The sequence below is a fragment of the Rhododendron vialii genome, chromosome 9a (assembly GCF_030253575.1).
Source record: "Rhododendron vialii isolate Sample 1 chromosome 9a, ASM3025357v1".
Classification (NCBI taxonomy): Eukaryota; Viridiplantae; Streptophyta; class Magnoliopsida; order Ericales; family Ericaceae; genus Rhododendron; species Rhododendron vialii.
In genome coordinates this window covers 7655185-7943542 of record NC_080565.1, presented here as the reverse complement: position 1 = coordinate 7943542, position 288358 = coordinate 7655185, and the positions used below count along the sequence as shown (strand labels likewise).

At 39.9% G+C, this 288358-nt stretch overlaps 16 protein-coding genes and 3 long non-coding RNA genes across 36 annotated transcripts in view; 3 read left to right on the top strand and 16 right to left on the bottom strand.

Moving 5' to 3' along the window:
- Positions 1 to 22099: 22099 nt before the first annotated feature.
- LOC131299570 (uncharacterized) lies at positions 22100 to 22498 on the bottom strand. The gene has a single exon (XM_058325155.1). The coding sequence runs from the start codon at positions 22496 to 22498 to the stop codon at positions 22100 to 22102; it is 399 nt and encodes a 132-aa protein (XP_058181138.1).
- Positions 22499 to 31407: 8909 nt separating this feature from the next.
- On the bottom strand, positions 31408 to 35099 carry LOC131300352 (uncharacterized). Its single transcript, XM_058326140.1, has 2 exons — positions 34335 to 35099; positions 31408 to 33700 (listed from the first exon to the last, which is right to left on the bottom strand). The coding sequence occupies exons 1-2, from the start codon at positions 34351 to 34353 to the stop codon at positions 31524 to 31526; spliced, it is 2196 nt and encodes a 731-aa protein (XP_058182123.1). The 5' UTR covers positions 34354 to 35099; the 3' UTR covers positions 31408 to 31523.
- Positions 35100 to 39809: 4710 nt separating this feature from the next.
- LOC131300351 (probable disease resistance protein At1g58602) lies at positions 39810 to 75561 on the top strand. 4 transcript variants are annotated; one of them, XM_058326139.1, is made up of 3 exons: positions 65090 to 65446; positions 70749 to 73479; positions 75143 to 75561. In XM_058326139.1, exons 2-3 carry the CDS (start codon positions 70771 to 70773, stop codon positions 75146 to 75148), a joined length of 2715 nt encoding a protein of 904 aa, XP_058182122.1. In that variant the 5' UTR covers positions 65090 to 65446; positions 70749 to 70770; the 3' UTR covers positions 75149 to 75561. The 4 variants fall into 4 exon arrangements, with proteins under 4 accessions (XP_058182120.1, XP_058182119.1, XP_058182122.1 ...); XM_058326138.1 differs by having other exon boundaries at positions 70749 to 73483; positions 75143 to 75554; XM_058326137.1 differs by lacking the exons at positions 65090 to 65446; positions 75143 to 75561 and adding an exon at positions 39810 to 40183 and having other exon boundaries at positions 70749 to 73609.
- Positions 75562 to 81372: 5811 nt separating this feature from the next.
- LOC131300350 (uncharacterized) lies at positions 81373 to 94268 on the bottom strand. The gene is made up of 5 exons (XM_058326134.1): positions 93497 to 94268; positions 86902 to 87006; positions 86738 to 86794; positions 85751 to 86057; positions 81373 to 82216 (listed from the first exon to the last, which is right to left on the bottom strand). The coding sequence occupies exons 1-5, from the start codon at positions 94136 to 94138 to the stop codon at positions 82089 to 82091; spliced, it is 1239 nt and encodes a 412-aa protein (XP_058182117.1). The 5' UTR covers positions 94139 to 94268; the 3' UTR covers positions 81373 to 82088.
- An 11979-nt stretch (positions 94269 to 106247) lies between these two features.
- Positions 106248 to 108234, bottom strand: LOC131300349 (uncharacterized). Its single transcript, XR_009190932.1, has 3 exons — positions 106965 to 108234; positions 106499 to 106767; positions 106248 to 106383 (listed from the first exon to the last, which is right to left on the bottom strand). It is a non-coding gene; the product is annotated as an uncharacterized LOC131300349 (long non-coding RNA).
- A 1715-nt stretch (positions 108235 to 109949) lies between these two features.
- LOC131300348 (uncharacterized) lies at positions 109950 to 112184 on the bottom strand. Its single transcript, XM_058326133.1, has one exon. The coding sequence runs from the start codon at positions 111902 to 111904 to the stop codon at positions 110105 to 110107; it is 1800 nt and encodes a 599-aa protein (XP_058182116.1). The 5' UTR covers positions 111905 to 112184; the 3' UTR covers positions 109950 to 110104.
- A 1644-nt stretch (positions 112185 to 113828) lies between these two features.
- On the bottom strand, positions 113829 to 117353 carry LOC131300347 (uncharacterized). The gene is made up of 5 exons (XR_009190931.1): positions 117113 to 117353; positions 115146 to 115215; positions 114585 to 114794; positions 114143 to 114515; positions 113829 to 114014 (listed from the first exon to the last, which is right to left on the bottom strand). It is a non-coding gene; the product is annotated as an uncharacterized LOC131300347 (long non-coding RNA).
- Positions 117354 to 121287: 3934 nt separating this feature from the next.
- On the top strand, positions 121288 to 123354 carry LOC131299568 (probable glutathione S-transferase; the record flags this gene model as incomplete). The annotated part of the gene is made up of 2 exons (XM_058325153.1): positions 121288 to 121626; positions 122839 to 123354. Coding segments are annotated over 2 exons (711 nt in total), but the record flags the coding sequence as incomplete, so codon positions are not given.
- A 1616-nt stretch (positions 123355 to 124970) lies between these two features.
- LOC131300345 (uncharacterized) lies at positions 124971 to 133282 on the bottom strand. Of its 2 annotated transcripts, none has more exons than XM_058326132.1 (3): positions 133148 to 133282; positions 126146 to 126229; positions 124971 to 125595 (listed from the first exon to the last, which is right to left on the bottom strand). In XM_058326132.1, exons 1-3 carry the CDS (start codon positions 133160 to 133162, stop codon positions 125131 to 125133), a joined length of 564 nt encoding a protein of 187 aa, XP_058182115.1. In that variant the 5' UTR covers positions 133163 to 133282; the 3' UTR covers positions 124971 to 125130. The 2 variants fall into 2 exon arrangements, 1 of the variants encoding a protein (XP_058182115.1); XR_009190929.1 differs by lacking the exon at positions 133148 to 133282 and adding an exon at positions 126377 to 127120 and having other exon boundaries at positions 125226 to 125595.
- Positions 131200 to 142772, bottom strand: LOC131300344 (4-hydroxybenzoate polyprenyltransferase, mitochondrial). Of its 5 annotated transcripts, XR_009190928.1 has the most exons (11): positions 142402 to 142771; positions 140743 to 141197; positions 138978 to 139113; positions 138003 to 138124; positions 136626 to 136695; positions 136374 to 136523; positions 135929 to 136064; positions 135744 to 135840; positions 134545 to 134616; positions 131343 to 131456; positions 131200 to 131221 (listed from the first exon to the last, which is right to left on the bottom strand). XR_009190928.1 is itself a non-coding variant. In XM_058326128.1 (10 exons), exons 2-9 carry the CDS (start codon positions 141183 to 141185, stop codon positions 134547 to 134549), a joined length of 1224 nt encoding a protein of 407 aa, XP_058182111.1. In that variant the 5' UTR covers positions 141186 to 141197; positions 142402 to 142771; the 3' UTR covers positions 132774 to 133383; positions 134545 to 134546. The 5 variants fall into 5 exon arrangements, 3 of the variants coding, with proteins under 3 accessions (XP_058182111.1, XP_058182110.1, XP_058182114.1); XR_009190927.1 differs by lacking the exons at positions 131200 to 131221; positions 131343 to 131456 and adding an exon at positions 132774 to 133368 and having other exon boundaries at positions 135235 to 135840; positions 142402 to 142772; XM_058326128.1 differs by lacking the exons at positions 131200 to 131221; positions 131343 to 131456 and adding an exon at positions 132774 to 133383.
- Positions 142773 to 143848: 1076 nt separating this feature from the next.
- On the top strand, positions 143849 to 158557 carry LOC131300341 (7-hydroxymethyl chlorophyll a reductase, chloroplastic). Of its 4 annotated transcripts, none has more exons than XM_058326122.1 (20): positions 143849 to 144045; positions 144166 to 144268; positions 145167 to 145251; positions 146002 to 146113; positions 148017 to 148101; positions 148215 to 148256; positions 148404 to 148482; positions 148946 to 148997; positions 149094 to 149156; positions 149865 to 149962; positions 150435 to 150470; positions 150553 to 150614; positions 152351 to 152378; positions 153930 to 154009; positions 154182 to 154251; positions 154333 to 154390; positions 154762 to 154826; positions 154908 to 155002; positions 155137 to 155271; positions 158341 to 158557. In XM_058326122.1, exons 1-19 carry the CDS (start codon positions 143868 to 143870, stop codon positions 155225 to 155227), a joined length of 1482 nt encoding a protein of 493 aa, XP_058182105.1. In that variant the 5' UTR covers positions 143849 to 143867; the 3' UTR covers positions 155228 to 155271; positions 158341 to 158557. The 4 variants fall into 4 exon arrangements, with proteins under 4 accessions (XP_058182105.1, XP_058182106.1, XP_058182107.1 ...); XM_058326123.1 differs by lacking the exon at positions 158341 to 158557 and adding an exon at positions 156707 to 157069; XM_058326124.1 differs by lacking the exon at positions 158341 to 158557 and adding an exon at positions 155362 to 155628.
- Positions 158558 to 160843: 2286 nt separating this feature from the next.
- On the bottom strand, positions 160844 to 164046 carry LOC131300343 (probable indole-3-pyruvate monooxygenase YUCCA3). 2 transcript variants are annotated; one of them, XM_058326125.1, is made up of 3 exons: positions 163061 to 164046; positions 162596 to 162970; positions 160844 to 161684 (listed from the first exon to the last, which is right to left on the bottom strand). In XM_058326125.1, the coding sequence occupies exons 1-3, from the start codon at positions 163766 to 163768 to the stop codon at positions 161451 to 161453; spliced, it is 1317 nt and encodes a 438-aa protein (XP_058182108.1). In that variant the 5' UTR covers positions 163769 to 164046; the 3' UTR covers positions 160844 to 161450. The 2 variants fall into 2 exon arrangements, with proteins under 2 accessions (XP_058182108.1, XP_058182109.1); XM_058326126.1 differs by having other exon boundaries at positions 162596 to 162967.
- Positions 164047 to 186655: 22609 nt separating this feature from the next.
- Positions 186656 to 189786, bottom strand: LOC131300346 (uncharacterized). Its single transcript, XR_009190930.1, has 4 exons — positions 189325 to 189786; positions 188977 to 189092; positions 187838 to 188885; positions 186656 to 186848 (listed from the first exon to the last, which is right to left on the bottom strand). It is a non-coding gene; the product is annotated as an uncharacterized LOC131300346 (long non-coding RNA).
- A 2903-nt stretch (positions 189787 to 192689) lies between these two features.
- LOC131300340 (uncharacterized) lies at positions 192690 to 229448 on the bottom strand. Of its 4 annotated transcripts, none has more exons than XM_058326117.1 (18): positions 228884 to 229446; positions 224674 to 224732; positions 223031 to 223112; positions 222773 to 222840; positions 220660 to 220729; positions 216543 to 216624; positions 216137 to 216201; positions 210192 to 211178; positions 209998 to 210060; positions 209865 to 209911; positions 209306 to 209351; positions 209140 to 209219; positions 204943 to 205056; positions 204008 to 204089; positions 202975 to 203100; positions 193954 to 194034; positions 193141 to 193266; positions 192690 to 193049 (listed from the first exon to the last, which is right to left on the bottom strand). In XM_058326117.1, the coding sequence occupies exons 1-18, from the start codon at positions 229211 to 229213 to the stop codon at positions 192978 to 192980; spliced, it is 2580 nt and encodes an 859-aa protein (XP_058182100.1). In that variant the 5' UTR covers positions 229214 to 229446; the 3' UTR covers positions 192690 to 192977. The 4 variants fall into 4 exon arrangements, with proteins under 4 accessions (XP_058182100.1, XP_058182103.1, XP_058182102.1 ...); XM_058326120.1 differs by having other exon boundaries at positions 193954 to 194035; positions 202973 to 203100; positions 224658 to 224732; positions 228884 to 229025; XM_058326119.1 differs by lacking the exons at positions 192690 to 193049; positions 193141 to 193266; positions 193954 to 194034 and adding an exon at positions 194497 to 194523 and having other exon boundaries at positions 228884 to 229448.
- Positions 229449 to 231507: 2059 nt separating this feature from the next.
- Positions 231508 to 232913, bottom strand: LOC131300339 (late embryogenesis abundant protein 1). Its single transcript, XM_058326116.1, has 3 exons — positions 232637 to 232913; positions 232422 to 232544; positions 231508 to 231928 (listed from the first exon to the last, which is right to left on the bottom strand). Exons 1-3 carry the CDS (start codon positions 232682 to 232684, stop codon positions 231839 to 231841), a joined length of 261 nt encoding a protein of 86 aa, XP_058182099.1. The 5' UTR covers positions 232685 to 232913; the 3' UTR covers positions 231508 to 231838.
- Positions 232914 to 239381: 6468 nt separating this feature from the next.
- Positions 239382 to 244222, bottom strand: LOC131300338 (beta-amylase 1, chloroplastic-like). The gene is made up of 5 exons (XM_058326114.1): positions 243819 to 244222; positions 242987 to 243336; positions 241111 to 241321; positions 240494 to 240604; positions 239382 to 240361 (listed from the first exon to the last, which is right to left on the bottom strand). The coding sequence occupies exons 1-5, from the start codon at positions 244056 to 244058 to the stop codon at positions 239564 to 239566; spliced, it is 1710 nt and encodes a 569-aa protein (XP_058182097.1). The 5' UTR covers positions 244059 to 244222; the 3' UTR covers positions 239382 to 239563.
- Positions 244223 to 248103: 3881 nt separating this feature from the next.
- Positions 248104 to 253331, bottom strand: LOC131300337 (uncharacterized). Its single transcript, XM_058326113.1, has 3 exons — positions 253153 to 253331; positions 248941 to 249118; positions 248104 to 248847 (listed from the first exon to the last, which is right to left on the bottom strand). The coding sequence occupies exons 2-3, from the start codon at positions 249109 to 249111 to the stop codon at positions 248776 to 248778; spliced, it is 243 nt and encodes an 80-aa protein (XP_058182096.1). The 5' UTR covers positions 249112 to 249118; positions 253153 to 253331; the 3' UTR covers positions 248104 to 248775.
- A 30296-nt stretch (positions 253332 to 283627) lies between these two features.
- On the bottom strand, positions 283628 to 284138 carry LOC131300336 (small acidic protein 1-like). The gene has a single exon (XM_058326112.1). The coding sequence runs from the start codon at positions 284050 to 284052 to the stop codon at positions 283867 to 283869; it is 186 nt and encodes a 61-aa protein (XP_058182095.1). The 5' UTR covers positions 284053 to 284138; the 3' UTR covers positions 283628 to 283866.
- A 3229-nt stretch (positions 284139 to 287367) lies between these two features.
- The window catches only part of LOC131300334 (carboxyl-terminal-processing peptidase 2, chloroplastic), a 13479-nt gene continuing 12488 nt past the window's right edge, over positions 287368 to 288358 (bottom strand). For all 3 annotated transcript variants that reach the window (XM_058326109.1, XM_058326110.1, XM_058326111.1), the window contains 3 exons: positions 288077 to 288174; positions 287905 to 287998; positions 287368 to 287811 (listed from right to left, as the gene is read on the bottom strand). In XM_058326109.1, coding sequence (XP_058182092.1) covers positions 287716 to 287811; positions 287905 to 287998; positions 288077 to 288174 — 288 coding nt within the window. In that variant the 3' untranslated portion in view covers positions 287368 to 287715. The remainder of the gene's footprint in view (positions 287812 to 287904; positions 287999 to 288076; positions 288175 to 288358) is intronic.

Genomic DNA, 288358 nt, shown 5'->3' with positions numbered 1-288358 from the left:
CCAAACACGTGATGTTTGGGAACACGTGGTAAATACGACTGGACTTATCGCCGAGCAGTTCGGTGAACAGCGATATGGACCAGTGATATGAGAAGTCATGGCTATAAATAGACTGTTCGGTTATGATACAGCCGAACAGATGATGTAAAGAACCTAGCACGTGATACGAGTGATCACGGGTTGAAAGCAATGCAATCGATATCCGAATAAATGGTACGTGGGACCATAGTTTGAATATAGACAGGACAGTCATCATGCTAAACAAGTGTTCGGCAATATGGACCAGTGACATGAGAAGTCAATAGTCCAGGAAGGTTGTACGGGCTCAAGGACCAGTTACATGTGAGTTAACTGGTCCAAGCCGTCTGTTCGGCTATGAGACGGCCGAACAAAGATGGAACTCCAATCGAGAGTAGGAGCAGAGAGAATACTCTGGAAGATTCCAGAATAGTCATGTCTCATATAGGGATAAAGATCCCAAGAATATAGGATCTGAGAAAGATACCCAACGAGTATGGGATGTTCGGCTCTTAAAGGAAAAGAATCCTAAAAGGACTCTTTTCCATAAACTGATAAAGGAAACGAGACTCCTTGATATCCTGGGTTTCCTATACGAGTTAGGAATCCTATGGCAATAAGGATGCTTGGACAGCAAGCATCCATAAATCTATAAATATGAGGAAAACCTAGAGGTAAAAGGTACGAAATACGTTGCATTATTATTGCTTTCCTACTGATAATTAGGGTTTAACTGCTAGTACGTGATACTAACAAAGGCATCGGAGGGCCTTTGCCACGAGAGGCAAAGGTGCACTCACCCCCTGTCTATTTTGCAGATTAGGGTTCAGACGTCGAGCTAGGGTTCCGGTGAAGAGGCACGAATAAGCCGTTGCAATCCAGTTGATCCGAAGCGTCAATTGTTTTCATCCCCCTACATCTCCTTCAACCAAGTCCCTCAATTTTACCTTCTTGTTGAAAGCCCGTGCGATCCTTCGCTGATATCCTTGAACATGGTATAAAGCGCGGAGTCTCCTTTCATCGAAAAGCATTAGTTCAACAAACCTCCCGCTGAGCCATTCAGATTCTGTGAGTCCACACTCCGCCATAATTCTCAATGATGGCACCTCAAGTTCAATAGGGAGTACTGCGTCCATCCCGTAAACCAAAGAATAGGGTGTCGCTCCTGTCGATGTACAAATTGATGTCGGTACCCCCATAGTGCTAGAGGTAGTTGCTCATGCCAATCCCAGACGGACTCAGTAGACTTTTTGATAATCGTCTCAATATTCTTATTTGCTGCTTCAATAGCTCCATTCGTTTGAGGACGATAAACAGTCGAATGATGGACTTGGATTCCGAACTCTTCGAACAACTCCAAAACCCTACCTTTGAAATGAGTCCCATTATCTGATACAAACGCTTGAGGCACACCATATTGATAGATAATGTTCTTTCTGATAAAATGGGCCACCTGGACTACAGTTAGGGTTTTGTAGGATTCAGCTTCCACCCACTTGGTAAAGTAATCTATTGCCACCAAAATGAACCGGTGACCATTCGAAGCAGGAGGTCTGACCATACCAATGACATCAATGCCCCACACAGAGAAAGGCCAAGGAGAAGTCATGCCAAATAGGTTAGAAGGGGGAACATGCATTAAGTTGGCATGGATTTGGCACTTATGACAACGTCATACATAATCTATACACTGGGACTCCATCATGGACCAGAAGTAACCCTGTCGTAGGATTTTCCTAGCGAGCATGACACCACTGATATGAGGGCCACAGACTCCCTCATGAACTTCCTCCATAATCCTTGTGGCCTCAGAGCCATTGACACAGAGCTTGTGCATCCCACAATGGGATCTCTTGTATAATTTTCCTCCACAAAGGATGTATTGGGCCGCTATCCTTTGTAATGCAAGTTATCCTTCTTAGAAGCTTCAGCTGGATACTCCCCACTTTCAACAAAATTCCATATGTCGTGGTACCAGGGTAGGCCATCATCCACATCATTGATGGCGTTGACGTACTGATAGGCAAGACAGTCCCGTTGTTTGATCAGAATAGGGCGGAGTTTGACACCCAAAGGAAGTTCGACCATGGAAGCCAAGGTTGCCAAGGCATCAGCGAATTGATTCTTCAAGCGGGGAATATGAGTGAAAATAACCCTATTGAAACGAGGGATGAGATCCTTTAAGTCCTGATGGTAAAGCTTCAACTTTTCTTCACGAACCTTCCAGTCCCCGTTGGCTTGAGATACGACAAGGTTGGAATCACCAATGACCTCGAGTTTTTCCACACCGAGGGTGAGAGCGGCCTCCATGCCAACAATACAGGCCTCATACTCCGCTTGATTGTTCATGACATCGAAGTTGAGCTTGACCGCAAGCGGAATGTGAGAACCATCAGGTGTGATCAACAGCACTCCGATCCTGTATCCCTTCTGGTTGGCTGCTCCATCGAAGTAAAGTGTCCACACGTCTTCGACAACTGTTAGCACTTCCTCATATGGGAATACAAAATCTGAGTCCTCCAGTCCATCAACAGGATGATCGGCTAAGAATTCCGCGACTGCTCGCCCTTTGATACATTTTCTCGTAACGTACTCGAGATCGAACTCTGCCAACAAGAGCAACCAACGTGCTAACTTACCAGTAAGAGCTGGCTTCTCAAACATATACTTGAGAGGATCCATCCGAGAAATCAACTTCACTGGATAAGCCAGCATGTAGTGTCTCAACTTTTTAGAGGCCCAAACAAGAGTCCAACATGTCTTTTCCAGAGCCGTGTAGCGTTCTTCACACCCTACCATCTTCTTACTTAAATAATAAATGGCCTTCTCAACACCATTATCTCTTTCTTGAGCTAGTAAACACCCCATGGACGAAGGATTCACAGATAAATAAAGTATCAAGGGCTTCCCAGGAATCGGCGGCATGAGAACCGGAGGGTTCTGCAAGTATTTCTGAATGGACGTGAAAGCCGCTTGGCACCTGTCTGTCCATACAAACGGAGTATCCCTCTTCAGAAGATGAAACATCGGCTCGCAAGTCAAAGTTAACTTGGCGATGATTCTGCTGATGAACTGAACCTTTCCCAAAAAGCTCCGCACTCCCTTTTCAGATTCTGGTGGCTTCATTTCAAGTACAGCCTCTATTTTTGACGAGTCGACTTCAATTCCACGAGTAGTGATCAGAAAATCGAGCATCTTACCTGCCGTGACCCCAAAAGTGCACTTCTGCAGATTGAGACGCATTCTGTACTTACGGAGTCGTTCGAAGAACTTTCGGAGAACATGTACATGCCCCTCACGAGTTTTTGATTTGGCAATAATGTCATCGACATAGACCTCAACTTCTTTGTGCATCATGTCGTGCAAAATGGTGGTAGCAGCGCGCTGATAAGTAGGACCGGCATTCTTTAAACCAACCGGCATGACCAAATAACAATAAGTCCCCCATTCAGTGATGAATGTCGTTTTCTCATGGTCTTCCGGTGCCATGAGAATCTGGTTATATCCGGAGAATCCATCCATAAACGAGAGCATGGCATGGCCCGCCGTATTGTCAACAAGTACATTAATATGCGGCAGGGGAAAATCGTCTTTGGGGCTCGCCTTGTTCAAATCTCTAAAATCAACACACACCCGAATTTGCCCATTCTTTTTAGGAACCGGGACAATGTTGGCAACCCAAGTGGGGTATTGAGAAACCATAAGAAAACCGGCATCGATCTGCTTAGTGACCTCTTCCTTGATCTTCTGTACCCAATCCAGACTCATTCGCCTTAGTTTTTGCTTTGTAGGTTTGGCATTCGGTAGTAAGGGGATTCAATGTTCCACTATCTCTAGGTCAATGCCAGGCATGTCTTGATGGGACCATGCAAAAATGTCACTGAACTCTGAGAGCAGTTCTTTGAAATCATAATGTTCCTCTGGAGATAAAGTGGAGCCCACTTGAACCAGTCAGGGATCATTTTCATCTTTCAAATTTAAAGAAACTACTTCTTCTTTTAACGGCTGAGCATGCCTTTGATCTTCCCTTTCGATGAAGGCACGGACTTCCTTGGGAATATCCCCATCGAAATCTATTCCTTCATCGTCAGGGTCAACACAGTTTATGTATAAATCATCAAAGTAGTCAGAAGTGGATTCTTTCATTCCAAAAGGCCCTTCGGGGCAACCAAGTACAGCAGAATCAAACTCAAAATAAAAGCTATGACGTGGAGGGCCAAGAGGCACAAACTCTGACTCAAAGCTAGACCCAGAAGACTCCGTGTTAGACTCAAACTCAGACACATCATCAATGCAAGTTAAGCGTGGTTTGAAAATGCAATTTTTAAGACTACCCTTGGCTTCTGTAATAAGAGAGATGGGATCCTTAGAGGTGTCCTGCTCGAGCATGAGCACTTCGGCTTCTCTGGCTTCCTCGGCCAAACCCACTTGGAAGAACTCGTGGAATAGCTGCTCCAAGCTTCCCTGATTGAAAGATCCCAGTTAGTCAGTCTTGATCTTGGGCTGATTGAGCTTCTTCTTGAATTCCACCTGTGGGCACGCGCCCCGAAAATTCTCGATTTCTATTTTAAAATCGGGTGCGGCCCTCTTTGAAAAAGCACGATGAAACGCTTCGATTCAGAGTCGCCACTCGGGTTTTAGCGGTGAAACACCCAAGAAACCAAACTCGAAAATGCTTGCTACGTTTGTTTGACTTTGAAAAAGGCGTAGACCGGTCCGTCGTCACCTTCGATATCTGAGGTTCGGGAGCCATGTTATGAGAGGGGAAGGGTTTTTGTGGGCAGCGTGCCCTTGGAATTTCCGAATTCCAAAATGCAAGGGCCCAGATCGAGGGAGCGCGAGCGGGGAACCAAGCGCTCGCGAAAATACAGAGTCGCCACTCGGGTTTTGAAGGTCCGACACCCAAGGAACCGTATTTCGAAGAACTTTTCGCGCTGATTGATTTGAAAAAGTTAAGGAACCAGTCCGTCATAACCATATCTGGGTTCGAGAGCCAGGTTACGAGAGGGGAAGGGTTTTATGGCACCCCTCTCGCCCAATTCGGAGATTGGTCTCTACTTAGGCATTTGCGAAAATACTTGTTTTGCGATTCTGTTTGATTAATCAATTCTTTAGCCAATTAGGGCGGGGGAACAGTTTACCGGGAATTAAAATTGTAACATGTTTGCAGGATGTGAATGATAGCATGGATGAGCAGTTAGTATAGGATGAGAACAGACTGCTGTGGGAGTTTAAACAAATTGGGAGGCCCCTGTTTTGGAGTGATATGCGTAAGAAGAAACCAGCATGCACTGAACAAGTCACTGCATGTTGTTTACTCCTGCGCGCACAACTCCAAGACACGCGCGCGCCGGTGTGCTCAAACCCACAGCTCTTATTCTCAAACCATCTGGGCTCTGGAAGGACCAGTGCACACCCAGGACAAACCACGCAGTTTATAGGCAGCATAATATACAGTTTAAAGGTTATAAAGCCCTACAAATTAATAAAACACCCCATAAACAGTGTGGGGACAAAATAATGACCTAAAACTAAGCTACCCGTGCAAGGCCACTCACTGGTCAGAGGCATACTATCGCGCGACGGAGCCAGTCTGGCGCGCGAAGATGCGCCCTGGCGTTCTGTCGCGCGATGGAGCCAGTCTGGCGCGCGATGGAGCTAGTCTGGCGCGCGATGGTGCACCCTGGCGAGGACCAGTGTTTGGTTTACACATTTCTGGGTTCTGGGACAGGTCCAGAATGATCCCAGGGGTACTCCAAAACTACAGACATGCAAATTGAACCACATACTAGCAATTTCTAACAAAGGAAAGCAGTAAACTAATTTTTTACATGCTTAACAGTGATCTATAACATAATAAAGCATAAAACAGTAGGAAACCAATCCCTACGCGGTCCATCGCGTGCAACAACGAAGTGTCGCGTGCGAGAGTGGGACCGTCGCGCGCTGGTCCTACCATGACGATTTTTGAAACCTTTCCAGCTTTAGGACCAGGACTGGTATTGATTACTAGCCTTGGTCCTGCCAGCCCCCCTCAGAGATCAGAACAGATAATAGAACAAAGGTAAGCTATACCTTTGGTTGTTGAGTTTGAAAGGTGTTGAGCTTTGATGTGTTTGAGGCTTCATTGAGGTGTTTAAGTGTTTTGAGGAATGTGAATTTGGAAGAAAAGCACTAGAGCTTGTGCTTAGCCTTTCAATTTTTTTGGAACCCCTTGAATGAAAGACCCATGGGGGTATAAATAGGGAGAGGGGGTGAATCTGGTTGGAAACAGAGAAGTTCAGCCAGTCCACGAGGCCTGACTGAGGTTGCATTGGTGGCCAACTGTCCTCCTTCAGAAAGGTTGGTGGTAGGTTGGACCGTCGCGCGACAGAGTGAGTCTGTCACGTGATGGTGCGCCCTGGCGCACAATCGTGCGATGGAGTGAGTCGGGCGCGCGATGGTGCGCCCCGTCGCGCTATGGTTGCGCCCTGGCTTGCATCAGTAGAGTTTTTGGTTTTTTGAAGTGGCTTAGGCTAGGTTAGGTTCAAGGGTTTTGCAAACACTCAAAGCTCAAACACGCTATCATTCCCAGGGTGTTCTTGTTCCATTTCATCATCGGGGAATCAAAAACCGTAAGTAAACTAATCTAGAAGCCCAGATTGGGGTGTCTACAGTAGCCCTTCTTTGACGGCACTTGAAGCACCATCGACTTGGTACAAGTAACGTCAAAGAATTCTAGACACCCCTCAAGGCAATCGAGAGCAAAGCATACTAGCAAAGTAGACAAGTAAACTTTAGGAACCTGGTCGGTGGAATGGACTGGCCGTCCATTGCCGGGGATGGAAGTAGAAGTGCACAAGCAAATCGCCGCTTGTTGATCGAATTTGGACAGGACAGGCTGTCGTTGCAGATTTGGATAGGGCAGGCCGTCGTTGATGGGGATCAAGCTATCCTCGGCACAAAGTATTCCAACAAAGACGGGTAGGTCGTGTCAGGCAGGTTGAATTCCATCTGTTGGGAATCAGAGCCAATCTCCTTATCAAAGACCATCCGAGACAGAGCAATAAGCATGTTGGAAGATGCACGTGAAGCTAGACTGAAGTAGAGGTAGTCATTTGGGGCAAGCCGAGGCGAACTCTCCTGGGGAACAACTAGTTGCGAATGGGCGGACCATCGTACGATATCCTGATCGTTGTTGATCGGGGCAAACACGAACGATATGGCTGGTTGTCATTGCTGACTGGACAGAGACAGGCGATGTGGTTGGTTTTCATCGCTGAATGGACAGAGACAGGCGATGTGGTTGTCGTCGCTGAATGGGCAGAGACAGGCGACGTGGTAGGTTGTCATCGCTGAATGGACAGAGACAGGCGACATGGTTGGTTGTCATCACTGAATGGAAAGAGACAGGCGATGGCTGATTGTCGTCGCTGAATGGGCAGAGATAGGCGACATGGCTGATTGTCATCGCTGAACGGACAGAGACAGGAGATGTGGTTGATTGTCGTCGCTGAATGGGCAGAGACAGGCGACGTGGTTGGTTGTCATCGCTGAATGGACAGAGACAGGCGATGTGGTTGATTGTCGCTGCTTAATGGACAGAGACAGGCGACATGGTTGGTTGTCATCGCTGAATGGACAGAGACAGGCGATGTGGTTGTCGTCGCTGAATGGGCAGAGACAGGCGATGTGGCTGGTTGTCATCGCTGAATGGACAGAGACAGGCGATGGCTGATTGTCGTTGATGATATGGCTGACCATCGGGAATGACTTAGTCAGACGATATGGCTGACCGTCGTTGATGATATGGCTGACCATCAGGTTGATTGAGTCGGACAATATGGCTGACTGTCGTTGATGATATGGCTGACCATCAGGTTGATTGGGTCGGACGATATGGCTGACCGTCGTTGATGATATGGCTTACCATCGGGTTGATTGAGTCGGACGATATGGCTGACCGTCGTTGATGATATGGCTGACCATCGGGTTGATTGAGTCGGACGATAAGGCTGACCGTCGTTGATGATATGGCTGACCATCGGGTTGAGTAGGTCGGACGATATGGCTGACCGTCATTGATGATATGGCTGACCATCGGGTTGGTTGAGTCGGACGATATGGCTGACCATCGGGTTGAGTAGGTCGGACGATATGGCTGACCGTCGTTGATGATATGGCTCACCATCGGGTTGATTGAGTCGGATGATATGGCTGACCGTCGTTGATGATATGGCTGACCATCGGGTTGAGTAGGTCGGACGATATGGCTGACCGTCGTTGATGATATGGCTGACCATCGGGTTGAGTAGGTCGAACGATATGGCTGACCGTCGTTGATGATATGGCTGACCATCGGGTTGATTGAGTTGGATGATATGGCTGACCGTCATTGATGATATGGCTGACCATCGGGTTGATTGAGTCGGACGATATGGCTGACCGTCGTTGATGATATTGCTGACCATCGGGTTGATTGAGTCGGACGATATGGCTGACCGTCGTTGATTTGAAAGGGCAGATCAGTGTGCAGAATGATCGAGCCATTGAGAGATGGACAGGATCGGCTGTCGTTGATTTGAGACAGGCAAATCAGTGTGCAGAATGATCGAGCCGTTGAGATTTTTGACGGGACCGGCTGTCATTGATTGGTTCCGCAGAAGATTTTATCGCATCCTGCTATGAGAACAATACCGCCAGAGATTTTCAATCGCATCCGTCGGCAAACAAATCATGGATTTAGGGAGATTTCTTCGCATCCGTTGACCAATGATGACAAAACCGCAGGTGATTGCATCGCATCCTTCGACAAACAAATCGATAGTTAGGGAGATTTCCACTGCCTTCGCTAAACAATAGAACAAAACCGTAGGAGATTGCATCGCATCCTTCGGCAAACAAATCTAGAGTTAAGGAGATTTCCATTGCCTTCGCTAAACAACAGAACAACACCGCAGGAGATTGCATCGCATCCTTCGGGAAACAAATCTAGAGTTAGGGAGATTTCCATTGCCTCTGCTAAACAACAGAACAAAACCGTAGGAGATTGCGTCGCATCCTTTGGGAAATAAAGACTTGGTGGTAACCATTCTGGCCACCTTCCTGTTTTCAACAGTTGATATACACAATATGCAAAGATGTATACTAACAAAATGCACGAATTGAAAAATGTAGATGCAAGCTAAGGGCGGCTCCTAGGAGGACAATGATGCTAAAGGACTACCACTGAGCCCTATTACTTTACTCTTCTTTTTTTTTGCTTCTGAGATGCGTATCCGGATAGAGAGACATTGAGTGGGCCGGCGTGCCCAATTGACATGTAATAACGGCAGTGGGCCTGCATGCCTTTTCTTTGATGCTTGGGCGGACGAGCCCCATGGATGTGCTTTGCTTGGCCTTGGGCTGACGTGCCCCTGCCGTCCATAAGATCCCACAGCTTGTGGATTACAGAAGCAAGGGTAGCAATGTAAAAATTACATTTTTCCAGTTTATTGACATATAAACCATGCGCTAATATCTAATTTGCATTGACTGACAAGTGAATTGAGTCAACACACAGACACATATACATGTACAAACGTGCCTAGCTCGAACAAAAAGGGAGAAAGACCCCAGGATATGATGAGGATCCTTAGACATATGGAAAATAATGAAATTTTGGGTATTAACGTGCCAAAACTCACAATATCCCTTTAGACAGGTGAAACTGACACTTGTAAGGTCAAACATATGTACGGTGACCTAGATGAACAAATAGAACTGAGACTAGCATCTCGACATGACAATGGATTGAAATCTAGAAAAATGCCACAAAAACGGACATAAGACGCAGATAAAGAAACATATAGGCCCGGACTGAAACCGACACCCCCGTGCAGTCACATTAGGTCTGCACAGCCTGACAAAACTTGGTAAAAGCCCTTTGAACAGAACTCGAAGGTAGTAGCTAACCGCTATTGATCGCTGCGCGAATTGAAAAAGCGCGCGCAGGGTTGAGACCAATGCACATAACTACGAATTAGTGCGCGTGAACCTCAAACTAGCGCACATGACTGCAAAGCTATTGCAACTGCTCACACCAGACTTCGCTGAACTTAGAATAAACTGTGAGCCGTTAGGCCTCGCCAGCATTTCATTCTGTTTTTGATGCTTAAAATCTTTTAAGGCTTTATGCTCAGCTTTGAAATTGAATTAGTAGTTTGCAATAAAACTGAAAGACAAAAGGTTTTCCCCCTTTCAGACGCCTCCCATGCAGCCTGATCTTCGATCTTCTTTGACCTTTGATGTGTACCAAACATCAACCATGGATCCAATTGATAGATTGTGACCGAGTCTCAAAGAGAGACTGCCTACGTATCCCAAGCTAGGGAATCAGGTCAAAACGTAGTTCAGGCCAAGGTTCACTCGAGTATTTTACCTCACCTTTTACGCTCTAACTTTTGCCTAGAACCGCCCATTCGGGTTTTCGGTCTAGCGAGCTTTCAAATGTTGCCTTTACTTTTGCCTAGAACTCCTTCATAGGTTCTTGGTCTAGCAGGCTGCTCTAACTTTTGCTTGGAACCGCCCACCCTTGGAGTTTTCAGCCCAACAAGCTTCTCTCAGGGAAAAGGCTTTCGAATTGATCCATGCTGACCAAGGTATTGAATTTATTGTTGTTGAGGTCGATAATATGGCCGCAACCCCAGATACAATGGCTTTGATGACGCAGGGTCAATAGTGCTTCAGCTGACATGCCCTGCTCCAGACCACTTTTGAATTTTTCCAACTTACGTTTGGCGGAACGCTGTTCCTGCAAACTTGAACATGGTATGAGGCGCTGGACCTTCTGAGCTTTGCTTTACATGGTTTGGCACCTGATAGTAACAAGATTTGATGTTCCTTTATCTCAGGGTCTACGTTAGGCATGTCATTTGAGAGACCATGCCAAAATATTGATGAACTCTTTGAGCCTGCCCGACCGGGTGCAATGCTCCTCTGGGGACAGTGTTGAACCAGTTTGAACCATTTGGAGGTCTACTTCATCTTTCAAGTTTATTTAAAAACTATTATTTCAATTTATAGGCTGAGCATGCCTTTCGCCTTCCCTTTCCGCGAGGGAACACATTTCCTTGGGAATGATCCCATCAAAATCTATCCCTTCATCGTCTGGGTCAACACAGTTTATTCACAAGCCAACAAAGTACTTAGAAGCAAGATAATGCATATCATAAAGAAAGCCCCTCGGGGTTGCCAAGTATAGCAGACTCAAAACTTGAAACAAAAGCTACGACGTGGAGGGCCAAGAGGCACAATCTCTGACTCAGAGCTAGACTTAGACGACTCAAAAGACTCTGTGTCAAACTCAGACAAAACGCCAATGCAAACTAGACGCGGTTTGAAAATGCAATATTTAAAAAGCTACCCATAGCTTCCACAAAAAGAGGTAGGATCCAGCGGGTGTCAGGCCCAAGCAACAGCACTTTGGCTTCCTCAGTTTCTTCGACCAAACCTACTCGGTGCTCTTTTGATCAATGGACCTCAGCCGGTCAGTCCTCCCCTTTGCAAGCCCCTCATCACTATCAGTCCAGATGTTGGCAGAGAAAGTCCCAATTGCACAAACTAGTGCCAGGAAGCTGTCCTCAGGCTCGGACGGGATGGGTACAGTCGGCTTGGGTTGATTTTCTGGGATGATATTAGGGATAGGTTTGGATGTGGTAACTTTTGATGGAGATGGGGCTAGGATGATGCCACAATCGATGAGATCTTGAATGGCATGTTGAAGCCGAAAACCGGCATTGGTTGAATGGCCAGGCATTTAATGGTAGGTGCAAAAGAGGTTATATTTGAAATTGGCAGAGGGATTCTTGGGCAATGAAGTTGGATTGAGGGGCTTGATGGAACCAGCATTGAAGAGCCTCTCATAGACCGAGGCTAAAGGTGCATCGAAATATGAGAAAACCCTCGGTGGGTTCCGGCGAGTGAATTGAGAGTTCAAAGCAGGACCCTTGTTTGCTTTGCAGTTGCAACACATTGCCTCATTAATAGGATGCATTCTTTTGCCCTCAGGGCTGAATTCATCACTAAGCATGTCCTCCCCTTTGGCAATGGCTTCGACAAAGGAATCAACATCCTCCTTCGAGTGAGTCTTAGCCTCATGGAATTCAACCAGGTCGTTGAACATGTCTCCTGAGCATAGTTTGATTCCGACCGTTGGAGAGTGGTAGGCTTGAGGAGGTTCTTTTATTAGCCCCATATCTGGCTGTGGGGCTGTGAAGGTAAAGAGGCCAACCGGTCCCTGGACCATAACCATTTGTTTGTCCATCTTGTGGCTTATTTCCTTTATTCAGCTCAGCCAGCTCTGTTTGTGCTGCCATTCTGGATTCGAAAGTGACAGTGAAATAGTCCCAGCACACGTTCCCAAGTAGGTTTGGCTATTCCCTTCAGTGAGATGGCCTAGAGCTTCGGACAGCAAAGTAAACGAGAACTGAGTGGGGTTTCTGCAGTAATTAGAATGCAATGCACGTGTTGCCATCGTCGGTGTCTTCCTAGACTCTACAACTAAAGACGAGTCTGTCTTATGATGCTCGGACGCTGCCAAAATCCTCGGATTTCTTTTCGAGGTGTATCCTTTGAACTGATCGACTAACACTAAGAGATGTCAAAACAGACTAAGCCTTTGTCTATTTCATTCTTGAAGTTTCAACTTAGAATTCGGAACAACTCGGTATTGATGACATGGCACCTTAACTTTGAACGCCGCGGTGTATAGTGACTTCGCACTTCAACCTGGGTAATGCCAGTGACACGACATCCATACTTTGTGGTTTCTTATTTTCGATTGAAACTTTAATCAGGCATGAGCCAAGGGCTTAAAAAGGTTTGATTTCCCAAAGTCTCATTGATCCAAGGACTTTGAAAATTGACAACGTGCACCATCGAGATGCACGACTCTTCATTGGGTCTAGCAGCGTCCTAATAAACATAAGACAGACTCGAAAGAGACTACCTAGAAGCCACCCTAAACATGCTCCTACGCATAATGGTATGTATGTACAAAAACAGAGATGAGTTTGCCTCACGAATTTCAGACGTTGCCAGAATCCTCAGAATTCTTTTTGGCAATGTGTCCCTGAGTAGATCGACAGATCCTAAAAGATGTCAAAATAGACTAAATCTTTGACTTGTCCCATTTAAAGGTTCAACTTTGAGTTTGGAACAACTCGGTAATGATGACATGGCACCTTAACCTTAAACACGGCGGTGTATAGTGACTTCGCACTTCAACCTGGGTAGTACCAGTGACATGGCATCACTACTTTTATTGTTCCATATTTTCGGTTGAATCTTCAATCGGGCATGAGCCAAGGATGTAGTAAATTTTGATTTCTCAAAGTCTCATTGAACTAAGGACTTTGCGATTGCTAACGAACATTCAACAGAATGAACGACTCCTCATCGGGTCCAACAACGTCTTTAGACAGCGTATGACAAACTCGAAAGACAAAACAACCTTAAGCATGCTCCTATGCAAAAGAGTGCATGCGATAGGGAAAACAGTAACACATAGATAGTATATGGGGTTAGATGCAAATAATCTTACCCTGTAGGTACCTGTCCTAATTTGGAGAGTTCTGATGCTTTGTATATGCAAAGGCTGGTTTTGGCTTGTAACGGGTTCCTCGGACTAGGGCCAAAGATATACCTCCCATTGCCCGTGTAACCGCAGAGCAACAGTCGAACGGTAGAATGACCCATCATCGTCGAAGGTTGTTGGTCATTCGGGGTCCCCGGGCTCCTGTAAACCGTGTCGGATTGCCAAAACGATCCAACGCGGCTTTATCCCACATCGATGCATATGAAAAATGCTAAAGAATTTGATTAATGGAAGAATCGCAAATTCGCAAATGCCTTTTCAAATTTGGCTCTCTTTATTTAATCAATACTTAGAGAAAACTACACGAGAGAACAATCGGAAAAGTCCCAGATCGGATGGCCGGACACGAGGTCCTGTTAAATCACCAATCCTTTTTTTAGCAGCGCGAAGCTCACTATTTTGACAGACTTTTGTGGGATTGTTCTCAAGCGTATTAAAATCTAAGCATAGACCAATATTGATTCGATCCCCAGCGAAGTCGCCACTGTGGGCAGCGTGGCCTTGGAATTTCCGGATTCCAAAATGCAAGGGCCCAGATCGAGGGAGCGCGAGTGGGGAAGCAAGCGCTCGCGAAAATACAGAGTCGCCACTCAGGTTTTAAAGGTCCGACACCCAAGGAACCGTATTTCGAAGCACTTGCCGCGCTGATTGATTTGAAAAAGTTAAGGAACCAGTCCGTCATAACCATATCTGGGTTCGGGAGCCAGGTTACGAGAAGGGAAGGGTTTTATGGCACCCCTCTCGCCCAATCCGGAGATCGGTCTCTACTTAGGCATTTGCGAAAATACTTGTTTTGCGATTCTGTTTGATTAATCAATTCTTTAGCCAATTAGGGCGGCGGAACAGTTTAACAGGAATTAAAATTGTAACATGTTTGCAGGATGTGAATGATAGCATGGATGAGCAGTTAGTATAGGATGAGAACAGACTGCTGTGGGAGTTTAAAGAAACTGGGAGGCCCCTGTTTTGGAGTGACGTGCGTAGGAAGAAACCAACATGCACTGAACGAGTCACTGCATGCTGTTTACTCCTGCGCGCACAACTCCAAGACACGCGCGCGCCGGTGAGCTCAAACCCACAGCTCTTATTCTCAAACCATCTAGGCTCTGGAAGGACCAGTGCACACCCAGGACAAACCACGCAGTTTATAGGCAGCATAATATACAGTTTAAAGGTTGTAAAGCCCTACAAATTAATAAAACACCACATAAACAGTGTGAGGACAAAATAATGACCTAAAACTAAGCTACCCGTGCAAGGCCACTCACTGGTCAGAGGCATACTATCGCGCGACGGAGCCAGTCTGGCGCGCGAGGATGCGCCCTGGCGCTATGTTGCGCGATGGAGCCAGTCTGGCGCGCGATGGAGCTAGTCTGGCGCGCGATGGTGCGCCCTGACGTGGACCAGTGTTTGGTTTACACATTTCTGGGTTCTGGAACATGTCCAGAATGATCCCAGTGGTACTCCAAAACTGCAGACATGCAAATTGAACCACATACTAGCAATTTCTAACAAAGGAAAGCAGTAAACTGATTTTTAACATGCTTAACAGTGATCTATAACATAATAAAGCATAAAACAGTAGGAAACCAATCCCCACGCGGTCCATCGAGTGTAACAACAGAGTGTCGCACGCGAGAGTGGGACCGTCGCGCGCTGGTCCTACCATGACAGTTTTTGAAACCTTTCCAGCTTTAGGACCAGGACTGGTATTGATTACCAGCCTTGGCCCTGCTAGCCCCCCTCAAAGATCAGAACAGAAAATAGAACAAAGGTGTAGGGGGATGAAAACAATTGATGCTTCGGATCAACTGGACTGCAACGGCTTTCTCGTGCCTCTTCACCGGAACCCTAATTCGTCGTCGGAGCCTTAATCTGCAAAATAGACAGGGGGTGAGCGCACCTTTGCCTCTCGTGGCAAAGGCCCGCCGATGCCAAAGTTAGTATCATGTACTATCAGTCAAACCCTAATTTTCAGTAGGAAAGCAAGAATGCAAAGTATTGCGTACCTTTTCCCTCTAGGTTTACCTTTTATTTATATATTTTTGTATGTTGTTGCCCAAGCATCCCTGTTTCCATAGGATTCCTAATTCGTATAGGAAACTCAGTACATCAAGGATTCTCGTTTCCTTTATCAGTTTATTAGAAAAGAGTCCTCTTTGGATTCTTTTCCATAACGAGCTGAACATCCCATACTCGTTGGGTATCTTTCTCAGATCCTATATTCTTGGGACCTCATCCCTTAACGGAATACCACTGTTTCTGGATCTTTCCAGAGTGTTCTTTTGACTCCAACATCTGATTGGATTTCTTTCCCTGTTCGGCTTTCTCATCGCCGAACAGACTGTCTGGACCAATCACTTCACTTGTAACTGGTCTTTAAGCTCGTACAACCTTCCTGGACCATTGACTTCTCATGTCACTGGTCCATATTGCCGAACATTGTTTATCACGATGACTGTCCTGTCTAAATCAAACTATGGCCCCACGTACCATTTGTTTGGATATCAATTGCATTGCTTTCAATCCGTCATCCCTCGTATGATGTGCTTTGTTCTTACTTCATCTGTTCGGCTGTATCATAACCGAATAGTCTCTTTGGACCAGCTACTTCACATGTAACTTGGTCCAATGTAATCGAAATGTCTCTAACTGGTGAACAGTCAGTTTATAGCCATGACTTCTCATATCATTGGCCCTTAATATGCCGAACAGACTGCATGGATCAATGACTTCCCATATCATTGGTCCATATCGCTGTTCACCGAACTGCTCGGCGGTAAGTCCTGTCGTACTTACCACGTGCTCCCGAATATCACGTGTTTGGCAACTAAATGTATGTGCTCGGGAATACCTCCCTACAAAAGGTAAACTATACCTTTGGTTTTTGAGTTTGAAAGGTGTTGAGCTTTGATGTGTTTGAGGCTTGATTGAGGTGTTTAAGTGTTTTAAGGAATGTGAATTTGGAAGAAAAGCACTAGATCTTGTGCTTAGCCTTTCAATTTTTTTGGAACCCCTTGAATGAAAGACCCATGGGGGTATAAATAGGGAGAGGGAGTGAATCTGGTTGGAAACAGAAAAGTTCAGCCAGTCCACGAGGCCTGGCTGAGGTTGCATTGGTGGCCAACTGTCCTCCTTCAGAAAGGTTGGTGGTAGGTTGGACCGTCGCGCGACAGAGTGAGTCTGTCGCGCGATGGTGCGCCCTGGCGCACAATCGCGCGATGGAGTGAGTCGGGCGCGTGATGGTACGCCCCGACGCGGGATGGTTGCGCCCTGGCGCACATTAGTAGAGTTTTTGGTTTTTTGAAGTGGCTTAGGCTAGGTTAGGTTCAAGGGTTTTGCAAACACTCAAAGCTCAAACACGCTATCATTCCCAGGGTGTTCTTGATCCATTTCATCATCGGGGAATCAAAAACCGTAAGTAAACTAATTTGGAAGCCCAGATTGGGGTGTCTACAGTTTTATGGCACCCCTCTCACCCAATCCGGAGATCGGTCTCTACTCGAGCATTTTTGTAAAATATTTGCATTCTTTTCTCTCATTGATCATTTTTTAGCTAGTTAGGGTGGGGGAGCAGTTAATGGGGATTAAACTGTAACAAGTTGCAGTTATGTGACAAAACGTTTATGGATGATTTGCTTGCAATAGTAAACATAGAGTGAGAACAAGCACTGAGAGCAGCCTGAATAAGTTGGAGTACGCTGCTCTGGAGGGAAGTGAGCAGGCCCCGCACCAGCATGCTCTGGCTGAACCACTGCATGCTGGTACAACCTGCGCACGCCATCACCAAACTGGCATACTCCACCTATCTGGTCTCACAGTCTTTGTTTGCTGTAGGGAGGTAATCCCAAACAGGTCCAAAGAGGGTCCGAACAGACTATGAAGGAAAGTCATCGTGCTATGGACCAGTGATATGAGAAGGCAATGGTCCAAATAATTGATAAAGGACCAGTTACATGTGAAGTAATTGGTCCAAGCCGTTTGTTCGGCCATGAGATGGCCGAACAAGGAGAGGAGTCCAATCAGATGTTGAAATAGAGGGAACACTCTGGAAGGGACTAGAAACAGTGGTAATCTGTTAAAAAGTGAGATCCCGAGAATATAGGATCTAGAAAAGATACCCAATGGGAATGGGAAGTTCGGCTTGTTATGAAAAAGAGTCCTATAAGGATTAAAGTAATGAACTGATAAGGGAACGAGAATCCAAGATATCCTTGATTTCCTATACGAGGTAGGAAACCTAGGGCAACATGGATACTTGGGCAGCAAGCATCCATGAATCTATAAATATAAGGTAAACCTAGAGGTGAAAGGTACGCAATACATTGCACTCATACAAGATTTACTATTGATATTCAGGGTTTATTACCAGTACGTGATACTAACTAAGGCATCGGAGGCCTTTGCCACGAGAGGCAAAGGTGCGCTCACTCCTTGTTGGTTTTGCAGATCAAGGGTTTCGACGACAAATTAGGGTTACGGTCAAGAGGCACGAGAAGCCGATACATTCTAGTGCTGATTATAGCGCTACTAGAATTTGTCCACCCACAATTGGCGCCGTCTATGGGAAACGAAAGAGTTCCCTTTGAAATATGACCATGGTGGAAGTAGATCCAGCAACACCGCACGACCCAAAGAATATGCTAGATGGAGGAAGGGATAAATCTCAACCTGGGGCTCCGAAAAAGCCCGAAGGAGGACACAGGAGGACCACGAATAAAGGCCACCCCTTACTATTCACGATAACTCCAAAAATAGAGAGGGAGAGACGGCTTCAAGATCCATGAGAAGGAGTAAATCCCGTCGAAGGGATGAATCTGTCACACACTCTAGAAGTGTGCACCGTAGCAAAGACGTTCTCGATAAAAAGAGGCAAGAAATCGAGGAGTATGCTCGTTTGATTGAAAAACGAAAGCATGAGATTAGAGAACTAGAGGGAATTAGGGAACATCCGGAGGATTCCGGACTGTCTCGAAGAAATTCTAGAGGGGATGGGTATGCTATGATAAAATACAGGAAAGCTCCTTCACGAGGAACAAGGAGCAGAAGCAGAAGCCCAACCCCAAGGTGAACAAAGCTTCTCCACGAAAAGGGAGGAGCAAGAGCCGAACACCGGAACGAAGGAGGGTTTCTCCAAGAAGGAGGAAAAGCAGGGACCGAAGTTCTACCCCTGAGGAGGAAAGGAATAGGAAGCATCATAAGGACAGGTACGAAAGACCTGATTCCGATTGGGAAAGGACTAGACCCAACGAAAAGAAAGGACCAGAGGATGAAATCATGACTGCACGAGAGGCAGCACGGAAAGCACTCAAGAATATTGCATCCTCCCCTTTCGCAAGAAAGTTGCAGGAGGCTAGGTTGCCGACCAGAGTGAAACATGGAACGTTCATCCTCTACGAGACGGATGCTGATCCCGTAGCACATATACAGCATTACCAGTAGGCAATGTTTATGCATGAAGGAGACGGTGCAATTATGTGCAAGATTTTCCCATCAAGTTTAGGGAAGGAAGCCTTATCTTGGTTTCATAAGTTAGGTTCACGCTCCATCTAAACATGGGTGCAGTTGGCCAAGGAATTCACTGCACGGTTTTTAACAAGCAGAAGAGCTCCAAAAACTTTTGAGAGCCTCTCCTTTATGAAACAAGGCGAGGACGAGCCAATCAGGAACTATGCAAAAAAGTACTGGGAAATCTTCAACGAGATTGAAGGTTGCAGCGAGGAATACGCAATAGCCACGTTCAAGATAGGTTTACCTGTTCGGGGGGAGCTGCGTAAGTCCCTGAACATGAGCCCAGTACAAACACTGGCAAAGTTAATGGAGCGAATTGAGCCGAACGCCAGAAACGAGGATGACATTCTTCGAGAGGATGGTAAGGTGGCCGCCGAGCAAGTAAAGGGGCCTGTAAAGAAAGCAGACAAGCCGGAACCCAAAACTTACTGAGAGAGGAAAGACTATGGGCAGGCAAAGAAAGAACTGTACAAGAATAAACAAGCTCCAAATCCCAAGTCTCTCTTCTCAATAAACACAGTCTGGAAAGAACCTATCTACAGGATTCTTTATCGACTAAATAATCAACCTTATTTCAAATGGCCTCCAACTCTAGGTGGGAATAAAGATGCAAAACGTGCTACGAATCAGCACTGCAGCCTACCATAAGGATTGGGGCCATATGACTGAGGATTGTGAGATGTTTAAAAGGCACCTTGATGATTTGGTCTCACGAGGTTATCTCAAAGAATTTACGTTAACACAGCAGAATAAATGCAGTTATAGGCAGCAGAGGTGGCTTTTAAAGCAATAGAACGAACAAAACGCCCCATAAACAGCGTGGGGAACATAAACGGAGGCTAAGGCTCAACTACCATGCAAGGGCCAGCCACTGGACCTATTGCAACTGTAGTACGCCAGTCCAGAGACCCCGTACGCCAATTACATTACTTGGTCAGTGCTTGGCTTTGCATGATCTGGGCTCTGGAACATGACTAGAAGGATCCCAGAGGCCTTCTAAAATAGAAATAACAGATAAGCAACTGCACAACTCTAAAATATAGCAAGCAGTAAACTGGTTCTTAGCATGCATAAAGGTGATAAGATAGAAATAAAACAAGAAAAGGATGATCGGTGATCCCCACGCCAGTGGTGCACATTTAGCCATAACTGGCGTACGGCTCAGGGTTACCGGCGCACGCCACTTATTATCACACACGATCATTGAATCTTTGCCAGCTTTAGGGCCAAGACTGGTATTGATTACCAGCCTTGACTCTGCTAGCACCCCTCAGGGGTCAGAACAGGACATCGAAACAAAGGTGGTATGCCTTTGCTTTTGAGGTTGATGGGATGTTTTGAGCTTGAACTTGGAGTTTAATGAATGGATGATGGGTGAGAGGTTACAGCAATATGTGGGAGGGAATACTTTTTCTTGCTCTTCCAATAAATGAAAGAAGAGGAAGCAAAGAACTAGAGAAAAAAAAAGAGAGAGAAGAGTTTTATGACCCTTTAATGGAGTAACTCTTGTGAACCCCTTGCATTTATATGCAAGGGGGGTATTTATAGGCCAGGAATGGACTGAGGAGAGGGCTGATCAGTTGGGTTAAGGGCTAGTTTGGTTAGTGAGTGAGCCTCCATGCATTAAATGCATGGGACTTGGCTTGAAAGGTGGTGTAGGAGAGAGGGGGAGCCGGCTGCGCGATTATAATCATCAGAAGACTGTAGCCTATGTTAGGGTGGCCACAAAAGTCTCAAGCACATGGTTGAATAGTGATGATTTGACCGGCTTTGATTGGCGTACGCCATGAAAGTACTTGCGGGCGCCAGTGAGAACTGAGTCAATGGCTGATGACCGACACATGGCAGTTTACCAGCGCACGCCAGAATGGTACTGGCATAAGCAAGTAGAGTTTGGCTCAGGCCTTTTGGTTCTGGTTTGAAAGGGGTTCGACAAAGGTTTGAATGAGGTTCAGGGCGCTCAAAGCTCAAACACATCCACAATCTCGGGACGTTCTCGACCTTAATCATCATTGGGGAACCAAAGACCACAAATAAAACTATCCTAGATGGTCCAGAATAGGGTGTCTACAGTGATGCTCCTCCAAATAAGATAGTCTTGATGATGTACGGTCCTGACCACTTTGGCCGGAATTTTCCTCGTGGATCATAAGCATGTGCCTGAATTTCTTTCAAAACCATGTCACCTTCTGCCAAGTCCCTAGGTTTCACTTTCTTTTTGAATGCTTGTGTAATCCTTCATTGGTACCCTTCAATGTGGTAAAGAGTCCTCAATCTTCGTTCATCAAATAACATGAGTTCCTCGAACCTATTGCTCAACCACTCTGCCTCTTGAACCTCACATTCGATCATGGTTCGAAGGGATGGAACCTCTAACTCAATGGGGAGCACGGCCTCCATTGCGTAAACCAAGGAATAAGGTGTTGCTCCTGTTGGTGTACGTACGGACATCCGATATCCCCATAGGGCTAGTGGTAGCTACTCATGCCAATTCCTTGCGGATTCACTAGTCTTTTCCAAAATGGTTTTGACAGTTTTATTTGCGGCTTCCACGGTACCGTTGGTCTGGGGCCGATAAGTGGTCAATTTGTGCACTTGGATCTGAAATTCCTCCAAAACTTCCTGAGCTCGACCCATGAAGTGAACCCCGTTGTCTAAAACGAATGCTTGAGGAACCCCATACCGATAGATGACATTCTACTTGATAAAATGTGCAACTTGTACCGCAGTCAAGGTTGCGAAGGAAGCAACTTCTACCCACTTCGTGAAATAATCAATTGCAACCAAAATGAACTTGTGACCGCTGGACGCTGCCGGTGTGATTCTTCCAATAATATAGATTCCCCATACTGAGAAAGGCCAAGGAGAAGTCATTTGATGCAATTCTAATGGCGGAACATGCATGAGATTGGCATGAATTTGACACTTATGACATCTCCGTACATATTCTATACACTATGTTTCCATGATGGACCAGAAGTATCCCTGTCTGAGAATTTTCTTGGCGAGCATCATGTTGTTCATATGAGGACCGCAGACTCCTTCGTGAATCTCCTTCATCACTCTTTTCACTTTTGCTCCATGGATGCATAGCTTGTGCATTCCACAGTGTGACATCCGATACAAATTTCCCCCGCAAATGATGTATTTGGCTGCGAGCCTTTGGAGAGCAATTCGGTCTTTCTTGCTCGCATCAGCAAGATATTCTGCCCTTTCCACAAATCTCCAAATGTCGTAATACCAGGGGTGGCCACCATCAGGTTCATCAATAATCATAACGTGCTGGTACACCAGGGAATCTCTTTGTTCAATCATAATGGGTCTTAGTTTCACACCGATGGGGATTTCAACCATGGATGCTAGTGTTGCCTAAGCGTCCGCAAATTGATTCTTGAGCCTCAGTATGTGAGTAAAAGTTACCTTGTTGGAATGAGGGATGAGGTGTTCAAGGTCTTAATGATATGGCTTTAGCTTTTCCTCCCTGACTTTCCAGTCGCCATTGGCTTGTGACACCACTAAGTTCAAGTCTCCCACCACTTCCAATTTTTCTATACCAATTTCGATGTCTGCATCAATGCCTACAATACAAGCCTCATACTCTGCTTGATTGTTGGTGACTTCAAAATTTAGCTTGAATGCAAGCGGTATGTGGGATTCATCAAGTGCTATTAATAGCACACCAGTTCCAAACCCTTTTTGATTAGCAGCCCTATCGAAGTAGAACTTCCAAACGTCCTTAGCTATGATCATCAAATCCTCATCAGAAAACTTAAACTCGGCATCTTTTCCTCCTTCAACCAGATAGTCAGCCAAAAACTCAACAATGGCCCTTCCTTTTACTGGCTTCCTTGTGATATATTTGAGTTCAAACTCTGCTAACATAAGCAACCAGCATGTCAGCTTCCCCGTGAGAGCTGGTTTCTCAAACAAGTACTTCAAAGGATCCATTCGAGATATTAACCTTACCGGGTATGCCAGTATGTAATGTCTTAGCTTCTTGGAAGCCCAAACAAGTGCCCAGCAAGTCTTTTCGAATGGAGTATAGCGTTCTTCGCATCCAACCATCTTTTTGCTTAGGTATAGGATCAAAGGTTTTCCCATCACAGGCGGTGTTAGTACCGATGGGTTTTGCAGATAGATTCGGATCGCCTCAAAAGCTTTCTGGCACTTGTCATCCCATTCGAATGGTACACCTTTCTTAAGCAGGTGAAATATCGACTCACAGGTCGAAGTCAACTTTGCAACGAATCAACTACTGAATTGGACTTTGCCGAGGAAGCCTCTAACATCATTCTTGGATCGAGGCAGTTCCATTTCTAGAATGGCTTTGATCTTCAAAGGATCCACCTCGATGCCCCGAGTGGTAATCATGAATCCTAACATCTTTCCTACAGTGACCCAAATGTGCACTTGAACGGATTAAGCCTCATTCTGTACCTTCAGATTCTTTCGAAGAACTTTCTGAGAGCTGGTAAGTGCCCCTCTCGCTCTTTTGCCTTGACGATCATGTCATCAACATAAACCTCCACTTCTTTGTGAATCATGTCGTGTAACAAGGTTGTGGCTTCTCGCTGATAGGTAGACCCTGCGTTCTTCAATCCAAAGGGCATGACCCGGTAGTAATACGTTCCCCATTCTGTGACAAACGTGGTTTTCTCTCGATCCTCTGGAGACATGAGAATCTGATTGTATCCCGAAAAACCATCCATGAAAAAGAGCAAAGCATGCCCAGCGGTATTATCGACTAGTACATCAATGTGTGGTAGCGGAAAAATCATCTTTTGGACTTGCTTTGTTTAAATCTCTGAAGTCAACACAGACCCTAATTTTGCCATCCTTTTTAGGGACGGGCACAATGTTTACAACCCATTGAGGGTACTTAGTTACTATCAGGAATCCAGCGTTAATCTGTTTAGTGATTTCCTCTTTTATTTTAAGCACCCAATCGGGTCTCATTTGCCTTTGCTTTTGCTTCACAAGTTTTGCATCAGGATAAAGAGGAATCCAGTGTTCCATTATTTCAGGATCGATTTTGGGCATATCAACATGCAACCATGCAAAAACATCTTCAAATTCTTTAAGCAAATCTATGTGAGCTTGACGCTCCTCTGGAGATATCTCAGAACCGATCTGGACCATCCGAGGATTCTTCTCATCTCTCATATTTATTAAAATTACTTCTTCTTTTACAGGCTGAGCATGCCTCTCATCTTTCCTTTCGACTAGGGATGGAATTTCTTTAGGGATATCCCTATCGAAATCCGTCTCATCATCATCAGGGTCAACGTAATTTATTTCAAAATCAAAAAAGTAGGCGGAATCGGCTTCATTTATTCCATCATCAGCAAAGGCCTCGGGGGCGCCATACACATGAGTAGACTCAAACTCAAAGTACAGACCATGAAGAGTTGGACCAAGAGGCACCGACTTAAACTCAACAGACTCGGAGGACTAGGAAGACTCAGAGGACTTAGACTCAGACTCAAAATCAGACCCATGGCATGTCGCGCTTGGTATGAAAGTCCAATTCTTATTCTCCAGCCGCATCCACAATGAGCGAAGTTGGGTCTTCGAGGGCCTCATGCCCTAACATCTGCACTTCAGCTTCAATGACTGTACCCATTGGTTCGCCTTCCTCAAATAGGATCGCCAGACTTCCCATGTTGAAAACCTCAATCCAATCGGTTGATTCTTTCTTTATGACTACGGCCTTGATTTCCTCCTCTTCATCTTCTAGCCAAACGTCATTGATGAATATCTCAAACCCTGTCAGCAGAGTGTTGGTTTCCTTATCCCAGAATGGCTCTAGCTGACCTTCATAGATTTGCTTGGCTTTGTCCTTCATAAAGTAGTCGTCCAACCAGTTTCCCTTTTTCACCCTTTTGCCCTCAGAAGGCTTGTAGCCGAGGTTAGTTGTACATATTAGAGTTCCACTAATTTCGAACTTTGGAGGTCCTTGCAGATTCTTTCCCATACCTAGTCCTAGCATGTAAGACATTTTTTTCATTATCTTTATGGCAACATAGCTAATGACAAAGTCACTATCAATCTGGACTGAGAAGACAGAGTTTGTGGTATCCAGTGAAAAACCTCCCAAAGCGATATCTTCCTCCCCATGTTGAATTTCTAAGAATGGGGCATTATCTTCAGTGGGAGTGCGAATCCCAGAGTCCCATGAATAGTGAGCATTCCTATCTCAAGTCCTAGACGGATTTTCTGATGAAAAGTAGATGGCACAGCCATAATGTCGGGACGATGCATCCAAGGTCTTCCAAGCAGTAAATTAAAAGAAGCAAGGAAACTCAGTACATGGAATTCTACCTCAGTTTGGTAAGACCCAAAGGTCATTGGGAGCATAAGAGTGCCAATCACATCCCGGCAGGTGTTGTCATATGCTCGGAGTTTGACATCGGATGGGGAGAAGTCCTTATTTTTGTATCCTAGACAATAAGCAACATGGAGTAGACAAACATTGATTGCAGAGCCGTTATCTACCAGAATTATTGGAACCCATTTACCATGGCATTTTAGAGTAACGTGCAATGGTTTGTTATGATCAGTCCCTTCAGTAGGTAGGTCTTGATTGGTGAAGGTGATAGCATGCTTAATAGGAATAGTCTTGATAAGCGCTACAAGCTCATCAGGAGTTATGTTAGAGGAAACTTTGAGGTGAGAGAGAGCTTGAATAAGACCTTCTCGATGGCGGGTGGAGTGGACGAGTACATCCTAAATGGACATTTTAGCCTGGGTTTGCTCGAGCTGCTGCTTTATCATTTCTTCGGGGTTCTTTTCAAGACGGGAAGGTTCTTTGGTTGTTGGAGAAAAAGGGTTGAAAAGTGTTTTTGGTCGAGGTAGTAAAGAGGTTGAGGGGTTCTTTAGCTAGTAGGATTACAGAATTGGAGGATTCTCCGGTTTGGAGGTTAAAGGGTTGGTAGACATGCCCACTTCTTGTCAAATGGTAAATCTGACGAAATTTCTGCTCTTCGCTCCATAAGTCAATAGGAGCTTTGCATTTGCATCCAATAGTGGTATCCTGAAGATTTGCGGCCAAATCAGCGATAACCAAGTCTTCCCAAAGGTCTTCAGGCTTCCATTGTTCGGCCTCCATCACTGCCCTGTTTACAGTCCACGCATCGGGGATCGGATCCCATTCCCATTCCGAGATTGCCTGAGGGGTTTCATGACCCTCGTTCTGATTCAAACATCATGTATAAGGAAAGTTTGTCAAAAGGGTCAGCGGGAATGTTTTGCCAATCAACTTCCCATCTTGGTTGAAACGGTGGTTCAACAGTTCCTTGAAAGTTAGCGGCTTCAAATTCCTCCTAATCGGCAATCAAGTTTCCCCACGTGTCTTTCCATTCCCAGAGAAAGCAAAGGGCAATTTCTTTAGATTTCCACAACTGGCCTTGGTTCAGTGTTAGGGATGATAAAGAAGGTTGGGTCAAAGTCCTGGGTGGTTGAGTCATCGGCTAAGGTGATTTGGTTAATATGGAAGGGGGCGTTATGCTGTGGTAAAGGGGTTTGAGATGGTATTTGGCTTATCTGGGGGAGGAGCTTCAATGACTTTGTTGTCAATGAGGTTTTGAATCTCGTGACAAAGGTGAATGCAGTTGTCCGTGGTGTGACCAGGCATTCAGTAAAACTCACAGTAAACATTGTGGTTAAGGTTTGGTGGGATAGTTTGTGGTGGTGGGAGCACTTTTAGAACCCCAAACTCAACAAGCTTTTTGAGCAAGGTGGATCTAGGGGTACTGAATTGGGTAAAGGTTCGATTCTAAGATTTTGACTTTTTAAAGATTTGTTTTACTTCTGCAGGTTTGGTAGAAGAGATTCCAGCTTGATTGGCATTTCCAAAGAGGACGTTGTTGTTCCCAGAGTATGCCCTTTTGGACTTTGATCCTGATTCTTTCTTTTCCAAGGTACCATCCCTCAGGGCTTCTTCCACAGCTAGCCCAGAGTCATAGAAGGTTTCGAAGTTTGGGGCAGCTTGAGAAAGGACCCTATAAGGTGCAAAGGAGCTTGGTAAGTTCTTTGTAATGATTCAGATTTGTTCCTTCAGATCTGGCTTGTTTTGCATCTACACGGCCTTGGCTCTCCAACATTTCACATAATCAGCAAAGCTTTCTTTGTCACCCATCTTAGTGCTTTCTAGCTCCCTTGTGGTCATCTTTAAGTCCACATTGAAATCGTACTAGGCTACAAAAGCTATCCCAATATCTTCCCAAGTCCTTTTCTTAGATGGTTCAAGGGTAAGAAACCATTGCAGTGCATGACTGGTTAAAGACTCGTGAAATAGTTATGCCATAGCTTCTGTTTCAAGCCCTCGCATTGTGAGGGGAACCAACATACCCTTGGAGATGAGCCTTTGGATCAGTTGTGCCATCACACTTTGCAAAATCAATGCCTTTGAATTTTTTCGGCAGCTTGGCATTTGGGAACAGGCACAACTTGCTCATGTCAATCTCGCCTTTTCCAAGCTTTTCAGTTTTTCGAACAGACTCCTCCAACTTTCCAATCTTGGTAATGAGGGCAGCCAAGTTAGGATCCATGAACGGTGTTTCTTCCTTGGGCTGTTCAGGCTGTGGATGAGGCCTTTCCTGCAACTTATCACTGATTTTTGCATAGTTTTCGTCATCATGAGTTCTGCATTGCGTTGACAGAAGCCTTGAGTTGAGCATCGACGTTGGTGATAGACTGCTTGAGTTGGGCATCCAAATTTGCCATGTTTTGTCTAAGTTTTTCCACCCTGTTTGCTCCGCTTGGTTGGTCAGCCATCAACATAGGTTCCTCGAGTGGCATTGTTGTTGGAGACTCTTGCAATGTTTCTACCAACAGTTGCCCTTCCTGTTGTACCTCAACCTCGAATAACTGAGTTTCTTCCACGGTGTCTGTGCGAACTAGTTTGCGGAGCGGACGAAACCAATTGGGTACAATCTCTTCTTACAATCGACCAATGCTTCGGAACTGACAAAGAGGCAAAAAGGGGAAGTCTCAAGACTAATAATGGCGAATCACTTTACCATCTTCATGCCTCCTAGAAGCTAAGCCTAGGACCTACCGTGATCCAATTCTCACTTAAAGGCATTTGTATAGAACATTTTCGGTAATCCGGGTAGGTGCTGTCAAGCAGGTTAAATTCCACCGCCGAGGGGAACCAGAGCCAATCTCCTTATCTTGACCATCCGAGACAAAGCAATGTGACTGCTGTGGTGATCAAGGTTCTGTTCCATGGTCTTTGTTGTCTCAACCGCCCTTATGACAACGGTGGCGGCAACAGTGATGGTCTTGATCGGTGTTTTAGGCGGCTGGACTTAGATCTGTTGTCTGCTTGCAGCCTTTGCTTTAGTTTTTGTTTGCTGTTTTTTTTATTTTCTTTCCCTACGATGGACTTCCTCTCACTCCTTGGGGGTATTTTTGTGGTGGGTTTTTTATGTCGTCGTAATGGCTTTTCGTAGTCGGAGATGAATCTTGTATGTGTGAGATCCTGAATGTCGTTTGTGAGTTTAAGCATCCTTTGTGGTTGCTTTCCTCCGTCCTTGATGTATGAAATCGTATCAATGAAAGCAGCTCTAAACTTTGACAAAAAAAAAGGGCAAATTTTCATAGTCATCCCTCTAGTTTTACTGTTGTCTCAATTTCGTCCCTTTAGTTTCAATTGTCTCAATTTCATCCTTGTAGTTTGTTTTACGTTCCAAATTGGTAAAATCGTTAACACCGTTAATGAAACTAACCGAAAAATATAATTAAAAAAATTAAGTGCTCCAATTTTCTATCCGGTTGAACCGGTGCGAAGATCTTAGTGTTTTTGATTATTTTATCCTAGATGGTCGTAATAGATTTTTGGCTTTAAGACCTTTCAATGAGCACCCTAAGAGAGCCTTGAAACTAAATAAGGAATCTTCGGGTGCTCGTTGAAAGGCCTTAGAGCCAAAAATTCATTACGACCATCTAAGATAAATTGATCAAAAAAATAAGATCTTCGCACCGGTTCAACAGGATTGAAAATTGGAGCACTTAATTTTTTTAATCATATTTTTCCGTTAGTTTCATTAACGGTGTTAACGATTTTACCAATTTGGAACATAAAACAAACTACAGGGACGAAATTGAGACAATTGAAACTAGAGGGACGAAATTAAGACAACGGTAAAACTAGAGGGATGACTACGAAAATTTGCCCAAAAAAGGTAGGACAATTCCCCGGATTCATGGGTTGGGTCGAGCAGGGACCCGGCCCCCCAATTTTTAATTACTCATTATGTGGGGCTCCGTTCAATCTGGTTCGCTCCTTCCTGGACCGTGGTTGGGTTGAGAGTGGCTCCTGGCTTCCACCTAGCCTGCACAAGGAAGCATGACTAAAGATCACAATGGAGGATCTCCGGAATGGCCCTCCAGTGCAAGGATAAATACAGTCAGAGATGAAAGCCAAGGACTAGGGTTTGAGTATGGAAGAGAATGTGCCTCTCTAGGGTTGCTATCAAGGGATATTTATAAGGCTCTCCTTAGCTTGGCCTCCAAGATTGTACATGTGCTTCTCAAGCGTCGGCTGACGTCACCCCATCGTCACGTTAGGGTTTTGTAACCGCCCAAGGGGTGAGCTGACGCCTTCACGTGGCTTTATCCTTATCCAAGTACATAACAGCTCGGATGATGTCAGAGTCGTCAACATGGCTAAGGCGGTTGTTCCCACGTGGGCGGTCTTCAAAGTCGTCACGTTCGCTCAAGGCCGACCGTCAAAGGGGTCGGCGTGCCTAGTTGGTGATTCCTCCTGACTTCAGTGGGCTTCTGCCGGACTCCGGTTCGGTCTTTCCTCTTCGCCGGGCCGAGCCATCGTCAAGGTCTGAACCTTCACGAGCCGTCCGCAAAAGGCTCGGCGAATTGCTCTGCATGGACGCAATTCTTTCTGCCTGCTACACATTATATTGTTTCCGAATGGGTTCCATAGAGTTATTTGACTTACTAATAGTAAAGAGGTATCCTACCGTTAAATAATAAGGGGAGGTTTTTGGTGTCCCAATTTTGATCAATTTTTCCAATTGGGTCTCCGGTGTGTTGCCGGCCGCATAGTTTAGAGCAGGGTATTGCTGTCATTTTGCGTGGCACATTACAAGAAAAATTACATGAGGTGACAAATAAAAATTGTTACAAATTGTATGTTTTTCGTCACAAATAATATAGGTGACGAAAAAAAATTTGTCAACTAAAGGTTGTCAAGGATTGCTACTTGGTGACGAAAAATTTCGTCACAAAAAAGTGAATAATTGGTGACGAAATTTTTTTCCTCGCTTATTGTGCTTTTTGACGACGAAATTTTTTGTCATGAATTATTCCTTTTGGCAACAAATGTAATTTTGAACCTTTAAACATTAAAATTAGCAATTTTGATAAACATGAAAGTTGTAGGCAATTGAGTTATTGTTCAAACCCAATTTAAATTATCTCAATCGGAGTTTTTAGTAAAGAGTTATGTCCGAAATGCATTTAGTGACAAAGCGCAATTCATAAATTTCATCACGAAAGGTACCATTTGACGACAAAATATATTTTTCATCGCTGAAAGCGTTAAAATGGTGACAAAAAATATTTCGTCACCGTCATCAAAGTTAAGCATTTGGTGACGAAAAAAATATTTCGTTACTAAATTGGTCTCATTTGGCGACGAAAAATAATTTCGTCACCTTTTTTAAGCTTTCGGCGACGAAAAATGTATTTCATAGCCAAATGGGTTCCTTTGGTGACAAAAATATTTTTTCATCGCTAAACAGGTATAATTTGTGATGAAATTATTTCGTCACAGAAGTTGTCAAAACAGTGATGAAATTAAATTTCGTCGCCACTTTTTCGTCACCAATTTTCATTTTTCTTGTAGTGGCACGCGTCAATGGCCACCTATCGCAATCCGGTACGGTGCTGTTGCGGGTTTCGTGATCCATTTGGTCCGTTGATTCCCACCAAACACCTGCTCGTCTTTCCCCTTTTCCTTCTGGCGTATTCTTCCCCTCCTTTTTGCTTGGTTTCTGTTCTGCTTGTGCTGTGGTTGCTGTGTTTGTTTGCTCCGGCTGATGGTAAGTGATTTCGAATCTTTTTTCTGTTCTGCTTTGGGTGTGTTCGGTTTGGATCTTGCGCGTTACTACCAGGTCTGCTTCAATGGGTTTTTGGGCCAATAAACTCAAAGAATATGTCATCTTATCGCACAAATGGTGAGGGGTCAATAATGTCATACCTCTCCTGCTATTTCTTATCGCACAAATGGTGAGGGATCAATAAATATTGCATTTGAACCATAGAAGTTGAATAATCACATACCAGTTACATGATCTGCTATAATATATAGGTCAATCCAATGTTTTTATCCAATCATACGTGCCCGTGATTTTGTTTACCTTAGAACTGCCCCAGCTATTGGACGACTACGAAGTATTTGGAAGTTATCAGTATAGCCAAAATGAGCCATGAGAAGCCAGAGATGAGTGAGGTACTCTCCTCCTCGTCTCAACTGTTGAGCATGATGTCTTCCTTTACATTGGCTAGCTGCATGACCCATCATTTCTATCCAAACATTTACAATAATGTCCCATTTATGTTTAGCTGGCTCGAACTTTCCAAGTTGCGATGCGAGCTTACAGCCATGTAGTATCAGGAAATTACTCCTGCCCCCTCCTCCTACAAGCATGTTCTCCGGGTTCACTATCTCCATCAACATCTTCGAAGCTTCTTTCTCTGTCACATCTTTAAGCGGTTTGGAGATGTACATTTCCACGAACTCCCCGAGGTCTATATATAGTTCTCGGAACTTGATTTGGCCCATCCCAATCGGCAACATATTAGGATGCTCAACTAGGAGGTAGAGCATATATCGCGACATGCACTTGGCTCTGTAGTGAAAGTCCGCAAGTTCTTCCACCTCTGACAGTAGCAAGGAGTCGATAAGAATGCTCGGCTCACATTTATAATCAAGTCGGTGACATATTTCTGTAGCAAGGTGCCAGATAAGAATGCTCTGGTGGAACTCCATCTCAACGCTCCACTCGAGATCGGTACAGCATTGCCTATTGAGTGTCATTCCTCCCCAACGGCCGAACAAGGACTTCAGATCTGTGCCTTGACCGTTATTTTCCGCCCAAGACCTCTGTCCCTTGACCCCGCGAAAGATTTCGTTCGGTAAATCTTCAAATCGACCGAAGAAAAGTTGTGCTGGAGGAGTAATTCTCTTGTACAGGTAGATCTCAGCAACTTCCTCAATGCCTAAAACCTTTAGGATTCTGAGGCAAAACGGGGGTTTTACTTTCGTGGCAAAGCAAAAGCTTAGCAAACTCAACTGTTCCATGGTTTTTGACCACCTCTTGCGTTTTCGACCCCAATTCGTTGGTATCATGGTACGGATACGATTGATGGCTCGTAACATCGTGGTTTTTCTATGCTTAATCAACCAATGAGCAGTTTGGTCGGAGAGGATTAGTTCGCCAAATGCACATGAATCCAGTAGCAAAGCAACAACCAACAACACCAGAGTCATTGTTATGTCAATCTTGGAGGAATTTTTCCCTACCATTGCCTTGTCCAATGATACCATCACCAATACAGCGAGGATCAAAAAACTTCCGATGATTCGTCCAGCGATCCCCCAAGAAGAATAGACTATCGTTGCTTTGGTGTACATAACATCGTATATCAATCCGAGTTCAATCTCGATTACCTTTAAAGCCTTTAGATGGTCCATTTCAATGCTTTCAAAGATTGCTCTGCTTGCATCCCGATCTTGGAAGCCGAGTATGAGGTCCGCGAAGAGGCGCTTGACCATCTCAAGGAAGTTATGGGCCATAAGTATCTCAATTGCATCGTCACAATTAGGAACCGAATTGTCGAACACCGGGACCTCCACCTCAAGCACTTGATGGGCAGTGACATGGTACCCTTCCAATTGCTTCAACTTGCAGGCCTCCATTATCTTGGACTCGCTGGTTGGGATTTCAGGAATCGAGTCCCTAAACCTTTTTTGGCTTGCGGAGAAGAGAGCCCAAACACGTTCGCAGTACTTGACCAGGCCAACAAAGAAGACCACGATATATAGTGGCGAAAGATGCGATGACGTTGACCACGACATGAGCAAGATGTACACGGTCGTCACTGCTTGGATAATAACGCTGAAAAAATGCCTCATCCATAGCTCATTGTCTTCCAACGAGAAAGCGGTGATGGTGTCCATCCCACCCATGTGCAACAGCAAGAAAGGGGCCCAAAATGCCATTAACTCGTAATCCAAAGCAAAAGCATTTCTATTATCATTCCAATAGACATCTGCGACGTTGTTCGCGAGGATGCCAATGGCCATTGTGGCTACAGAGTCAGCAAGTAAGTAGGCGGACCAAACAATGGCTTGGATCCAAGTTTTAGCAATGTACTTTCTGCGATTTCCGAAAATGACAAGGACTATTTGGGCAGTGAGGCTAAGTAGAACCAATCCTTGCAGCTGCCATTCCTTCCATAGGTTCCTCCAACTTGTTGGATAAAGCTCGGAGCTCTGCCTTCGGCTGATCAAAATTACGCTGCCAACAACTGAGAGAATTATCTTAACATGTGAAAATTTTGAATTCTGGCATAACAATAGAAAAGAACAGCAATTCATTGAATAAACTAACAGAAAAAGATTTATGGTGTTTCATGGCAATCCTGAAAATGATGGTGCTCGTTAATTACTGGTAGTATGATGGTCAAGGACGGACACAAAATTTTAATTTTTCAGGTTGAACATTTATGTACGTTATAGAAACATAACTTTTATATTTGGGGACAAATCTAAACGAAACCTCCTTGGTCCATTTTCTTGTGGTGGCGTTGTTCAATAGCGGACATAGGAAATTAACATAGTGACTTATTATTCTTAACCTTAAAAATTATTTGTGACGAAGCTCAATATGCGGCACTATGCTTAAATATTTATTCATCATTAACTACAAAACAAAAAAAGTCTGGAATAAATAACTAAAGATAACAAAAATTCTAAACCAATGCACAAAAATCACAGTATTCGAGCAAATGTTCTCATGTATGTTTTTACAGATTGAAAATGGAATCGATACTCTGAGAGTTTTGTAAGATAATATCCTTCGAAAATCCATCAAGAACATCTTCTGGTAAAAAAAATAAAACCACTAATTTACTAGTAATTGGTTAAATTAACAAATAGTACCTGCATGAACCAACGCCATTTGTCTGAGTTTACTTCCAGATTAGCTGAATGGAGATTTGGCTATCAGGTACATTTAAGTGTATCTCGTGTACGTCTTCCAGTAGTATTAGCTTGAGAGTCATTTTATATTTGATTAGATTGACCATCGCAAGTTTCAATTGGGCACCATCTGTTCAACTTGCACGTTGGTAGCCAGTAGGGTTGTGATGACATACTACCCTTCCTGGGGATTACTCCGAAAGGACACCCCAATAAGATTGGCTCCTTCAATGGGTGATACTATCTCATTGGCTGCACATGCTATGGCGGTTAACGCGGATACTCTGCAGTCCAACTACATAGAGTCCCTGCAGTTCAATCACAGCCGTTCATCTTTGCATCCAACGGTCTAAACTTTTCCGGGGAAAATTTTTTTTTTTTTAATTTCGACCATTAAAAACACCATCCGACGGTTGCGGTGACTTCAACCGCACCTCTGCTGCAGACAAGCCTGGTGCTTAACAACCCCTTTGAATGGAGTGATTTCAAGAGAAAAGAAAAGAAAGGATTTTGGTTTCTAGCCAAATCACTCATTTTGATTGACTATTTTGGTGAGAAATGGAGGAAAAAAGTACAAAATAAAATATTTTGATTGGCTCCTCCCCTTTCTCACACAATCTCACTAAAAATGATGAGATTTTGTGAGAAATGACTCCCCTTTTTTATCTCACACTTTTTCACCATCTAAAGGAGCTGTAAGAGCCCTCTTCCAGAGGAGTTTGTGACTATGGTCTTCCCCCGCAAACCTTTTTTCTTTTAAAATGCAAAAAAGGAAACTGCGAGGAAACTACGGAGAAAGACTCACTACAACAAACCATGAATTTAATATATAGCATTGTTTGATAGCGTTCTTTTCGGATTGCTATAAAAAACTACTATGATTTCATAATTTTTAATGTTTGGTTGGCAGATACTAATGTGTTTCTACCATGCATGTATGAAAGGTGATATCAAATGCTTTCAAAACCTATTATGAAAATGGTATGAAAGAAATTTCGTTGATGGTCCTTAGCTGAGCGCTGAATATTAAGGACCACATGTCCTTCATGGTTTTGGTTGATTCAAGATGCTTCCCCTAAATGTTTCTACTGGAATAACCTTATAGTGGTGGGGTGGCCCTGAATCTGGGCTCATTCAATTTTCATTGAATGTACCCTTTGTCGAGTTTCCAATATGGTACCCCATCTTTGGTGGTCTATAACTGGTTTCTCCTTGATGTACCCTTTGTTGAGTTTCTAATAAAATTTTGTTGCTCATCAAAATAAATAAAAGAAATTTCGTAGATATTCTGTCAACATACGTAATTATAAATATATATATATATATATATATATATAAGCATATATTATTACAAATTCATAAAAATATTTTGCTTTCATATTTATTCCCAAAGAAACATTATTTAGATAAATGCTTTGGCAGACAAACTTATCTAGTTTTGATTTTTTGGAGAAAGAACTACTACGATTCTAAAGAAACATTATTGGTATTATTAGTGTAAACATTATTGGTATTTTGGAGAAAGGGCTGGGGCCAGGCAGGGACCCAGACCCTAGTTTTAAAAATCTAATTCTATATGATACCTAAATTTAAATATTAATGGTATTTGTAATGTCCCGAATTTTGGGAATGTTAAATTAACAATTTCATTGAAATTTAACAAGAGTCTGGCTCAATATTACATCATAAACCTTACAAAAGTACTCTTATTCAAATAAGGGAGGATACTAGGGTTTCTATCTACTGCTCCGCTTCTTCCTCCATCCTAGCAAGTTCTTCGGCTCCGAAGGCCTCCAATATATACAGCTCCCCCTGTTCGTCTATGAGGTTTGATGCATTATATCGGCGTCGCCACCAATATAATATGTCAGGGTCACCAAAAGGCAACACCGTGAGCTCCAAAGCTCACTAGTATAACCCAAACCCTCTAACCCTTAACTTACAACAATAAATCATAAAGTCAACAATTTACACATAGTACATACTAATCTAGCCAAAATAATTAATAATGACACATCCGCATTCGATATTCAATCAACGTTGGTGTCCAAGAGTTATGAGTTTGTCCTACGCGACATCTCGTAAGTCGTGTCTCAATTTCCTCATTTCATAACCCTTTCATCATTTCAAAAAAATATTTTTTAACACACCCAACCTCGGTTCCGCCGTTCCGGGTTCTCGAGAGTATCCTCACAATGGTTCCGCCGCACCGGGTTCCCATTGGCACACTTTGCATTGACTCCTCTCCGCGGATAACCAAGCCACACACCCAACCTCGATTCCGCCCTTCAGGGTTCCCGAGTATCCTCACAATGGTTCCGCCGCACCGGGTTCCCATTGGCACACTTTGCATTGGCTCCTCTCCGCGGATAACCAAGCCACACACCCAATCTCAGTTCCGCCGTTCCGGTCTCCCGAGTATCCTCACAATGGTTCCGCCGTCTCGGGTTTTCATTGGCACGCAAAACGCACACCACACAATGGGCTACCACTTTCGGCCACATTACGGTTTCTAAAATATTTCACCCTTTTCAAAAACACGCCTTTTCATAATCCACACCCTAGGTGCCATGTTTCTAACTTTCTCAATTTCCGTGTCTCGTTCTCATGCATTGACTCCGCGGTAAGACTTCACATGTAATCATAAATCATTCATTGAAAACTTGGAACTAAACTAACAAGATTATCCAACTCAATATTACCACAAGTAATGCAAGCAATTCACGTAAGCATGCTCATAACCCTTTTTAAAGATCAAATTCCGAATACTTCCATTCAAGCGATAATATTCCAATCTTTTAAAATCCGTACTTTCTTCCTTTGTGAAAAATTCTAAACAACATATGTTTAATGGAGTAACAATCGGTTATTCATCATGTTCATACTTTCTTTAGCGAAAATAAGTCGTTGCCTATCATGCCATCCAAACACAAGATAGATAACCTTATCTACCTAGACATATTCCACGTTATACTTTGAACTAAGAGTAAGGACATTCTACTTTCTAACATACGGTTATATACGTAGAGTTAGGGGAACAAGGGATTCTACCTTTCTTCTTGGCGGTAGTGGCAACTACGGAAAGTAAATTGACAATCGGGCGGAGTAACTTCCTACGGTATGCTTCCGGAAGTTTTTAAAGAGAAAAGTTTCTCTCGAAACTTGATCTTGACTAAACTACTTGAACTTTTTGAATCGAAAAGGGGTTTTAAGAGAAGTTTCTTGAAGAACTTAGGAAGAACTTCAAGAACAAGGAAGAACTAAGCAAGAACAAGCAAGAACACAAGACTTTCTTAGAGAGAGAAGTTGCAAGGTGAAGGTGTGAGTTGAATGCTTGGACAAGGGTGCTATTTATAGCAAAAGTCTTAGCTATTATCCAAGGGATAAAATTTTTCCTAACAATTATTGTCCAATGGGTAAAAGGCCTTGAATGACTAGATTTAGTACTTTGAATTTGTTTTTGGAAGATTTTGTGGAAGAAAGGAGGATTGTACATGTTTTATATTAGTATTTGTACAAATAAGGACAATGAGAGATAGATTTGCTTGAAGAAGTAAATAACCATTGATTAAAATCAAGTCAAAGTACAATGGAAGATCAAGGCACAATCCAATCTCTCTCTCTCTCTCTCTCTCTCTCTCTCTCTCTCTCTCTCTCTCTCTCTCTCTCTCTCCTAGTACTAATACATATATATAAATACTACTAAGAACAAAACAAAATAAAAAAAATGTACTTAAAGTACTATGTGATCTAGGGGATTTCTAGGCCAAGATTCTTCCTATTAAACTATTCTAATATGCACATGTGTACTTGTAATAAAATAAGTGTACCTATATATGTATAGGTCCAAGTACATATATATTAGTATGTACCAATGAAAAATTATAAGATCAAAATTTCCTATTAAACTAATCCAATTTGGCACATGTTTCTTATTAAAATATTGGATTTTTGTACCTAGAGAATCCTAGGGTATTAAGTCTATAAAGTACACACACACACACACACACACACACACACACACACACACACACACATATATATATATATATATATAAGTATATTATCACATGGAAAATCTAAAAATGATTTGTTTAATAACCCTTGTACTTATTGGAAAGATTAACTCTATTATCCAAGGGGTAATAATTTCCCTAGCGGTTATTGACCAATGGATAAAAGGGTGACGTATTTTATTCATTAAAATAATACCATGTCCTTTAAGCATGTGTATATACAATTATATATAACTATATATGGGTATTTAATATAATCTAGCAAGTACTTTTGGTAGAAACTATAGGTTTTCTATTGTCTAATGGATAAAGAATTCCCTAACATTTATCGACCAATGCTTAAAGATTCGTCTAGGGTTAGGTTTTCTAACTAATTGGTTAGAATCTAACTATACTTTGTCAAGTAGGGCTTTTATTCAAGAAACGAATTTTAAAGGGCTAAAATCTAATTACGATGGATTAAAGAGAAATATTAAAAGTAACATTAAGAAATAATGAAATTTAAACAAAGAACGAGATTTTTATTCACTAAAAATCGGAGTTGTTATAGTATTATTAGTGTAAACTACTTATAATCTTAATATTTTTATTTGATTTGATATAATAAAAAAAAAGTTATTTTACATCCTCACTACTCAATTTCTTTTATAAATAAAAAATAAATACATGACTTTTGTAGTAGCTTAAAGAAAAAAAATAAAATGATTCATATACTTTAACTGCATTAGATTAGAATCATTTCAATGTATTGGAAACCAAAAGCTCTAAATCGTATGGACCAAAAAAAAATAATGTATGGATCAAGCAATTACCGATATCCGATTGAATTAATTTTTTACAAGGACCCGTGAGAAATTATTCTGAACAAATTGGAACGCTCAAAATATTTATGTGGGACCTTAAATATGCAAGCTGCAAGCTAGCCCGGACAAGATGTTAAGGTACACGAAAGTTGCTTCGGATATTCGGTTATTAAAAAAAAAAAAGTGGTCTGGGCAACCGAATAATTTTTCCTCCTAGGCTCCTAAAAAAAAAATTCCTCCTAGAGACGAGAAAAGTTTCAATTTAACGGCATCTCTTACATGATATATAACCTACGTACATAACCCACGTCATATGAGGAAGCATTACAAATAACTATTACTCCTGCATTTGAAGATTTTTTCGACAGAGACAGACTAACAACTCCTCATAAACTAACTGAAGGGCAACTACTATCAAATTTCAAATTTCTCTCTGATTTTTCAAAGTCCATATCAGGCAAGACTTCAAAGTTTGGAAGAACGACCAAGTCAAATCACCATCTTCTTTGGAGTACAAATATTGTTTGTTCTTATTCGGACAAATGTCTTTGTCAGAGTTAAGTTTCACTTCATCTACTGCACAACCAAAACCTCCGTAGCTAGCGCAAAGTTTGTATGAGTGGAAAACAGATACTAAACGAGAGTGTGAGAGAGAGTAGCCATATGAATGGTTGTAATCTGGGTTTCGAAATGTGTTTGATTTTTCTCTTGATTTCCATTTCGAATCACCACAAGTGAGTAGTTCTTGTACTATTCATCAGTGGGTACCAGAGCACGTACTAGGATCTGCTCCATTTTTTTTTTCTGTCCGCCGTTCGCTGCTCTGTTTCTCTTCCCAGAATCCAATCCAATTCAAGCGAAATCAATTTTTTGATCACGGGATCAAGATCTTCGATTGGAGATTCGTAAATTTTGCACGCGCTGCGTGAATATAGGCTCGTATTTACGATCGGTTCACGCGTCTTCTCCGTTCAAGATTGATCAAACTGAGGTAAATCACAGTCAACATCCTTACAATATCTTCTGGCTTATTCGTTTGAGTGCATGGAGTTTTGATTTTAATAGTTTAAAGATGAAGTAGACAATGTGTGTGCATACCGACGCTCTGGACTATCAATGAAGAAAGCATGGTAATGTGTGTTGAAAAAAATTCGGCAACAACAGAAATTTCAGAGAACAATTTCGTTGATAACAATACAATTACAAGATTGAAACAAGTTACAGATTACAATAACAGTAGACAGAATATAAAGATGAGATACAAACTGAATTTCCAGAAAAATCAAACCGAGTCCTGTGTGATACTACAGTCTCCTTAAGAAAGATTCGCCGCCTACCGTTGGTGTTGTAGGTTCTTGTTCGGCATCTTCCTCCCAGGGTTGGCTCAGCTAAACCGCAAGCCGTCGAAACACCACCGTCGACCGCCTTGGCAAACTAACTACTGCCTGTCTCTCTCTCACACAAGAACGAATTTCAAAGTTCTCGAAGTTGTGAATTTGCTGGTGCAGAATGAAGAGAGGACTACCCCTTTTATACTGCTCAGGAGCCTGAGCCTTTGAAATCAGCCAGGAATTGAATTCTCAACCATGAATAGGAGAGAATCAATACACGAAACTGCCGAAATGAATGGCAGGTGCAAATGCCAACATTAACCTCTATTCAGGGGGTATTATTCTGCTAATAATTGTGTCAATAACTGCTGGAAAATTATCATTCATTAATTCTGAAAATTTTCCAACAATGTGCACATAAATTGATTTGGATTTCTAAGTCTGCCCTCCCTGATGTCATTTAGCTTTGATTTGGGGGCATGATTCTACAACAAAACGTCCTATAGCTCCTTGGTTTTTGGAGGGTTAGGGGGGCCACTGTTCCGGTGGTACTTTGAGAGCAGCCACTTTGTGCATATATTGCCAAAGGTTAGGTCTGTCTCCAATCATCCCCGCCCATACCCCCAATAATTGGGGACTAGATAAATTATGTTATGTTGTTGTAAAGATGAAGTAGACAAACATGTTTAGTGTTAGGGTTAAAAACTCTTTTATGTCTAGTTACTCCTAAAGGGATGGGCTACCGCTAAGCGGGATACAGATGGCTCAAGGCCAAAGAAGATCAACCACCACACCAAGCACACTCAAGCTCTTGGCGAGAATTGAACTCTCATCTTTCATACGGAAGAGGTGAGGAAGTGTCATTGGTCTACAAGCCCGTTGGCCCTTTCCGAGTTGCGATGCGAGCTTACAGCCATGTAGTATGTGGGGGCGTCTTTCTTTGTGTTCTTTCCTGTGCAGCTGTCTCCGTGTGTTAAGCCGTGAAAGATGACGCTGGACTTGGGGTACCTGCAGAACCGGAGGGGGATGTTTCTCCGGGAAGAAGCTCCGACGAACTTGTCAGTAAGTGGAGAAGAGAAGAAGAAGTTTAGTAAGAAAATATGCTAGTAGAGAGGAGAGAGTGCTGTTGTGAAGGAGTTCCGAGAGAGTTTCTTAGTGATAATGCCCTTCTATTTATAGGCAAAGGGGTAGAGTGCTGAGCAAGTTGGCCCTACTTTTCACGTGTCGCGTAATCCTCGGATGACGTCCTGCAGCAGGCCATTTAATGAGCATCACTTCCTAGATCTTACAGAGTCACATGGGTCGATGTCAGAAAGGTCACTTCACTCAGAGATGTCACTTCGAATATCAGAGAGGACTGCTTACTTATCAAGAGATACTTCTGGAAGGTTCCATAAATGACTGTACTCGGTGGAGCCCACTTCTGACATACAAAGAGTATCCGAGTGACTAGTGTTCTTTTCCGAAGAACAACTCAGCCGAACGAGAGGATGTCCCTCCCCGGGTGTTCGGTAAGATCACCGAGTGAGCTCAACTATATGTACGTTCGGATATGGGACACAACGTTCGGAAGAGTCTACAGGGATCCGTCCATCCTTCGAATGACTAATGACACAACAGACCGAAGCTCACCTCAATTTACAGAGGAACTGAGACAGCTGGACGACGGGTCAAACAGCGTGAACCTTTATCTCCCCTTCTGGACCTTATGAACCTTCGGATATTTTGGCCCCCTACAATAGCCCCTCAACTCCTGCTTGAATTGCTCGGCAGGGAAGGAGGAGTTGAATAACAAATTGCCGAACATCAGTGCAAATCCAAAGAATGGATGACTGATCGAATCTTTAAAGCCGTTGCTCGGAAGGAATGATCAGAACTTTTTGAAATGTGCCTGCAGCTTTCATTTAATGCTTCTGCAACCACCAATTTGAAACGTTGCCAGGTGTCCCGATTGCATTGCGTGGTGGTACGGCGCGTCTCATCACTTGCCACGTGTCCTTCATCGAGCGTTACATCAATCTCTTGCTCAAATCGTACGGCTAGGGACGACGATCCGCTTCGAATTCTGCCCTAGGTATAAAAGGGGAAGGGGTGGAGAGAGAAAACCATTCTTCCTCCCTACGCCTCGATCGTTCCAGTTGCAGAGCAGAGTCCATTGCCAGAAAAACACCAAAAACTTGCAGATTTTGAAGCATTCGATCACAAATCCTTCTCCATTTCCAGGTAAATCTTGATTCCCTATGTTTTCAATTGCTTCTTAGTTATTTTTGAACACATTTTGCCCTTGGAACGGGTTTTCTCTCCCTGTTTCGACTTGTCCCGCTGCCTGAACACTGGAGAATGTTGAAGGTGTTCATGTGTTCTTCCGAGCTCATGTTCATCTTCAACCGTGTTCTTCCGAACAATGAGCTAGTATTAGCAAATACAACCTTTCACTTGATCAGTGAGATGGCGCTTGGCAGTAAATAGGGAACGCTCGAGTTCACTTGGAACGATAGGCTACACCGAACATAGGTTACACCGAACATAGGCACACCTAGGGTTTCTGGCCATGCAATTCGCTAACGGTCTTATCCCTTGCACCTGCATTTTAGGTATGGAGTCTTCACAATCCACCTCTTCTGGTGAGCCTTCTCAATCGGCCAGTTTCGATCGAGTTTACCCCCAACTTGCTGAGATGATAAGAGAGGAAGCTCGGGGTTACCGAACGAGAGCAGGCGGCGGAGCTCCAAAGGGAATCCCGGGGATTGATTTTCCCGCCTCGGTGATTTCCCTCCGAACTATGGATCCAGATAGTGACATCATCGATCTTGAAGATGTCCCTTCGGATAAAGAAGAAAAAAATCCGAACGAAGAAGGGGGCGAAGAAGGAGAAGAGATGACCGGCGAAGAAGCCGAGTCGGATAGGCGGGAGTTCAACCCAGAGACTCCATCCGCCTCCTCTGCCCGAGCTACGGATGAACCGGAGGTCGTGGGAGAGTCCTCTCACGAGCCTCAAAAGAAGAAGAGGAGAATCGCCCCAATGGACCCCGATCTTATCCCTGACCAAATGGGAAAGGACCCTTGCCCATATTGGGATTCTTTTAAGGACCAGGCTAGCCTCGGTTCCTTTCGGAGAACCTACGACATTCCCAGCGACATCGTCATAACTCCGGTACAAGGCAACCGTATAACATTCAGTGACGAGCATGTCATTGTGCCCCTAATGGCCATTACCGAAGGTGGACTTTGGTTTTCAATGCACAGGATCTTAAAGGAGATCCTGCATCGGTTCGAGCTCACCCCATGTCAACTGACTGTTAATTCTTACCGAATTATCCACTCAATAATCAAGTTGGCCGAGCTCAAGATGTTCAAGCTCGAAGCCCGTCATATCTTCGAGAACTACAAGATGTCTCGGAACGTTCGGTATTCCAGATATTATCTGTGCTCTCGAAGAAATATGGTGAAGATCATCCCCGAAGGGATGTACGATTCTGAGAAGTGGGCCTCGGACTATGTCGAAGTCCGGGGTAACTATGAATTCCCACAATGTGAGTACAGTATGTTCGGGGTCGCGACAAGCAGGGGTTCACCAAGTAAGGATAAGTTCTCAAACTTTAGTAGCTCGTTTGTTATTTAAAGCTTTTGCGCTCGGATATTAACTATCTTTTCTAACTCATTTTCTTTTAATGTTTAATGTCCCATACAGATACCACCAAGGTCAACAGAGACCTGTTGAGGGCAGCAAAAGATTGTGGGTTAGCTACATCGCTTCTCACAATTCCAAGAGAGGAAAGAGACGCCCCAACGATTTTGAGGTACAAACCAACCTACGGACGGAGAATCCGAGGGAAAGTGACAGACGAGGGTGAGCCTGCCTCCCGAGCAAGTTCTGAAGACCTGCCGGAGGAGCTTCTTCCGAGTGAAGAGAAGCCACTCCGAGGAACAATCCGTCAACCAACTGAAGGGATACCTTTTGAAAAAGAAGAGATGCCACCCCGCAGCCTCAAAGCTATTCTCCAGCAGAAGATGGAGGAGAAGGAGAGGGATAAGGGGCTCAAGAAAGCTGGAGCCCCTGGGGCCTCGGGATCTGGTCCGAGCCCAAAGGTCCCTGCTTCAGAGCGCGCACAGAAGCGGCCTAGCTCTGCTCCCCCATCTCCCAAGGGCGTCGCAGCCACCAAGAAGGCCAAAACAGTACCGAAGGAGTCTGAGGCAGGAGGAAAAGAGAAGAGGGGAGTAGAGGGGAGCGAGAAAGGATCAGGGAAAGGCTTATCCCTGGATCTCGATGCGCCTTGGGCTCCGAACTTCATTACTTTGGATAAAAAACAAATTTTGAAGTCGGACAGCCTGAAGGAGGATCCTACTCTAGGCTTTGCCCTACAATCTGGGCTTGCTCTTCCGAGGGATATCCAGAGCCCCTCATCGCTGAAGACAGCTCTGAGCGAGTACTACTACCACGTCGGGAGGGTAAGCCAGTTTTTCATACTAGTGACGAATTCTGATTTTAAGTAACACAATTTCTTCGGATAACTTTAAATTGGTTTGATTGCAGGCTACTCATTCTATCATGAGTGCACAAATGTACCTCACCGAGCACAAAAAGAAATCCAGGCTCCTCAAACAGTCGGTAGAGCACAACAAGAATGTGGCTGTTGACTACAAAAAGAGCCTGGAACAGTCGGAGTCCGTTCTGCAGTCCTTGGAGCTGCAGGTTGCCAACCTCACTGACCTGAATAAGGGGTTGATGGACGCTGCCAAACAGACCAGTGGAGAGGGCAAGGATGAAGGACTCGCCAAAGGAAGGGAGCTCGGGAGGAGGGAGATGAAGGAAGAGATGGAGAAGGAGTTCGCTGTGCATTACAACAAAGGGTATGCCCGAGCCGAGGAGGACCTCGCAGATGAGATCCTTGAAGTCCAAGCCGAGATGAAAAAGACCCAGCACAAGACAAGCTTTATGCTCAGGTACAATAGCGGCTTGGACGATGCAGGGGTTGAGCCAGACGACGAGAGGAGGTCCTTAGTAGAAGTTTCACCTCTGTCATCCGCCGAGGCTGAGCAACCGATCGCTCCTCCTTCCGAGGCTTTTGATGCTGCTTCTGCTCCTGGTGAGCAAACGGAGCCTACCTCGGTCGTACCTCCTCCCGACGCCCAATAGAAGATGTTTTGTTTTGTTTTAAAATCGACACAGGCGGCCTCGAACAAGTAGTCTTTGGTCGAACCGAAATTTGTGATGACATAATTTTGAGGGTGGCACCGAACGATTTACCATTGCCAAACCTTGTTGAATGACAGTTCCTTTATTGTTTATGGAAAAATGTACACGTTGCTTTTGTTCGGTGGAAATCTTAGTTACGAGTGTTTTCTGTGTCAACACTTTAGCTTAACCAATGCTTAATGAATAAAAACACATCACAAATTTGCCAAGTCTTTTCACTCAGTATAAATATCACAAATCATAAAATTGGAGTTACTAAGAAATGAACTTGGGTTTACCCCTATAGTAGCCCCCTACCCTATTGTATTACCTTGGGAATAGAATAAGGCAGTAGAATGGGTAAACAGAGCCGGTCATAGAATTTGCAAACGAGTGATATTGCAAAGGCTACGCGAACGTCACCCGAACAAATGTACCAAGGGCTACGAGAATTTCGCCCGAACGAATTTTACCGAGGGCTACGAGAATTTCGCCCGAACAAATGAAGTCCAAACCGAGCGTATCTGTCAAAGGAAGTACCCGCGTCCCGAGGGCTCGAGCCCGGAGCTAGTTGAGATACCCCAATAAAAAGAGTAATAGGGAAACAACGGAATAAATATTGAGATTTGCATTAAGTAAACCGAATAAAAATGTAAATACAAGAGAAGAAAAAATAAAAAATGGAGGATGTCAATACTAGCCATGGAATTTCCTAAGTTTTTGAGCATTCCATGGATTAGAAATTGGCGTTCCATCCATCTCAGCAAGCTTGTAGACACCATGCCCAATCTTCTCCACCATTCGGTAAGGTCCTTCATAGGGATCCTTTAGCTTGGTTAGCTTTGATGCTTCGGTAACCATCCGAAGGACTAAGTCCCCAACGTTAAATGGACGAGAGCGAACATTGTGGTTGTAGCCCCTTGCAACTTCTTGCTGATACGCAGCGTGCCAAAGGTTAGCATTGTCACGTAGTTCTTCGGCGAAGTCTAACTCGGTACCCACAAGTGCATTGTTGTCCACAGGGTTAAAATTTTCCGTTCGGGCTGTTGGAATCAAAGTAGACAAGGGGAGGACAGCTTCCATACCGTAGGCCATAGCAAATGGAGTACGACCTGTGGACCGCCGAGGTGTGGTACGGTAGGCCCATAAAACGTGTGGAAGCTCTTCCACCCATTTGCCGAGTTTCCTGTCCAAACGACGCTTCAGCCCCCGAGTGATTGTCTTGTTAGATGCTTCGGCCTGTCCATTGCCTTGAGGATAAGCTACGGAGGAATTATGGATCGTGATGTGTCGCTTTGCATAAAAAGCTCTGATGGCGGAGGCGACAAACTAGGAGCCATTGTCAGAAAGGATGGCGTACGGTACGCCGAACCGCGAGATAATGTGCTTCCAAATAAAACGTTCCACGTCGCCTGCAGTGGTCTTGACCAAAGGGGAAGCTTTAACCCACTTAGTGAACAAATCTGTGGCTGTGAGCATATACTCAAATCCGCCTGGCGCCTTCGGCATCTTGCCAACTATGTCAAAAGCCCAAACCGCAAATGGCCATGGACTAGTGATCATTTTAAGGGGGAAGGCAGGCTGGTGAATGAGAGACGCCTGTTTCTGGCACCGAACACATTGCTTCACGTATTCTTCGGACTGCTTAACCATCTTCGGCCACTAATAACCTTGCGTCAGCGCACGCTGTGCAAGGGACCGTCCTCCTGAATGCGCCCCACAGCTTCCCGAATGGAGTTCCTCCAGGACGGCTTGCACAAGGTCATCGTGGACGACACGCAGATCTGGGCCAGTAAATGTTCGTCGGTAAAGGTTGTCGTTTGGATCCAGGAAATAATTGGCCGCTCGGCAACGGAATTTGTATGCTTCGCGTTTGTTCGGTGGTAACACTTGGTTCTTCAAGTAATCAATCACTAGATCCAATTGACTTGGACTGAGGGAGATTGCCATGACCTGTTCACACGGCTGTTCGAAGCTCGGTTTGGCGACTTCGTCAAAGGTAATAGTGCGACTGCCCGAGGTCTTGTAAACCGAAGCAAGACCTGCCAGGGCGTCAGCATGTGCATTATGCTCCCAAGCGATCCATTCTACTTCTACTCGGCCAAATCTTCCGAACAGGGCCAACACGTGGCTTACGTAAGCATTCATACGCTGGTCTTTGGCTTGATAATCGTCGTTTAAGTGACCCACAATGAGCTGAGAGTCACAAAAGACATGAACCGAATCTGCATGAAGCCGAAGAGCAAGTTGGAGGCCTGCAATCAGAGCTTCATATTCCGCTTCGTTGTTCGTCGCCGAGTATCCAATCGAGACAACGCTTTCATGCACGGTCCCGCTCGGAGACACAAGAACGATGCCCGCTCCAGCCCCGTGAACGTTAGAAGCTCCATCGATGGTCAGTCGCTAGGCGTCGCCGAAGAAGAGCCTCCATCGCCGCTTTGGTTTCTTTCGTCCGAGGGAATACCGAGCACGAAGGGGCTCCGTGGGACGGTTACATGGCCCTTCCAAAACCTCTTCTTCTCGAATCCGAGCTTCTTCAGCGGCGGTGGCCAAGGCATTGGCTTTGTCTTGCAAGCTAGGAGTGAGTTCGGCAAAGAAGTCGGCCAAAGCCTATCCCTTGATAGCGGTCCGAGGCTCAAACTGGATGTCAAAATTGGCCAAGTCTTGAGAGAATTTCAGGATCCGGCTTGACGCCTCCGTCTTTCGAAGGACCGCTTTGAGAGGAAACTCAGTGAGGACCACAATCCTATGGGATTGAAAGTAAGGCAAGAGGCTCGTTTTAGCTTAAACGAGAGCCAATGCCAATTTCTCCATAGGCAGATACCTCGTCTGAGAGTCCGTCATCATTTTGCTGGAGTAGAAGATCAGTTGATGCTCCATCCCCTCTTTCCGAACAAGCACCGCGCTCGTAGCGTGATCCGAAACAGCAAGGTAAAGATACAAATCCTCGTCGGGCAGGGGCTTGACGAGCAGAGAAGCGTGGGACAGGTATTGCTTTAAGGATTGCAAAGCCTGCTCGCATTCTTCGGTCCATACGAATCTGCGTCGGCTAGTAGTTATTGCTCGAAAAAACAGACGACAAAGATCGCCCGGACGTCGGATAAAACGGTTCAGGGCAGCCACCATTCCTGTAAGTCATTGTACCTCTTTTATAGTAGTCGGAGCTCGGAGATTTTGCACGGCCTGGATCTGTGTGGGATCAGCTTCGATTCCTCAGCGGCTTACTATGTAACCAAGGAACTTCCCCGAACTTACACCAAACGCACACTTCTCAGCATTGAGGCACAACTTCCTCTGTTTTAAAACAGCAAAGACCTCTCCCAGGTCCCGAAGGTGGTCCCGAGCGAATGTGCTTCTGCAAACCAGATCATCGATATAAGCTTCTACTGTTCTGCCAAGCATTCCAGGAAACATCTTTGTGATGGAGCGTTGGAAGGTTGTTCCAGCATTCTTCAAGCCGAACGGCACGACCTTGTAGCAATAAGTTCCCCGAGGAGAAATAAAGGCTGTTTTCTCCTGATCATCCTGAGCCAAAGCTATCTGATGATAACCCCGATACGCATCCATAAAGCTTAGGCACTCGCATCCTGCTGTTGCGTCCACCATCTGCTCAATCCGAGGGAGAGGGAATCGATCCATAGGACAGGCGTCATTGAGGTTTGTGTAATCCACACAAACCCGTAGCTTCCCATTCTTCTTCGGCACAACCACTGGATTGGCAAGCCAAGTGGGATATAAAACTTCCCGAATGACGCCAGCCTCTAATAGCTGATCCACTTCCGCCATCACGGCTTTGACGTGAGCGGCGGACGAGCGTTGGACTTTCTGCACCACGGGCCTTTTACTCGGATTAACATTTAACGCGTGCACGGCGAACGTGGGATCTACACCCGGCATGTCTTTTGGAGTCCAAGTGAATACTTCTATATTTCGCATTAAAAAGTCATACATCTCCTCGCGTTCGGCCACGCTCAGAGAACTCCCAATTAAAAAGTATCTTCCTTCGCCCCCGGGAATTGAAAAATGTATCAATTCCTCGGTATATCTTTGCTCGGCCGGCACACCAACATCTTCAGTTACTGGGGTGGGAGTGGCTGCCACGCATTGTACTTCCATACAGCTCTATTTATTTGTTACAGTGCTGATGTAGCATTTCTTCGACTGGATCTGGTCCCCTCGGAGGCTCTCCTGACGTCCATTCCATCCAACAAATTTTACCACTTGGTGAAAGGTAGAAGCGACCACTTTCATCTCGTGCAGCCAGGTTCGGCCGAGTATTACGTTGTAGGGGCTGGGAGAAGCGACCACCACAAATTCGATTTCAAGAACCCGCGACCCCGCCCGCACAAGAAGGGTGATCAAGCCGAGCGGCCAAATCGAGGCTCCAGTAAAACTGACCAGGGGAGTTGACGCTGTCCGAAGTTGAGCGGGAGATAATCCGAGGCTCTGGAATGTCGAATAAAACATTACGTCTGCCGAGCTTCCTTGGTTTATCAATACCCGTTGAACGGTTGACTTTTCAATAGCAACAGTAACGACGAGGGCATCTGTATGAGGGAGTTGCACTTCTTTCAAGTCGTCGGATGAAAAAGTAATAGTGCTGCTGAAGCTCGAATCCTCCCATTTCCGCTTTCCCGAAGCGCCAACGTTGCAAACGGATAAAGAGGTGACGGTTCTGTCAATTTCTGAACGAAGCTCGGCCGCCCTTCCTTCGAAAACCAGTCCTTGTATAACGCTTACGAGATTGCCGATGATAGGGGGAGGTGGTGGAAGTGGATTTCGCCGAACGTCAATCCACTAATTTAGATGCCCAGCTGCTGCAAACTCTTCTAGATACCATTTGAAAGGTGAGCATTGCGTAGTGTAGTGGCCGCGCTCCTTATGATATGTACACATCCCTGGTCCGCTCCCGGCTGTGCCTAAGAGTACCGTTGGCCAAACAAAGAATGGCAATTTGCCGATGATGTTGAGGAGTTTGTAGATAGGTTCGGTGAATATCGTATGCTCGGCCACGTACTCGTCTGGCCGCGGTTCTCTTTTCGTTTGTTGCCACGATTGCGGCTGAGGGTGCTGCGGAGGTCGACCCTTGTTGATCGGTTTGTTGGTTGCTTGGCCTGAACTGCCCTGGCCTCCTTGCCCCTGGCGAACATTTGATACTTCTTTCTTCGGTCCAGTTGTTTTGGCAGGTTCTGAAGCCTTTGGTGTTTGTCGCTCGGCCATGGCTTCTTTGTGAACGCAATCCTTCTCGATTATGGCCATGAGCTCTCCCATTGTCTTAGGTGGATTACGTGAGAGGTCACGGAACATTGCCGAGGTTGGATCCAACCCGTTCATAAAAGACTCAGCCGCGACTCCTTGATCACAGTCTGGGATAAGATTATAGACCTCCCAGTAACGCTCGGTATAAAGCCGTAGGGTTTCTCCTGCCGCTCTCCGCATGTTCACCAGCATAGATAATGTCTTCGGTTGAATGTTGCTGGTTACAAAGCGTTTACTAAACTCCAACTCCAGCTCGTTGAAGCAAGTGATAGACTTGGGTTTCAGTTGATTGTACCATAACATGATTGGTTCGCTTAGGGTCAGTGGGAAGATTTTGCACATGAGGGCGTCGAAAAAGTTATGGAGGCTCATAGTTTGTCTGAAGCGATAAACGAACGCGACTGCGTCCTCCTTCGCCTCGTAACGTTTCAGCTTTGGCATGACGAACCTGTCTGGTGGCCGCTCCTGTTGGATAGCATCCACGAAGGGGGAAGCCTTTGCTTTCCCGAGCTTCGAATTATCTTCTTGAACTGGGGTTTGCGGGATAATAGGGAGAGGAACTTCAGCACGCGGCTTTGGAGTCTTCCTTCGTTCTCGTCAATGGTGCCGATGATGCTCCTCTTTCTCCTTCGGTCGCCGAGTGGCCTGAACCGAAGGCGCCCGCGCCTTTCCTCTCGAGCCTACCAAATGAGCATGCCAAGGCTGAAGACCTGGGTCGACGGGTTGATACATGGTTGGCAAGCCCGTAAACTGATCGTATAGAATAATCGTATTATCGTGTTCCGAACGGTTTCCTCGGCTATCTGTTCGGTGGCGACTGCCAGAGTTAGCCGAGTGCCACCCGTCATGGCGTTCGGAATTGTGTCGGGATCGAACCGAATATTCCCGGTTACTGCTGGTGTGTGTACGCCGAGGTGGATCATTTAGATCCACGGGCCTCTTCCCTCTTTTTGGACTCTGTTGCCGTTCAGAATGAAGTTTCACTCGTGCTGACGCTCCTTCCTTATTGGTTCCGGCTGTCGAACCTGTAGCCGAAGATCGTGTGCTCTCGGCACGAATAACGCTCGTCAGCCGAGGTCGTGAAGCTCCTTGGTCAAGACGCTCAAAGACAGTTCGTCGCTCGGAAGCGGCGAGTTCGGCCGTTTGGGCTGGATGAGACGTTCTACTTCGTTTGCGTGGTCCCTTCGGTCGGTTGGGCTCGGCAGGGTGCCCAGGAGCAGGGGTTATGGTCACCCCTCCGTCCAGCTCCTTCAGCCGTTGTTGAAGCATGGCAATAACCGCCGCCTGACGTTTCTGCTCCGCCAAGGCGATATCCAATTCGGTAGGTGGAAAAGAAAGTTGGCGTGCCACGTGGGGAACCGTCCTAGCCGCTTGATGGGGCTCGAGGCTGATAGAACCATATCCTTCCAACCCAAGAGTGAAGTTCTCTGGACCCGGAGGTGAGGCGTTGAGCCATTTGTTCCGTTCAAATGAGAGGAGCAGACAGAATTTGAATTGGGATCGAATCAGGCCCTCAACTAGTGATATGAACACGGAGAACACGAAGAACACCACAAAGAAACTGTAAGTGGTCCCCAGCAGAGTCGCCAATTGTGGGGGCGTCTTTCTTTGTGTTCTTTCCTGTGCAGCTGTCTCTGTGTGTTGAGCCGTGAAAGATAACGCTGGACTTGGGGTACCTGCAGAACCGGAGGGGGATGTTCCTCCGGGAAGAAGCTTCGACGAACTTGTTAGTAAGTGGAGAAGAGAAGAAGAAGTTTAGTAAGAAAATATGCTAGTAGAGAGGAGAGAGTGCTGTTGTGAAGGAGTTCCGAGAGAGTTTCTTAATGACAATGCCCTTCTATTTATAGGCAAAGGGGTAGAGTGCTGAGCAAGTTGGCCCTACTTTCCACGTGTCGCGTAATCCTCGGATGACATCCTGCAGCAGGGCCATGTAATGAGCATCACTTCCCAGATCTTACAGAGTCACATGGGTCGATGTCAGAAAGGTCACTTCACTCAGAGATGTCACTTCGAATATCAGAGAGGACTACTTACTTATCAAGAGATACTTCTGGAAGGTTCCATAAATGATTGTACTCGGTGGAGCCCACTTCTAACATACAAAGAGTATCCGAGTGATTAGTGTTCTTTTCCGAAGAACAACTCAGCCGAACAAGAGGATGTCCCTCCCCGGGCGTTCGGTAAGATCACCGAGTGAGCTCAAGTATATGTACATTCGGATATGGGACACAACGTTCGGAAGAGTCTATGGGGATCCGTCCATCCTTCGGATGACTAATGACACAACAGACCGAAGCTCACCTCAATTTACAGAGGAACTAAGACAGCTGGACGACGGGTCAAACAGCGTGAACCTTTATCTCCCCTTCTGGACCTTATGAACCTTCGGATATTTCGGCCCCCTACATAGTATCACGAAATTACTCCTGCCCCCTCCTCCTACAAGCATGTTCTCCGGGTTCATTATCTCCATCAACATCTTCGAAGCTTCTTTCTCGGTCACATCTTTAAGCGGTTTAGAGATGTACATTTCCACAAACTCCCCGAGGTCAGTATATAGTTCTCGGAACTTGATTTGCCCCATCCCAATCGGCAACATATTAGGATGCTCAACTAGGAGGTAGAGCATATATCGTGATATGCACTTGCCTCTGTAGTGAAAGTCCGCATGAAATTCTGCCAATGAAGTAAGGTGCTGGACAAGCATGCTCGGCTCACATATATAATCGAGTCGCTGACATATTTCTATAGCAAGGTGCCAGATAAGAATGCTCTGGTGGAACTCCATCTCAACGCTCCACTCAAGATCGGTACCGCCATGCCTATTGAGTGTCATTCCTCCCCGACGGCCAAACAAGGACTTCAGATCTGTGCCTTGGTCGTTATTTTCCGCCCAAGACCTCAGACCCTTGACTGAGCGAAAGCTTCTATTCGGTAAATCTTCAAATCGATCGAAACAAAGTTGTGCCAGAGGAGTAATTCTCTTATACAGGTAGATCTCAACAACTTCCTCGATGCCTAAAACCTTTAGGATTCTGAGGCAAAACAGGGGTTTTACTTTCGAGGCAAAGCAAAAACTTAGCAAACTCAACTGTTCCATGGTTTTTGACCACCTCTTGCGTTTTCGACCCCAATTTGTTGGTATCATGGTACGGAGACGATTGATGGCTCGTAACGTCGTGGTTTTTCTACGCTTAATCAACCAATGAGCAGTTTGGTCGGAGAGGATTAGTTCCCCAAATGCACATAAATCCAGTAGCAAAGCAACAACCAACAACACCAGAGTCATTGTTATGTCAATCTTGGAGGAATTTTTCCCTACCATTGCCTTGTCCAATGATACCATCACCAATACAGCGAGGATCAAAAAACTTCCGATGATTCGTCCAGCGATCCCCCAAGAAGAATAGACTATCGTTGCTTTGGTGTACATAACATCGTATATCAATCCGAGTTCAATCTCGATTACCTTTAAAGCCTTTATATAGTCCATTTTAACAAAATCTAGAGAGAGAAGCAGACACAACAACATTTATTTTCCATTTCCACTGTTTTCGTTGGGTTACAAAAAATAGAGTCCTAATCTATTTATACAAACTAGACTGTAAAGAAACACACATTCCTCTTAGCTTTCTAATGGGATGAGAAGTCTTCACTTGGATTGCTGAGGTGGACAAATGCTGAGGTGGAGCTTGTATCTTAACTGCCCCCATCTTAACAGCACTTAATTAGAGACTAACCACCCTTTAGTGAGCTGGCTTAACACCCCCCTGCAAACTAATGGGTGGTGCACCAACCATTAGTTTAGATTTAAGCAACTGAAATCTGGACACAGGTAGGCCTTTGGTAAAAATATCTACTATTTGTGCAGCAGAACCAATGAAATAAAGAACAATGTTTTTGGCCAGAACTTGTTCTTTGATGTAATGATAGTCAAGCTCTATATGCTTTGTGCATGCATGAAAAACAGGATTATTGGCCAAGGCAATGGCAGACCTGTTATCACACCAGAGGACATGCGGAGGAGAAACAGGAACATGCATTTCAGAAAGCAACTGCTGGATCCAAACCAAATCAGCAGCAGTATGTGCCATAGCACGGTACTCAGCCTTTGTAGAAGATCGAGCAACGGTGTGTTGCTTCTTGGCACACCAAGATATTAAATTGGGACCAAAAAATACTGCAAAACCTGTGGTGGACCTCCTATCCATGGGATCCCTTGCCCAATCAGCATCAGCAAAGGCAGTAAGAGCTAAAGAACCAGCAACAAAATGTAGACCCTGACTGATGGTACCCTTGATGTACTTGAGAATTCTTTTTACAGCCCCAAAGTGACTCATCTTAGGCCTGTGCATATGTTGACACACTACATTAACAGAAAAAGAGATTTCAGGCCTAGTTAAGGTAAGGTATTGGAGAGAACCAACCAAGGACCTGAACAAATGAACATCTGGGAAGAGAGGATCATCAGGATCAACTAGTTTTTTGGCAAAAATAGGAGAAGAACTAGACTTGCAGTCTTCCATACCAACTTTGATCAAAATGTCAGAAGCATATTTAGCTTAGGATAGAAAAAGACCCTTCTCTATAGAGGTTACTTCAAGGCCCAAAAAGTAGTGCAAATCACCCAAATCTTTCATTACAAACTTAGAGCTCAGAGATTGAATAAGAGTGGAGATAAAAGCATAATCACTCCCAGTTACGATAATATCATCCACATAAATCAAGACCAATGTTACTGTTGAATTCTTATGAAGAATGAACAAAGAAGTATCTGCCTTGCTTGAGAGAAATCCCAGAGAGAATAGATAAGAAGAGAACATAGCATACCATGCTCGTGGAGCTTGTCTAAGACCATACAAGGCTTTGGTTAACTTGCAAACATGATTGGGATGAAGAGGATCTTTGTACCCCATAGGTTGTCTCATATACACATGTTCAAAAATAATACCATGCAAGAAAGCATTTGAAACATCCAACTACCTTAAAGGCTAGTGATGATGAACAGCCAGACTTAAGACAATTCTAAGAGTTGGTTGCTTGATAACTGGGCTAAAGGTCTCACTAAAATCCATCCCCTCAAACTGTTGATTACCATTGGCTACAAGCCTAGCTTTGTATCTAGCTATAGACCCATCTGAATGCCTTTTAATCTTATAGATCCACTGACAACCAATGATGTTAAAATTTGGAGGGGGAGGAACTAAAGTCCAAGTACCTTGGTTAACCAAAGCTGTGTATTCTTCAGCCATAGCCTTTTGCCAGACAGAGTGTGTAACAGCTTCAGAAAAGAATTTAGGTTCAGCAGTTGGAGCAACAGAAGTAAACAAAGATAAGGGATGTTTAGGTTTAAAAATTCTTGCTTTAGATCTAGTTGTCATAGGATGAGCCACAGGAACTGGAGAAGGAACAGAAAGAGTATTGCCTAAAGACTCTGAGACATGGTCAGCAGAAGAAGTAAAAGAAGAACTCACTTGAGCTAAAGAAGAGACATCAGGAGAAGAAGTAGGAGTAGACACAGAACCAGCAACAAAAGAAGACACAGAAGAAGGTAAAGGAACTTGAACCACTATATCATCAAAAGAAGTAAGGGAAATAGGAAAAGAAGAAGGAGCGATTGAAGTAAAAGAAGAAGTCCCAGCTATAATGTCTTGAAAAGGAAAAGAAGTCTCTTCGACCTTGACATGTCTAGACACATAGACTTTGTCTTGAACAGGATCATAGCAACGATATCCCTTAGAAGTAGAACAATAGCCTAAGAATACACAAGTAACAGACTTTGGTAGCAGCTTATGAGCATTGTAGGGTTTTAACCATGGAAAACAGGCACAACCAAAAGGTTTCAAAGCTAGATAATCAGGAGTGGTATGAAACAATAAGGTATAAGGGATTTGAAACTGAAGAGAACTATGTGGTAAACGATTGGCCAAAAATACAGCAGTAACCCAGGCTTCAAGCCAAAAATGTGTAGGCATACCAACATGAATGAGTAAAGTTAGAGTAGTTTCTATGAGATGTCTATGCTTCCTTTCCACTATCCCATTCTGTTCCTAAGTATATGGGCAAGAAGTTTGATGGACTACTCCATATAACAGAAACAATTGAGTGAGGTAGTTGTTAACAAATTCACCTCCATTATCAGATCTCACAGTCTTAACAGGAGTATCAAATTGAGTCTGAACATAAGTTTTGAATTGTGTGAGAACAGTTTTTACTTCGGACTTGTAATTGATAGGTGTGTAAATACGCCTATTTATGCCCCCTAACTTAGGATTTTTATGTCTATTTAGCGCGTTACTTAAAGTTTGATACTAGTTAATTGTGTTTCAGGACTCGCGGAGCAATTACATAGTGTACGGAGCTAAATTGAGAATTATTTTATGCGATGGGCCCACGTAAAAAGCAAATTCAGTTCGGAAGGAAGTTTGTTGAAGTTTATGATTTTAATTATTGGACCCATATTTGTAATGGACCAATGAGGCTAATCTTAAAGAATCAAAGCTTGACTTGTGGGCTTAAGCAAGTAAGTTAATTTGGGAGATTGGAGCCCATGGCTGCTGACTCACGGCCAATACAAAAAAAGAGCAGCAAGGGTTTAGGAAGAGATATCTTTTACTTTTCACGTGAGAGAAAAACAGAGGGGGGCTGCCGTCGGGACTGCTTTTCCACGCAGAAACAGAAGAACGGCACTTCAATGCAGATCACGACCGAACCAGTCACAGGAACTTTGGATTTTATTCTTTTGCTTTTCATTCGAAAGCTTTAAGTTTCCAATGGAGCTTTATTCTTGCATGCTTATTTATTTTTACTCCATGAGTGGCTAAATTCCTTGACTAGGGTGATGAGGAGGTCTCTTCAAGTAGCGTAGTTGTCTGATTTTTAGGGTTTTATATTCAACTTGATTGTGTGACTTGATCGATTCATAACTTTTTATGAAGTTCTATATTTTTCCAATCTTCGAATGTGTTTGTATCCATAGTTTCGAGCACTGTCATACAATGGTTTTTAATATTTCAGGATAGGCTTTGAGATAGACTATACGACGTGAAACAAATCGTGTCGTTGGCTAAATCCAATAAGACGATTCGTGCCGTGTTGAGATAGCCTATACGGAGTACGAATCTTGATTATCTTTTTGGGAATTATCGATAGGAATTGCTACCCTACGATGATCTGGTTGAATGTTGAATGTAAACCCTAGGCTTCGAAATAATTGCGTTACAAGAGAAGACTAAATCGGAAACCCTAGTCCTTTCTCTCGATTGTTTCAAAATCTTTTAATCTGCTTTCTAGTTTAGTTTTAGTTTAATCAAATCAACTCAAATCCACACTTTTTCCTTTGTAGAATTAAATTAGAAATCAATTGAACGTATTGCAACTTAGCTTTTTACTCTCCATGGACGATCTCGGACTTAACTGCTATTCTTCGGAATAATTGTTAATTCCTTGTTTTATAAATTATATTTTTGGTACGAAAACGACAGACCAGTAATGCAAAGGAAATAGCCAGGAATACCTACTAAAGTCATCAATTATAAGCAAATAATATCTATATCCTTGTACAGAAGGAACTGGGGCAGGCCCCCACACATCCATATGTAAAAGATCAAAAGGCTTAGAAGAAGTAGTAACAGAAATAGGAAAAGGCAGTTTATGACTCTTTGCTTGATTACAACTGAAACAACTCACATCAAAAGGTTTAATAACGGGCAGTTTAAACTGATTTATTAAAGAGTGAAACAAAGTCAGACTTGGATGACCTAACTTCTGATGCCAAATAGAAGCTGATGACACACGAGCACTATCTAGAACAGGAGAACCTGAGAAAGAGGAAGCAGCACTAGAGGAGGTCTGAATTGGGTACAAACCCTGAAGGCATGGCCCCTTGTGAAGAACTTGGAGAGTGTGATTTTCCTGGATCACATAGCCGTTACAATCAAAGATTAGGGAACAATTATTGTCTTTTGCAAATTGATGGACAGACAAGAGATTGTGAGTAATAGCAGGTGAATGCAATACATGATTAAGTTTGAAACTGAAGTGGGGAGTAGGTAAAAGTCCTTTACCAGTATAGGGCACAGGAAGAGAAGTTCCATTTCCTACTACAACACCCTCTCCTACATGACTAGGCTGATGAATTTGCAGATTGGCTAAATCATTAGTCATATGGGCTAAAGCTCCACTGTCAAAATACCAGTTTGGGTTGACTGCAGATGAGGTTTCACTAGACACACTCCGTATACCCTGATATCCTCCATGACTACCCATATTTGCAACTGATGGAGTGAAAGGGGATGAAACTGCAGTTCGAGGAAACTGAGAAGAAGACTGTCCATTGAAAGAGCCATTAGAACCTCCAAACTGACCATTAGATGCTCCAAATTGACCATGAGAGGCACCAAACTGTCCATTGAAAACATTGTAGCCATTATGTCTCATCAATGTATTCTGTGGTGGAGCAGCATAGTTTAGTTGAGGAAAAGTGGAATACCCCCTCTGATTTCCAAACCAAGGTGATGAACCTGATCTCCCAAACATAAAGAGAGTTGAAGATGATTGAAACTGCACATGAGGTGGTGGTTGATACTGCAAATTTTGTCGATAATAACAATACAAAGCTGTATGATTGTCTCTTCCACAAATCTAACACTCGGGCCTTTGAGAATTGCCTAAACCAAAACCTCTTCCTCCTCTATTTCTATTGAAAGCTCCATCATAATTGTTGCTTCTATGTGATTTCGAAAAAGTCTGTGGATAAAAGAGTCCCGGTCCATTAACTGGTTGAAACATTTGAGCATGTGAAGATGAAACTCCATTACTCCCGGAATAAAAAGGCACACCAGATGGAACGTTTGTGTCAACAATTTGAGTCTTAGATAACTCAGGCATTTTAGATGCTGCAACAAACACCTTGGCAGAAGTAGATGCATCCTTGTGAATCCGTGACTCTTCAGAATAAAGAATTGTAGTTAACTCATCAAATGAAATATCTCCACCTCTAGCACCAATAGCAGTCCTAAGTTGTTTGAATTCTTCTTCTGGCAAACCATTCAGAGTGTAAAACACTAAGTCGTCATCATCAACATGATGTCCCACAGCCTCTAACCTCTGTGCATGTCCTCTAATCTCATCAATATAGCTATCCATTGAACCAGTTTTACTCACATTGTACAATCTGTTTTTCAACTCATGAATACGTGCCTTAGAGAGAGAATTAAACCTCTGTGCCAGTGAAAACCAGACTTGTGATACAAGTTCAAGTCCTAGAACATGAGGTAGAGTTGTCGAAGACAAACTTGCAGTCAAGCATGATAAAAGTTGATTATTAATCAACATCCACTTGGTATATTCTGGATTCACAACAGTATTATTTGAAGAATCCCTAGTTGTGGAGGAGGGACACTGAGTACTTCCATCTAGAAACCCAACGTAACCATTAGCACGAAATGCATTTACCACTTGAGTTTTCCACAGCAAATAGTTTCCAGAATCTAGTTTAATGTTCACTAGTGAATGAAAGTTAGAAACAAGAAAGGCTAGTGCAGGTGGCATTGTGCTTGATGAAGATGAATCCGCCATTGTTGTGTTCAATACGAAGAAGAATCACAACTTACTGATCAAAGAGAAAACTGGATCTGTACTTGAATCTTGAAAGAAATCTACTTCAGGATTGAATTGAAATGAATCTGTACTGGAATCTTGAAAGAAATCTACTTCAGGATTGAATTGAAAGACTTGCGTCACGATGCTCTGATACCATAACAAAATCTAGAGAGAGAAGCAGACACAACATTTATTTTCCATTTCCACTGTTTTCGTTGGGTTACAAAAAATAGAGTCCTAATCTATTTATACAAACTAGACTGTAAAGAAACACACATTCCTCTTAGCTTTCTAATGGGATGAGAAGTCTTCACTTGGATTGCTGAGGTGGACAAATGCTGAGGTGGAGCTTGTATCTTAACTGCCCCCATCTTAACAGCACTTAATTAGAGACTAACCACCCTTTAGTAAGCTGGCTTAACACATTTCAATGCTTTCAAAGATTGCTCTGCTTGCATCCCGATCTTGGAAGCCGATTATGAGGTCCGCGAAGAGGCGCTTGACCATCTCAAGGAAGCTATGGGCCATAAGTATCTCAATTGCATCGTCACAATTAGGAACCGAATTGTCAAACACCGGGACCTCCACCTCAAGCACTTGATGGGCAGTGACATGGTACCCTTCCAATTGCTTCAACTTGCAGGCCTCCATTGTCTTGGATTCGCTGGTCGGGATTTCAGGAATCGAGTCCCTAAACCTTTTTTCGCTTGCCGAGAAGAGAGCCCAAACTCGTTCGCAGTACTTGATAAGGCCAACAAAGAAGACCACGATAAACATTGGAGAAAGATGCGATGAGGTTGACCACGACATGAGCAAGATGTACACGGTCGTCACTGCTTGGATAATGACAGTGAAAAAATGCCTCATCCATAGCTCATTGTCTTCCAACGAGAAAGCGGTGATGGTGTCCATCCCACCCATGTGCAACGGCAAGAAAGTGGCCCAAAACGCCATTAACTCGTAATCCGAAGCATGAGCATTGCTATTACCATTCCAGTAGACTTCTGCGACGTTGTTCGAGAGGATGCCAATGGCCATTGTGGCTACAGAGTCAGCAAGTAAGTAGGCGGACCAAACAATGGCTTGGATCCAAGTTTTAGCAATGTACTTTCTGCGATTTCCAAAAATGACAAGGACTATTTGGGCAGTGAGGCTAAGTAGAACCAATCCTTGCAGCTGCCATTCCTTCCATAGGTTCCTCCAACTTGTTGGATAAAGCTCCGAGCTCCGCCTTCAGCTGATCAAAATTACGCTGCCAACAACTGAGAGAATTATCTTAACATGTGAAAATTTTGAATTCTAGCATAACAATAGAAAAAATTTTGAATTCTAGCATAACAATAGAAAAGAACAGCAATTCATTGAATAAACTAACAGAAAGAGATTTATGGTGTTTCATGGCAATCCTACAAATGATGGTGCTCGTTACTGGTAGTACTATGGTCAAGGACGGACACAAAATTTTAATTTCTCAGATTGAACATGGACGTACGTTATAGAAACATAACTTTTAAATTTGGGGACAAATCTATGTAAGTAACGAATGGCATGAAGCAATACTACTGTAACAATCTCCCAACGAAACATCCTTGGTCCATTTTCTTGTGATGGCGGTGTTCAGTAGCGGACATAGGAAATTAACATAGTGACCTATTATTCTTAACCTTAAAAATTATTTGTGACGAAGCCCAATATGCAGCACTATGCTTAGGTGTATATTCATCATTAACTACAAAAAAAAAAAAATTGGAATAAACACAGTAACAAAAGATAACAAAAATTCTAAACAAATTCACAAAAATCACAGTATTCGTCGCTACATGTTCTCATGTATATGTTTTTACAAATTGAAAATGGAATCGATACTCTGAGAGTTTTGTATGATAATATCCTTCGAAAATCCATCAAGAACATCTTCTGGAAAGAAAAACACTAATTTACTAATTGGTTAAATTAAGAAATAGTACCTGCATGAACCAACGCCATTTGTCTGAGTTTACTTCCAGATTAGCTGAATGGAGATTTGGCTATCTGTGCATTTAAGTGTATCTCGTGTCTCCCAGTAGTATTAGCTTCAGAGTCATTTTATATTAGATTAGCTTGACCATCGGGAGTTTCAATTGGGCACAGTCTGTTCAACTTGCATGTTGGTAGGGCTGTGATGACGGACTACCCTTCCTGGGGATTACTCCGAAAGGATGCCCCAATGAGATTGGCTCCTTCAATGGGTGATACTATTTCATTGGCTGCACATGTTATGGTGGTTAACGCGGATTCTCTGCACTGCATAGAGTCCCTGCAGTTCAATCACAGCCGTTCATCTTTGCATCCAACGGTCTAAACTTTTCCGGAGAAAAGTTTTTTTTTTAATTTCGACCATTAAAAACACCATCCGACGGTTGCGGTGACTTCAACCGCACCTCTGCTGCAGACAAGCCATGTACTTAACAACCCCTGTGAATGGAGTGATTTCAAGAGAAAAGAAAAGAGAGGATTTTGGTTTCTAGCCAAATCACTCATTTGGATATTGACTATTTTGATGAGAAATGGAGAAAAAAATATAAAATAAAATATTTTGATTGGCTCCTCCTCTTTCTTATCTCACCCTTCACCATCCAAAGAGGCTGTAAGAGCCCTCTTCCCAGAGGAGTTTGTAACTCTGGTCTTCCCCCGCAAACCTTTTTTCTTTTAAAATACAAAGAAGGAAACTGAGAGGAAACTACGGAGAAAGACTCTATACAACAAACCATGAATTTAATATATAGCATTGTTTGTTAGCGTTCTTTTCAGATTGCTATCAAAAACTACTATGATTTCATAATTTTTAATGTTGGGTTTGGCAGATACTAATGTGTTTCTACCATGCATGTATGAAAGGTGATATCAAATTCTTTCAAAACGTATTATGAAAATGATATGAAAGAAATTTCGTTGATGGTCCTTAGCTGAGCGCTGAATATTAAGGACCACATGTCCTTCATGGTTTTGGTTGATTCAAGATGATTCCCCTGAATGTTTCTACTGGAATAACCTTATAGTGGTGGGGTGGCCTTGAATCTGGGCTCATTTAATTTTCATTGAATATACCATTTATCGAGTTTCTCATATGGTGTCTATAACTGGTTTCTCCTCGATGTATAAAGAAATTTCGTAGATATTCTGTCAACATACGTAATTATAAATATATAAGCATCTATTATTGCAAATTCATACAAATATTTTTGCTTTCATATTTATTCCCAAAGGTAAACGATGGAAACGTAATGTTAAATAGCATACAATCTAAGAATGACGATTATCGAATTATTATTGAAGTCCCTGGATGGGTGGAGTGTTACATTATTTAGATAAACGCTTGGCAGGCAAACTTATCTAGTTTTGATTTTTTGGAGAAAGAACTACTACTATTCTAAAGAAACATTATTAGTATTTTGGAGAAAGGGCTGCGGCCGGGCTGGGACCCGGACCCTAGTTTTAAAAATCTAATTCTATATGATTTCTAAATTTAAATATTATTGGTATTATTAGTGTAAACTACTTATAAATTTATAATCTTAATATTTTTTATTTGATTTGATTAAAAAAAGTTATTTTACATCCTCACTACTCAATTTCTTTTATAAATAAAAAATAAATGCATAACTTTTGTAATAGCCTAAAGAAAAATATAAAATGATTCATATACTATAACTGCATTAGATTAGAATCATTTCAATGTATTGGAAAGCAAAAAGCTCTACATCGTACGGACCCAAAAAAAATGTATGGATCAAATACTTACCGATATCCGACTGAACTAATTTTTTACAAGGACTCTTGAAAAATTATTCTGAACAAATTGAAACGCTCGAAATATTTGTGTGGGACTTCAAATATGCAAGCTGCAAGCTGACCCGGACAAGACGATAAGGTGCATGTAAGTTGCTCCGGACATCCGATTATTAAAAAAACAAAAAAAAAGTGGTCTGGGCAATCGAATAATTAACTATTACTCCTCCGTTTGAAGATTTTTTCGATAGAGACAGACTAAAGGGCAACTCCTCGTAAACTAAGAGCCCGTTCCAGAACACCTTCTTAAAAAATAAGTATTTATTTCATATTTTCAAACTCAAAAATAATGCAAATGAAAAATAATTTTTTTATTTTTTTTTCACTGTATTAAAGATCTCAATGAGATCTTTCAAACAATATCCATATTGTATATTTTTAGATTTCAATAAACTCATCATTTTTGAGCTTGAAATTGCATTTTTAAAAAATAAGTACTTATTTAGCGTTGTGGAACGGGAGCAACTACTACAGTATCAAATTTCTCTTTCTGATTTTTCAAAGTCCATATCAAACAAGACTTCAAAATTTGGAAGAACGACCAACTCAAATCACCGTCTTCTTTGCAAATTATAGTACTCCGTAATTGTTTGTTCTTATTCGGACAAATGTCTTTGTCAGAGTAAAGTTTCACTTCATCTCCTGCGCAACCAAAACCTCGGGAGCTAGCGTAAAGTTTGTATGAGGTGAAAACAGATACTAAACGGGAGTGTGAGAGAGATCGATTAGCCATATGAATGGTTGTACTCTGGGTTTCGAAATGAGTTTGGTTTTTCTCTTGATTTCCATTTCGAATCACCACAAGTGAGTAGTTCTTGTACTATTCATCAGTGGGTACCAGAGCACGTACTAGGATCTGCTCCATTTTTTTCTGTCCGCCGTTCGCTGCTCTGTTTCTCTTCCCAGAATCCAATCCAATTCAAGCGAAATCAATTTTTTGATCACGGGATCAAGATCAAGATCGGAGCTTCGTAAATTTTGCACGTGCTGCGTGAATATAGACGCATATTTACGATCGGTTCACGCGTCTTCTCCGTTCAAGATTGATCAAACTGAGGTAAATCACAGTCAACATCCTTACAATATCTTCTGGCTTATTCGTTTGAGTGCATGGAGTTTTGATTTTAATAGTTTAAAGACGAAGTAGGCAAACATATATACTTAGTATAGTGTTAGGGTTAAAAACTTTTTTTATGTCTAGTTACTCCTAAAGGGATGGGATACCGCTAAGCGGTATACAGGTGGGCCAAGTCCAAAGAAGATCAACCACCACACCGAGCACACTCGAGCTCCTGGCGAGAATCGAACTCTCATCTTCCATACGAAAGAGGTGAGGAAGTGTCATTGGCTTGTAGCCTGTTGGCCCTTGCCCGCCTTATGAACACTTGTTTCACAAAATCGACCATTACGGAATCAATCTTGGACTCTTTTTCTTTTGCCAATTCTATTCCGAAAAATACTATTGTAAATTCCAGGCCTATTTAAACGGCCAATCAAAACAATTTTTTCACGCCCAGTTTCCCTCGTTTCCCCACGGAAAACTATGAAAATTGGACTATTAAAAGATCGTGTTAATTGGCTCACAAGCTTTGTGGGATATGGTGGAGCAAGGCTATTCAGAACCGGCTTGAAAAGTAGAACAAGATAATCAGCGTGTAGAGAAACACACAGAAGAGATAAACAAGCCTGTAATTGATTTATCAAGGCATTGATGAATCATGTTTTGAGAAAATTTCCCCTATTGCTACCTCTAAACAAGCATGGGATGTTCTCCTAAGTTCCCATTGTGGAATTGAGAATGCAATACGAGTTCGCCTCTAAGTTTTACAAGGTGAATTCAAACTGTTTAAAATGATTGAGAATGCAATACAAGTTCGCCTCTAACTTTTACGAGGTGAATTCAAACTGTTTAAAATGACTGAATCTGTCAATTTTTGAGATATTTACTCAAGGGCAAATTTCACTGACCTCCCCTGAGGTTTCTGACACGAACAGAAACCTCCCCTGAGGTTTCTGAAATAACGCTGCCCTCCCCTCCTTTACTTGAAAATACCAAGGGACCCCCCTCTCCGTTAATTGGACGTTAAAAACGGATGGAAAAGATTATTTCTCTCTCCACCCACTACTAAAACTAAACTAAACTCCCAACCAAATAAAACCATGTCATTGTACTATAATTTTTACAATACCTATACTATCCTCACCAGACTCTTTACCCCTCTTATTTATAAAATATAAAATACAAACATCACTACATTTTGTACCTGTTTCACTTTGAAATTTTGTCCTTATTTAAAAGGATTCACATTTGTTAATCTTCTATCAAATTTTTGTGAATTATTAGTTCGTCTTAATAAGAGGAATTGAAAAAGTAAAAAATTAAGATTTTTTCCAAATATTTTGAGAAATTCAATATTTTGGGTAAAATAATAATTTTATACTCTTTTAATTCCTCTTGTTGAGATAAGCCAATAATCCACAAAAATTTAACGCAAAACTTGCAAATACGAAAAAATTCAAATATGAACAAAAATCAAAAAGCCTAAAAATCCTACAAACAAATCCCGTAAAAATCAAAAAGCCTAAAAATCCCACCAACAAGCCCATACCCTCCATTGCCAATAGTTTGTTTTTTGGTTTTTACGGGATTTGTTTGTGAAATTTTTAGGCTTTTTAATTTTTGTTCATATTCGAATTTTTTTCATGCGGACTTGTTTGTGGGATTTTTAGGCTTTTTTATTTTTGTCCATATTTAAATTTTTTTTGTATTTACTAGTTTTGTGTTAATTTTTGTGGATCATTGGTTTGTCTCAACGAGAGGAATCAAAAGAATATAAAATTATTACTTTTATCCAAAATATTGAATTTCTCAAAATATTTGGTAAAAGTCTTAATTTTTACTTTTTCAATTCCTCTTATTGAGACGAACGAATAATTCAAAAAAGTTTGATAGAAAATTAGCAAATGTGAAACCTTTTAAATAAGGACAAAATCTCAAAGTGAAACGGGTACAAAGTGTAGTAATTTTTGTATTTTATATTTTATAAATAAGAGGGGTAAAGAGTTTGGTGAGGGTAGTATACGTATTGTAAAAAATATAGTACAATGACATCGGTTTTGTTTGGTTGGGAGTTTAGTTTAGTTTTAGTAGTGGATGGAGAGAGAAATAATCTTTTCCATCCGTTTTTAACGTCCACTTAACGGAGAGGGGGGTCCCTTGGTATTTTCAGGTAAAGAAGGGGAGGGCAGTGTTATTTCAGAAACCTCAGGGGAGGTTTCTGTTGGTGTCAGAAACCTCAGGGGAGGTCAGTGAAATTTGCCCTTTACTCAAACATGGGCTATTGGCAATAAAATTTGGTGCTACGGTGACAAAATGGAAGACACGCATGTCTTGGAGAAAGTACTTTGATCACTTACTTCGATGTTTGAGCATGTTATCGTAGGAACCGAAGGACCTCAATGCCATGGTCGTTGATAAATTTATGGCCACATTAGATCCGTGAACAGAGGATCAACCAAAAGGCGTCCTCCAGTTCCCTAGAACAAGCTCTTCAGTCCAAGTTGATTGTGCGTAAGGTAGATTGGGTACCTGAGGGTAGTCCGGGATACCAACGGGTGCGAAGGCGGAGGAGGAGAGAGCCCAAGGCAGATCCTAGAGAGAGGTAGTGGCAGTAGAGAGGTTAAGTAATGCCCTCTGTGTTGTATCAATGAGTGGGTTTGGCCAAGAGTGAGAGAGCCTCTAGAATGCTCCGGAAGTGTCCCTTAAATAGGTGAGGAGAAGGGTCTGAAGTTGAGCTGTCTGAGGACCGGTGGGAGGTCCCTAGAGGTCATAGACTTGAAGGCCACAGGCCTAGAAGTCCTAGGGTCAGACCTATGAGGTTGACTGTCACAGGTTCAAATGGTAGGTAAGTTACACCTCCCAAGGTTTGAGGTATTCAGAGGTTCAGAAGGTAGGTATGATACATAGACCGAGGACTTGTCCTTCAGTCAAAGGTGAGTCTGCCTCTCTCTCTAAGACTGGTGTGAAAGACTGAAGGTGGGTCTGCCTCTCTCTCTAAGACTGGTGTGAAACCTTTAGACGATCCCTTGAGCTCAAGCCTCCAATCCACGGTCCTCCTTGAGTCCCGATCAACTTTGGCCCTGCTTTAGCCCAAGCATAAACCATCGACCTCAAGGGCGGGTCATGCTACGTCGACCTCAGGGTTGTCCCTCGACCGAGGCAACCCTCGCCCCTAACACCACTTTGTCTCCTTTAGTCCTTGGAGCTTGGTACTATGTACCTACAACGTTCAATGAGAATAACGAAGAGGAAAGGGATCTTCTCAACAAGGAAAAGGTAGAGGGTGTGGCTATCGAGGAAGAGGTTCTGGAAATGCAGAGATGGACGAGGTGCAAGAAGTGGAGGGAGAAATCAACAACAGCAGCGACCAAGAGGAAAAGGAGGGACAAATCATTAACAGTCAGGGAAAAGAGGAAGAAGTTGAGGCAGAAGAACTAAGGAGGCAGCAGAGACAGTTACCAGAACTGTTAGAATTATGAGAAAAGTAATTTCTAGTGTTATAACTGTTATGGCTAGTTATGACTAGGGATGGCAATTGTACCCGCCCCGCCCCGAATGGGGCGGTTTTTCTACCCCATTTTCGGGTATCTGGTTGGGGTAAGATTTTCCAAAACCCGCCCGGGTTCGGATAGGGTTCGGGAAGAAAGTGCCCCACCCCGAAATTACCCGACCCGGCGCGCGCGTGTGTGTGTGTATATATATATATATAATATATTTATTTATTTATTTATCGGGGCGGTTCCGGGGACACTCAAAAAAACACCTCATAGTTTCCGATCAAATTTTGATGATCCGAGCCGCTCAATGTGATCAAAACGTGATTTTAAGGGTACGTGTGAGAAATTAGCAAAAAAAATGACCAGGAAGAGCTTGATCCGAACAATTTTGAACAGTTTTTTATTGAACGGTTCAAATAAAAATTGCTCAAATCAAGCCTTTCCCGATCATTTTTTTTGTGGGCACCTTTAAAATCACATTCTGCACACATTGAACGGTTCGGATCATAAAAATTTGATCGGGAACTATGAGTTTGAGATTTGGGGTGTTTTTTTAAGTATTTTTTTGGGTGTCCCTTGAACCGTCCTGTTTATTTATATATGTATATATACTTATATACACGTCCTTTCAATTTTTTAGCATTAATTCAAAAAACAATGTCTCTTCACTATCAAGTAGGCTAATTAAATTTTAAAAATAAATAAAAATTGATATTTATTGGTGTTTATTGGATTTTTTAAAACGTTTTCTTAAAATATTTATAATAAATTCTACACATAAAGAAATGGAATGAAGTATCTAAAATATTGGTTGCAATTAAAAGTTTAGATAAAACCGCGATACCAAAAGACACAAAAATAATTTCAAAAGTTTTATTTTTTGGATAATTTTTATTCTTATTTAGCTTTTTTTTTTTTACTTTTTTACTTATACTTTAATTTTTTTAATTTTTACGGGGCAGGGCGGGTAAACCCGTTCCCTGATCGGGGCGGGAACGGAGGTACCCAAAAAACCCGGTCGGGGTCGGGGTCGGGAAATGATTTTTGGGTCGGGTTATGCAAAATCTGCCCCGCCCTGTTGCCATGCCTAGTTATGACTTCAAAAGCAAAGCAAATGCAGGGCTTCAAGCCTTTTGCCATGCAAGGCTGGACCCACATCAACTGTCGGAATGAAGTCTGTGAAAGTTGTGTTCTTGAGAAGCATCATCAAACAAGCTTTGGAAAAGAAGTCAATTGGAGAGCGAAGCAGGCGCTGGAGCTAGTTCACACTTCACACAGATGTGTGTGGCCCGTTGTTGCCAATGTCAAACAGGCGAAATAGATACTTCCAACCTTTATTGACAATTATAGTAGGAAAACATGGGTATATTCTCTGAACCAAACTCTGAAGTGTTTGGAGAGTTCAAAGAGTTGAAGGACCTTGTGGAGAGACTGGGTGGCTACCAAATCCAAACGTTGTAGTCAGATGCGAGAGTTAGCAATTTGAAAGCTTGATTTGTTTGAGTGGAAAAGAGAGAAACAAGATGTGAGAGAGAGTTAGCAATTCGAAAGCTTGAGATGTGGGTTTGGAAATTAAAGTGTTATTTTTTATGTTATTTCCTTTTTGGATCACAACAAGTGATTTGTTCTTGTTCCAGTCATCTGGTTTTACGTAGTTTCATAGTCTAATAGCATAGAGTTAACAATTTTGATCATGCTAGTTTTTCTGCCTGATTAATCTTGACAGCATAAATTGCAGGAGAGAACAATGGAATAAAAGATTTATCCGCAGTTGATTATTGTTGGTTTGTGATAAATTGCAGGAATAAGAGATTGAGAGAAACCATGGCGGATGGCCTGCCCATTTCAATATTTTTACAAAAATTACAGAAGCTGCGACTGCTAGCAGAGGACAGATTTTTGTTTGCGCCACTGAGAAATAAAGTGGATAAAATCGTAACTGACCTAAAACAGATTTTGATCTTCCTTGAACAAGAGAATGCCAGTAGCAAAACATTGATGGCTCAGCTTCTTCCCATTCTTTACTCTGCAGAAGACATCATTGAGAGTTTCCTCCTAAAGACAACATACAGGAGGCACATGGGTGTCTTTAATAAGATTACTAAAATGCCCTTATTGGCGTTCTCGCCATGGAGCCAAGTACAATTGAGCTGCAAAATGAAGGAAATCGAAAAGAGTGTCAGAGCTGTATTAATTAAATTTGGAAAAGTAGACAAGCCCGTCGATCTGGTTCCTCAACCTTTGGGACTTCGTAGAATGCACAGCAACTCTACCCAGCACTGTTATGTTGAAACACCGGATCTACTAATTGGACATGGAGACACTGAAAAGGACATGGTGGGTCGACTTATTAACGATGATGAGGAAAACCTCAGAGTCATTTCACTAGTCAGCGAAGAATCACTTGGGAAGACTGCTCTGGCTAAGAAGGTGTACAACAGACTAGATATTCGGCAGCATTTCCAGTGCTGTGTTTGGGTCCATGTTCCAGAAGACTTTACGTATAAGGATCTATTGCTTATCATAATTGCACAGATTCCCATAGGCGTAGTGAAGAACGTCGAGCTAATGAGCGAAGGCCAACTGTCTGTTATGCTTTTTCAGATTTTCATGGATCTCAAGTTTCTGATAGTCTTAGATAACTTACCCACGGTTGATGTATGGCGCAAACTTGTTCGTCCCTTTGCAGACACGAGGAACGGAAGTAGGGTCATCATTACTACACGCAATGCTGATGTGGCGTCGCAGGTGGACCCATGGAGTTTGCCAGTGGGTCTGGAGAGGTTAACTGAGGAGGACAGTTGGCTACTGTTCTTGAACAAGGTAGGAACACCAGAACATAATAAGGGCTTGAATAAATTTTCAGATCATTTGAGTAGTTTCAGAGTAGAAATCCTGAGAATATGTTGCGGTTCGCCTCCTGTGATTGTACTGTTGGGAGGAATGCTGTCGACCATGGAATTGAGTAAGTGGTCAAATGTAATTGATCATCTCTCACATCTCTGTGGTAAAGATGATCATTCAGTACTTCTCTCAAGTATTTTAGCTTTAAGCTACCGTAAACTACCATTTGTGTTAAGGCCTTGTTTCCTCTATTTGGCTCTCTTTCCGAAGATGTATGAAATACCGATACGAAGGCTGTTGCACTTGTGGCTTGCCGAGGGGTTTGTTGAAACTTTAACCAAGGTGACAAGCGTCGTCCCTGAAGATGTGGCCCAGTCTTACTTGGAAGAACTAGTGTGCAGAAACATGATTGAGATAGCAAGGAAGAAGCTGGATGGAAGTCCGAAAACATGTCGTTTGCCTTGTTTTCTTCACGATGTCTTTTTGTCAAAAGCAGAGGATATAGGATTTCTTCATGTTCACCATGGCCAGTCCGATTGTACACCCAAGTCCAATTTCGTTGTTCGGAGACTAGCAGATCAGTACGTCGGTGTCAAGTCTACTTCGGAATATCATACCCAAAAGCTTTGTTCATACCTTTCTTTTGAAACACAAAAGCGTAACACATCCAACAGAGAAATTGCAATGTTGCTTAAACTAATAATGAGGAAGAAGAGTAGTGCTTTCTTGTTGAAGGTGTTTGATCTAGAGAATATCTACAGACCTGTGCTACCTGACAAGCTAGGTGAACTGCAAAACCTAACATACATAGGCTTGCGATGGACTGGTCTAAATTCTTGTCCGGCGTCCATTGGCGATCTTCCATGTTTGGAGACTTTAGATTTGAAGTATACGAATATAACCACTTTGCCGAGTTCAATTTGGAAGGCGAAGAACCTTCGACATCTCTATATGAATGAGGTGTCCATTCCTAAGCCATCAAAAGAGCCTTCGACCCACCTTCAGACCTTAATGGGGCTACAAATCGGTTCCAAGGACCCCGATGAGTATGGGTTGAACCGGTTGACAAGCCTTAGGAAACTGCGACTGACGTGCCATTCGAAATCAGTAAAAAAGATATTAAATTGCATCTCTGGACTGAGTAACCTTCAAACCTTGAAGTTGAGATCAAGAGATCCATTCGGCCAACCTTTAGACATCTTCTTAGGCAATGAACTCAAGGTCCATCAGTCTCTTTTAAGCTTATCCTTGTTTGGAGTACTGAAAGATGACATAGGTAACATTCCGCAAAACATCAAAACCCTTGCATTGTCAATGTCGCAACTTGAAGAAGATCACCTGCAGTTGCTAGGAAAATTACCGCAGCTGAACATCCTTGGTCTTTTGGCTCGCTCTTATTCAGGCAAGAAAATGGAATATTGTCCGGGGGACTTTCCAGAAATGCGTGTCTTAAAATTGTGGATGCTAGAAAATCTAGAGGAGTGGTGGGTGGAGAAAGGTGGCTTGCCCAAACTTGAAGAAATGGAAATTAGAGGTTGTGGAAAACTGAAAAGGTTTGACGGATTAGAGCATTTGCCTACCCTGAAGGAATTGGTTTTGACGAACATGCAACCGGATTTTGTAGCAGACGTTGGGAAAAGGTTTGGCAAAGTATTACTCACGAACGAGTGGAAGGCTTCCTCCCCACTTGTATGTATGTAGTTCTCTTCTGTTTCCATATGTTCTTTGCATCTGAGGTAGAATATGGTCACTTGTCTTTTCTTTTTCCTCATTTCTATTTCACGTACTCGGATAAATAAAAAATAAAAAATTTCACGTACTAGAAATAGTCACTACTCTTACACCTATAAAAGAACAAAGTTAAGTCCTCTCTTAGTGTAACCTTAAGGGAGTAAGCAAGTGCTTACGCTGAATATGTTCTTCAGTGACTCATGCCGCAAGTCAAAGAGTCACTTAGAGTGCATCGTCTCTTCCAGTTTTTGTTTTTTTCCTCGACTTTTAAGGACCTCTTCGTCAAGGAACAATTATTTTCATCATTCTATGAGAATGTATTTGTTGAGACGGCAATTAAAGAGTCTTTTCTCTATTTTCTAACTTAGAGAGACAGAGAGAGTGCGACGACTTTTGCTGATTCTTTGAAGGGCACTCAGCGCTTCAAATTTATATAACTGTTAGTTTTTATTCCTCTGTGGAGATTCTCTTACTCTTCATAAGTTTGTCAACAGATCTATATACGAGAGTATAGATGCCGCCTTCATAGATGTAAATGCCTAGAGTGCATCTACTCTTGATAAATGTAATACCTCTTGAATTATTGTCATTGTTTGAACTCTCCAAAGTAAACCTTGAGTATATGTAGTTCCAATGATTAGGGAATTTACATGGACACTCGGATACACGTATCGCATGTGGTTAACTGTTGGATCTAATGAGTAGGTTCCTGAGTGCCAATGTACCTAATAGAGCTCAAGGACACATGTGGTTAACTGTTGGATCTAATGAGTAGGTTCCTGAGTGCCAATGTACCTAATAGAGCTCAAGGACACGGGGATCGAAATGCCAAAATATTCAATGATTAGGAAATTTAAACCTTGCGTTATTTGTTTATAGGAGTCCTACAAATAGTTGCATTCAATAATGCAATTTGATTGCTAGGTGAAAATCAAACCAAACATGTTGGACATGGATACCATACCCCTATCTTTGTATCGGGTATCCAACACAGGTACTTATTATATCTAAGAAGAGCTAACCCATGTAACCTAGCCTACCTAGGATTACATTGACACGTGTCTTTTCTATCTAAATAGGATGCTTGATTTGAGTGGGTAAAAAGTTAAGAACAGTAATCCTTCTCAAAATCAAGAAGAGAAAGAAAGAAAGAAAAAAAAAAAAGTGATATTGCTGCCATCCTACTAGTCATGGAACCTTAGAGATTTTGGAAAGGGATTCTAAGGGCCCGTTCGGACAAATAAACCATAGTGGCTTATTTTTTGTCTTTATTCAAAAAAAACTCGTATCACTTGGCTTATTGTCATTTTTTTGGGGATTATTGCATCCTCACGACAAGAGGAATCTAAAAAGTAAAAAATTTTGACCGAAATCTAATTTTTTTTGAATAAAGACGAAAAAATTGGCTTATTGATTTACTTTCGTCTTTATTCAAAAAAAATTGGATTTCGGTCAAATTTTTTTACTTTTTAGATTCCTCTTGTCGTGAGGATGCAATAATCCCAAAAAAAATGACAATAAGCCAAGTGATACGAAAAAAATTTGAATAAAGACAAAAAATAAGCCATTTTGACTTATTTGTCCGAACACAGCTTAAGTGTATTTTTCTCTGTTAATGTAGGATTAATGCTCGTGGAGGCCAGAATCTGGTACAAAGAGGGACTTCTTCACTGAAGAAGTTTCAAGCAGTATTATCCCCTGTTCACAGCACTGTTCTTGTATAGTGTACACTTTCTCGTGCAACTTAATTTTCAGCTGGTGTCTGGCTTTAGTTGAATAAATTTGAGTTGTGCGGTCACGAAGAGATTCACTCGCAGGATTGAAAGTGATGTACTTTCATTTGTGAACTAGTTTCTGAAGCATGGTTCTGTATGTGTACAACTATTCTTTTCTTTTTTTGCTTGTTTTTGCATTTGGGCTGTACTTTGAATAAAAAATTGTGGTATACTTTCATCAGAAGCGAGCTGTACTTTCATAAGACAATTGTAAATTTCTCTGCTTGGATAGTCGTTGGCGGCAACTTATTCCCAATAGTCTATCAGCTTGGATGTAGGGTTATAGTTGGGTTGATTTGGTCACAAAACACTTCATGTGTTTACCTATTTCTTGACTTTTACAGGAGCGACATCAACCTTAGAGCATCTGCAGCAGAATTTACGAAATTTTGCCTAGAAACCGTACTTTGCTACCCTTTTCTACAAATTCTACTTTTGTATCATTTTATATCTTGAACTTTTAAAGGTTTTGCTGGAGCTTTTTTAAGATATGCATGATTGAACCGTCAAGACTCTTAGTTTTTGACATTTTGCTACCTCTGCTCGAGATGCTATAAGAGTCTACACAATTCCAAATTACTCTGTGGCTCTGTGCAGTAATGCACTCGAGTGAAATTCCATGTGCACTTCTTCTCTGTGCATTTTTGTTGCTGATTCAAATTTCAGAGTCCACTTTTGTTTCCACTTTTGTTTCTTCCACAAGCTAAACATACACGGATGAAGGAAACTCCTAGTTTTCAATTGTGTAATGAGCTGAAGACTCTTGTAGTAATTGATACTTCGTTTATTGTCACTAGAGTGCATTCCTGAAAGCCATCGAAGAATCGATCCCTCTTCCCAAAGGGGTACCTATTGCCTGAGAAGAGTGTGTGTGGCTGCGGCATAGGAGTATTGTATGGAAGCTTCCCAAATGCAATCCACATTGAACTTTCTCACCTTCACACTCGGGCCGCTAGCTTCTCAACCCATTATATATGATCCTTCCATCGCTTGCTCTTAGGGGGAAATGTTTGTTAGCATAATCGAAATAGCCACATCTCTCACCTTGATCTACCCAAATTGTTTTATTGGAAAAATGTTCACCTGACTAAAGGGGCACCAATGTGCGTAAAGAACAATTGCCAGAGGCGCCCTCCGGTCCTTCTGTTTCATCGAATTCCCCATCCCAACCCTGCTAAGATTCACAACACTTTGTGGGCTTCAAAATTTTTCAGGATACACCATTTCCATTCCCATTGAATCGTCCTATATTTTCTTTCTTGATATTCCCTTTAGGGGGGCCGCATTCCTAGCCTTGGCATCCTCCTACCACCCTCCCGTCTCTCTCATTGAGATATACCTTAGTGAGTAACACGACTAAACGGGGCGAAAGCTTTGGTCATGGGTGAAGGTGATTTGAAGAGAGAGAGAGAGAGAGCAATCTAGCATTACGGAAGCGGTAACACATTGTACCATAGAGGGAGAAAAAAGGAGGCCATACAGATGCTTGCTCATAGCCAAAACACTAAATAAGCCCATGGGGCCCTATAAAATCAATTAACCTTTGTGTATCAATTAGAGGGAGAGTTGAATACTGATAAAAAGTCTTCCATTGTGAAATACAGAGGTTCAGTTCTCTATCAGAACCAATTGCAGGTCTTCGCCCTTTGAAATGGAACTCTTCTCTTCCGTTCTTTTATTTTTATTTTCTGTTACGAGAAAGTTTGTATCACGTGATTACTGCAATCGTGATCACCATACTAGAGATACATGTTATTAATCAAAAGTTTAATCAATTATATCTGAAACTTAAAGCCGATCTTCAGAAGACATATTCCTCATATCCACAAATCGATCAGAATCAAACCACCCAAAAATCTTGGAACTTATTCAAGTACTTAAACGGGGACGACCAATCGCTTCCCTCGCCACCTTCATACTACAGTCTGTTGGGTCGAGACCCCGACCCCGATTCACACCTCCAAGCACAAGCACGAAAATAAACCAAGCACAAAACGAGAGATATCCGAGGAAAAACTCCACTATGTATAAGTCACATATACAAGTATGAAAAAACCTCTCCGGGATAGCCACAAACCGGCTTCCCCACTCCTCTCTCTCTCTCCCTCACTCCGGTGGCTCTCCGGCGGAGTATCCGAGCATCTCCGAGGAGCACCGCTCCCCCGGACGGGGGAGCCTCACGGCTCACACTCTCTCTGCTCTCTCTCACGTCTCTTGCACACACACACACAGTGCACACCTGCACTTTTACACAAAGGGGAGTGATCCCCTACACTCACACCCACCACACAAGGGTCCGGCTGCTCTGGCTCGCAAGTGGGTGGCATGGCTTTGCATTATCGGCTTTATTGTGACCTTTACATTCGGGCGCATAATCATATACCTGCTGGAAGCCACCAAGGTAAAACCGCTGCCCTCATTTTGTTCGAAGGTAACTTTGGCTCCATCAGCGGCTACACCGCCTACACCATCAGCCTCGACTCTCTCGGAGGATGCAGTGTCATCGCTCTTGCGGCAATTTTGTTTTCTTCGTTATCCGTGGTTTATATGCTATGTTGTGGCGCCCGTATACATCGTGCACTCGAGCCCCACGCGCCTCGAGTGAACATTTTCTATATCTCTCCCCAATTTGCCTCTTGCTTATTACACAGGCCGACCCCGAAGTGTTCACAACACTTTGGTGTTTCCTTATGACGTCTATGTTTTTGGCATGTTTGTTTGGGAGCGAGGCAATTGTTCAAGATACATGCTACACTATTAGTTCCAACAGTTTGATGGCCTTGGTTGCCTTTTGTTTGATCCATTAATGGTGTCATGCAATCTTGTGCGGAATTGCTTTGGGAATATCATTCTTGCCCTGGGTAATGTTTTTAGTTTTTAATATAGCTTTTTTTTAGTTTTTAATTTTAATATTAATTTTTTTCAAATGCTATGAAATATGGCACAAACTTTCAAAAAGAACAATTAAATTACTATAGAAGAGGCCCCAAGTTATGGAGCGACCACACCAATAAGGATACGGTTGGTGGGTTCGGATTTGGTTAAAAAGGACGAAGAATAAGTCAGTAAGAATCTATGCAAAGAAACTAGAAAACCAATAGCAAGAGTTAATTGCCTTGGTATTATTATGCATCAATAATTCACTCACTATATCAAGTCTAGGTAAGTCATCCGTACTAGAAAATCTCACCTTAAAAATTGATCAACCAAGAAGCAGGGAGATAAATTTGAAGAGTGATACTAGATGTATGCATTCATTTAGTAAATATAGAGACTCTACCAAGAGTCAAATGTAGGAAATAAACTAGATTCCAAATACATTTTCCTTGAAGAGTAGATTTCAAGCATTGGAAAATATTATGGCACAACTTCAATCTCCACCACATCTAGATCTAGATTCCACACCACTATAATTCAGCTCGCATTGCACATATAGACATACAATTATGTGGCTACTAAAAGCAGATAATTATTAAGGCACTCTGACTGTGTGATTCTTAAGGATAGAATGTTGAAGAGAATCCAATCTTGATCTAATTAGTTGCTTTTATTTGGGGAGAGAGCTCAGTTGATCAATTCTATTCTTTTCAGCATCCAGGTTTATTGGTCTTCTATAATCATTCTTCCTAAGAAAACAATGAAGGAAATTGAAAGCCTACTTGGTGTTTTCCTATGGAAAGGTTTGGAGTTGAAATCCTCAAGAGCTAAGGTTGTTTGGGCTGCTGTCTGTGTTCCTAAGAAGGAACGAGGTCTAGGCTTCAAGAGGCTCATTGAGTGGAACAGGGCTTCAATGTTAAGGCATTCATGGGCAATCTACAAAAAAGAGGATATTTTGTGGGTCAAATGGATTCACTCTAAAGTAATAAAAAATCTTTGTATCTGGTCTATGGATCTTCCTCAAGATTCATCTTGTACGCTAAGGAAGATCTTCGGATCGTGAAGAGATGGTCAGCGGTTTATTCAAAATAGGATTGTGAATGGATGTAACACTTTCCTATAGTTAGACAATTGGCATTCCCTTGGCCCTCTGTATATGAAGTATGGGGATAGGGTGGCTTTCAATTTAGGGAGATCCCTTAATGCGAAAGTTAGTTCTATAGTCCATAATGGGGGATGGAGATGGCCTAGGAACAGAAATGTTAGTATTAAAGAGATCATGGATAATACTGCTCCTGACCTGATTACCAATGAAGGAAGAGAAGATGCAGTTCTCTGGACTCTGACTGCTAATGGCTGTTATTCTACCAAGTCAGCTTGGGAAGCTTTGCGCTCCAAAGCCCCTAAAGTTGGTTCATGGCCCATGGTTTGGTACAAAAAACATGTCCCAAGATATGGGCGGAGGCACTTAGGGACAAGTGGGGTCTAGTGATCCCACTCACTTTGATTTTCCATAATAACATTTCATATAGTTTACAACCAAAGATTTCTATTTTGCCCCCATAAAAAATCTCTAAATTGCCCCAACTTGTATTAAATGCATAGAAATTCCAAACGTTCTTTTCTTTTTGAGAGTTGATAGTGCTAAAAATGAGACTATCATGCATTATTTTTTCAAATATAACAAGTCTTTTGGGGCCAATTATGAGGCAAAAATGAATTATTAGTGCATATCAATCTTAGAGCATCCGAAATGGGTGTGTTAAATTTGTGTATCAAAATATTTGTTAAAGTGTGTATTAGGATAAAAATGGGTCCCACAAGTGTGTTAGATATTGCTAACTTAAGAGTGTGTTAGAGCATCCACAATTAGTGATATATTTGTGTGTTGAAATGTATATTAGGATAAAAATGGGTCCCACAAGTGTGTATTAGGAGTAGTGGACATTGATGTTTTATGGTTGATGTTTGTATTTATAGCTATGAGACCCACTTATTGTTTGCTAGCTTCTTTGCCAAACATGGCGGAGCCCACTTGTCCTTAATGTTAATAGGAATGATTTTAGATTCAAAGTCCAAACAACATTAAGTTGCACGTTTTGCCTTTATTCAAAAAATTTTGCGTTTATTAGTTTTGTGACAAATTTTTGTAGATTATTTTGAGAAATAACCTCTTTTTTAAAAAAGTACACTTTTTTACGTTTTGTACATTCAAAAAAAAATTTGTGTTTGTTAGTTTTGTGCCAGACTTTTGTGGATTATTTTGAGAAATAACCACTTTAAAAAAAAAAAAACACTTTTTTTTATTTCCAATGGAGGACAATGCTATGGTATTACGTTTCTTGAATTATGATTAATTATTACTCCATATGCTTGTAACCTTTACACGTATTACTAAAATCTTTTCTTCATTGTTCAAGAAAATTAATCTTTTTATGCTTGTACGTAGAATATTCTCATGTTTTACTTATGTTGTTTCATACAAATCCTGAATTTGTTCAAGTTCAAAGTAATTAATAAATTTATTTAGTTAATGAAAACCGCGTAATTTTAAATTAAATTGAGGAAGTTTAGGACGTCACATTCAACATTCATGTAAACGGAATGGAGATCTCCAATCCACACATGGAATAGAGAGGATGCGGATCCATATTGCTGGCCGTCCGATTTCCTGTCCTCCATCTCCAACCACATATATTCGACTCCACACCAATAGACAAGTACAAAATATCTGCATTATATAGTAAAATACAAGGTTTTTGTCACCCAGAAAAGGAATTATAGGATGCCAACCTACTTAAAATGAGGATCTAATATTCAAATATTTAAACTTTAGCCAGAATAATTATACAAGTAATTACTTTTTGCAAAGTAAAGTAAAAGAGATGCAATAACTAAGAAAAGAACCAAGAAGGTTGAATTACAAATCCGCAAGATTTTAGTTAACTTTTGGTTTTATGATTTTTTTTTTTGATCGGCAAAATAAAATTTCATTAATCTTTGAGAACAAATACAAAGATTAAACGGACCATAGGTACCCAGCAAAAAAGCCATTCGAAAACCAAACCCTAAAAGAAGGCAAGAAGCCAACCAGAACACCACAACCCAACAACATACACCCAAAGCAAACTAAAGCCAAAATAAACCAAAAACCACGCAGAGAAACAGACGAAAACACCACCAACAAGATGGATCCGATAAAAAAAAATTTGTTTTATGATATAAAATTTGAATAACTGTAAATGTTTCCAACAAAACTGAATGTGGATCTGACGTGGTCATTTTATAGCCCTCGAATTGTTTTATCATCGATGATCCAAAAAAAAAAAATTTGTTTTATCTTCCACGCAAAAACCAAGTGAATCAAGTGCAATACATATTTGCAACACGCTACCTTCCAACACTTCTACGCAATGAGTTGTGGGATACAGCTTTTGTAGTCCAACCAACTGGGACGGACTCAATTGGTCATTAAGCCGAGGATTTGAGCCTTGTCATGGCAAGAACCCCCTCCCCAGGCTACGGCATATGCATATCCTGTAACCAGGGCAAAAATCGTATAGCCCACACCCAACCTGTCTATTGTGCAGCAAGAGGAGGCAATAAATGTTTCTACCTATATCGATTTGTCCCATAATCAAATTGACTTGTTAAATTGACAAGGAGAATAAGCGCCGCAAGAGCAATAACATGAAAAGAAGCACGTTGGGTGGTCGGTCTTCGTCAGTTGCTTTCCTTTTGCGATTGAACGAGATTGGTGTTTGTTGCTCAATCGCTTTTCCTAGCCTATATCGACTTTCTTACTTTCTTTTACAACCATACCTCTCCACACGTCGACTGTCAGCGTAAACCTGCTGATGAAATGCTATGGACAACGATCTTTGCCTCGTCACTAACTAGATGAACGTTGGTGATTCATGCACAATATCTTGCATTGTGCTCACCTTTCCTCACTTCTGCCTTCATTGAGCACAGGATGTGGCAGCACACACATGCTTTGTGAAACAAGATGGCAGACATAAGATGAGGGGCCTTCCAACTGACTGATCAAACATAAACTACAGCTCTAGTTACAAGGATATCAAAAGCAACTAGCCGATGTAATGTAAGACAAAATATTACCGTTAGAAGATTGCAATAGCTAGAAGTACCGTTGAGCTTTGTTAGCTAAGGGTCCAAAGCAAACTTTCAAGATTCAATTCAACAACTAGCCGTTACACAATGCTACTGGAAACTATTTTTGATGTAGCAGCCAGTAAAACACTAAACGAAAGCTTAGCTATACAGGATTAGCTTTTGGAAACACACTTGAACTGCAATAATGATATGCTGCACATAAAAAAGCCTTATACTTGCTTGAGCAAACATTACAGATAAACAAGCTTTTTTATGAGATTGAATTCAAAAAAAGCCTTACACTCGCTTGAGCAAACAATACACAGAAACACAATTGCAAAGTAAGCTGGAGAAAGAAGGCAACAAAACAATCAAAAGGACATTTAAGCTTTTTATATTCTTTGGCAACACGACGACATCTCAATAACGATACACTAGCTCACATTGACATATCAATATTATACAGCAGCAGAAGATTACATTCCTTTGTTAGCACGTTTCCCCTAATGCACCGAAACACCTTCCTACATCACATTCACACATGTACAGCAACAAATGCTGTGCAATGGAGGAGTTGATTAGTACATGAAAGATTGCAGCTTATATTGTCTAAGTTAAAGTCTCATAATTTTAGAGCATGAATTGATCGTAATCTGGCATGTATATGGACGATTAGCTTTTGTTGCTTGCTATTACAAGTTTTTATAACACGTTCCTTCATATTTCACATATAGGTCACCAATTGCTGTTTCTTAAGAGCCCGCATAATGAGATACGAAGAAAGCACATCTTGGCTATAGCATTTTCGTTAGATTGATGACTATGGGCTCAAAGGTTAGAAAAATACAGTAGTAATGGTTCAAATCTCATGCTTTAACATTGAAGTCATGTGCTTCTGTGAAATCTGATGCAGGACGATTAAGTAAAGAAATATAAACTACTGATAGGGAACAAGACATGATAATGTATTTAATCCTGGCGGATATTTATTTGTGTGATTACTATGTATAACTGTATAAGGAAATTATTTAGGAGATTTATTTGTTATTTAAGAGTTTGTATTTCGATAATTTTGGGCTGTGTCCCAGTGGAGCTAAAAAGTTGGTCAGCTATTGGTTATACAGTGGGGAAACAGAAATGTTGAAGAAGCAACTGCTGGGATCAATTGTCTCGATGAGACCACATTGATGGATCTTCAGATATCAAAGATTTGGAGTCAGGACGATCAAGAACGTCACAGAAGAAGACTGATCTGGTAGTGCCAGTCCGATATGATGATGATGGTCAGCCGACAATGATTTATGGTGCTAAGATTTGAATGATGGTGTGATCCAAGTTGAAATTGGTGATGAGTACTGTAGCTGCAACAAATCTGGTGGTGAGTACGAGGATGGGATGAGCAACGAACTCATGACGGTAAACATACCCAAGCAGTGAAGATTTGCGATGGTGACGGCACAAGCCACGTGGATGCTGATATGACTGTCGAACTGTCTTTTTTTTGTTTCTTTTTCTAAGTGAAGAAATTGATGGAAGCAAAAACGAGCACTGATATGGATCGATGTTTGCTCTAGTATGCAGGACGATTAAACAAAAGAAATATGAAGTCTTACGTATGCACACCTAAAGAAGCCCTAGAAATCTACAGCTAGGGATGCAATGGCATCCACGACAATACTCAACAGAAATTCGTTCCATAGCATAAAACTAATTCAATAAATGGGCCCTTCCACATGATAACTGCAAATTAAGATAAATATCATACCAAATTCAAACGATAAGCCCTAATAACAACAAAATCTTCTAAAACATATGCTTATATAGTAATTTTACACAGACAAATTATTTCCAGGATCAAATAAGAATATCATGTCTTGTTCCTATCAAGATCCTGATTAGGTATTCGTTTTATGGTAAAAATTTGAGACAATAGCGCAACAAAGTAACTCAGATAAGGAGATATTCACTGAATGGAATACTGAATCTGGGTGTTGAAGTGATCTCTAAATTAGTGATAGAGAGCCAATATCGTCATGTCCTTGCCATAGCTACCATTACAATAAACATTTAAGCGAGCATCATGTAACGCGCATTTCTTACAGGCAGGCCTCTACAAGTGACTTGATGCGACCAAGAGTTGAGAAATTGTATCTGAACACTTATATTGATTTCTGGTGACATTGCTACAGCCTACATTATTTATTTAAGGCTATAATAGTCAAGCTTAAAGTTTTACAATTCTAGCATAAATTATTAGTTTCCTTCCGAATAACCCTAAGGGTTATTAGGATTATGATTTCTTCCAATATTTAACAGTTTAAGATAGATAGTTGCAGTTGCAGGGCAGAATGAAATTGTTTGATTTCTTCCAATATTTAACAGTTTAAGATAGATAGTTGCAGTTGCAGGGAAGAATGAAATTGATTGTCAAACAATTTCATTGACGCTTCTCTTTCTTTCCTGATTTCTTACGTATTCTCTGGAATCAATATAAATTGAGGCCACTACTCTGGGCCTTCATGGGGAATCATCTAAACAAATTGACAAAAGTATTGCAGATTGAGCCTTTGCCATCTCCTTGTCCTAATACTAATGTATTTGATGTTCTCATATCATGTGATGCCAAGGAAAGATTGTCGCATGACGTGAGAAATAATTGTCCTTTCTCTTGTGTGGCCATGGCTTCTGTAACACTGCATGTAGACTGGCCCAGTAACTTTTTGGAGCCTAACCACATGTCCCAAGATGCTTAATCACAAGTTACTAGCAGTTGCTTGCATGGTTCCTTATATATCCAGGATCACCAATGTAGACTCCCGAGGTCGGATGGGGTGTTACAGTTTATTCTTGTTCCTTTTTTCTCGGGCTTGTGTTTGTTTGTTACCCTGCCTTCCCTTTTGAGGTGGGAGAGGATGCATGCATTAGGCTTAGGTGCATCTTGTTTTTCATGGTTTGCTCCACCATCATCTTGTTTAGCCCATTGGGTAGGCATTGAGCCTTGCTTCTCTTTAATTTTTCATAACAAGAAGCCCAGATAACCACACACACAGACACAAAAACGCCAATGATGTGTCAATCCTGCCACGAGAATTCTGCTTCCCTGCATCAGCTTCAGGGGTTATCTAGCACTCTGTTTTATGACTCAACTTTTATGTTCCTCTTCATTCCCTACAACGACAACCAATCGCACAGAAAAGGGAATCTAGGTTCGACAGAAAAACATAATAAGAAGAAGAAGATTAAATGGAAGAGAATTATTAGTAATCTGATCTGTAATATATTCCTGTAGTAAGTTGCACTCCAACAAACCATAGAAACAGGATAGCACATAGTTGCCGAAATTCACGTCTTAGAAAAAGCAGACAAACATAGTAAGATGTACTTTTAAACTTTAGTTGATACTGCGAGACATATTAAGCATTTACTTGCTGGAGGAAATTAAGAAAAAGGGAACAGCGGACCTGTCCCGCCTTCCTTGTCAGCATCAGGAATGGTGGAGTAGCAATACAGGTTGTTGGTCATTTCCCAGCTCCAGTCCTCCTTCCTCACCACCAACATGCGGGGCCAACGGTTAATCCTAACATAGTGATCCCTGATCGTTCCTTCTCCCATGAAACTAGTGACAATAGAATAACAAGACTCATGGCCGCCCCATACCTCATCACCAGGGTCTGCAGTTAAGCTCCCATCTGGATGAAAGTAGCGCCGCATGGGTTGACCAGTTCCCTTCCAATAAGGATCAAGATTTCGCCAATATTCTGGGGCTGCCTAGAGGATTAAAAAATGTTAGACTGTTCAATGGGAAATGTCAGGAGGAGTAATCTTGATGAAAGTCACCATAAAATTGCACGACTGAGGGGTGTAAAACGAGTGGGTTGGTGTGAATTTTAGTGGGTCATTAATGGTTGGTCCTTTGATTGGTCATTTACCCATTTATGATCCATTTCACTACCTCATAGTTACCCTAACAAAATCAAACATGACATACCCATGAACCCACTTATCAATCTTACATTGTAACTATACACATGCATGTATTCACATGTAAACATTGCATACACACTATGCATTCTCAAACGTTGCTGATATAAAACAGTTTCCCTATGATGGTGCAAATTGTTCTGTTTCAGAATAAAAGGACACAGTTTTCTGGAAAAGGGTAAAAAGAATTTGTATAGCGTTGAGAGCCACCATATTGCAAGGTCATTAATGAGTGGTTCTCAATAAGGAAACAAGAGATTTAGCAAAGATTAATTGGATGTGAACTTCAGAAAATCAACAGATATAGCAGATTTATTTCTTCCTACTAAACTTTCCAGTGTTTAAACAGCTCGAGATCCAAGGTGCATCATAACAACCATGTCAATAAACAGTTCTGTGAAGAACACAAAGTGAGTCAAAATATCCTACAGGCTTAAGAAATAAACCTTAACTTAAACAGCACATACCTCGTTAAAGTGAAACTCCCAAACATGATCACACAGATCTTCCTTCATGATGCGGGTCTGTAATCAAAAAAAAAAATTATTTTTTGGGCGTTAGAAGGAACCAGTATAAAATCTTTACAGCTCGTGTCTGATGGGGGAGAGAGAGAGAGATGCTAGTTACATACCCGTTGACCATCCATCACAGATATTGAGTAAGTGGCCAACTTTGACAACCCCCGGACTTGAGATGACCGAGGTATGTGTGCTTTTCCAAGCCATAATTCCTCACACTGCAAAAGAAAGTAAGCATATGCATTATATGCCCAAACCACACAATTGCCCTTGCTACCGCGACACAGTTTTTATGCCAGGTAGCCTACCTAAACTCGTGCACAATATATTACCAGCAACTATTGAAAATTCAGCCGAAAAGTTCCAACACAGATGGACAGAAGGAATTTAGTAAAATAAACCATCTATGCAAGGCAATCTACTCTAGCCTAGAGATAATGATTCAGCAAAAGGCACGAGCATTGGGCTACACTGAATTACCTCTGCCCAAATGCTGACATGCAAGGACAAGAAACAGAAGAATCAAATGAAAGACAGCTGCTAAAAACAAAAGAATGCTAGTCAGCTGTCTAGCACATTCAACAACCTATTAGACGTGTGCTTGTTTCAAGAATTGCAACCTTGAACATTCTTACGACAATTAAAACCCCTTTACAAACACAGATAATTAACACAAAAAACCAACTCTTTCTCAATCCTCTACTTTAACTTTTTAGAGATCTGAAGCCCTATCACTCTTCATCTCTATTGTTATTAACTGTTAAAGCATCCAACTCAAAACCAATTGGCAATGAGTGGAGAGACCGCCCAGGCTCATATACTAGTTTTGGAGGAGATAATTAACCGATGTGGACAGTTTCCAACACTCCCCCTCACGTGCAACCCCTGACTCGCACGTGGAGAGGTCAACAAAGGATCCGGAATACACGGATCACAATGATATAAAGTGCAACTATGGCACAAACAAAGGAGAAAAGCCTCCGAAAACCTAGCTCTGATACCATGTTAAAGCATCCAACTCAAAACCAATTGGCAATGAGTGGAGAGGCCGCCCAGACTCATATACTAGTTTTGGAGGAGATATTTAATCGATGTGGGACAATTTCCAACATTAACTATAACATAGTTCCAAAGCTAGGCTCCGGAAGCTTTTATTATCAATTTGTTAGTACTTTATTTGTACCATTGGTGCACCTTGTTAGTCTATTTTCTTCGTAGCAGCTAAGTAGCACCAACATGGGCACGCAACATGACAGATATGCAGTGGCGGAGCCAGGATTCGGACGTGGGGCTGGCACCATTCAATGAAAATGTAGTTACATGTCATGCAAAAAGAAATGAAGAAAAAAATGAAGTGTAAAGTCATATAATTAGGTTTTGTCGTGGGTTTTCTTTTCTTTTTTTTAAAAAGAAATAAAGGCTTGCTTCAACTCTATTATGGTATGTAAATGCAAGACATTACGATATTAATTTTTCTTAATCCGAACCTATCATACTCTCTAATTTTCATTTTTTTCAGTATTTGTACAAAGTATTAGTTTTTTTGTACTCATAAATACCTAGTCGAACCACATTAGTTTTTAAAAAGTTTATGTGTTCGAATGGGTCCTGAAAAGATTTAATTTTCAAATGGGTCAACATTTCAGTTCCAATTAGTGGGAAAAAGTTACAAACCTTGTAAGAATGAAGAGAGAGAGAGAGAGAGAGAGAGAGAGAGAGAGAGAGACTGCTACTTTACCAAGCATAACATTGTGTAAAAATGTTCAAGTATTTTTATTTAACCTTATCATGTGTAATTTATTTATTTTTTTCTTGGTATTTTCGAAACAGGGGTAGCACGTGCCACCTCCTCTCACTAACTACCTCCGCCCCTGTGGATATGCACTCACTCTATGACATGTAAATTTTAATTTAACTGGGCACACTAACACGTTTGGGAAACGTTCAAAAATATATTTAAGATACCTGATATCTCGTTTGTTGTTAGTATGGTAAGTCAGTTCATCTCAACTCCTCATCTTCCACATTGGGAAGCTTGTCTTGTATCTTAAGGCTCATCCTAGACGTGGTCTATTTTATCGTTCAAATGGTCATTTGCGTGTTGAGGCCTTTACTGACGCTGATTCGGCAGGATCACCATCTAATAAATGGTCGGTACTGTACTTTTGTCGATGGCAATCTAGTTACCTAGAAGAGCAAGAAACAAACTCTTGGTTGGTTGGCGCGTGGTGGTGATCGGCCCTTGCATCTGCTTCATGCTTAGCGTCTGTGGCAGTGTGTGGTGGCAGATCTGTCGGTGCTTTCTTTCATTGGCGACTCTTGAGCCTTTTTGGGACTGGCGATTCACGGCCGGTTCATGGCGGTTCAGCTCTCGTGGTGGATTTCCCGCCGGCGGTCTCTACTATCCACCCCTTTGATTCATCTATTCCAATGTTGCCGCTGCTGCTACACCTTCATCTTCCTCCTTTCCGTTGTTTCTGCTACCGCTGCCGTCTCCCTGGCCTTAGTTGTCGACCGCTGGTTGTACCTGTTGGGGTTACCGGTTTTGCTTAACAGCTAGGTCGATCTCCGTGGGTTTGGGGGTGAAGCCGTGTGTCTCCGCCGGTCCTACTCCTGGGTTCGACCGGATTTATGGCCTAACGGCTTGCGAGGTGATGGTGGTAGTCGTTGGTTTCTGATGGGACCTCCTGGTTGTCCGCTCTGTGGTGGATTGTCGGCGCCAGTGGTTGTGGTCTGCGGCCGTGGAGTCTGGTGGTGTTTTGGTGCTGGTGGTAGTGATGGCTAGGGTTAGATGTGTGCTAGGGCTTTACTAGTTGGGCTCATCCCATGTTACTTGGACTTTTAGGCCTCTTGGGTGATTGGGCTGCGTCCCATTTGTTATAATTGTTTTATCTGGGCTTTTAGGCCTTTAGGTGTTGGGGCTTTGTTCCCATTGGGTGTTGCCTTGGTTAGCTCCTTGCCAATCAAGGGTTTGGGTCTCGGATTGGACTTTACGTTCTCACCTTGTCCTATTAATTTTTGTAACAATTTCAAAGGTTAACAAAATTCCTTTTTGCCGTTCAAAGAAAAAAGTGTCATTTGGCGCTACTACCAAAAGGCACAACCAGAAACTCCCAAACCGTCCCTTGCATTACTCAACGTAGATATCAAAATCTCCACCATGAATTCAGCACATTATAGAAGCACACAGAAAACAATACGTTTGACAAATGGAGAGTAAAAAGCTCATGGAGTGTGCTTAGTGGCATAACAGAATTCAAATGTACCAGACAGGTATATGTTCCTTGCCAAACATGCTTTGCCCACCATTTTTTTCCCTAATAACTAGGTGTCCGGGCCAGCATGAGTTCACCTCAACTAATGTCGGGGCCCTGAGGTTAACGATCGAGCAAATCCTCCGGTGGCCCCAAAGGAGTTGATGGCACCTAAGAGGTTTCAAAGCTTAGACCTTAGAAGAGAGCAAACCCCTAAGTCCCAGCCCTTGACCACCAAGCCAACCCCTTGGGGTTAACATGGTCCACTTTGCAGATTTTGTGCAAGAAAAAACTGTTAGAACCTAAAAGAATAGAAAATGTACGAATATGCAAAGGAGGCAAACTGCTAGCCAGAATGCTTCCAAACCCACCTCAATAATCAATAACATAAATGGTGCCAACACCACTGTCTGGCCATATATCAAGAACATGCTTTGCAGAACTCGAGATTGAATCAGGACAGAAAAGAAAAGCAACAAAAACTATGTGGATGTGCGAACAGCAAACTACCACCCAATGCTCAATTAATTCTTCATAGGTAAAATCGCATAAACCCAAAATTGGAGTAGATTCAAAGCTATTCTCTTGACTAAATCCGTGAGAATACATTCTCAATCACCATCCATTAAGTTACTATAAACAAAGCAACAAAAGGCAACAAAAACCCGATTGGCTATCAAAGGAAACCCAAAACATAAGCAAAAAAACCCAATTGTCAAACTTCTCCGGCTCTCTAAAACTTGATTAGAGACTATGTTACATGAATCCTTCATTTTGGTTCAAGTACCCGTGTCAATGTGGTTCAAGTACCCGTATCAATGTGTCCGACGCCCATATCCATTAGGACACTCGGATCCTCTAATGTTATGATATTTACGGCAAAGAAATATCAAATTAGCTAGAAAAGCGATATTTCGAGTATTTCACATAGACAAGAAATAGCAAAAACATATTTTTATTAACCCCTTATTGTTTAAGTACATTTATAAATATAATTTACGGTATATATTTGAAAAACTATGCAAATATATCCTACAAACAAGTGTTCAGGACATGTCCCCGTATCATACCCAATTTGCGGACACATATCCAATTTGGGGACACATATCCCAGTATCCTAAGATTTAAGTTTAGGAAGGTCTGACGCTTGAACTTGCACCCGCACCCGATACTCGCACCCAAGTCCATGTAACATAATTTCCAGACCAATTACCACACTAATAAAAAGTCTCACTAACCAAACCATGAAACACACACATGACACGCCCAATTGTCAAAACACAGTCATAAACCAAGCATTAGAAACCAAACCGAACCGAACCTAACGCCGACACTCGCACATGACACAACCCAATTTTCAGAACAAAAGTATGAACCAATCACCAGAGAGCAAACACGAGCAGAAAATGACAATTAAAGTAACTTGCTACACAAACATACAAGTGAGACAAAACCACTAGCCAAAATGCTTCTGGACAACCTCAATTAACAAGATCACCTAAAACAGCAACAAAACTTCGTATGTTTATAAATGCGAGGGGGGGGGGGGGGGGGGGTGGTGTGGCAATTGAAAATGAAATAGGTAAAGTATAAAAGTAGTAAATAACTAGGTGCAAAAATTGCCGCTTATAGAACTTGAAGTGTATGCCTGAATCGAATCAAAGAAAACCAAAGTTGGCAACCATCCCACAAGTTATAACCCAATCTCAACTCTCCATATCTGAACTTGCGTAAGACCTTGATTGAACTGTCAACCAAACACACTCCATAATACGAACTTCAAGAAGAATAAAATTAACCACAACAAGAAAGCCCGACACACAACTATACATGTCTCCTGAGGACTCAACAACTGATCCGAAACAAGCCCCACCCACCCAATACTCGTCTCTGCAGTACAGTGGCATGAAACCCCAAATTAGGCTGAACCATATTTAGCCAAAAATGTACCAAGGTTACCAAACACAGCAACAGAAAGCAATAAAACCATAAAATCACAATTGGGTAACCACAAAATCCCAATTCTATATACAAATGTTTTGAGCTCTAAAATACCTCCTACCCCCGTTCCCACACACACTCAACCATAGAAATGTTTTAAGCTCTAAAAGACCTCCAACACACACTTAACCACGTTCCCAATATGCATTTCCCTCTCCCATGGGAATATGGTAATTATCTACAATGGCTTATAGGAAAAACAAGTAAAAGAAAATTTAATGCGTATGGTCTCCGATTCATGAGATTGTATAATAGAAAAAGATAGCAACAACCTCTCAAAAGAAAATTTTTAATAAATTTACTCTCTAAATTCGTAACTTTACTAGATTGCAATAAAATTATTTCATCCCGTTCATCCAACTCAAATGATATGAATTGTTCACAATCATTTAATAAGGGTGTGTATGGTGGCACTTCCCGAATTTGAAAAAAATCTAAAACAAACACAGAAACCCAATTGCTAATAACCCTCTGAAATTTCACTACAGACCAATTACCCGAAACTAACTCGAAAACACAATCAGCATCATAACCCAAATAGAACCAAAGCCAGAAAACAAAAAAACAAAAACAAAAACAAAAAACCCAATTGTCACATTCACCCAGAAACCTTACACTGTGTTTAGAACTTGGATGAAAGTGAGAGAAGAGAAAAAGAAAAGAAAAGAATTAAGGGGGGAAATGGGAAAAAGGCAGAAAAAAAAAAAAAACTACAATGCACAATACTTGAATTTGTTATTTTCTCCACTCTTCCTTTACAAACCAATTTTCTCCTTTCTTTTATTTTCCATAGACCAAAATGAGAATCTAAACCGTTCCACCACCTTAGGTGGAAAACCCACGATTTCCACCGCCGATTGTGGGCCTCATCGTGCATTTGTTGTTGAGATCTAAACCGTTCATCTTGATTAAAAATCGATAGGTGTATCAAAAATTGGATTTTAGTTTATAAAATAGACGGCCATGGAAAATTTAACTTTAAAGACTCATACCGTCCATTTTACAAATCAAAAATTAATTTTTGTTTTTTCTATTTCAAGTTGAATTACCAAAAAAAAAAATTTGAAATACCTATCGATGTTCAATGGAACTAACTTTTTGCATGGCTGTACTACCCTGCGATTCTGATGAACGGTTCTGTAACAGTAACAAATCCATGATGGAGCCCACAAATTGCGGCAGTAACTTGGGCTTTTCGACCTAGGGTGGAAAGAACTTAATATCAAGTAAATACCCTGTAAAACTTACTGATAAAAAAAAAAATTACCCCCTGAAACTTCACTACAGACCAATTAGCCCAACCTAACTCGAAATGGCAATCAGCATCATAACCCAACCGGAACCAAACCCAGAAAACAAAACAAAAACAAAAACTATCACATTCGGTCAAAAACCTTATATCAAAACGAGAATTTCAAGAAAATCCCAAACAAATTCAAGATCAAAATCAAACCTTGGCAGTCCAGAGCCGGTCGCTGGAAGCAACTCCGTACCACCCACGTGAGACAAGAAGCGATAGTGCCACGCTGCGTGCGTCGAGATTCTTCAGTACCTTCATCATGATATCTGAGCCAAACAACACCAGAGGATCCTGCTCATTATTCACAACACCCCCCTCCTTCTCTTTCTCTCTCTTCCTCTTTTTTCTCTTCTTCTTCTTCTTCACAGAATCCTCCGCCGCGCCATCATCGGACGACCCAATCGAGCAGTGTTCATTCCCCACGCCGTCAGCAATTGGGTAGGAGTAGTCATCGGACAACCCAATCGAGCAGTGTTTATTCCCCACGCCGTCAGCAATTGGGTAGGAGTAGTCATCGGACAACCCAATCGAGCAGTGTTTATTCCCCACGCCGTCAGCAATTGGGTAGGAGTAGTCATCGGACAACCCAATCGAGCAGTGTTTATTCCCCACGCCGTCAGCAATTGGGTAGGAGTAGTCATCGGACGACCCAATCGAGCAGTGGTCATTCCCCACGCCGTCAGCAATTGGGTAGGAGTGGTCATTTTCGGGCCCGTCATTTTCAACAACTGGGCTCTTGCCCTTCTTCTGCTTCTCTTCTTGCCCCAACCCTGAGTCGTTGTTCGCCTCAGCCATTGAAGCAAAAGAAGCTCGCGAGAAAACTTGCGATAACGACCAACTGGGTGCGTCATAGATATATACACATGCAAAATGGAGGGGAGAGAGAGAGAGAGAGAGAGGAGGGGATGCGGACAACAACTACGATTACTTCAGGCGATGGAGTATTTTTCTTTGGAGTTTTGTGGGATCGTGTGCGGTGGCAGTGCAGCATAAGGAACCTGCACCCGCAGGTCTGATGACGTGGCGAATCAGCCGAATGTTTAGTGGGTCCGGTGTCCAACTAAGAGTGGGGGTCGGTTTGACGTGGCGGAAGGGTGAGTGATTCTAGCACGTGCTAGAGAGGACAAAATATTGGTTAGCGATATTTGTTTTTTGTTTTTGTGGGTTGAGAAATTGGAACTAGGTCGTTTTGGAATTAAGCAGTGGTATTTGAGAAGAGATTATTGGAGGAAATGAAGATGGAGATATTTGTTTTGGTTTTTTTTTTATTTGGATTTTTGTTTCTTGATAACCGTATGTTCGGATCAATTTACACTCTTGAATAATTCTGTGATCCTTAAACTAAGAACTTGGCAAACCCTCAAAGCTTGAAATGTTTGACATTTATTGAATTCAAACATGCGACTTTTGGTCGGAGATTTTTGGTTTTCGTTTTTTTGTTTGGAGAAATGATTTTGACGATACTTTTTTTAAATGCACTCTACTTCTTGTTTTTTTAGAGAAAAAAAAAGTACTCCATTCGGACATTTTTTATAGTTCAGTATTTCATTATGGATTATACCTTAATAAGTGTTCATTTTATAAAGTTAGTGGGTAAAAATTTGTACATTTTCATTTTGCTTCTAAAAGTAGGTTTTATTTTGAAAAGTTAGTGAGTAAAAGTATAACAATGATGTCTCCATAGAAGGTAAGTATGAAAAAATGAGATAAAAGTTAATGTGAAATATATAGTAATGATGCCTCCTCAATAAGTTAGAGTTACGAAGCTATACTGTACACTTAAAAAGGGACGGAGAGAGTAACATAAAAGTTTTACTAAATAACAAAAAATAGAGTGCCATTATCAAAAAATAGTGTAAAAGTCTATCTTTTTTTTTTTTGGTTTCGTTTTTGGGTTGAGAAATTAAAACCAGGTCGTTTTGGAATTAAGCTGATCACTAGTATTTGAGATAGAGAAGAGGTTATTTTGGAGGAAAGTGAAGCAGCAAAACAGTGGTGTTGACGATTGGGAGAAATCGTCACATAAGAGGATACTTATCTTTCCTTTTTTTTAAACGGCAAAATATTTTTTTATTAATATTTGAAAATAAATTACAAAAATTAAAGAGATTCAAAGCACAATGGATCACGACGGAGCATGAGAAGCCCTCAAAGGAGGCACTCCATCACTCTGACGATCAAATGCCGACAGAACCCAAAAAAAATAAGAGGATACTATCTCAACCAACACAACTTACATTTTGCATTATTTACAAAAAGATTACTTTTGTGGCATCAATATCCCCTCCTGTGACGCCTCCTTATGTGATACTTTCTATGTCCCATAAAATAAGTTCTTTACGAAATTACGTATAATTTTTAAGTATAAAAAATAATGTACTTACCAAAAATTGAAAATTTCACACATATGACGCCTCCTTTGACTATCCGAGTCATTTTTTAAATTGATTAAAATTTGATCTTTTTGCATGATCTTTGTGGATCCTATTAACGTATTGCGTAAGGGAGAGGGATTACATTAAATGAGAGAATCCTGATTCGATTTTGTGAATCCACACTGCCGACATCAAACATTTATTAGCAATCTTTTTTTTCAATATTTGACTTTTGGCGTCTCACACTTCTTTTTTTTTTTTTGATCCGCGTCTCACACTTCATTTGTCAGGCTGAAAAATAGTTCTAATGCACACGCGAGTACAAAAACCTTTGATGCTATTTACCCAAAATTACACACCAAAAAAAAAGAATTTTTTTTTTAGGAGGGCAAAAGGATAATTTTACATATCAACTCACATAAGCAATTGTTGACTAGGGAGAGACATAATGGACCCTTTAAACATACACACACAATACCCAAATTCTCGATGTGGGAGCCAACCCAGCTGAAGCAGATCCAAGAGCCTCACCACTGAAGAGTGACACAACGATAGAGGGCCCAAGAAACCTACACCTGAGGTCAAGCACCCAAACCAAAAACAAAAAAAGAACATTTAGTGCCAAGGTCAAACTATTGTCGCCTAAAACCTTTTTTCTAAGGTCCATCCCACCCACTAAAATAAGTACTTACAAAAAATAAGTATTTATTTTTTTAGAAAATGATTTATCTCATAATACAGAAAATAAGTACTTTAAAAATACAAACTTTAGTGGAACAAGACCTAAATAGGTCACAGAAAAAGGAAATGTCCCCACTTGTTTTATAGTCGTGGATTAATAAATTTCCTTAGTTTAATTTTCAGAATAAGTCCTTACCCGACCAAAAAAAATAGTCTTATTATAGTTTTCCGAAGTTATTTCTGAAACTATTTTTCTTTCTTTGATCAAATTACTCAAAACTAATTCATCTTTCTTTTTTTTGAATGGCAAAAAATTTCATTAATCTTAAAATTGTTACAAAACTAATAGAAACAAAGAAACAACATTATGCTCAAAGAGCAATCTTCTGCCTAATTCAAAACCCAGACTTATAATTGGCAGCTAGTCAATCAAGGATAGCCTTTGGGATGAAGTCTACTTAAAAAGCCGAAGCCCAACACCCACATGGGTCTAAAAATCCAGATATTACAATAAGCTCAAAGACGGGCCAAGCCCAGCCCGAAAGCCAAGCATGGCCCAACACCCATAAAAAAACCTAACCCTACGCAGGTTAAAAGTCGCCAACCACCCATAATCTGATATCCCACTTCCGGCAGCCCGCCGCCACCGGAAAACCCCATGGCCGAACCCAAATCCACAAGACATCGAGAACAACGCCCGTCACAATCCTAACCTGTTGGCAAACCTCCATCACAGCCACCGAAAAGCTGCCATTTCATCTAGTCATTTTTTTTTTTTTTGTCAAACAGAAATGTCATCTAATCATTTTGAAAACACAAAATATCACCCTTTCAGCACCTATAAATAGTTCAATGGCCAAAACGAATTTGGTTTTACATACTCCAGCTGTCAACTAAACAACTAACGCTCCAACAAAATGTTTTAGAGATACACCAAAGTGAAACAAAGTAAATGGCTAGTAACAAGGACGCACACACAAAGAAAGAAGAACCCAACCAAAGACCCAACATGTATTACTTTAGGGTGTCGAACACGGTAACTTCTTCTAGCTGAGGTTGCTCATCAGCACTCTTCGCACATTAAATTTTGCATCAGATTCCATGTTGGTTAAGGATGGGTTTTTGGAATTAACTAACCCTCGCAAGATCGCGACCCTTTGTCCTGACCATTGTAGAACGTGTTCCTCCCCTTCATTTAAACCCCAGCTTTAGAAAGGCCAAACAGCAGGATGTAAGAAAACAAGGGAAACTCACCCTCAAAATCTTAATGTATAAGACTGAAAAAAAAAGGCACCTGTAAAATTGGAAGATGGGCCATGACGAGGGCAAGAAATGTGCGCCAAAGTGTTCCTTGAAATGCAACCACCATACATATAGGTGCCTCATCAGTTTTGTAGTGGCCAAATAAATGGGCTAGGTTGCCAAACCAAGCCAGTGAGTCAAGATGGTTCATTCGGCTTAACTGAGACACTTGACTTGCTAGAGGAACCGAACGGTAACCTGATCGTTCGGTGAGAGATCCGCTCGGATAGGACGTTCAGGATTATTTGCTGGTGCAACCGGATCGCCTTGCTCGGAACCGTTCGGTTCTGGTAACCTGATCGTTTGGTGACAAATCCACTCTTACATGACGTTTGGATTATTCGCCAGTGCACTAGGGTGTCATATTCGGGACTTTTCAGTACACACAACTCGGGATTTTGACGAAGTCGTTCGGGAACAACCGACCCTAACCCTGCATGTGGCTCATGTGATCCGAAGGGGAAGGCTTGTCCTCGTGCACCTAACCATTTGGCCATGTACGTCATCATGATGTAGGCTGAGGCGGTTATAGCACGTGTGTAATCATTGCAGCTAGCTCAAGCCATGTGGTTCGTAACTGCCTTATCCGGTGCGTCATATGTGACGTCACCCGAGGTGATTACCCGAGCGTACCCTCCAGGTGCTTGCTTACTTAATTGGTGGCCAAGTCAAGTGAGGCCTACATGAGGAAAGGGAAGCAAACCTAATGAGGTATGACGTTCTACCCTAACTCTAGTCCTACATTTTCCTTCTAGATCTAACTTGATTGTCGGAGGGTCACTGGGCTGCCACCAGCCCTAGTGACTTCTTGCAAGTGAGCAAGAGGCGAACTGCGCTGTGCACAGGGAATCAAGAGCGAACCCCAAAACCTACTGATCCTCAAACGGAACCCCACAAGTTCCAAGATTAGAACACCATATTTTTGTAAAGTGGCTGCCTGATAAGTAAACACCATAGAGTTGCCAGCTCTTTATTCCTAATTTATCTCACTGCCATAATTTAAGATTGTAAAACTTGAAAAGAGAAAGCTTATCGTAATTGTTTGCCTAAATGACAAACATCAGCAAAAAGAAGGTACCCAGCCAGTTGCCACATAACCTAGCAAAACAAGAAAAACAACTACTACCAAATATTAAACGACTTGATAGCCAAATCTAGGACATAAAGGCAGAATGCACATCATGTAAGAGGTGGTCAAATTTTTCTCGATCTGAATATCATAGTAGTAGACGTCTCGCATATCATTGGATACGTATTTTTTCATCAGCATATCATCAGATACGTTAACAAGTGCATATCAAACACAGCGCTGAAAGTTTATTAAATGGGCACGAACTCTGGATTCACTTCTTTATGACTTAATGTCACCGGTGAGCCTTGGGCAAACCCATGGACGCAAACCAAATTAGGTTTAAGGCAAATGAAAAACCTTAATGCACACAAGGCTTTAGAGTCTCTTCTTTGTAACTTAATAAATTGTCCCTTCTTTTTCCAATCATTCCAAATAGAGGTGTAAATTAGATCGGGCCAGCACAAAAACAGCACGAGCACAGCACAATTAAACATGCTCGACAAGGCTTGTCTTTCAAATTTTTTTGGTTCAATACATTGAAAATGGTTGTCCTTTTTTTTTTTTTTGGCTTTAAAAGACCTGATACAGCACAGGCATTACACGGCTTGCGGCTTGTGGCTTGTGGCGTCCTAAAGGGCTAGGTCAGGCCTAGATTTTTCTAACATGGTGGCACACGTTTATTAAATGGACGCGAGCCTCTCGAGTCTCTTCTTTGTAGCTTAATAAATTGTTCCTATTTTACCTTCCTGTCTCATCTAAGGTGATTGGACCTAGAGCATGTTACCCGTAGGGCTAAGCCATGGATGCAAACGGAATTAGGTTTAAGACAAATGAAAAATCTTGATGTACACAAGGCTCTAGAGTCTCTTCTTTATAGTAACTTATTAAATTGTCCCTTCTTTTTCCAATAATTCTAGATAGAGGTGTAAATTAGGTTGGCTCAGCACAGGAACAACACGAGCGTGACACAATTAAACGTGCTCAGCAAGGCTTGGCTTTCAAATTTCTTTGGCTCGATAACATTAAATAAGAAGGTTGTTTTTTTTTGTTTTCTTTTTTTGGCTTTACAAGACCTGATATAGGACAGGCACGGGCACGGCAGGACACGGCTTGTGGCATCCTAAGGACCAACCCGAGCCTAGAATTTCTTACAGGGCGTCACACATTTAATAAATAGGTCAAGCTATTTATTAAACATGGAAATAAACAAGCAGGCCAGCACAGCATGGTTCATTTGTCACAAATTCCGCTAAAGGACTTCTCAATCCTTGCGATTTTCCAGCCCTTTTGGCAAATTTTATTAGTGTTCTTACTATTGTTGTGATCATGGTTGTATTATTATCATTTCTATAATTACCATCATTATTATAACACCTACCATTACCATCTTCTTCAAGATCATATCCAATCCATCAAGTTGAGTATGATTTTCAAAATGCACACAAATACTGTCCCTTGTCTCGAGTTGCAGAGAGAGAATGGATCCGAAACTCACACCCTAAGATCCATACTGAAATGAATATATCACAGTTAGCAATAATGGATTGGTCTTTCAACAAAGGCACCAAGATAGTGTCACAGTATTCTATAATTAGCCAACATGTAGCGCAAGAAGTTGGAAAGGTAACATTTAATAGAAAACCAAAGACGGATTTCAACAAAATTATGAGAATCTGTAGAAACGTAGACTACTCTCCAACTAAACTCTCATTTATCGATGGCATCTTTAAACCACTTACCTTTATACACGAAAAAAAGAGGCACATAAATAATAGACGCCGAAAATGGAAGGTTTAATCAAGGTAGTCAGAGCAGGCAACAAACTGTCCATATATACTGCCTTGTTATATGGCTAGACAACAAATTTTAGAATCATTATTCATTTTCCGAACTGCAAATTGCTCTTCATGTGAAGTCCACTTTGTATATTTCATTCTATTACTGTAAGTATTCAATCAAGTACTTGTTCCTTTAACTTCAAAACTCACTACCCAAGACACAAGAAACTCGAATAGCCAACTTAAAGTCACGTGGTTTTTCAATTAGTAAATACCAATTTTAGATCCAAATCAGCAGTGCATCAAACCAATAAAGAGTCTATCCAAACACTATTCAACGTAACTCTGAACTTTTCTAGAAAGAGAAGTAAATCTTGGATTTCATTTCTTGAATCACTGAGTTGATACCAAATACAGACGAGATCTCTTTCATATACAGAAGAATTAGAGAGAGAAAAGTACAACTCAGTTTAACAACTAAACAAACTATTTTACAAGCTAAAACCACCACTAAATCTGATACAATCAGTTACACCTAATCCTAGTTTGAGCTAATGGCTGTGCACTGGCTTGGCTTGACTTTGAACTAAGTTCAGCTGATGTGGCAGCTTCATTAGCTGACGTACTTAACACACCCCTGTAAACTGATGCTGGAATGAGTGACAGCATTAGTTTGGAAGCAAGCCGTTGAAACCTAGAAATTGTAAGAGGTTTCATGATCTGCTAGCTGCAAATGAGAAGGAATATATTTGACAACCAACTGTTTTTGAAGCACTTTCTCTCTTACAAAATGGAATCAACTTCCACATGCTTTGTACGAGCATGGAAGACAGGATTTGATGCTAAAGAGATAGCAGAACTATTGTCACACCAGAGAGAAGAAGTAGATGCAGAAATAGGGACATGTAAGTCCCAAAGCAGCTGCATTAACCAAACTACTTTTGCAGTGGTTTTAGCAAGAGACTTGTATTCAGCTTCGGTGGAGGAACGAGCAATTGTGGCCTGTTTCTTGGCAGACCAAGAGACAAGGTTTGAGCCCAGATATATCCAACAGTGGATCTTCTGTCTAAAGTACTGCCTGCCCAATCAGCATCAGAGTATGCTGAGAGCTGTAAGAAGCTCTTAGTGAAAAGCAGACCATGATTCAAAGTGCCTTTGATGTATCTTAGGATTCGTTTGACTGCAATGAAATGACTATCCATAGGATGATGCATGTGTTGGCATACAGTATTAACATCATAAGAGATGTCTGGTCTGGTAAGAATAAGATATTGGAAAGATCCCACAAGAGTTCTGTAAAATTCAAAATTAGGAAAAGGAAGTTCAGGTGGGTTGTTACAACTTTTGAGAGATGAAGGTGATGCACAAGGCCTGCAATCTGTCATTCCAGCCTTTTTGAGAAGATCCAAAGCATACTTGAACCGGAGAGGATCAAACCATTTGGAACTGAAACGACTTCTATACCCAGAAAATAGTGTAGGAGACCAAGATCCTTGAGAGCAAAATTAGACCCCAGTTGGGTGATAATAGAATCAACTAGAGAAGGATTAATCCCAGTGATCAAAATATCATCCACATAGACTACGACATAGACCAAATCTGTCCCCTGTGATAGAATGAATAAAGAAGAGTCTGCAAGACTGTTATGAAAACCTTGTTTGATGAGGCTGCTAGAAAGCATGTCATACCAAGCTCTAGGTGCCTGTTTAAGGCCATAAAGAGCTTTGTGTAACCTGCAAACATGGTGAGGAAACTGTGGGTTAACATAGCCTTGTGGTTGCTTAAGATACACTTGCTCTTGAATGGTACCATGGAAAAAAACATTAGAAACATCTAATTGCTTAGTAGACCAACCATGACATATAGCCAAAGAAAGCACAAGTCTAATAGTTTGTTGCTTAACGACAGGACTAAATGTTTCTGTGTAGTCTATGCCCTCAGTTTGTTGGAAACCTTGAGCTACAAGTCAAGCTTTGTACCTAGCTACATTCCCATCAGAGTGTTTCTTAATTTTGTAGATCCATTTACAGCCAATCACAGGAGCATTAGGAGGTAAAGGAACTAAAGACCATGTGCCTTGTTGTAACAGTGCAGAGTATTCCTCTGACATGGCAGTTTGCCACTCAGGATTAGTCATGGCTTCTTTAAAGGAAGAAGGTTTAGTAAGAGGAGGAGAATGAACAAGAAGAGTGAAAGGTTGTTTAGGAACAAAAATCCCATCTTTGGATTGAGTTTGCATAGGATGAATAGGAACTGGAGGGGGAAGAGGAACTAAATTGGAAGGAGAATGAGACACAGGTAGAGGTGAAACAATAATAGGAGGAGAATGAGGAGTAGTAGTGGGAGGAGGATTAGGAGTTGTAGTAGGAGCAGGATGAGAATCAGTAACAGGGGAAGGAGGAGGAGGAAAAGGTGGAAGAAAGGAGGAGGCAGAAGAATAGGACTGAAACTTGAAAGGAGATATGGACTGAAAATGAGTGGGAGTGGATAAGGAAGAAGAAGAACTGAGATGGGGATAAGGAAAATCTGTTTCCAGAAATTTGACATGCCTGGAAATATAAACCCTATTAGTAATAGGATCGAGACACCTATAACCTTTTGTAGAAGCACAAGATCCTAGGAAAATACAAGGTGTAGACCTAGAATCCGGTTTGGTAGAAGCATCCGGTCTTAAGCCAAGGGGTTTCACAACACCCAAAAGGCTTGAGAAGATGATAATCTGGGGCTGTTTTATACAAAGAACATGAAATGGGACTTGAAAGGCAATGGATGAATTAGGTAATCTATTGATGAGATAGAGAGCAATAGTTATAGCTTCCAACCAAAAAGTAATAAGTAAATGTGCTTGTTGGAGTAATGTGATAGTTGTTTCTATGATATGACAGTGTTTCCTTTCGGCCACCCCATTTTGTTCTGGGGTGTGAGGACAAGAAGTTTCATGGATAATACCAAAAGTGGCAAAAAAAAGCAGACATGAGTGTTTAGAAATTCACCACCTCTATCACTCCTGAATGTCTTAACAGAAAGAAAAGTGAGTAGCAACAAAAGCTTTGAATTCTGAACATGTGGGGTAACTTCAGACTTAGCATGCAAAGGAAATAACCAGCAGTATTTGGTAAAATCATCTACTAAGAGAAGATAATATCGATAACCAGAAAAAGAAGGTACTGGAGAGGGCCCCCATACATCCATATGAAGCAACTCAAATGGTGCAGTGGTGAGAGGTAGACAGAGAAAATGGAAGTTTGTGGCTCTTGGCCTTATTACAAGAGTAGCAATCTAGACGAGTTACAGATGGAATATTGAGATTATACTTATTGGATAACAAGTGAAGCATGCCAGCATGTGGATGACCTAATCTGTTGTGCCAAAGAGAAGCTGATGTTTGCATGCTAACAAAAGCAGTGGCAGTGGCAGATTTAGAGGTAGGAAGAAGGGGGTAAAGCCCCTTGTGGCATTTCCCTTGATGAAGAACCTGACGACTAGTTTTGCCCTGGATAATATAGGCAGAAGAGTCAAAAGTAATAGTAGTCATTATCGAAGGCAAACTGATAGACAGACAATAGATTGTGTGAGATCAATGGAACATGAAGAATATTGGACAGTGTAAACCTAGATGATGAAGTGGAAAGAAGACCATTACCTGAATGTATCACAGGAATAGTTTGCCCATTCCCAACAGTCACTGTATCTGTTCCAGAACCTCCATGAGAAACCTGAATATGAGTGGGCATCATTAGTAACATGGGAAGTAGCACCAGAATCAAAGAACCAAGGTGAAGCAGAGCCACCTGGAACAGGACCCCCATGAGGTACAGAACTAGTCATGTGTAAAGCATAATAAGCAAAAGACCCCCATGAGGTACAGAACTAGTCATGTGTAAAGCATAATCAGCAAAACCCTGAGTTGATGGAGGAGTACCACCAAAACCCTGAGATAGCTGAGAAGGAGTGCCACCAAAACCCCGAGCTTGCTGAGATGGAAAGTCATAATACCCCATATAATCAGGTGTAACACAGAATGCCTGAGCTGGATTTTGGGAAAAATTCTGTGGAGCTGAACCAAAAGACCTACCAAACTACCCAAACACAGGTGGTCTATAATTCAGGTTCTGTCTATAATAGCATGTAGAAGCCTGGTGATTCTATCTGCCATAGATTTGGCAGCTTGCAATGGTACCAAAATAAGGACTATTAGTTTGATAGCCTGAATAATTCTAAAAACCAGGAGGAGAGAAAGGCTTAGAGGACTAAGATGGAGCAAAGAATTGCTGTGAAGCAAACTGATTACCCTTAAATCTGTTCCCATTCCTATTGAATCTTGGTCCATTGAACTGTGGAGGAGAATAAACAGTAAGGAACTGCTGTGACTGAGGTACAGGATTAGGAAATTGGAAAGGTGGTATAGGAGGTGTTGGTAGAATACCAGAGTTGGAGGGTGGAGGTAGTGCAGTAGAAGTGGATGCAAAATAAGAAGTTGAATAAGATGGTGGATGATGTTGTGCAACCAATATAGATGAGGACGAGGTAATATCAAGGGTAAGATGCAGTTCTTCACCCATTAACAGCGAAGAAAGAGCACTCAAAGTCATGTCATCAATCCTTGTGCGTATAGTTTGTTTAAGAGAGTCATATCCTGTCTTGAGTCCATTGAGAGTATGGAAGACTTACTCTTCATCATACTCTTCATCATCTATTTGTGTGCCAGAGGCAGCCATCTTTTGGATAATTTCTTTGATGTAATCAAGGTACTGCTCCATAGAACCAGTTTTATGTAGACAATACAGCTTGCGTTTAAGATCATGAATGTGAGATCGTGATAACAAACTATATTTCTCTTCCTGTTTAGTACATAACTGAGAGGTATGATCAGATCCAATGATGTGAGGCAAAACTAGAGGTGTTAGGGTTGCAATCAAACAAGACAACAACATTCAATCAATTTGTGTCCAAGCAGCAAATTCAGGATTAGGAATTCGTGTACCAGACACATCAACACTGAATGGAGTAGGTTTTCTCACAAGATCCATCAACAAAATTAAACAAAGAATTCGCTTTCAGTGCGTTTTCCACTTGCGTTTTCCACACAAAGTAATTCGAAGAATCTAATTTCAGAGTGATGAAAGATTGAAAATTAGCAATCAAGAAGGAGAGAGATTGAGGAAGGTACGCAATTGATGCTGAAGATGATGTTGAACTGGAGGATTGTGTCGATTGGGTCGATTGTGTCGCCATTGATGAGTATACGAGAGCTTCGTGAATTAGGTCGTAGATCTCTGAAACAAATCTTCTTCTTCGTGACTGGGATTGACTCGCGCCAGTAGTGGCTCTGATACCATATGAACTTTTCTAGAAAGAGAAGTAAATCTTGGATTTCATTTCTTGAATCTCTGGGTTGATACCAAATACAGACAAGATCTCTCTCTTATATACAGAATTAGAGAGAGGAGTACAACTCAGTTTAACCACTAACAAACTATTTTACAAGCTAAAACCACCACTAAATCTGTTACAATCAGTTACACCTAATCCTAGCTTGAGCTGGTGGCTGTGCACTGGCTTGGCTTGACTTTGAACTAAGTTCAGCTGATGTGGCAGCTTCATTAGCTGACGTACTTAACAGTAACAACATGCTCTGGAGAATCATGTGGAAACAGGTCCATGTAAGGATATACCCACCATAGAATCATGTAAGTGTTTATGTATGCTGCTACGAGAAAGAGCAACATGCATACGTAGATAGACACTACTATGAAAAGAGATGGTAAACGAAACATAATTACCTGAATCTACATCAACTACAACACTTCTTCCGCGATTTCTTCTAGAATGCTGTTTGGCCAACATGGGAACAAGAAGAGAAACTCGTAAAAGGTTAGTAGAAATACAAGGGGAGCCTTAAAATTACAAATATCATAAATAAAGTTACTTAAAAGAAGAAGCATACTCGTGCAAATCCCCGGGGTGCGAGTTAAAACGTCATGAACTGCATCAACGTCAATTGGTACAGGTGGTCCCACAACTTGAGAGTAGGCATGAGCTGAAGTTCCATACTTATCCCAATTCTCAGTAGGTGGCACATTGAGGTCTACCTCTCGTACCGTCTCACTCCTCCTTGCGTTCCTGATATACCCTCTTAAAGGAGGCCTTCTTGTAATCCTGATGCTCATGATGCAGATGTATCTTTCTTGCTCAGGTCACACACACTCAACAAGCCTGGTCATGAAAAAAGAACTCCTCGTTAGCTGTACATATAATATCCTTCCTTAGCTTTGACAAATCCAACTTTCACTTCATTTTGTGAAGTTTCTAACTGTAGATAAACCCAATACACACTTTTCCCCCTAAATGTTCTTTTCAAATGCTAACTACGCAAAAGAACAATGATTGAAGGATCTGTGGGGTTTGATTACCTCCTTCCATACTTTCTCATTCGCTGGATGGACTTTCACTCGGCCTTAGCCTTCCTCGTGGGTCGTGGCTACCAACCCTATTCCAGCCGAAGGACACTCTGATGCCAAAGTCATTCCTCACTCAAGATGGTAGAAAATACACCACAAGACTCAAATGATTCAAATCACATCACAAGAAACGAGAGACCTCTTTTAAGGCTTGTTATGTACCTTGTATAGAAATAATGTACTTGAGGACCAAGTAATGATATGACGAGCACATGGTCCCATGACGTCATTCGTAACCATTTCCCTGAAAGACGTCATCCATGAGTCATGATGATTGCTGTATGACACATAAGTGGAAGCAACTTGGCCAAGCCGTGCCTCTCAGCCTGATCTGTCACAAGCGTCTGGCCTGGCCCTTAAGCTACTGTCCGGCTTAATCATGAATCATCCAAACTATACCAGTTGGTTGGCCCAAGTCAAGAACTTAAGTTCTTCACCCTTCGGCGAGTTTGGCTCAGCCTGACCAGCGTGTCTCTTGTTCGCTCCACTACAACATCAAAAACCAATTGCATTCTACCAATGAGAAACACATGTTTAGACATGATTTTCTGTTTATAGCACTAAGCTTACATTCAATAAAAAGAAAATCTAAAAATAATCTGGTTCAAGCCAAGACTAGATGTGTATGCTACGAACATGAAAAGGTAACCTAACAGTATATAGTTATAACAGTGGTTTTGTATTGTTGATTTTCTTTCTACTCTTTTTCATGCTAAAGACCTCAACAAATAGTAAAATCTTATTAAAACTTAGTACGCCAACTTGACTGAAAATCAAGAGTGTCAACTTTCTAAACCAATGTGATGTTTTGAACTTCTTTGATCAAGAGATTTTGCTCGTATTTTTTCCTTTTGTTTTGGAAAGTAAGACTAATTATTCATTCCTCAATGGGCATACTAGGTAAACAAAATAAGAAGTCCAAGATCTAAAGGAATTTTGAGGAGCTTATCAAAATGGACATACCAAACTGGCTGCAATTTCCACATTTCGATCAACATGGCTACAGATCACTCCATTTCATCCGAAGTGCATGTCTTAACGAATAACGCAAAGAAAAACAGTGACAACAATGACACAAATGATATGACAAATAAACCCCTAACCAGTAACCACAAAGGACAATATGAAGATATCAAGGACCAAACCCTAGCATTAAGGAATCAGCTTTTGTTTTCCCAAAAAACAATATTCAGTTTTGAACTTTTGATCAAGCAATCACAAGAATAAGTAAATAGAAAAATCAAGAAAGGGCCTTTAGAGGATTGCTCAAACATTGACAAGAATAAAACATAGTAGCAAAAGGAGTACAGATTTAATATCTGTACCAGCGAGTACAATGACTTTTTGGGCCCCTTTTGGATCTCAAAAAAATGATCGGAACTGCTCATTTTGTTTAGAATACTTTGTTTATGATCCTTGCAAAAAATAAGCTCAATCCGATATCGGTAAGGACATTTACAAAACATCCAATTTTGTCACAGAATTCAAGCCTGAATTCTAAAGCAAAGTTGGATGTTTTGTAAACGTCCTTACGGGTACTGGATTGAGCTTATTTTTTGCAAAGACCATAAACAAAGTATTTTATACAAAATGAGTGGCTCCGATTATTTTTTTGTGACCCAAAACATGCCCAAAAAGGCGTTTGTACGCACTGGTATAGATTTATATCTGTACCAGTATCATTTCTGATAGGGCAAACTGGTTCCAACATCACAAAAACCAATTTAACTCCAGATAATACTATATAGAAAATCAAGTTCCACTAAACTATTTCAAAGTTTTGAAACCCTGGTCTTACATGACAATAAGGTGACTTTTCAGTTTTCAAGGTGATCAGATTTTAATCTCCAACAGAAAATTTCAACTTCAATGTTAATTTGGGATGGCAAGTCTTTTAGCAATTTACACAGATATTAACATCTAATCACCATTTTATGCTACCTGATGTTGTTTGTCACAAAAAAAAATGCATGCATTCAACACAACAACCAATTTTGGCATCCAATCATGTCAACGTCAGGAGCTGTTCAATTTTTCCAAATTTTGAAACAATCAAAAACTTATTGTAACAACAAACTCAATGTTGTATTCAGCATTCTAAAATTTTGAAAACAACTCAGACAATGTAACTAGCAAACCACTATCATATGATATGTGCATATCTGATTGAAGAACCATGCAACACTGAAGAATCAAAGCACCAAAAAACAGTATCAAACAGCAGGAAATAGATTCAACCACCACAAACATTAAAATCAAAACATATCAGAGGGCAAAAAAAATGAAAACAAAGTATTTAAATATGGTGGAAGATCTTACCAAGTTTCGAATACTAGCAAATAGCAATCATATCGTTGAAAAATTTAACTAAAAGTCTTATCAATTTGGTGCTCAATGCTGCTCTCAGCTCAAACTATCCTAGCTGCACCTGCTTGTAGCGGATAATTACACCACGCTCTATCAATGATCACCTGAAAGTAATCTGCATCTGGAACAAAAACAGAAGGATTAGACTAGGTGATTCTAGCTTCACATCATACCTGTCATTTCCTCCTCATTGCCAAATTCCACAGTACCCTACCCTGACTGCAAGAGCTAATTTCAGTAAAGAATGTAAATCCTGGATCACCGCATTGCCCACAACACAATGAAATAGCTTAAGCTAAAGTCACCAGATGCTGCTATAGACCAATCCCAAGCAACTATGCCCATCATCGAATATGTGAAAAGGCCCATTGATATACCCGGGCCAGAAATCCCTATGTTTTGCTTGAGTAGTCAAGTTGAAATAAGAATTTCTTGCTATTAAGTGTTATAATGTAATATTTGCCGATCAAAAAAAAAGTGTTAGAATGTAATATCATTCAGGAGACCATTAGACTGATGAAAGTATCATGATATGAGTAGCAGTTCTTTTGAGAAGCTAGTCATATTTAATTAACAGAAAAAGCAGGAATTCACTCATTAATGAATCATTTAGTACAAGTCAGAAACAACATGGCGCTTGCTTGAAGAAAAAAAAACAGCTATTCACGCTCTAGATCGAACATGAGAAAGAGTCAAGTTTATTGTTACATTTTGGATGAAGTCTTTTACCATAGCTTCTCCGTTAACCTGATCATGAACGAATTTACAGCAAGCGCATCCAACACTATCCATGATGACTCAAATAGCTCGTGAAAGAAATCAGTCCCCGTCTCCTCAGCCGCATCTCTGAAAGCAATCCCAAATGCATTGCCTCTATCAGCACCAAGACGCGGCTTCCCACAAACTCCAACAATCAAAACCTTGTTTCGCTCTTGAGTGTAGCAAATGCATATCAAAGGCTTCATTTTCGCACCTTTCTCCTTCAAAGCATCCATCAAGAAGTACCCAAATTTAGTCAAAGCCTGCGGATAACCCAACAGCTTAGTATCTGCTGAATCTTCGAGTTTCACCCACCTGAATTTACTCCCACTTCTTATAGATCCCTTCTTGGTTATCGCAGAACTCCCTTGTCTCAGAATCGCCCTTTGGACCTTTATGGCTTGTCTCATTCCAATTTCCAGCTTTTCAAGCTTGCTCAATGACAACGAATCATAAGCCACCCCAAACTGTTTGGCAGCACAGGTGCCATCAGATTCCACAAATGACTCTAAAAGTGCCGTCACTCCAAACACCACATCTGCTGCAGAAAGTCTAGAACTATACCCATGTAATAGACAGAAACCTCTGTAGTAGAAATCCGTTAGTCCATACTCGGGTAAAAATTCTTCAAACTCATCCTTCATTTTCCTCTTGATCGCGACATTCATGTACTGAAACTTCTGTCTACAGTCTTCGAGCGCAAAACCCATCCGAGCAAGAAGCAGCATCAACTTTTTCATCCCATTGTCACTCCACGTCTTCAATTTAGTCGCCATGTAGGAAGAACACAGCATTGAATCAAACAAGTTCCATTCTTGTAGCAACATCAGCTTTGGCTCGTCTTCACACGCAATCTTTGAAGAATCAGGAGCCAAAACCTTTGTTCCATCCTTCAAAGTCACCGTTGTAGCCGCATCCAAATTCCCCAAGCTGTTAATATGCTGCTCGAGTTCCATCACCCCGGCTTGATACCTCTCGTTTGTCAATCTTTCGTGAACAAATTGGTCGGTTAAAGCCACACAAGCAAACCACAGCAGATCATTTGTGTTCTTCCTAAGGGAATGAGATAGATCATACATCAAACACCCTGATGGCTTCCCATGGAAAGTACCCATGTGGTAATACTCCTTCTTCAATTTCCTAAAAAGCTTAACCGGGTCTTTCTCACTTTCCCCCGAAACCCTTCTCCTCTTCTGAGACCCCTCACCACCGTCATCTTCCCCTTCACTTTCGCTCTCGCTCTCATCTTCACTTTCCAAGTCATCTCCGCCCTCATCATCGCTATTCAAATCACTTGCATTTGCTAGGGCCGAAACCGGGACCCTCAAATCATAGGCCAAATCAGCTTGGTCCTCATCATCCCGCGTATAGAGCACAACCACGCCATCATTCTGATCGCTGAGGTTGTGCAAGTGAATCGGGCGGTGACTATCCACCACGAAGACCTTGGCACAAGGGCCAAGACCAAGGACCTTTCCGAGGTCTCGGTGACACCCCCAATTGATGAGCAGAATCGTGACTGGCTCCTCGGGAGAGGAACACGAATCGGGGCCCGCAAACTTGTGGATTTCCTTGAAGGTGGAGACGGGGTAGCACGCGTATCGAACCGAATCAGATTCGAGCACGTGGCCTATGATTTTCAGAGCGCAGAGGGAATCCACGTCGGAGGTGGAGGGGAATATGAGGAGAGGAGTGGTGGAAGAAGAAGCCGTGGCCGATTCGCGCAACCGAGCGTAGAACGACTCGATGCTCTGCTCTCGCACCATGATTTTTCCTCAATTGGTTCGTTCCTAGATTACGGAAATACGAATTCTTTTTCTAGACAAATTTTCAGTCACAAAATTGACAGGACGGAACAGTAGATAGAGAACGGAACTAAAGAGAACAGTTACAGTAAAGATTATGTGCAGCAAAGGAAGAGAGAGAGTTGAAGATGGAGGCTAGGGTTTTGTGAGTACCTGATGAAGTTTATGAGGGGGATCTGATTTGTAATGTTCTGCTTTGGCTGTGTTCTGCTTTTGCCCATTTGCTAGAGAGAGAGAGAGAGAGAGAGAGAGAGATCTGGAGTTGGGTTGGAAAATTCAAATTAAAAACAGTCCGATTTTTTTGTTGCGTTCGACATTTTCATTACAAATTTGAATTTTTTGACGGTCCCGCGTAAATTTGGCGGTAGCATGTGGTAGGGGTGGTGCGCGTGGTAGTAGGAGTAATTATTCCATGCGCCTGGGGCCATTCCGTTGCAGCACCCCAAACTCTTAACACATTCAGGGGCACAGCCAGGAGTTTCGGTTAATGGGATTGAAAATATTTTTTTATTTACTAGTTTAAAATATATCTATACGAAGAGGTTAATTATAACTATAACGTAAATATACACGGATAGATCTAAGTTTGTTTTATAATTGGTACCAAAGATTTATTATATTTTGAAAATAATGGATGATAGCCACATTTATAATAAGCAAATGATTTTGGCACTCCAATTTTTTATGATGGTATCTCAAAAATTTTCTCTTAGTATAAAAAATTATACATAGCAAGACACATTAAAAGTTAAATTTTAGAGTGTCATCATAAAAAAGTGAAATGTCAAAATCATTTTTCTTTTAATACTATCAACTCTCGAAAGGAATAGAAAACACATAATTTCTATGCATTTGAAATAAGTTGAGATAATTTACCGAATTTTTGTAGAGTCAAAATAGAAAATTTTGACCGCAAACTATCAAATGTTTGTGTGAGAAATCAAAATGAGTAGGATCAAGTGACCTCATTTGTCTTTACATGCCTCCACTCTTGCACACATTTTTGTGGGCTAGATATAATTTGCAGTGGAAACTACACAAATGTGTAATGGAGAAAGAGTTCAAGGTACCACGTGATGGTGCTCAAATAAATATTGAATAATTTTCTGTGTGGTAGGGTATGAAGGGGGCAAAACATTATTTTAAACTGCACTCCTACAGCATTGCTATGTGATGCTCCAGACTCGTTCTCTACCACCACACATTGTTATGGAGCTCAACAGCATGAATCTCATTACTTATTGTTTTGGCTGAATAATTACTCAAAGAGAGCGGTCTCAGGATAAGCTTTCCTGTTGTAGCCGTGTGATTAGCGAGATTAGTAAGAGATGGGTTTCCAACGGTGGTGATGGAGCCTTTTGGATCTGGATGCTTTACGATCGGCCGGGTATAGGTGATGTCCATTTCGGACCTGGATTTTTGTTTTATTTTTGAGTCTGGCCTAGCTTCATGCAACGGATTCAGCCCGCCTGTGCACCAGCGGTGTGAGGGTCCGTGGCTCAGGTTACAAGCTCACATTACCGAGCCTGAGTAACTTGGATCCTCTCCAGCTCATGTTAGGAGACTAGATAGTCATGTTCGGCCCATTGTAAGCCCGCGTTCATTTTCTTAATCAGGACCTTTCATGTTTTAGATCCCATCAAAAAAATATAATGCAAAATATCACGTTAATCAAATATTGTTTAATAATTTTTAGGGACATAAAGAAACAACCTAGTAATCTAGTTTATATATATACTAGTGAATGCCCGTACCTGAAGACACGGCGCAACACATTTTGAAGACAGCTGAAGCAACAGGTTGAAAAATGAGCAAAGGGAGGACATATTGAAAAAAATGGATAGGAACAAAGTAAAATACGATATATGTGCAGGTCAAATCGAGGTGCAAAAAATATTCAAACAGGTCAAAAATATCCCTAATCCATAAATCACTCGGCACATGTAATAAAACCGAATATATATTTGTAAAACTTAACCTAACAAATAAAAATTCCTTATGAAATTCCCAATCTATTAACAAATCTCTTATCATGACGACCCCATTGTTTCTTTGCCAGTCCTCGACATTCCTACATAAATAAGATTAAGAATTATTAAATCCATCACAGAATATGAATTCGTTTATGTGTAATCTAGGCATGACAATGAAGAAAAAAGGACAACTTATCACCCCTACAATCTTTGTAATCGTTATTACCTTTGGAAAGATGCAAACACTCTTCTGACCAATCAACTTTTAAAACAAAAGTCACCACAGAGGCACCATGGTCAAGACTCCCAGTTGTTGGAGCAGGAATAATGAATACGCATGAGCTCCCATAATATTGAGAAATATAATCATTGAGCATTTGCACGCCATTATCTTAGCCAAACAATAAGCAAATAAAGGTACTGCAATATTATTTTAATTCTATACAGTGTAATTTATATCTAACTTTTAAGTATTTACCTTTAACATTAATTTTTTCAGATAGGATGCGACATATTGTAAGATAAATTCTGCCTTTGTATCCTCTAGCAAGAGTTCCATTGAGCTAGTGGAGTTTTTCACGACCATCTTGACATTATACCTAAAATGCATACGAATATTTCAATCGTTTTGGTTGTGTTACATCTAAGTTATAGTAAAAAATGAATACCTGGTTACGGTTTCGACATTCGTCCGCATTGATTACACACAAACCAGCCCGTACTGATCTTGAACTTGCTTAAAGCACGTTTTGCATAAATCTTGTTTTCTCGAAATAGCCATTGGCCACATGTGCAGGCTCATACCCGTGAATATTCTTCTCCATTGGCCACGTGTGTTGGATTCCGTTTGCTAGCCATTGTCTCTAATTCGTCGTACCCTGTTAAGAATCCAAAAACATGATCGCTTCAAACAAAAGCACCCTCACTTTGCCCCCCTTGAAATCATAATTGATTAGTGTTTTCTTAAATGAACCAAAGGACATAGGTTACTGGTTTGAGAATATGCAAGACTCTTACTATAGCTTTTGAGTAGAAATTCATTTAAGCTCATTACAACACTTGATTTGAAAAAGTGAATACACATTAGAGGGTTAGCGAAGGCAAAAATCACTAACTTTCATTTTATCTTTTCAATCAGCATCCTTAGGCCTACAAATTAGAGCAAACTATCTATTTTAGTAAAAAACAGGGCAACGGTTGACAACCGAATATAAATTGTAAATTGCTACCTTGGTTGGGCTCCCAAGAAATTCTAGTTAACACATGCAATTAGGGCTCCATCTGGTCACCGAATGATACCTGCGAACAGCAGGGGGAAATCAAACATAATGAGACCTGATAACGTACCCAATTAAGAACCCTAATAGGAAAAAAATGAATCAACTAAATAGAAAGTGTGATCAAATTCACAGTCAAATTTGGGTTAGCCACTAACTATAGAATAAATCTCCATTCGAAGAAGACACGACTAACAATAGAACCCTTTTTTCTTTCTTTTTTCTAAAAATAGAACCCTTTTTTTCTTTACTGCCTTTTTTTTTTTTTGCTTCCTCCCGTCACATTTGGGTTAGCCACCAACAATAGAATTAAATCTCCTATCATGACCACCATTCTCCTATCTCAAACATGACAACACGTGGCGGTTTCAACTTCTCAATTGAGGTTAAGACAAGAACTCTAATTCAATTTCTCCAACATCATGCATGAAAGGAACATGACAACACGTGGTGATTTCAACTTCCCAAACGACGGAACTCCATTACAAAGGAAGGTTCAATTGATTTGCATGTGAATGACAAACAAAAGTCTTGGCTGCATCTACGACACTGATAATGCTAACACTAATTGCATGCATACTTCAATACAAACATACTAAATTCATGCATTGCACGCACAACCAAGACTGAAACTTATCACCATAAATGCATGCAGACATTCATGCACTTATGCATATGTAAATGCCTCAATTACAGCTAAGTCCATGATAGAAAAATCTAAACTCTGAAACCTAGCTGATACATTTTATCAAATAGTTTGAAGGCAGATGGATTACTGCTTGGTTGGAGCAAATTATACCTGTAACTCAGGCAATTTAAGACCATGAAAAGCATAAGGCTAATTGGTAGTTGAAGTACACATTTTCTCAAACATTTGGTAGGCACTTATCGTAAATAGTGAGGCTAATTGGTTTACTGAAGGAAACTCATTCGAGACAGTGGGGAAGCACATAAAAAGCATTAGGCTATTGTAGTGAAGTCAAGATGTCAAGAAAATGGTAGAAAGCTGAGAAAACTCGACACAACAGTGAAGTCTTTCTCTTTGGTCATCTATCACAGGGTTTGTTAGAAGAACATGACATAAATTGGTACATTATCATTGTTGTAAGTTAAGTATTGAAAAACAAAGGTACAACTTAAGTATGCAATTTCAAAAGAAATGTAGACACAAAGATTCTAGTAGACAATTGTCTCATATCATCAGTAGGCAAAAAGTGTGGATCAAACTTATTCTATTTATTGAACTTGGAGAGGAAACTACAAAAATACACAGAGAAAGAGACCATGAGCAAACCTTAGCTTAAGGCTAATCAAAACTGTTCAATCTAGAAGCTATGTCAGGCAACCCAACTTTTTTGGAATTTTTTTTCCGCAATGCATACAACCTGAAGAAAAATGATGACGAACCTTCCAAGCCAGTTCCAACAATGCACTTCTCGGACCAAAAAAACGGAACTGCTTGACGTTGCATATTTGAACTTTGGTAATATTTCAGTTAGAGAAATTGGGAACAACATTTATACAAACACCTGATAGTCAATAAAATGCTCACAGCAATTGAGTATTTGGGAACGGCATTTATACAAACACCTAGTCAATTACGGTCTTCGAAAGTGTATGCGGGACGGTTTGTGTGTCGTTTAAGCTCTTTTTTTTCCCTAACCTAATTACGGTCCTGTACAATTTCGTGAGGTGGTGGAGGAAAATACCCTAGAAGCAGCACTAAATGAATCTAGTTACTAAGAGATATGAAAAAAAAAACATTCTCACTCTCTAACAGGAGTAATAAACTTTGTCTTCTCTCAGGAGTCATATAAAATAAAGTACATCCCTACCAAACTTTGTTATTATTCCCGATTTGGATTCAGATTAAAGCATAATAAAGTATGAAAATACAACTTCTGGAATCGAGAGCTTACTTAAAAGAAAGTGATTAGGGCTAGAGGAAGCAGTGGGCAAAGATTGGCGGAGGAAGCAGTCTTTGGAGGAAGCGCATGAAGGCGGAGATTGCCAGCATGGGAAGAGCGGCAGCGGTATCGTCTGTCTGTGGTTGTTGAGCAAGAGAGGGAGGCGGTGGCTAAGCAGTGTGAGGGGAGGAGGCAGAGGCGAAGTTGGGTGAAGGGGAGCCATATTCGCAGAGAGAGAGAGAGAGAGAGAGAGAGAGAGGGTTTGGAAATCATGTTTCCAAATTAGACGGGGCGTTATTAAAAAAAAATAGTATGGTGGGTTTGATTTGGAAATGATCAAGAAAAATTAAGTATTTACAAAAATGCCATTTGGAGAATGAATGGTGAGGATTTATGCAGAAGGAGGGGATAAATCTTAAGCATTGGTTGTCTTTTGGATTCAAACACAGCTCTGTTTTATTACATATATACAGAAATCTTCAGGTAAGGACCTTAAAATGAGGACCTTATATGCGGACCTCCCATTTCTCGCCTTTCCCGATCGGATTTTGATGATCCGAGCCGCTCAATGTGTTCAAAACGTGATTTTAAGGGTACCCGTGAGAAATCGGCAAAAAAAATGACCAGGAAGGGCTTGATTTGAGCAGTTGTAATTTGAACCGTTAGATAAAAAACAAACAAAAACTGCTCGGATGAAGCCTTTCCTGGTCTTTTTTTTTGCTGATTTCTCGCGGATAACCTTAAAATCACGTTCTGAACACATTGAGCGGCTCAGATCATGAAAATTCAATTGGGAAAGGGAGGTCCGCATTTTATTAAAATAAAGTAGTCCTTATAAGAAGGGGACTCTATATATATATGTAAAATTCATGTATCCGGCCCAACTTTCGCGACTAATCTAGTATTGTAATATGATTTTTTTTCAAGATAAAATATGTTGTAAAATCACATCAACCTATATCCGATCAACTTGTTTATTTACGCAATGGATTTTTTCAAAAGGGCAATAAAAACTATTTGGGGGTAGGGAAACAAACAAATAGAGCCATAAAAGTTTGTTTGACAATGTAGGATAAAAAGGCTAAAGTTGTAATTCTAATGGGTATTCCTGGAGCATTTTTTGAATACCTTAGAGGCAAAATGTCTCAAAAAAATAAGGTAGAATTGTTTATGTAATTTTGCAACTCAACCTCACTTGCCATGGCTCTGCCATATATAGCTAGTGTCAATAACCCACATTGAACCTCTCTTATCCTCCATATGCTCTAGGTCAAACAGCAGATGAATGATTATTGACAGTGGTGGAATCAGAATTCGACGCAGGAGAACGGCTTTTCAATCGATATCTTGGAAAAAATTCTAAAGTACAATTAACCTAATAATGCCAAATCTAAACCATTTTCACTATGCCTAAAAACATTCGATAGTATTGTTTTTCAAAAATTTCCAAATATCGAGCACGAAAAATTACAATATCCTACACATGAAAGTGTAATTTTAATCCAGTCATTTTACAAGATGTCCAAACAATTCATCAATTATAACAAATAGCAAGAAATCGAAAGAACTCTTTTTTCCCCCCTAAATCGAAAGAACTCGAACTTAAGAGTTTACGTAGCAACAACTCAGGGACAACTACCCCTAAGAGGAAAATTATGGCCTAATCTACTCAAAAGCTATAAATCAAAATGTTTACAAGATGCTTACATGATAGGAATTACCAACTAACCCAAAGTTACACCCAAACTCCGTGCTTTGATGTAACTCTCTGAGTCCCTTCTTGATTTCACAGCCTTCACACGGATTCAATCACCTTAATCTCCATTCACCATGGCTCCGGTTCCATCCGGCCAGGTAGAATTGAAGATATCATTGATGTGATGCGATGGAGATTTTTAGGATTAGAAAATTTACGGATATTGAATGATCGAGACATGATGTGTATGACTCTAAATTGCTACTAAGAGCATTCACATCAGTCTTTTAAAATTTTAGACCAAATTACACATTAAAAATTCACTTTATTATATTAGCTACTCAATTTTAAAAGATCTACTGCATCAGATTCTTTATATTAAATTATACCATAAAAATATTATTTATTTATTCTATAAAAAAAAAGAAGTAAATTACTTCAAAACTAAAAAACCTGCAAACCCAAGGTACCCACCCACTTCTCAACTCCAACACCAAAAAAACCAGCAAACAAAACCCCAAACCACTTTTCCAACGCCGACCTCACCCTCTGTCTCACCCCGGCGAAATCACCCCCTCCGATCAACCCCTCCCTCTCTCCAAACCGACCGGAGGTACCAACGGCCACGCGGAGCCCACTTCGGACCCTGTGCAGATGATCCAAGTCATTCAATAATTTAAAAAAAAAAACGAGTGAGCATAAGACAAATCAGCTCAATTCGATATCTGTGATGCTCGATCCAATTTTTTCATTTTTGAAAAATTGGAAAAAATGGGAAGATTGGATGAAAATGGGGAAGATCGAATCGAGCACCTACACATATCGGATTGAGCTAATTTTTCACAAGCCTACTCGGTTTTGTTTTTTAAAATTATTGAATGACTCAGATCATTCGTGCCCAGAGTGGGCCCCGTACCGGTCGGTACCTTCGATTGGTTTCTCTAGGATTTTTTGCAACAAATAATGGTCTCTTTTCGGAGCTTTCCCTTCTAAATTACTTGATGTTGGCTTAGAGTGTTATGTGCACATTTCACAAATCACAAGAGTGTTATTGCGAACCATAAGAGGTGCGGGGGCACATAAATCACATGAGATCAAAGTGGTCTTTGCCGGCCCCTCCCCCCGCCGTTTTTTTCCAGAGGTGCTATGTACACATATAAGAAATATGTGTCAGCACGCACAGATCCTTTTTGGCCCTGTTTCAGGTCCTCAAAAAATGATTGGAGCCACTTGTTTTATTTAAAATACTTTGTTTATGGTTCATATCAAGAATCCACTAAATTGGGTATTGTTAAGGGCATTTATGAGACGTTTAACTTTGTCTCAGAATTTAGGCTTGAATCCTGGAACAATGTTGGATGCTTTGTAAACGCCTTTAATGATATTAAATTTAGCTGATTTTAGGTAGAGGCCATAAACAAAGTATTTCAAATAAAATTAGCGGCTCCGATTATTTTTTTGAAGACCCAATACGGGTTCAAAAGGGATCTGTGCGTGCTGGCACAGATTTCTTATCTGTGTGGATAGAGAGCTGCTACACACACAGCTGATCTGTGCACAGATTGTGCACAGATTTTGTTGTGGGGCCCATCACGGGTCCCACACAAATCATCCAAGCCGTGCATTAAATGTAAACATTTTTTCAAGGGTCTCCGTAAAAAATAAGCTCAATCCGATACCTATAGGTGCTTCATCCAACCATCTAACTTTTCATTCAGATTTTCGGATAATGAAAAGTTATATGGTTGGATCGAGCACCTATAGATACCGGATTGAGCTTGTTTTTTACGGGGGCCCTTGAAAAAATATTTTATATTTAATAAACGGTTTGGATGATTTGTGTGGGACCCGTGGTGAGCCCCACAACAAAATCTGTGCACAATCTGTGCACAGATTGCTGTGTGGGTAGACTTTCTGGTGTGGATATCATTTCTGTTTTTTTTATTATCTCATATTTCGTCTCAGGAATCATATTAAAATTCAAAATTGAAAGGGAAAAAAAAACTACAAGACGAGGAAAAAGACCCATAACCGGCCTTTTTCAACTCTTCTCGGGAATCGCTGAGAGGCAGGCTTAAGAGCCTCTGTTAAAAGATGATGAGACAGAAGAGAGAAAACGTATTACTTCAAGCTGTGTTCGGACAAATAAGCCAAAATAGCTTATTTTTTATCTTTATTCAAATTTTTTTCGTATCACTTGGCTTATTGTCATTTTTTTTGGGATTATTGCATCCTCACGACAAGAGGAATCTAAAAAGTAAAAAAATTTGACCGAAATCCAATTTTTTTTGAATAAAGACGAAAGTAAATCAATAAGCCAATTTTTTCGTCTTTATTCAAAAAAAATTAGATTTCGGTCAAAATTTTTTACTTTTTAGATTCCTCTTGTCGTGAGGATGCAATAATTCCCAAAAAAATGACAATAAGCCAAGTGATACGAGTTTTTTTTGAATAAAGACAAAAAATAAGCCACTATGGTTTATTTGTCCGAACGGGCCCTGAATATCAGACGATTCAGACCATCGAAAGAGTTCAGCTACTTGGATTTTGGCCTAGCCCGTACAGTTACAGAGTGATATGGGCTCTGAAGCTAAAGGGCGTCAACTACGAATACATAGAAGAAGACTTCCCCAGCAAGAGCGAACTGCTCTTACGATATAACCCGGTTCACAAGAAGATCCCTGTGCTCATTCATCGAGGCAAACCGATCGTCGAGTCGCGCGTTATCCTCGAGTACATCGAAGAAACGTGGCCCGAAAATCCGTTGCTGCCGAAAGATGCTTATGAGAGAGCCGTGGCTAGATTTTGGATCCAATTTGGAGAGGATAAGGTACGTACTAGTAGTACCTTTGCTTTTTTGTAACCCTAAACTTCGTAAGCATATCCTAGTTTAAATGGACATGATTAGAATTCCATTGTTCTTCAGTCAATTTTGGTTAATAAAATGATGTTTTCCTCTAAATCAAAGGAGCTGTTTTTTTCTCAATGCTTCTGATGTATATATAGAATCATCTGTTTCTTGAAAGAATTTACTGTTGGAACCGGGATTTGTTTATCACTGGAAAAGATTTGCAATGCACCGAAAAATAACCAAGATTGAAAACTTACTGGATCAATTTCAGGCGTGGAAACTAGCAATCGAGGCTAGTATTACGATACTATATCCTTGAAGCAAATTCGTTTCTCCCACACGGGAGATCAACTTGCAAAATTGAAAAGTTGGATTATGAAATTGCAAAAGATAATTTCGGAGTTGGATTAATACTTTCAATTGAATGAGTCAAGGATCCATGGATGAAGATAAAAATGCTAGTGTGAAACGATCAACTCTTCTATTACTTCGTTATTCGCTTGCTCTTTTATCCCAAACCATTAACTGTATGGTTGCTTGTGGAAATTGTAGTTTTTGCCACTTCGCTGACTATGTTGTCACTCAACCGGCCAAATCAAAGTCGTGGGGGTCCAAGGGCAGCCCCTACGTCGATGGTCATTGCACATAGACACGGGTATTACAGAAATTCTAGCGATGTAACCCTAGACTTATTCCTGCTACAGGCAGCATGAGTTAATGGATTCTGTACTCTTTAAACATCCTGCTACTCCTAAAGCCTTTGTTTTTCAGATCCTAATAGGGAAATTCCAAGCTAAACAATCAGTCCAATTCTCAAAGCTGTTTTTGACCTGCGTCCAAGAGCAAACTCATGTTCCACGACCAGCTAGGGTAAAGATTATACTGTCATATACTCCAACAGATTACAAGTATAAATTAACATTTTCTTCATAATCAAGATACTATAAGCTGCAGGACTCTGTTTTTTACTTGAGACGTGATAGAATTTTTGCATGAATTTCGTAGCGATTATGTAGCTTTTGAAGAATGTATGATCATGCCCAACGGTCCATTCTGAAAAATATAAAATTTGATTGCTAAATTTTTTACCTCAAAAAATATTAGACCATTATGAACCAATCATACCCCTAATATTTTTTTTTTCTTGCTAATCCGTGATTTTGCCACCAACATTGTTTTGTGGTCACACAGGGTCTCACTTTCTATGGTTTCTTTCGATCAACTACCAGAGAGGCACAAGAGAAATCTGGCAAAGAAGTCATCGAAGTACTTAAGATCTTAGAAGAGCAATGCCTTGGGGATAAAATGTTCTTCGGGGGAAGCTCTTTGGGACTAGTAGACATATCATTTGGATGGCTTGCGTACTGGTTTGGAGTCATGGAAGAAGTTGTAGGCGCCAAATTGTTTGAACCAAATGCATTCCCGCGATTGCATGCTTGGGCTCAGAACTTCAAGGAAATTTCTCTGATCAAAGAAAATCTTCCCGATCGCGAGAGATTGTCGGCTCATTTCAAGCGCATAAGGGAGAGTTTCTTCATAGATCTCTCAAGCCACAATGAGTAGTTCTTGTGGTTTTGTTTTGGATATGACGATCAAATGTTACTTGTGTATGTGAGTATATTTTTATACAACTGTGAAAATAAGAGAGGGCATGTCCTTGACGAAATTAGATTCGTATTAGTTGATCTTAGTATTGGACTAAGGTTGTGCTTGATGGTGCTTGTATTTGAATTTTTATTTTTAATCTTATCCAAGTTGCTTGGTGCTTGTATACCATCCAACATTATCAAGTCAAAAATTATGTTGATCGACATTTGACAATTCGTAATTTACGTTTACTACTAAGTTTTTCCTTGAAATCACGAAACGACTTCTTATTTTTCAAGATAACTCTAAATCAATTATTTTGCTCTAAAGTGTTGGATGTATATACTTTCTGGACTTGTTAAGGAAAAAAAAATACAAATGAAGCCCCGATAAATTTTCAAGATCTGAGGCGTATAGTTTTTTGGTTGAGAGCGCCCTCAAAAAACTCTCAAGGTTGGAAACCTTTTGTCTCAAGCAGTCATTCAAGTCATTTCCGCGCATGCCATGGCCTGCTTTCTATTGCCAAAAAAATTGTGTGATAAGCTTAACTCTGTAATTAGTATACTACTCCCTCCGTCCCTTTTTAAATGTCCTACTTCGTAACTCCAACTTATTAAAAAAACATCATCATTATACTTTTCACATCAACTTTTTCCTCCACTTTCCCTACTTACCCATCATCATTACACTTTTTACTCATTAACTTTTCAAAATAGAATATACTTTTAGGGACAAAATAGACAATGTACCAACTTTTACCCACTAACTTTACCAAATGGACACTTATTAAGGGACAGCCCAAAATGAAATACTGGACTATAATAAAAGGACGGAGGAAGTACTATATAACAAGGAATTATTGGTGGAAGGGCGATCCAGAGGATACGTGAATCTGCATGCTGGGCTTGTTGGGATAGCCTTGCTTACCCCAACGAAAATGGTGGTTTAGGCTTTCGCAGTTTTAAGGCTTTTAACCTCACATTATTGGCTAGCTAGACAAGGCTGAAAGACTTCTCATCAACCCAAAGGCGCACTGGGCAAAGTTTCTTAAAGGAATTTACTTTCCTAATATTCATCTTTCCTGGAAGCAAGCAGGGGAAGGAACACATCTCGGGCATGGGCTAAGATTAACTTCAACTGATGCAGACGTGTTTTCCTCATCGTGAAAGAAGTAATGAAAGAGAAGCCCCGGGTCATACCACGTTTGTTGTTGCCTTTCTGCATGGGGGAGAAATTGTAAAGCAAGGGTTGAGGAAGCATATTATGAATGGAGAGACGAAAACTTTTTTGGGAGGACAGGTGGATTCCCTCTTTATCTGGCTTCAAAATCTAGTTGGGTAATAAAACGCAGAGGAGAGTGGAGTTAGTAGAGTCTGTGATGTGATGGATAGTTCTTGAGGAGAAATGGAAAAAGGAACTCCTCAAGAATTTGGTGTCTGAAAAAGATTTGAGGGCTATTGAGGCCATCCCAATCCCTTTGATCTTTTCAATTCTTCGGGCTTATACTCCGTTCAGTCGGGCTACCAAATAGCTTCCGATATCTAAAGGAAAATGGAGGAGGAGAAACCTGAGTCTTCTTTCAAAGCTAATCCGAAAGTCTCGAAGAGTATTTGGAAACTCAAAACAATGGCGAAAGTTAGGAATTTTTGGTGGAAAGCTTGCCGGAACATTTTAGTAACAAAAGAAGACTTCCCAACACACACCCCCCCCCGGCGAAAATGGGCCTCTTCCCTCCTTTGTCCTCTTTGCGAATCGCATGAGGAGTCTCTGGAGAATCTTTTGTTTGAGTGCAGCTGGACTAGGGGCGTTTGGTTTGGGTGTGGCTTGCAACGGTTGCATGAAGATTCGCCTCCGAGTGTCTCGAAATGGTGTTGAAATATCTTGGAAAACTCCAGTTCAAAAGAGGACGCTTTGGAGTTGATTAATAAAGTGGCGACCTTTGGGTGGTTTATTTGGAACGCTAGAAATGATCTCTGTGAAAACCAAACTATAAATTAACACACAAATAGTGAACGGAAAGATTAGGTTGATCACAAATGACAAATCAAAGATTACAATGACCCAATATCTTCCCCTCATAGACAAGCAAATGCTACTGCATTCCATCCCAAAAGCTTCGCGAAAATGCGGACGAGGCACATTGATGAGAGAGAAAGATATTGCTGAAAAAAATGACCTTCTAGGTAAACGATGAATAACAACATCATCAAGGTCAAATGGCCAATTTGTGGCACCAAGGATGAGGATTCTCTGGCTGTCTTTTGTTCTCAATCCATCCCGAGCTGCCATAAACTCATTGCACATCCTTCTAGTTGCTTCGTGCTCAAAAGCACCTCCGCGAGCACCGAGCAAACTGTCAACCTATGCAAATAGGTGTAAGAATGAAAAATCTCTTTATGTGCACCAAATAATATACTATGCCATAGAAAGCATTCAGCCTGGGCTGTTGGTAACAGCTATTCAACTCAAGAATCAGACTCCTGTAACCAAAGCTCAAATAGTTCCCCATGTCGACAACAATTGCACGGATGGAAAGTCCAACAAAAATGTCAAAACATAGTTGCAGTGGTTGCAACACAAAACATAGGCGTAACTGAACTAGACACACATATCCATATGAAGGAACGAAAGGAAATACATTTGAATTCTACGATTCTGTATCTAATTTTGTCTTCCCTTCCAACTTATTCAAGCTATTAGTGTCATCTCAACAGAAGAAAGAGCAAAGGAGGGAACCCTTTTGGCATCGTACTTAATTGTATCAGAAAGCAAAAATCGACTCCAACACTTAGAAAGTCTAAAAGCAAGCTGATAGTGACACTGAAGAAACTTTAAGTCCAGAGATCTGAATATTGTATGCACAGATAAATAGAGGCCATTATGTGGGCAGATAATGACACAAGAATCTCACCTCATCAACAAAAATAATCACAGGGGCCAGCTTGCTAGCAAAAGAGAAGAGGGCCTTTGTAAGCTTTTCAGCATCTCCAAACCACTGCAGCAGAAAAGTGGGGAAAAGTTATATTAGCCACCGGCAGGCGGCAGCTACATATGGTTATTTCGATGAAGTCAAAATAATCACATTATCAATCAAATAGGAAACGAAACAGACAATTAGTGGTGAATTCAACTGTTGTCAAACCTCAAATTAAAGGAAACTCTTTCCACTGGTAAATACGATTCCCCCATGAGAGCATTTTACCCCTAGCAGCAATAGATGCTGCTACGGCAATGGGCTGCCAATTTAGAGACTAGGAAGTCTTTGCTTCCCTGACGGGGGAGTTAGCAGTCAGATAACTCAACACCCAACAAGGAATAAAAGTAAGTGGGATCGTGGGGATGCAAATACCGATACTAAAAACTTGTTTCTTCATACACGTTATGTTGTGCCTGTGATAAATTACAACATAACCTACTAACAGCTTCCCACCAGAATAAGCAAATAGTCCTCCACAAAGAATGCCACTGGGAAAAGATACGATCGTCACTACAACAAAAACGACTTTTTGTGACAAAAATTTCCTCAATGGTGTCTTCTGGTGAGAAAATTGGATTTCGTCTCCAAATGGAGTATGCCCTCTCCCTCGACGCATATATCACAATAAGGCATGGCCATGTATTAGGTTGATTACTACTAGAGATTAGAAACAACTACAATGTTTACAGAAGCACGAAACTGAAGTGTTTATAGATGTCCTCAAAATATTCTGAAGGGCTTCCCTGTTTCCTGGGCTCTGCTCGCTCGTCTATGCAATGCAACACACCCGAACTCTTACCAGTTCGTATGCGAAGGGCTAAACAAAAGAATATTTAAGGGGATTGAACCGTGAAATTTTTTCTCCAGAGGAAGACAGAGAAGCAACAGACGGGGAGTAGTGGGGAAGAGAGAGAGAGAGAGAGAGAGAGAGAGATGGGTTGTACATAATTTGAAAACGAAAGGAAAGGACAATTAAATGTGGAGTAATTATACTTTTGGATTTTGGATTAAAACAGTTAAGGGCGCCGCTATTCGCAGCCCTCTATTTACTCCCGTAACCCACTAAATTTCGGTAAATGATTGTTGAAAATCATAAATAACATTTCGGTAAATTGCTGTTGAAAACAAGATTATATTTCGGTAGCTACATGTCGAAAATATGTTCAACTTTCGGTAAACAACTGCCGAACATGCATTTTCGGTAAACATCTGTTGAAAAAAAAATTATATTTCGGTAATCGGACGCTGAAAATATATCTCAATTTCGGTAACTAACTGTCGATTATAATTGAAAATTTTTAACGTGCTATAGGAATAAATAGAGGGCTGCGAATAACAACGCCCACAGTTAATTCCAACGGGCGCATTGAGCCGTGCAGAAAACGTCAATTGTTTGTTACAGCAAATTTGTGGGAAAATGCCAATAACCCCTTCACTTTTCTAACTATTACATTACCTTCCCCCTTTTTCTTTTTCTTTTTCTTTTTCGATCCGCTCCCAAAACCTTGTCCTTTTCACACTTGTCCAAGTACCGCACGAACTTTCTCCTTTTCCCAAGGAAAAAGTTTTCAAAACTACTTGGAGTACTTTTTAGCTTTTGCCATATTCACAAACCTTACGTGGTGTTTGTTAATTTCAAAATGCTAGAGGCACATCAATCACACCATTCTCACATACAGGCGAGTCTTATTGGAACGGGACCTACCTGTATGTGAGAGGGGTGTGGTTGATATGTCTCTAAGGTGATGTGTCCCTAGCACATCTCTTGTTAATTTTACGTCAAATTTATTAGTTGTTTATTTTTTTTCAAGTAGACCAATCTAAGTAAATGATGATCAAAACTTTTTAAAAATCAAAGATAAACTTGAAAAAAATTTGAAAGAGTCTGCTTGTTTTGAATAATTATGTTTAGTAATTTTTTTAACTTTTTGTTATATTTTTTTTATTTTTGGTACTCCCTCCATCTCAATTCTTTAGTCTCTTATGGGAGTCCTTGCTACTTTTCAATTGATTATATCTTGCAATCTATAATCTTTTAGGTGATTTTGAAAATATCGTTTAAAATAGCTCATTAAGATTTATCAAACAAGATTCATATTATACATAAATAGTAGTACCAATTAAAAGTTATAATTAATTTTTTATTCGGTTAGGATAAGACGAGAAACAAAAAATGGGGATGAAGGGAGTATTTCAGATCGATCTATTGGAAATAAATAAATAAAAAGTAAATTTGACATAAAATTAAGAAGATATCCACATAAAATAGGTACTCATATAAAATGAATAAGTTGGGCCAAACTTGACGGCCCCGTTTCAGAAACCTTTTTAAAAAATAACCAGCTTATTTCACATTTTCAAACTCAAAAATAATGTAAATGTTTCAATTTTTTTTGCATCTTATAAAAGATCTCATCGAGATCTTTCAAACAATATACATCTTGCATATTTTTAAATTTCAAAATTTTGAGCTTGAAATTATTTTCTTAAAAAATAAGGACTTTTTTTTTTTTTTTTTTGTTCTGGAACGGGGCCTTAACGATTAGTTTTCAAAAACTTTCTTGGAAAAAGGAGAAGTTTGTGCAGTACTTGGACAAGGGTGAAAAGGAAAAGGTTTTATGAGAAAGGGGGAAAGTTGTGAAATAGTTAGAAAAGGGAAGGGGCTGTTGGCGTTTTTACCACCAATTTTTGTAATACCTGGCGCTTGAGTGGACACTTCGGCACTTCCTACCAATGACATTTTGGGGCGACTATTCGCAGCTCCGTATTTTGTCTCTTAGATCGTTAAAAATTTTCAATTATATTCGACAGTTAGTTACCGAAATTGAGATATATTTTTAGTATACGATTACCAAAATATAATACTCATATTTTTTTCAACAGCTATTTACGGAAAATATATGTTCGGCAGTTGTTTACCGAAGGTTGAACATATTTTCGACATGTAGTTACCGAAATATAATTTTGTTTTCAACAGCTATTTACCGAAAATATTATGTATGATTTTCAATAACTATTTACTGAAATGTAGTGAGTTAAGAGAGAAAATATAGAGCTGCGAATAGTCGCCCTCGACATTTTTTGCCATTGCTATTTTAGCTTTATTTGGTCATTATGTAAAGTAATACTCATAAGTAGTGTTTCCATTTTGTTACAAAAAGGTATGCTATTTTATGATCATGTTTACATGAAATTATTGAGATTAAATTCTTTACACTGCTGGTATAAATATTTGTTTCTTCCAAATCATTTATATTGCGTAACGTTTCATGTTTTATTGATTGAGACCACTGTTTTGCAACGTGGTGCAATGTAATTGATTTGGAAGAAACAAATATTTATACCAGCAATGTAAAAAATTTATTTTCTAAATTATTGTAATCTACAACTTATTCATTACCAAAAAAAGCCAACAACTTGATTGAAATAAATTCTTTCTCAAAACTTATTCAGTATCCAAAACACTCCGTCATTCGATTTTAAATTGCCTCCTCATTTTCCTATTGTTCTCCAAAAGTAGTGGGAGTAGTTTTTTTCTTCTTCGTATTTATTTGTTCTTCATTATTGTATTTTTGTCCTTTATTTCTCGTAGAACTAAAAATTGCGCTCATTCAAATTCATTTGTTATAGAGAAATTGATTTCTACACTCTTCTTTTAGCCATCCCTTCTCATTTTTTGTCTTTATTCATTTGAATTTATTATTTTGCCATTTTCTTCAATACACCTCTTCACACATTCAAGGACAATATCTTAATTCATGTGGATAAAAAAAAATGAAAAAAGGAGTATGGATGTCTAAAAAGAGAGGATAGAAATCATTTTTCTTGTTATCGTCCTATTATTAATATGACCAAGGTAGAATATTTATACTCCACCATACTACTCCATTATTTTCTTTTCTTTTTGTTGCATCTTAGTATTCTTCCATTTCAAAATTAAGTTCTCTACAACTAATCCGTACGTTATTGTCTCTTCATTTCTGCCATTGTTTTTTTATCTTGATTTTTGTTCTCCATTTATAATGGATATTTAATACATGATGTACTCATTTCATAGACAAAATGCAGAATGCCTTTCCTCATTCTTCTACCGACATGGTACTCCCCTCGTTTCTGTTTCCCTTCAACTTCGCCTCTAGTTGCAACACAAGGATGGGCTTTCAACTAGAACAACGTTCTCTCCAGTTCAAAAATATATAGTATATATATACACAAGAACAAGGTTTTAGAAGTCCACTCCACTACAAAAAAAGAGAGGTTAATTGAGGAAATCTAAACAACATAACGGTATGTGACGTAACGGCCTGCAGTCTAACTTGGTCGAATGATTTTTACAACTTGCCCACGCTTCAGTCCATAATATCTAGCAACTGGATCTGTCACCTGAATTCGAGGTAGCTGGAACCCACCCATCATATGAAACCAAAAGCAGAAACAAAAAATTTAACATCTGGTAGAATGTGAAAAAGAAAGAAAAAAGATACAAGGGGACAATGCAGAAAACATATATAAGAATCTACTACGACGACGGATGTCCAAGTTGAAAGAGACGACAATTACAGATTGTGGGTTTTCTCATTCCTCTATTTAAAGCAACTTAATGTGACATTGCAGAGTTTGATTTGGTATTTGGGCCTCGCTTATCTTTTAACTAGTTTCACTATATGAACTGCTTAGTTATGAACAAAAAAATTACTCACTGCACATTAGGCCTTGCAGTGACAGTTTGAACTAGAAACTGTTATTTACGAGCTTAAAACAAGCTGAACGAAACCATATCCCTAAAACAAGCTGAATTCCTATTCCACAAAAATATTTACACTATGAAAGCATTTCCTCCAAAAGTTCAATCACTCTCCTGAATTAAATCATAGGGTCATTGCAATATAAGCAATAGTAACATTTTTACCTGACAAAGTTGCCAACTGAAGTCCATTTTTGCATTCAAATATGAAGAAGGAAACTATTGCCATGACTTCTAAAACAGTAACAATTCCAGCAGATGTGTAGCTGAATCATTTGTTTGAGAGGGAATGGCAACACCAAGTTAAGGTATACTAACACTAGTCACTGAACTTCTATAACCATGACGGAGCAAGCTAATAGCTGAAAGTCCATGTAACTTACTGACCTGTGTTTCTTTGACTGTATACCTATCCAGCAAAGTCTTCTTTTCCTCATTTGCAAGGAGCTGGCGTTCAGGAACAAGAACATGTTCTTTGATGTTGACCAACAACTCTGGCTCCTGTATCAATAAAGTGGATAACCATGGCATCACTGTCAGCATCATCCTCCAAAAAATTCAAGACAAAATTTAACGGAAACTAATTATTTTGTAACATGCCAGTCTGCCAGACGAAGAGATTAAATCAGCAAAACCTTTTAACGAAAAAGTTATTACAGATACGGAAAAAGTAACACCACAAAACCCAACTCAGGCATATTGTTCAAACATACAAATAGGCATCAGAACCAAAAGAAAGTATGCAGATTAACTAAAATAAATGGATGCTAGCTATTAAAAGCATCCTAGTTTGCTTAAATATGAATAACAATTCTCTACAATTTTGATATCAGCTTTCCCTTTCTGTGAACTTCTTGGAAGGATCTGCTGAATGACACTAACATGGAAGAGACATACTGCATTCATGACAACTTACCCTTGTATTGTTAACGTCATACCATAATAAGTAGGCAATTTCATGACTTTGATGCATTTCTTTTGATGGAGAACGAAGGCTATATTTCTACAGTCCTCACTCTTCTTAGCGCAAGAATCAAGATAGATGGGATTGAAGCTCTTGAGACTCCATACATTTTATACTCATTCATCTCTTCTAGAGTGTCATCCACATAATGGGAGAAAGTGAGGTTTACCTCTTCCACTGGAGGATCAATCATTCTGCCCGGAAATTCTTGTCCTACACTTCATCATAAGGCAAGTTGTTTCTCATCTTTGTGTTTTACCTCTTTGGTAGATCTATATTTATTCCCTGAATCCCTTCAAACATTAGAACCTTCGTCTCACATAGAGACTTCAAGGTCTCACTGAGAATTCTCTTTGATGTGATTGCTTGGGTATGTTATTGGAGGTTGTAGGTTTATCAAGACATTGAACAAGCTAAAGTGAAAGCTATAAATAACAGGAAACTCATCATAAGAAAACAAATTGATGACCATTAAGGCTGCCAAAGTACACAGAGTCACAGACTTTACTTGGGCATCACACAAGTGAATAGGAACTGCCTCCAAACGTAGAGCCAAAGGACATCAAACAAGATCAACCCAAAAGTATTCAAGAACTTCATGTATTGCCTAATCAATCAGCACCTCTGCAGATTTTCCTCTTCTCAATCTACAACACTAAGATCATAGTAAAGAAAAGAAAAATTAAAAATATACGAGAGTTCAACAAGGACCATGATGCTTCTTCGTATCCACATAACAGGAATGATTTTTCGTATCAATACAACTCGGATGATTTTCTACTCGAAAAGAACAAGGTCCAGGAGAAGTCTAAAAGGAAAAAAGAAAAGCACGAAAACCAACATACACAAACGAATTCACAAACAACTTTCCAATATCTAGAAACCAAAAAGAAAGGGCTCCATCAAAAGGGAGGATTCAGAAATCCAAAAAGCAGACATTCAACTACTTCGTTGTACAAGAAGACCTGAGGAGAACGCTTGGAGTTAAGGCACCAAATGCATTTCCCCAACTTCCAGTACTAACTGCCCAGAAAACCAGAAGCAAAAAATGAAGAAAGATTATCATTTGTATTTCCTTGCCGATATATTCAGCTACAAAATGATGGGAGTATTACAACAGCGACTCCAACCTAACCACACTTGCATTGACACAAATCTGGTCGCGAAAACATAACGGCAGCCTCTGCAAAAACTTGTAGCTCACTTTAACTACTGAGAGCAGACAAACCTCAGAAATGTGCATTATTCATCAACTTCTGACAGCCTGAAAGCAGCTTCCAAAATCTAATAAAAAAGTAGCAGCAACCGTCTTTTATGCCTTCTAGAATCAGTTTAAGATACATTTTTGTGACCTACTATTTGCAGGCAGCAATGAAATTTGTCTCCTGCGGTTCCAGAGGTGTTTCGGAAAGCCATCCAATGCCTGATTAAACAACAGTCCCCTTAACCCTTATCCAACCAAAACTGCAAAAGAAGATAATAATTAATAATGCAATCTACATTTACTAGTTCTATACTTCCATTAGTTCCATACAAGGACACAAAATTATTCAAAATGCATTCACAAGGGTGTAAGGGGGTTCTAGGGGAAGGGGGTGGGGGGAGAATTCCATGATTTCTCCAGCAAGCCAACAATTCCATATGATTTCATTGGATAGGAACCACACACTTCCCTACATCCTATCACATTTGGCTATGCACTCAACAATCGGTGGTTATATATACTTGCAGCACCTTCACAACTGACGAAAATCTGCATAAAGATTGATTTAAGAGGGGTCAAAGTTATATTAGAAATATTTTGAATGAGAAGTCTTTCATAATCCAGATTATCTCAGGGTGAGAACACCTCTCTTCCTCAAGTTGTGTTTTTATTACTTTCAATCTTAACCAACATGATTATCTGCCGCATATGGGTTTGAGAGGGGGAGATAATCTCAAAAGGGGAAAAAAGTAGTGATTCTCACGCTTCCCTTTTTTATAACAATACTCATTTCTTTTACTTTATTGATTTGAATTTACAACTCTCTCCTTTCAGTGGTTCAATATTTTACAATCAAAGGGTAGTGTAGTAAATTCAAATGACTAAGAATAAAAACAGAAGTGCAACTGGTAAAAGGGGAGTGCAAAAATCAATTCCAGAGAGTGGAAAAAAAGGGAGACGGACGGAGATAAAAAGTTAGGTTGAAGTGAAGTTACTCTAGCACTCTCCCATTTTTTTTGTTTAGCATATTTCTTACCCTTTACGTCAAATACTACATGAGCTCAAGCTCAGCTCATTTGTAACCTAGCCGAGCCCTTAACGAACCGAGATTTGCTAATTTACTTAACGAGCCGCCTCTTTAAATGAGCTGAGCTTTTGATTGAGCTTGGCTCGTTTAGTAAACGAGTCTACAACTTGAGATCAAGCTCAGCTCGATTACTAAACAAGTCTAGCTGAGCCGAGCCGAGCTTTATAGCTGCTTGCACGCAGCTCGGTATGTTTGCAGCCCTATACATCCCCAACTAATAGCAAACATTCCAAAATGGATGTTTATGAGTTCTAAAAAAGCATAAAACACTAGTTCCCACAAACTCAATGTTAAATTGCACAAGTTTTACAGACTGTTCTGAAGGAAACTATACCTTTAGGATACAAGTCTTCCAAATAAGATACCGCTGAAAATAAGAGCACCAAACCACTTGTTGGAGACAAATCTGGCAAAAAGACAGGAAAAGGGTACCAGCAATCAGTATTTTCCAGACTTGAGTGTGCAAAATGGTAGCATGTTCAAGAAAGTCAAAACCAAAGACAAGGAGAACTTGCCTTACCAGACCTTTAAGCCCTGATTAAGTTGTGTGTGAAATGTGAATAACAGCTCACTGATAATTGGTGCTGTAAAAAGACTAGAGACTTGTCTCCTGATACTACTTGGTCAATCTATTATTGAAGTAGGAATCAATTTGGCTCAGAAATATGGTACCAGAGCTATGTTGACCAGTAACATCAAGGGGAAGCAAAGGAAAACAAGAAAGTTAAAATTTGACATGACACATACGGCAGACGGCCACAAAGGCAGAAATTTTCCTGGCTACTACATTTGACCTTCAAAGTAAATTACAGAAAAATTCAAATAACAATGAATAAAAACCAACTAAAAAGGAAAAGAAAACCTCCTTATCATCTTACGGCATAAAGACTCTCAACGTGAGTGTTTCATAACATTTTATTTTGAATTTCTATTTGATATTAGATGAATATGCGTGTATCAGCATGGATACTGGAATCAGCAGCGTGATCAGATAAACCAGCCCTTAGAGATTGGGACGTCTTACACAGTTAAGATAGTGAAACAGATGTACTGAGATAAACTTGGGGTTTCAAGGGAGGAAGGTGGGCCAGGGTGAGACTGCGAGATGGGAATGCGGAAAGCTTCTATCGCTGAAGCCAGGAGAACAATTAGAACATATAATTGGGTAAAGATAGATATTCTGTCCAACATTCTGAAAGCTATGATCTCAAGCATTAGAATAGTGATTGGATTGAATTCGGGAAGGAAAGAACCCCTCCAACACCACTTATAATGACGTTGCACAAAAGGAATCATTTTACAAAACTCGTCATTAATTATCATTAAATCAGAAATGACTGCAGTTCAATTATGACATAAGAAACCAAATTAATTATACACTTATAGTTCATTCGCAAGAAATACTAGGTCAATCATAGCTTGTTTTCATCAAAGTGTCGCAAACGGTCAAAATTCAATATCCATACTAGCCTAAAACAATATAATTTCATATTGGCCCATAGGCAAAAGTTGAGCGGAAACTGTAATACCCACTTCCTATTGCAGTCAGCCCGGCAAGAAAGATCAACCATAAAAATCTGCCATGCTAGTTGACCAGAGGCAGCTGCCAAAGATGCGTAAAATGGCCATCCTACTCCACCCAGAGAGACAGAGAGAGTATGAGCCAACTCCATTTAACCATAAAAGTACCAAACATGAAACAAAGTCCAAGTCAATACCAATGTTAGCATAGAATCCACTAAGGGCAAGACTACTGATGCATGCTATACCAAATCCTGTAACCCACTCCTTAGTAGAATCCCCAAACCGCAAGGCAGTAGATTTAACACCCACTTTCATATCATCTTCTTTATCCTGCATGCACGGCAAACAATTACTCTTCACGTAGAGGCCACCTCATTTTCCATAGTTACTTGAACAAATATCACACAGTTCGACTACTACAACAGTTTTTTAAACCAGCCAATTATGCACGCAAAACATAAACAAAAAAATTTGTATGTTCAATTATGCACGAACATAAGTGTTTGATAGCAAAAAGAAATTATTCAGATATTATATAGCATATTTTTGCTAGGGTACTTTTGTAGGAATGAATCTGAGCTAGACAATAGTTAGAAAAGTAAGCAAATGATTCAAAATTTAAAAAGAAAACATTTGTACCTGATGTGCATATATTGTGTCATACACAAGTGTCCAGAACACCCCAGAAATGTAAAGTGGGAAGACAACAGCAGGATCAAGACTTCCCCTAACTGCAGACCATCCTAATAATGCTCCCCAGTTGAAGGTCAAACCTAAATAGGCTTGTGGCTGCGCCATCAGTAGATAGTAAAATCAGTCAAACTTCCCAGAAATCTTCATCAGAAGAAAAGAAGAGTACCATTGAAAAAAACCCATACTTAAAAGAATTACCCAAAATGTCAGCCTCTTCATGAGGGGATAAGAGAAGACTAGCAGCAAGGAAGAAGCCCCCAAAACACGGCTGTTGGAAAGCACATAAACGACAATATTTTACATATTACATACGCTACATTAGTTTTCAAACAACTGCCCAATGAACGTAACAACTACACGTACAAGAGTTGAATTTCTGAAGCACCCCCAAAAAATACATGTACAAGAGTTGATTCAGCCAGACTTGCACATAAATATGGCTCTTCATTTATTTTCCATATTTGTATGCAATTAATACCCTTCTGTGTATGCATGCGTGCTGATGCCCACAGAACTAATTCAGTCAGATCCGTGAACCAAAAATGTGAATCTTTTCCACGCTACACATTTACTGTCATTTTGGGTTTCCATGCATGTGTGGCAACAGAATAATTGCATGCAAAAAAAACAATTTTACAATTTAGAAAATCTTTCGTCAATCTTATCGAACTCAAGTTAATATTCTCATTGTTTTATCTTTTCTCCCACCTTCATAATAATAAAGCATAGGCATTTTCACCCTCGTACAAACCTTGCAAAGGTACCCTTAGGTTATCGGGCTACGAGGATCTCCACTAAGCATCCATGGCTGAATCACACTAAAGCAGAGAACCCAACTATGCCAAGGCCTCCTAAAGGGGGGTTGTGCTTGTTGCAGGACTTAACCCAACACCTAGCTTGCATTGTATTACTTGGTTTACATACTGGAACTGGTAACATTTGATCAATAAAGGGAAAATAATTGGTGAAGAGGATAGCATTTAAAGGTGGTAATTTTTGGATAAGTAGCTTTTGCTTAATTGATGGTTTGAGTAGCTTTGGAGTCCATTATTGTATACTACAACTGGACTCTACACATTCCAGCTTAGATCAATACAAACATAAGATGCACAATTAAAGTGCACCAATCAAGAGACTCGTTTCCCTGACACCTTCAAGCAAGCTAAAGCCCTATTTTGTAGTTCTCCTCGGTCATTGGATCAAGATAAAGAGAAGCATATATTTCATTAATACCTTTAGAAATGCAAGGTAAACCAAAATGACTGAACTCCATCCCCTAATTAATTACAGTTCTGAATCAGCAGCAATAGCAAAGTTTTAAAATCGGTGAGGCTGCTAGAAAGAAAAGCACTAATAAATAATGCCACTCCACAATTAAAAAGAACTGTGAAATAAAACAAGAAGACTGGCTCATTTAATTGTAGTGATATTTGAAGGCACTTCCCATAAAGCCGTTTATTGATAACAATTCTTCATAAGTGTCCAGGTGATTCCTAGGATAACCCAAACAACCGCCACAACAAGATACGCACACACACACACACACACACACACAGAGGTTGAGATGACCCATACCTATAATTGTTCAGTTGGAGGAGAATGCCAAGGCCCAAAAGCAATTGAAATCCAAGAAAACAAATGCCTTGAAACGGTGTCAAAGCTCCACTTGCAATTGGTCTCAATTTTGTACGTTCTACCTGCACAGTAAAATTCTAAACATTCCACTACGGAAAGCAGACAAGAATAATTGTTCGATGAATAAGAACAATGATTAACAGAAAATGTTTTCCTCAAAGTTAGAACAGTGCTGGTATGATCATGGAGAGGCAAAAAGGAAAAAACTTCTTCCAAACAACGAGTATTAAAACAACTAAAACAAATTATGAAGTGTCAATCTAAATAAGGATTGCACCAACACCGTTCAAAAAACAACACGACAGAACTCAATGGGGGAGGTCCAAAAAGATATCTCGCTTTTCACAAAGTCTTTTAAGCGGCCCATTTACTTGTAAGACAATCAAACTACTTCCTCAAACTAGCTGGGAGATGGGGAGATTTGACCATAAGATGTTCAAATATTTGTAACAGTTATCATAACATAACATAATCTGGTCGCTAAAAGCCTAAAAGCCACATAATCAGCAAAGCGCAGTGCTCATTATCAAGTTGTCAATCCATGGTGGTTTTTAAGTACAAATCTTTATAACTTAAATGAGCAAGAATTTGATATTCTCTTATTTGACAAGTAATGAAAACCTCTGCACCAGTGCCAATCAAGAAGACCATTGCACGGTACCACCAACCCCGATTAAAAATAACCGTGGCATCAAACGACTAATTAAAGAACTTCACCAGGGAGGTTCTGAAAAGGTAGAAAGCATTGTAATTATCAATTTGTAACGTAGTTCGTGAGACTATTTCTTCTAATCGGCACATTTACTTATAAGAAAATCAACCAAAGAGCGCATGAATTTTCACCATATTATCACTAAGACAATGGATATCTATTCCAACAGCAATTCATTTAGGAACAAAAAGCTCAGGAAGTACCTTGGTATCAATATCCCGGTCAAGGAGATCATTAACAGTACACCCGGCACCTCTTAAAAGCAAAGCCCCACAGCCAAATAGCGTCAGCATTTTAATATCAGGAAGGTTACCAGGAAATGCTGCCAATGTAATTGACCTGAATCAATGAATATGACCCTAAGGGAAGTGTCAGTAGAATATTTTATCCCACAAAATCTTGCAACTGTAGTTCTCCAGATCATTGAAAGACTCAAAAGCCTGTTTGCTTGATGGACTAATAGCAATGGACGTATAATCCAGTAATCCTACATGATATAATGTGAATATCTAAAAATATGCAATATAGATCTTATTTGATAGATCTCAATTAGTTCAATTGTAGACAATTTAAAACATGACATGAATGCCGAAAATGGACCACCAAGCACAGATGGAGTTTTGATGTGGCTACAACAAATCTATACTGTATAGTATTGCAGAATGACATTTCGTGAGGAGAAACAAGGATGCGACATGTGGCAGTACTTAATTGAAGCTAAAATTCATTATATATGTAAATCTTATGTTGGCAATGTATGTAATTATTCTTTCCAAAATAATACCAATCCCACCTACCTAAGGAATTAAAGAACCAATTACGTTTAATTAGGGAAAGAAATGCATTTATTTTTTTCAACCCTTTGCAAGCAAATATGTTAAGAGTGTGTGTGCGTGTGCGTGTGTGTGTGAGTAGAGAGAGAGTTTGTGTGTGGTTCTAGCATTATTGGATAAATAACTCCCCCCGTTAATGCCATTATACTAGCACGTAAAGTAACTATCATGAAGATTTTTCATTCCACGCTGAAATTAGATTGTCTGTTGCTAGTTGAATTCAATTCTGAAATGTACTGCTTCGAGTCTCTTTGAAAGATTGGATTGAGAAACCTGCACCCACAGCACAAGTGTCCTATTTGGGCGGTCCACGTTTGGCGTAAGATCCAATCTGTAACTGATCGAATAAATAATTGAACTCATTCGGAAATAAGGGTTTGAACCTTTCCTGTTCTTTTCTTGGAGGGATGCTTTTCTTAGGGCAAGACACGTCCACAAGTTTTGGATACGACTATACTGGGTAAAGAGGAGCATCTTCCTTCGTTATGCATAGTACGGTCATAATAAAATAGCTTCTAACATTGCAGTTCATTCGTGTTGGATGTCAAGAAGCTGGGTTGGCAAGCTTTGCTCAGTTTGTAGCTCCAGTATTTTCGAAGGCTAAAAGTTGACAACAGAACCTTAGACTAAACCCAATACTGATCATCTGTTTTTCTCAACTCTTTGTTTTTAGACTAAATGCAATACCAATCATATGCTTTTTAACTCTTTGTTTCACTATTAGGTGTGACACACTCCAATAGCTAGCATTAGTATAAGAAATGCCACACATTCTAGTACTAATTCTAGAGTTGTGCATGTTATATTTGAGACATTCAAAATGGTGCCAAATCTATTATATTTATGCAAGTCAAAAAATCTAAATAAAGTACTGGGATGGTGTAATTTCTTTTCCTCTGCGAAAGTCAGCAGTGTTAATTGGAGTTCGTGAGATTCGAAAGTCAAATGTATGGGGTTCATGGTGCCTACCAGGCTACCACTCCACTTGAGGATGGTGTAAAATTAGCTTCAACCTTATTGAAGAGATACCACATGCAACGCACATGTACCTTTACTGATTTGAAGTAAAAGGCATAAAAAAAACTAGAAATCAAACAACCAAAAACTAGAAATCAAACAACCAAAAAAATCATACCAGAAGCAAGGCCAAGCAAGCAACCACGTCCCAATAGGCTTATCCAAGCGAGCAAGGTGGGCATATGGCCGGGCTTTCTCCGGCAAGTACAAATCCACCCAAGACACCTCCCCTGTCTTCTTCGAACCACCGGCATCGCCACCGTTGGTCTTCGGAGCACCACCTTCCTTTTCAGCTATGCCGGACGACGTGGAGATGCATGCGTTCTGTAGTAATAATACGCTGGAATTGAATCTGAATTTGGAGGTGAAATTTTCATATTGGGAGATGGGGAGGTGAATGCGGGAATCAGTGCTAGGGTTAGGGTTAGGGGTTGTGGGAGTGGGTGAGGAAGGGGAAAGCAGAGGGAAGATGGAGTGAGAGAAACGATTAGAGAGCGGGTGATGGTGGTGGTGTAGGGTACAAAGTAAACGCGATCGAGAGAGCCGTTGAAACACTGCCATTCTTTTCTTTCACTGTGACAATCCAAATTTGTTCACCAATTAATAATATGGGAAAAGGTCGAAGCGATGGCATGCCTGTAAAGTGGTAAATATTATGCCATAAATGTGTGTCTCTCAATGGTTTAAGGTGCCTTCAGTGGTAAACGTTATGCCTATTGGTAAAATGTCACGCCAATTTTACGCCGCTCAGTGATTAAATGTTACGCAACACATATTGTATAGTATCCCAAAAAAGAGATTGTGTATTATAGCATTTCCCTAATACATACTCCATTGATGATCTCCGCGTTTGTTTGGTTGGTTGGTTCCGAGTTCGTTGCCGCCTCATTTTAGACGTGCCGTATGGAGTACTTGTTGTGATGTCTGCTGCGATGCAAAATGCCAGCGTTTTGTTACCAGCAATGTTTTAAATGGCGAAAGGCGCACCGAAGCGCCAAGGTCCCCTGGAACTTAAGCGCAAGGCGCAATTTTTTAATTTTTTTTTGCTCGGCAGCGGGGCACAATTGTGTTCAACTACTTTCATTTTGGTTGGTAATGTGTGACTGCGTTCTATTGTTGTTTGGGGATAAAGAAAATTTGTCAAAAATAAAATAAAATACATTATTGTCTAGCTCGACTTGGGTCCATTCCGATTAAAACAGATTCAGCATCATTCCCTTTCATTTTTCATTTTCTACGCCAAGCAGGGCAAGAACACAAAACAAAACAAAAAAATGGACAGCTTAGACAATAAAAGAGCCACACACACACAAAATTGATTTGATCGAGAAGCAAAAACAGAGCTGGACAGAGTAACCGGGCAAGAACAGGGCAACTATGGAACTAATGAATACTTAGCATCTCATCAGTCACACCAAATTTTTAGCCATTTAAGCAAGGAAAAGTGCTTTTTCTCTCATTTTGCTCATTCAATACATGTGTACCCAATGGCCTAAACAAAACCAAACGCCATTTGTACTAAATCAATCCTCTCTCTCCCTCTCTCTGAAATTTGCAACAGCAGCAACACAAACCAGCAACACAACACCACGGCTATTTCCGATTACAAACCCAGAACCTCTGTTTCAGTTGACAACCTCAAACCCACAAATACAAAATCAATCCTCAAAAAAGTTACAAATCAAACCCACAAATCAATTCCAGTCAAAAAAACATAAATTGAAACCCAGAAATTCAAACACACACACACACCCAGTTAAAAATTCCAAGAACCTACCGGAAAACTCGCCGGAGAGTGGAAGCAAAGAGAGAGGAGTCGAAATCCGATCCACGGGCAATGGCGGCCGACGACGGATGACGAAGGGCAAGGCACTGTAGCGTAGGTTTTGATTCCGAAATCCGTCGCCGTCGATTTCACCAGATCCACGTCTGGGTCTGCCTCGAGGGCGAGAGAGAGAGAGAGAGAGAGAGAGAGAGAGGGAGGGGGGGAGGGGCAAGCGAGATTCTAAAATCTCGCCGCAGCAGGCGAGTGGTTTTGGCGGCGGAGTAACTGGCGAGGCTGTGGTGTCTGGGTCTGGGAGCTTTTACTCGCCAATATGCCGGAAATCTCCAACAGCTTTAGGGCTCTCTGTTTGGTTAGATTTTGTTAAAAATTAAAACTAGTAGTATACTTTTTCGTTTATTTATTTATTTGAAAATAAATACTATGATTGGATGCAAAAGCCAAATAGGCTAATTATGACAGCCAAACAAATAAAATTATTTACGGTTTGCTTATTTTCATGCACGTTTAGTAAAAGTTAAGGTCTCCAAATAGCCCATTTGGATGGTAAGAGAGAGTGAAGTAAAAAAGGGAGGAGACAATTAAAATATATTTTGTATTTTTTTTTCATTTCTCACCAAAATAATTAATTCAAATAAGTGATTTAGCTATAATAAAAACTCTTTCTTTTCTCTTAAAATCACTCCATCCAAAGGGGGACTACTTCATACATACTACTACTTACGATAAAAGGATACCTTGCACACAAGGAATATAAAAAACTCCGAGATTTATTGAATTGAACCATGATTTGTAAAACGCTACTCTCTCCGTACCAAATTGATGGTCCGGTTCGGTCTCCAGTGCATTTTTTAAATTGTTAATATGTTTCAACCTATAATGAATTTTATGTGCAATATAGATCTTATATGATATATCTCAATTAATTCTATGATACAAAGTTTTTAAAATCTTTAAAAATATTATAAATTGAAAGATATTAACAATTTAAATTAAAAATTTCATTAAAGACCGAACCGGACCATCAATTTGAAATGGAGAGAGTATTTTTTTGGAAATTGAATTATACACTCTCTTTTTGACATTTACACTTTTTTTTTGTCTTCCAGCAAAAAAATTAAATTCACTTTCAACACTAAAATTCAAAAAAGGAATGTAGATGTAAAAAAAAGAGTGTAAAATTCAATTTCTATTTTTTTTTTTGATAAGTGATTTGTAAAACGCTATTCATAAGCAAATAAATTACTAAGAGTGGTATATTTTTGGTAGGAATGAAACTAGATAGTATAATTTCTTGGTAAGAAAGTTTCCGCGGTGCCAAGATCTTTTTCCATCTTTTTTCTGTACGCTTCAATTGATTAAAAATTGATTAAAAGAATGTTTGAAGTCTAATCACACTATTAAATAATTGCCCTCCAAGTAATTTAAATCAACTGTTTGCCCTCATCCCAGTTGGCGATATGACCGTTTTCTTTCATCATTTATTACTCCTACTGCTTGTGGCGCAGAACAAATCTGGTAAAATCTTCTCTTTGGCTCTGTTGCCAATGGCCATGTCTATTCTCTCTTCCAAGCTCTCCTCCTCCTTACCCTTCACTTTCTCAGTCGTCGCTTCCTCAGCATCTTCTTCACCTAAAGGTACTTCCACACTACTCCAATTCCTCTCTCTCTCTCTCTCCGTGTGTGTGTTTGTGTGTGGATATATCTGTATATGAACAACAATTTTGTGTAGTTTTATTGATGCTTTATTGGAGACAGAAGCAAATTCGAGCCCTAATTCGGTGAAGTTAAGAGATGACTGGAGAAAACGGTCCAGACCCATTCCTCCCGGGGGAACTTATCCCGCCAAGGACCATTGCAGGTTCACTCTCTTTCTTCACTACTAAATGAGTAATGACAATCCTTTCCTTTCTTGGGATAAAAAATTCTATAACCACAAACACTTGCCCAATTTTTTTTACACACACACTCACATTCATGTGGGGGGCGCGCACACACTGGAGGCATGGTGTGCGTGGGTCCCAACATGAATGTGACTGTGTGTATTGTGGTTGTGTAAGTGTGTGTGATTATACAAGTGTGCGTGGGTCCCAACATGAATGCGAGTGTGTGTATTGTGCTTGTAGAAGAGTTGTCTCGGGATCAGGGTGGGGTGTGAGGGCTTGATTGAAAGTCTTTTGGTAGATTCGGGCAATTTTTTTGGTAAAATCCAAAATCCCAAAAGTTCACAAAAGATATAAAAAAAACCCCTCAGAAAAGACCATTTTCACAGTCTTTGTTTCCAACTTTGGTCCATATAATAATACCTTTACGTTTCCTCTTGTCAAGACCAATGATTAATTCTAAAACTTTTGATTAGAAGCTAAACAAAATTTTACTACTAAAACATTGATAATACCCTCTTACTTTAAGAAAAAACTATTAGGGCAAACTCAGCCTCAATATTAGTAAATTTTACTTTTTGGATGTTGTTTCCTGAATCAGTTTTTAGTTTTGAAGAACACTTTGAACTTGTTTGGTTGACAGTTTTTGAAACTTGTTTTCAGAATTCTTTGAGAAATAATTTACTGTTTTGAAATTACTGTAAAGATAATTTTTTGAATTATTGAAAACAATTTCCACTAGAGAAAAAGGCTAAACAAAAATGGGCATCAAATTTCGAAAATTGTGAACAGAGGGCAGATGGATGCTTTTGTTTGTAGTAGTTTTATCAGAATGATGTCTGATGATGGTGTTGGAATTGTTGTTGGTTTTGGCAGTAAATGCGGGTTGTGCGATACCTACTATATAGCCCATGTGAAGAATGCTTGTGCTTTCTTGGGAGATGGGATGTCTAGAATTGAAGTGAGCTCTCTCCCATTTCTCCTGATTATTGTTTGGTTTATGGTTTTTGAGTTGGTCTGTAATTATGGGAGAAGATTCCCCATACACAATCGTCAATTCTTGGCTAGAGGAGCAGCTTTGGATGAGCATTTAACTAAAAGTCAACAATATAATTTAATCACTAATAACGACCCCTCCAAACAAAAGTTTTCCGTTGCAATCTGATATTGCCGAGTGGAACAATACAACGTATTCAAGGTGTCAAATGAGCTGGTCAAGTGGTCAGAGCGTGAGACTTCTCTTCAAAGGGTCCTTTTAGTTAAATCTCAAGGGTGAACCTATGGTTAATCTTATTCCTCACTCCCCCTTAAAGTTGCTACCTGCCCGGTAATATTTGGGACAGATGGATTACATGTATGTGACAGGTTACTCAGGTCCATTTCCTTAACACCCTCGTGAGCATAACAATAGAAAAACGAGTACTTCTTTTTCTCTTTTTTCCCCCCTTCAGACGTCCCCTATTTTTGGAACAGTTTTGCTGTTCAGGATTTGATTGTTGTTGTGTTAATGAATGTTGTAAACTGCAGGGATTGCTCAGAGTCCCAATTTCTTGTTCACTAAGATCATTTTTTGTGACTATGAAACTTTCGTTGTGGATGCCTTTATACTGCAAAAATGTAAAAATTGACTTACGTTTCAATAAAATTTATATCCTTTTTCCATTGTCAGTGAAATTGTCAGGTTAATATTTTTCATCTTACGCTGCTTCAGGGCATGGAACCTGTGGTCCATGGCCGAGGGAGGAAAGGAGATTCTTTGGATGAAGTTTACTTAGGGGTCTATGAGGAACTACTTTATGCTCGTAAAACTAAGCCTGTGGAAGGTAAGCTTGTGTATGAAACATTTAGTATTGTATGTGAAATTCCTTTTCCGTAGCTTTTCACTTTCTGCTTTTTTATTGAGTTATTTTGGATTTTTCAATATTGCCGTGGATAAGTTGTATGAGCATTGGATATTAACTTGGTAGCATCCTCCCAAAAGTGCCTCTTGTAGTTGTATTTGAAGGCTTCACAGCAATAAGACTCCCCAAAACTTGGAATTGGATTGAAGGGGATTCGTGTACTAAAACTGTTTAGGCTCATCCCAGACCGGTTATATAACACATCCTAAGCTAGTGTATGAACATTTTGGGCATCTCCAGTTTCTACTCTCCATTCATCCAGTTGGTTCTTTTTCTGTTTGTGTCATAAGTGTGTTTGTTCCGCTGGAGGTTACTGGTCCGGTGGTCCCTGTCTTCTGGTTCCTGTTTCGGTCATATTTCTGGGGAGTGATAGACCTTGTCCCACATTGGTTAAAAATAATTCCCAAACTGGACTGTGAATCTTGTGAGTCTCTGTGCCCATTGCCTAATGGTTTTTAGTTGAGTCAGGAATGATGATATTGGAAAAATGTGAAAGATGACAAGGAATACTAAGAGAATATAGATTGGATTGATATGTTTCCTTACCTTGTAGAAAAGCAATAACAAGCACTTATGTGACGGTAACATGGGACAAACAACTATTGACCTATCATACTGACATCAATGGATGCTTCTGATCGTATCTATCGTAAATATGTTATTTTCAATTTCAATTGTAAGCATTGGATGGACTATATAAACCTTTCTGAGGTCTTAAGGCTGGTTGTGATCTCTCTTGTAGCTCTGGAAGTTACATATATTGTACTATCTTACCATTAGATCCTTTTCCATGGCTTTTCAGTTACTAGTATTAATACCATAGTTGTCAAATCGTGAATCGAATCGAGAATCGAAATGGTCATTTTTCGAATTGTGAATCGAATCGAATCGTGAATCGCTCTGATTCAGTCATGACTTCTATAATGCATAGAAACCTATGCTTATTGATTAGGGTAACAACAATATATACTACAAATGAAAGATTTGGACCTAAATCAATAAATACTTTCTTCTAAATGATGATTTGATAATAACGTGGAATATTAGGTAAGTTGCTTCTATTGCAACTACCAAGAGATGATGATTCGTAAAGCCTACTTATGGTTTTTTTTGTACGAAAGAGTTATAAGTACAAAACAAACCCTTAGAAGGCCTTCCATTTATCTTCCTCATTTTCGATTCACTCTTGTAATAAATCTCTTTTTCTTATTATCTATCCATATAACATAGACAATAGACAATAGATGACATATAACAATACTAGACCTTAAAAAAATATTTGAACCCTTTTCAAACAAAAAAAGAAGCAAAACAAGAGAAAAATGAATTTCGGAAATTTTAAGTGAATCGGATGATTCACTATTCACTTACGATTCTCAGCTATTTCCGATTCGGCAGCCTATTTGTATCGATTAGCCACCGAATCGTATCGAATCGTACGATACGAATCGTAAATCACCGATTCACTTACGATTCTCAGCTATTTCCGATTCGGCAGCCTATTCGTATCAATTACCCTCCGAATCGTATCAAATCGTACGATACGAATCGTGAATCGTACGATTCTGACAACTATGATTAATACCACAACAAGAACTCAGAACAGCGAAAATCTCTTGATGAAACCAAATACCTTAACCTTTTGTCCAACTACATTCTGTCACCTGGTTTTGTTCCTATTAAAATTAAGGCAGGCACTCCATGCTTCATTATCTTGTATGAAGGTCCATATAGTGGTGCGACATTGGCTTCTGCAGTGATCTTGTGGTAAAATAATGGTATTCCGGCTCGTTTATTTGACCTGCTTGAATTTATCTATTGGTAGGAGCTCAGTGGACTGGGATAGTAACAACAATTGCCATTGAAATGCTGAAAGCAGGCATGGTAGAAGCTGTCATCTGTGTACAGAGGTAGTGGGCTTAATAATGATCTGCTTGCTGTTTATTGTCTTGTTAAGCCGTTTTGGTGCTTCTTTATGCCTTGTTGTTTTGTCATCTTGGCCTTCTGGGTTTATATATTTCAGTGATCCAGAGGATAGACTCACTCCAAGACCTGTTTTGGCAAGGTTTGATCTCAAATGCTCAATTTGCTTGCATAATTTGACTGCCTGCCTGGGCCAAAAAAACAGAAAAAAAAAAAGGAAGAAGGAGTTTATCTACCATTTATTTGCTTCCCCACTTGTGGTCTTATATCTACCATATATATCCAATAGGACACCAGAAGAAGTTCTAGCAGCTAAAGGTGTCAAGCCGACGTTATCTCCTAATCTCAATACCCTTGCTTTAGTTGAGGTGCTTTCTATTACTTGTATCAATAATGAAATTGTCCCTATTTGCTTTTCCCTTTGCCCTTATTGTTAAAGTTTTATTAGTTCCACAATTAGTAGGCTATACTGAACTCGTTCTTGTACTTATTTCTTAAGATCTCTTTCGGTTCAATCCTTGTGGCACTTATTAAGATCTCTTAAGATCACTTATTCACTTCTTAAGATCTCTTTCGGTTCAATCTTTTCTTTAACACCCCCTAACCCACCAAAAAGGAGAAAAAAATATGAAGTGAAATAATTTGCAGTTGATTACTTGCGTTTTTCATCATTTCTTTTGGGTACGTATTGCAAGATTTTGTATCACTGGCTTCTTTCGTAATTATTAGGATCTTTTCAAAAGTATTTTCTTGTTGAGAACATATAAAGAGGTTAATCTTTTTTTTTAATGGCATAAAGAGGTTAATCTAACACATTTATCTGGACAACAGGCAGCAGGCGTGAAGCGTCTACTCTTCTGTGGTGTTGGTTGCCAAGTGCAAGGTATGGCTTTTGGTCATGATTGGTATATCGTCCTTTAAGTATTTTCTTTGTTGTGATTTGAACAATTGTAATGCAGGGTGATTTCTTGAATTGCAGCATTAAGATCTGTGGAGAAGCATTTGAATTTGGAGAAGCTTTATGTTTTGGGGACTAATTGCGGTAACTAAAAGTTTGTCACACTTCCCCCCCGCCCCCCTTTTCTTGTTTTCACCGTTCTCATGTCTATGGTACTCTGGTGACATCCCATTGATTGCATGCGCAACATGTGGGAAGTGAAATAATGCTGGATATCAGTCTGCAAATGACAAATTAGTGAATGAAATCGTAGAGTAAAGATTGTTCAGTTAAAGAACTCAGGATTTATAGGATCAACGTTTTCTAACTGCATGAATTACTGAAACGGCTCTGCTTTATGCCACACTGAAGTAGAGTACGAGATGTGTATTTGCATGCAGCATTGGGCATGCACACTCGGTCTTTCCCTGTGGTAACTAATACCACCTTCTGATCCTCTCCTGCTATCTTCCAGTGATTATTCTCCCCACTTTATTTCATCTGTAATAGGTCTGATGATGAAATAGTTCACAATGAAACCCTAGTTCAAAGTGCCATATTGATCAAGTAGTATAGTCTCTTTATTTTTGGATGTGTAGTACATCGATCCATGGGCATGGAAAATGGTGAACTGGTATCAAAAGTTATTGAGCTTTATTTTTTATCCTTCTCTAAACTAAATTCAACATAACAAACTTCATCAATTGGAAATTGAAGACTTGATTCGTATGACTTTGCAATGTTTCATGAAATTGGGTTTTCAACCACTCCATATGATCCCACTCCATACTGATACATTTTTTTCTTTCTTAGTGGATAATGGGACTCGAGAAGGGCTAGATAAGTTTCTGAAGGCTGCCAGCAATGAACCAGAAACAGTTCTTCATTATGAGTTCATGCAAGATTACAAGGTTAGATTTGAAGCAAAGTCCCACATCGCTTGGGTACCAAAGTAATATGAAGTATATAAGCGTGAGGGCACCCTCACTTCAATCGCTAGCTTTTGGGGTTGAGTTCTACCCAAGACCGTGTAACAGGTCAATGATGACAACTTTTTCCGTTTTATGGAATTCTTTGAAAATTTTGGTCCATAGTTTTCGTTTCCTTTTCTTGCATCCCTTGCCTGCATGTGGGTTGTCTTTGGTGCTTGTAGATTTTCTCTATCCACTCTCTGCTCGAAAAAAGAAAAAAAGAAAACTATGAAAGCAATATGCTATGTTGTCTACTATTTTGTAGCTGCCAATAGTTTGCATTTTGAATAGTTACTATGATTAGCTTTAACTGACACATATAGTTGTAACTTGTACCTAGAAAGCACGATATCCATTTGCATTATCAACCCATGTTATTTAGAGCCTTATACTTTTTAGATTCTTTTATCAGGTCCATTTGAAGCATTTGGATGGGCGTATTGAAGAGGTAACTTGTTTCCCCTAGTCTCTCTATTTAGTTTTGACACCTTCTACACTGCTGCATCCAACTGTAAATTTAACTAAAGCAGGTTCCGTATTTCTCTCTGCCAGCAAATGAGTTAGTTGATGTTATTGCACCATCTTGTTATAGGTACTCTTTTAATGATCTCTCACTCTTCCACAATTATTCAGATTTCTATGTCAGCGGTTACCTTATAATCAGGAAATTCCATGCTATTGTGCCATCTTTACAGTTATTTTTGCCGCTCTAGCCTTAACTTCTTCCTCATTATATCTGTTAAAAAAAAAGCATCTCATCGTTGTCCTGAGTTTGAAATGAATGGCGCATGTTCTACTTAGTGATGATTGGTACCACGACCATCTTGCATCCATTAACATTGAGAAGCAGAGAGTTGTGGTGGAGGTTGTTTCACAGATATTTCAGTTTAGGCTCGGTGTTAAAATTTTATGCACCTAAGAATTGACAAACTCCTGAGTGAGTTTAGCAACCATGACAGAGTTAAAAACTTTTGTACTCTATAACACAGGTGGATCGAAAATCTTATATGAAGAAATTTAGGAAGTTTTGTTCCTTTCAATTGGAGTTTGCTGGGGTGGACATGGTGTAAACCTAAATGACTTCCTTTACATGTGAGAAGTCTGCTGTTAGACTATATAGGTAACTTTTACTGTTGTGCATAGGGGTGTACATGGTTCGGATTGGACCGGTTCAATAGAAATCCCGGAACTGAACCATATCTAACGGTTCCAAAGAATTGAGAACCGTAACCAGACGGTTACACATATGGAACCGAACCACAACCAAACCATTAGACCGGTCCAATTTGGTTCAGTTTCCAGTTCCAAAACCATGTTAGCATCCAAAAAAAAAACATGAATAGCATACACCTAGTTCTTTAAAATAGCTAACAAAATAGACCGCAAAATAATTGCAACAACTTCATTAATCTTGAAAACTGAATTTGTCCACAAAATTGTTCCAACTTCTTCATAAAACTACTACAATTAAAGCAACCTACAAAATAGATCTAGAAGCCCAACAAAATAACTAAAACAAGTACTAAAATATTCTGAAACAATACCTTGAACAACAATAGGAAAATAGTAGGTAAACGGTCCGGTTCGGTTCGAACCACGGTTCACAGTTATGGAACCAGGGACTGAACCATATCCGATTCTAGGTTTTTTAGAACCAGAATCAATCCATTAAACTACAGAGCAATCCAAATAGACTGGTTCGGTCGGTCTGGTTTACCTTTTTTTCAGTTTTCTTGGATGTGCAGTAGGCAATAACCGGTTTTTTTGGTTTTCTTGGATGTGCAGTAGGCAATAACACCTTGAGTTAATCTCCAGCTGCAAAATTAACGTCTAGCATTATGCCATGTGTGGAAGTTATGGTTGGATGTTAGACGAGTGCAATTGCGTGTCTGAAAATAGAACTGTATGAAAAGAATGTGTTTGGAAAGTTATGATAGAGATATATAGGTTCCTTTTCTAGTCTTGTTTCTTTGAATATGACAATTGATCCTCAGTGGAAATAACTTTTTTTCCTTTTTGAAAATGCCTTAACTTGTTCGTGCGTGTTTGTGTGTTGCATGATAAGTGTCATATTCATCTATTGGAGATCATGAATTGCCTTAAGAAGCAATACGAACCATTTCTCACGTGGAAGTTTGTTGTATGGACTGTTATATGAGATGCAGCTATACTTTGATCATTGTCTCCCTTTGTGAAATGTAACTGGTGTCACGATCCTTCATGGTAGCGTTCAGTTACTACCAATTAGCATATTGGTAATATTATCATTCGTGCTGCTTATTCTTCCATTAAATCTTTTCTTAATTTGTTGAACTTCTCGTATTGCAGCTGTTTTGACTACACGAATGCATTAGCGGTGCGTTTTTTCTTCTTTATCTGAAGAGATTCCTTTTTATCCTATCTATTTTAGTTTTTGTTTACTCCTATATGGTGGATTCATGTGTTTATATTTTCTGTCATTCTAAAAACTTGGTTTTCGTGTTTAACTTGAAGGTTTCAAGTTTGATAATACTGAAAATGTGATTACCTAAAGCTAACTTAATCGTGTACGCCAAATGTTCGGCGATTTCATATTCATACTCTGGTTCTGAGTTTTGTCAAGCTTTATACACCATTTGTAATGGAGAAAGGAAGGGCCAGCTAGCATAATCTTGAAAATTTTCATGTTCCACAACGTGGTGCACCTAAATAGAAGAAAATAAGGACCGGGTAAAGAATAGGGTACACAAATCACATGAGAGTTTGGTGCACTATATCCTTTTCCATCACATTTTCCACCTTCTCCCATGAGTAAAATAGAGATGATTGAAGCTATCAAGATCGACCACAATCAAGGGTATATCTGTCGTCGTTTAAACTCTGTTATATTGTGATTACTTAAAGGAATTTCCAAGCTTCATATCTCCCTAGTCCTCCTCCCGGGAAAATGACGGTCCAGGATGTATTTTGATAATTAATACCCGCCAAGGACATGCTGAGAACATTTGTTAATGCTGAAAATGTCCTTGGCGGATATTAATTATCAAAACACGTCCTTGGCAGTCATTTTCCCCCTCCCCTTCACAACCACTTTTGTCAAGGTACCTGAATTATGCTAACGGTATAAACAGTTGCATGGAGAATAAGATAGGAAAGCTACAAGTTGTGGGTGCGTTAGATTGTGCCTGAAGACAATAGGAAAGTTTATGAATATCTTGGCTTGTAAGGACACTCAATTCTCATTGCTGCTTGTGTTGAACTTCTAAACACAAAAGAATATTGCATGTCCAAGTTCCACCTATTTGGTATTAGTATATAAAGTATATTTCTCTGAAGTGTGGTATTAAGGATTCTATAGTACTAACCATGGAAACATTGAACACCTAGCTTACTGTCCAGCAGTGAGTCTTCAAAGTCTAAACTTGTTCTACCCATGAAACCTTGAGATCCCGTTTGTTTTGGGATTTTGGATTTGGATTTGTAGGTGATGAGTGTAGAGAGAAATAGAGTAATGATTGGAGAGAGATAGAAAGAAAAATGAGAGTAATGATTGAAGAGAAATAGGATAATGATTAGTATTCAAAATTCAAAACCCTTAAACGAACGGAGTCTGAGGTTTTGAGTTTTGGAAAGACGTACCACAGTGGAACTTGGATTGTTTGCATTGCTTTCGATTTATAGGATTCCACCTTTGAAGCTCATCTAGGTCATATCAAATTTTTCTCAGTTTATTTTGTCAGGATTTTTTGGTCTCTCTCTCTCTCTCTCTCACACACACACACACACACACACATTAGCAAGCATGCATGCATGACACCTCTGGGTCACCCTGTTATCTTTTTCTTTAAGTAACATAAGATAAGAAAACAATCCGATGGTTCATTCTTGATGTTTCTTGACATGGCATAATGCTGCTGGGAGATTGCAGGATTTGGTAGTGGGATACATGGGTGTGCCCAAATATGGTGGAATTAGCATGACACAACATCCACAGTATGTCACTGTCAGGTAAATCTGAGCAGATTTGTCATGATCAAGTCTATGCTACTGCTTTCGAAAAAATAAAAATAAAATAACGGTCTCTGCTGCTGCTTACTTGTTCACCTTATTTTTCACTTACCCTAACATGGAAACAAGTTATTGTATTGCTTTGATTTGATTTTTCCCATTGAAATTGCAGGAATCAGCGTGGTGTAGAAATGCTGAGTCTGGTTAAAGGCCTTTTGGAGATTACTCCAACAACTACTAGTGTAATATTCTTATCTTTGTAACATGTCATTATCTGTCAAACTATTATGGAGCAACTGCCTTATGTTGTTTCTTATATTTAGGGTGATCGGAGACCTTTTGTTATGGAGACAGTAAAGGCAGATGATAATGCCAAGTTAGGTATGTAGTGGTTACTTTTATCATTATTAGAAAATGTCCATTTTACTTAGCTGAGAAAAGTCTTGGATTTTCTTCTTTCTGCTATGCCCAATGTGAACTATAAATAGGAAAAGTGAAACCAGAACTCAATTTGATTTGGCCAATTGGCCATACACTAATCTCTGCTATTATAGTCTAGTTCTTGTCTTTTCTCTTGGAATAGTTGGGCCCAAAACCATCAACTATTGTAACATTCATAATTTACTGCTATTCTGTCTCCTGTTGGAAAGACATAAAAGTACCCTCCAAATAAAACTGCAATTTTGTGTCTTGTGAATTCAATGCAATTGTTCACAAGTTTCCAAATTCTGAAAATTTGTATTTTGATGCAGGGATGGGTCCTTCTAAGCCTGCTCCAAAATTGATTGGGAACTTAATAGCATTCCTGTTGAACTTGGTAAGTATTGTTTTTAAATCTGCAATACTGGTACCAGAGGCTGAAAATGACTTGCATTCTGATTTGGTTCTTTTTGTTCAGATTGGTCCAAAGGGTCTAGAATTTGCTCGTTATTCGCTCGATTACCATACTATCCGAAACTATCTGTACACAAATCGTTCATGGGGAAAAGAAAGGTATCTTCTGATGATTAGGGCCTCAGATTGCTTAACCACTAAAAATGAAATTATGACAAAATAATCTCAGATACTGATCACAAAACATCAGGCTTTAGATTGCTGCTAACTTATGAATGTTGTAATGGGTGCAGAGCGGATAAGCATATGCCTTCTTATGCAAAGAAACTTGTTGCCATGTACAACCAGAATGGAGAAATTGATCAAATGCTTTCCAACAAGTGATTGTATGTGATGGAATCTGTGTCAGAAATAAACAGCACATGTACGTAAAAATTATGAGCGGAAATGTGATTTTGTGTGTTTTTGTGCCTGTTCTATAGGATGTCTACTTTATCTTCTCCTACGTGTACCAACAGCATTGGATTCCCAACAACTTCGCATGGTTTGAGGTGTTCACCAAAACAAACAATATCAGCTAGGATCTAGATAAATGGTTATACATGGAAAAGAAGTTTCCTGTGACTTCTTAGACGGTCAAGGGAATTTCTGCTCAGTGTCTATGGGAAAGTAGGGATGATGTTGTTGCAACCTAAACCAGGTTTGTGTTTTACATACACATGGGAACCCTGTAATTGTATTGTTATGACAAAAATTGGAAATTGATAATCATGTTTTCGAAATTTAGAAACTTTTTGATCATTATATCCATCATAGCAACTCCATAACTTATTTTGTGATAATTGCTTGAACTCACAATATCTTAGTGTACAATTAGATACTTGACAAATCAGTTTTAAACTTTCTTCGTGATTGTTTTCATTTTTAAATGGAAGATATAACCTACTTGCTGAAAATGTGGAAAAGTAACTTGTAAATTACATGCCTAGCACAACTATTGGACGTGCCAATGATAGCCTTGATTTGAGATGAAGATCAAGAAGGGGTGCCTGATCTTTAGACAGTTTTGCTGCTTCCAAAATATTGTCACTTTGATATTTAGATATACCTGGACAATGTATCTGAACAGAACCATGAAATAATATGTATCAATGTACCCATCCCCATAATACTAATTACTTTTATTTAGAAGCAAGAACCAAAATCTGAAACTAGTAGATGAGATTATTGAGGCTATCGTACATCAAGTTGCTTGAAATGTCTAAAATACCAGAAAGACAAAGAAGTTCTTGCTGTTATGAAAGATAAATGTTTCATCAAATTGTTAAAACTCTTGAAGACTGCGTCAAAAAAATGAGGATTAACAAATAGATTTACAAGAAACAGGCCTGGTTATAAGGGTTTCTTTGTCACTGAGAAGTAGGGATCTTGGATAGTGTTTGTGGTGGTCTATCTCAAGAGAGATTGGCTGTGCAGAGTGAATGATTAGTCAGCTGTAATGAAACTCGACCAGTCTCTTGCTAGTTAGGCTCAGTTGGAACTATTTTTTTTTGCTCAGTTTGAACTATTTGCTGAAGTTTGAACGATTCGATTTAGCAACTCAGGATCAAGTCAGATATTTACAATCTTGCTTTATAAACGTTTTGACCGCCATTAGGCTTGTTTCTGAACTGGCGCAATGTTTTCAGAATCCAGCTTTTTCAGAATCTAGCTTTTGTACCTTCATTCTACTTATCCATGTGAAATACATTAACTCTTGCTCGATTCTCCTGCTCTTGAGTTAGTTCAATATGGAATTCCTTTAGTTGTATGCCATAAAGGGAATACCTTTAGTTGTATCACTTGTATGATGTCTCTGTGAAGGCTGAACCATGGTAGAGACAAGGCTGGTTTTCTTTAAGGTCAATTTACTCTGTTAGCAATGGAGCATAATGAGCTTGAAAGAGTGTCTGATGTTGAACGTAGATGTCCAGTATCCATGCACTTGTGCATCAACCTTCATTTAAAGGCTTAATTTACCATTCTACAATTTGTTCTCTCAATTTTCTTTGGTTAGTAGTATTCAGTTTCGTTTTGTTTCTGGGATTCTTTTATTTGTGAAGGTTTCAACTTTCAACTTTCCTCTTTAATAGGATTATTATGGTTAAGACTATAAAGACGATTTGGTATTTGAATTAATAAGCTTTGAATTTAGAGAATTGAGAGCTGACGGCTTTTACGTGACTACAGTTGTTGCGTTTGTGCACTTCCGCTCTAGCTTTTTGGATTATCTCCATCTCACGGGCCATCTTTCAATCTATTCTGAAGATTTTGAGTTGATACATATTTGAAACTGCTTGATGTCAGCTGTAAGTAGGTCCGGTGTTTTTGTCCATCATTTACTAGTTTGACTTCAATTTGAATTGATTGTCGTAATTTAGCAACTCACTGACTAAAGAGGCTCTGTTTAACCAAGAAATGCCGGAGCTAGATCCTGGACCAAACCCTCAATAGCAATTAGTCGTGCCTACAACAGTTGACAGAGCTTTTCTAACATTGAAATTGTATCAATTGCACAAGCGAATGATGATTTTGGTAATGATGCAATTCTGGCAGTTAGGGATCAACTTCAAAGATGAGAACTCACCTAGGGAAACTTTAAAAGCTTATTTATTGGAAAATTATTAGTTTTACTGTACTGAAAATTATTATTTTTAAAATTTTCTTTAACGTAGTATGCTCAGTTTTTCTTCGACCCCACTAGTATTAGTGAAATTCCAGGAGCCGCTATTGTCCATGAACTACTCTGTCTACTGAATAACTGGTCATTCTTCGGGGGACCATGTGATTTGTCAAGTTGGATTTTGATGGCCTGGAAAACTAGGATGTAACCTTGACTGTCTTGTAACCCTAGAAGATAGTTTAGTGAGAATTTGATGGTTGCCGCGTCCTTGTGTTTCCTCTCTTAAGTCACAAAGAAGATCAGAAAATCCCAGGGAAAAGGACAAATGTACAACTGTAGTTCCCATGTTACCAGTTGGAAGCTAGAGCAAAATTCAAACACTTAACCGATTATTGAGACAAGTTGAAGCATGAATCCAAGGGTTGGCCCGGTGGTCAAGGCCTGAGACTTAGTGATAGCTCCATCCTAAGGTCTTAGGTTTAAAACCTCTTGGGTGTCATCAACTCCTTTGCGGCCAGTCCTCCAATTTTAATTGGGTTTTCCAGAAATGGGCGGTGGAATAGTGCCTGTAGAATTAGTTCAGGTGTGCGTAAGTTGGCTCGGATACCTGAGTTATCAAGAAAAAAGTGAGACAAGTTGAAGCAAGGAGAAAATTCATGTTGGGGTTTGACATTGGATTATACTACTGTTTCTTGTAAAATAAACTTTTTGTGTGGCAATGAAGGAATTCTGTATGGGACATTGAGATAAAGTTCTTTCTGCCTGGTTTAATCAAACAGCATGGAGACTCATATGGGATGTCTTTACATGTATTTTTTTTTCTGTATTTCAACAGGAAATATTCATCTCACTTATTGAGCAATGAGAGGAAAGCAAATGTTGTTGGATCTGGTGGGAAAGGAAATACAGAGTAAATGGCACAAGCTAGTGCTATCCTCCTGGTTATATTTGGTTATATGAAAATACTATAGAGGCTGAATTAAGAACCTTCTTGAGATATGAATCGTGATTCATTTTACCTTAATAGAAAAGAAGATTGAACTCTTGGAAAATAGGTCTCTCTCAATTCTTCCCTCTTGCTTGCTGATTTTCTCTTGTGAATTTAATTTAAGGATTCAATGAACTTGAGAAACAGGTGAGAAATGGATGGTAGTGTATAGTTTTTTTTGTCACAAGCTGTCGGAGATTACAAGAATCAGAGTTACATTACACTGGAAACAAGTCCACAATCCCTATAAGCCAAATCCGACTATTACCCAACTAATAGTCCGATTAAGGGGAGAAAAAATCCAACAAATACAAGGGAAGTAATACCCACACGCATGCAGGGAGATTTGTACTCCTGATCTCCTAATGAGATGCAGGAGTCCAACTAGCCCCAGTTGATAGTTTGACTATGAAGCAAGGAATTTGTGGATGGAAATTAAAGAATGGAGAATTCCATGGGGTAGGTTTTGGGATCTGAGGAGGCTCATCTATTCATTTGTCCCTTGGAATTCAAGTCATTTATTCCTAGAGGCCGCGTTGACTATAGCTACTTGTGGGATGTGGCACACATGCAGTGTGTTAATTGAATCATGGTTTAGAGTTTCGGTCAAAGAGATTTCTCAACCACAAAACCCCCTTTTATGAACCTTTTTCTTTTTCTTTTCCCTTTTTTTAGTATGTGGGAGGATGTTGCATATTAGGTTTTTTTTTTTTTATAACCGGATGTTCGGACCAACTTGCGCACTTTACACATTAGATTACTTAAGGTATTGTTCGGATAATGAATCTGCAAATGGATTTACTAGGGGATAGTAAAATGATTTAAGGACATATTTGTAAGAAACAATTTTAGCATGGTCTCTCCATTATCTTCTTAAATTTTCCTTTATCTCTTTCTTCCCTTCACCCCGTTCACCCCTCCATAACTATAAAAACTGAATAGGATCATACGATAAGCTCAGGATTTGAAGAACGAAGCAACTCTTTATGTTTTTTTGGCATCAAAGAAGAACATTATATATATAAATGAGAAGAAAGATTACAAGGATTTAGCAATTACAAAACAAAACAAAACAGTGCTATCGCCTAAGATAGAGGGCGCTAACGACATGCGAAGGCCTTGAAGCTTAAGGAACAGAACACAGTGTGAATAAATACATCCATTCCACAAATACACCTGAAGACCAGGTGTATTTATAAGAAACAATTTTAACATGTGAACACAGGAACACGGCAGAACTTCATGAACAACTTGAAATCTTGAGCTTATCGCACCAAACCGTTCATCTTGTAGAACTCCCAATAAACATCATCCATGCGAAAAATCAACTTCATCTGTCATCATTAAACACGTTTACAAATAGTACTTTGTTTCCTATACGTGCCTTTCTTTTCATGAAAAAATGCAGTTTGTTTCTACGTTTGTAGATGTCCAATGAGCTGATTTTTTGCACGTATAAACTTCATCACGTGTTATAGAAACTGAGCAGTCCAGATTATCGGAGTCGGCTCGATAGTGAGACCCGCAAGAGGATTACGGAAGGGTCTGGAGAGGAGCTGATCCCTCTCTCCTAACATTGCTACGTGTACAATATAATGTGGCATGAAAAAGAACACAAAAAACAGAGAGCCCTCCCCAGGGGGAAATCCCAAGTCGTACTGGTTTGGGCATTTTTGTAAAAAGGAAGATGAGGCTTTTTGATTTTCTAGTTTTAAATACTGTGTAAAATTTTCATGAATCCAAGTGAAATGACAAGGACTCTCTTTATCTTTATCCAAGTGTATTGAATCCAAGGCTTTTTGTTTTTCTCGTGCATTGAAATGATAAGGACTCTCTTTATCTATGTCACGTGAACATCCCCGTGTGTGATAGAGAATTTTAGTCCACCGAATTGGACTTTTAAACACACGTTAGCGCTCAATCATCGTACCGGAGTTCATGTGACACAGGCGACTCTCGGCTTTATGCCAGAGTATTCTTTACCCCGACTCTTTTGTAGGGTAGATTATTCCATGTGGTCACCACATTGTGTTGTGCACGGCAACATGGAATTTCTATGCACATTGCCTTGGCAAAAACAAGTGAAAAGTCGGCATCACATTGAAGGGAATAGTAATGTTTAGGGTATTTACGGCACAAGGTCCACCTATATTTAGTGGGCCCTGGGGTGGACCAGATTATGGATACAGAGCCCATGAGTTGTATTAATGACTCTCTGGACCAATTTAGAGAGAGAGAAGAGAGAGAGAGAAGAGAGAGAGAGAGAGAGAGAGAGAGAGAGAGAGAGAGAGAGAGAGAGAGAGAGAATTGTGCTATTCAATACACTAGGATAAAGATAAAGAGAGTCTCTATCATTTCACTTGGATTCATGAAAATTTTACACAATATTTAGAACTAGAAAACCAAAAAAAGCCTCATCTTCCTCTTTACAAAAATGCCCAAACCACTACAAAGGCTTTGGGATTTTCCCCTGGAGAGGGCGCTCTGTTTCATGTGTTCTTTTTTCATGCCACATTATATTGTACACATAGCAATGTTAGGAGAGAGGGATTGGCTCCTCTCCAGACCCTTCTGTAATCCTCTTGCGGGTCTCACCATCGAGCCGACTCCGATAATCTGGACTGTTCAACTTGTATAACACGTGATGAAGTTAATATGTGCAAAAAATCAGCTCATTGGACATCTACAAACGCAGAAATAAACTGCATTTTGTTCGTGAAAAAGAAAGGAACATATATGAAATGAAGTACGATTTGTAAACGTGTTTATTGATGACCGATGAAGTAGATTTTTCGTGGGATGAAGTTTATTGGGAGTTCTACAAGATGAACGGTTTGGATTGTTAATGTCGGTTCGGTAATAGGACTTAGAGGAGGAGTATTGAGAGAGAGAGAGAGAGAGAGAGAGAGAGAGAGAGAGAGAGAGAGAGATCATGTTGTTAGCAAAGTCCAGCACAATTAGCAATGTGATTTGCATCTCCGTTGGCAACCACCAACAGTGACAGAATGCTGCTTGTGCTTAGTTTCTTCTTTCCAAATCCTTCCAATGTCATTTGCTATTTTAATGGCATCTAAAGAGGCACCAGAGAGACCTCTCCTTGTGAAACCAACTGCATATAGCCCAGCTTTGCCTTTCCATCCATTTGGAAATGAAGATTTAGGGATCCCATTTCTGCAAAAGAATTCATTTTCCTGAAAAAAAAAAAAAAAATCACATATTCCAAACAAGTTTAGCCTCTTTTAAGGAAAAAAAGAAGAAGAAGAGATGAATACATAGGTCAAACGAGCATCACACACACAAAAGGTGCCCCACATAGGTCTTCCCCGAAACTCCCTGGTAACTAAGGTAAACAACGTAGAAAAAGCACCCATTTTTTAATCGGTTCCGGAAGAGCGAAGGCAAAGGGGAAGTTTTGTTAATATAGACATTAAGGTTCTTGAGGTCTAGAGGTTTGCCCGGTCGTTAACTTTAGAGCCCCAAAATTAGTCGAGGTGAGCACAAATTGGCCGGGTTATCGTGAAAAACTTAAAAGGGGCATATTGGGTATAAAAAGGATAATCAACTTCTATTACCAAAACAATGGCCCAAAAACAACTCTGCCTCATGGAAATACAAGTCCAACTATAGAAAGAGCACAGTAGAAAAAACTTGTAAAATATGTTTAAAATGAGAGACATTTATTCACGGGGCCGCTGTAAAGAGGCTATTTACGGAGCCACTCGATCTCGTTTGTTTTGGTAATCAATGGTTGAGATACATTTTTATATTTTGATCTGTAATAAATATTTCTGACCGATCTGGATCATCCAAAATACTTTTGGATGGCCGAATGAGCTTCATAAATTTTGTTTACGAAAAGCTCGGTAAAGAAGTTTATCTGGTTTAAAAAACAATTGATAACCAAACATGACAATAACACCACCAACAGAACCCAACTACCAGATCAGAAATCAGGGCAGGAACAGAGAATCTACAAAAACCCAACTTCCATAACTGTCGCATGAATCCATGTGAAGGAAATAACTAATACAGTTACATACACTGCATATAATCTAGTAGTATACAAATATAATATAGGCTATCAGTTTGAAGGCAGTCTCACCTTTAACCAAGAAGGAACATTGCTGCAATACCCAGTTGCCAAAATGACCGAATTGATCTCAAGATTTTCTCCGTTAACAAGCTCGACTCTGCCGGGCGAAAACCTCTTGATTCCAGGGACCACTTTGATCTCACCAGATCTGATCTTCTGCAAAGCACCAATGTCCAGCACTGGGGTCTTTCCCTCAGTGTTCTTGAGCTGTAAAGGGCCTTTAGATGGCCTTTTTAGACCATACTTCTCTATGTTTCCAAGAACTACCCTTGCTACTGCTAGCAATATTTTATCGACTACCCAGAGTGGAAAGAATTTCATCATCGAAACTGCTATGTCAAACGTCGATTTTCCGAGGATTTCTCTGGGCAGGACATGAACCTGCTAAATAAACATGCACATTTTATAGTTATAATCGGTAATTCATACTAGTTTAATCCTAACAGGGTAAAGGATATTGATTTGATGACTAACCGAACTCCGGACCACCATCGATGGAATCGCATTGTGGTGGCAAAGATCAAGTGAAACCTCCATGCCTGAGTTCCCGCAACCAACCACCAACACGCGTTTGCCTCTGTAAGTTTCGCCAGACTTGTAGTCACAAACGTGCATGACTTGGCCTCCAAACTCCTCCAAGCCTTCAAATTCCGGCACAACCTTCTCTGCATTCTCACCGGTGGCCACTACTAGCCACCGGCATATGTACTCAACCTCCCCCCTTGAAAAACCATTATCGGTGTTTCCAATGGTCTTGACTCTCCACAAGCCGCAGGTTTCATCGTATGTGGCTGACAGCACGTTTTCATTGAATTGTGGATTAATGTCGAAATTCCTTGCGTAGGATTCGAGGTAGTCGAGGAACTGGTACTTGGTGGGGTATTCGGGGAAGTTGTCGGGGAACGGGAAGTAGGGTAGCTGACAAAATTGCTTAGGGAGGTGAAGCTTGAGGCGATCATAAGTGTGGTTTTGCCAAAGTGAGGCAATGCAATTGTCCCTTTCAAGGATGACAAAGGGGACTCCTTGTTGTTTTAGGCCAGCACCAACTGCTAGTCCCGATGGACCGGCCCCCACAATGACCGGTCCATTTATCAATATACACCGCCCAGGGAAGAAGTTTTCGTGATCGAGATTTTCAATCATGGTTGGTATGGGATGATGATCAGTCGAGTAATGCATCATTCATCAAGAAGTATGCACCTGGCTGCCAGGAGAAAGGAGGTCAGGAATTCAACTCCTCTTTCAAGGTGTTAATCTAATTATTCTAACAATATTGACTTTCGCCGATCAAAAAACAGAAGAAGTAGTATGTCTTAGGCAAGTTTTAGATGGAAATGGTATTCAAAGGAGCAATCTAAGTGTGGAATGTGGTTTTTAGCTACTTTGAGAAATGGATGGGACCAAAGAAGAGAGGGGAAGAGAACAAGGCTCTCCTAGTTTTGTTGGTTTTGAAGCAATGTGTGGAGTGGGTTTAAATAGGGAAGTTGGCCATATGAAGAGCATGTGATTGGGTAATGTGATTGGAATTGAAAATGATGCTTTGAGGGGTCTTCCCAAATCATAGGCCTATGCTTACTTCCTTTTGTTTATTGCATATTCATATCATATATATAGCGACGTTTTTTTATTAACTCATAAGTACTACTGCTATGCCATTTCCTTTTAACTCATAGAATCAGTTTGTTTGACCGAATCAAGCATCTGATTTTGAAAACAAATTTATGGTATTTGGTTAAAATATTTACAACCCGGATTAAACATGCGCCGGATATATAATCCCACAAAGTATGGGATACATTACCTTGGGAGGAGTGGGGGGATTATCTCTCTGATTACTATTCAACCTGTGGAATTGGTCGGTGGAATTAATTCAAAAGTGCTACACACACAACGGTTGTGTAAAACACAACACACAACTAATCTCTAACCGTCCATTGCTGTAATAAATGGTCAGGATTCGTTCAAACTCTTCCCCATAAAAGTTCAACTTTTTCTTGGAAGGGTTTTTTTAAAATCTAGACCGTCCAAATACATCTGGACGGTCAGAATTACGCACACAACCAACACAACGGTTGTGCAAGTAGCATTTTTGGAATTATGTACCCCTTCACTAGGAATTCCATTAAACAAACGTTCCTGTTGGGTTCGGAGTCTCTCCATGGATTTATAGTTATACAATGTCACTCCCTGGACTGCTCTAAAAACAGACTTGCGGGTGTAATGTCGAATGTCATAAAAGACTTAATTGAAACCATCCCTAGCACCAATTGATTTAAGAGAGATGGTGGAAAAACGGTCCGATAGGTCCCATAGGTTATTTATCAAGAAAAATCATAACTCCAATTTCATGGCCCTTTTGAAAACCAGCATCTTTTCAGTCAATATTTTCCAAATCGTCCCATGTAGTAGCAGTCTGGTCTGACCACCTAATTAGTAGTTATGGACATCTTACCACCCTAATCAATAAAGGCATAAGTTCGCACATGGTTTTTCACCTCTCATTGTTAGGTTAATTTTCATAGTACTAATCAAGGCCCCCAAAGTCACCTACCTATTATGATTGATCTCCTTTATTACATAAGTAATTAAATCTCACATCCTGTTTTCAAAGGGTCAAATAATACAGCATTACACTTTAACAACAAATAAGAAAATTATATCTGCAACAAAATAGGTAATATGTAGGTAGTTGGATATAAAGGAGTCCCATCGGAAACGATTTTTGCATTCACCATTTATGCTATTGCACAGTTGCACTCATTTTCTTGTTTCTATTCACCTGAAATAACAAAATTTTCCTTCAGATGTGAAAAATGAATTAAGAATTACAGATAGTAGTTTGGTAATTTCACATGAGAAATGATGAAAATAGAATACAGAGGGTAAAACGGAAGTACGAAATCATTTTCCTTTTGTTTGTGCGAAAACCATGTTGTTTTGCAGCTGCTAGCTTGTTGCCGGTTAGTACTGCAACTAGGTACACTTCCACCTGCTGTAGCATACTTCTTTCATTCATAATTACATGGGTCTATGATTGGTATAATTTAACTTCAAATCTTGCTATAGTTTTCAAAATAAGCTGGCTGAACGTGCGTTTTTGTCGGGCAATCATATAGTACCGCATTGAATTCAAAGCGGCATCATAATTAGGCGTTGTTGAGAAATTTGGTTCCCTTGGGTCGACTCATCCTTTCCGCAAAGTTCAAAGAAAAAAGAAAGACAATTACAATGAAGTTTAATTTTTTTGGATATTGTGAAGTTTTATGGGAACTAAGGATCGATGCTATGCTTCTTTGAATATACCTCTCTCCTATGGCACATAGAGCACCCTGTTGTTTCATCTTTTTTCATTAGATTACCATGCATCCATGGATAACATATTTTGCAAGCAAATGGTTCTTGAAAGGGGGAGGATCCTCTCAAGATAACTTATGTGCAGCGGAGTTCAATCAATATTGGTTCCATAATATACTTGGACAAATTTGTTTTGATCCAGGGTACTGATATATATCAAGATAAATGGATTCTGAAATACTATTGCTCGGAATTCGATCAACTTGATTTTTAGTACGGTTATATGTCTTTTTAGAATTTTGAAAAGAACCGTCCCGATCATCAAGGTTGGTCAGAAAGGGCCTTTCTTGAAGCTCTTCCTTGTTCATGTAGTTTAATTTAAGCTTAAGGGCCCTTCTTGAAAGCTGAAAGTACCATCATCATGTAATTTAATTGCAACTAATGCAAGCATTCGAAGTAGCAATGCATTGCTTTCTTTTCTTTTCTTTTCCTTTCCATCTTTCTTCTTTACTTCTTATATAATGTTTGTGGGAATTCGTAAGTGGAAATTCTCCCCCCTGGCTTCAAGATTCTCTCCACGAGGATAGCGGCCTCCCCTGAGGTAGTGGTCTTATTTTTTGGCAATGTAAACTCTTCTAAACTTTGGCAAAAAAAGAGAAAGAAAACCCTGCTAGTAATTGAAGCAGGGTTACACATGCCCGATCACTGAACTAACCCATCAACGTTTGTTGAGTATCTTTATTGGTTAATGTTTAGGCTGTACGTTTGTAACAAATTAAATATTCACAATTGACAAAAATAAATGATGAACCACTGTCGGCATAACTTCTTTTTTAAGACCAACTAGTCTGGGGTTTTAGCTACCGTCCACTATCGGAGATCCGATTTAGTAGGGACAAATCCTTGGATTGGCCAGCACAGGAACTGATAACACGCAGGTAAGAATCAAACCCAGGTCAAAGGCTTTCTAAAGCGTCAGATGACTACCACGGTGCCATTTTCTGGGAGTTATTGTCGGTATAACCTTTCAGTAAACCCTTTTTGAATAAATCGCATTCGTTGCTGAGCTAGTGCCTATAGCTCAACAACATCTAGGCGTGTGAAACTTTAATTTTCCATAAGCAATATATATAATTCCAATAAGATAAGGTAAAATAATCTAGTTTCATGGAGATTGGATAGTTTGGCTCCAAAAAGTAAGAAATATTCCCACTACTTTTTCAAGTACCAAAAGGGTTGGCACGTAGTTGCTCCCTCAAACAAGCGGCTGTTTATTCAAAATATTTTCCAAAGGAGGGTTCCGAGAAACCTAACGTTATCGGTTATGTTGAGGATATAAATAATAAAGTTACCCATCTCTCTAACAGCTTAAGCTTTTAGATGAGTTGGTGGTTAATGATCTAATATGGTATCAGAGCAGACACTAGATCCTGGGATTGAAACTCACCGCCTACCTAATGATTAAAATTTACACATGTTTAGTCCGCTTATGGAGGAGAGTCTGGCTACACGTGAGGGGTATGAGGCCCTGTCGGGGTTGATTCCGGACTAGTTGCTGCTTCGTTTATTGATCCGGGCAACTTTATTATTTATATCCTCAACAGGTTATACGGTCATATACTAATTGATATCGGATAGTGTTGATTCTTATGGTCGAAAATGCACACAAGTAATAATGGTACTGGAAGTTCGAAATCTCGTTACGTAACAGCCGATAAGATACGTAATGACCTATTTAAACCCTGGTCCAAAGGCACTAATAGCATAACTAATTACTTGGGATTTGAGGTGAGTTACGTTCACGATATTGTCAAAACGGTATTTTCGATATTTTTGTCAAAAATACCCGTTATTCAAAAAAATTCATTTATCTTAACTTTGTTGTTTGAATGGTATTTTTAATGGAAACAAGTGGTATTGTGACTCCTATCTGAAGACAAAAAATATAGCTTCAAACTCACCCTTTTTCTATTTCTAAGGATCATAGAGAGGCTGTCAGTTCTTTTGAAGTCCAAATTTGATTAGCTTACTTTGAGGAAACAGAGAGGAAGTCTTGTTTTCTTGACAACATATAATACCTTGCTTCTGCTTTTCATGAACTGAAACAAATGATGATCTCAATTGTCTAATGATAAAGTAGTTCGGGGAATAAGCAAATTAAAGGACAGTCTGTGAGAAAACGTAAGTGAAAAGTAGGACAGGAAGTGCAATGGAATCATGACTGGAAAACTAATCTGAAGATGATGACCAGGCACTATTTGACAAAGTCCCCTGCCATTTATGTGGGAAGCTGGGGGCTGCTGTAAGCAAACATAGCAACGTGCTACAGAGTTTAACTCTTCCCTGAAAGAGTTTTTTTAAAATTCAGACCGTCCAAAATGTGCGCTGTTACTGTGTTTTGCTCACAATAGCCCCCTTCCATTGATGTGGGGTGCGTTGGTTTTCACCTTAGTAAAGTAAAGCTCCACCAGTCGCACTAAACGGGGTTTCAGCAAGAGCACCGGTAAGACTGCAATGGGGTCAGCTATCCTCCATACCTCGGGTATCTAACTCCTCTTTCGACCGTTGATCTCGAACATTTCGCGAAGAAGAATATAAGGGTAAGAAAATAAGCTTGATTGAATAGCTCGTATAAAATGAACATTTTAAGTAAAACATTATGTTTTGTTGTCCATTTCATACAAGTAATTCATATATCTATCAATATACAATCAAGCTGAGTTTTCTAAACAAGTATTGTTTTTTGCGGAATGTTCGAGATCAACGGTTTAGATTATTAATGCGGATTCGATATGGACCCGCCAAAAGAAAATATGGAGGGGTGTGATGGATTGAGGTAGGGAGAGGAGCTGGCCCCAACCGAAAGAAATTTACTCTAGTGGGTGGTTTGCCAGAATCTCTCTTTGTAGCTTAAGCCAGTGACTAAGGGGACGTTTGCCAGCAAGAGATGGAAGGTGGACATAATATCTCACTAGATAGACATCCGATTACTCATATCCTTTGTTTTCATCTATATATATAGACGATGGATATAATATTTTCCGGATTGTATATCAGCCCGTGGCCGGATATAGTAATCCCTAGAGTACCCCTAATTCTTTTTTGAAAACCTTTCATAAGCATATACAAAATGATTTAAACCTTTCTTTCATCCTCCATCTATTTTATGGGTATTTTTCCAAAAACATGGTATCACTCCACTTATTCTCATGTCATATAGTCGTTTCAATTACAATTACAAAAGATAATTATCACATTTTGCTTTTTCACGAATATATATATTTTTTTATAGGTAACCTCCATTTTCGTTAAACCATATTAATTTCGGTTAACTCAAAGTCCAACTCCTGGCTTCGTCACTGAATTCTGGCCTAAATTTCTACAAAATCTTCTTGGAAGAAGTATTTCTTCTTTGTTTTTTTTAACGTTCTTGGAAGAAGTAAAGAAAATGAATCTATACTCTCTCTCTCTCTTGGAAAAGGATGTTTTTGGAAACTATGCCCATGACTTCTAAACAAGATTTATAAGTTAGGGGCTCTTAACTTTAACGTTGGGGTGGGTTTTTTTTATTGAAAGAAGAACAAATGTATGTAGTCCACGGTGGTCCGGGCGTCCACGAGGCCGCCCGTGCCGACAAGGATACGCGTAGTATGTTCACGTGGAGTCGGTTAACATCCCCCTTGTGTGTTAATAAATTTGGAACCCCATTCAAAATTGAGATTGCAATAGGGAACTACACCGGCCACCTAATCTCTTTGAGATTGTGAAGGTTGTTTTGGCCCACAAATTAAAGTCTATTTCATGCCAATCAATTTTCACATTCATCTTGTAGTTTTGACCCTGATAATCGGGTTGAAATGTCCTCACCGGTTTACGCGCAGTACTGTAATTAAATTTGGGATCATGAAGCTAACGACTGAATAAACTTTAAGTGCTACATAAGGGTGGCAACAGGTTGGTTTGGCCCAGGTTTTTGCCAAATCCGAACCGAACTTGAATTTGCAACTAAAACTGAACCGACACCTGACATGTTTTGTACGATACACGTAGTCACATAGACTGCAGCCGTGACTGATGAAGCTCGATATAGTTTGATTTTTCTCTGAAACCGGTTTTTATGTGTGTATATATTGGCTATTTATGCGCGCGCGCGTGTATATATATATAGTTAGTTAGGATTCGGGTTCAGATTTTCGTGCGAATATTGTATAAAATCGAATCGAACCGAAACCCACAAGTGGTTTCAAAATTAAAAATCAAAACCAAACCCGTGATTGAAAATGGGGTAAAAACATCCCAATTGATGCGAATAGTGGATTACATTCGAGTATCTATGGGTTAGGATGAGATTGCCACCCCTAGAACTGCCCCAAGTGTACTTTAATAAAGAGATAAGAGTTAAAGTTCCGAGCTCGGGGATAAGCCTAGCTCTCATTGTTGTCATCATACTTCCACTCAACAAAGCCTCTTGGGTTACCTTCTATTTATATATACTAGAAGTCAGGGCACACGTGATGCGTATGCAAGTCAAATTTTGTAAAGATGCTTGATCAAATTTTCATAAACAAAATCCTATTTGCACATGCATCACGTGTGCTCCGGCCTCTAATTTGAAATTAAAGCAGACTGAAGAAATTTCATGTTTTTTTTTATTGTTCGATAATGAGGGCACTTTGAAGAAATTTCAGGGTTTTTTTTCATCCCAACTTCTATACTTCAATTACCCATAAAGAAAGGGAAAAAATTAAGAAGGAAATAAACAGAGAAAGTAGATATTAGTTTGTAGGAAAACAAACATGGAATAAAAGAATAAAAGAATTGTAGACTAACCAAGAAATGTGAAATTCCGTGGGCAGTGTTCCTAATGTAGTAAACTGAAATATAAGAAGCAATGACATCCTATAAAGTAAAAAACTAAAGTACCTTTGCAACTTGTGGTTTGTACGCCAAATTAGACGATTTTGATGGCAGTTAATAGTGGAATCACCTACACCCAATAAAATTAGATTAAACCAATTGATGTGAATTAGATAAAGTAAAAGAAGTACCAAAAGTGGACTGTTTTGTACCTGAGTAAAAGAGGAGTCCACAGATTTTGCAGGCATGAAAGTGGAGTATAAGGTAAATTTCAGGGGGAAAAAAGGTCGAAGAACAGAGAAAGAGAAAGGTATTCTTGTTTCAAAAAAAGAGAAAGGTATTTGGTGGAGTGGGAGGAGACGTAGTGGGGGAAAACTTCTGGTAGCAATTGGGGAGGAGAGCAGAGAAAGTTGTGCACGTAGTGGGGTGATGACTGTTTTTAGGTGGTTTTTTTGTTTGTGTTAAAATGTCCAATATATCCTCACAATTGTATTGCGTTTTTTTTTTTTTTTTTTGTCTTAGGAGGGTATTTATGGAAAAGGAAAATACATGACAGTGAGACACCAAACTGGTGCTCCCCTTTATATATTAGAATAGATTTTACATATATGTGACTCGATGGAGGTTTGATAATTATAATACTCCTCCTATCTTACTTCGAAACATAGGCTATGCTCACCCGAAAGAGTTGTGCGAGAGTAGTACTATAGGCAAGAAGAGGTGCATTAAGCTATTTGTATGCTTCTTGGGATGATTAATTTCCATTGGCCTTGGAATGAGCAGGGTCATCATTCCAATATTGTATAAGACATCCTTTGACATAATTTAAAGATAGCCTTCTAGCAAAGCCTATAGAGTTATATTAACAATGTTCAACCATGGGCCATGGCATCCAAAAATGATAAACCAATTGGCTCACTACTTGTGTATAACACGTACTCCCACAAGTATAAATTTCTAAGTCCGCCATTGCTTGAAAATAGAAAAGAAAAGAGTTTTCGTTTATGATGTAGGCGTGGTGATGGTCAAATACCCTCCGACACCCAAGTCAGATAGCTTGGAGAGAAGATATGAGAATTAGGGTTTCTAGATAGTACATCTAACATAGCTAGTGCCATCGTTCCATTGGCCTAAAGAGTTTCTCAACTGGCTTTCCTTAAAATGGTGAAATCGCACAAAATTTTCCATGTGTGGGCATGATAAGACTCAATAACTTGTTGATCAATCACCTGGACCAAATGGCATGTCCTCATTATGGATCATGCTTGATGACCAGGCTCCTTTAGATGTCTTGATTGAATTGACCTACGAGGTTTGGTCTATCTGTTCTAGTCTTACTGGTTTAGTCTCGCTTGCCTGATTTGATCGTTTCGAATGAGCAGTCAACACCTAGTGGGGTGAACCATACTTGGACGTCTGAGTCAAATGTTTATCCTATGATACGATACATTCGTATTGGGGGTGGTGGGGGACCGTCCCCTAGACAGCTTGTGAGAAGGCCAACTCGGAGGTTATGTAGCCACAACTGCTTGGTCTAGGCTTACTTGTCTCGTCTGATTTGATCGTTTCGAACAAGTAGTCAACATCTAGTGAAGTGAATCGTGAACATCTAAGTCAAATGTTTATCCTATATATGGGGGTGTTGGGGGACTGTCCCATAGCCTGCTTGTGCGAAGGCCAACTTGGGGGTAATGTAGCCACAGCCAAGCCACTCTTTAGGGTAGGTAAAATGGCAACACAAAATCTTCCTCTCTTCTCATTGCTCCTTTAATTAAAAACTCTCTTGTAAAGTCATGTAGTAGTATTATACTTCTTGGTTGTACTTTCACTCACTACTAACTTAAGTATATTGCAAAAAGCTAAAAATAGTTTTGAATCCACGCCGCTAGACCAACAAAAGCACCCTAAAGTAGGAATTAAATTAGGACACCCCCACGCTTCCAAGAAGTACCAACTACACTTTTCACTTGATAACTTCATCATTCATAATCATGACTTCATCTCTCTTTTTCTTTTGCTACTCTTTTTTTTTTTTTTTTGCCTTAATTTGTTTGCATTTTAGTGGGCATGCACATTTTAGTACCCTCGTTTTCGTCCTCACACACACTTTCACTTGACCCACTCACTTTGATTCCCCACAAGGACATTTGATAGTTCGTAGCCAAATTTTGGCTACTTCGACCTCACAAAAAATCTCTAAATTGTCCAAACTTACTTCAAATGTATCTTACTAGGAGATCATAAGTTCAAATCTCCCCACCTGCGTGTAGGTATTCTTTTCTTAGAGGGCTTTTCATTTCTTTCTTTGTTTTTATCTTATAATAGGCTTATTCCTTGTATTGGTTGAGTTGTTGGGCTTGATTATTTTGTGGACTCTCGCAATTAATGTAGTATCTCAAGTTTGTACTTCGTATATGATATAAGTGATCTCTTCTATCTATTGACAAAAAAAACTTCAAATGCATACAAATTTTAAGCATTCTCTTCTTTCTGAAAGTGGATAATATTATGAATGCGGCAATCATGCATCGTTTTCAAAATATAATAAGTCTTTGAGACCAATTGTAAAACATAATTATATTTATCAGTATATCTTCACCTTACAATTTAATTTTTTTTTCCCGATTAGCGAAGAAAAAATAACTCCCACATGGATTTAATTTTTGACTCCACTAACTAAAAATCCTAGCTCCGTCCTTGCTTACAGATACATCCATATACATACATTGACCACCATACATAAACAAAAAAGAGTTCGTGGATGACACAATATAGATCAAAGATCCAAACAAAAAATTATAAAATATGAATGGAGTGAGCACTGTAAATGATGAACTCAGAATATTCATAAAGGATGAGACCCTCAACTGCATTTGGAATCCATGGGCCACGAAGTACAGGAGAGACCCACAACCTATAAGCTCTATGGCTGTTTATTGATACTTCCAAAAGAACCCAAGGCAAGATTAATACCCAATCTTTGGGTGGTTTTTCTCTGGATTGCGAATGGTGTTGTGCACATCTAAATTGTCCGTCTCGGCAATCAATAGTTCGGATTGTTCGGTGTTGTGCATAATCTCAACCGTCCAATTGTCTCGGCAATCCTAACCATGGATTGCTGAGACAGACAGTCCGGATGTACACAACACTGTGCACTTTTTCTCTCTAAAGTAAATAAATTTGATTCAATAATTTGATCTTTTGTTACAAATTAGTGTGCACGTATAATATTTATATATTTATTTATGTACTCATTGTAGTCATTTCCGCTCTTTCAAAAGAGGCGTGTGAGTCACACATCCTGTTAACTTGAATGAAAATAAATGCAGAATGGTAATTAGTGGATCCTATAGTACTTAGCTCCTATCTTCTTGGTCACTAATAAGTGAATAAAACCTAGAATAATGTTGGACAGAATCAAAAGTAGTACTAGGCTCAACTCATGATTAGAAGGGGGCCCCAATCAATGGTTTAATCAATCCTTGAGCAACTTATTTTTGATTATTTTCACTAAAATAGGCACACTCATTGCATCCACACAACTTCCAAAAAGTTTAATGAGAGATAGATTTAAGAAATTCATTGAAAGAGATAACCACATGGAAACATGAAAGAACTGCGGCGGAATAAATTAGAAAATAAAAAAAAGTTATACTGTAATTAATAAGCTAGGCCTCTTACATATATATATCTATCATGCCAAACCCACATTTTCGGGAAAAAAAACGTCTTCTCTTTTGCGAACCTTCCTTGTGATTGGTCGTTTGTCTTGGTCAACAAAATTCGCATATAATATTTTCCGTAAGAGCATCTCCAACCAAGGATGTCAAATCTGACATGACATACCAAGTGAAAGAATTGACACATGAAACAACTCTAACCAAAATGTTAAATGCTTATGTGGCAATTTTACATTGATTTCAAAATTTATCTTTCACTATCTCCAAAACTTTCCAAAATAATAAGTTTGACAGGATGGTTGGAGTGGATGTCTTATAGATGTCAATTTTAACATGTCCAATTTACCACGTAAGCTTTCAAAAAACTTTGGCAACCTCAAATTTGAAGCCAAAGTTGGAGATGCGTTAAGGTGTGTTCCGAGATGAATCCTCCTACCCTCACACAGCTAGGCTCCACGTAGTTGTGTGAGGGAAGGACCATTCCTCCTGAAGCATCTAATATTTTTGCTTATGTGAATACATTTTACACAATGAGGGACCGTAGGGCTGCAACCGAAAGAACAATCGAACTGGTCCAAACCGAACCTAACCATACATTTTGGCACGGATCTATGGATTAATGGTCCACTCTTAGTCACATAGTGAGTGTGCACGTGTGTGAACGCATTTTTTAAAAATATATCAAAGTAGTAAAATTTACAATAGATGAAGGATTATACGTTATTTTGCACTGGGGAGCGGAACCGCGAACTGAACTGGAACCAAACCGTTGTTCGCAAAGTGTTTGTAAGACTGACATGGGTGATCCGTAAAACTTTTGGTCTGAAAACAGTCCTCAATTTCTTGAAACATCAAGTAACGGTCCAATTTTACAGGTTCCTATCAAACTGGAACAATTTGGACCGTGTGCACTCTTAAGGGCCGCAAAAATATTAATGAGTTACTAAGCACATTTCAAGTTCATCTACTTCAAGGTTCAACTCTTCTAAGGTGGTGTTCCAACTGCGCAGTAAAAGGAAGTTTTGAAAAAGAAGGTTTTTCAAGCTCAAAAATCACGTGTTTACGCAAATAATTTTCTTACCAATATGAATATTGTTTGATAGATCTCATCGAGATCTTGTAAACGGTGCAAAAAAAATTAAAAAATTATTTTTTATTTTCATTATATTTGAGCTTGAAAAATCTTCTTTTTTCAAAACTTCTTTTTACTGCACAGTTGGAACACCACCTAACCCTCTCTAACTAACTAACAAAATATTTTATCAAGTTTTTGCCTCTCCTAAAAGTAAAAGTGGCCGCATTTACTTTCCAAAATTTTGTCACTATTGTACGGCTTTAACCAAATTTGACCCCTATAAAATAACAAAATTATCTTGACCCCTATAAAATAACAAAATTATCTCAAGCACCCAACTAAGTTATGAAGTTGCCCCTTGAATCACTCGAAACCACAAATGTTTTGCGTATGTGAAACATCGAGATTTCTTCTTGACCTCTTTTGTCCTAACTGATACAAAAAATAAAAAGATTTCTTCTTGACCTCTTCAGTCGTATTCGTGTTGTGCAATTTCGGGTTTCGTGTCAAAACACCCATTAACCCTAATTAAGGAAGCCTCAAGCCGCCGCCCCCATCTCCCTCCTTCCCCTCCCCCCATGGTTTTACGCCCCAACGGGTGACGGAAGAGAGGGATTTCTCCCCCTTGTAAGGTTTTTCCATATCCCGATCCTAGATCTCGGAGGTTTCCTCTCTTTTTCCCTTCACCTTGTCCTCCTCCCCAAATCACCATCTACCGCTCCTCCGCTGCCTCTTTCGTTGTGCAGTTCGATGGCAGTTGGAGGTAGTGCCTTGTAGATCGTGGTCGCCGGAGGCGTCCTCCCCCGCCAAAGTGGGAGATCTAGGTTAATGGATGAAGTCTGCTCCGATATGGCGGACTTCGTCTGGTTTCGTTACCAGTTTTTCTCTTCTTTTTCTAGTTCTCTTCTTTGGTGTCCCTGTGTGGATTTCTTCCTATTTGTGAGGCTTCTATCACCCGTGTGTGAGTGTACAGTTCTTTGTAGTGCTCCATCTATATAAAGTGGTGGGTTTTGTTGGAGTTGGGTGTAATTTTTAGACTGAGTCCCATCTTGTTGGATTTTGATCTCTTATTTACGGATGGAGTTTTCTCTTGATGTATTGTTTCTTGCATCTATAATCCCTCTGTTATCGTTTTGGTAAAAAAAAACACCTGCTTAAAATTGTGCCTTGTCTGAATTGAGACTTTTAAGACCCTTATCTATTTTTTAAGCATGTATATAAAAATTACATACTTGCCAATGTTGTTCACGAACTACTTTTTAAATTCAATAACAAAAATAAGACATTTTCAATACTATCATCTCAGAGAAATGATAAAAACAACCAAATCACAACATTAAAAATGCCTTAAGCCACAACTAGACATAGGTCTCAAAATTAAATAGTGAATTATATAATAATATGCCTCCTTGTCTTTCCATAATTAAATTGATATTTTCCTATACAAGTTAACCAACTATGAGTTTGAAAATCAAATCTTCTAGTACTAATTACGAAATTCAAAAGAATCTAAACTAATTGTGCCGTGTCGTGTTTGAATCGTGTCGTTTTGGGTTAACTTGTCGACACAGGAAATTAAACAGTTATCTGTGTCATTATCGAGTTACGTGAGTCAAATCTGTGTTCAACCCATTTAATTTTTGTCTAGGCGGGTCGTGTCATATTTGTGTCCGTATTAAAAAAAAAAAAAACCCAAACCCTCTAACTTCGTGTCCGGAATTCCCACCCCTAGTTTCTTCAATGGCGCTGCCCGACCAGACAATCGAAACCAACTGGGTCTAGCTTAGTTGGCCAAAACTCTTGTATCTTAATAGAAGGTCAAGAGTTTGAGTACTCTCCCCACCTGCATGTAAGTGTTCTTCCTTTAGAGGGTTTTTCCTTTCTTTCTTTGTTTCTACCCTATAATGGGCTTATTTATTGTATTGGTTGAGTTATTGGGCTTGGTTATCTTATGAATTCTCATAATTGATGTAGTGTTCCGGGTTTGTACTCTGTACTTCATATCTGATGTAAAATGATCTTTTCTATCGATTGAAAAAAAAAAAATAGGCAATCGATTTTCATATACTGCCAGTTAACTTCGGTGGAGACAACAGTTAATTTATGTGTTAAGCTTGCTTTATTTTGTATGCAATAGCTTTGTTTTGTGATATTGTTTTATCATGGCTCACAGTGTCTATGTTGTTTCTTGTAACTTCAATATGTTACACAAAATGTTTACAATCGAGAATCCAGAGTACGAATAATATAACATTTACATATGAACAGAATTACAACATAATGAAATTACAAAGACTGAAATGCAAACCGAAATACAGAATGGATTCGTGAACCGAAACCCCTGTTTCACACGGTGTCCTTAAAACAGATTCACCGCCTACCGAAGGGTTTTGAGGTTACTCGGCGTCTGTCTCCCAGGATTGATCTGGCTCAGACCACGAACGTCGGAACACCACCGAAGAACGTCTTAGCGAACTAACTCAGCGTCTGTCTCTCTCTCACAATGTATCAGAATGCTAGTAGACTTTTGTGTGAATTGTGTTGAACTATGCTGTGAAATGCTCCTTATATAGGCAAAACTTGACCCTTGTAATGCTACTTGGCCTTCAATTCGTGGAGTAAATGGCAGAATGAATGGGGAAAAAACCCCCACAATGAATAGAGGAATAACCCCCACAATGAATAGAGGTAACCCCCACCATGAATATAGGGAAGTAATGGACCCCCAATCCATTCAATTTCCCAACAGTCCCCCACATGAATGGACTTGGGACCAGACCTAATGCAGACGCTGGAGAGAGAGCACAACGGATAATCCCTGCATAGGATAGGTAGCTTTTGGCCTTGAACCTTCCCTTGTGAAAGCCCATCGGTTTTACTGGCTGACCAGTGAACGTAATGTCTTGAACTGTTCTGCCGTTGATGTAAACCGAGTCAATAGACTTCATACAAGAGCTTTTCCTAACGCAATTTAGTTCTCACTATTGGGTTCATTTCGGCCATGACACCCCTTCCTGGTTCTGCAAGTATTCTCTCGAGAATTTTGCCTTTTGAATTCCCATAGAAGCGGCCCCACTTCATACTCACATAGGTGACCTTCTTATAAAGGGTATCCTGCTATACCCCGCCTGGCATTCCAGTGCATAAGAGTCATTAAAAGCTAATGCTTAACCCGTTTCCATTTGCAGGTATCACTGTTCACACCATAGGAATAGGTAGGAGAGCATATCTCCTCAGTGATCATTCTCTGTTACTTGCAAGTAGGTTGTCCCATTGAACCTAGATCTTGGGATCTCCAGTCAGCTAGGATAGGTTTTCCTTCACGATAACTTGAGCGTAATAGGCGTTAGCCCCATTCCCCTTGATGCATTATTAACCAGCTCTCGGTTTAACCCTTTGGTTAACGGATCCGCAATATTGTCCTTTGATTTCACATAGTCAAGAGTGACAATCCCACTAGAGAGCATTTGTTTAATGGTATTATGTCTACGTCGTATATGTCTAGACTTACCATTATACATGTTACTCCGTGGCCTTCCAATAGCCGATTGACTATCGCAATGAATGCATACTGTAGGCACAGGTTTTGGCCATCTTGGAATATCCTCTACAAAATGGCGTAGCCATTTTGCCTCTTCAGTTGCTTTATCTAAAGCAATGAATTCTGATTCCATTGTTGAATGTGCTATACATGTCTGTTTCGAAGATTTCCAAGAGACTGCTGCACCACCAAGTGTAAAGACATATCCACTCGTGGATTTTGAGTCTTTCACGTCTGATATCCAATTTGCATCAGTGTACCCTTCTAGTACTGCCGGATATTTGGTATAGTGCAGTCCCAGATCACGAGTATACCTCAAATAGCGTAGCACTCTAACTATCGCCTTCCAGTGATCAAGCCCTGGATTACTCGTGTATCTACTCAATCGACTCACCGAGTGTGCTATATCAGGTCTTGTACAACTCATTAAGTACATAAGACTCCCGATTATCCGGGAATACTCCAATTGAGACACATCTTCCCCCACATTCTTGGATAAGTGGAGGCTTAAATCCATAGGGGTACGTGCTATCTCTGTACCAGACTTGTCAAACCTCTCAAGAATCTTATCAACATAACGAGACTGAGACAAAGCGAGTCCATCAGATGTTCTAGTGATCTTGACCCCCAGAATTACATCTGCAAGGCCCATATCTTTCATGTCGAATTTAGTGTTCAACATGTTCTTAGTAGACTTGATCATCTTATCATTACTACCTACAATGAGCATGTCATCAACGTAAAGACATAAAATCACGTAGCCATCGGCTGTGTCTTTGACATATACACACTTGTCACATTCGTTGATTTTGAAACCACTTAACAACATAGCATTGTCAAATTTCTCATGCCATTATTTCGGTGCTTGCTTTAGACCATACAAAGATCTAACAAGTTTACAGACTTTCCCCTCTTATCCTGGCGCAGAAAAACCCTCAGGTTGTTCCATGTAGATTTCCACATCTAAGTCGCCATTCAAAAAAGCTGTCTTGACATCCATCTGATGTATCTTAAGATTTCGCAGTGCAGCAATCGCAATGATCATTCAGATGGATGTTATCCTGGAAACAGGTGAGTAAGTATCAAAGTAATCTAGGCCTTCTTTTTGTCTGTATCCTTTGATAACAAGCCTAGCTTTGTACTTATCAATTGACCCATCTGCTTTCATCTTCCTTTTGAAGATCCATTTGTAGCTGAGAGGCTTACTGCCTTGTGGCTAATCCACTAGTTCCCATGTATGGTTTTGCAGTATGAAGTCAATCTCACTCTTAATGGCCTCTTTCCACAAAGGACCCTCAAGGCAGCTTACAGCTTCCTGGTACGTCCGAGGCTCATTTTCTACCAAATACGTTAGAAAATCTGGACCAAAAGATGTTGATGTTCTAGCTCGCTTGCTACGTCGTGGTTCAACATCAACTTCCTCTCCTTGGCCTCGTCTGCTTTCATTAGCCGGATGCAAGGTCTGTTTAGCAGAACTTGACTCTCTAATGGATCTATAAGGGAATATGTGTTCAAAAAACACTACATTCCTTGACTCCATGAGAGTATTCTTGTGAATATCTTGTATATCTGACTCTTACACAAGAAATCGATAGGCACTACTATCGTCTGCATAACCGATGAACACACAATCAACGGTTTTAGGGCCTATCTTTTCCTTCTTAGGAGGAGGTATCGCCACCTTCGCTAGACAATCCCATATTCGTAAGAATTTATAGGTAGGCTTTCTACCCTTAAACAATTCATGCGGGGTTTTACCAACATCTTTCCGAGGTATTTTATTGAGGATGTAATTGGCAGTGAGAATAGCATCTCCCCACATGTTCTGAGGCAACCCAGAATTGATCAACATTGCGTTCATCATATCCTTCAATGTACGATTCTTGTGCTCAGCAATTCCGTTAGTTTGAGGCGAATAAGTTACCGTGGTTTCATAGATAATCTCGTGTTAGGCACAGAATTCTCCAAACGGTGACTGAAATTCACCACCACGATCGCTTCTGACCACCTTAATCTTTTTGCTCAGTTGATTCTCAACCTGAGTCTTGTAATGGACAAATTTGTCCAGGGCTTCATCCTTACTTTTCAGCAAATACACATAGCAAAATCGAGTGCTATCATCGATAAAAGTAATGAAATACTTGTTACCGGCCCGAGTTTGGACATATTTCAGATCACTCACATCAGTGTGGATTAAACCCAAAGGTTCTATGTTTCTTTCTATTGCTTTGAAAGATGCTTTCGGCATTTTTGCCTCTACACAAGTCTCACACTTGTGTTTCTTATTGAATTGGAAAGCTGGAATATGGTTCAAGTTAATTAATCTACGCATAGAATCATAATTAACATGACATAGTCTACCATGCCACAAAAAGGAAGACTCAAGCACATAAGCAACATGGGATTTCTTTTTATTGATAGTAGGGATAACAGTCATTACATTCATTTTAAAGAGACCATCGGTCATGTAACCTTTCCCTACATACATTCCAGCTTTAGTTAGAGTGACCCTATCTGCCTCGAAAACCAAGCGGAAGCCGTGCTTGCTCAACAGCGAACCAGAAACCAAATTCTTACGAATATCTGACACGAACAGCACATTATTCAGAGTCAACTCTTTTCCTGAAGTCATCTTTAGGACCACTTTCCCCTGCCCCGCAACATCCGAGGTAGCTGAATTCCCCATAAATAGCTTTTCACCATTAGCAACCGGCTCGAAGGTAGTGAACAACTGCCTGTCACAATAGATATAACATGTAGCCCCAGTGTCTACCCACCATTCTTGCGGGTTTGAACCAACCATGTTCACTTCAGATACCATAGCCGAAAGGTTGATATCGGACACTCCTGCCTCCACCTGAGCCAAGTGGGCCTAGGTGCGAGGGTTAGGTGGCTTCTTACACTCCGAAGCTTTATGCCCAAACTTGTTGCAGTTGAAGCATGTACCCTGAAACTTCTCTTTTTGTTTCTTGGCAACACCACCTCTCGGTCCCAGATTGACACTCTTGTCCTTTTGTTTACCAGCTTGCTTGTCAGACCGCTTGTCAGAACACCTGTCATTCTGGTTTTTCCTCACACCATTGACCATGTTCCATCATATTTGCCTTGGCCATGTAGGAGGGCTTTGCACTCCTATCCATACCCCGATTCTCCTCTTCAATACGGAGCTTGATGAAAAGAGCCTCCAAGGTCATCTCCTTATTCTTGAACATGAGATAGCTCTTGAATTCTTTCCATGCTGGGGGTAGCTTGTGGATGGCCGCAACCACCTGGAATGCTTCACTCAGAATCATCCCTTCAGTCCTGATCTAGTTGAGCAGGAGTTGCAGCTCTTGGACTTGGACTGCCACAGACTTGGAGTCCACCATCATATAATCAAGGAACCGGCCCACAACAAGCTTTTTGGACCTAACACCCTCGATCTTGTATTTCCTTTCCAAGGAATCCCACAACTCCTTTGCCGACGGAGCCTCGCCATATACAGAATACAGCGAATCATTTAGAGCATTCATAATATAATTCTTGCACATGTAGTCATGCTCTTTCCATCTGGCCACATCAATTCGCTTCTGAGTGTTGGGATTGTCCTCAGCAATAACAGGTGCTTCCTCAATAAGCCACTTTGCCAAGTTCAAGGTGGTGAGATAGAACAACATCTTTTGTTGCCACCTTTTGAAGTCGACCCCAACAAATTTGCTCGGCCTCTCCACGTGAGACATTGGAACATTGGGAATCCCAGGAATAGGAGCATGAGTTGGAATAGCACCACTACCATTTCCATTTCCGCTGACACTACTAGTTTCTTTGTCTTTGCCGGTGGCGGTAGTTTTTCCTTGCTCAATTGTTATATTTTCTTGAAATTAGGAATAACCACATATAAGAGAACAAATCTCAATCTCAAAATGACAAGCTATACAAGCATAGATTAACAATCTATCAAATAAGCAAAGTTTGACATCTCCACAATACCAAGTAACCTGGGGGTCTTGGGGGCAGTGCCCCCGGGCGGGAGTCTGAGGGCTGGCCCTCAGCTGGGATCGATCCAAACATAGCACAAAAAGCCGAATTCAGCCCACCACTGGCTGATCATAATGCCACGTACACAGACTGCTTCCACCGAGCAGATCACAGAACTGATTATGGCCGAGCAGTGTCACGGCAGAAACCGAGTAGACTGCTCCAGAGGCCGATCAAACCAACAGATTAGGGCCGAGCAGTGTCACGGTAGAAACCGAGTAGACTGCTCCAAAGGCCATACACCATTGAACCACGGCCAAGCCGCGCACGACTGCCTTAGGCCGAAGCCTTTCTGTTCCCAACGAGGCCGAAGCCAAACAAGTTTGCAAATGATTTCTTTAAACATCGAGCAATCTGTCAGATTATTCCATAATCGCAGGCACCAGTGATTAATCCACTAAGGAAACTAATCTGTCACCAAATTGTTCTTGCAACCCAAATGTTAGTCCCAAACAGAATACGTTTTCTGGAAATCCGATTGTCGATCAAACGATCAAAATCTGTCTTAAGCTTGTTACACAAAATGTTTACAATCGGGAATCCAGAGTACGAATTATATAACATTTACGTATGAATAGAATTACAACATAATGAAATTACAAAGACTGAAATGCAAACCGAAATACAGAATGGATTCATGAACCAAAACCCCTGTTTCACACGGTGTCCTTAAAACAGATTCACCGCCTACCGAAGGGTGTTGAGGTTACTCGGCGTCTGTCTCCCAGGATTGATCCGGCTCGGACCACGAACGTCGGAACACCACCGAAGAACGTCTTGGCGAACTAACTCAGCGTCTGTCTTTCTCTCACAATGTATCAGAATGACTTTTGTGTGAATTGTGTTGAACTACGTTGTGAAATGCTCCTTATATAGGCAGAACTTGACCCTTGTAATGCTGCCTGGCCTTCAATTCGTGGAGTAAATGGCAGAATGAATGGGGAAAAAACCCCTACAATGAATAGAGGAATAACCCCCACAATGAATAGAGGTAACCCCCACCATGAATATGGGAAAGTAATGGACCCCCAATCCATTCAATTTCCCAACACAATATTATGAATGACTTTCTTGTCATTCTTTGAAAAATTTCATATCCATGTAAATATTTAATGTACTATTTTTAAATGAGATGTTTGGCATTGGCCTGCATATCATTTAAGCAAAAAATCAAATAAGACATGTGTTACTTACCAAATAATCAACAAAAGGGTTTTGTTAACCCCAAAGGGTTGGCCTAGTGGTCGGGACCTAAGAGGTTTGCTCCCTCGTAGGTCTCAGCTTCGAAACCTTAGGTGTTATCAACTCCTTTGAGGCAAGTCCATACGAAGTTTTGCTCTGGCTTTAATAGGAAACCCTGCAAGTGGGCGGTGGGATTAGTCTCTTAGAATTAGTCGAGGTGCAAAAAAGCTAGATCGGACACCTGAGTTGTAGTGTTTTAAGTTAGTAAGTATCGTTTTGAATTTGATCAAGGCTGTCCCTGACACCTTGGGATCCTAAGTCGAATTTCAAGGTTAGGGCCCTTACATACTACTAGGTTCTCCATTCGTGCAAGGCATGAATGCCATGCCCATCGAAGGGAAAAAATTATGTTTGAGGGCAGTAATTTTGTGGGATTTTAACCGTATAGTTGAAACTGTAAGAAGTAGTTGGTAATAGTTACAAAGGCACAATACATGCATTGATTAAAACAAATATTAGCACTTGCATAAACTTAACTACTATAGCAGGTCTTTTGCAGTTGTACATATAAACCTATAATCTGCACTTTGCATATGTGAGACATGTAATCCTTTTGCTTTTTAAGTGACTAAGTAGTTGAGGAAATGTTTCCTAAAACCCCATAGAAGGCGATCAGACAAACAAATGTAGTTGAAAACAACATAGGGTCAAAAGGGGGAGAAGGTTGCGAAGGGTGGCTTTGAATTTGAGATTATAAACTACAGTGGTAATGATATCAATTCGATACAAGAATTTCATATGCCATGTTAAATATGAGGATTGCATGAATTAGTGCACGTATCAAGGTTCTCTGGATATCACAGGACACGATGCCCTCGACAGATCTGAATGGAAAACAAGAATTCATATAGCCGACCCCATTTGATTGGGACTCAAGGCTTAGTTTGGTTTGATATAGTTACATAGCACTATGGTCTAACCATTGGGACATGATGCTTAACCCATGAGAGAATATTATGATATACATTTCCTAACTTCACTACTGTTAAAGAAATGGGATCCATTTTTTGGGTTGGGAAATGTGAGGACCTGTGGCAGAGTAGACTAATTGGTGATCTCTCAATGCAGCAACTGTTTTTGCTCCAATGCTGACAAACCCCTTTTCCTTTCCTATTAAAATACACATCTCAGCCTTAACCTATTTCCTCTTATAATACAATTGTCTTCATTCTTTCTTCCTTCTCAATTAGCTCATCATGTTCTCGCCACAAGGATATCTTAGTTTAAATTATGTCCAACACTAAGCTACTTACGTAATAGGTGTAGAAGAAGCCAAGAGGCCTTTGGCCCAATGGCATTAGGAGTGCACTTAGGGGCGAAAGTAGGTCTGGAGTTCAACTCAATTTCCAAGGTGCTAATTCAACAATCTAACAAATACTAACTTTTGCCAAGCAACAAAAAAAAATGCAAAAAAAGAAACCGGTAAGCAACCCTCTCCCTCGTCGTCAAGAACAAAAAGTTCCCCATGTTCAAATGGAGACATGGTACCAACATAGGTGTTCAGGTCAGGATCTGCAATTATATCATACGGTTACTGCATTGCAAAAGGAATAAATACCAACCACTCTTCACATAATTTCCACAATGATTAAGAATAAACAACATTAAATCTGAAAAGAAAATTAAGTAAACCAACAAGATACTTGAAGGAAGAAGAAAAAGTCTCAGGAATTTGGATTGGTTAAGAGCTGTCTTTTTCATGGATTGGACCCCTAGCAAGAGATGCTCATTCTATCTCGGCCAGAGAAGTAAGTGTTTGTTCACCTAGAGGGTTGACAGAACCTTGTTCATTGTTTAATGTGATCCTTCGGGATGATGTTATCTGCTATGACAGCACAATGAGGAATGTCTGTAGTAATTCAAAGGAATTGATTTCCACACTCTCCTTTTAGCCATCCACACTCATTTTTTTGTCTTTATCCATAAATTTATCAAAAGGACTGTGCAATGGTCCAAGGCTCAATTACATTTGCAAGCATTTTATACATGGGCAGCCAAAAGGATGTCTCATAGATCCAGGAAAAGGACTACTTGCTAACGTAAGGTGTGACCTGAACATCGATCCCAAAATAGTCCTTACAAAATTCAAGAGCAGCCAGCAACTTGAATTCAGGTGTAGATGATCAATGGTTGCCTTAAAACTTGGTAAGTGGATATGCAATTGTAAATTCACAATGCACACTGCACAGGGTTGCAAATCCATTTCTGCTTACCAGTCAATATTTTATAATCAGATGTGTAATACTTAGAGCAATGTGGTCGTGAGTCATTATGATTACCAAAACCATAAATTAGCAAAATATAGCCCATGGAAAGAAAAGAAAGAAAGAAAGAAGGAAACTCGATCTTGGAAAATATTTGGAAGGGAAAAAGGAGAAAACATAAACCGTTATACTACAACCTCTGTTTGAAAAAATTATAACTCAATATCGAAATAAATACCTAAAATATATTACACCGGACAGGATATGAATGCCACAATACTACATTTACCAAGAACTCTGTGCAAAAAGGGCATTTATCAAGTAGTCTATAGCATGCTAGCAACCAACTTATCTTTCACTAAAGAGGATTTTACACATGTCCATTTCACCAAAGTAAAATCAGTTAGAGTGCAACTTGATACAATCTTGTAGATTCAATATAGTTTTACAGGAAAGATTACAATTTATCTCTATAAACCTTTTTGAATTTCAAGACATAACAGTAGATCAAGGGTTGAAAATAAACAAATACCGAGACCATTGAAAAACTAACTAAAATTTTAAATAGGCATTTGTATTTCCCGACTAAATAAATTAAGCTACGAACAAGGAATAATCAAAATGAACATTCTACTAATATATGCAATTTTCAAAAATATACCCTAAATCCAAATCCTATTTGCAAAGAAATGAATAAACACAAACGAATACCTGGCAATCAGAATGATTCGAACGGAAGATCAGACCCAACCATGTTGATTCACGACTGCATTTCTGGCACATAGAGCAGTCCAATTTAGTAACTGTCAGTTCATTTTCGATAACTGAATGTAGAAATGAGGTTTGCAGTTTAAAACCCAAAACGAAAAATCAAAACCCAAGCTAAAAATCAAAGCCTTCGCTGGTATTTGGAAAACGTTATTATAGACCTGAAAAACGCCGCTAAGACCTATGCCAACGCTTTAGGCAGGCGCTGACTTTGCGGCCATCGGTGTATCTTTGTGACACTTTGAAAACGTCTGCATTAATTACAACCGGCGCTTCTGAACACGCCTTTTATTTTCCTTACCACTAACGTTACCAATGACGGCCCGTAAAAATGGTGCCGTGCTGACAGCATTTGACAATGTCTCTCCCAAAAGCGCCAGCCCATTAATTACACCTCTTCTTGCTCACCGTTGGTAACAGGTGTAAACACCATTAAATATATGAACAACCAAATTATGTAACTACTGGTACTCCTTCAGATTGAAATTTTGGCCACCAACACAGTTTTCCAATAAATCAATCAACCACGAAAGTATGCAAATGACAATTAATACTCCTTTCGTGAATTTACACACAGCAACACCATTTTTATGATATTCAATAAAATACACCAAAACAAGTTCTACTGCAATACAAATGCTAGTAATAAACAAAATAACTTAATTCAATGTCTCAAAAGATCATCAAATATTTTCCTGTGGGCCAAAAAGCAAATGCACGGTTCAAAAAAAAAAACCTCAAACTTCCGTAACCATTACTCTTAAATACCAACTAAACATTGAAACTTAAGTTAGCTCGAAAGTTGCTTGTGAGGTTAACCCAGATATCCGGTATTTCCTATGAATATTCCCACAGTGTGTAACTTCAACTTTCACACCTCTCAATGCTTTCTCGATCTAATACAACACAACAAAAAGCCAACTATCCAGATAAATGACCCCATTCATCAAATTTAGCTACACATAACATAAGCTGCATGAAATGTCCTCTATAGAGATTCCATTTGAGGAAATAATTGTGCTTAATGAAAAAAAACAGATCAATCTTTAACTTAAACATAAACACGAAGAGAGAGCGACAAAACGAAGAAGAAGAAAGAAAGATGGAAAGAAAGCAATTAGAAACCAAAGCAGATATTCATGGACAAAAGGAGGCACACGAAACAGAATGTAGCCAAAGACTTGAAAATATATAAGTGCGGATACACATTCATGGACAAAAGGAGGTACACCCAAACGTGAAATGCCACCATCAGGGTTCCAATTACCATACATCCATGTGGGGCCTCTTATTTGCCTTTGTGTGCATTGGATTGAAGTAGAATTTATGCTCATCAAATAAAGGCTACACTAATCCATTTCTTATAGTTAAAAACTTTTGGTTATTCATGTAATCAGGATTAACCACGCAATCAGCAGAATATATAGTAAAGTCAAGTAACCTATTGATTCATGCATCCAAACATTCAGGACCATCAAAGTTTCACAGGAAATTAAGAAATATCTCAAGTTTGGGGTTTCTTTGTCCTAATAATCAAAAGAGGAAGCTGCACAAAGTTTATTTGAGAACTCACCAAAGCATCAGTTTCTTAGTCGAAGAGAAGAATCCAATATCTGTATTTCTGCATTTGGTAAAACAAAATCAACATCATCATTCCTTTAAACTACTGATCTGTCATAATTTCATATCCCAAAAGATTAAGAAAATACAACCTTCAAGTGCAGTTTCTAACAAGAAAACTTACCACAAGCTTTAAGTGAGATTTCAAAATCGGCAAGCTGGAACCAAAATTAGTAGAAATCGCTCTCTTCACTTTCTTCATCATTGTCTAATCCATAACAAAACAAAAGAAAGGCTTTGAGTATAACCAAATGAACTTATATTTCTAGCGAAACATACAACCAACTTGAGAACTTACCAATTGCGATTTCATAGCGGAGGAGCAGAAGCGGAAATCAGTAGATCGTTAAGAAAAGAAAATTCCTTATCCAAATCAGCTGATCTATGTACAAAATCATACCAAAACAAAAAGCCCTAACAAAATTCCTAAGAAATCTTACCAAGAAATAAGCCCTAAAAATTGATTTATTTGGAAGCCGAACATCGTTGAATGGAAGAGAAATCGGTAAAATCAACAATCATCAGAATCTCGAGTCGAGACACAGGTCGTTGAATTCTTCGATTCAATCTGAACATCGTTGAGTTCTTCGATTCGATCTGAAGAGAATGAGAAGAGAACAGAATCTCGAATGAGTCTAACAAAGCAAAAACAGAGAGAGAGAGAGAGAGAGAGAGAGAGAGAGCAGAGGAGATACGCGATTTGGTCTCGGATGCCCGTTCGTGCGGAAGGCGGAGAGGACGCCGGGGTAGCAGAGGGCGGTAGATTGGACGATGGAGAGGAGCTGGTCGTGGGTGAAGGAGGAGAGGAGGGAGTGGGCGTCGTCGGGGGTGAGTTGGGGGGCGGTGGCGAGGAGGTCCGGTTGTTGGCCGTTGCTGTTGTTGTCCCAGGAGTTTTGCGGAAGGAGGGTGAGTTTGTGAGATTTTAATTGGAAAGCGGTAGGAGAGAGAGAGAATCTGTGGCACTTTATTAAACTCCAAGCAAACTGTAAATTGTTCGAAATTGAGGGGCAAAATTGTAACCAGACTTTGGCATGCTTGGTCAATTGGTAGAATGGCCGAAATTAAAGGGCATAGTAGTCCCAAATTGAAAGATGGACCTCCGAAAAACTCCTCCTTTATATATAGGAGGAGGATTACGAGCGAAAAGAAAAAAGGCCATAAATCAATCTAAATAATAAAAAAATACATGCTGTTAAAAAAAATAATTAAAAACACATATAATAAGGACTAAAGGAAGAATTTCAAAGGTTATAGGCAGGACCAGAATCTAATGAGCAAAGAAGAAACTGACACTAAAAAATTTCTGATTTTTTTTTTGGGGGATGTTAGAATCAATGAACATGAGATGAAATCATTGGAAGATTAAATTAATTTGGCACTACTGCTTCCAATGACGAGATTCACTTAATGAAGTCTGAGTTGCTAATGTACGTTTGATTGAATGAAGACCATTTTATATTAGTCGTCCAAATACACACCCTTGTAGGACTTGCACCTGGCACAAGCCAACGTCTTTCGTACATTTTTATTTTATTTTGACACATATATAGGGAGAGCAAAGCTACTATACGTACGGACACAAATCCAAACACAGTTGAGTCAGCTAGAACTATTTTATGCACTCGAGCCCTACTCGTGGAACGGTTGTGAACACATCTATCTGAGAGAGAGATCTTATAAATTGTGCAGACAGGTTTAGACAATTAGTCAAAATGTCACATATAATTTTATTCGGTTTGGATTTTGTGAGAGATTTATTGGAGGCGTAAGTGGAGAGAGATAGATAGAGAAAATTTATTAAAAATCATGCCCAAAAATTTTAAGACCCTAAGACGAACAAGGTCGGCATTGTTCGTACTTTAAGAAAGTCCCATTTTGACCAAGTACATGTGACATAAGTACATGTGACATTGGTAAAAGATAAAAATGATAATTGATAAGCAATGACGTTATACTGTATGTATCACAAATAAGGGACAGGTTTATTCACCAAGATGGATGATCCAACAGCAAGTTTAAAATTTGTGCCCGGCATTGTTACCAATGTACTTTCTACAATATAACCCCCTCTGTCTCAATTTAATAGTCCCTCATTCTATTTTACCAGATAAAAAATTAGTTGTATCTTTAAATTTGTAATAAATTTTATGTTGTACTCCCTCCGTCCCTTTTTAAATGTCCTGCTTCGTAACTCCAACTTATTAAAAAGACATCATCATTACTCCTTTCACATCAACTTTTTCCTCCACTTTCCCTACTTACCCATCATCATTACATTTTTACTCACTAACTTTTCAAAATAAAATCTACTTTTAGGGACAAAATAGACAATACACCAACTTTTACCCCCCTAACTTTACAAAATGGACACTTATTAAGGGACAGCCCAAAATGGAATACTGGACACAAAAAAAGGGACGGAGGGAGTATCAAATATAGATCTTGGTTGATAGATCTCGATTATAATAAAATATTTTCAAAATCGTATAAAAAATTATAAATTACAAGATATAATTAATTGAAAAGTGACTTAAACTTTCAAAAAAGACTGTTAAATCGGAACGGAAGGAGTACCTGCCATGAATTAAAAAACCTGTTGTGAGAAGTTCCAACTTAGTGGGAAACCCAATTTGTTCAATCACTTGATGAGGTGAGTCAACATTATTTACCGTGTAATTGGGCTAATTTTTTTTTAATAGGATGTGATTAGGCTAAAATTACATGGTAAGTCTCGATTAAATCTTTTTTTTTTTTTGGTGCGACCGTTATTGAAGAATGGTCAACCTCCTCCTCCCTAGCTACAACCTCATTTACTACTGACTCTGCAGTGTCATGTGCAGCTTTAGATAATATTGTTGTTGATACTTAAATATCATATACTTGGAGGATGCAATAAAGTAAAGATTTATGCGTATACTTGGACGGCCTGGATTTTATGGAAGAGTTTTACAAAATGAACCACTGATTGCCGAAATAGACGGTAAGATGGACACAGCTGCACGCTACCGTGTTCGCTCATAGCAGCCGCTTCCATACTAATATGGCATTTCGTTTCTCATATTAGATGCATGCATAGAAGGGCTGTGCTACGTGCACAGACTGCTGTGCACAGCAGCTGTGCACAGCAGCCTTTTCTTCCCGCCCTGGGTCGCACAAAGATGATCGGAGCCGCTCATTTTGTTCAAAATATGTCGTTTAAGGTCTCTGTAAAAAATGAGCTTCGTTCGATATCGTTAGAGGCGTTAACAAAACACCCAAAATCACTTCAAAATTTAGCCTAAATTCTGAAGTGATTTTGGGTGTTTTGTTAACGCCTCTAACGATATCGAATGAAGCTCATTTTTTACAGAGACCTTAAACGACATATTTTGAACAAAATGAGCGGCTCCGATCATCTTTGTGCGACCCGGGGCGGGAGGAAAAGGCTGTTGTGCACAGCAGTCTGTGCACGAATCATTTCTGTGCATAGAAATACGTTCTTCTTTCCTTCACTTCTTCTCTTTCACTTCACTTTTTACAACTCAGTTTCCAACATTCTTAATTTTCTCCTAATCAAATGGATAGGGGAAAATGACGGGAATAGCTATCTACTATTAGAAAACCAAATTAAACACTCACATATTTGTTGTTTCCGCGCATTGTTCACTCTTACAGAACCACTTGCGTTGTACTTTACCTACGTTGTTGTAACGTGAATCCAACAGGAATGTCAGGACAATATCATCGTTATTCGAGTTGTGTTCAACAATATCATACGTAAAAAAGGATGATGATGAACTTTTAGCATCATGTTCCAGATACAGAGTGGCTACAAAGCAATATCTATTAAAAAAAAAACAAGTATAGATAACAGATCCTAACAACCTTTTCAAGTTCATGTGATTATGTACGTTAATTTTACAATCACATTGTCACAAGCTGCACACATTTTTGCAGTTCGAAAACCAAAAGGGATATTCATTTTTATTGGATACATATACATACACTTTGTGACTATTTTGATACCATGCCCTGTTTCAACCTAAAGAATATTTCAGTATCTACCCAAGAGAGCAGATTCAAGCCCGGATGTGTTATGTGCAATATGAATTTGTCAAGTGATTGACATGCTACCTTTTTCATCCGCTTGTGATCTCGCAACCGTTTGGTAATTTGTTCTCACATGCTGTTAAGGAAACAAAATCCAAAGAAAACAAATTAGGTGATACATTGCTCTACTAGAAAGCGCATACTATATGATTAAGTCCAGCTAGTACCTCGAGCAGTGAAATGTAATAAAAATCCTCCATGTGCTGCATAAGAGCACTCCCATCTCTGATCGCGAGAAAAATGTTTATCTCTGTATTCAATATTTTCTCAATGAGTTCTTTCTCACCTTTCATCTGCAAACAATATGCATCAGAACAGTCAGAATTGAACCTCTTAACACCGAAATGGAAAAATAACGTCAGCAAATTGAGACTGTAGAAGAAAAACACCAAGTGACAAAGTTGAACACAAAAATAAGGTGGATAATGGTGCGTTGGCTACCCTCTGTGTCCACATGAGCTCAGTTAGCTCATATCTACACAAAATTGTTGTTCAAACCACGTCTACAGTTGTTGTATAATAAGCTGGCATGGGTCTTTGTAATGTGTATGTTCGAGGCTTCTAGCTTGAACGGGAGTGCAACAATATAGTGCGGGGTGGATAGGTTTTTGTATCATATCACTCGTCACTATATATTAAAATGTTACGTGTGTATTAAGGTTAAGTAACTAACCCTAAGCACTTCTCGCACGGTATAACATGCAATTACTTTCTAGGAATAGTTGCTACTATGAAAATATATGCTAACTTTGAGAAGTATGAGAAAGATGTGGCTCAATCTGAATTTATAGGTCGTCCATACTGGCATTCGGATATTTCTCATTTCATTTCCGTAATAATTCATACGAAATTCATACTTAAGTTAACCTGTATTCTTCTGATTCTCTTGTTTATTCTGTGGCTCAATGGCACTTGCCCTACACATATGCAGAAAAAGAGTAATTGAACCAAAACAAAAAAAGAAGGGACAAGGAACATACAAATTCACTGACAAGAGCATCAGGTGTGGACTCTCCAAGAACATCACCTCGGTAGCCATCTTCCAGAAGCTCCATGTTTTCCTGAAACAATTTGTATTCAGCAGATAATACTATCTACTACTTTTGATCCAAAAAAATGTTCAACTAACTATCTATTGCAAACACAATTTTCTGTCTTCATGAGGCCATACCGAGAATATGGGGGATGGACATGCAAATACATTTTGTGTTTGGACGGTTATACATGATCTCACACACTACGGGCCTCATATGTATTTACAGGAAGCTAAAAATGTGCCAGATATCTACCCGAGAAAGAGAATGGGAAAAACACACTAATTGTGCCAGATATATCTGGTTGTACCCCTTGCCTTGTAAAGGCGAGGTCAAGGGTTCGAGTCTATGGAGAGACACCCTTTGGTTTTTAAATTTGCCATATAGTATGCGCTCTCTCTCTCTCTCTCTCTCTCTCTCTCTCTCTACATCACTCATTAAATGAATAACCTTCCTTGGACAATCCCTGCTCAAAGAAGTAAATAGCTTCCGGGGCTTCAAATCTCAACCATTCACCTATAAACACAGTATGTCACAACCGGCATTCTTCATCAAATTGTCAGCTATCAGTACATCTTCATGGGGTGCTATCCAAGCAAAGAAAATCTCTTTGGAAGGAGCCTTTGATGGCCATATCCCTTCCATAGAAAGAGTAAAGGAGGCATTCACGTCTTGAATAAGACCCCAGTCAAGTTTACTATACAACCACACACAAAAGTTCCATTTCAAATTAACATGCTCCATCTTAGACATGTCCTGATGTCCTTCAACATGAAACGAAGATGCCTCTAAACCACTGCAATACCATAAAACTTTGGAAACCACCCCCAACCTCAAGACCTTTGGCTGCACCAAGAATCCTGCTTCAGGGCTGAATACTGATTATATAGTAAAAAGCATAAGCCGATATTATTCAAAGGAAAGTGCAGCAAATACTGATTGTGTAGGACAGTAGGAGTAATCTTGAAAATTCATGGTGGACAACTTTGAACCTAATGTCAATACTAAGGAGAAGAAACCAAATCCTAAATGATTTCTTTTGTGCTGGGAGGAACGTTTCCTGCAGCATAGATGGAGCAATTTAAGTACCAATTATCTACAGCCCTTGATTTAGAATTTCGAATATCTACAGCCCCTGAACTTGCCCTCTCAAACTCAAACCGAGACTGAGCTAACTCTTTACTAGATTCATGTTGCCTGGAAAATAATTAGCTTGTTGTAAGGAATAGAAAGAAGTGTATAGGGTGTTAACTAACCCTAACACGAGAGAGCTTTATTTATATTACGTGGTGACTAGTTACATAGTGTAACCAACGAATGTGGGACTTAGTCTAAACTCTATTCTAACACTCCTCCTCAAGTTGGAGAATAAATATCACGGAATCTCAGCTTATTACATAACAACTTTAAACGTGGTTTAAATAACGGTTTGGTGAAGATATCTGTCAACTGAGCTCCTCTAGACACGAAAGGGGTAGCCTTTAGCACTGGACCGAGCAACAACAGTTTGTTTCTTGCTCTTCCAGGTAACTAGATTTCCACCAATAAAAGTATAGTACCCAGTTGTTGACCATTTGATAGACCGTGATCCTGCCCAATAAGCGTCGGTAAAGGCTCAACACGCAAATGACCATTTGAACGATAAAATAGGCCACATCCAGGAAAGCTTTGAGATACTTCACAATACGAAGACAAGCTTCCCAATGTGGAAGACGAGGAGCTGACATGAACTGACTTACCATACTGACAGCAAATGAGACATCAGGCCGTGTATTTGTGAGATAATTCAACTTGCCAACCAAGCGACGATAACGGTCTGGATGAGGAAATATCTCCCCCGATCAACACACAGTTTGACATTTGGATTCATAGGAGTCTCCACAGGTTTTGCACCCAATAAACCAGTCTCCTCTAGAATATACAGCGTATACTTTCTTTGGGATAGACTGATCCCTTCCTTGAATCTTGCTACCTCAATACCCAATAAATATCGTAGCTTACCCAAATCTTTGGTGTGAAACTGACGCTGTAAAAACTGTTTCAGCTCATCAATACCTTTCTTATCATCCCCAGTAATAAAAATATCATCCACATACACAATCAACACTATTTTCCCCCGATCTGACTGAATAGAGAAGACAAAATGATTAGAATGAGAGCGACGCATACCAAACTGCAACACAGCATCACTAAACTTGCCAAACCAAGCTCAAGGTGACTGCTTAAGACCATAGAGGGCTTTGCGAAGGTGACACACCTGAAAACACTCCCCCTAAGCAACAAACCCAAGAGGTTGCTCCATATACACCTCCTCGAGCAGGTCACCGTGTAGAAATGCATTCTTGACATCCAACTGAAACAAGGGTCAATCAAGATTGACGGCCATAGAAATAAGAACGCAAACAGAGATAAGCTTGGCCACTGGAGAGAAAGTCTCCGCATAATCAACTCCATATGTCTGGGTATAGCCTTTGGCCACAAGACAGGCTTTGTACCGTTCGACCGTGCCATCCAGATTATACTTGACTGTAAATACCCACTGACAACCAACAGTAGACTTTCCGCCAGAGGAATCAACTCCCAAGTGCCATTGTCATGAACAGCAGACATCTTAGCTTCCATAGCTGTCTGCCACTCAGAAACAGATAAGGCCTCCTAAACGATGTTAGGAACAAAAATGGACGAAACAGAAGTAGTAAAAGCACGAAGGGACCGAAATAGATGATCACGGGAAACAAACCAAGCAATAGGATGAGAAGTGCAAGACCGAATACTTTGTTAAAAGCGATAGGAAGACCAGGTGAAAGGGGAGGGGGAGGTGGTGGTGGTGAAACTAGATCTTGGGACGGAGGAGGCGCAGCGCCAAGCACTGGTGGGACTGTTAATCTTTTTCGTTGAGGAACATATACCTGTAAGGGTGGCACAGAAACCGGAGGAACATCTATAGGAATAACATACTCAGACTCAGGTGTACCTGAGAAGAATGGCAATGACTCGTTAAAGGTAACATCAGCACACACAAAGTGACGACAAAGAGAGGGTGAGTAACACTTATACCCTTTTTGAGTGCGCGAATAACCGAGAAAGACACCGGATCGATCGGGCGTCAAGTTTGTCCCGGTCAAGATCAAGGGCATGAACATAGCACGCGCACCCGAATACCCGAGGCCGAGGGGGTAATGAGTGGAGAGGACGTTCAAGAAATAAAACCTTGTGAGGTATTTGACCACTAAAAACAGTGGAGGGCATACAGTTAATCAAGTAACAAGCTATAAGAACATCATAACTCCAATAAGACTTAAGGACCTGCATTTGTATTAACATGGAATGCATAACCTCATATAAGTGTCGGATCTTGCCTTCGGCAACCCCATTTTGTTGTGGAGTCTGAGTGCAAGAAGACCGGTGAAGAATCCCATGATCATCAAAAAAACGAGAAAGAGCATTATGAAAATATTTGCGTTCATTATCTGAACAAAATATACGAATGCAAGTATCAAACTGAGTCATTATTTCTGTATAAAATGACTTAAAGACAGAAGACAACTCTGATCTCGTTTTCATAAGATAAAGATATGTAACACGAGAGAAATCATCGACAAAAATAACATAATACTGAAAACCAGCTATAGTGGGAACATGAATAGGACCCTAAATATCCGAATGTACTAACTGAAAAGGACGCGACACACGACGCTCAACCCTAGGATAAAAAGACACTCAACGGTGTTTACTAAACTCATAGACTTCACATTGCAAATCCTTAACATTGCTACATGATGGCACCAGACGCTTCAAATTTTGAAGAGAGGGACCAGACAACAATGTTATTGATATGGTGATAAATGATGACTAAAGAGCAACAGACGTAGGATAGATGTCATTTGCAAAGTAATATAGGCCTCCACGTTCAACCCCCACCAATCTTCCTCCCCGTCTTTAGATCATGAAACACACAACCATGAGGAGAAAAAGTGACGAAGCAGTTTAAAGACTTCGTAAGCTTACTAACAGACAAAAGATTAAATGCAAAACGAGGAATATGTAAGACAGAGTCCAAAGTAAGAGGGGAATTAATAGGAACTGAACCCAAACCAGTAATCTCAGTGGTGGAACCATCGGCTAAGGTAACACGAGATGATGTACCAACAGACTGACAACTAGAAAAGATAGTAGAAGTACCGGTCAATTGATTAGAAGCACCAGAATCAATGACCTAAGGGTTTGGAGAACGAGAAGATGCAACACAAGCAGCAGAGGAACCTGTCTGAGTGAGCGTAGCAGTAGAGGATGAAGTCTGATTGGACACCAAGACGTTGATACTTCTCTGCAGAAATAGTCACCACAGTGTCGGCAGTATGAGGAAGCGGCTTAACATCCTCAGAAATAGCAGCCTGATGAGCCTGAGGAAAATCATAGAGATCATAACAAGTCTCAATGGTATGATTGGTTCCCCCACAATAAGTACACAATCAGGAATCACAGCCACGACCACGGCCACCTCCCCTTGACATGCAACCTCCAAAACCACGGCCAAAACCATGAGCACCAAAATCAGAATCACGACCACCAAAACCACAGCCATTAAACCCAGAATCACGACCATGACCACTAATCCCAGAATCATGGCCATAACCACGACCACGGCTGAATGAAGTACCAGAAATAGTGGAAGCCAATGCTGAACAATTAAGAGATGGTGCAGACCCAGGTACAAAAGACTGGCAAATGCTACTAAATATCTTGCTGAGAAATGGTAAATCGCGAGCCCCCAATAGCTGATTATTAATAGGACCATAAGTGGTTGATGCACTAGATATAAACCGAGCAACCTACATACGCTCACATTGGCGCCACATGACCTGAACATCAGAGGAAATCAGCTCACATATATTAAGCTCCTCACAGATACCACGGAACTTAGAATAATAAAACTCCAAAGATAAGTCACCCTGTGAGGTAGAAAACAAGGACCGATGAAGATCATATGTGCGACGGAGATTGTTAACACCAGAATACATCTCTTGAGCCTGTGTCCATACTTGTTTGGCCGTAGGTAAGAAAACCAGCGTGCTAGCCTAAATATTAGTATCCACAGATACCCATGCCTCATATGTAGAAGTAGTTGCTGCGGGTGGATCACCTGTCAAATAATGATAAAGTTTCTGACCCACATAATGAACCTCAACTGCTCTAGCCTAAACAACATAATTCTTACCATTCAAGGGGGTGGAGGTAATGGACCACCACTCACGAAACTGAGAAGAACTAGACAAACTACCAACAATAGTGGAGCTACAGGTAGCGCCAGAACTAGACTTTGACTCATCCATTGCACCGAATTAACAGCCACCAATAAGAATTAACAAGATCAACCAATAGCAGCCACAACTACCAACAAATGGTCAAATACAATAGTTACCCGACACTATCAGTAGCAAAAACCATATGCAATCGACCAATTAATCAAACCAACATATCAGACGCACCATAACTGCCAATATACCACATGGTAGAGCTACTTGACAAAGAAACAGTTAAGGATGAGGAAGATATCACAGGAGAGTGTGAACACGACTGGAAAGCACTGATAGTAACAGATCTGAACATCCTCGAAGCAAAAACACAAAAACAGGGCTTGGAAATCATGAACATGACTGGAAATAACAGAAACAGGGCTTGGAAATGACTCACCGGAGGTCGGCGATTAGGCCTGAGCAAAAAACCCGAACCGACCCAAACCAACTCGAAGGCATACGGATGGTTTCGATCAAGGATTTAGACGGCCCTCGGTTTCCCAGATGCTAAATATTCGATTTTCAGTTCGGCCTTCGGATGCAGGCAATCCCAACCCATCGAACCCGAACCGTCCGATCAAAATTAGCTAGGTACACACTACACCTGGCATAATCCCAACACATGACTATTCAACACATGACTTTTCAGATTCCTCAGTGCAAAAGGTGGATCTGGTCCCCGAGTACTACTTCTCTCTCTTCCCTCTCTAATTCCCCCTCATCTCTCCTCTGCAATTTTGAAACCTGGTGCACGACTCCAAGCAGACGACCCTCTCTCATCATTCTTTCTTCTCCGTTCTCTCTGCAATGGGTGAAATGGATGCATAACACGCGACCACCATGAGCCTCAGCCGCACCACCATCGCGTCCACGGCCTCTCTCTCTCTAGATTTGAGCCTCCACCTCTGCCGTGAGCGTTCGTTCCATTCCAGACAAAAGGCACACCGTTGTGGCATCGCCTCCATCATCTCTCTCAATTTTTTCTTGGGTTTTGCACTTTTTGCTATTTTTTCGGTTGTGTTCCGCCAAAATTGAGTTTTGATTTGTTCTGAGTCTTCTGTCTTTTGAGATTCGTTTGGCCCAGCCCTGATGGCCCCGACCGACCCGACCAAAATACTCGATTTTCTGGACGGTTTTCACAATACCTCGATTCGGTTGCGGGTCCTCAAAAGTTCTACCCGATGTAGTTGGGTTGGGTGGCGGGTTCGATGCAAACCCGACTTGCCCTGACCCATGTTCACCCCTATCGGCGATGGTCGCCGGAGTCGGACAAAGAGTCACCGGAGGCAAATGAAGGGTGGCGCGACAATTTCGCGAGTACCCAGTGCTCGACGAGAGCTATTCTGGCGCTGATGAAGGTCAACGGTGATTGGGTTGGTGACGTTGAAGGTCAATGTTGACTAGGTGAGGGTTGTCGGTGGCTGGGTGAGGGTTTTAGGGACTGGATTAGGGTTATCGGTGTGGAAGATGTACAGTGGTGATGGAGGATGATGCACGGCAGTGTTGGTGGGCTAGGGTTTCAACAGATGACGGTGGAGATGATGTACGACAGTGATGGTGGTGAGGTAGGGTTGTGGTGTTAACTAACCCCAACACGAGAGAGCTTTATTTATATTATGTGGTGACTAATTACATAGTGTAACCAACCAATGTGGGACTTAGTCTAAACTCTATTCTAACATAGCTAAATAGGAACTTAACTTCCATTGGAGTTAAGTCAACAATTACTACTGAAATAAGCCCATAGTATTTTGAAGGAAAATCGTTCTAGTGCCAAGTGTGGGTGAGCAATCTGGTTTTGCTCTTGGATCTCTAGTACTGACTAGATTTGGACCTTCCTCCTTGAGACCTTGTTCATAAGCCTGCAAGGTTAACCATAAGTTAGTGCCTAGCTGGTTGTAAGTAGCCGGAAGGCACTCTGATGCCTATGTAAGTCTCAACTCAAGAGAAGTACAAAACTCTCTTGTCAATAGTAATGGCGTACCTCTCTAGAATTTTGTTCTGTACTTCGTATAGTGAGTCTAGACTGAGGCTCAAAGTAATTGTGTGCTAGGCACATGCCTTGAGACATCAGGCCCTAACCGCCTTTAGGATTGACGTAATGCATGATGCACCGAGTGCCACATGGACAGACTTCACGTGACCGAACTACTCCACCTGGCATCCACGCGGATCCATTGTATCTTTGTCCAAGTCAGACCTACTCCAACTCGGTCCGGCCAAGGCCTAGCTTCCACCATGCTACTGGCTTGGGCTTACGCGCCACACACCCATACCAGCATGTCTGCCCAAGCGTGACTTGCTCGGCCCAATCGCTCTAGGCTTTAGGCTGCTCGTTCGGTAGGCCCCATGTCTGTTCCAGTTCAGCCCACTACACAAAGTTATAGCCAAAAATACAGATAGTGTATTGCAGTTATATTGTCAACTCTTGGTGGACATTTTTGAACCCAAAGTCACTTGAAAGTTGAAACGGAGAGGAAACCAATTCCTAAATGTTTCCTATCAGGCATGTTAAGGCATCCAACTCAAAACCAATTGGCCATGGGGGAAGAGGCCACCCAGGTTCATATACGAAACCGATGTGGAACAAATTGCAACACTCCCCCCTACATGAGCGACCCCCGACTCGCTCGTGGAGAGGTCAAAAAAGGATTCAGAATCACAGCGAAACAAAGTGCAACTATGGCACAAACAAAGCAAAAAAGCCTCAGAAAACCTAGCTCTCATCCCATGTTAAAGCATCCAACTCAAAACCAATTGACAATGAAGGGAGAAGCAGCCCAGGCTCATATCCTAGTTTTCGAGGTGATAATTAACCGATGTGGAACAAATTCCAACACTCTCCCGCATGTGCGATCCTTGACTCGCATGTGGAGAGGTCAACAAAGGTTCCAGCACATACAAATCACAGTGCAGCTATGGCACAAAGGGAAAAAGCCTCTGAAAACCTAACTCTGATATTATGTTAAAGCATCCAACTCAAAACTAATTGGCTATGAGTGGAGAGGCCACCCGACTCATATATTAATTTTGGAGGTTATAATTATCCAATGTGGGACAAGCTTTGCATGTGCGACCCCTGGCCTACACTTGGAGAGGTAAACAAAGGATTCATAACATAGGGATCACAACGAAACAAGGTGCACTTAAGGCACAAACAACGGGCCAATCAATCAAGAGAGTCTTGTCCAAAAGCCTCTGAAAGCCTAGCTCTGATACCATGTTAAAGCATCCAACTCAACCAATTGGCAATGAAGGGAGAGGCCACCCAAGCTCATATACTAATTTTCGATGTGATAATTAACCAATGTGGGACAAATTTCAACAAGGCAAAAAGGACCGTTTCCTGCAGGATAGATGCCGTAATTTCAAAATTTTCTAGCAACAAACAAACATTCTACAGTTTCAACTTAATCATGCAACTAGTGCTGCACAATGATAGTCATGATTGCAAACTATGAATATCTACAGCTTTTGAAATGCCCCTCTCAAACTTAAACCAAGGAGTTGAGCTACTTTTTTTATGAATAGAAAATGGACATAAATTTAATGCGGAGTAGCATTCAATATCAATATCTTTCAGCTTGAGAGGCATTCATTGTGCTTTAATCTTCCTTGTAGGAAAGGCAAGGAGAAGGGGAAAAAAAGATGAAATCCAAAAAAAACCCACCATAGCAATTTTTAGATCTCCAGGTGCTAGATAAACAGGTTGAGCTACATGGCAATAACCCATCAAGCGGGGGATTGTAGGTATGATGTCTCTGTGGTTGACAACTCTCCAGCTATCTTTCACTTTCTGCAATGTAATCAGCAAAAAATAAATAAAAATTGGCAAGACAGTTAGAAGCAATAAAAGTATGTCATAACAATCAGATTACTTATTTTCTAATTACTGATGCTGCAATCATTTTTCTTGTGCTAGATGGACTAATTTGAGCATCCTCAATGAATGCCCCGGACCAGGGTCATTTAGTGGGTAGTTCGCTAAGCATATTCCGGGCTTCTTGCCTAGGTAAGAGTTCCAGACGTATAATGATGTCTTGGAATGTCAATGGCCAGAATAAAACTAATAACTTTCTTGACATCATCCAAAGCTTAGGATTCCAAAGAGACACAAAACCTAATACTTACCCAGATCCAGCTCTACAGTTGACCAATAACGAGGAACACTATGATAAACATAAACCTCAGCATTCCATGCATCATCCGATCACCATACTGAAATAGGCATCTACGCCCTCATCATAGCTCACTTAAAAGGTAACTTCAGTTCGTGTATTTTGTTGACCTTAGGAATGTTTTATTGCTGCTCTATTTCAATAGGATGTTAAGTTACTATCAAGATTAAATACAATACTTCTTCCTTCTTTTGCAACTTTTCACTTACTTCAGACCATGAAGGCAATAAAGATGATGTATAATAATAACAATGTGTAATTTGACTTTGCCATCATGGCAGTCTATTTTTCGCAGGGAAAATTCTATGAATTCAGCCAAATAGGTTGTGTAGTGACAAGTTAACATGACATATGACTCAAAATCTGATTTTTCTGGTGAAAAGACTGGAAACAGCATTTGCATTGTATTACAATACGAAATGGCTACAAGGAAAGTAAACCACAGGGAAGAAAAAAGGCAAAGCCTTTGTCAACATTTATCGAATAGAAAAAAAGGCTTGAGATCAGAATCAGAAAGTACAGTACCTCGTTGTATACTTCTGCAAATTTATTGTTTCCAACTCTGGGAGATCCAAAGTTATACATGCTCACAGAAACTGCCCCTTCCCTAACAAGAACAGAGAAGTAAGAATAGTCCTATATGAACTGATTTTCCTAACTGTCATAAAGGAAGTAAATAAGAAAAAATGCAGGATTGCATTTGACAGGTTTAGTGAAGTAAACAGATAGGTAAATGGAAAGGTCATTGAGGGGAGTCGCGAGGTAGGTTTAGGAAGAGAGGCAAGTAGTTCCATGAATGGATGCAATGGACTACTTTCCTAGGCTCTAATCTAAGGGCATCCCAAATGGAAAGATGGACCTGTTAAGTTACCAATTGTCCCAAAACCTTAAGCTGTTAGGATGGGCCCAACAATGTATATCAAGCTATCTAACACCCTCCCTCACTTGCAACCCCGTCTTGCACGGGGAGATGCAAATTTCCATAGATAGAGCGAAATAGAATATGAAGGGCACAAGCAGAATTCAAACGGGTAACAAATGCAAACAGAAAGACTTGAACCCAAGACCTTTCCCAACTAGAGCTCTGACACCATGTTAAGTTACCAATTGTCCCAAAACCTTAAGCTGTCAGGAAATGGACCCAACAATGTATATCAAGCTATCTAATAGGACTAGCAACTAGGAATGGAGGGAGTATCTTATTACATGACATGCACTGACTTGTAAATCCAGAGTCCCTTAAATGTGAACGAGCAGAGTTTACACAACATTTCAAATCAGCAAGCCAAGAAAGTCAAAATTGGCAAAAGGCCATTTGACTGAACACTTCCAAGATAGAAGAAATAGAAATGCCTTTCAAACTATTTGCATTCTGGAGAGCCTGGTTCCCTATGTGCATTAACATAACAAATGAAAGGATCAGGCCAAGCTAAGTACATAAATGGAGAAAAATAACTCACTTGGCTAATTGGCTTGATGAAAGTTCAAGAGCAAGGAGCGTAGCTAATGCACCCCCTAAGCTATGGCCAGTCACGTAAATATGCCATTTGTTTAGTGGCTTAACACCATCATCTCTGCATAAAAACATCCAGCTTTTGCTTTGTAAAGGATAAATTTCACAGTTCAGCTTGAAGGTGTAATGTGGTGAATTTTTTATCCAGACGGATAACAATAATTACTTGCATGCGAATGTGCGTTGGAAAAAGTATTTCTATGTCATAAAATAGAACTGTCAAGAAATAGCTCTCCTATAAGTTTAAGGCCAATGCAGAGGGCACTCCAAAAATAGAAACAACCAATAAGAAGTCTAAAAAGTCAAAACACATAATCTAGAAAGGATTACCAAGATCCCTTCAGGTCATAGCTGTACCACAAAAAGAAGTTGGGTAACTAAACATTCAAGTCATGAAACTTTTGTATGATTTACTACGTCATCTACACCCTCAAGTCTTCACCTCATTCTTCAACTTACAAATTGGACTAATGCTGTGTAAAAGCGAACCATGTTACATGGAAAATACAATTAGTGATGTAACCTCTGCATGACTCGATTTTAGTCATTTGCACTAGCAGCTACAGCTATGGTACTGGGTTTGCTCTCCTCTCTGTTATTTTTCCTTACAGGAAACTGCTAAAATCCAGCTGCTAAATATAGGGACGCGTTATAAAATCTTGTGAGTGTAAGAAATGAATTTTCTAAAAGAATTTCATCAACCTTTGGGTGTTATGGGGCCTCAAAGAAGTATACAGAGATGGTGCATTGATAACATATATGATAATGGCCCTTCAACAAACTCTCTGTAAATCCCCTTAAGTAACAAGATATAAAAGCTCCCCTGATCCTCCGTTAACAGCTTGATGTAAACAAATAAAGTAACGTCCTGTTGCTGAAGCCAAGAACAATACTGGTAAATGCCTCTCAAAGAATTAGGTGGATTTATAACATGGCGAAGTGGCCTGGAAAGGATTTTGTTGTACTTTGTCTCATATTATGTTGCTTTTAGGTTGTGTAACTGTTGGAGCATGTTTCAAACAAAGATACACTATTTGGTGTTTTCTTATTGGTGGAGGAATACTGGTGTAGTGGTGTTCCTTATTCATCTTATTAGGCCTATATAGATATGAGTTTGAAGTCAACGAAAATTGACCACAAGGGGTTCTTTGTGAGATAGAGAAAGTGTGGATTTTGGTCTATGAACATAACTTTTTGGGGCTCAACCTTTTAAATATTTTCTTCTCATATTTGTTCGTTTTTTTCAACCCATTAATAAATCCAAACACACCCACTAGAAAATAGACCCAACCCAGCCCGTTTATTGGTTGGGTTAGAATGAGTCCTAACCCATTTATTAACTTGGTCTCAATTAAACCTCAATTGGGCCAACTTAAATGACCCAATAAGTCATGAACATAAACCAAGAAAATAACCCTTCATTAGTCGATCTCCTCCCTCTCTCTCGACCTCTCTTGCCAACTGAATTGGGTCTCGTTCATTAGAGGATTTTCAGGTAGGGGTGTCAAATGGTGGGTTTGGGCCAAATTGGGTAAGTTGTAAATGGGTTGGGTCTTTAATGGTTCATTTTGACCCATTTAAAACCGATTAGTTATGAGCCTAATTACCCATACCCAACCCAAACCATTTAATTAAAATCAAACCTCACCCGCCCATTAACCCAATTACATACTCCATATATTAAAACTTTAAAATGACTAACATACCCATGTACACTGAAACCCATATACAAATGATCATATTACCCCTATACATCTAAATGACTAAAATACTCATGTACAATAAAATTATCATATTATCCTACATACTAAAATGACCAAATTAAGTGTTTTTTTTTCCCACTCTTCACATCTCTTAACAAGTTCTAGATCCAAACACAACCCGTCAAAACAAGTGCTTATCACAGAAGTAGAGCAGAAATTCTCTCCAAGAAAATCAACTACCATCAATGAATTCACCTTTCCATGCACTTTTACCAACTTATAGTTTAGCTGTAAGGGTCAAACCCAAACCCTCCATGCAGCTTCTAGGAATCATATAAAATACATGAAACTTTGCCACAATCAAAACAGAAACAACTGTGAAAGAGACACGAGAACACATTTATAGGAAAAAGGAATTCCATCTCTCCATAGAATATATAGATCCAAAGTTAGCGTAATTAATAGCAATTACTTCCTGTCAAAAAAGTGAAAACAGCTAAACTTTCGAAAACCCACACGAAATCTGCATTTCTCTGGAAACTGGTATGTTCAGCATAAATTTAGTACCCAATTTCAATATCAGTGTTCTACAACCACAAGAAAAGAGGTCCTGAGCCATCTTACACTGCAAGTTCTTTCGATCAAGATATTACTACTCTACTTCTGTGATAAGCACTCATTTCGACAGGTTATGTTTGGATATAGAACTTGTTAAGAGATGTGAAGAGTGGGAAAAAAAACATTTAATTTGGTCATTTTAGTATATAGGAATAATATGGTAATTTTAGTGTACATGGGTATATTAGTCATATAGATGTATAGGGGTAATAAGGCCATTTCAGTGTACATGGGCATGTTAGTCATTTTAAAGTTTGAATATATGGAGTATGTAATTGGGTTAATGAGTGGGGCGGGTTTTATTTTAATAAATGGGCCGGGTTGGGTATGGCTAATTGGGCTCATAACTAATGGGTTCTAAATGGGTCAATGACCCATTAAAGACCCAACCCACTTACAAACTACCCAATTTGGCCCAAACCAACCCATTTGACACCCCTAATTTCCATGATGACTATAACCTCACCTCACCTCACCTCACCTCATGGAATTTTTTTTTTTAAAAGTTACACATGTGTATTCGTACGATTAGTTCTGAGTTTTAACATTGTATCAAACTTAGAGATAATTTTGGACAAGACATTGTTGATTGAAAGCCCCTTTGTTTGTGCCTGAGTTGTTATCCCTATGTCGACCCTTTGTTAACTCTTCACAAGCAGTGTTCTAAATGGCAGCCACCCAGGCCGCCTAGGCGCTTGGAGTTACCCTGCCGCCACACCAATAGCCTTTGGCGTTTGATTTGGCGCCCAGGGAGGTTTGGCGGTGTTTGACAGCCGCCAAGGCGGGCTTGGTGCGGTCTTGGTGGCCTTGACGGGCCTTGACGGCGGCGGCGGCGGCCTTGGCGGCGGCGGCGGCGGCGGCGACTTTGGAGGCCTTTGGCGGCCTAAATATATATATATATATAAAATAATACGAGGGAGGTGAGCGAAGCCCTGCTACTTATTGTCTTATTCAACTTATTTGCTAGTTGTTACTACTTAATTTCATTTGGGTTTGTACTTTGAAGTTTGAACTTGCATTATGGATACATGGAATATAGTTTGATTGGCTAATGGTTTGTTAAAAAAATAAAAAATAAAAAATTCCGCCGAATTGCTTGGTGCCGCCTAGGCGGCTTGGCGCTTGGAGGTGGGTCTCCGCCCGACTACCGCCAAGCGCCATTTAGAACATTGTTCACAAGTGAGTCAGGAGTCACACATGCGAGGTAGTGCTGGAGCTTCTCCCATACTGGTTTATTATTACCTACAAAACCTGTAGATGAGCCAAAGCGGCCTATCTTGATTGCCAATTGATTTTAAGTTGGATGGTATAGTACACAATCTTTATGGCCACAATAATTAAATGTAAGTGGTTATTATTGAAAAGAAATGGAAGACTCAAAACTATGTCGAGCTCCATACTTGAATTTTTTTACTACAGTTAAATGAAAATGGTGACCAAATCTCATATGAAGAGGTTAACCCTCAATAATGTCCATAGCTAACTTATGGACCAATTAAGAAAAAAAAGGTAAATATGGGAAAAGCCAGAAATTAAAATAAAATGAAGAATAAACAGTTAGCTAAGGTCAAAGATCCAGGAAGTACAAAATTCAATCTCACTAATAATGCACTTCAATGCTTGCAAAGTAAACAAACGTATTTTAAGTGGATTACAGGAAAGATGAGGAAAGCTATAATGTAGCAAATTCAAATCACCTATGAAGTTAACTGCAGAAGAGTGATTATACAGATAAGCAAGTCAAATGGACTACCTGAATTATCAAGTTATTGGCCTGAAAAGTTAAGCGAAGTCAAATAGATTCTTACAATCATACAACTTACATGTATGCCACTGCCTGTTTAATGAGAAAGAGGATCCTTGTCCTGACTGAATCATATGCACTTAAAAAACCACTATGAACCTGAAGAACCATATTTCTAGTCAGTAAACAACCCATCCATAATTTAAGTGAACGTGCAGTATAGATATAAAAATTTGTGGTGATACCTGAACTTCTTGCTTGAAATCCCCACCTATCCTCTCAGGATTCAGCCTATAGAGGTAGAAGATAAGTCAGTAATAGCAAGGAAATGCAGTTTATTAACTCGAAACATCCTATCTTAGATTTCTACTAATGGAACGAAAAGATCATGCCTATAGAGAATTCAAATGTACCATTTCGGTCAATCAAACAAGAATGCAAATGTACCATTTGGTTTTGAATACATTTCTGACAAAGAATAAGCACAATATACGAAGCATGGCTCAATTTAACAACCTATGAGTATGGAAAAACTACAGAATATTTTTTTCACAAGAAGATAATGGGAACCAGGTCTGGCTTTGTCACTTGAGGTTGAAGCGTGTTTCCAAGTGATTGGCTCTTCTTCTTTTTTCCGTAGTAGTGAAAACATAAGCATGTTGCTGTAAGAACAATAGTCCAAATAAAATGTAGTAACCTTCCAATTGCAATCCATATACCCCAAAATAAAAAAGGGAGTCACTAAAATAGCTGTAGCTTGTAAGGAAGCAAAAAGCATATCCCAAGATAGAACTGAGATATTACCCTGCAGGAACTAGCATTAAATCAGTTCGCAAATCCTTCCACCTAACCTGGAAACCAAAAAGTCAATACTCCAAAGTCCAAAGTCCAAATTCACACAACTTAATGCATTAATATTAATATGAAAACAACGTACTTGTTCTGTTCCTCTGAAAGCAACAACTAATCTTTTCCTCTCTGAATCACGCCAAATTGCCACCTGCAGCTTTCTATTACTCAATACTCAATATAACATGGTTCTATTGATGAAATTCAAGGTAAAGGTTTGCAAAATTACTATAAAAATATGGAATAAGGTGACATCCAAAGTCATGAGATATATAACCTGACCTGCGTATCAGTGGATGGGTTATCTAAGAAACATATCTTCTCAAACTCAGATTTAATAAAACTTGGATGGCCCAAAGAACTAGCAAGCATCGCCCAAGCCTCCATAGCACTCTCTGCAGTTGAAAAAAGTTCTCTCATCTCCTCAGCTTTCCTCTCATCCAATTCTAATCCATCCGGAAGGCTTTCAAACTTTTCACTGTCCATATCAGTTGAGGCATCTTCTTTTGTTTCACTCTTTCCAAAGAAAAGTCCTTCTTTGTTTAGTTGTGAAACCGCGGCATTTACAACCATTAGTGCTCCCAGAATAGAATCGGTTTGCCGTAATAGATCTTCGGTGACCTTCTTAATATCTGGCAATGAAGACTGAATATTGCTAACAGTTGATGTTCCAGTAGTTTCATCATTATTAACAACATCATGGCCTTCAGAAGTTGCAAGCCCAGATTCAACATAACCTGCTTCTGCAATCTTCCTTGCTTGTAAACCAATTCCGTTTAACAAGTCCAAACCATCCCACTTTAATTTATCAGGGAGAGGGAGACCGAGTTTCTGAACAACATTTTGACTAATTAGATCAGAAAAATTCTTCCAAAATTGCTTATCGGACTGTGATGAATCACCATTGTAGGTGTTACACTCCAGTGGATTGCTGTCTTCATCGCGGCTTCCTTCAATTATAGAGCACTCTGGTTTATCCTCCTCCTGTCGTGGCATATCTAACTCAATAACCGGATTGCTAAGTTTCTCATTGTCTTCAGTGTCAGAAAAAACAACTTCCGTTTGACTATCCTTCTGGAAGTAAGCATTATTTAGTGATTTTACTTTCCCAAAGGCAAACTGCACAAACTGGCGTGCTTGTACTGTCTCTGAGCCAACAACCATTTTCAAAGCAGACTCAAAACCATTTCTACGAAGAAATTCTGTAATAATGGGGATCCTCCACCACTTCTTCTCTTCATCAATTTGGTCGAAACTTTTATACCTAACCTGAAACCATATGCCACACGGTACACGTCAGTAATTTCAATCTTCAAAAACAAACAATGGAGTCAATAATCCAAAGTGTGAAAAATAAATAACCCCTCAAGCAAAAGCAACACCAAAAGGAGAACCAAATGTAAAAGATTGCAAAAGGAGCACCAAACGTAATATCTATTGCGTATTGGAAAAAGCATAGTGCATACTGTTAGAGTTAGTTTTGGTCATATTAGTTTTAGCTTGGGTATTTTGGTCATTATCTCTTTTTTGCATAATCACATAAGACCAAGTGTGGAGAGGGGCGGATTAACGCCTCATTATCTTTTAACTTAATTTCTAGTTTTTCTTCTCTTCTTTCTCCTCTGTCAAACCCTAAGAACATATTTTAAATTTAACTTGGTATCGGAGTTTTCGATCAAACCTGAACTACATCAAACACCTTGGATAATTCGGAAATTGTTGTAAGGTGACCGCGACGTGCTCACATCAGCATCCAGATGGTCAGCGATAACACAATCAGGCTCGACTTCTTCTCTTACAAATGGTGATTTGCGCGAAATTTTTCGAGCCTTGCTGATATTTTTCATCTATTTTTGAAACTTTCTGGATCTGTGACAGCCATTTTTTCGATCTGCCATTTTGGAGCTTTCCGATTGTCTTTGATGGTTTGAATACATCCTATCAGTGCTGAAACACCTTCTACCAGTCAGATCTAGAGCATTTTTCTTTGTTATTGATGTCACAGATTGATTTTTTTGCACAAACATGCTGGTATGTCTTTTACAGCCATTCTTCTTCTTCTTTTTTTGTGTGTGTGGTTATGAGCTGTTTTTTGGGATATTTTTTTTTATCTTGGTTGAGTAATCTCTCTTGGGTTGAAGTTGATTCTCTATTGTTGGGTTAGCCTAGCAAAGGTTGGAATTTCGTTTGCTATTGTCTAGTTGCTCTCCTTTGGTTGTTTTCTTTTTATGCTACGGCTGAAAGTAAAACAGCAACTCCAACGGGCTACGGGTGAAATTGAACAGCAACAGGGTGGTATGATTTACCGCGATCCATTACCTCCAACAAACTTGATGGTCAGAATTATTTAGCATGGGCTCATGCCGTTCTGCGTGGAAAGTGTCAATTAAAGTCTATTAGAGATGCCCCACCTCCCAAAGATGATCCAAACCTCCCTAAGTGGGATGAGGATTCTGTTATTATGGGTCAGCTCGGGCATAGTTTGGAACCTAATGTTGCTACTCTTATTGAGTTTTGTGATACGAGTAAACAGATTTGAAATGCTTTGGCCGATTCATTGTCATAGCAAAGCAACGTCTGTAGGGTTTTTGAGCTATGTAAGAGGATTTTCACTACTAGGCAAGCAGGGCAGTCTTTATCTGAGTATTACTGCACTCTTAAGAGTTCGTGGGATCAGTTATCGCAACATCGTCCTTTTACCACTGACTTGGTCCAACAACGTCGTCATTGGGAGGATCGCATGCTTCCTTCCTTGCTCTTTGGTTTAGATCCTGATCTTCATGGGTTCAAGGAAAAATACTTGCTAGCGAGAATCTCCCTACTGCCGCTAATGCATGTTCTCGATTATCCTGATCATCTTTGGAACAATCATCCAGCTCCAGTACTCTTGTTACGGAGTTTCCTGTTTTAGTTTCTAATAGTGGTGGTCACAATATTTTTCGTGGTACCAGCTGCAGTGGCAGCAGCAGCATTTGTTTTCTTGGTACTTCTCAAGGTGGTTGCCATAATGGTGGTCGTGGAGATAGAAAATGTGATCATTGTAGTGCTACTAATCGTACAGAACCCCATTATTGAAGAAGTATGGTAAATCAGATTATATGAATCAGGCCTCAGACGGAGCTCCACAGCCCCAGTCTAAACATCATTTTCTCCTTCTGGTTACAGCCCTCCTACTTCTGATTCTATTGATGCTCTCACTACTCAGGTTAGCAAAATCCTCCAGACATTGCATTCTTGTTCAGCCTTGCCTTCCTATTCCACTGCAACTTTGGCAAATTCAGTTGATATCACATGTGCAACCCTTACACCTCCATCTTGGATTCTGGATTCCGGCACTAGTTCACACATGTTTGTTAATTAATCCATCCTCTCTTATTTGCATCATATTAATCATCATATAATCTTAGCCAATGGTTCCTTCTAATCTTTATGTTCTTGATTTCCCATTTAACTTGCTCTCTGTTAATCAGTTGACTAAAACATTAAATTGCTTGGTAACATTTTCTCCTACTTGTGATTTTCAGGGCCTCAAGACGAAGACGATGATTGATTCAGGGCATGAGAAGGACAGTCTCTATTATCTGACAGTTGATTCTACCTCTACGGTCCCTTCGTATGCCTTGAGTGCTATGTATCTCCTCTTCAATGGCATTTTCGATTAGGCCATCCCTCAATGGCGTAGCTTAAGTTAGCTATTCCTGCTTTGAGTTGTGTGCCTAGTTTTGCGTGTGAAGGTTGTCAGCTAGGAAAACATCAACGCAGTTCAGTCCGAGTACCAGTCATGGTCATCAAACTTAGTCTTTTGATGTAGTCCATACAAATATTTGGGGTCCATCTCGCACTACGAGTCTTAATGGGAATTAGTATTTTGTTATTTTTGTTAACGATTACTCTCATATGTTATGGTTATTTTTATCAAAACGAAGATCTGAGTTGCTATATGTTCTTTCTAAATTTTAAAATGAGATCTATACGCAGTACGATAAGCGGATAAATTATTCGATCTGATAATGCTTTGGAATTTATGTAGTCCACTGTTGAGTATTTTTGTGTTGATCGTGGGATTATTCACAAGACTAGTAGTGTTCATACTTCCCAACAGAATGGTGTTGCAGAACGTAAGCATCGCCATTTGTTAGCTGTTGCTCGGACCATATTATTCCATATATAGGTACCAAAACATATTTGGAGTGATGATCTTCGCTACTTTCTCAGGATCGAAGTTGCCCATGCTCTCAGGCTATTTCTCTCTGTCAGCGAAACTATGTGCTTGATCTTCTGATTCTTCTTTTTGAGACCAGTCTTCTTGGTGCCCGGCCTATTGACACTTCTATGGACTTTAGTGATTAGCATGATGCTGAACAGGGTGAACCTTTTCTGGATGTTTGTGGTTATCGATGTCTTGTCAGGAAGTTGATGCATCTTACTATTACTCGTCCAGACATTACATATGTTGTTGGTGTTGTTAGCCAGTATATGCATGCTCCTCGACCCCCACATTTTGAGGTTGTTTGTCACATATTACGCTATTTAAAGAGTACCCCTGGTTGTGGTTTGTTACATCGACCCTCTTCTTCGTTGACCATGACTCGATTTAGTGATGCTGATTGGGCTGGCAGTTGCTCTCATTGGCAATCTACCTCTGGCTATTGCACCTTTGTTGCCGGCAATCTTGTTACTTGGCGTAGTAAAAAACAAACTGTCATTGCCCGCTCAAGTGATGAGGCAGAATATCGTTGTACATGACTTCTGAAATGTTGTGGGTCCGTTCACTTCTTCGAGTCTTGGCATACCTACAACTTCTCTCCTATGCCAATGTTTTGTGATCATCAGGTTGCCGTCTTTATTGCTAGCAACCCGGTTGTCCATGAGTGCACTAAGCATATAGAGGTTGATTGTCACTTTATTCGAGATGTGATGATGAGGAAGGAAATCGTTACTCCTTAAATTCACTCTGCAGATCAGTTGGGCGATATTCTCAACATGCCCTTTGGTCGTTCTCCTTTCCAGCAGTAAACCACCAAGCTAGGCATGTTTGAGGGGGAGTGTTAGAGTTTATTTTGGTGATATTAGTTTTAGCTTGGGTATTTTTGGTCATTATCTCTTTTTTGCATAAAAGTATAAGACCAAGTGTGGAGAGGGGTTGAGTAACGCCTCAATATCTTTTAACCTTATTTCTAGTTCTGCTTCTCTTCTTTCTCCTCCTTCAAACCGTAAGAACATATTTTAAAACCCATACAAAACTATATAGGTTAAATAGAAAAGCCCTAATCAACTCTCTGACTAAACTACCCTTAGAGGATACAAACGCGAGGGGGGGGTGGTTTGGCGTACGCAATACAACATGCTCCCTCACTCTGAACTCTGTTGGTGATTCTCAGATCAAGACAAATCCATCGGGAGTGCGTATTTGAGTCTTTTGATTGTGGGCAGGGGAAGATTTTTAGAGGCTCCGCCCAATTGATTCTAGTATTGTAAGTATTCAAAGTCTGTCAAGTGTTCAAAGTCTTTGTTCCAATGCATGGAGTTATATGACCCATCTTAAGCATTACTACACTTGGACTTTCCCTTGGGCTTCTTCAGTGTCACCCATTATTTTTGGCTCAGCATTTTAGTGCTTAGTGGATGAGGGGCGCGATAGCGCATCCGTCCCTTTCAATTGTCCCATCTCAAAATTTTGGTCAAGTTTTGAATAATACCAAAGACGAGTGCGGGATAGGTGCAGCATGTGACACGTGACTAAGAAAGTGAGATTGTGAAGAAAAAACTTTAGAGAAAGAAACTTCACAAACACCATGGATCCTTACCTAAGATTTCAACTGGTTTTTTCGGAATACATGTACATTAGAAGGTGCTCATTTAAAGGAGTAGAAATCATTTCAATGGAGCTACTATAAATCATTGTCAATCATTCATTGTTCCAGCACGATTCACATAGTGATAGCACATTATCTCATAAGACCAGTCAAGTTGACTAATTATCTCCCAATAGATAGATTACCAAATAAGAACTCTGTACTTCCAGAGGAGAAAGATCAGTAGAGTATAAAGATGTGAGCTTGTGGTCATTGAGAGATTCAAATGATCATGCACTCATAACTTTTTGAAATCTCCAGAAATCCACGTTTATGGTCAACGATATAAAAGGAATTTAATAAGCACACTCTTTGACTCTGGCATTTCTAGCTGGTCATAATCGCTAGTAGTGATTTATCTAGAAAACATACCTCTAGCTGTATCTTTCCACCACCTCCCATTCCTTCCAATTCAACCAGCACTTCGTGTAAAGTCCCTAGCAAAACATGGTTGATATTTGCCACTCTTAGAGAAGATTTCGGAATCCGTCATAAAAAATATTCACCAAATTGGCAGGCATATTCGTTACTAGTATATCTGGATAATGATGTTTTTGTATTGCAACCATTGCTACATCCAGGAAAAAAAAACACTTTCTGGTCAATATCTATTCAATGCCCATAGGCAGTTAGAATAATTTCCTCCCACATAATATCGGAAAATACCGTTGCAAGTGGGATGGCGTAGACCCAACATATTTAAAAACCAACGAGGATGATGTAGAATTCAATAATTTGTAAACATCCATATTGTGCATATGGTTCATAGGAAGCTCACCATCACAGAGGCATTCCAAATTAATGCTACCATTCCCCATGCGCTTATGTGGAGTAACAAGATTTGCATCCCAAGCAGCAACCTGAAATTCACTATCAAATGAAGGATTAAGTTTAAAGTTCAGCAGAAGTTACAAAAGTAGGGTTTTTGTTTTCAAGTAGCATTAGAAAATAACAACGATTATGCACAACATTACCCAAACACAAAGCATTGGTGCAATTAGGTGGTCTATGGACTTTTCTTGTTCTACATGGTGTTTTCAGACTTGGAAGCAATAAACAACCAGAACAATTATCTTTTACTTGACCATGCAGTCGTATTAAAAGGTTGTACACAACTTGTTAATTTGGACTATCGGCCTTATGTGCTCTTATTTTCTCGTATTGACTTATAATTTGATGTGTATTATGTTTGAAGGATTTTGGATATATGAGATGAGATGAGCTTACGTGGTTTGGTTATAACTTGGTATTTAGAGATTTGGATTATTATCTGAACGGATTATTTTTATCATTATTTCGGTTGGATGCATGAGAAGTAAAAGTTATTATGTATTCATTTGTTCTAAGTTATGATATATCCAATGGTTATCTTTTAAAGCTTAATAAAATGTAAGTTTTCTTACAATATTGCATATACTCACGAATTGATGTATTCAAAAAGAAGTAGACAAGAACAAATTATTTTGTGTATCGTGCATCTTGCTTGCGTTCTCTTATCTTCGCTTTTAGCACTTTCCTATTGAGTGTCGACTCACGTTGTATAATCCAACCTTTTTCAGGTAAGACGGTGGATCCGGAGGCATGACAATGTTTGATTTGTTATATATATATTTTTTAGAGCTTAGTTGACATACTTGTATTCCACTAATTTGATAGTAAGATTTTGGAAGTCCTGTGACTTGGTATTCTTTTGGGTTGTAATAAATTTAATCACATATTTTGACTCTCTAAAAAACTTGACACATGAATACGCTTATAGGTAATTTTTCTATTGTTGGAGAGGTGGGAAGCCTCGTTGGTCTTTATGGTAAAACTTCCGGGTTTTCCTTTTTTTGGTGTTAGACCATTTTGAAAAATCCCTTGAAGCTAACACTCCCTTCCAATTTTTTTTTATATAAAAATCAGGTCACCTTTAGGCGCGATCTGATTTGGTATTATGCCATTTGACTTGGACCTTTACATAAAGATATTCTTTTATCGTTGTATGGAGTTTTTTTTTTTTTAGAACTCACGTGCTTGGGTCGTGCGAGATCGGGGCGTGACATGCTCCCTTGGACAACTATGATTATCTTTTAAAACATCCTCGTCATTTTGATATGATCACCAAACATTCTATTTTAGATGACCTCACCGGTACACACAAAAATTCGAGAAAAATACTGTGCATTGAGGATTGCTAACTTGTGATTTCCATTTGCTGAACTTGTTCTTTTTTCATAATGTCAAACCAACTTCAAATTTCCCTGAAATCTCGGCTACTCGAGACTTTGCTCTTCAAGCCATCTCAAAAAATCTTCGCGTTGATTGGTGTCGGGTGACTTTTAAGTATATTGCTAAGTTTGGTGCTAAGAAACCTAATACAACTAGTGTGCTTCCTTTTGGGGTCATTTTCTATCATCTCTTATCTCAAGCTCGTGTCCCTGAATCCGATGATGATGAAGTGTTCCCTCCTTAGATTTCTCTTCGTAAATTGACTCAAGAATTGGCACTTTGAGTACCGCTCAAGCTACCGAAAATAGTGACGAGGATGATGCAGAATCTGCTGTTGAGACTGAGTTCGTTGCTACTTCTGCCAAGGAGGAATTCCTCCAGTGGCTCTTCTTAGGTTGCCCAAGTAAGGATGTTCTTTTGCTCTAGCTGAGCTTTCCTTTTTTGTTGGCAATTTCATTGACAAATCACACATTTCTATGTATCCCACATTTTATCGAGTTTGTAATTTTTCTTTCATATATGGAAATAGAGTGGAAGAAGTCGTATTTTTGTAATTGAGAGTGAGTAGGTCATTTGAATGAAGGCAAGGCGTTAAGATCAATAGAGCAAAAGAACATCCTTACTTGGAGAATCCGAAGTTAGGGCCCATCGAAGAGGATCCGGAAAAACATACTAGGGATGAAAATATTAAGGATTTATGCAATGACCTGGACAAGGATAACTAGGATTATGCAGCATGTATAAAAGATGTTTCACATATGGTGTTGCAATTATATATCACTTGTTAGATCATGGATGAACAAAGGTTCTTCAGTGCGCATAGACATTTGGACTTAAATGACACAATCACATAAATTGAGGTTGCCCTCACGCTTATTTACTTCGTATTACTTTGGTAGCCAGGCGATGTAAGACTTCGCTTCACACTCTTCCTCACGCGCAATGTGCTTACTCTGTAGCTCTTGCCTTGTGCAGGACAAAGGCATGCACCATAGCCGTCTCTGGTACCTAGCTCAGATACCATATCAACGATCTTGGGTAGAACTCAACCTCAAAAGCTACCTATTGAGATGAGAGAGTCTTCACGCTTATATACTTCATATCACTTTGGTACCGAGACGACGTGGGACTTCGCTTCACACCCTTCCTCTCAAGTTAAGTTACCAGTTGTCCTAAAGGCTTAAGTTAGTAGAAAATGAGCCCAATAATATATATCAAGTTATTCAACACCCTCTCTCACGAGCAACCCTGTTTTACACGTGGAGATGCAAATTTTTATAGAAAGAGCAAAACAGAATGTGAAGGGGAGAAGCAGAATGCAAACGAAGAGATGAACCCAAGACCTCTCCCAACTTGAGCTCTGATACATTTTACATGGTCTTGGGTAGAACTGAACTCCAAAAGCTAGCTGTTGAAGTGAGGTTTCCCTCACGCTTACGTACTTTGGTACCCAGGCGATGTGCGATTTTGCTTCACCATGTTAAATAACATGATACACAAAGTTGGGCTCATTTCCTAAAATCTTAATCTTTTGAATAATTGGTAACTTAACATGGTATCAAAGCTCAAGTTGCGAGAGGTCTTGTGGTCAAGCTCTCTCTTTGCCTTTGTTTCCCATTTGCATTATGTTTCTCCCCTTTGGATTCTTTCTCAATGTGTGTGGATGTTTACATCTCCACATGCAAGACAGAGGTGCACGTGAAGGACGGTGTTAAATGGCATCACATACATTGGTTGGCCCATTTTCTAACAGCTTACGCTTCTGGGAAAATCGGTAAGTTAACACTTTGGAGTTCAAGAGACTACCTGGGAGTTAAAAGATCCTCCTGCAAAGAAAATACATCCAAAGGTGCGCTAGCCACCCTTCCCCTAAACTACAGTTATAGAAATAACATGGGGAACTCTCAAAGTACAAAACTGCCTAGCCTCCTAATATATTTCTCTTCTACTCCACAAACAGGAGAGAATAATCTCTACATAGGAGCATATCCTAAACTTTGTAGCACTCCCAATGTACCTTCCAATACTAGGTATTCAGTGCCCAACAATCTCTCTGTTCATAGTCTGCCACCACTTAAAATCACCGGTCTATGTATTAGTGTGGTCAAAGTCCAACGGTGCATTGGCACTAAAGAACCATTGTTTTCCAACAAGTGATATGATTACCACGATATATATGTAACATCTCCCACATTTACCCATAAGTCGGTAGCGTGCAACACTCTCCCTACTGATGATTGGTACTCATCATGAGGTATCCCAGCCACAACCGCATTGTGGGTGTCTTCATCATTCATAGCTTCCCTAGTCTCCATCTTAGTCTCTTTTGTTAAGATGTAATACAGTTTCAAACTTTATAGTTTGATCAAACTTTTGTGCTTCAGTCCGCAATAGTTAAACAATTGTTTTATTTAAATTAAGCTATATTTTGTTTGTCGTCTTAAATGACGTGCCGAGTGTTTTTTTGTGTGTCCTTGACTTCTTGTGTTGGTGTCTATGTTGTGATGGTTGTCGTAATGCGTGCATTTGTGCCATTATCATGCAATAACAACTCTGAAAAATAAAAGAAACGTCAAAAGTTGGATTATGGTTGGACTTGCCACCGTCAACAAAGAAAAAGTAAAAATACACAATGCAAAAGAATGAGAGAAGGAAAATCATTGCTTCACAAGAAGCATTGTGACCTGAAGATTCTTTGTCGGCAGCAGCTTGATATTCAACGTGAACTCCTCATTCCATGTCGGTTCCTTTGTCCTGAAACCATTCAATTTTTCACAAGACTACCAACTTTTTTTTCTAAAATTATTGGGATATCACAGCATATAGGAAACAGATGTATCCCAGATATTTGAAATGAAGCTACATTCAGTGAAACCTACAACTTTCCAACATTCACATATTTTAATGTTCTCACGTGTGCATCACATAACAAGGCAACTAGATATGAAGGTTCAATACTTGCCAAAACTTTTTAGTGCAATACATGCCAGAACTTTTTAGTGCTTCTTCAACATCAGTAAAATGCGAAGGTTGCAACAGTTATAGCATGCAAATCACTATCATAAAAATATCAGGTAAGATCTACAATCATTTTGCAAGGAAAGGCACTTCCAACTTAATCCATATTTGGTGAAGAGGGAAGGTACCACTAGAATAATCCCAGTATGAAGAAATGGGAGGCACCGAGGCAGACTTATTTTTTAACATCACCTTCCCTTAAGTTACTACATAATTGCCAACCTCGAAAGCCTTCTTTAGAATCTTCAATTAGTTGGCTATTCTATCTTATGACTTTGTAACTAACTCCTTCCACAAAAAGAACCCCAATCGAAGCATTCACACAGTAGCACTCGAACACTATTGAGAATATCAGGAAAGGCGTATAAAAAAAATAAAAAAAATTTTAAAAGTAAAGTGCCACGAAGGGCCAAAAAACTGAATACAAGTTTAAAAGCCACGCAGGACTGCACAAATAATTAAATGAAGTTGTAACTGCCACACAGGGCATGGGAATAGGGAATAATGAACAAGATTTTTCAACATCACCTCCGAGCTCGGTGGAGTCTTCCATAGTCATGTCAAGAACTGGCAAACGTTGTACTAATTTGATTTGTGCTAGTAGCTATTGAATTGCTATTAACTTGAGGTTTCTCATGAAGGGAATCAAGAGAGACCAAAAACACAAAACTTTTATTAATCACACACAAAGTTACTTCTTTGAGTTTAGACATTGTTTTTCTTGTTCATTCGTTATTTTCTTGTTCATTCGTTACAATTTAATCTGCTTTCTCTTCACCTAATGGACTTCTAGGGGATTTATGTTGGACACACAACCGAAGTTGATAAGGCTACTGAGTGTGAGCACACACTTCTTTTGATCGGTTATGGTAGAGATGACAATACAGACTTTCTTTGGGTCCAAAACACTTAGGACCCAGAAGTTTGGGGGCAGAATGGCAAAGTAGATCTCCTCTACAAATTTATATTTCCAGAGATGGATGGTATTGAGATTGATACTGAGCCACCACATGTCTACATATATTTCATTACCATCCACCTTTGAAGGTATAAATCTATAGAAGAGATCTCGGGTAACTTTGCCAATGCCAATGTCATTCTGCCCCCGAACTTCTGGGTCCCAATTGTTTTGGAACAGAGAAAGTCTGTATAGTCATCTTTTCCATAACCGATCACGAGAAATGCGTGCTCACACTCAATAGCCTTATCAACATTGGTTGTGTGTCCAACATAAATTAGCTAGAAGTCCATAAAGTGAACAGAAAGCAGATTAAATTGGAACGAATGAACAAGAAAAATGATGTCTAAACTCAAAGAAGTAACTTTGTGTGTGATAAATACAAGTTTTGTGTTTGTTTGTGTGTGGATTTGTCTCTCTCGATTCCCTTCATGAGGAACCTCTAAGTTAATAGCAATTCAATAGCTACAAGCACAAATCAAATTAGTACAAGACTCGACCAAGCTCGGAGGTGATGTTTAAAGTTCCTGTTCGTATTCCATGTTCCCCTGCCCTGTGTGGCAATTAAAACTTTATTTATTTACTCGGTGTGCATTCCTGCGTGGCTTTTAAACCTGTATTCAATTTTCTGGCCCTTCATGGCACTTAACTTTATCTTGATATTTGGCCTTTCGTGGCACTTAACTTTTTTTTTAAGACATGCCTTTTTTTAATGTCAAGTGCCTTTAGGTACGGGCAAATAAAAAAATCTGTTGTGCACCACAAGAACTTTCAACTAAAATTATTTGATCAAGACATAAATGAAAACACCAGCAACTTACGCCCATTTAACCTTGCTTTTGACAACCTGACTATCCAGTTGCAAGACCACATATGGATCACTTGTTCCCTGAAAGCACACAAATATTCGAAACACTAAACAAGTATTTAAACCTAAACTGGATGGTTTCGAATCTTTGTAATCAAAATAGAGATTTTTATTAAAATAATGTACAGAGTTAAGTCAGGCAATGAGAACAAACACTAGAACTTGCCATTGGAACCCATAGAAATTTGACTGTTTAGGAAAGACAACCTACCCATGGATCCATGGCAGGTAAATTAAGTCCTTTCTTTAGGCTTATGAACAACTGACCATCATAGATCTCACGCAGAAATGACCTGCAGAATTGACATCGGAAACGGGAACGTTACTTTAAACAAAGATATACTCCCATTAAAGATGGTTCATTTGTATGTGCATGTGCTTGTCAGGACAAGGTGGTTTGGTTTGTTCATATTCAGCTCAGTCTAGCCAGATGCCCATGCACGTCGGGTATAAGAACAAGAAAAAGGGAAACATAACAGTAGCACTAAATGAATTAAGAGTAGACCAGAATTATACCTCAGCCATATGACAATCCTCGATGATTATAGACCTCCTACAGAGGTGTTTCATTTAATTACCTTGACCCTCAATTTTCTTCTGAAATCACATTTACTTATCTTAACAATTTGAGAAAGAATAATATGAGTAGCAATTACGAAAAGCCTGCCCATACAGCGGCTGGAGCCGAGCTTCTTCAGGTCGAATTAACTATTAAACATGGGTTGGTTTTTCAGGGCTGAGTGATACTTAGGTTTTAGGTTGGGCTTTAGTTTAGGATGGGCAGCTTTGGTAAAGAAACTTAAGCCTGAACCATCAGGCTAAGCTTGCGCTAAGTCGAGCACATCAGCTAAGCCCAAGCTTGACACAAAAAAATCAAAAACACAACTTCGAAAGTACTTTCAATATGTGTAAATATTTTGCAAATTAACAATGAAATGCCAATAGTTGGTTGACAGTTTTGAAGTTTGGACTTTTAAACCTTATGGATTCTCAACAAGTTCTCAAGTATTCTTTTACTACTGACAAAAAGGAAAAAAAAAAAACAGATAATGAAAATGGGCTAGCCCTGCTCACCCTAAGGCTGTTGTGTTGTATATAGACGCCAAGCTTTTGACTATGAGATGTGAGATACAGTTGGGCTGAGCTCAGATCTTGGCTAATAAGTTATACTCCAGGCCGAGCTTGAGCAACCTTCGGCCCAACTCAATTGGCAGGCCTGAGGAGTCTCGAGGGAGAAGATAAACTGCTATTCAGAAGATATATAGTTTACTGATTTGTCGCTTCCACATATTGGATGATATAAACCAAGTACTTCATGAGCTAAAATTACTCAATTCCTGGAAACGTACATTTAATGCAGCAATTCCTTTGTGTAATGCTATATGCCGAATACGTGAACTAATCTTCTGCACAACTATGGCAGCATAATATTGTTTTATCTTCAAACTAAATCTCAACTAAATTTGCCTTTAGAATTTGCGCTAGGTTTCTAGTGCTATCCTCAACACTGGATCTGAGGGGAAAATGAGAACACTATATCTTGACTGCATTCACTTAATAAAAAGTATGCCAGCCGAACTAAAATTGGTGCTGTTTTAGCAATGACATTTCATTCAAACATGTGTAGCTTCATTTACTGGAAACCGAATTCCAAATATTGTTTTTTTAACACCACCGACTTCCAAATATTGCTGATAGCAGCCTTTTTAACCAAAGAATACCAGCATGTTCAATATGGAACTATTTTGTCAAAAGTATCCTATCACCTCTTTATGCTAGATATGCATTACCAATTTGTCTCAAGGGTTCTTATTGCAAACATAAAACTTTGAACTCACGAAAATGACAGCATACTCTGAAAGGAACACTGTCTTGCAATTCGCTGCATCCACCTCACACCTTCCTATGTTTTCCTGCATCAGCATGAAACCAAATAAAGGTCAAATGAAACCAAAGCATGCCATAATTACAGAAATAAAGGTATGCTCTCTTGATGCAGTTCATGAGAATACAACACAGGGGATTATACAGCACTTGAACACTTCAAATCTAAAAGCTTTTTGCTAAGAAGCTAATAATTTTCTCGCTTTCTGTTACTGTGGCTCTACAATTTCCTGTGAAGCACCTATTGCCAATTTGAATAGCCACATAGGTTACATTTAGTATGATTTGACTTCAATGTCTTCGAACCCTCCACCTACCATAAAAACCAAATCCATTTGTAGTACCTAGAGATATTATGTCTATCAATCTGTCTCTCCCATTCTCCCGGTTGACCATTCATCTTATTTAAGCGGTTCCTTGGTTAATACCAGACACTCATCTTCGCTCGCTCTCTTCTTTACTGGTTGCCTGCAAGCCTATTTCCTAACGATGGACATCCTCAATGAGAATCGTCATATTTAGCGGATCGAGGCGGCAGGTCTCACCACACAGTGATCAGCTAGTTTGATTATGGCGACATACCGTGGTACCCATTGCGGTGCACTTGTATTGTTGGGAGTCACCACTTGGTTTTAGGAACCAAGAAACCGGACAGAGATTCTGGAATCGGGAGCCAAAGGTACGGTGAAGGAAAGGTGTTAGGCACCTCTCTCCCCCCAGCCCCAAAGAACTAGCCCATACTCATTCAACATGAAGCCTTTCACTGTTTAACTTGATTCCACACATAAATTGATTTTAAGCCTCTAAACAAGTAATAAGGTGATCAGAACATAAAGTAAATCACACAGGACAGAGCAAACAATAGTATACAACAGAAAGCAAAACTGTCCCAGCAGATGGATCTGGCGGCCAAAGAATCGATCTATTGGCCACCAAATCATGCTGGTTTAATGTACCAGTCGGAACATCGAAGTGTCAACCAGTGTTCTTCCTCATGCCAAAACAGAAATATTACAAGTGCTGAAACAAGGGCTAGAAAGCGATTAAACAATCCGAAGGCCTTGTGGCCTTCCCACCTTGATCCCTCAGAGGTTGGATCACTCGATTGGAGGTTGATTGAGGTAATTGATTCACAAAACCCCAAGAACTATGTGGGTTCTTTAGGGGTTTGCTCTCTTGGGTGTGGCTGCTCACGGTGAGTTACGCTTTTGTAGAGGATGTATGAGTGGAGACTTTTGCAGAGTATCAAGGTTGGAGACGATTGAATTGTGTCATGAATTCCGGAACCCTAGGGCTCCTTTATATAGAGCTTGATGAGATAATCGACCGAATCAAATTAATTCAATTAATTAGAGTAATTTCAAGCATGAAACTATGTCTCTAAGAGTCCTCGTTGTGTCCACCAAGCCAGCCGATAGATCGTGAAGAGTTTGAGGTTGAATCGAACATGACGCAGAACTTCCAGAAACTCAGGAAAATCGATGTGGCGGTCGGTGGAACGATATACCAGCTGAGGGATTGATCTCTCTGGGAGGTTTGGGCTGAAAAATTCCACGGGGGAAAGATTTAAACGGTGGCCGACAGATCAATTTGTTGGCCTGCGCATCCTGGAAATAGGATTCAAGGCTATTTAGGCTTTCTGGCTCTGGATTGGGTTCACAAAGGCTCACAAAGCTCTTTGGGCTTACGTGAAGTCAACCCAACAATTAAAACCCACTTATCATTGGGATCGTCCCAAGGAGGGACCTAAAACATCTGTCGAACCAAATTGGTACTGCTACTATGAGAAATTTTTGCTATCAAAAGGGAATTCGGAATATCGATCCGGAAGATCATCACTTCACTGAAATGGCCAGTTACTTGACATCATTTTTTCCGTAGATTTATACACTTTTCGTCGTCCGTCTCTATTTTCTCTTGGACACAATACATACGCACATTTATATAGCGAGATACTATTGTGTTTTTCAATCGAGACTAAAACTGACATCTTCGGGTCTCAGATTCATATATTCATCTTTGATTCCGTCTCTATTTTCTTTTGAAGCAGAGCTTCTTCAAGGATCAGAACGAAAGTCTTAGAGTGGATAGATGCAATCACTACTCTCGGAATCATGAGAATTCATATACGAAAGTTGATCGTAGATCTTTATGTAACCAACACAAATTAGAATTGGAGCACTCTAATGACTGCAATCGATTCTTATCCTATAATGAGCTTAAATTAAATTAAAGCCCTTCAACATTAGAATGTGCCATAGGAAAGTCCCAACTAGTATATGAGTTAATCATGGCTTCTTCGTCTTCTGCCATGTGATTCTCCTGTCCAAATGATTTTAACAAAAAAGTCACTGCCTAATCATTTTGGACCCAATTCTAGGCCAACAAAAATCATGTGGCCTCCAAGGACATACACAGGATTTCGAGATTGGTCGGGCTAACATTCAAAAAAATTATAAAATATAAAAGACGAACTTAATTTTGCCAATACAAATTGTAAAAGTACTACCAAAAGATTATGATATATTTTGTATTAACTTATTCAACTAATAAGATATCCTCATCTATCATTATAATTACATAAACCTTGTGCATCCCTATGTAACATTTTGAAAAGCAAAATAGGATTACAAATAATTAACACTTATGGTTAAAATACCATTATTTTTTCTACAACTCTTGGTTGGGCAGGTTTCTGATCATTCAAAATGATGTTAGGCGGGTGACCTTATGTAACTTCAACATTCTTGCAATAAAACTACTACTATAATCCAAGTAGAAATTTGAAACGTGGGTAGGGCGGACTAGCCTCCTTTTTGGAAGTGTAAAGAAACATCATGTTTGTGTAAAGTAGTAAACTATCGTTTGAAACATAATGAATAGTTAACAAAATAAAGCGTTCTTTATCCTATTCTTCCCTCGTTTCCAGCAAAAAGCCAAATCTGAAGAGAAGGAACCAACAATGAATCCATTCAATACAACCCCAAGGGTTGGCCTTGTGGTCAAGTACTAAGCCAACTTGGGGGTTTGGTCTCTCCTAAAATCACAGGTTCGAAACTTTTCGGGTGCTATCCAGGGGCAGCTACACCATCATATGAGGGGATTTGCTTCCAAAAAATGCACTAAAAAGTTTATTTTTGACATATAAATTAGATTTTCTCTAGCATTGTCGGCACTAGATCACTCGTGCGGAGTTAAAATAAATAAGAGTTAAAATAAATAAGAATTCTAAAATCAAACACACAAACACTTGTAGTGCATACCCAACAACAATGTGAGTGTGTTTAAGTGTTTAGCGTCCACAATGTGAGTGTGTGTTTAGGTGTTTGCGTGTGTTTGGATGGTATACACTACAAGTGCTTGTGGATGTGCAGCAGTAATAATGTTGTAAACTATTTGAAAGTCCAATTAAATTTGGATAACTAAATAATATAGCCAAATCAAACTCAGCTCCCCAATAAATTTTGGAACCTAAAAAATAGATTGGTAAACAAATTAATGGGATCTATATATACATTTTCGTTTTCCTTATAACATATCTCACCAAGTTAGAGTTTATGTTTCGCATAGAGCTTTTCGTCATATATGTTATGTATTTGTTGGGCCCAAAGTGCCTCCGGATTTGGTTACACAATGCCACTCCCTAGAACCGCTCTAAAAACATGCATGCGGGTGCAATGTCAAATGCCATAAAAGACTTAATTGAAGCCCTCTCTACGACCAATTGGTTTTAGGAGAGATGGTAGAAAAGCAGTTCAACAAGTGATATTGAGCCAAAAAGTCAAGGGAGCGTCTTCGTGAGGGAGGGATTGTTGGGCCCGCAGTGCCCCACGGATTTGGTTACACAATGCCACCCCTTGCGATCGCTCTAAAAACAGACTTGAGGGTGCGATGTCAAATGACATGAAAAACTTAATTAAAGCCCTTCCTACCACCAATTGATTTAGGAGAGTGAGAGATGGTGGAAAAGCGATCCAACAGTATTTTTGTCACCGCTGCATAAAATCCTAGAGCCGCCCCGGTGCTATCAACTTAAGGTCAGTCCATACAGGACTTTGTTCCGGCTTTAACTGGACACCCAGGATTGGGGCGTAAGTTGGCCCATACACCATGAGTTATCAAAACAAAAACCTCTTCAAAAAATCAAAACAAAATCCAATCCATTCAGCAATCGACTCACCGGTGGTGTTGCATAGGCTTCAAAAGCAAACCCGGCAAGAATAACGGCCAGATTGATGTCGAAAGGAGGACGTTCGGTCTCGCTCTTCTCCTCCTGAATCTGGAGCGAAACGTTCTCCGCCTCGGCATTCGTCTTGCTTCGGCAGCAGATAGGGCACAATCCATCCCTGCCTATCCTTGTTCTTGAACTCCAAACCCTGACTTTCTCGGTAAATGACGAATTCCTTGGATAGGGGACCGAGCTAGGGTTTTGACGGCAGGGGAGTTTGGGAGTGGGGCTACAATAGTTGCAGAATTGTGTGTAATTTTGGTGGGTTTGCAGAGCGGCCATGGATGAGAGAGAGAGTAGAGAGTGGACACTGGGGAGTGGCAGTTGTGTAATTTTTGTGGGATATGGAAGAGAGAGAGAGAGAGAGAATTTAGAGATACGATTTGGTGGTTAAGAACTGATCTTCTGGAGTCTTATCGTGCCGTACACGTAATTGGAAGACGAAGCTCCGAGAATTTTGGTGATTAACGGTCGTATTTGAAAACGACCAAAATTCGAATTTCTGGTTTTTACTCCTTAAGAACACTGTTGCTACCGACATAGGAGTAGATTGTACTGTATTTTGTATGCACACGGATGTACGTAGATACGTTCGTTGCATATGAATATTACGAGGTGCACGTGCGGGCTACACCTATCTTACACCACTGATTGGGAGATGCTGTCAAGCATTTGTGTTTAGTAGCGGTGATGAGTCATCTCGGCAATCGATAGTTTGAATCTTCATCGAGCAATAGACGGTTAAGATCTGTATGCACTTAAATTCAATTCGAGCCGTTTGTGAGAAAATGAACAACCGGATACCGCCTGACACCCACTTGGCACCGGAATGCTTAGCAGCATCCCCGGTTCCATACGACTGCAATTGCGTTTGTGTTTGAATTTGGCAATTGCGTTTGTGTTTGAATTTGTGTTCCAACATCCGTGTTCAAACCACCTTTATTCCTATTATATGTAGGGATGGTTATATGCAATCCATATATCTTAAGCTACTAGCAATAGCAGTAGTGAATTCCTGACTTTTGTACAGTGGGGGCCTATAAAAAAATTTCCTCATCGGGATGAATACCACAAATTCTACCAAGTAAAATTATACAACCAAGAAAACAATTTCTATTTTGTTTAGGTTTCTTTAATTTGAAAATTTTGATTCATAACTTGAAATTTTTTGGTTTGTTAACTAGATTGACCACAAGCTAATCAATAGAATAATTCGTTTCAACTCAAATGGTACGCGAAAACCCTAGATTGATCCCCTATATTTTATTCGATCATTCTTCTTTTTTCACCCAAGTCAATGGGATTGTATGAGAAATTTCATTCAAGGTTCTTAAATATATTATTCATTAACTCCTTGAATTGATGGGATCAATTGATTTCACAACGTTACACTTTGTGTTATCACTATATTGGAGTTTTTGTATTGAAACTTTGTATCGATACCACCAAATAAGAAACATGAATTCATTATGATTTTCGATGGCTGCAAAAAATCTAAACGAAAACTCCAAACCAAATTACAACACCCAAATCATACCTTAAAATCCAAAACTCCACAAAAAGTGAAAACAAACGGAAGGGAGAAACCGAAGCAAAACCGAAAGACCGACACCAAACCTAACAACATGCACAATAAGCCTTGGAAACCAAACATAGGAAGCTAAAATTCCAAAGAGATAGAAGCATTGTCCTCCCAATCAGAAAATTCTCCCTCTTCTAAACTCCGCGTGCTTCTTCAAAGCATTCTCCCTATCTGCAATTTTCTCTTCTTTCATTTCAACCAATTTCTTCAAATTAAAGTTTCTCCCTCGATCCTACGAGTTTAATTCCCCAATCGAGCGCCAAAATCCAAAGTCATACTAGCATTTTTGGAAACCAACTGTCCTTTCTTTTTGGTCCTCCCTCCAAATGAAAAGGAGAAGAAAATGAGCGTGTTTATATTTTCAGAAAGTCTACGCACACAGCTCAACATTCATTGCTCCCTTCACCGCTCTCAATCTCACCGTCTGGATTTTTAAAAATAGTGCTTTTCCCTAGAAGAGTTTTTTTTTTAAATCTGGACCATTAATTGCCGAAACAGACGGTGAGATGTTGAGCAGTAAATATAGAACGCGCAATGGACGTAGCATGGATGGAAAAAATGAATTCATGTAATTATGTAACTCTTAATTCTTCTTTGTTTACCCTAACCGTTCTACTTCAAATTTCATTAGCTCCATTACCTGTGAGTTATCTTCTCCTCGTATAAAAGTTAAACAACTATTTACCATCTTGAATTGCTATTGTCTCATATTCTCTTAAAAAAATAATAATAATTTTGCTACTGTCTCATATTTAACATTTGTTTTGTCGCATTTCCCAACTCCATCTTCAATGATGGAGCAACTTGATGTTTGGATCTTCAATTTGTCTGAAAAAAGCAAAAAATATGGGGAAAATAAAATTACTTTTTATCTACTCATCATTCTTTTTATCTTCCTAACTAAACAAAAGAAATTTCTAAATGGCTTAAGATGGGAAACATGTCAAAAATCACATAACTTCACCTATATATTTAAGAAATTAAAACAGAGCGATAAAAGAAGAAATATAATCGAAATTCTTGAATTGCAATAGTACTTCTGCATCGATTACATTCAACCATTTTCACTATCCACCATTTACGCAGAAGGAAAACCCTAATAAAAACCCATTAAACCAAACCAAACCTAATATAACAGCACCCCAACTATAGGATTAATTCTGCATTATTAATTGCTAGAGAGCTATACAGCTTTTATTTCATGCCTAAGGAGAGTTTCCTTCACAGAAACCTCAATAATATAATAGAAAGAAAAAAAAATCATCCAAAGCTACTTCAAGACCTTCTCTCACACATGCATGATGTTATAGAGAGTGGAACTTTCTTCACTTCTTCTCATTCTTCTCATTCATTCCAAGAGTGCTCTTCACCCCATCAATGGCACCCTGTGCCATGTGCATCACTTGCTCTCCAGTCTGTGTAAGAATTGAAATTGGGATATTAAGCTTCAAAATCAAAGCAAAATCAACATATATACTATAGCGTTACTCTGAGTTCAATTTAATAGCTATGCGAATCCGTTTTCTCCATTGAATTTTGTTCAAGTTCATAATTTCCTGAAATAAAATCATGACATTAAAACCCCTAGGCGGAATGAGGATGAAGCGACTTTTCTAAAGAACAAAGGAAAGAGTAAAAAAGCAACTATAGTGGTCCGGTGATTAGTTCATCTAAGTAATATTTTTCAACGACACAAGGACACACCATCACATTTGTGTTTGTATTTTTACCATGTTTTTAGAGTAAACGATATTTACAAGCTACTAGTATCTTATAGCATTGTATGCATAACATTTATCACATTTGTATTTGTCGAGTGCCCCGTACAAATGATTCCAATGTCACCTAAGGCTCAGGGATTCATGCTTCCCTAAGTGATATTTTAGGATCGATGGGCCAGGTTAATACCTGTTGGATGAATCCGGCACTCTGTTCCTTCCCCTGCTGAGCCGACTCCTTGGAGTCAGCCATCTTGTCACAAGCCCTGTCCGCTGTGTTCTGGGCCGACTGCATCCACTCCTCGGTCTTGGCCTGCCCCACCACACAACGCGCAACAAGTTCAATAACACAAGGCTAAATCAGCCACAGTAAATACAAACACTGGTTGGATTCGCGAATATTACCTGAGTCTGGCCGTGGGTCTCGCCTGCGTTCCACTGGGCGCTCGACATCTTTCCTTGTGAAATGACAAAAAAGGGTCTCTGAATCTGATGTATTTCTTGGGTGATCTCAATGTTCTGCTCAAACTTATGATCTAATTGAATGCATGAGAGGGGCTATATATACAGATATATTAGTTTCTGTGAGTGAAAAGTGGAGTGAGAAATGGATGGGACAAATGGAATCAAGGGGTTGAGCGAGTATTGCTGTTTGTTTGACAAGATATTGGGCCACTGAAAAGGTCCTATGGTTGTGGGGCTGTGGCCCTTATACGATGGGTACGCATCTCCATGCATACATGGTGAGTGAATTAAGGGGGTAAACTTGTAATGATAGGAAAAATATTACCTGCTCTTTGAGCACCGCCACGTGATGCTCCAGAGGCTTCTATCACCACACATTAACGCGGACTTCGGAACTAAATGTATGAAGCCCTTACATTTGTGGTGGCATAGGCCCCTGGAGCACCATGCGATAGTCCAAGAGCAATGAATAATAATCACTTGTAAGCGTAACTTCTTTTCTTTTTGTGTTTTTTGTTAGAATTCTGCTACAGAAACCGACCGTGCGTATCGACGGCACGCAGGGCCTACTCCATATCCTGCACAGATGATCCGAGCCGTTCAATAATTTAAAAACAAATATGGACCCGTGAAAAATCAGCTCAATCCGATATGGGTAGGTGTTCGGTCCAATCTTTCTTTTTTTTCATTCAGATTTCGGATCCGTGAAAAAATGGAAGATTGGGTCGAGCACCAACACATATTCGATTGAGCTAATTTTTCACGGGCCCACTTGATTTTTTTTTTAAATTATTGAATGGCTCGAATCATCCGTGCAGGACCTGGAGTGAACCCTCCGTGCTGTCGATACGCATAGTCGGTCTCGCCTGGTCGGTTTTCATAGACTTTTCATTTTTGTTATCCATTTTCGATTTTTTAAAAGAACAAAACCTTGTGGACTGTTCTGAAAAAACTTTCCTCAAAGCACTTGTGTTTGGAACAACCCATTTTTCAAGAACCACCGAAAGATAGTTTTGGAAAACAAAAAGCACTTATGATTTGGTGATTATGTATGAGTACCCTGGTATGTGTTACAATTATATAGGAACACAATTTTGGACACAATAGTATTTGGAGCCGTTCGATGTATGTGTCCACACATGCATAAGAATAAGAACGGCTGTGCAAGCAATCATGTGCTCGGAGTTGTGTTTCCGGCATTAATCTTGGGAAATTCCTACAGAAATGAAACTTATTTTTCGGGTTTGTAAAATCCTTCTACAAATTTATTTTGCACCGTCATCCAAACTTTTTTTTTTACCGATTTTCGTTACGATCTAAAATTCTATAATCTACAATTAATCCATAATTTCAGAAATAATCGACTTCCCAACACCCCTAAATAGCCTTTAATCCTAAGCAGAGTCATCTCGAAACTCAAAATTGCAATCTTTTGAGCTCTAACGTGGATACAATAGGATATACTTTCTAGACAATCGTTGCTCTGGTGGTGTATGACCAGGGTGTTGCGGAAACTAAGGACCAAACCAAAAACACACAAAGAAACACACACACCCAATTGAACACAGAGACAACGGATTTACGTGGTTCCCCAAAATCGGGTACGTCCACGGGGGGGCAGCTGAATTATATTTAGGAGGAGGAGGATTACAAATCACTCTAACTCACACTCACTCACAGACTGATACAAATGCATACATATGCAGCTCTCAAACTCTCTCTGATTTTCCCACTCTCTGGTCTCTCACTCAAGAGAGATACACTTGCAGAAAACCAAAGGCCTTCAATTTATAGGCCATTCAAAGAATGGCTGTCATGCCATTTTCAACAAAGGCTGCTCTCAGCAGCCCATGTGGTTCAACAAAGGCTGCAGGCTGCTCTCAGCAGCCCATGTGGTTCAACAAAGGTTCAACAAAGGCTGCAGGCTGCTCTCAGCAGCCCATGTGGAGAATTATTGTCAATTATCAACAATCTCCACCTTGACGACAATTCTCCAAAAGTCCGATGCTGCCCCAAACACAATCCAAAAACAGAACAAACAGACTCTCTACAAACTCGAACAAACAAAGAGAGACAAGAGAGCAAACTATAGAAGCAAACAACAGTGCTCTCAAAACAGAACAAACAAACAGACTGACTGTAGATAACAGATGCTCTTAACAAATTCAGAATACCGGAACAAACCAACAGAAGAGCCAGATTTTCGAAGTCTTCGAGTAAACTTCAGAACAGATTCGGACAAGTCGCGCGACAACTCAAAAAATCCCGGCAACAGATTCATATACAAATTCAGATGCTTGACCCACATCAAGCCAAATGCTCAACCTCGATTGAGCCAGGCGCCCCAGAGGCGCATGCACCCCGAAGGTGCTTAACATTGAATCAGGTGGACTGAGCTTGAACCACCATCAAACTCACTCCCAATAACTTCAGCGGACAGATCTGCAGTAGATTCAAAATCAAATTCCCCAATAACGGTGGCAGCTCCACCTTCAGCTTTACTCCCTTCAAGGAAGTATAGGTTGTTGCGTCGGATGCCTCTCATCACAACCAGATTCTTTGAACTAATCTCGAGAGCTCCACCTTGCACAGAAATCACTAAACCTGTGGACTCTAAAGCTCCCAAAGAGATGAGATTTTGCTTCAGGTTCGGGACATACCGAACATCAGACAAAACAAATACAGATTCATCATACAAAAACAAGCTGATTTTACCTATCCCCATAGTCTTACAGGCATGGCCATTGCCCATAATAACTGAATCTCCATCCAACTCCTTGAAGCTGGAGAACAAGTCCTTGTTGGGACACATATGATAGGTACAACCAGAATCAAATATCCAGTTATCAGGATGGATAGCTAATGATGAACTGACAAGAGCAACATCTTCATCCTCCATAAAAATAATGTTGGCGTTGGAATCCTCTGTGTCCTTCACTTTCTTTAGTGTTGGACAATCTGCCTTCCAATGCCCTTTCTGACGACAATAGGCACATACATCTTTCGGAATGCGGAACTGAGGGGCTCCTCTCGATTGGGGCCGAGAGTTGCCTCTCACAATCAGAGCTTCAGTTGTCGTGTCCCTGTGAGTCTCCTTGTCTTTCCTGCGATACTCATTATTGATCAAAGCATTGGACACGATTTCAAACTTAATCTCTTCTTTACCATACAACAGAGTAGTGATCAGGTGATCATACTCATCAGGAAGAGAATTCAGCAGCAGCAGTGCCTTATCCTCGTCAAGGATATTGGCATCCAGATTCTGTAGATCAGCAAGTATCTTATTGAACTCATTTAAGTGTTCAATCATCGGGGTACCTGCACGGTGCTGGAAACGGAATAGCTTCTTCTTCAGGTAGAGGCGGTTCTCTACGCTTTTGGTCATGAACTTATCCTCGAGCTTTTTCCATAATTCTTTAGCCTTCGTCTCCTTCATAACAGAATACTTCTGATCTTTTGCAAGACACAAACGGATTGTGCCGCAAGCTTGGCGATTCAATCTATCCCAGTCTTTCTCCACCATATCATTGGGCTTATCCTATAATGCAATATCCAACTCTTGTTGGATCAATACATCCTTCACCTCGCACTGCCACATGCCAAAGTTATTGGTGCCATCGAATTTCTCCACCTCGAACTTGGCATTGGACACCGTTGTCCTCCGCATAGAGCCTATAGAGGGCTCGGTGACAACTTTTTCAGATGCTTCGGCCATCGGGACTCCTTAGGAAAAATCCCCGAAAAAGAACCGTCGCTCAGAAACGCTAATAGCGTTTATAGGCTGCGTTGAACTATAGCAGCAACTTTTGGAGAGGAATCACGCAAAACAAAGTGTACGGTTGGATCTGGGACGTCGAGATAGTCAAAAATTAACTACTCACACGCTGAAATCGGAATAAGAATGGCTCTGGAATCGCGAAAACAAAACGTAGTCGGCTGACTAGGTGCGGCTGACTGGACTGATCAAAACTAGCTGGTCAAAAAACGTCGAAGAGTAAATTGACCGGTCAAACGTCTTCTAATGAACCAACAAGCAGGTACAGGAAGCAGATTCAGCTTCTTCTTTAACCTTTGGACAAAGCGTGAACACACGCTAACTAGCCTTACACGCTCCACGATTGAACGGCGCGTGGGAGGTAGTTACTGCTCCGATTGAGATGGGTTTTACACCAATCTCTTCGTATCGACGATACGAACGGGATGAACAGATCAGATCAAGTTTTCAACCAGTTTCGAAAACCTGCAATTTCGGACAGAGAACAAAAAATGGCGGTGGTTTCGCAAGTTTTGGTTCCCTAGTGCTCTGATACCAATTGTTGCGGAAACTAAGGACCAAACCAAAAACACACAAAGAAACACACACACCCAATTGAACACAGAGACAACGGATTTACGTGGTTCCCCAAAATCGGGTACGTCCACGGGGGGGCAGCTGAATTATATTTAGGAGGAGGAGGATTACAAATCACTCTAACTCACACTCACTCACAGACTGATACAAATGCATACATATGCAGCTCTCAAACTCTCTCTGATTTTCCCACTCTCTGGTCTCTCACTCAAGAGAGATACACTTGCAGAAAACCAAAGGCCTTCAATTTATAGGCCATTCAAAGAATGGCTGTCATGCCATTTTCAACAAAGGCTGCTCTCAGCAGCCCATGTGGTTCAACAAAGGCTGCAGGCTGCTCTCAGCAGCCCATGTGGTTCAACAAAGGTTCAACAAAGGCTGCAGGCTGCTCTCAGCAGCCCATGTGGAGAATTATTGTCAATTATCAACACAGGGGACTGCTTGGCTGGTGGTGTATGACCAGGGGACCCTGCCAAGCAGTCACCGCATGACAACGGTGCCAAGCACAGTTGGATCGTCCATCTTTGCAATCAGGAAAAAGTTTATTTTTAATCCGGACCGCTCAAAACACGTTTGAATGGTCCAGATGTGTGTTTGGCAGCATCTCCCAATAATATAAGTTCAGTAGCTCAAAAGCTTGGCTGCATTCTTATGAATTTAACTTAAATCTGAGAATTTTATCCTTATTTGAATTTTTTTCGTATTTGTTAGTTTTGCGCTAAAAAATAGTCATTTCTCAAAATACTTGGGTAAAAGTAAAAAAAATCTACTTTTCCAATTCCTCTCGTCGAGACGAATCAATAACTCACATAAATTTGGCGCAAAACTAACAAATGCGAAAAAAATTCAAATAAGGACAAAATTCTCAGATTTAAGTTAAATTTAGTCAAAACAATTTTTTTTAATAACGAGTGGTCCTTTTTTCTTTTTCTTTTTTTTAACTTTAGTCCTCAAAACTCAGAAGTTAAGCCTAATAAAAACTTATCCACGCGGTAAAATTGGTCCCGAGCATTCTTCTCTTCACATTCAAATAAAGCTGCACGCATAAGAACTTAGCCAATCACTCGTGACTCGTAAATTAGCACCGACAGAAATCTCGTGCAGTGATCGTGAATCTACTCGTAAATTAGCAGTGACAGAAATCTCGTGTAGTGATTGTGAATCTTTTAGCGGGACATTATCAAAGTGCCCATTTCCCATATTGTTATGAAGTGGAGCATTCTGGAGTTGTAAACATCACTATCATCTCTAAGAACTCCTTTTAGCTGTTACCCAGCATTACCCGGCAACTCGGTAGACGTTACCCGGCAACTTAATTGCCATTACCTAGTAACTTTTTAGCTGTTACCCGCATCTATAAGAGCCCCATTTGATGAGAGCAAAGAGAACTAAGGATGACCACACATAAGGGGAGAACACAAGAAGCAACTAGAAAGCATTGAAAAGAATCAGAAAAACAACTTAACTCACAAGATCAACTAGCTAGGGTCACAGGTCCGCAAGAAAAGTAGTGTAAAAGCTGGGGTTTTCAAAGTTGCCCGTGAACACACCAGACGATTTTCATCCAAGGGAAATATAGGATAAAGATAAGACTTTCAATTGGAGTGAATTGCGATTCATCAACCATTCGGACCTCTGGCCGTTAAACAGCTATCCGACGCACTGAAGGGCAAAAAAGACGTAAAGTGATGAACTGATGAATGATGGTGATTGCTATCAGGATTATACACGTCCCGAAAATTCATGCAACGAAGCTATTATTCATCTGTACAAGGAACGTCTTGGCTCCACTGGGAAATCCAACAAAAAGAGAAAGAAAATCAAGATCTTAGCCGGTGAAGAGACAGGATTTCGCTTATCCCCACGCGGATAGACCTCTTGTAATCTCAATGACGAGAAAACCAGTGAACAGCATAGTACTAGAAAACCTGTTGCACAATTAGGTAGATTTCTAGCAGAAGAGAGATGCTGATGGAATATACATCGGAACGAACAATTCTACCGACCATGGGAAAAGGTGTTTTTTCACACCTTCCTTTCATGTCCATTAATAGTCTCTTTTGAAATTGTTAACATAAATTGTCACTACAAGAAATAAACCAGGAATTGTCCTATAACACGATAAACGACAGCAACCAAAGTTTCGTGTGTGTAACATGCACGAAATCCACCCATGATAATAGATAATGTGATACAAATCTTTCCACAAACGTGCACCCAAATCCCAGTATAGAACTAACACATTGTGTTGCAAGTCCTAATATCGCATTTGATGAACACCAAAGACTCTCCAAGTCGAAAATCTTAGAATAGATAGGGAGAGGCAGAACTGTATAGATAACCGTGGAATTAAAGTTGCTTTCAATGAAGTAACATAATGTTTAACAAGAGAAAAGCACAAGGAGAGTTACATGGATGCAAGTCATCCGAATTTATTCCTAACCACTGTAAACCTCGTATCGGTAGCTGACCTATACAGCAGCTAAATACAACATGCCCTGACCTAAAGTAAACATCTAGTGCATGAGAGCAACAGCTGCTTCCTGTTCCAAGGGCTGAGATACGTGCACAAAATGCTCCGCCTCCCTCTCCACCTGCTCCCCATTCTTTCCTTCCTTCATCTTCTTCACAAACGCCACAAACCGCCTCCAGTTCTCCTGCTGGAACAAATCTGGAGTCATTCTCAAGTACGTGAATGCGCACATCTCTCTCTCTCCTCCCTCATTCCCATCCACATCCAACCACGAAGCTTTCAAAATCTTCTCGTGTGCAAATTCATCATACCGTGGCAACGCGTTTTCCCCAGCGAGTGGAACTTGAGCCTCCCCAGTGGCCAAAGCCACTTGCCTAACTAGCTTCTCAGGGGCACATTGGGCATCTTGCGGTTGTTCTTGGTCCCGCATCTCTATACAGGTGAAGTTAAATATGGCGCCATGGCGTGCTAACATTTGGGCGATGGGAAGGTATCCATCTCTGAACCGGGTGTTGTAATACCCTGCAGTGAGTTCAGGAGCGTGGGACCGGGTCCCGTAGTGCCAGTGGATGCCTGCTATTTTAACTGAGATTTTGACACCTGTATTGTCGAAGATAGATTTGACGGATGATAGTATTCTCTCTCCATGGCTTAGAAGCATCTCAGAGTACCAAGTGAGGAAGAATTCACCATATGGACAATTCCAACCGCCGCCTTCCTTTCGGAAGAAGTCGGTGTCTTCTGGCCAGTTGTTGTAGTGCCCTGCATCTCTGGGGCCTGTGCTTCCCCATTCTGGCTTCCCAGCAGCTTCTGCTGCAGTTTTTAAGTGACTGAGCATATACTGCATTATGCAATTAAAAGTGGATAACGTGAGGGAATCACAATGAGAAGATAAATTGGCTTCCCGAATAGGATAGGGAAGCAAGAAAATACAGTTTGAAGGAGGTGAAGAAAGAGGACGGTGGATGCTTACCTTGTCATAACACTGAAAGGCTCCAATTCCAGGAAACTTCCATGTTTCATTTTGCTCTGGGTACGATGGGTAACGGAGCTCGCCTGCTGGACCCATTCCAACTTGGATTTCCTAAATCATACATATGTTATAGATGATAAGTGAGCAATATTTCCACAAGAGAGTTCATACTTGAATAAATAGTTATCAATATCTATCTGACTATCTATGAGTCAATTTATTCTGGGACAGCTGTATGACGAACCTCACGGTTCGGTCTTGGGACAGACCAAAGATGAATCTTACCTTTTGGGGTTTGATCCACGATTCACTTGCAATCTATGATCCATCTGATTATTGAAACTCTCTAGTCTTGAAAATGCCAAAATGACAATACTAAGATACTTTGATGCCAAAATACACATCCACATACTCGTGGGTTTAGTTTTACGCACATTATATCTAGCATTTGCAATGCTTCCATTTAACCCCAAACTTGTGAAACTACCAATGGCCAGACCACGAGGTTAATGGAAGCTTGACCATAGTTGTGCCCAGATATTACGCCTTGCCAGCCTTCTATGACGCAACATAAGCCTAAACATAAACAAATAGCTAGAAAGGGATCAAGTGAGTACCACAATGGTGTCGCCTAGAAGATGCTCAAATCTGTCTCTAAAAGAACGCATGAAGTCAGAATAGCACTGGATGGGTGTCCGTCCCTTGAGGACTGGAAGAGTATCACACCCCAGAGATATGTATTCATAATTTCTCCTTCCCCATTGATCTGTGTAAGCAAGTTCAGGGTCTTTGTCAATCTCTTCCACAGCCCACTTTGGCAGAGGGATACTGTAAATAATAACCCAGAGTAATCCATGTTAGGAGTAAGGAAATAAACTGCCACTTTGTACAAGTCTTTTGTTGTGAACTGATTTTTGTTATATATCGGCAATGTTCGCAGTTACAATCCCCAAATCTAATTCGATTTCAATCGTAACAGGATATTCACCTACTGATTATAAGAAAAGGATATTCGACTACATTAAACATGGGAGAACCTGCATAACTCGAAGAAGCACCCGAATGCTAACTAACCATGCATAACTTCAGCCCAGGACTTTTGTCCTCAAACTTTATCCTCATATATGATGAAATATAAAGGGCTAGGAACTAGCACATGAAAGGACATAACCTTCCATACGAGGCAACGAATTCAACCCTATTTCCATAGTTCTAGTCAGGCTGTGTAATCAATCTCACTTGTACTCAAACATGCTTATGTAAACAAATATCTTGATGGAAGAGACAATGCGGAAAATTTGTCAGGCAGTAGAGTAGTACCACTCTCAACCCACTCCAGGGGAGGCTATGTTGCATGGACTCCCCATTGGTGTCGGGTGCACTGCAGGCGTGTATTGAAGTGTCGAGTTCATCTCATTTCTATCTCAATGACATGGAAACACTTGAAAATTCCAATTTCTTCAAATTCCTATTTCTTCGCAAATTTGATTTTATTTTATTAGATAATTGTGTTTACAAGATACCTTATGATAAAACTTCATGCATACAACAAGAGTACACTTATCTGAGTGTAAAGTAGGCTTGCTGGGTGAATGCCTAACTAAACATGTTGGACATAGATCGAGTACACTTATCTGAGTCCGAATGTGTACACTTCATACAATGGGAAGAGTACAAGCAACATAGGGGGCCATAGGGGGAAAGTCACATACCATATAATCTCATCTAGGTTAATTAACAAGGTGGTTTAAATTAGATGTTGGGAAACAAATTTGTTTGTTGTTTGTGATAATTAAATCCCCTAAACTACTTCAAAGTTATTATTTGGACACTTTTTACATTTCTTAACGAAAGAATTAAACCCTTTATACCCTATACAAAGGCCCGCAAAGGATATGTAGCCTGATTAGTTATTGAATTCCCCAGTATTAGCTATACATAACCAGTATTAGATATACATTAAAATCCCAAAGTTCCAACTGCCTATAATACCCTTATCTTCGCTTCTTCAGCAGTTTTTCTCCACTTCGCGGAGAGTAAATCCAGTTTTGGCTATGGCAGCTCCAACTTATTGTGCCATACCTTTCTTAAATTTGGTTTTGGACCATATCTTATCCAAACTTCCATTGCCTATAGGCCCTATACTACTATTATCTTCGTTTTTTTAACAGTTCTCCTCCACTCCGCAAGTAGTAAATTTAATTTTGGGCATGGTAGCTCCAACTTTTTGTACCGTACCTTTTCCAAGTTGGTTTTGGGCATACCCTTTTATCTTATCTTCTTTTGTCCTTCCCACTCTTTCTAAATCTATTAGTAGTTAATAACTCACACAAATAGATTATACTTAAAGCACAAAAGATAGATTACAAAACAGGCCACTTTCAAGTTTCAACTGCCAGATCTCTAGCTAACCTCAAAAGATGAACAAATAAATGTGAATAAACCAACAGTACGTGAATAGAAAATGGGAAAATGCATTGAAGTTATACGTACGTGCAAGAGTCACCGACATTTCCGCCACACTGATGAAACGACATAACCGCCTGCACCTTGAGCCCATGCTTCTTCGCCATCTCCATTAACTCCACGTACCCACCCCAGTTATACTCCCCGGGCGCCTCTCTCTCCACCAGCCCCCACCACACGTCCATCATCACCCCCTCCACCCCGGCGCTCTTTAACGCCTGCATGCTAGCGTTCACCGCCTTCCTCCTGCTCACCGCGTTCCCCGTCGTCACGCTGTCCAACGGCATCATCACGTAAACCGGCACCCCCTTCTCCTTGACCTGCGCGCCGGCCCCCACCACCTCCTTGTACTCCCTTACCTCTGCCGGTGCCGCCTCCTGTCATACATATATATATAAATCTGTTACCCATCTGGTATACAGAAGATTTGATAACTAACAGAAGATTTGATCATTAACAATCTAATATAATATGATATCAAAAAAGGAAGTAGTAAATCATATGTTCCATTCTCACCAACCAAATGATATCAAACAGCCGCGTATCGGCCATTACGTAGCGGTTTTTCCGACCTCCGGTACCGCCACACTCTGTAATACCAGTGCTAACCAAGATTCACACCCACATCGGGCTTTATATCCGATTTTTCGCCTACTATACGGCCACTACAGGTGCTTTGGGCTTCAGAAACAATTTCAAAAAAATCACGACGTCTCATTGGATACTCCCACCACCGCTACTACTATTTAAAACCTACGGAGGAGAGTTGGGCTACAGGTTACGCACGTGTTCAGCAAAAGAATTTTATTACCAAAATATAGTAGATATAAATAATAAAATTATCCTTTTCTCTTAATACCTCCGTCATGAGGGCCTGCCAAGCCACCGACAGATCCGGCCGCATCACGCCGATCCTCGGGCTCAGCGGCGGCGACGGTGATACTCGGTCGATGTCCGTCCCGCACCGGAGGCTGGCCGTCGGCGACCTCCACCCGGGTGACGCGCTCACCGTCGCCGGAATCGTGTCGCCGGAAATGATGCCTGATTCTGCCGACATCGGTGTTACCGATAGAGCTCCGATCCGCTGTTGCAAAGTCATTACCCTGTCCGGACAATTAACCAGAATTGTCGAGAGAGAGAGAGAGATAGATAGATTTTGGACTGTGTCAGGAATTTGAGAGGAAGAGATTGAAATCGAAGAAGATCAGAGACGAAAGTTGAAAGAAGATGTTTACCTCCTCGAGTATATATAAGCTTTCTATCTCCCCAAGTAAAAAAATTTCAGTGCCGAGCGGGTAAGTATTAAGATGGGAGGAGAGATAATTTTAATCCGATCCGTCCAAAAATATATCGGACATTTTTGATGTGTCAACCGGATATCACGTAAGATATATCCGTCCCGTATTGAAAAATATATCTCTCAACGCGTAAGAATATACTCCATTAATGAAACTACCGTAATTTCATCCCCACGCGTCCAGACTATTTCTTTTTTTTTTGGGTACTTTTTTTCTCTCTTTTATTGTTTTTTTTAATTTTTGTTAGATCAGGTTACTGCTCCCAGATTCTTTTATTAATTTTTGTCTTGACGAGATGTGTCCCAAAAAAAATAATCATGGCTGAAAAAAAATTCACTGAGAAAGAAAAAAATAAGTACAGAATAGCTAGTGTTTTTGTCTTTTTTATTGTTGTCTTATATAATTTTTTTCAGCTTTAGTCCCAAACATTTTATTGTTTTGATTTTTACTGTCGGGACAAATAATTCATCCCAAATTATCATGAAAAACTAGGAAAAAAAAAAAACAGACCAAAGGGAGAACGAGACCTAAGTATCTTTAAAAAATATCTCAAATATGATTGACCACATTTGATAATTATATCTCAAGTGCGTTGTGTCAATCATGTATTTAGTTTATGTTTCTCATTTCTCATGGGAAGTGCATTCCATACATTAAGCCACACGCTGTATTCAAAATATAGTCATTCGATCAATCATAGGATTCAGAGCATTGCGAGTAGGGCTGTAAATAAACTAAGCAGTTGCGAGCTCGGCTCAGTTTGATTTGTTAACGCTCGGCTAGGTTCAACTTATTTAGTAAAAAAGCTGAGTTTGAGCTCGAGTTATCGACTCATTTAACCTAGTGGAGCTTGATTTATTAAAGGAAACTCGACTCAATTAAAGAAAATTGTTTAGTGAATTTGCTGGTAGTGACTAGGGTCCATGATTACACGTGTGGGACTAGGAGGGAGTGCGGAGGTAACGGCTATGATTGCTCGGGGCACGTGAGGATGGGCGGTGAGATTGTTGCTGTCCGTGAAGGTTTCCCAACGAGACCTTATTGTGAATGGAGTGGTGACACGTGGTGGAAAGAGAGTGATCACGTGTGCCCCCCTTCTTCGATTTTCGACAATGGCGATGGGGTCGATCACGTGTGCCCCACTTCTTCGATTTTCGATTCGACAATGGCGATGGGGTCGCAAAACTGCTACCGACAGATTTTTTAAAACAGTCAATGAGTATAGATGGACTTTTGATCCGTTTTGGATTTTAAAATGATGCTTATTTTGTTCAAAATATCTTGTTTAAGGTCTCCGTAAAAAATCAGTTCATTTGGATATCGGTAATGGAGTTTACGAAATACCCAACTTTGCTTTTAAAAAAAAAACTATTTTCTGAAGTAAAATTGGGTTTTTCGTAAACCTCTTTACCGATATCTAAATGAACTGATTTTTTTTTTATGGTGACCTTTAACAAAATATTTTGAACAAAATGAGCAATTCCGAACATCTTTGTAGGACCCAAAACAGGTTTGAAAACCATCTGTACGTGCTGTCTGTTTAAAAAAATATGTGTGTATAACACTGTTATAGTTGTCGTTTATATTTTCGTTGGTCAATCCAACGGCTGAGAGTATCAAAGTACGATAATTGGGCATTGATGCCCCAAACAGGAGTGGGGCATCATATCCGGACCCGGTGCTTGGGTTCGACGTCCAGGATAGGAAGAGGTGTCGATGATTGACGGGACACATGTGCGTGTTGAGTTGAGGTCCAGTTCAGTTGGACTTACAATACAGTCCGGTTCAGTGTCGATTTTCGGGTCTGTCCGACTGATCAGGTCACATTTATCTTGGAAAAAAATGCTGCACACACCGGATCAAGCCCATTTGCTTTAAGATAAATATGTTTTGAATCTTCGGATCAAGTATTGATCGGTATCTGATTGACATGAATTTTGCAGGGTTAAAGTTCTCTACGAGCTTGACCAAATGAACAATTCTAATCATTTTTTTGAGCCTAGAACAGACCCAAAAACCGACACTGGACCGGACTGGACCTCAACCTTGGGAATCTAGGGATGGTCGTGGTGAGTGACTCCAGGGTTAAGGTCCAGTCCAGTATTTCTTACCTCCAGTCCGGTCCAGTTTTGGGCCTTTGTGGGCCCCTTTCGGGTCCACAACAATGATCGGAATCGTTCATTATGTAGAGCTCATCGAGAATGGTATCCACGCAAAAAATTAGCTTGATTTAACATCATAGATACATGAACAAAACAGATTTGTACAAGAAAAAATGCGATGGCAAAAATTAAATTGAAACTCATAATTTTCCATTTTTTCTTGTACAAATCTGTTTCGTTCATGTATTTATCGATGTTAAATCAAGTTAATTTTTTGCGTGGATACCATTCTCGACGAGCTCTACATAATGAACGATTCCGATCATTGTTGTGGACCCGGAAGGGGCCCACAAAGGCCCAAAACTGGACCGGACTGGAGGTAAGAAATACTGGACTGGACCTTAACCCGAGTGACTCAAAGGACACGCAAGGCTTTGTTTGGGTTGATTGATCGTTTGGTGGGCCACTACTAGTGAATCCGGAACCGTTGATTAGGCCTAACTTTAACGCGCTGCTATAGATACACGTACAAATAACATGTTTTTAGCGAATCCAAAAAAATGATTTGAGCAGTTCTTTCTATTAAAAAAACATGTTTTTAGGATCCTTCTTCAAAAACCAGCACACTCAGATACCGGTAAAAGCGTTTATGAAACATTCAACTCTATCGGGACAAAGTCGAATGCTTAGTAAATGCTCTTACTGATATTTGTTTAGACTAATTTTTCCAGGGACTCTTAACACAATATGTGTTGAACAAAACAAACAATTTTGGTCATTTTTGTGAAACCCAAAACGGATCTCAAAGTCATCTGTACGCGCTGGTACATAACTTATATCTGTATCCATATCGTTTCTGTGTTGAACGAGCAATCCTGTAGAAACTTGAAATTTTCACTTGTTAGATTTGAGGAGCATTAGATCTTTTTCCTGGCAACAAGCCTAAACTTAATTTCAGAGCCCAACGAAATGAGACTTCTTCTTTTTTTTTATTGGAAAAAGAGACTATTCAGAAACTCGGCACCGCTGCTTGCCAAGCAGGAGCGCTTGGCTGCATCTTCCAATCCACATTAAATGTCGAGTCACTCATAAAACAGACTGAAATGCTAAACGACACACAGCCCATCAAACAGTATTTCAGGATTAAAAAGGTGTTAGAATAGGTGAAAAGCATATAGAAACATATGAAAGTTTATTAAAATGTGTGAACTATATACGTATACTAAAAAAAAATTTAACACTATTTACACCTTAACCACTGCTCATTGAAAGATGTTTAGCATGACCGGAACTTGATATCCGCAGAATAGAAAGTAAATTTTAGCCGGTCACGCGAAAGAACAATTCTGGAACCAGAAGAATTGGATTGCACTATTAGAAACCAACAGCGTGAAGATCCACTGCGTAGATTGTCGGCATCAGTCTGGCGTCGAGGATCCACCACTTATAAAACTACCTTGTGGAAATGAATGAGCCTAAGGTTGTGTATATGTCTGGCCCTGCTTCTCACCCTATCCAGCATTTGTTCGTGAAATGCATGCAGCTATATATTGAGAGGCAGGTGAAACATGATATCTAGTTTCAAACGTTCGTGTACTACTGGAGATTATATTCACTCCCGCAGTGTACTCTCTCTCTCTCTCCCAAATTAGTACACTACCTCTACACATCGGCAACATCGCAACACAAAGAAGCAACTAAAGACTGATGCATCCTGAAAATCGAAACAACTGGGAAATAAAACTTGGCATAACAATTACATTTCTCTTATTTCTTGACGTGACAACTAAGGTTCCTTTGTTCAGTCAAAACTTTTACAATAAATAGAAAGTTAGAAACAGAAGGTAGAGAGTAGAAGAAAAAGAGAGAGGAGGTAGAGAGCAGAAGAGAAAGGGTCTGCAAACCGTAGAGTTCACTAGGGGCCTTCAAAACCACAAGGAGAGGAAGGGGGACGAGGTAGAAGAGGACGGGATGGAGCATCAACCCACAGATATCTCTGTGAAAGCAACTTGCATCAAACAGCCATACAGATGATGGCATAAGAAGATCATCAAAGCTATGTTGTGAACATAACCACAACAGCTACAGATCATTATCATCAAGGTCTAGGAACTTGTCAGAAGTACAGAATTCTTAGCAGCAAATTCACCACTGGAAAAATGTATGATGCTGGAAACATGAATGTTACGTAACTTCGGAACAACTCCAACAAAATTGATTGTAAACTACTATGATTAGCTAGAGCTTTTGGAAAACGGAAATGCCCCCAAAATATTGCGAAATCGCTCAACCCTAACGGTACATGGAGCTCTTAAATAATTTTGTTCAAAAGACAACCCCAACTATTGCCACTCCAGATACGTTCAAAAGAAACTCAGGAATCATACATCTTCAAATACCCACAGCCGGAGTGTTACTATTTCCTTCCCCTGTTAAGCCTCTGCAGATGAAAATTAATGCTTCCCCAAGGTTTCCTGCTTTTGTTATTCTGCAACAAAGTTCATTGGAAGCGCAAGGCGTAAATATCAATTGGAGAAAAGTATAAAAAGTATGATATTCAGAACTCAGTCAAGGGCATCACCTGACCATCCATGCACGTGCTCAAAAGTTCTTTATGTCGAACGCACTTTTCATCATTGTTTTGGTTAAGAGCCAAACAATTAAGAAAGGTTATCATTTCTTTCATGCAAGGTTTCTGGAGAGCACCAAACTTCTGTGAGCTTATAAATAGGCCACCAGCTTTCCGGCCCATTCTATTCCTAATACAAACAAAAAATATGCAAGAAGAAAACTGCTAAGATTTTGGGCAAAACTACGAATGAACCAAGAATAGTGCAAAGGTTTTTTTTTTTGATAAGTAAGAATAGTGCAAAGGTATTAAAATGAAAAGAAATATATCTACAAAAAAAAACATGATTATTAATAGATAAACACACACATGATATATTGTTGCAAAGTTACCTCTTAGATCAAACTCTTTACACCCTGTTTCACTTATGAACTGAAGGTTACGCGCGCGCAATGTTAAAAAATGAGAAACGAGAAGAAAGCAAGGGAAAACTTCATTTTTTGGTTCCTCACTTCCACTCCTTTTCTTTCACCTTCCTTTCCTCTTTTCCTTAGTTACATTAGGTTATTTTATTCTTTTTCTTCCTCTTTGCTCAAAAACCAAACAAGGGAAAATTGTTACCGTTCTCGTTTTTACCTCTTTTTCTTGCAAAACATAACATAGAAAACTAACGAAACTTTTTCACACAGATAGGAAACTCAGCCTTAAAGTCTAAAAACAGTTTCTCAGACTACCACATGAGCTTGTTGACCATAGAAAGGGACTGCTGTGCGGTACTGGTTGGGCAATGGCACAGAACGCAGGACCCTCGTATGCAACTCCATCAAGCTTCCTTGAAAGTAGTGATATGGGACGCACTCTTAAGCCTATAGATGAAGGAAGGTAGAACAAGCCATAGTGGGAGGGACGGCCATAGTCCCACCAGATACCACAGTTCACGGTCAAGCCAATGACCTTCACCTCCTGCAGGTTTTAAGGGGGCATTTGGCTGGAGGCGGTGAAGTATGTATATGCAGCATAGATGGCAATTAAGCTAGGGAAAAACCAAAGGTGCATATGGAGATTGACATAAGTAGGAAAGGATGAAAACAAAGGAGCATTCCATACATCATTAAAATTACGCCATCATATAATTTTTCTCTTTGTTTTCATCTTATAGGGGGGCGTGGGCAAACGAACATGGCATGGCTTTAAAACCAATATGCCAGGGGGCACCAGCCAAGGACAAAACCAGCATAAAATAGTACAAAGAGAGAAGTGAATCTTTACAATATCTCAACCCTCATAAAGGCCAAAATACCAATAAAGAAACAACAACAAAAAAATGCTAGCCAATCCAATACTCTAATCAACCCCAAGGGCAGCCAACATAAATTCCCTCCGCTTACCCCACTCATATCCAACACTTTTTTCACTAACCACTTTTTAACTCACTTGCAATCGATCTTTGCTTCTCCCACATAGCCTGCATAACACCTCTCTTCGGCCTCTTTTTTTTGCACCAATTACCATTACAGCTTCGATGCCTCCTTCTCAAACTCTTCACAAGGAATCCGAAAACTTCGATAATTAAATTATAAACAATTACACCAGTATGCCTTAGTTCCAGCACTCAAGTTATAAGGGAAAAGTCACAAGCTAAGAGGCAACCCGTAGACCAGCCTCACGTACCGGTATCCCAGACGTCTGGGACACAGATACATCCGGACACGTGTCCCGGACGCCTTTGACCGTGTCTGGCGTGTTGTTGACCGTGTCCCATTATTTCGCCAATATTTTTTTCAGGACACGTGAGGGACACGCCGGCGAGAATTCTCTGACACGATGTAATAACCCTCATTCTAATTATGCTTAATACATGGATATTTGTTGTGCTTCTATTAACTATGTGGTTAATGACTTAATCTTATTTGCTAAGTGAGGTTGGAACATAAAATAGCACATGGTTACTTACACACTTGATAATTTGCCTAAGAGAAAAGAAAAGGAAAAAGACGTACGTGTATTCCTCCTGAGAACTTCACTGCTTCATTCATCTGAGAGAGAGAGAGAGAGAGAGAGAGAGAGAGAGAGAGAGAGAGAACCGAACAGGAAGAGGAAGAGGAAGAGGAGAAAGAAGAAAGGGAAAACCTAGATGGAAAAATCCTAGCTTTGCTAACCGAAATTCAATTACGTATGAATTCCAAGTTTTTAGTGTGAAATTCATATTCCTTGCTGACCCAAATCAAGGTAGATACTATGTTCCCCATCATCCGTAGATAACAAGTATTTTGGTTAAAGAATAAAGAGATAATTAAGTAAAAATAGCACAACATGGATGATAAAAGCATAGGTAATAGAACAAAATAAAATGGGTCATGCTAATCGAACGTGGGACCCTCATATGCAACTCCTTCAAGCTTCCTTGAAAGCAATGATATGGGATGCACTCTTAAGCCTATAGATAAAGGAAGGTACAAAAAGCCATAGTGGGAGGGAGGCCATAGTCCCACCAGATCCCACAGTTCATGATCAAGCCAATGACCTTTCACCTCCTGAAGGTTTTAAGGGGCATTTGGCTGGAGGCAGCAAAGCATGTGTATGCAGCATAGATGGCAATTAAGCTTGGGAAAAACCAAAGGTGCATATGGAGACCGACATAAGTAGGAAAGGATGAAAACAAAGGAGCATTCCATACATCATTAAAATTACACCATCATATAATTTTTCTCTTTGTTTTCTTCTTATAGGCGGGCGTGGGCAAACGAACATGGCATGGCTTTTAACCAATGTGATTGGGTACTCCTAGAGATAATAGTAACAGAGGTGTTAGCGGCCACCAGCCAAGGACAAAAGCAGCATAAAATAGTACAAAGGGAGAAGGGAATCTCTACAACATCTCAACCCTCATAAAGGCCAAAATACCAATAAAGAAACAACAAAAAAATGCTAGCCAATCCAATACTCTAATCAACCCCAAGGGCAGCCAACATAAATCCCCTTCGCTTACCCCACTCTTATCCAACCCTTTTTTTTCACTAACCAATTTTTAACTCACTCACAATCGATCTTTGCTTCTCCCACATGGCCTGCATAACACCTCTCTTCGGCCTCTTTTTTTCCGCTCCAATTACCATTACAGCTTCGATGCCTCGTTCTCAAACTCCTCACAAAGGAATCTGAAAATTTCGATAACTAATATATGCGAAAAGTCACAAGTGTACAAACTGAAGTAGGTTGCATAAGATTCAATCCAACCAATCTACCTATCTCTTCTAGCCTGTGATATCTCTTCTGGTACCACCAGCTCTCCACACCTAATCATCACTAAAGATGCAACCAACATGAACCAAACTTCCCCCATGCCCTACCACCTGGTTCCGATCAACGCTTTAGAGTCACTGCCTCGTCAAAATTCTTCAAACATTTTCACCATCAGACAATACTAAATTAGCTTTGACCCTAGTACCTAGGCAATTTACAAACTACCCTAGGAATATTGAAGCGTGATGGCAGTTAACAATCACTGATTAAGCAAAGAGAACAATTCTAGTTAACCAAAGAAAGCACCCGCTACTGATTGGAGACGTCCTCACGGTTAACCTTTATCTCAGAAACAAGTTCTCCCAAATCAAGGTAGATGCTATGTTCCCCGCCATCCCATAGATAACAAGTATTTTGGTTGAAGGATAAAGAGATAATTAAGTAAAAACAGCACGGCATGGATGATAAAAGCATAGGTAATAGAACATCATAAAATAGGTCATGCTAATAGTGTACTAGTAAGTTTTAGCAGTGTTCTAAAAGTCGGTCTAGGTGGGGGTCCAATGCCTAGATTAAAATCAGTCTAGGCGATTAGTCAGCCGCTAGGCTTTAGGCGCCTCTCTTCTGCCTGACTAGCGCCTAGCAATTTTTAGAACACTCAGTAATGAAGTAACTATTTATCCCGTAAGATAACAAGTATTTTGGTTAAAGAATAAAGAGCTAATTAAGTAAAAACAGCACGACATGGATGATAAAAAAAATATAGATAATAGAACATCATAAAATGGGTCATGCTAATAGTGTACTAATTTTCAGTGATTAAGAAACAATTATCCACGGAGATAAATACACATAGAAAACTACAAGTGAAACCATCGTACTCGGCACAGAAAATATATGTACCGGATACGGTGGAGTATTAGGGAATGGCGTCGGGAAACCATGGGAACGGCCAAATCAAGGTTCGGTTCATGTGTTTACCTGAATCGATGGTACTAGATCGAAGATGGGTCTGGGAAAATGGTGATTAGTATGACGATGGAGATGCTGAATCGAGGCTTGAAAGTTCGATCGATCGAGAGACGAATAATCACCTGTCTTCTTCGGAGCGCTCTCTCTCTCTCTCTACGAATCACCGTTCCTCATCGTGTACGTGGATCATGTGCGTCTAGGAATTTTACTTCGTTGCGCGGCGCGTAGGGTTGTTCATAAAAGAGACATGAAGTGTGAAATATCAAAATCATCGACCTCAACAAAACAAAATATCAAATACATGGGCTTTTTGAAATAAAACATGTGGCTGATTTGAAAAATACCAAAATACATGGGTGGTTTTGAAAACAATATCAAATGCATTGAATTTTTATGGATACTAGGTTCGGCACGAGAAGTCGAGAATCATGCCCACTGAAGAGTTTTTTTTTTTTTCTTTTGCCCATTGTATGAATTGTTTTGTGTTTTTGAGGATTGAGGTGGGTTTTTTTTTTTTTTTTGTTGTTGCAACAGGAGGCCAAAAATCAAGACGAATTGCAAACAGTGGAATATTTCTATGTAAATCAATAAACAAACAATCCTATGGAATATTTCTACATCAGGGCATAGAGGAAGACCACAATTTAAACCAATCGAACAAACAATCCTATGGAATATTTCTATGTAAATCAAGAAACAAAAGCAAACATTAAAGGCCCGATTGGATGCCGTATAAGTTTTGGGTGTATTATTTATGAAGGGAGATAAGATAGTAAGGGGTATTAGTTAAGAAGGGAGGACCTATATTGATATGACAGTTATAGAGGGTGCATTAAATAATAGATGGTTTGGATGATGTATTAGAGAAATGGGATAAATTAATACTTGGTTTGAATGAAAGATAAATTGGGTGTATAAGGAATGGTGTATGATGTAAAAAGCTATCAAATGACTTATTTGCCCTTGTGCAGTGTTAGATTATTCATTTGATTAACTATATAATGACTTGGCCGCCAACTTTGATTAATTTTGTTCACAAATAATCAATAATAATTTAGTTAATTAATATAATAATTAAATATATTATTTAATATATAAAAAATCATTTTTTAAGTGCTTTATTATAGGAGTATTTTTGTTATTTTGTTTATTATGAAATATAAAATGTTAAGTTTATTTTATACAGTACCTTATTTTCTTTTGCTCTTGTGTAGTGTTAAATTAGGTTATTGATTAGATTAAATATATAATTACAAAATCCAATACAATTAAATATTTTTTCATTATTAACCAATAATAAATTCCTTAATTAATATATTAATTAATTTGATAGTCAAAAAAATATAAAAAATCGTTTTTTAGGTGCAAAGCATCGGATAATTTTTTCACAATCAATATTGAACGGTTAGATTGCCTTGATTTCCTAGGTGCAAAGCACCAGATAATTTTCTCATTATTATTATCGACAACAATCCATCTCGATCACTTTTTCTTCTTCAGATCTGTGAGTCCCTCGCCATCTCAGAGTTCCTCACCGTCGTCTCCCTCTCACACGGTTTCTCTCCCTCTCGCTCGCCCATCACTGACGACTATGCCACTCTCCCCAGATCAATTAAACCCTTCTGTTGCTGCATCCATCCGGCGACGAAGAACCAGACGACGTCATACTCTCTCCGGTGACGTAATCTCCGACGATGGTCTGCTGTCTCTCTGGCGCACTGCTCTCTCCCACTGTAATCGTCTCTCTCTCTCTCTCTCTCTCTCTCTCTCTCTCTCTCTCTCGCTCTGCGTGCGTGTGTCTCTGTGTGTGAAGGGGCAAGATGAAGAGGGGGATGAGGGAGGGTAGAATGGTCAAAATTTTGGGTGTATTCAGCCGGCTAATTTATTGCTACCCCTGGGGGTATCTATAATTTATCCCCCTGAAGGGGGATTAGCTTGGATATGGGAAGAGGGGGGATTAGATAATACACCTGCACAAATGGCATCCAAACGGCGCAAAAAAATGTCATGTCAAGCCCTTATACAGGTGTATGAGGTAATACACCCCTCCAATACAACATCCAATCGAGCCCTAAGGGCACATACCAAGCGAGGTTGAACAATTGAAAGATGCAAATGACCAAACTTCAGAATAGTTCCCTCATGTGAAATCAAAGACGGGAAGTAGGAAGTTTGCAGAGCTAACAACAGAAAATAAAAAATAAAACCATAGCATAAATGTAATTTGTCAAATATTGTAATTTCAGACACACTATAGATAACAAGCATGCCAGCGCACGTACCCGGGGGGGGGGGGCGGCTTGGGGGATGAAGCTGTCAACGATGCATATTTGGACTTGACCAATGAAACCGCACCTCACGATCATTTTTATCAAGAATAATAGTGTGAAAAATCCATTTGCGTTCACACGCAAAGATAACCTTGAACCCAGGCTTTAACTGGTGTACAGTGCGAAATTTATCCTAACCATCACCAAACCGCTGATCAATAACCTCAACTGGCCAAATCCTACATCCATGCACAACCAAAATCCATGTGGTTGAACTGGAGGTAAGGAAATACCGTCATAGTCCTAGTGGCAATCGCTACAAGTAATACTTAGGTTATGACAGATCAGGCAACAAAAATGAACCCAAGACATATGCGAGAAATAATAACCAAAGGCCAAACCTGAGCAACATCATCAGAACCGACACAAGCAAAATGCCAGCAACTACCGATACCTACAGAACGAATCCTTAACATGTAACAATATCTAAACAAACCAATGCAAGCAATAAAGGAACATGAAAAACAATCTGCAACCAAAATATCGAAAATAAACAAAATCCAAATCTCACAACTCTTTGCACAAAACAAGAGAAGTTGTACATGTACCTTCTTGACTGTACTGGAGGAAGAAATAATACACAATGTCATCCAACCATGCAGCCAACTGGAATCTAAAATTCCATTCCAAAGCAGAGCCTAAAGTCAACAGAGTGCAATAATCCTTAAGGAAACTATTGAAAGGCCTATATATCATGTGGTTTCCCTCACAAGAAACAGCAATAGCACAGACAACCCTTTCGCCTTGAGCAGTTGCCAAATAGTAAACCCCTACCCTAGCGGACCCACCAGAATCATGGCTAATTATGTCCCACTGGACAAATGGTGCATGCACAATCATTCTAGGATCAAAATAAACACAATCATTAACGTGAAAAGCAAGACGTTGGCCATATATATCGCACCCATAGTTAAATTTAGAATATAATAAATAGATAGACAAGTAGGTAAAGGAAATGGCATAACCAAACACGCACCATTCTAAAACTGGACTCTAAAAAGCTAGACGATATCTGATGAAATCTCAATATTACTATCGTTCACCAATTATCTAAACCATATTCCAGCACCATTCAACATGAATACACATGTCTTTATGTTCTGTTTTTGGCAAGGCAAAAAGAGCCCATAGAGAACTGCATTTGCTCAACCCCTAGCTTGATTCGGATTTTTCAACTAACCATACTAACTCTAAATTTATATATTATAGTCCAAAAGGACGGCGTGTTCTTGATGCCACCTGGACGTACCACCATCATGGATACATGACCAAAAGTCAAATAATCAATGACAAACACACCAATTAGGAAATCAACGACCAAACCCAAAATCCACAACACTCAAGAGCAAATGACGATGACTAACAAATCAACGGCGAAACCCAAAATTCACAACCCAAAACTCTAACATAAGTTGACATGCACATGTCAAACCCAAAACCTTAACATAGCTTCACATGCACATAGCACACACAGTGGTCAAACCAAAACAAGCAATAAAGAGTTACTCAAATAATGAATGACAAACACACTAATCAACAAATCGACAACCAAACCCAAAACCCACAACCCTTATGAACAGACAATAACGACTAACAAACAAATCAATGGCCAAGCCCAAAACCCTAACATAGATTCACAAGCACAAGCCAAATCCAAAACACAAAACCGAAAACCTTGACATAACTCGACATCCACAAGACACACACACCGGCCATACCCAAAACAAACAACAAAGATCCACTCAAACGACTGGAATGCAGCAAGTGAACGGGAAAATAACAACATCGACGAAAAACCAAAACAGGAGACCCATAAAAATGGCGGCAATGCATCGACCGAATGGAAAAAAAGAAGAAGGTAAAATGTGACAGATACCTGATGGTGATGCTGTTGACGGAGAAGAGAGGCGGTGTCGTGGTGCAGCACAGTGGCGATGGATCGGTGGGCCAGAGAGGAGTGAATAGAGAGAGAAGAGAGAAGGAGGCGACAGAGTGGTGCTATGAATGGAGATGAACAGAACACATAATAAAGGAAAAGAAAGCAGGTGAAATCGACGAACCCAATTCATCACGAATCCCGCGGGAACGCTGGATGTCGACAGCTGCAGACGAACACAGGTGATAGCGAAATGACGGAACCACCCCTGGTGCCCTGGGCAATCTGTAAAATGGGCAAAATTAAAGGGCAAATTGGTCCCAAATTGAAAAATTGCACACCGAAAACCTCCTTCTTTTTCTATAACGGTAGGATAAAGTGACTGTTTGGATGCCCATTTTTTAGGGGGCATTTAATAACCTTTTTATTTTCATTTTTTGTGAAAACTAATAAAGAAAAAAAATTCATTTACTAGTACTTACAGCGACTACTATTTATAATATTCATTTATTACTTACAGCGACTACTATTAATAGTAGGATTATGTTTGATGATGGGGAGCCGCTTTGATTTTCCAATCCAATACTACTCTTAAGTAAACTACTAAACCGTATGATTACTTTCGGAAATATATTTTTTTGGTTACTTAGAATAATTATCAAATCATTCAATTTGTAGAGCTCCTCGAGTTTCACTACAACAAAAATGGCTTTAAAGGGCAATCAAAATTGCCTCGAAAAGAGGCCTATTGGGGCAGTTTGTATGTGGGGCATTCACCTTAGTGTCACATGTATCGATGCAGCTATAGGTCTAATGCGGCACTTGTTATGTAGAGACCTATAATTTCTGAAAATATTTAAGGATTTATTTAATATGAAAATTGAGAAAAAAATAGGAAATGTTATAAATTTATGTGAAGTTGGGGTTAATGCGAAATTTGTGGAGTTGATTTGATTTGGGGTTTGTATGCTAGAATTGTAATTAGAGGGAGTGCAACGTAATTTGTGTGTATCCTAGTATATATAGATGGGTGAGTGTGTAGGAAATAAAAATCCCAAAAATCTCTCTCTCTCTCTCTCTCTCTCTCTCTCTCTCTTCGGCTCTCTCCCTTTCTCTCATTCTCTCACCTAAAAACTTTATCAATTTCTTGAAACCCATGAAGTCTAACCTCCAATCAATCTCCTACGCGTGATTTGAGCCTTGGAATCGCGTGAGTTATTGCTAGAACTCGTTCTTAGAGGATTTCGGAGCTTTGAAAGTTAGAGCTCGTTCTTTGATCTTGTGTTTAAAGCTTCTAACCTTGAGGTAGGGATTTTCTATTCATTCTATGCATTTATGAGTTGATTTCATGCTTTAATCGAGTTTAGATCGTCAACTATTGTGTCTTCAAAAAGCTGTCGAAATCTGCGAAAAATCGCCCAAAATCGCCTAGGGATCAATCCCTTAGCAAGAGTGATCGATCCCTCATTCAAATTTGGACTTTTTCCTCTTGGGGATCGATCCCCATGAGAGGAAGGATCAATCCCTCTCTTCTATGGAAATTCTGCTCGTCTTCTGGGTTTCAACTCAACTTCAAACGGCTATAACTTTCTCGTCCGATGTCCGATTCATGCAAACTTTATATCGATTCGAAGGTCTTGAAGTCAACTTTTCATTGCCATCGAAATCACCTAAGAAATATTAGTACATAGAAAGTTATGACCATAGGAGTGGAGGTATGTTAGTCTGCCAGTATCTATTGGCTTCTCCTAAGGTTGTTCTCATTCCGTGTTATGACTCCCTATATAATTAAAACATGTTTAGGTCACTCTCGAACATGGTTGCTTGTGTCCTAATAACTCGTTATTCGATCTTGTCTCTTGGCACTCAACAGGGTATAATATTAGTGTCGTTGGGTAGGGAATGTACTGTAGGATTGGTAGGAGTACTGTGGGTTATAAGGGGTAATGTGGTGAGTGTTATGGGTAGACATGAGCTTGTCTAATGATCCGATGGGTAATGTTGTGACTCGTTTCCTCGTGCCTCGTCTTGTTGAGCTCCCTAGATTCATTTGGCACTCGTTCTATAAGATTCTCATTTAGAACCTAGCCGGTGGTGTGTCGTGGAGTCGTTGTGGGTTCGGTATGTAACATAAGGCGTCGTGATAGACTTAGAGTAATAACGTGGATTTAAAGTATTTGTCAATGTACAATGTGACAACTTGAAAATTAACACCTTGTAGTACATGGAGTGAGTCGAGATAATGAGTTTGGGAATAAAGCAGAAATAATAGTTGATATGTGAACCACCTATTTAATATCAATATCTCTCTTTTATCTACATTCTTGAAATTAGAGTCATGGAAATGTGTAGGATGAAATGTGAAATCGATGTACGGGGTCACGAGTACCCGGAATGTATCGTCGGTGTATGAGGCCCAAGACCCAGAATATGAAATGGATGTACGGAGTCACAAGTACCCGGAATGTATTGTGGGTATATGGGGCCTTAAGACCCGAAAAGTTTCTTAAGTTCACTATTTGATGTGTTAATAGAGAATGAGCTACTTGGACTCATGTTGGAGATCTCTGTGAAACATATGGGGTTCTAAAGACCCGAAATGTAAGTCTTGAATACGAAAATGTGCGAAATGGAATCATGGATAAAAAGGAAATACAAAAGATGATTTATAGTTTAATTAGCGATAGTAAAGTACTCATTGAGTCTTGAGTATCTAGCATGAAGTTGGTATCCATTGCATTCCCCTTTGTTATCTTAGACCTCATTTCTCTATGTTCAAATCTTCTCATTTACCTATAGTTTGAGTATAAAATTCTCTATTGAGCTAGTTTAGCTCAACCTATCATTTTCAGGTACATCCCAAGGATTTTGACGCGGAGTGCATGGTGTGCATGCTTGACATTACAACTTTTGAAAGCCGTCATCGAGAAGTGGTTCTATCATCTTTTGTTTGATTTTTTTGAAAAGGTGTAATTGTAAATCTATTTGAACTCTTTTAACTTTTGATATCATGTAATCTCTAAACTTATCGTCTTGACTAACTATGAAATTTGGACCGTAGTGCCAACGTTGTAAACCTCTAAATTTGAGGACTTGTTTTGTAAGTGATCATTTGGGAACTCTCTTTTGGGTACCATTCATATCATGCGAAGTCCTTTCGTTCAAATGAATTATTTATTTATGTTGAAAATCAGCGTGACATGTTATGTGGCACTTTAAGGCGCCTCAAAAGCTCTTTCTTGTTGCACTTTTAAGTGCTGCATAAATTACCAATCGAGGCACTTAAAAGAGCCTCCAAAGCTCTTTCTTGCTGCACTTTCAGGTGCTGCATAGATTACCTATTGAGGCACTTAAAAGAACTTCAAAACCTCTTTCTCGCTACACTTTTAGGTGCCGCATAGATCCTATTGGGGTACTTAAAAGAGCCTCCAAAGCTCTTTCTTGCTGCACTTTTAGGTGCCGCATAGATTACCTCTCGAGGCACTTAAAAGAGCCTCAAAAGCTCTTTCTTGCTACACTTTTAGGTGCTGCATAGATCCTATCGAGGCATTTAAAAAATCCTCAAAAGCTCTTTCTTGCTGCACTTTTAGGTGCCGCATAGATTACCTATCGAGGCACTTAAAAGAACCTCAAAAGCACTTTCTCGTTGCACTTCTAAGTGCCACATAGATTACTTATCAAGAAATTTTTTGGTGTCACTACAGATATTCCAAAAATCATTCCAATGCCCTATTTAGGCATTACAAACTGCCGCATAAACCATCGTCTGTAAGGTCAAAATGATAGCTTTCACGGCACTTTTGAGTTCCTTCTAATTGTTGCTCTTTTTTTCCCATTTGTAGTACACGATCAAACGACAATAGAATGAAACCTGAATTAATTTCAATTTTTTTCCCAACCACGTCCATGCAACAAGCCATAGTCATTAACTTCAATAGAAACTATTAGTCAACAAACTCACAAGGATCCAAATACAAAAAACGAAACATGAAATAGAAACAGTTTTTAAAAACTAAAGTTTCCACTAGAAAACAAACTAATTCACTTCTAAGAAACTTACTAAAGTTTTCAGCAAAAAATTAAAACAATACCATGAGAGATGCCATGGTATCAAAAAAACAACCACTAGTAAAAAACAAAACAAAACTTATAATTTCAGTATCCATATCTCATAACTCTATCTACTAGGAATCTTCCAAGTGATCTCATTCAGTCCATAAAGCAGCCATCATCATCTTTCACTACCTAATCAAAACAAAAACCAGATACACAGTTTTAAAACTTATTGTTTTATAGTAAGAATTAAAAAAAGAGAGGACAATAATTGGTATTAACGTACCAAAGAAATAGGCCATGCCATTGGAGTACCGATGGCATCGCCAACGATCTTAAGGCCTCCGTAAGGCTTCATCAAATGCTCATCCCATAGGATTGGGACTTGAACATGAATCTCAACCAATTAGCTCTAAGTTTTTTCTCCACCAACCTCTGTAGATGGATCTGTATTAGCGATCCGCCCTTTGCCTACAACATCTGTTGGGTTGGCTATGCTCTTAAAATTAACATAATCCCCCACCTAGCATCAATCAATATGAAAATATCATATTGAAATTCTGCAATATCAAATTTATACTAACAAATTATCCATACCTACGGCATTCACCATCCATTTTAGCTATTCGTATCCTTATGGAATTGACACTATCAACTTAGTAGAATATTAATGTACTGTCCAGTTCACTACAATACCAATTCATGTCAAACAAAATAGGCATAAGACTGCCTCAGACTCTAGTAGTGGGAAGAACTCAAACCCAAACATATGCGAGCTTGTCCCCCCTCCATTTTCTCCACCAACCTCTGTAGATGGATTCGTATTAGCGATCCGCCCTTTGCCTACAACATCTGTTGGGTTGGCTATGCTCTTAAAATTAACATAATCTCCCACCTAGCATCAATCAATATGAAAATATCATATTGAAATTTTGCAATATCAAATTTATACTAACAAATTATCCATACCTACGGCATTCACCATCCATTTTAGCTATTCGTATCCTTATGGAATTGACACTATCAACTTAGTAGAATATTAATGTACTGTCCAGTTCACTACAATACCAGTTCATGTCAAACAAAATAGGCATAAGACTGCCTCAGACTCTAGTAGTGGGAAGAACTCAAACCCAAACATATGCGAGCTCGTCCCCCCTCCCAACCCATCAAACAAAAAGAGGAGGAGAATGATGCCACACATTTTTAAGTTCAAGCTAATATTAACACATCTAGTGTAGGTGTTCTACAATCAATTATCATTGTAAGTGCTAAAAAATGAGCTACACTTAATGCAATAAATTATGGTTTTTGAATTAGGGTTAACACGAAAATCAGTTTGAAAAAAAGGTTCATTTGTATTATTTTTTTGACCCGATACAATTTCATTGGAATTCCATATAACACATCATTTCTTTATTGGGGAGGTAAGTAATGATTTTGTGAGTTTTAATGCTAGTTATGTAATGATTTTGTGAACCAAACTTAACAGATTGAAAAAATTCAATGGTTTTGATTTCTGCACTTGACAGATTGATTTTTGCACCTGAAAAAATCCAAGCTTAACAGGTTGATTTAGTCAAGAAAGTAGACATCTCTGTGACATTATGTTGTGATATTTTCTTGTCAAGAAACTTGACAATAATCTTACTAAATCAAGAAGGCGTTCGATCGTCCAGATATGCAGATTGATCGACAAGAAGAAAGCATTATGCTACCATCGACTGACTACCAACCAAGGTCTGTCTCTCTTCCTCTCTCTCTGGATTAAAAATTACGGAAAAATGCAATTATGTGATCAAATGCGAAGTTGATCAATTTTTATAGTTTTGTCTTTTGGGTTGTAGTATGCCGTGTGAATCATTTGCTAATTCTTCACAAAAACTTTACACTACCCAAGTTAAGAATGATATCATACCAAAAATCAACCAAGAGTTTGACGATTTAGAAGACGTTAAAAACTTTTACAACAATTATGGTAAAGAGTCAAGATTTGGCATGTGATCGAGTTCTAGCATAAAGAAAAAAAAATGATGTCATTATTAGAAAGGTGTATTGTTGTTGCAAAGAAGGGGTGGGGATCCTAAAAATTACTCAATCAACTACACGGCGTCAGGGGATAACTAGAGGGTTATGGTGCAAAATTGGCTGTTATGAATAAGACTCAAAAGTATGTTGTCTTCCAATTTGTCGAGGTTCATAACCACCCCATTGCGTCTCTAAGGAGGGTGCATTTATTACGATCCCATTGTAAGGTGTCATCTGCCAAAAAAGTTTTAGTAAAACAACTAGTAATAGTAAATGTGTCAATTTGTCAACAAATGAGTCTTTTTGAGTTGAAATTCGGAGGTCTTGAACATGTTGGATTCGTACAACAAGATCTGTATAATGTTCAAAGGGATAAGAGGAAATCATTAGACAGACATGATGTCAATATGTTGTACGAGCATTTTGAGATTGAACAAGAAAAGAATACCGATTTTACTTTTACAATCGAGAAAGATGGCACATTATTTTTGGGTGGAAACAATTGCTAAAAAAATCATACCAATATTTTAGGGACATGGTGGTGTTTGATACTATTTACAACACAAATCGTTATTCTATGATTTTCGCACATATTTTAGGAGTTAATCATCACAGACAGACTACTCTTTTTGTGTGTGGATTCTTATGTGATGAAACAGCTGAGTCTTTTAAGTGGCTTTTCAAAGAATGGTTGAAAGCAATGCCTGCAGACCCTTTCAAATTGTTCATAACTTATCAGGATCCAGCAACAACAAAAACAATTGGTATTGCTCTTCTGAATACGTATCACAGGTATTGCATGTGGCACATTACGAATAAGTTTTCCGAAAAAATAAGTGTATTGTCCTACAAAGAATATTATGAGGAGTTCAAGAATTGTATATGGAATTCTGAGACCTCTGAACAGTTTGAGGTTGGATAGGTAGAAGTGGTAGACAAAGCTAACTTATTCGGCAATGATTGGTTACAATACTTATACAAAATTCATGAGAGATGGGTTCGCGCATACATAAGACACATTTTTTCTTTCCACATGACTGATAGTCAAAAAGCCGAAATTACTCATTCATTCTTCAAGAAGTACGTGTTTCTAAATAATTATTTGTTGGATTTTGTGACGCAATTTGAGAGGGCACTTTCATGTATATGATATAATGAGTTGGATATGGATCAGAAAGACGTCAATAAGATATCACACTTGAAAACTATGTACCACATGAAGTCGACAATGAGTGAATTGTATACACTTGAGATATTTTACATGTTTCAAGAGCAGCTCTTTCAAAATGTGACTTATAAGGTGACGGTAACAAATGATGACGAACATCATTATGTGTACACCGTTCATAGGGTAAAGGGGAGTGATTCGAGAGTTCGTAAGGTTGTGGTAAGTCATCAAACCATGTCCGTTGTAGTTGTAAAATGTTTGAGTGTGACAGAATTTCTTGTCGGCACATGTTGGCGTACTTTAATAGAATGAAAATGGAAGATTTTCCAAATGAGTACATCTTGAGGAGGTAGACAAAATCAACAAAGACTATGTGAGTAGGAGATGACTTGGTTTGAAAGAAATATATGACACTTCTTTGTTAGAGCGACGAAATAGACTCTTCCAATTTGCTTCTAATTTAATTGATGACGCCATAGTAACTGAAGACGAAACTCAATTTGTGGAAGAACTTTTGAGTTCGGGTCAGAAGAAGTTATGTGACATGAAAAAAGTAAGCGAAGATGGTAAAGGGAGTGCTATCTAAGTGTCGATTACTCATGACCATAGTTTCAAAGAACGCTTCAAGTGAGGGCAAAGGGTTATGGTAAACGACTTAAGGGAGGAAAAAAGAAGACTACCAAGAAGACTAGACGTTGTAACAGTTGTGGGTTAATAGAGCAATCGCACGAAAAAATGAATTGTCCAAAATTTCTCAACACGTACGTGTTTAAAATTTGTAATCTAAATTTAATTGTTTCATTGTTTACATTTTAATTGGTCTCTTTTTTTGTTAGCTCTTTGCAAAATACTAGGTTGAATGACGAAGACGACGAGGATGGCGATGACATTGACTATGACAATACAAATAACTGTAAGTGTTTATAATAAAATGCTTCAATTATATTTCTTGTATTTTGTTTATTGCATTGATATTTGTACCTATTCGGGTTGTAGGATGGATTGGTGTTTCCCCATGCATTGATGCTTCCAAATGCTGCCATAATAATGGATTGGTGTTTGATTAGTTCTGTGTAGAAAAGATATTCTTTGGTTTTTGGATGCATTCTTGTTGGTTGTTTTGACTTTCACCTGTGAATGTACCCTTTTTATTTTCAAATTGAGGAGCACTATTGTTTCATTTGAAGTGTAACTGTTGCTAGCTTTGTCATGTTTTGATAATTTAGTTTGTTTCAGTTTGTACAGTTCTAGTTTGGTTTCAGTTCTAGTTTAGAATGAGTTATTTGCATTGCACATTAACAGTTTAACATATGAAACTGAAGGTGATTGAAACAAATCTGTTGGGCTCTCATCACCTTTGTTGAAGGTGTCAACATACCTGAAAAAAGATCATATGCAAAAATATTTAACTAAATGTGGTTACAGAAAGGAACCGGAAAATAAGTTACCAATATGGAAGGGTCAACTTGCAGATCCCAAAAGCAATTGGGCGATGAGATATGTTATTCCACAGGATGAATAATCTTACAACACAAATAGTGAGGGGATTAGCGATATCACCCGCGTCTACCTAGGTACTGTATGTCTGATGTTTGTAGAACTTGTAGCCTAATGAATAAGTGATTGTATTTAACATTTATATGACCCAATTTACCAAAATATTTGGCTGCATTTCCAAATATCCAATTTACCAAACATCTAGCTGCATTCAAAGTTGAGAAAATTTACCAAACATCCAGAATTTTTTTAACATACAATTTTTGCTACAAAAATATGGCACGAAAAACAACCAATGTATCAAACTCATAAAGCAAGAATACTTACTCAAATTTCAAATTTGTACACATCACAAGCTATTACATTGTCTTCAACATAAGCATTACATAACCCAACTAAAAGAAAATATACATAACAACCAACAAAATAAAAAGTTTTATTACTGCTCCAAATAAGAACAATTCATTGTACATGCAATGTTTGGATAGCTTGTAAAAATTTGTATTCACTCTTGTTTTCCCTACCTAGCTCTTTTCGTTGAACCGCCGACCACCACTATATCACCCTCACCATCACCGTTGTACACCACCCACCACCTTGCACCACCACATGTGCACTGTCATCACCACCATGGCTCACACACCCACTTCACGACATCCCCTAACCACCACCATCACAGCAAACACCCACCACCATTGTGCATCGCTGCCATAAAAAGCCCACCTCTAGGCCATCCTGAGACCACCTTCGTTCCCAGGGCCGGACTTATTCAGAGGCACGTGGGGTCACGTGCCCCCATAGCCAGGGGCGGACCCACCTTGGGACACGTAGGGTCACGTGCCCCCACGCCTTTTTAAAATAAAAAATTTCTCGATTTTGTATGTATATATATATATATATATATATATATATATATTATATGCTATCATGTGTAAGATGTGAAAGTCTGGTGCAGTGGTAAGTGACAGGCCATGGGAAAGATGGGGCGTGAGTTCAAGTCTCACTCCCCCAAGGTCTTTTGGATTTTTTTCAAAATTCACTACTCTTTCACAACTGGATTTTTTTCAAAATTCACTACTCTTTCACAACTAAGGTTTTCCCCACTCTCCAACGTCTCCAATCATTTGTGTGGTACTCAATATAAATCTGTACATTGTATTTGTACATTTTTGGTTCCTGAAACTTGTACTTGTAGAGTTAATAATAAAAAAATAAATGATAAGCATATGACAATTTTGTTTTAACGAATATAGTCGAAGTGCGCAAGTTTGCCCAAGTAGTTTGTTATTAAAATGCATATATACTTTAAAATTATTACATTATCATGAATGCTAATTAAAATTATTTGGGTGTGAATATGGTTAAATGTAACTCATATATTATAACGTTACAAAGAAAATTGGTTCCCCCACTATGTCAAATTCCTGGGTCCGCCACTGCCCACAGCTATAAGTTTTTTTCCTTCTTTGGTTATGTGTTTTCACGCATTGTAAAACAAGTGTGGCAGTTTCTATGTACCCATCTTTGACTTCGTTCAAGGGGTTTTGTTGACACATTATATCAACGTACCCCACGCATCTCCCACCAGCTACTCTCTCTCTCTCTCTCTCTCTCTCTCTCTAAGGGCTTTTGATTGAGCTTTTGGCTTTAAATTGAATATTGCAACTTCAAATTGAAGATTTAAACTTAAGAAACTACATCCAAATACTTTGCATCCGAATAGTTAAATTAGATGTAGATAAATTAGGACTTTTTATTCATTTTTTCGTTAGAGTTAAGGATATATCTTTTGATTGTCCGGAAAATTTAGTCCTTAATTTGTTTAGTTGTTTTTTACTCTATCATGTATATTTACATTCTGTTTTACACAATTTTGATTTTTTGTTAAGGTTGTTAATGTTATACATGTGCCCCCATTTGGTGCAAATCCTGGGTCCACCACTGTTCGTTCCACCCCACGCTTTCCCCTCTCCCTCACGGGCTTTCTCTTTCCCTTCCAAAAAATTTCTCTCTTCAATTATTGTTGTGGTAAATTTTACTGTACTCGCAAGTGTACGAATTGTGGGCAGCGTGCCCGGGAAAATGTAAGGCTGGATCGATGAGCGCGCTTTCTTTGGCAGACGAACGCTTAATTCAGAGTCGCCACTTGGGTTTGAAGGTCCGACACCCAAGGAACCGAACTTGAAACACTCGCTGCGCTATTTGATTTGAAAAAGGTGAAGACACCAGTCCGTCATAACCATATTTGGGTTCGGGAGCCAGGTTATGAGAGGGGAAGGGTTTTAAGGCACCCATCTCGCCCAATCTGGAGATCAATCTCTACTTAGGCATTTGAAAACATTTGCAATTCTGTTTGATTAATCAATTCTTTAGCCAATTAGGGCGGGGGAACAGTTTAATGGGGATTAAAACTGTAATAGTTTGCAGGATGTGAATGATAACATGGATGAGCAGTTAGTAGAGGATGAAAACAGACTGCTGTGGGAGTTTAAACAAACTGGGAGACCCTTGTTTTGGAATGACGTGCGCAGGAAGAAACCAGCATGCATTGAACAAGTCACTGCATGCTGTTCACTCCTGCGCACGCAACTCTAAGACACGTGCACGCCGGTGAGCTCAAACTCACAGCTCTTATTCTCAAACCCTCTGGGCTCTGGAAGGAATAGTGCACACCCAGGACAAACCACGTAGTTATAAGCAGCATAATATACAGTTTACAGGCTGTAAAGTCCTACAAATTAACAAAACACCCCATAAACAGTGTGGGGATAAAATAATAGCATAAAACCAAGTTACCCGTGCAAGGCCGCTCACTGGTCAGAGGTGCTCTGGCGCGCGAGGGTGCGCCCTGGTGCGCGATGCTCGCGCCTTGGCACCAATGTTTGGTTTACTCGTTTCTAGGTTCTGATACATGTTCAAAATGATCCCAGGGGTACTCCAAAATAACAGAAATGCAAATTAACTACAAAGCTAACAGTTTATACTAAGAAAAGCAGTAAATTGGTTTTTTACATGCTTGCAGAGTGATCTACATACAAAATACAACATAAAACTGTAGGACACCAATCCCCACGAGGACCATCGCGCGATGACTGAGATAGTCGCACGCGTGAGTGGGTCCATCACGCGTTGGTTCTTACCTCGATGGTTTTTGAAACCTTGCCAACTTTAAGACCAGGACACGTATTGATTACCAGCCTTAGCCCTGCCAGCCCCCCTCAGGGATCAGAACAGAAAACAGAACAAAGGTAAGCTATACCTTTGGTTTTTGGGTTTGAAATGAATTTGAGCTTTGAGGTTTGATTGAGGTATTTGAAAAGGTTGAAGTGGAAGAACAAGCTTTGTTCTTGGATGATTGAAGTGTGAAAATGAAGGATTGAGTGTAATCCTTCTTTGGACTTGAAATTTGGTAACCCAATGTGTAACCCTTTGAAATTTTTGAACCCTTTAAATGGATGAACAAAGAAGGTATTTATAGGGAGAGAGGGAGATGAATCTGGTTGGTGCAAAGAGAGGAGCTCAACCAGTCCACGAGGCTGGCTGAAGTTTGCTTGGTGACTAAGCTTCCCAGCTGATAAAGGTGATGGGAACATCTTGGACCATCACGCGATGGAGTTAGTTTGGCGCGCGATGGTGCGCCCTGGTGCGCGATGGTCAACGGTCAAGCTTTGACTGTTGACCACTACCTGGCAGTTTGACCATCGCCCGATGGTTTCAGTCCGTTGCGCGATGATGCACCCGGCGCGATGGTTGCACCTTGGCGCGCGTGTACCACCTACTCACGCGTTGGTCAACGATCAAGCTTTGACCATTGACCAACACTTGTCAAGTTGATCTACGCGCGCGGGCTCTCAGCCAACGCATGCCAATAGGGTTTTTGGCTCTTTTGAAGTGGCTTAGGCTAGGTTAGGTTCAAGGGCTTTGCAAACACTCGAAGCTCAAACACGCTATCATTCCCGAGGTGTTCTTGATCCATTTTATCATTGGGGAATTAAATACCGTAAGTAAACTAATCTGGACGCTCAGATTGGGGTGTCTACACGAATCATACCAAAGTATAGTTTAGCAAGTGCGAAGTTGAACTCATAGGGACTATTATGGATAGAACGCAGTTGAATAGCTCTTGTGATCCAAAATTAAATTTCCTAATCTAGTTCAACAATATTTTGTTTGGGTTGAGAAAAATAAGCTTATAAGAATTAAAAGTACTTAAAGTGATGATAAAAATACTAGGGCATTGGAATCCATTACATGCATCATATCTATAATATTTATGTTTCTCAATTCTCCAATTTCTCTACACAATAAATTGGCGGCAAAGCTCTTTTATTGTGGAAAATATACAAGACAACTCTTTTTCTTAGCTTTTACTATTTTAGTTCTTCTTTTGCCAAACAGATATATAAAATCAAAACATTCATTGAATCCATCAAAATACAATTTATATCTGTTATTCACAAATCATAAATTGAATCTAACAAAACACAATGAAAATCCAATTTTAATGGTTTGATGAAAAATAGGCAAGTGAACAAGAAGAATTCTTAACAATTGAAGAATTCTTAACAATTTAAACCATGCTTTTGTTTGGAGAGATTAAGTCACATAAATAAAAATAGATATTTAAACATGTAATTTCATCCTAGCCCTAACAACTAATTTAGCTACTCATAATTGAAATGAAAGGCAATAATTGAAAATAACTTTATTGAATTGCATTAAGAAGATAAACTTACAAGTAAATAAAATGTCCTTGATGCTTGGTTTTCCTCAACGTCAAAAGAAGAACACTTTTAGAAACAAGCAAAATAGTTTTCCCGGAAAACCAGCACGTGTAGAGACCCATAATTTTCGAAAATTATTAAAAGGTATATTCGATATCGTAAACGAGGAAACTGTGAAATATGTGTTTATATGAATTTGGGTTTGAATGAAGGAATTGGAAATTGAAGGAGTGCAAGTGTAATTAGTGTATATGTTAGTATGTATATGGAGTGTGTGTGTAGAGGATAGAAATCATACCCTCTCTCTTTTCCTCCCGTCCGCCTTCCTCTCCCTCTCGGCTTCTTCTCTCTCTCTCTTGCTCCAAACCAAAACCCACTCAAACCAACCTCCATTCCACATTACTCACACGCTACTGAGCTTGTAGCTTGTCTGGTTCGGCTCAGAGAGGAGTATTGTGGGCGTATTTTAAAGTTTGAGTTCAAGGATTCGCGTGGCCCGATCTCTTTGCGTATTTGCTCTCCAACTTCGAGGTAGGGATTTCTAGCTCTTCCTATATGCCTATAAGTTGAATGTGTGCTTTGATCGTGCTTGAAATTGTTTGTCTGATTGTCGGGAATAGTTTCGAAAATCTGCAAAAAATTTGCTCGAACTGGTTTGTTATCAATACCATTTGCTCAGGTATCGATACCTTTGTATTCAAAGTCCAGAAAATCATATGTTATCGATACCATTTGTCTTAGGTATCAATACCCTTGCGTCTGGAAAGTTTCTTGGTCAAATGGTATCGATACCATTTGTCTAGGTATCGATACCTTTGGCTTAGGGACAGTTTTTCAGCTTTGTTCCAACTCCATCTTTTTGACCTTCGATCACTTTTAATACCTCTAAAACACCTTTAAACCATCTCAAAGCTTGGTTACTCATCCTTTGATGGCTCGTTGATCATTTTCACTCTCTAAACAATCGTTAAGTGTCATCTTAGGTTTGTTGTAGATGGAAAATGTACCCTAAACCTAGTTTAGAGTACCGTAGGCTATTTGAGGTGCCGTAGTGAGTATTATGGGTAGACGTGAGCATGTCTGATAGGACGTCTTGTCCTCTTGATTCGTTGAGCTATTAGCTCTCAATGGCGTTCGTCATTTAAGGTTTAAGTGTCAATATAGGTGGGTCGTATGTCTTATAGCTACTATGGGTTGGTAGGTTACTTTGAGATATGTAATTACTTATATGCGCTACGGTAGATTGTTGGCCTCGTAATGCCATGTGACTGATTAAATGGCTTATGTATTCGATTGAATGATTTGATGTTTGTGAAAGAGAAGTGGACTGAATGTGGATAACAAATGGATAGAGTATTGTAGGATTATATATATATAGGCTTAGTACATTCTGTAGGATGCGAATTTGTAAACTAATGAAAAGGCATGAACATGTATATTTGTGGAATTATGTAATGGTTAATCGAAGTTTCGTGGTACAAGCGATAGAGTGATGATGATGAAATTGATTATGAAACGATGACGATTATGAAAAGTGTGAGAAGTGATCCAAGTGGTCGTTATTGAGGGAATAGACTCGGGGTGACGCTGCGCTCGAGGGAACTAGACCCGAGGTGACCCGACTGATTATTATTATTGATGGAATAGACTCGGGGTGACCCTGCGCTCGAGGGGAACTAGACCCGAGGTGACCCCACTGATTATTGTTATTGAGGGAATAGACTCGGGGTGACCCTACACTCGAGAGAACTAGACCCGAGGCGACCCTAGTGATTATTGATGGGAAATATCTTATTAAAAGGAAAGATTTTGTAATGAAGGGATTTGACAATGATGACTGTAGACACGAGGAAGATTGTAGTATCGTACGAAGAGTAATAAAATGATTTAAAATTGGTTGTAGACTAAGGTGGGTTGGCGCATTGATGTATCTAGTCTGAGGAGTAAAGGGTTAGTGATGTTCCGGTGAAGCTTAGAATCCTTTTATCTAAACTTTTTCCGTTGGTAATCGTTCATGCTTTGGGCATGTCTGTCTATACTCACTCATTCATGGTGCATGATTCATCACATTTCCATATAGTTTGAGCATAGAGATCTCTACTGGGCGCGTGTTTGCTCAAACCTATTATCATTTCAGGTACAACACAAGGGCAGGCATGGAATGTTTGGAGTGCAAGCAGACATCACGGTCAAAAGCTATTTTCAAGAGTTGTTCAAACATCATTGTAAAAGAAATCGTATTGCACTTTATCGTTTATTTTTGGAATGTTGTAACTGTTCAGCAGGTTTATCTAAATTTGGGAGTTGAATATCTTTTGGGGTATTATTTCTATTATTGCGAGGATTTTAAATATTTAAAAATTATTATTATTCATGCTGAAAATCGAGGGTGTGACAGCACACCTCTTCTCTCTTACTTTCTCTTATTTATACATGAAGGGAAAATGGTAAGGGAATTGGTTGGGAAGTGTAATGAGGGAGACGGTGGAGTAAATGAAAGGATAGAAGTAAATGGGTGAAGAAATTGGGAAGAGAAAAAGTATGGGAGAGGCAAAGGGCTTCAGGATAGGAGAATCTGATTTAGGCAGAAGGAAAATTATTCCATGTGCTTCAGGGGTTTACAATTGGGAAAAATCATTCAGTGCTTTGCGCTCTTGCTTTTTGCATAAAAAGCATAAAAAGCTTCACTTCTAATGTCTGGAACTCTAGACCTTTTGCTTCTTATACACCCATCTTTGCCACTTGAGCTACAAGAATACTTGTTCTAAATTGCTCCAAGTTTATTACTTATTCTTCTTCTTCTTCTCTAGATTTCAATTTACTAACCAACCTTATTTGATACCTGCAAACATAAAAATAACTAAAAATAACATTATTAGAATATAATAGGTCTAACAAAGTACTAATTTAAGGGATGTTATATACACTAAAATGTGTATATTAATTATATTAATTATATTATGGTACAAATATGTTATAAGATAACAATATGAAAATAAATTTTGCAAGAGAATAACAATAATAGTGTATAAATCGTAAGATTAAAATACTGTTAAAAAAAGATTAAGTGAACAATCAAAAAATTAATGCGAGTGCAAATTGCTTGGCTAACAGGTTTCCTTAACTAATCAGTGATTGTGCGATAAATTGTGCTTCAAAGGCAATGTGAGTTACGAATATACCATGGTTACATATCTTTTTCAAAAAAAATTGATTTGTGATTGTTTGATTAAAATTTACGTTGAATAAAAATTAAATTAAATTAATATAAATTGTGAAAATAGAATTCAAAAATAAACATGGGGCTATTATTTTGGAAAAGAAAAGGAATTAAGAGGGTATTATGGTAACTTTTGGGCGTTGAGATTTATCGGCACCTACTGTGATTGTGTGGATCCGGCTGGGTATTCAAGATTTGATATCATCTCCGACAAGTGTTGGGGTCGCTTCCTAAGTTACCACTGGCATTCCGCCCATTGAAGATGTTTATGCTATTATTTCAACTAATATTGGATATTTTTGAGCCTGACAATTTACTTCAAGTGAAAATTATATCGTTTATGCACATGATGTATTTTTATTTGATTATCTTATGTAATTATGTAACCTTTGTATATAGTAACTTACTGAATTGATTTTGTGTTTCATAAAACCCTTTCAGGAAATTTGGAATAAAGAAGGCTCGTCGTTGAACGAGGAGAATTTCTGTAGTTTTGGCTAATAATTAAATAGTGTGACAATGAGGAGAGCACTAGTGTGTGTGAGCCACATTGATGTACTCTAATTATTGTTATAACCAAATAGAAAGATTAATTTTGATCAAGTCCGTCAAAGACCCTCTCAAGATATGTCGGCATTTTAGAATGGTAAGATTAGTTACCATTTTTTACTCAATGGTTCAGATTGGGATCAAATTAAATCAAAGGTCAAGAATTTTTTTGGCCACCTAAACTTTTTCCGCTCATATCCCATATCCCACACCCCATTACCCATTACCCCATGTCCTAAATGTCCACCCATGCATAACTCATCTCTCTCTCTCCCCCCTCCCCCCCCCGGCTATCATTCTACAAATTTTTAGTTTCCTTCCCTTCTCAATCAATCTTGATTCTTGGAGTTGAAAGGAGTTCCGAAGTGTTCCCTGACTCTTCCATTTCCTCTCCTCCCCTCCCCTCTCTTTGAAAATCGAAAGATTATATAGTGAAAAGAAAACACTTGATCATTTTGGCCCCCCATCACTCTCAGGTAAGTCCATTACTTGATCATTTTGGAGGGTTTGGAATTACCTGATTTTTAGGACTCTAAAAGTCTGATTCGTGTTTATCTATTGTGCATGTAGGGGGATTTTTTACCTAGATATCATGCCTTCATGTAAGACCAAAATTTTGATAGAGAACATATGTGGGTGGGTAAGTACTCATTTCATTTTAGTTATCTCTATATTCTTTTTAAATTTAGATTTTGTTGTTATTTTTATTTGGGTAAACATATTAATCGCAATTCTTGATTTCCTTTGAAGTGCAATATGTGAACATGTGGTTGGTTGATTTATGTTTGAAGTACGATACGTGAATATGTATGTGCAATTTGCTAGGCTTAATAAACTATGATAAAACAAATCCTACAGGAGTGAAATCTATGGGTTCTATTATCTAATTTATCATCTTATAACGTTTTATGATTCTTACTAAAGTCATCAAGAAGACGTATTTTGTGTATTGTTAAGAATGCAATTTAATGGGATCCATTGTTATAACATCAGCAATGTGTTTAATTTTCTTAGACAAACATGTTAATGTGGTTGTATGAGAAGTACTTGTATATTGTTTTCAACTCTACTACAAGTCAATCATTAGCTTTTCTAGAAAGTGGTTTCATTCTTTCTGTTCTATGTTTTTATGCTATCCTATTACCTTTAGCCAAAGATTTGTGACAAGTTTTGGGTTTTTTTTTTGGTGTGAGTTATTGAGTTCTTTCTGTGATTGTTTTATTGGCTTCGGCATGCATGGTCATTTATTGGCTTCACAATGTATGGTGTTAGGATCGTCACACACACGCACATGATTTACGAGTATAAAATAGTAAAGAGTCAACACAGAGATATATGTGATTCCCCAATACTAGGTACGTCCACGAGAGCGAGAGCGGCTGCTGTTCTTTTATTATCACAGTACGAAATAAGGTTTACAACATAGAGTATTTATACCGACTCTATTCTAACCCTAATATGGTATTTGGTCTGTATCCCAAAAATACCCATGTATGAACCGTATCATACCACGGGGGGCTACGCCCCCCGCTCCCCCCAATTACGGAACACTTGGGCCTTCGGCCCAGTCTACTTTCAACGAATCATTGGCCCGTTGCTCCGCTACACTCCACTCATTCCGCTCCGCTCCAACATCTAGCTTTCTTTCTAAAACTCCTTAGTATCTCTTCATACTTTTAACATATGAGTCATAGTTCTAACACATGGTCATGAAGCAATAGTTGTAGCAACTAATTACAATGTGAACAATCCATTTTAACTTGCGCATGTGCATTATAAGGCTGTAGTCATGATACACCCAAACCCCTTGCACATGACTTTTCCAATCTAGCTCGACACTTGCTTTTTGGCTTCCCTTTAGCATTGCCAAGTTTTCTTTGACATGCTTTTTTTCATAAATAAAGTATGTAGGGATTTAGTTAGTCATGTGCTTAGGCCATCCACAGTGGTATAATCAAAAGCCAATTGTTTTTAAAGTTAACAATATTTGTGCAAAAGATGGCTCACAGTGGTATAATCAAACTTAGCAACATCCTTAGAAATAATCAAATTTTGGGTTTTGGATAACCAAAACTAACAATCTTTTTCAATAATCAAAATATGTGGACTCCACACCACATAAGTTAACTAGTTCCAAAATTTGTATACACGCGTGTTTCAATTGGTATTTTTTTCTTCTCTCCTTCGCCTACTTTATATCTTTCTTCACTTTACCCACAAACTATTTCTCTTTCTTTCCCTCAAAAAAAGAAGCTCATATCTCTCGATCATCTACAATTCAACCCATCATCGCTAGATTAAGGTATTTCACTCTTATTTCCCATTTTTATTTTTTCCCTAAAAAAAATCATAATAGGAGGGAAGAAAGTTACCGATTTTTCCCCAAAATTAAGAGAGAGAATCTATATATTTTTGCCAAAAAAAATGTAAATGGAGGGAAGTGAATGACAGGAAATAGAGGTGGAGAGAGAGTGGAATTGTAGTGGACTCTTATTTTAGTTATGGACTAGAGGTGACCATTGTGAAGCTCAACATTGTTAAGCTTAACAACCTCTTAAGTGAATAATCAAAAGCTGATGTGTCAACTTTTGGTTATCCTTTTTTGATTATACCACTGTGGATGGCCTTAGGCTTCTTCTCTAACTTTAACTTTCATTTGTTGTTGATACAATGAATAAGGGGGAACCACAAGAAGGATAATTGAAATACTCTCATCTTTGACTCAATTACCTATACCGGTGGATCGTTTATATTGGCGTGGGATCAAATGCAAACACCTTATATGCCTCTAGCTCTGCTTCTTTTGCCTCGGAAGCTAGTTCAATTCACTTTTTTGTTTTGCTTCTTCCGTAGAATTGGCTTCAACTTCATCAGTTGCTATGCTTAAGTCATATTTCTTAGAAGGAAAAAGGATGCTATCTTTCTTACTTTGCTTCATGAAACTGGATGACCTCTTTGTGTTTGTACATGATTTTTTCTTTTGGAAATAAAGCAAAAAGATTAGGAGGAAAATAGCTTTTTAGTAATATTTGTTGAAATGGATTCTGTAATGGTTGTTTGAGTTAAAGCTAGGCCATTGCTTAAAATTTGGTCTAATGGATAACCAAATTGTATGACAATGCATTTGAGTTTGTGTATGCAAAAGTTCCGGATTGAAAAATTATTTGTTCTTAATTTGCTGATTCAAGTTAACCATGTCAATGGACATGATGGGTTATTATTTTTCACATAATTGATTTGTTGGATAGTGTTAATATATTGCACGTGAGTTCAGTATTTATTTGTGTGTTGATTGTTCGAATCGTGCCTGAAGGCACGGGCATGCGCTAGTATGTGTATGTATATATATATATTAATTACTCCCGTTCTATTGAGCCATCCAACAACTTAGATCCAATGGCTCGGAAAAGGAAGGGAAACTTGTGGGTTAAAACAAGGGTGGGTTGAGTCAAAATGAAAATCACAGGTCAAAAACAGGTTTAAGTCATCACACGGGTCTCTCTTCCCCTTTTCCCATTAGGGCAACCACATCACTCTCGTTACTTCATGCATCAGACTAAAACAAAGAGCAAAACCCAAAGAATTCTCCTGCATCAGGCTCACTGCTTCCCTCGCTACTTTGCAATTGGAGTAACTTTGCTACAGTGCCTCGTTTTTTCTAACGAGTCACTGTTCATCACATTACCCATTATGTTACTATTTAATCTGTACCTCACCTACTCCTATAGCCACCAGAGCTCGGACGATGGCTTCGAGCTCAGCCTGTGAAGAAGGTCACCGGAGAGAGACTGGCGTTGAGAAAGAGAAGAGGCAAAGGCGAGAGGGGGAGAAAAATGATGCCGTTGGTTGAGACGGATTTGGAGAGGGGGGGGGGGGGTTGATCGGAGGGGGTGATTTTGCCGGTGAGAGAGAGAGAGGATAAGGTTGGCGTTGGCGTGGTTTGGCTGTTTGGGGTTTTGTTTGCTGGGGGTGATTTTGCTGGTGCTGGTTTTTTGGAATTGGGAAGAAAAGTAAAGTGTGTGTGTGTGTGAGAGAGAGAGAGTAGGTGGGATTAGTTTTGCCATTTGCTTCTTTTTTTTTTCAGAATAAATAAATAAAATTTTAAAGGGATAACTTAAAATGTAGAGAGTCTAATACAGTAGACATTTTTAAAATGAGTAACTAAAGTAATCAAGTGGCTTTTTAATATGTCATTTGGTCCAAAATTTAAAGAGACCGGTGCGAATGCTCTTACATTTCCCCCCTTTCCAGCAGTTCGCGTTCAAACAAAGAGAAATAGAGAGAAGCCCGAACCAGATCGTCGACGAAGAAGAACAAGATTGAAGTGACGAACAAGGTACCCCTCTCTCTCGATCGAATCTCTCTCTCAGTCTCGTTCTCCATCTCAGAAATTAGGGCTCTCTCTCTCTCTCTCTCTCTCTCTCTGGCTTGTTCTCTCTGAACTTGCCAAAATTAGGGCTTTTTCAAATAGTCGATTAGGGTAATATTATTGTTCGAATCTATATGTATATATTTTTTGGCAATCTCTGTTTCGATTTGCTAGGAACCCTAACCCTAATTTCTGACATTGGGTTAGGGTTTGTCACATTAGGTTGAGTGATGCTATTTTGGTTTGAATATGGAAATCCCTATATGATTATAGCAAGCACAAGTTGCACTTTTTTTCTTGCTTTACTTTGCCTTGAATGTAGCAGGTTGGTGCTTTGTTTTAATTTTTTTGGGTGTTTGCAGGTGAAGAAGTGGTGAGACTTTAGCATTTTGCTTTGGTAGTCATTGCCTGTAAACTGCAAAAAGATCCTCCCAGTAAGATGGCAATGGACACGGAGACTTCTCAGGCTAATGTTGACATCATAGGACATGCTGAACTCCTTGGAGCTCTGAAGGGCGCCAAAGCCGAGCCTGGAGTGAAAATCTGGAAGTGTGATGGGTTTGAGTGTCTACCAGAAGGATGTTATGATGAATTCCATGAACGCGTGCTGTGTTGGCGGCTGGATGCAGCGGTAGAATTGCTGAAGACCTTTGGCTAGGGATTGAGGTTGCCTGCAATCTGTTAGAGAAGCAACAATATGGGAATGAGCTAATTTGACAACACAACCATATATTCCAGTTTCCAACTTAAAAATTGTAACTACTAGTTTTTTTTTTTTTTTTTTTCCCTTTTGTTAAGCAATGTATAACCATTTCAGTTGGTTTGATTGGCCGTTTTCCTCTGAAGAAACTTGTTTGAGACCAAAAAAAAAATGTCATACAAGTCTCTCCAGATGACACCAAAAAAATCGAGCTTACAAATGCATGTTCTCTTTGCAAAAAATAATAATAATAATAATGTCTATTGATCTCAAATCTGAAAAGTGCTAAATGTGACCTTGTGTAAAACAGGGGACAGTTGCTGCGCTTGTGTAATCTCGAACAAGGAAGAGTGCTATTCTTGCGTGTAATCTGGTGTCCAAAAAAATGTAATGGCTAAACGTACCAAAACCAAGAAGTTTTTTCCATTGTAGACAATCCCAGCACCTCTTCTCCCAATCACACTGCCATCTTTCATGCATTCAAGGACGTCCGATACCGTGAACTCGAGCTTTTGGAATGCAATAAATTACTCAACTAAACTCAATGTTTTTTACCCCCTGGATTTTTTACAACCAAAACAAAGGACCAAATACTGAAACTCCAAATCACTTTGCAGGCCAAATCTTGACATTTCTTAACATTAGTCATTCAAAGGCATGACATATTCCAATTCTTATACCAAGTCCAGTTTTTGCTTATGCTTCAATCTGAGAACAAAAGGGAAATCATTGAAATACCTCTTTCTAAGTTGGAGAAAGTTCTTGAACTTCCCTTTTGTTCTCATTTCCCAATTCAAACTCAGTTCAGAGCTCATATCATTTGGGGAAAAACCCATCAAAGAACCATGATGCCACTCTAAATTTACACAAACCCTGTGTCTCATTTGCATAAGCTGCTTTAAAAAACATGCGTCTATACTTGTACCCCAACAAATTCGTACAGCATTTCAACACAAGAAATTACAAGATCTTTATACTTACCCATGGCTTACAAAGAGCAATCTGTTACAGCCCTTCTACTGTAGTGCTTATACAAACCCCAAACACTTGTAGGGTTAGAGTTACTTCTGGAAACCCCTAAAAATTCCTCTCAACTGAAAACAGTAACACAGTTGCAAAATCTAACCCTGATTTAAAAAAATACAGATTCGAAGAATAAATCGAGAGAGAGATCTTCTTCTTCCAGTCGACTCTTCGTCCATCTTCAACCCTAATTTCTGCAAGAGAGGGAGAGAACGACGAAATCGAACCCTAACTTCTGTAAGAGAGAGAGAGAGAGAGAGAGAGAGAGAGAGATAACCTGAATGGTAAAGACACAAAAGGGGAACAAATGGTGGCAGAAGTTGTGGAGATGCCCGTGGCGATTGTGGTTTACAGGTGAAGAGAGTAGTATGGTGATTTTGGGCGGCAATGATGTTGTGGTTTCAGAGAGGAGTCGATGGAAGTGTACTGATGTGTGGTAATAGGTTCGGAGGATCTTGGCTGTAGGAGATGAGGTCAATTTTGACATTAAATAAATTAATTTTGTGACATCGTCGATTCCCACTAGGGTTTGTAAATGGCAAGCTAACAGGGAGGGCATGGCAGTTCAGAAACCTCGCGAGAGGTATTAAACTTCACGGAGGTCAGTGAAATTTACACTCTTATTGATATCATGAATATGAGGTTCCAATTATCGACAAGAAAATTGTCCCTCGATTTTTTTGGGCGTGCATTGTCACTCAGAAACTTTTATCATTTTTTTTTTTTGAACTGCCATAAACTTTGAACATTGGGCATGACCTTTTCAACATTGACCTTAAGATACCACCCAGAAACAATAAACAATCCCTACTGACAAAGAGTACCAAACCTTGCCAAACATAACATAACACTTAAAGGAGTACCAAACCCCACCTAGAGAAGGTTAGATGTAGTATATCAATAGTCTCCGGAGCATGAAAAGAAAGCTGTTCATAAAGCCACACATACGCCAGAGGTTTCTACTACTGTATTATCTGCACCACCATCAGCTGATCCAAATTCAACATCAAATGGTGCGAACACTATCCCCCTTCAACCATTTGAGTGAAGTGCAGTTAAAGGACCATCTCATCTCGGTACGAAATAAGTTCCAGAACACTTAAGGGTCCACGCCAACTCGTCTCGTGTCCAATGGACTTGAGTATGGATCAACATTTAGAATATGTTCAGTAGAAGCTAAAGCCTAATAATCAATGAAGAAATTACTATTCCCCCCAAACTTAACCCCAGATGAACACTAAACTGCTAAGCAAAATTTTCGTTCATCAATACTAGTTAAAACTCTACCAAGCCCTTCTGCAACAATGGAGACAATTGAACCAACTTATTAATCCTTCTACTCCAACAAATACTTCCCTTGGTATAAGTTAACGAACACATCAGAAAACAAAGAGAACAGATCATCATGCATGAGAGAAATTCACATCCACACTTTGTCAATGTATTTCCAGCCCTCCCCGAAGATTAAAGAGCGCCATAAAAAAAGACTAGGCACAAAAGAGTTACACCTCCAGTATAGTATCAACTTAAGTATTAATACCCAAGAAAAAGAGGGGCAGAACAATTTTGCATATGAAGGTCCTTATAAATGTAAGAATCTACGTGATTGGTCAGACATTTAGAAGTTAGAACCATTACAAGCTCCAGGAATTAGACAAAACTTAGTTAATGACAGGAGCTGCTTGCAGTGTGCGAAACACTGCCAACAGACACAACATATTGCATGATTCTCAAGGGTATTCTAGGTTTGCGAGGGGTCGATTAGACAGCAAATATAAACTAAGTTTTTAACCTATCAGTCAAATTGTATCTTAACAATCTACCATGGGGATTGAGTAACCGCCGATGCAGCACCGACATGGATGGGGGACATGACACAGACACCAGCACTAGAACATGCAAATCTCCAAAAATTAGAGGGAATGACACATTGGGGACACGCTTAGGAAAATATAAGTATTTTTTATATAATACAAAAAGTAAAAAAAGCAAGCCTCTAAGTGACATCAGAAGACTATATACGCCTTTTTCCCCGTTTCGCGGTGCATAATTTACAGCAGATAGTGATAATTAAAGAAAAAAAGAGCTCCAATCGCGCCTTCCATATATCGATTAACACATATCAAAAGCTCAGAGAGTATCTGATGAATGCACTTTCATCTCACAGTCAAAAAGAGCTTACGAAAAGAATGACATGCCTAACGAAGACAAAACACTAAAAATATAATGGGACAAAGAATCCGAATGTAGATTGAAGTTTGACTCGAGATAAACCCTTCTAAAAGCATCCTCACTAATCATGGACACATGTACACCGTATGTTGCTGGTTGTGGGATCCGCGACAAACCATAGATACCGGTCATACAACAAGTAAAACTCAATACGCCTACAAGCACATAAAGGGTTAGTAAACATCACCCACCCAAACAATGACCCTATTTTGGAGAACAAACAAGCAGATAGGTTCACCAAAAGAAAAGAACACAAGCAGATAGTGATCATCAAATAGAAAACGAGCTCCAATCACGTATTCCATATATCAACTAACGCATTTCCCCAGAGGGAATCTGACGAATGCAATTTCATCTTTCAGTAAAAAAGAGCTAACGCAAGGGACAACATGCCGAACGAAGAAAAGAACCCAAGAAAATTGGAGGACAGAAGATGGGAATGCTGGTGGAGGATTAATCCATGGATTTTGTGATCGGAGAGAACCCTGGCTACCGGTCATACTACCACAAAAATCTAATGTCTAAAAACACGACAAAAGAAAAAGGGGGTAATTAATATCACATGCCCACACAATTACCCAATTCAGAGCCTAAACCAAGCAGATAGATTCACCGAAAAAAAAAAAGACAACCAGCAGATAGTGATCATTAAACAGAAAACGAGCTCAGAGAGAATCTGATGATCATTCATCCATTAACGCATATTCAAAGCCCAGAGAGAATCTGATGATTTCATCATTCATCCAGTAACGCATTTCAAAGCCCAGAGAGAATCTGATGATTTCATCATTCAGTCAAAAAAAGCTTACGAAAAGCGCGACAAGACTTGAGAAAGAAAAAAAACATAGTAATCGGAGGTCCATATATATCTCGCTAAGCGCATATCTAAAGCTCAGAGAGTATCTTACGAAAGCAATTCCACATTTCAGTTAAAAAAGAGCTTATGAAACCCTACTAGTTGATGTCAGCGTCGTCGAAGTCGTCTTGGAAGGAGTTGAAGAAGTCGGCGTCGGCGAGCTTGTTGTCGGAGATAAGTGGGCCTTCGCCGAAAAACTCCGCGTCGACGTCGTCAACATCCATCGCCATCGTCGAGTTAGGATCTTCTAGGTCTGCGAACAAATCTACCGGCGACGGCTTCATCTCCCTCCCTCCCTCCCTCTCTCTCTCTCTCTCTCTCTCTCTCTCTGCGTTATCTGGTACGGACGAACAGTAGGGATGTTTATATTGGCTTCCGGATATGGAACGACGTCGTGTATCAGGTTGAGCACAAGAGATGAGAGAAGGCTCCACGGCCCTCCACTAGTATTACAAGTACCATAGAAATATTGGGATTTGGGACCGTAGACAAATTTTTTAAACAATATTTTACTAAGAGTTAAGATTTTACAAATTCTCACATGACATATCCATCCTCTTTATCCATGTCATGTGAGAATTCATCCCGCTCTTTTTTCATACTTATGTTTTCATCCTTTTAGTGTATGAATTACCTTTCTTACCCTTTTCACTATGATATACATATATTATGTTATATTGCTTTCCTAATTTAGTGGGATTGGATTTGATTGTTTTCCCAATTAAGTGGGATTGGATTGGACTATTTTTCTAATTCAATGGGATTTGGTAAATTTCAATATGATTGATTACTTATTTTTATGAATATAACATGATAAGTTAACCACATATTTGCATTTTTTCTTCATTCTTCGAGTTGGCCAACCAGATAACAGAAAGTCATATTTTTCATTGATCTTATTACATGGAACATGGCTAAATTACCGTAAAAATATATATAACATGACATATTCAAACCGTTACATGGTTAAATTACCATGACGATTACTACGTGGACATGATTAATATCCCATGATTCAAACAAATTTTTCGTGGTAAATGGTTCAAATAAACAAAAAACCATTCAATCTGTTTATCATCATGGAAACCTTCATTAATAATCATGGTAAGAATACCCAAACAAGCCATAAAAAAAAATCAACAAAAAAAACGAGAAAAAAAAACATGAATATTCAATCGCCGATTCATGGTTAATAAACCATGAATACCCAAACCATATAAACAAAAAAAAAAACTTCAAATCACTACATCTTGAAGATTTACTCCGGCAACAACGATAACGCCCACTTCTCTGTTAAACTTCATTGACGATAGAAGATGATTGATTGGCGAAAGGGAGGAGGGAATCGGTCGACAGCAACGGTACCGAAAGGAGATTTCTGTTGGCTTCATTGATGACGACGGAGGATGATTGATCGGCGAGAGGGAGGAGGGAAACGACGGCGATAGAGCGGAAGACGTCGGACGACGAGTAGATCGCCGCCCACCGGAGGACGTGTGAATGGCGGCGACTATTTATGGAGGACTTTGGAGAGAGAGAGAGAGAGAGAGAGAGAGAGAGAGAGAGAGAGAGAGAGAGAGAGATGCTTACTTATATATAATCCCACCCGAATTTTTTGGATCCATAATTTTAGGGATTGAACGGAAATCGTGGGACGGGATGGGAAAGATTATGTTTTGGTCTCATTTTCTGGTGTGTGTGTGTGTGTGTGTGTGTGTGTGTGTATATATATATATATATTAGGGGCACTTTTGGTATAAAAAAAAACAGGGATGAAATCATAACGTTCAAAAAATGGAGGATGAATACTTAAGTTGGATGAGATTTGAAAATGAATAATTAAGCCTCCCAATTAAAAAACGCGAAAAAAATTTGAATGAGGACAAAATAAAAAAAACCCCAAAAATCTTAGCGGAACTTAGCCTAACTATGAAAAAAAAAATATTAAACTATTGTTTGTAGTTATGGAACTATATTTTAATGTGATTAGGTGTATGTTATCTGCAATGACAGTAATGATAGTTTTTATATGATGGTTGGTATTAAGGTTGTGCAAAACATGCGTCACACACTATTTTTCTTTGACGACAATGGTAAAGACACCACTGCGGCGGTGATTATGACGGAAACGAACTTATGCTTGATGCAGATCATGATTATTAGTTCATACACAAAGACGAGCAAATTTTTGTGGGTTCCAACAGCAGAGCTTATTTTTTTTGTGACTTTTACTGTTTTGTGTTTTGATTTTATTTTCTTGATCTTGTGAGTCCTTTGTATTTGTTGTATTATCAATTTATAGGTTCTGTTTCCTAACCAAAAATAACTATAATTTCTCCAAACGTTGAGCCATTCATGACAAACATGAAATCACCCCAACACTCTCCTCTGTTCCCAACCTTTTAGGGATGACAACCCTGCTTGAACCGTTGGTTAATTGAATCGTAAAGAACCATTTGGTGCGGTTTTTAACCGGAATTTTAATCGTGATTTTGCTTTCGGTTATTGAATTTTAAAATCTGTAACCGTAACCAAACCGGAATATAATTACATAACTACCCTTATAAGTTATATGGTACTCCCATGTTATTTTGTTGTTTTGACAACGACTATTTAGTGTCTTTAAATATTTGGTGTATTAGCTTATTGCCTTTTTAAATATTTTGTTGTTGGACAATGATTTTTGGTGCCTTTGAACCATTAGTGTAATATGGCAAAAGAAAATTATTCTATGTCCTTGGAGCACCGTCACAGCCACATGATGCCCCAAACTCTTTTACCACCATATATGTCTTTCAGTGTATAGAATGGAAACAAAGCACTTGTGCATTGAACACGGGACTGGAAAAAAAATTAAACTTCTTTTTATCAATTAGGATTGTGACCGTTAGATACACAAAGCCGAAATAAACACCAATTTGAAATTATTTTTTTTCCCATACATAAAACGAGCCTAATGCTTGTTCAATGTATGGAGAACCAGGAGAAGTGAAAAAGGTTTCAAATGAGACGAGGGCAACTTCGGAGGACTAAAGAATCAATAGCAATATACACTAACCAACCACATTCCATAATTTATCTTTTTTTTGAAAAATCATTCACTTTCCAGATATAAAAAATAATAATTGCGCATTGTTTTTTTATTTTTTATTTGCAAGAACTAATTGACATCTTCAAATTGGTGAGCAAAAAAAATTTTAAAATTTAAACACAAACTTAGTTTATTGTTTATTCAAAAAATAAGACTTTCTAAAAGAGATAAACAAATACTCCATGAGGGGGCGGAAGTATTATCTTAAAATTTATAAAGTCGGGGCACTGTATTTATTATTTTTTTCTCCATCGATGGACCTTCAATAAATAACATTGATAAGAACGCAAATTCCAAGACATCGTATCAACTATTCACAGCATCCATATAGATTATAGAGGTTCGTCCCTATGGCTTACCAGAAAATGAGGAAAAAAAAGCTTCATGATGACAAACATATGAAACGGAAAATTCAACTTTTCTTCCGATACAATTGATTGGCTAATGTTTTAAAATTGAATGTTGATTCATTAGAACTATGTAAACCGACACCCAGAACTCCAATAAAGAGAAGAACAGAAACTCCCGCAGTGTATAAAATAAATTTTGTAGCAGAGTACAGATATTTCTTTCCTCCCCACATGGATAGAAGAAAATCGATGGGAATTAGTTCTAACTCCCACATGATGAAAAATAGTAAAAGGTCGCGAGAAGAAAATAATCCTATTTGACCACAGTATACTGCTAACATCAAGAAATGGAATAATCAAGAATCTAGAGTAATTGGCCAAGCCGCTAAAGTTGCTAAAGTAGTAGATGGGGCTACATACAACTTTCTTCGTATGCTTCCAGTGTTTTTTTAGCAATGACAAAAGAATAATTCACAATTACTCCACAATGTTTGTACAAAGTTATGTCATCTCAAAAAGAGCTCAACTCTATTGAGTTCGCAATCCGATACAGGATCCTTGGGAAAAGAAGCCGGCAAAGGATGATCCGGAATCACACCGACCTATAGAATGATTCACAAAAATCGGAGGGATTGTTTTGTTACTAAAAAAAAATGTGAATCAAGCAAGCGAGAGTGAAAGCGGTAGCAATAAACCTTGTCAATATCAGTATGAGCAGGTGTCTCATAGCGAGCAACTGTAACAACCAAGCCGGAGCCATCGGATAGCTCAAAAACTGATTGAATCTTGCTGTAAGAAGGAAAATACAAAAGTCACATTAGGTATATACCAACATTTTTTTGCAATGCCGAAGCAAAATAACATTACCCTTTCCCATAAGTGGGTTCTCCAAACAGCACTGCTCGTTTGTTGTCCTTCAATGCACCGGCTAATATTTCGCTTGCACTAGCAGTTCCTTTGTTTACCTAAAAAGACAGTAAGAAGGAAAATCAGCAGTTCTCTAACAACAAATATCGCCATAAAGAAAAACTTTGAGAATGAACTTCATTCTCCTTATGGCAATGAAGCCTATGGATAAAGAGGTGATCATTATGGTAAGATCCAAAGAGAAACTGAAATAAAGACAACCATAAGAATGTGAGATCAAAC

What these genes read in the sequence shown, in the direction of transcription:
- LOC131300350 (XM_058326134.1), bottom strand. Translation starts at nt 94,138, where the DNA reads ATGGCTGAGGCGAACAACGACTCAGGGTTGGGGCAAGAAGAGAAGCAG. An exon ending in ACCGGCTCTGGACTGCCAAG is followed by an intron (nt 87,007 to 93,496) that starts GTTTGATTTTGA and finishes TTTCTTTTGCAG; the next exon opens with TGTGAGGAATTATGGCTTGG. An exon ending in GGGAGTTTCACTTTAACGAG is followed by an intron (nt 86,058 to 86,737) that starts GTATGTGCTGTT and finishes TTAATCCTCTAG; the next exon opens with GCAGCCCCAGAATATTGGCG.
- LOC131300345 (XM_058326132.1), bottom strand. An exon ending in TGATTATTTTTGTTGATGAG is followed by an intron (nt 125,596 to 126,145) that starts GTGAGATTCTTG and finishes CTATTTGCATAG; the next exon opens with GTTGACAGTTTGCTCGGTGC.
- LOC131300338 (XM_058326114.1), bottom strand. Translation starts at nt 244,058, where the DNA reads ATGACTTTGCAACAGCGGATCGGAGCTCTATCGGTAACACCGATGTCG. An exon ending in GGCAGGCCCTCATGACGGAG is followed by an intron (nt 243,337 to 243,818) that starts GTATTAAGAGAA and finishes TATGTATGACAG; the next exon opens with GAGGCGGCACCGGCAGAGGT. An exon ending in AATGTCGGTGACTCTTGCAC is followed by an intron (nt 241,322 to 242,986) that starts GTACGTATAACT and finishes TATTATTTACAG; the next exon opens with TATCCCTCTGCCAAAGTGGG.
- LOC131300343 (XM_058326125.1), bottom strand. Translation starts at nt 163,768, where the DNA reads ATGATGCATTACTCGACTGATCATCATCCCATACCAACCATGATTGAA. An exon ending in CGATGGTGGTCCGGAGTTCG is followed by an intron (nt 162,971 to 163,060) that starts GTTAGTCATCAA and finishes ATGTTTATTTAG; the next exon opens with CAGGTTCATGTCCTGCCCAG. An exon ending in ATGTTCCTTCTTGGTTAAAG is followed by an intron (nt 161,685 to 162,595) that starts GTGAGACTGCCT and finishes TTTTTTTTTCAG; the next exon opens with GAAAATGAATTCTTTTGCAG.
- LOC131300341 (XM_058326122.1), top strand. Translation starts at nt 143,868, where the DNA reads ATGACCGTTTTCTTTCATCATTTATTACTCCTACTGCTTGTGGCGCAG. An exon ending in AGCATCTTCTTCACCTAAAG is followed by an intron (nt 144,046 to 144,165) that starts GTACTTCCACAC and finishes TATTGGAGACAG; the next exon opens with AAGCAAATTCGAGCCCTAAT. An exon ending in ATACCCTTGCTTTAGTTGAG is followed by an intron (nt 148,483 to 148,945) that starts GTGCTTTCTATT and finishes TCTGGACAACAG; the next exon opens with GCAGCAGGCGTGAAGCGTCT.
- LOC131300344 (XM_058326128.1), bottom strand. Translation starts at nt 141,185, where the DNA reads ATGGCAGTGTTTCAACGGCTCTCTCGATCGCGTTTACTTTGTACCCTA. An exon ending in CTTGCTTGGCCTTGCTTCTG is followed by an intron (nt 139,114 to 140,742) that starts GTATGATTTTTT and finishes TCATTGATTCAG; the next exon opens with GTCAATTACATTGGCAGCAT. An exon ending in CGGGCTGACTGCAATAGGAA is followed by an intron (nt 134,617 to 135,743) that starts GTGGGTATTACA and finishes TCTTTTTGCCAG; the next exon opens with ATTTGTCTCCAACAAGTGGT.
- LOC131300340 (XM_058326117.1), bottom strand. Translation starts at nt 229,213, where the DNA reads ATGGCCGCTCTGCAAACCCACCAAAATTACACACAATTCTGCAACTAT. An exon ending in AAAAGCAAGGTTAAATGGGC is followed by an intron (nt 220,730 to 222,772) that starts GTAAGTTGCTGG and finishes GAATGGTTTCAG; the next exon opens with GACAAAGGAACCGACATGGA. An exon ending in TTAATGCTAGTTCCTGCAGG is followed by an intron (nt 209,352 to 209,864) that starts GTAATATCTCAG and finishes CTACCTCTATAG; the next exon opens with GCTGAATCCTGAGAGGATAG.
- LOC131300336 (XM_058326112.1), bottom strand. Translation starts at nt 284,052, where the DNA reads ATGAAGCCGTCGCCGGTAGATTTGTTCGCAGACCTAGAAGATCCTAAC.
- LOC131300337 (XM_058326113.1), bottom strand. Translation starts at nt 249,111, where the DNA reads ATGGGCCGGAAAGCTGGTGGCCTATTTATAAGCTCACAGAAGTTTGGT. An exon ending in GCACGTGCATGGATGGTCAG is followed by an intron (nt 248,848 to 248,940) that starts GTGATGCCCTTG and finishes ACTTTGTTGCAG; the next exon opens with AATAACAAAAGCAGGAAACC.
- LOC131300339 (XM_058326116.1), bottom strand. Translation starts at nt 232,684, where the DNA reads ATGTCGAGCGCCCAGTGGAACGCAGGCGAGACCCACGGCCAGACTCAG. An exon ending in AGACCCACGGCCAGACTCAG is followed by an intron (nt 232,545 to 232,636) that starts GTAATATTCGCG and finishes GTGGTGGGGCAG; the next exon opens with GCCAAGACCGAGGAGTGGAT. An exon ending in GTGCCGGATTCATCCAACAG is followed by an intron (nt 231,929 to 232,421) that starts GTATTAACCTGG and finishes ATTCTTACACAG; the next exon opens with ACTGGAGAGCAAGTGATGCA.
- LOC131299570 (XM_058325155.1), bottom strand. Translation starts at nt 22,498, where the DNA reads ATGGTTGAAATCCCCATCGGTGTGAAACTAAGACCCATTATGATTGAA.
- LOC131300351 (XM_058326137.1), top strand. Translation starts at nt 70,771, where the DNA reads ATGGCGGATGGCCTGCCCATTTCAATATTTTTACAAAAATTACAGAAG.
- LOC131300348 (XM_058326133.1), bottom strand. Translation starts at nt 111,904, where the DNA reads ATGGTGCGAGAGCAGAGCATCGAGTCGTTCTACGCTCGGTTGCGCGAA.